This window comes from Strongylocentrotus purpuratus, unplaced genomic scaffold, assembly GCF_000002235.5.
Source record: "Strongylocentrotus purpuratus isolate Spur 01 unplaced genomic scaffold, Spur_5.0 spur5_scaffold_20, whole genome shotgun sequence".
Classification (NCBI taxonomy): domain Eukaryota; kingdom Metazoa; phylum Echinodermata; class Echinoidea; order Camarodonta; family Strongylocentrotidae; genus Strongylocentrotus; species Strongylocentrotus purpuratus.
The window spans coordinates 43,502,293-43,749,792 of record NW_022145606.1 but is presented as its reverse complement, the minus strand read 5'-3'; the positions used below and the strand labels follow the sequence as shown (position 1 = coordinate 43,749,792).

The following is a 247,500-nucleotide window of genomic DNA, read 5'->3' as shown; positions in this document are numbered from 1 at the left end:
TATTTGGCGGTTGTTAATGAGGTTGATTCCGTGTGGGAGAGTTGAGTGTATGGGTTTGCGTGTGTGTGTGTGTGTGTTTTGTGTGTGGGTTTAAATACCAAGTATATGAGATGTAAATTCAGTTAAAATTCAGGAAGAGGGGAGGGGGGGGGGGGGGGCGGCGGCAAAGAGTGGCTTTGGTATAATCAATAAATTGAAACTACCATTTAATTACATGTACATTTAACGATTTATTTACTAAAACCACTGCAGCTGATAGTACTACTATAGTACTACTTCTACTACTACTAGTACTACTATTACTACTACTACTACTATTACTACTAGTAGTAGTCCTACTTCTACTAGTACTATTACTACTTCTACTACTACTACTACTACTACTATTACTACTACTACTGCTACTAATATAACTACTACTACTACTACTACTACAACACCACTACTTCTACTACATCTACTTCTACCATATCATGTACTACAATTCCACTTCATATTTTCTCCCTCTACTATTACTACTAGCCTACTACCAGTGCTAATACCACTTCCACTACTACTACTACTACTACTTCTTCTACTACTACTACTACTACTACTACTACTACTACTATTGCTACTACTACTACTTCTACTACTACTACTACTACTCCTACTGCTACTACTAATACTACTACTACTCCTACTTCTTCAACTGGTACTACTACTACTACCACCACCACTACTACTACTACTACTATTACTACTACTACTATTTCTATTACTACTATTATTCCTTCTATTTCGACAAATACTACTATTTCTACAACTATTACTACTACTACTATTACTACTACTACTATTACTACTACTTCTACTACTACTACTACTACTACTCCTACTGCTACTACTAATACTACTACTACTCCTACTTCTTCAACTGGTACTACTACTACTACCACGTACCACCACTACTACTACTACTACTACTACTACTACTATTTCTATTACTACTATTATTCCTTCTATTTCGACAAATACTACTATTTCTACAACTATTACTACTACTACTATTACTACTACTACTATTACTACTACTACTAATAGTACTACTACTACTAGTAGTAGTACTACTACTTCGACTACTACTATTACTACTACTATTAATACTACTACTACTACTACTTCTACAACATCATGTACTACAATCAACTTCTTTTTCCTCCCTCTACTTTAATACTACTAGTAGTACTACTTAAATACTTATATTACAAGTACTACTACTTCTACTACTACTACTACTACTACTACTACTATTTCAGCTCCTAATACTATAACATGTACAGGTTCTTCTAATATTACTACTCCTACTTCTGTTATTACTACTACTACTACTACTACTGCTGCTGCTGCTGCTGCTACTACTACTACTACTACTACTTCAACTGCTGGTACTACTACTACTACTACTACTTATATTACTACTGTTATTTCTTATATTTCGACAAATACTACTATTTCTACTACTACTATTACTACTACTATTACAATATATAATACTACTTTTACTACTACCACTTTGCTAGTACTACTTTACTACTGGTATTACTATTCCTACTACTACATGTACTACTACTACCTGTACTACTAATACTACTACTTCTACTAGTAAATGTACTACTTTATTATTTATATTACTACTACTACTATTATTACTACTTCTGTAGCACTACTACTACTACTACTACACCTCATTCTACTACTACAATTGTTACTACTACTATTCCTACTACTACTAGTACAACTAATACTATACTACTACTACTCATTCTCTCAACCCTCCTCTTACTACTACTTCTATTACATGTACTACATATCCGCTTCTGTTTCCTCCTTCCTCTATTATAATTCTTTTACTACTGTTGTTACTGTTACTACTACTACTACTACTACTACTACAACAACTACAACTACCTACTACTACTTCTACTACTACTATCCTAAACTGTATGTACTATTCTTCTACTACTACGACTATATTGCTGCTGCTACTGCTGCTCCTGCATCAACTAACTCCCTTTCTTGTACTACTTGTATAACTATTTACAGTACTTAATTACATGTAGTAATAATACCACTTCTACTTCCAATATTAATACAGAACAACTCCTGTACTCCTGCTGCATCTGCTATTAATGTTAGTACAACTAGTACTAATACTACTACTACTACTATACTACTTCTTCTACTACTACTACTACCACTGTCCATTACTAATATACTGCTATTACTACAAATACTTCTACTATACTACTTCTACTATACCCAGTACTATTTTTACTCTATTACTACTACTTTTTCTGAAGTTGTACTTCAACTTCTGCTGCTGCTGCTGCTGCTTTTATCACCATTGCTGCTCAGTGTGACACATCACCTGTTATTTCTACGCCCTTTTCAATATAACATTGCATGTTCTTGAAAACAAGTACAGCCCACATTACCAGCTCTCTTTCTCTTCTATCTAACCATATTTCTCAGTGACTGAGCAAGCGTTATTCACCTCCATTCAATGTCTGTCATCCATGACGGCAAACATGGACAGAGTACAATTGACTCAAGGATTAGCATTTCAAAGCACAGATTCACATTAAGATAAACTTGAGTTCTAGTAAAAAAAAAAAAAAAAAAGGAAAATTAATTCTCACAGAATCAAACGAAACTTACACTGAATGTTCAAGATTACAAATAAATGTCATTTGCCAAACGATTTTTGTAGAAAATGTATACTGGCTGAGTAATGAGCATAGAAAGATAAGGAAATCAAGGTTAGTAGCCCCTACACCATTTGTGTAGTCCCATATACATTTTTCTGTGTACATGCAGTGCTTGTTACTTTAACATGACTTGGCCAAATTTATTATGATTTTGATGACTTCAGAACCTAGCAGTACACACCAATACTTACACGCTACATGATCTCATAAATTGCCATGCTTTCATAAATTGCCATTTTTTTTGGTTATCACTTTCTTGTTTTTTTATTATTCCATTCTGTATCTGTACGTTTTAACTGTTTTCATGAAGAGTGTTGAATAAACTTTGAATGGATCAACTTTTTCTGGTCTATTCCACACATTTTCTTTCACAATGCAATCGCATGACCATAACTTAACTTTATCTTTAATATGAAGTTAGCAAAGTCAAACATGACAGTGGGCTTATTCATATGGGGACACGGTAATGAACTGTGGAATGTCATGATTATGTAGTAACAAACACCATGTCGTTTATCTAAAAATCTCATTCAATTCATTTTCTTTTCCAAACAAAAGATAATACACTATAACATGTTGACATGTGCACGGCATGGTTGATAATCAGAAGCAAATAACCAATAACAATAAATCTTACAATACATAAAAGTGCAACACGACCAGAGAAAATCAACTGGAAAGCGTTTAAGGGTCTCAAACTTTTGATATACATACGAATCGTGAGAAAAAGAAACCACCCCTCCCCAAATCTAGGAAAAAGGGTGATATGTTACTGCGCTTTAATACTCTCGCACCTCCACAATTTAAAAACTGTTTTGCCTCCTCCGGATCGATCCTGCCCCCTCCCTGCATTTTCTGGCAATTCTGTGTTTACCTTTGTATTGAGACAGTAGCCCGGTTTCCATCGCCTCTGTAAGTTAGACTTGGCTTAAAGGGAAATCTTACTTTGATAGGAAACTAGACTAAAGGAAAGCAACACAATCAGAGATCTAGATTTGTTAGTGTTTGAATGAAAGCAGACCCCCTCCCCCCCCCCCAAAAGAGAGAAAGTAATGAATTTTTTGAAAGTTGTGATCACCACAGGTATAGGTTCTTCCAAATGGCTGAATCAGTGAAGTCGCTGTGATGTAGTGGTGGGCAATTTGTCCGTTTGTTCCAACCCACAAAATGACTTAAATTTAAATTTCGATCCATGATATATTTTGAGAAAAACAGAAATTAGAGATATTTTTGTAAACGACAAACAGGAGAGTTATAATTGATATTTTTGTGATGTATGGCTGATAAGCGTTCTGTTTATATTATTCAGACATGTAATTTTTCACTTCAAACAGGGTCTGTAAGTAAATACAAAGATTACGTTTTTCTTTGATTTAACATTTGATCCTTTGTTCAAAAGAGATAAAGGCTGTTGCCCATTAATTTGGAATAATTTTCTTATCACATGTTTTTATGAAATGACTGTGACAATAATTATGGTTTATTCTTGAGAGATATATTTTTTTATTTAAGTTTTCATGAAGTTCTGAGAAGAATTGAACTTAATGCTTCAAGAATAGATTATATGTTGACAATCATTTCGTGAAAAGAGGTGAACATCCCCCTATAAGTGTATGGGCAACAATACGTTGTGTGTGGGGATACGCCATGCAGATACTACAAGGGCGTTGACTCAAGACAAGAGAGTAATGCCTCAGTCACACTGAGAAATAAATTCTCGATATCATGACATGATTTTCTGTTGTAAAGGAATGGTAATTCTTGATATCAAGAAATAGGAATAAATGTCAAATTCGCTAAGGTGTGACTGAGGCATAACAGAGGGAGGCAATATGGGTGACCATTATAGACAAGTGGCCACTAAGACGGGTGTGACTGCGACATAAGTTACGCCCTTCCGGTTGTCAGAAGACAAACTGTGATTTTTGATTTTCTATTTTTTTCTAGGAAGAAATTACACGCCTCACAGAGACACAGTACTTAAAGGTCAGATGTCAGCATGGGTCAAGGTCATTCAAAGCGAAACAAATCAAAACGGTACCAGTTCGATGAAGGACCGACACAAGTTGCAGCAACAGGGAAACAACGTCGGTTTACCGGAAAACCGCGAAATGTCTCGCAGTACCTCACCCAACACAGCGACCAAATCGCCCAAAATACTCAATATACCGCCCAACAGAGTCAGCAGATTCAGTACAAGCGAAGATCGAGTCAAGATTACTTACACGCACAGATGAGAGATGAAGCGGTTGAAAGTAGGCCCCAGTCTTGGCATGAGTCGCGGTTCCGTCCGCTAGCTTCAGCCGTCTCTGATGTGAGGTCACGAATCACCGGTAACTACAGACCGAATGAAGCCCGTTCAACTCGCAGAGAGACATCATACTTCGCTACGCATGAAGACGATAATATAACATCTATGGGCTACTATTCAATGGATCGACATGAGTCTTATTCAGGTAAGTTTTTACACTTTTTTTTCAAAATTTTTAAGAACAGTTTCTTGACACTCTCTTGAATTATCAAATTAGCCATCAAAGTTATTGTGTTATTTGATACTGTAGCTTAATCTATCGAATATTACCTGAAAAAGTTGCGGAGCGAGAATCTGCAAGGGGTACGTCTGCACGGAAAAATGGGGGCACGGGGTTCCGGTCTTATTCTGAAAATGAAATGCACATTTACTTGGCCATGGGTGTTGACATCTTCTTTTCTCGTATAATAACCCCCATTCTCTCTTTCTTTTTCTCTCTTTTCTTCTTGCTCTTTCTTTTTATATTTTTCACCGTCGATTGAGGTGGGGGGGGGGGGGGGGGGTTAGCACGCGGTACGTGCCCCTTGCCTTTGTAGCTACGCCAATGTATCGTTATATTAAACCTAACCAATGACATCTCTCTTAATTCTTACTCCTTGTTGCAGTGAGAGATTCCTCGTTTGTCCCAGTTTCAACTCGTCCCGAGAGATCAGAGGTCACCGAGCTTGAAATCAAGGAGCTTGTGGAGGAGCTGCGAGAAACCGATTGGATGCGGCTCGGCAGCCATCTTGGAATCTCGACCAGTAGACTTGCCGCCTTCAGGGAGCGTTATCATGGCAACGTACCGCTATGTTCGATGGAGGTTCTGTTGCTATGGAAACACAACTGTTCAGAGGTCATCAACCCAAGATCTCATCTGGCCCTGGCACTGTCAACAATTGGACGCGAAGACCTTTACGGCAAAATCAAACGTAATTAAAGTTCACTCGTACACTAATGGGTATGAGCGTTATTGGATGACAACCAATGTCCTCCAATATAAGTATATTCTGATAATTCCCGTATTAGTGGTTCTTTGAAGCCTTTTGGTGAGCAGCCTTTTTCGATGTTCAAGCGTGCTCACTGACTCGATACTTGTCTCTCCATGGAGGGAAATGCATTGTCCTTTTTAAAAATCCAGTTGTTTTGGTTAGGAAGGAGATATTTTCTTTCACCTCCTTTATCGCCATAGCCAATGGTTAACATAAGAAATCCAAACCAGATTACTAAAATCCACTTGGCTGGGCCACTCGCTCTGGCATTCACTCGGGTTTTCGCGATTTAGTCTCTTTTTAGTCGCTCGGCGTCTATCAGACATGAGGCCTTGTCTAAAGGCTATGGTCGCCTGAGCCAGTTTTTAGGCGAAGTGGACGTGCCGCTAGATCCCCAGACTTCGCTTTTATATACGTATACCAGCTTATATAGGCCAATATTTCTTTATGTTTCATGAATTCTAAATTAATGTGATTGTTTTCTTCTCCCCCTTACAGGAAGAACATATATTAATGAAGCGGAATCGAAGACATCTCAGAACGGTAACCGGGGAAACTACCCTAGACGCAGAACGGTCGTCATATCATTGGATGACGACGATGACAAAGAAACGACATTGAACACGGAGCGAAGTTTGGCTGGGGCCGAATCAGGAGTGGAAACAGTTGAGTCGTTGAGTGATAGGTACGTTGAAGATCATATCAGGGGGGTGTTTCACAAAGATCCTAAGTTGAACTTATCTCTAATTATACGATCATTTCGTGGAATGCCAAATTCCTGTAAGAATTCTTGATGTTCTTGATCACAAATACTCTTTTTGTCTTCAAAATTTGTATTTTTTTTCATGCAGTCTTGAAGGAGAATCAGACAGTGACGATGAAACTGGATGGGAAGGACACCGTGTTCTTCATGTGCCCATCGTAATCTCGAAAGACTACGAAACACGCCCAGCCCGGTCAACCAAACCCAAGTCCATCACGGTTCCTATATTTATGACAAGCCCACCTTCATCTCCACCTTCATCATCTATACCTTCGGGGCCGCGGATATCGTCCATTGAAGATGCATTAGATCCAGATCCGGGAACAGTTGCGACCCGGTTAGAACCAGTAGAACCGGGTGAAACTGTAGCAGTTGCGATCCTGAAGTCAATGGATGGAACAATCGCAATACCGAACAAACCCATAGCCATAACAAGAGAGCTTCCCCTTGATACTATCACCAATAGCCCGGAGAGGACTGAAGATACACTTGAACCTGACCCTGATGAGCATAAAGACAGCTCTGCTTTGGTTGTTGCGAAAGAAGCAGATCATCCAAAGCCGTTGAGGAACCTGACACCGAAGTCTGGCGTCACCAAGACCAATGCAGAGTTATCTGAGGACGAGCTACGTGTACTGTCTACAGAGATCAGATCTGCCTCGGAATGGCGCAAATTAGGTAAGTAGTGGCAACTGTAGTTAGCAAACATATTGAAGGTATTAGTCTGAAATAGGCAAGCTGTCCTTTTGCAATACCTTAAACAATCGCCTACTGGAACCAGGTGCATCCTTCATTAAACCTATGGGGCAGATTAACATTCCGTAGTCATCGGGATAAGAAATCGTACCCCTTAATAAGATATTATACAAGCTAAGCACCCTTTTGTTGACGATTAACTCTTCACATACCGAAAACCCTTAATGGTCTGTCTCCATCATTTGAATTGATTTTATTTATATTGTTCTCCAGTGTTTAAGCACGACAGATGCATAAGTAAATGGATAATCTTTTACCTACAATCCACGGATAATCGTTGACAGTTAGCTCATCGTATGTTTCCGAATCTTTGGATTAATATGCCTCTTCGAAATGAACTTTCATGACAACAAATTTCTATTTTTCATTAGGTAAGCAACTCGGCCTCAACCAGACTGATATAAAGAATTTGTCTAAGGCGAACGGAGAGGGCGTGACGCAGTGTGCCTTCGGGGTTTTGAAGCTGTGGAAGAAGCGCTTTGGCAACTCGGCGAAGGAGAGACGCATCCTTGCTGCTGTCATTTCTGATCTAGGTCGAGACGACCTGTATTCAGCCATTATCAAAAGTAAGTTCAATGTATGCTGTATCCTACAAGGCGTTGTATGCAGTATCATAACGGGGCGTTGTGGCGTGCGTCTGTAATCCAGCATAGGGTCTTTAAATATGATCTGCTCAAAAAACTAACCAATACAAAGCATCACTTGCCTATTAAAGCACAGCAAAAACAGAAGAACAACCGTGAATGAAGAAAAGAGTTTCAATAAGTGGATATTAAAAAGAATTAAAATATAATGAAAATGATAATTAACTTACCACGCAAATTCTAAAATATGTGTAGGCAGCTGTTTATTCGCAATAACTTTCTTGTTAGTACCATAATTGAATCCATGATTTTTTTTAAAATATTAGCCTGTCGACGTTTTTAATGGGTGTAGAACGTGGAAAAATGCAACGACGATACGACAAATCCTAAAGTTCTGTATAGTGTCTCTATCTATTTACCTTTTTGTTTGTCATGATTTACAGATAAACTGACGGGCAGGATACAGTCATTGGAAGATAGCGTAAAAAGATGGTCAGACGTTTTGAAGGTGAGATATGGCGGAGCTGATTTCGATACAGTGGAGAGTCAGCACTACATGGATATCCCAGTAGTGTATCAAGACGAGGATGGAAATAAGACAACCCTCCTGAGTAGACACGACGTCCTCAATGGTCAGAAGGGCAAAAAACAATTGCCACTGATTCTTCTACACGGAGATGCAGGATGTGGTAAAACGACCTTTCTCAAGCGGCTGGCGCGGGACTGGGCAGAAGGCAACGATCTATCACATCTTTCCAAGGTTCCTCTGGTCCTTTTCCTCACTCTTGAAGAGTTGCGACGATGCCGTAGCATCGGAGAAGCAGTGGTCAGGTCTCTCTTGTTCAAGGAATCCTCAGCAACGGCTGGGATGGTCGATGAATACCTGAGGATGTACCCGGAGAACTCTGTATTGCTGGTAGACGGATTCGATGTATCTCGCTCACAAGGAGATCTTCAGGCCACGCAGACGCTCCGTGACCAGGTGAAATGCCAGATGATTGTTACAAGTAGAGCATGTCTTCCAGAAAGTGAAGATTCCATCCGTAAGTTGATTTCTGTGGAGATGCAAGGCATTGGTTTCGACCAACGAAGCAAGTTTATCGGTTCGTTTTTCGGGCCTGATGTAGTACAAGGTGAGGAGCTTCTTCAGTCCATAGCAGGGGATGATGTCTTATTATCATTCTGCTCTCGTCCAATGTTTCTAGCAATCATTTGCCAGCTATGGAAGAACCATGCACAGCTTCAGGATATAAATACATCCTCTGATATCATTACTTCTTCACTTGTCCTTCGTTTCATTGGTCATGAAGATGTAAAGGATGTCGTAGAGGGCGTTTCAAATGTGATGTCGACGCTTAGTCGAGTAGCACTGGAGAGCATCATGACGCCGGGAGTTCACCTATCGTTCAAGACAATGGACCTGAAAGACGATGATGAGCGCGAGTGTGCAGAGCTAGCTGAGAGAGTTGGTTTGATCAGATGCTCCCCTTCCACCGCCAATGACTCAACTACACACAAAGAAGACAGAGAATGGTCTTTCATCCACCCTCTGGTACATGAGAAATGCGCTGCCATCGGACTAGCATCGCTCCATCGGTCTGACCCGAAAGGATTTGAAGATATCATATCTGCCATTGGGTCCATTGCAGAGTGTGAGTCTATGAGATACATCTTAACCTTTGCTTCCGGTGAAAGTGTTGAGGTCGCAAAGAGAATCCTACGACTTCTAGGTGATCTAGCTTGGAAGGATCCTGGTTCAACTTTGACTGCCCAAGAGCTTGTATTGAAATGTAACTTTGAATGCCATCGAAACGACGCATTGAATCGGGAACTTCAGTTCAGCATACGGTCCCTCCAAATTGCAGCCTTCATCAACAGCTTCATGGTGGATGTCTCTTTCAGGTATTTCATCTTGAACTCCGTCAGGGAAGCCGAGAACCCTGTTCAAATACAGAAGGTTAAGTTCATAATATCATCTCGAATCGACATGGACTACGCCACGGCTTGTTTGCAGAATGGCTACTTCACATCTGTGCCAGAGTTTATCTTTGACATGCCAAAGACTTTCAGTCCTTCAAGAGAAGCTTCCAGAAGACTTTCCGATGACGTAATTACCCCATCCCTTCGATGCCTCATGGTCTCGTCCATTTTCTCCACCCGAGACTTCATATCCAATCTCCACTCCTCCGAAAGCCTAGAAGAACTCAGAGGGTCCGATATTGACCCGAAGTACATCGACCTACCTGCATGGTGCCGAAACTACCCAAACCTGAAGACACTTAGTCTATCATGTATCATGTACCAAGACCCACGGAATATGGACGACCATAGGAACAGCCTTAAATGTCTGGAATCTGTCTTGTGCACCCTCACAAGCTTGGAGTATCTTCAGCTCAGCAACTTCTTCTGCTCGGAAACGATGATCCAGATCCTGATCAAGGTTCTTCAGACACTGCCCAAGCTATCCCACATCCAAGCAGGACCATCTGGTGACCAACTGCATCATTATTCTGAAGAAGTCGAGGAGACTTGTGGTGACGTCTCAGAGGCAACAATCCAAAGCTTCACCAAGGCTACGAACAAGAAGTCTTCGTCCCTGAAGATCCTTCAACTCTCATGCTTCGGGAACTTTGAAAAACTCTACCAGGTGCTGCGGTCGGAAACAGGTTCGAGGGGGCGGAGAGGAAGTGAGCTGTAAGTATAGTGATTTATTCGTTGAAGGCAGTTGTACACATTTTTTAATGCAACACTAGGGCAATCAAAATTTCCCATGAAAGAATACCCGATTTTGATTCAGGCTTTACAAATATTAGAGTATGGATACAAAGAAACAATAATAGCTGTCAGAGGCAACAAACATGAATTATTTAAAAAAATTGTATTTAACTTGGAAATTCCATTCACCTATTTCATGTAAATGATCAAGGTGCTATTATTTGTTTTATTATTACCAAACGGGGCCTCGTGGAAGACCACCAAATTGGTGATATGTGCCTCCCTGTATAAATATCAGAAATAAATAAATAAATAAATAAATTCTTGCTTAAAAAAAAAACGGACCAAAAAGATTCACGGCAAGCAATAATCACTCACTATAAAAGTATTTCTGGACAGCAGTGTTTATCCAGGTAGAGAACTGTATTGAAATGAATTTCATTCTAAGAGGCTGTTCACATCGCAATGAGATAGCGCGGTCTAACTTAGCACCCCCTTTTTTCTAGCGTGCGCTAGACCGCGCTCTCTCTCTCGTGGACCACCCCCAAGAGGTGCTCCAGTGGCACGCCGTTTTTGCTCGCCGTAGCTCGCTGTTGGGCGGACCGAAACGACGTTGTACCTTCCAAACCGCAGAGATAGCGCGGTCTAGCGCGCGCTTTCTCTGCCGGTGTGAACAGCCTCTATGATCTTGTGTTTACATTGATTATTATTTTTTTGTTTGTTTCGTACCTTGTATTCACAGGCACTATACTTCACCAAGCGATGAGAACGGATATTGGGTATTCAAACGGTAGTGGAAACGTAACAGGAGTCACATGGCCTTGTCTTCTCTCTCATGATGCAGGAAAACACTCACGTGATTCCCCCTGGTTGTTGCAGGCACATGTTCCTTTAGGGCTTACTTCGAATCTCGGCTCATCGCGTCGGGTCGGGAGATCGCGTTACCCGACCTACTGTGAAATCATATATGCCCCTTTGTTGACGAAATATCGGGGTAGTGTTTATGAAATATTTCTTCCTCAACTACAAATGGTCAGGTCCAATTTAACCAACACTTTGTGAAAAACCCTTCGACAAATCTACAAAAGGTCGCGTCCATAACATGCATCTTCACATGATCTACCGTTTTCGTTCCACGAAAGGTCGAGTAACGCGACGACCCGACCGGACGCGAAGACCCGTTTATTCGAAGTAAGCCCGTGTTTGGTGATTGTTGACGACTTCTGATCACCATCCGTAAATGATCCAAACTGTAATGCAGTTATTATGACTTTATATTTTTCAAATACACTGTATTTCTTTAAAATCAAACTCCTTTATAACTAGCCACTCTCATTTAGCTAAGTACATGTAGTTGCAGATTTTGTTTGAATTATATTAGGTTGTACAGCGCCATCTTCAGGTTCATGTTTTGTTATTGTTAGGTTGTATACATGTATTCCCCATTTCCCCTTTTGTGAAAAAATATACAAATACATAATGCGACATCACTTTTTTCTTTTTCTTTCTCTTCTGAAGGTTAATATACATGCAATCCAATGATATTTATTCATGTAAAGTCGCATGGATTGAAAAAGGAGACTTTCGGGTTATAGCAATTTTATAGCTAATATATTTTTTTTCTCTTCCCGGCATCCATGTGACTTACTTCAAATCATACTGTTGTTTTGTATACACTGCTTCTAGATTTTGTCTTTGCCCAATAAATAATACAAATAATAATTATGATAATCATAGGGATGATAATATTTATGATGATAATGATAACAATAGCAAAAGCAACATCAACAGTTATAATAACAATATTAATAATAATAATTATAACAAGTTTAGATAGAAGTTTAGATGAGCATAGGCTGGCTTAAAACAAACATTGCATACCTGTTTAAGTTCAAGTTAAGGTTTATTTCCACTTAATACAAGACAACAACAATAAAACCATATATAAATAGAAGTTGTAAACAATACAGATTTAGTATACATTGTACATAAAGTGGGAAAAGGGGATCATTTATGAAATGTAGAGGCCCAAAACCTATTGAAGTAATACAGCGACTCGAGATGCCTGAACAAAGCACCCCAACAGAATGATGATAATAATAAAAGATTTATAAAAAAAAATGCATATTTGATCACTTAACAGTAGCAACAGGAATTGAACAGGCCGAACATAGCTGAACAAAACACCGACATTGCAGAATGTACCATGTTATCGATAAAATATATATATTACACAACCTAATATTTCCATTTTCGGTTAAACTCAATAAAATTGGAGTGGACTTTGAAAGATTATTATATTATATTATATTGTACGTAAATTAGGCAGGCTAAACCTAGCTGTCCAAAAAAGAAGAAAAAAAAAAGGGGAGAAATTTAGCTATGCATGCTTCCTTTGATATATAAGTAAAATTATATAATATATATGTATATATGGAAGCAACAATAATCTGTACAGATAACTCGTTAAACTACGTTAACACGTTAAGTCAAAATATTATTTAATGTAGGCCTATGTAAATAGAAAGTTTATACAGTGAAACCTGTATATAAAAACCGCTCAAGGATCCTTTAGCAAGATTTTAAATAATGAAAAAAAAGTGGTTTAATATTTAAACGTCTGCTAAATGAACCTTTACATAAAGACCACCTGCCTGTGTTGAGCACTTTTTATGTCTCTCTTTTAGCGGTCTTTATATACAAGTTTCACTGATTTTCGAGATAAAGGCCTTTGAATTATCTGTTCCCTGTAAGCGACCTATATTGCTCGGTATTCACTACAACGGGTTGATACTGAGTATCTCCATGTATTTAGTATATGTAAGGTTTATATCGATCTCTATTGTACTACATTGTATTGTATATTTGTAATAAAAACACATATTTCTTACATTTTGGTTCCAGGATTATTTCTGTCTTGTTTTCAATTACAAGATTGAGCACACGATCTGTATCTATGGGTGCAAGCCCAAAATTGTTTTCTTTACAACAACATATTTCTTACGTTAGGAACAAATAGGAAGTCCAGGGGGTGTTTCACAAAGATTCTAAGTTGAACTTAACTCTTAGTTGGACTTAAAATTATGGAGAGCCACTTGTAGCATTAAAATAAAATATATTCAAAAGCGAAAATTCAAGTATTTTAGACTTTTTTTTTTTTTATAAATTTCACATCAAGAACATGAAATCTCCTTGACAATAGAAAATATGAATGAATTGAATCAACATGTTATGCCTTTTAAAATAACTTTTACAAAATATTTTCAGAGATGGTAACGGCTTTCCATAATTGTTAAGTTCAACTTATAGATAAGTCCAACTTAGGATCTTTGTGAAACACCCCCCAGGTACTTTCAGTTTGTAAAATGCAAATCAAGGATAAAACTGCGTATAACTAAAAAGTAGAGAGAATTAGGAGAAAAAATATAAAAGAAAAGCACTCTCTTGAAAGGTACAGTCTAAAGTGAAAAAGGGGAATTTTGCTCCGCTATTGTGGAGTCCGAGTGGGAAATATCCAGTATTATTCAGGAAATAACGGTTAATTACTATCAAACATAGCTCCTTTGGGGGATTTCCATATATGAATCTTGAGAATGCCGATGTAAAGGGTCTAGAATATATCGTTATCCTTTTAAGGAATACAGCAGGTTCATATATCTTTATCATAATCTGAAGGATGTCGATGTATCGTCACGGAAATAATCCATGGTATATATTCAATATTCTTCTGGTAACGCCGGTAGATTGTTATCCTTCTACAGGACATTCATCCTACTAATAATATCATCTACCAAAAATTATTACGAGAAATACTTCGGAATGATTTTGCTATGTTCATGATGCTTGACTATGATTGAGTGATATTACGTTTGTATGCCATGTATATTTGTTCATACAATGTATTTGTTTCTGTATGTGTTTGCACTTCAGAACCTGAAGAAGGCCTCACAAGCCGAAAGCTCGCAATAAAATTGTAAAGTACAGCTACGTCTCACGTTCCTAGAACATTTTCTTTACGCCTATATATATATATACATACTTTCCTTCCTATTTTTTGTTCTATGTTTCTTGTGTACTGTTTGTAATGTGTAAGCCAATGATTTTCGTTTCGTTTTGTACTTTTTTGTATTTTTTATTTGCTGTTTTTATTACTAGGAGTGAAGGGGAATCGCTCCGTTTTATTGCAAGCCACCGGCTTTTTAAGGCGATTTTCAGGGCACAATTTTTAATTACATTATATCTTTGTATTTCGTGAAAGTAATACATTGAAATTATTTAATCAGTGTTTTTTTTAACCAAACTTGGTCATATTCTCAACTTTTCGACGAAATTATTACCCATGTGTATTTTCAGAGCAATTGCATTTTATTAGAAGAATGTAGCATTAAAAGGAAAGGAAATATTACTGTTGCCAATAAAAATTAAAAAAATGTGCTCAATTCAGCCATTTCCCTGCCCTGAAAAGAATAACTATTCAATTTACATTCAATTTTGTACGGAACAGTATATCGAGTTATTGCAGTAACAATACATTCTTTATGTGGCGTTGAGGGGGTAGGGGGGGGGGGGGGGTGGGGGAATGTTAGCCTTCTCCCTTTGTTATATAGATAATTTGAAAAAGGTAATTCTCGGACATTCGTCATTTGTTAAGGCCTGCAGAAGGATTTATTGTGACGTATATACTAATTACTAAATGACATTTGAAAATAAGTAAATTCATGGACGATCTTTCCTTTTCTTATTCTCTCTCTCTCCCTCTCTCTCTCTCTCTCTCTCTCTCACCCTGTATGTGTCTCTTTCTCTGTCTGCCCCTATGTGTGTCTGTCTCTTTCTTTCTGTCCGTCTCTTTCTCTCTATCTCTATATATTTCTTTATATGTGTGTCTCTGTCTCTGTCTGTCTATCTCTCTTTCACACAAACACATACACACTAGTTTGCTTTATTTCATTTTCTATGTTATTCTTGAGGTTACCATAGAGGGTTAAGACTACGAAAAACATCAAATCATGTTAATGCATAATAAGTTCCCATTTTACCATATGCTTTTAATGAAAACAAATATTATGCTGCATTCTGAACGAATTAGGCATTACCATTTACACCAACAAAAAAATCTGAAGTTAGACAAGCAACTGAAATTTCATATTCATATGTGCAAAGTTGTATAGAAAACGAAAAAATATGTTCAGAAAAGTAATAAAACAATTATCATTTGAAGTTACTATAAGAAGCATTAAATATAAATCGAAAGGGAATAGAAATTATATATGTAGATTCATCTTCCCTGCTCCTTCTAAACGAAAACAAAATTTTCCTATAAATTGCTAATAAAGTTACTGAAACACATGAAATACGGGCGTTGCTATATGTCAAAATCTGTTGACATGAAAAATAAGATTCGCCTAGTTTTAACCAACAACAACAATAACATATTTTTTAATGTTTCTGCGTTACCACCAATATATATTGTTTTAAATAAATGCCTACGTTAAAAGAAAAGGAACAACAGTTTGTTTGTCTGCACGGTAAATCTATATTCTTTGTTACCCAGACGTTTAGGGCTAAATATACCAACACCTCGTTGTTTAAAAAAAGTAAACAAATCTTTGAGTGACCTGTTTTACCATACTCGTTTTCCCCAATAGACTGTAGTGTTATAAAAACCATTTGCCAAACGGTTTTCAAAATTTGTAATTCCAAACATAAATATCTTGATAATCAGACAGGCGATCGGCTTGTAAAAGTCATGGGGTTCCTGACTGACCTAAAGGGTTATAATTATCATTGCAGCATGAGCTAAATCCATGATTTTGTTTTAGAATCTGAGACAAAGTTACCGGATCCCTTTAAAGTACCCAAACGAATCAAACAACGTACTACACGGCACGCACCAATTTACCATATGCATTTATTGAAAACCAATATACTGATTTTTAAACGAATTAACAATAACAATTCACAAACATTATTTGAAGTTAGACAAGCAACTAGAATTTCTAATTCATATGTGCAAGGTTGTTTGAAAAACTTGAGAATACGTTTAGAAAAGTAATAGAACAATTTTCAAATATAATAGGTATAACAATGAACTGATACAAATTGAAGAAAATTTCAAATTAGATTTTTTAATCCAAGTTTGTAAACTTGTAATTATTCTAGAAGAAATAAAAAAAAAGTATTGGACGACTAAATTAATACCAATTAAGTGCTTTTCATGACCCCGCCATTATTATTCATATGTATGAATGATTGATTTGTAAATGTTTTTTAAAGTGGAAATAAATTGAATTTGAATTTGAATTTGAATTTGAAAAATAGCGAACTATCAAACTATCTATTTTATGTATGAACAAGATGGAGTTTGAAATCAATGAATACGAAACCAATTCCATCTGTGTAGAACTCATTATCCCTAATAATCAGGAATATATCTTTCCTCGATAGTTATAAGAAAGCCATTCAGATTTATCTCTTATTGCAATAGTGTCATAATTATGATTCTGTATTGAGTTTAAGTATTGAATTTAAGTTTTTAATTCAATGTATTTAGATAATTACAGATAATTGTCATTACTATTTACTGCACGAATCTATTATTAGTATAATAATCAGCCACCGGGGTTGTCGGTTATGCGGGTTGTCGGTTTTGATGATTTCCGGTGTTATAGTTTGTCGATCGACCACGATAAATCACTCAATAGCATGATTAGCATCTGTAGGAGGAAAGCAAGAGTATGTATGTTATTTACAATATTGTTCCATATGCAGCCATCAACTAAAATGACTAAATTGATAGATAGATTCATCCTCGTAAACTTTGAATTACCACTCCACAATTGCAAATTAGTTATTCTTTGTTTCAGTTTGTGCTTTAAAACAGTTATTGTATGTATTTATTACATAAATCGAGGATTATCATTATCTAAGGGATTCACATTTTACGAGCCCTGATTCTCGGTGGATCCCTCCGTTTCCCTAATTTCCCATTGAAGGTACTATGTCCCTTTTGCAGCCAACCTCAAATTCTGTAGAACTTTGCAGGAATTATGAATATGTTATGTATGTCCTATCTGTGAAATTTAAACGTTAGCAGTGTCCTCATATTCAAATTATGCAAGGAAACCCGTTTACTTACTAGACTTCACTGTCAGACACTATTGAGTGACTGACTGGCCTTTTTCTTCTTTGGTAATAACATACATGAAAAGAGTTGTAAAGGGTACATGAGCATTTGTCTACATCAATAACCCACTTCTTGTGATGGCCAAGATTAAACTAATTGAATCTTTGCGCAGCATAAAACGTATGACCATTCGGTACAATTGTCTGCAAATCAAGACTATTACTTTTGGGCTCTATAGCCCTAAAGTCGATTTGACAACTGATAGTCATTATTTTCCCACTTGAAGACATTTTCAAGCCATACCTTTTTTAGGGAAGTTCTAACTTGGAATAACCTTTAAATGCAGTTGGAATTTAACTTTTTCATTTTTTGGCCTGCAAATGGGACATAGTACCTTTAAAAGAAGCATACCTCATTTACATAAAATGTAAACATTTTATTTTGTTATTCAATGAATGAATTGTAATGCATCAAATCAAAGCACATGGATTTATGTTGTGTGAGAAATGAAAATAAAAACCGAAACCGAATCTGAAGCTAAGACCTTGTATTAAGCCAATTGTATGACATCATCAAGAAATAAGATAGACCTTTGACATGTTTAGTTCCCTCTAAAGCTATTGTCACAATTAACTCAGAGCGGCGACCGACCGATGTGTAGCCTGCTAAGTCGCCACTGAAAATTAGGCATCGCCGAACGATTTTTGGAGAAGTCGAGCAGGCTGTAGACCCCCAGCGACGCCTGGGTGGTACCCTGTCGATTTCCCGTCGATCGCCGGTCGATTTTAGGTCAAAATTGAGCGAAATCGGTTGAGCTTCTCCGGGCGGCGTCCAGGCAGTGACCGACTGGTGACCCACCGATTCATGAGCCATTGCGCATTGAAGGTCAGGTCCTGGTCAGGTCATATCAAACAAAGCATGCGCTCCATCCAGTTTTAACACGTATAACCGTGTCATTTGCGTAGAAGTGGACTTGTAGACCATGTTGACGGGCTACACGAGCATATGTCTACATCAATGACCCACTTCCTGTTATGGCCAAAATTAAACTGATTGTATCTTTACGCAGCACAAAACGAACGACCATTCGGTACAAGGTCTGAAAATCAGACTATTTTTAAAATAATTGCTAGCACGAAAGTCGATTTGACAGCTATTGCTCGTTATTTTTCCAACTAAAAGGTGCGTGCGTGGACCATTCGTCCAGCGCGCTAGCAACACGCTGTGCATTCGTGGAAGTTGTTATCATGTGCGCTCTGTGTACGGTCTGTATGCGTACTGTATGCGCCCTGTATGTGCTCAGCGCGCTAGCAACACGCTATGCATTTGGTGTCAGCTCGCTGTAGCTACGACAAAAGTTGGGCGCACGACAACGCACTGGCCAAAATTGCAAATTTCCAATGCGCTGGCCGTGCGTTCCCCATGCGTCCCCTCTGTGTGACCGGGCCTTAAATGCAGGGTGCATCTGAAGGAAGTGATCCCGCAGATTTCCACGGTACGTCTCTTTATTAATAAAGGCATATCAATAAAGACAGACCACGTATTTGTCTCTAGTGACGAATTAGATTCTAGTTTATAATGGTATCGTCTGGCCGGGTGTGTAGCTCGGCAGGCCGCGGTCTCGTTTAGGGCGGCCACGGCCGGACGACCTAGTTGTGACAAAACTCGGCTTTCATTCGATCTGCAGCCGGCTGAGCTAATGCTTTTTCTAGCTTTTGCTGAGGCTCGGCTTCCATTCGGGAGGCCGCGGTCGGCGCATACTTTCGACATGCCGCTGAGCTAATAAAAACAGATGCAGACGGACGCATAAGTGCAGCTGGCTGCAGCGAGCTTTGTATATACACTTTGGATATTACGCCTTACGTCATTATAAAAGAGACCCTAAAACGCAGCGGTTTTGCAGCGTAATATCTGAACTACACGTACCTTATGTACTACGACTGAAAAATGGTTTGTGCCTGCACACTACTTACTGACAGTCTCCTCCACGTTCAGCACATCTGACGCAGGCTCCCGCTCCTGGATGTTGGTTTCGCGGACAACCGCAGATTCGCCTTCAGTTCGGTAAAAATGTCCACAAGCACTGGCTGTGACTACAGCAGCGAGTAGGAGAAACATACTGATAACAGTCCTTGACGCCATTACTGCACGGGCTCGAAGACTGTGGAAGACAGATACATTAAAGGAAATGGGTCGTCAGTTTTCGTGTGCAGAAGGCCATAATTCAATAATTTGTGTCCAGTCGGCACACAGCAAATCAGTAGGCTTTTTAAGAAATGCCCACTCGTTTCTCAGTGAATCTTCGGGCGAGGGCAAACGTAAGATAATGACCTTGTCATAAGGACGGGCAGGGGGAGGATGGGGGGGGGGGGGGGGGGGATGCAAATCATTACATAAAGCGTCTTGGCCATTAGGCTATTTAACTCATGGTGATTGATACACCTGTTAGTCGGATAAACTCCCGAACGGTGTCGATATCCCGTGCGAGCCCACTCCTACGCGTCTTTGAGACCTGCTTCGGTGACAACCTCTAAAGAAAGACCACTTGTCTTTAGCGATCACAGTATGTTTCATATGCGGTAGTATTTCTTATTTAATTGTGTTCCTTAATAAGGACGTTCTGCATTAACATAATAATAATAATAATAATAATAATAATAATAATACATATGATTTATAAGGCGCCAAATCCACTTGACAGTCAAATGCTCAAGGCGCAGCTTGTGCAAAAGATGAAATACATACATGATACATTTATACAAAGTGTGATAGGAAAGGTACAGACATGAAAGGTAATGGTCATCAATTATAAGCTAAATTAAACAGATATTTCGTGTGCTCCTTTTTTGCCCAGGGCTCTTGGTTCCTGGATTTTTGCATAGTTAAAGTGTTTGGAGCCCCAAATTTGCCAACATTTTAATGGCAAAATTTCAATTAAATTGTAACATAATGTGAAAGAGGATGTCATTAAAGACACACATAAATAATCACTTCATAAAGACGTAATGTACGTCGAAAACTCCTGACCTGATACAAAATGTTGGATTTATATTCTCTCGCTTTATACAAATATTTCACATTTGAAATCATTGTATGCCATTAGCATATATTATTTATTAATGCATATAGCTCATCCCATACCAAAGTTGTCTCCTAACGATCATGATCTATGTGAAAAGGAGTTATCTCTTAAAGGTAAAGACCAGTTATGGTCATGCGATTGCATTGTGAAAGAAACGTTGTGGAATCGATCAAAAAAGGTTGATCATCTAGCATCTAGCATCTGCAAGGTTCTGGAATCATCAAAATGATAAGAAATTTGGCCCATTCTTAGTAAAGTTACAAGCACTATACACAGAAAGATGTATATGGGACTACCCTATATCTCTCACAGACCATGAGAGAAACAAATTTACCAAATATATGAATTAGTAGGCGGTTTCCCGGCAAATTTTTTATCATCATGTATTAGTCAAAACATATTCTTTCACATGATTGGTAATGAGAGCTTCCATTTCATTTTTTGAAATTGGGGCGTTTCCAATACTGGTCTTTACCTTTAAAGAATGTAAAGTTTCCTCATTCGCTATGGCGAAAAATAAATCAAGCGACAACGACGGAATTACTCTCAAGTGTTACTCTAAATTTTTGAATAAACTTGGACCCTTCCTTGTATAAACACTAAATTTCAGTTTGAGGAAAGGAAAACCTTTCCACCACAGAGACAAGGCGTGATCACTTCAAAGCAGAAACGAGCGAGATCTATCGACCATAACTATTTTAAACGTTGATGTCAAGATACGTTCTAAAAGCCCTGGAACACAGACTAAAATTGTTCTACCATCAATAATATATCCGGATCAAGTTGCCTTTCGTAAAGATGGATACATCGGTGAAGCTATCAGAACAGTAAAAGAGACCCTCTTTTTTACTCTAGAAATAAACGATTTTCCGAAATTGCATTAAGTCTTGACTTTAGAAAAGATTTGCTTCGGCAAATCATCAATTTTTGAAGAAAAAAAAACGTTGAAGAACTTTAATTTTGGTAATAATTTTTGCAACAATGTAAGTGTTTTTTCTTTGGACATAGAAAGTTGCGTAATGAATAGTAATATTTAAACTTTTTTTTTACCAGTAGGAAAAGGTGTCAGACAGGGGGACCCTCTATCTCCCTACTGCTTAATTTGAGCTGTTGAATTCCGAGTCATATCTTCATTCAAGAGCTTTGCTTGTTGAAATTAAGATTTTTTAAAAACTTTTTTTTGAATTCAAACAAGGCAAGACCAATCTAATTGAATCCACCATGTATAATAAAAATCGAATTCGTGAATGTTTTGACAACTTTCTCAAATACCAGGATCTTGGAAGCATTTCTTTCGGAAGCAAAAATCAATATTCTGTTTTACAGATCGAAACGAATTTAAAATATGACAACAAAAGCTATTTCACCATATTTAGTAAAGCTTAAATAACCCAGAAATTTACTCGTCTTAAAGACCCACTGTCCTACTTGTAGCTACTTGCTCCCTCTATATAAACAAAATTCCCCAATCGGTGCCTGTTGGTCCCCCATGATCCTCTATTTCTTATGTTAGTTGAGAGCTGAGTTGATGTCAATGACCTGGCTGGGTGGTCTAATCCCTTCTGGCCCAGTAGTATTGACGGTCTTTAACCAACAGTTCAATATGCTAAAGCAACTAATCTTTGATTCTTTCACTTTCCCAGCAAAAGTAACTGTTGACTCCAGACTTGACATTGCGCACTAGACAATTTTGAACAATTTGGTACCAAATAATGAATAGCTAACACGTATAGGGAAGAAAATAATCCACTCTGATCGTTCTGCAATTCATCACCGAGATAATTAATCATTTATTCTTCACATGTAAACAAAATAAAAAAATTAAGAAAAACACTACGTTTAAGGATGACTATCTTCGATCCTGATTGTTTTCTTTCATGCGATTTTTTTTAGTTGGAATTACTGAACATAGAAGTCAAGCCTCTTCCTCATTAAATGTTCATACATTACTTGGCAAACATTTTATTTTGCGATGTAAATATCAAGATGTCAATCCTAGAATGAAATATTGTAAACTTTATATTTCGCCACACAGGTCTACTTAGGAATTTTGAGGTAGTATAGTGAGTTTGAGAAGAATCGTTGCGTCAATGACGCAGTTTGTAATTTATTAATATGAGAAGTCCAATATAGGTTTTCATCTAAAAGTATACCAAGGTTATTATACAAATATACACTGTCTTGAGAGGTTTTGGTTAAAACTATGCGCAAGAGGACTCCAATAGTACTATTTGCTACTTCTGGAGTCACCGAGGCCCATAGTTTTAACCAGTATTTCGAATAGAAGGCATGGTATATTTGTTTAATATCCTGCATCAAAACATTATTTTATTTAAAAAAAAAAAAAAAAAAAAAAAAAAAGTCATATAACACACCCTACCAAACAATATCTGTATAATATATAGAGGGCCTATAGAAACAGAAAGTACAAGATATCGCTTACAATGAAACTAAAATACACAGACATATGTATATACAACACATGACTCTGTACAGAATTGAATAACTTTTCTCTGTACCATTAGGAAATATTCATTAGTCAACACTACATGATCTACATTACACTAAGCATTTTATAGATTATGTTTTTTGCTTACCATAAACTTTTGAGAAATCTTGGTAACTGATTCTTTCTTCTAAGGCACGGCAGGAAAAACGTCTCTGTCTTCACGCATCAAACAACGTTGCAGCTATAGTTAGGAGAGATACCGCCCAGAAATGATTCTACATCTCACTGATTTATCTGTTGTTATAGAGATGGTTGGACTGCCTGGTTCAAGATTAAAATATTAATTAGGAAAAATCAAATCGGGCCATATGGTTTTGGATTGTTGTTGTTATTCGGTACATGCATTTCGTCCTCTAAAATGATTAATTTGAATTAGTTTTAATTTGATACATTTAGATTTAATTAATTCTGTTAACATTTTAAAAGACCAGCTGGCCGACTAAGGACATTTATAGCACACTGAACTCTTTTCCCGAGTACCGACTGTAAAATTGAATAATAATTCATAATCAATCTGGTACATATAATTATTCAAAATTTAAGTATGAACATTTTTGCTCCAATTACTTTTTAAATGATCAAATTGTTTATATTATTTTTCGAGTTATATTAAAAGTGTCTACGGAAACTTATTCTCTTATGTGGAGTGGATTTTCATAAGATGCGTCTATTTTGACGGATAACATTTTCAAAGCCAGATAAATCTTCACTTGACAAAACTGTAAGGACCAGACATTGCATTTTGAAAAATTATTATACAGAGGATCATTATTCATTGTGTTTAAGGGTATGTACTCGTACTCTGAGGCAAAACTCAATAATTTCTTTCTATTTTGAAATGAAATTAAAGAGGAGGCACATCGAAAGTGTTCTTGGTTTCAGAGTGGTCTCTCAACAAGTTAAAATCCCCCAAAAGTCATATCGAAAATACAGCTCCTTCGCGAGCTGCTATATAGTGACGTCTAAATTAACCTCTTCTGTGTCTTTTACAGGGTCCAAACCTTCCAGAGGCCCCGATGTCATACATGTTAGGGTATTTCTTGTGTCAGTATGATTTAGGGACGCAATTCTTTTTAATCACTTGAATCACAACACGCCTGAAACCACAATACGAATGACATCTAAATAAGCGCTCATACACCTAGTCTAACGGATGATTTTTTTTTGTAATCAGATGCGGCGATCGAGGGAGAAAAGAGAGGAACGCCTTATCCCCTTATCTCGGTTGCCTCAAACCTCAGTTGATGAACGTTTCTTTCAACTCTTTTTCGCGATTGTTTAATAATTCTTTGGTCCTTTTCTTACTTTCAATTCTCATTTTCTCTCTTTCTCTCTTTCTCTTTTTCTCTTTGTTTCTCAGTTTTTTTCCTTCTCTCTCTCTCTCTCTCTCTTTCTCGGTTGTTTCATTATTTCTTCCTCACTTGTCTGTTTGTTCGTCAACTGCTCCGCAGGACTATTTTTAATATTTCATTCAAATAAATATAAATGTTTATAAATAATCGTTGTTAATCGTTGGTATCACTTGGTTTACCGATAAGAAACGCTAATACATGAACTAATATACTTTACATTTGTTCATAGGCCTACGTGTATATCCTAATTATGACTAATATGTCGCTCAATTTTCTTTGTACACCCCACGACGAAAGCTTGGATAAATTTAACAACCTGTGATATAAGCTAAACCTCCCCTTACATTTTTTGTTATGGGTATGTTTTTTGGAAACCCCCCCTTAGATTTTTTTTCTAAATTGACCCCCCACCCCGCTTATTCAGCGGCTGGCTGAGTCGTTGCGAAATTTTTGGCCCGATTTCAAAATGTTAACCCCCCCCCCCCCTTGAAAAAGGTCCTGTGTACGCCACTGTACGGTAGTGCATATGAATTGAAGATGTCAAACAAGAACCCGTGATCTTACATTTAATGAGATTAGATGAGAGTATATACCAACAAGGATTCTCATTGGAAAATCATTGGAAAAGGGTCTTTCAGGGGCGTAACCTAAACACAAATTAACAAAGAAACATTTTGCGACTCCATGATTGATGATTCTGAATTGTATATAGATGATTATATTATATTACGTAGAGACCGTACGAGACATGGTGGTGGTGTGGCTGTATATGTATCCAAGAGGTTCAATTATAAAAGAAGGGATGATTTGATTTCATCTACTTTAGAATGCCTTTGGTTTGAATTGCATTATCCAAATAAGTCTCCCATCCTGGTTGGAGAGTTTTACAGACCTCCAAATTCTCACGCTGATTTCTTTGAAGAATTAGACGAAAATTTGGACTCTGCTCTCTCGGAAGATATGAGCTGTATTATTTTAGGTGATTTCAATTGTGATTGTATGCCACACCAACTTGATCTGAATGCTGAAAAGTTAATGTTTTATACAAATATGTACGGGCTAAGTCAGCTAATTGATACTGCCACAAGAGTTACAAATACCTCTTCTACTTTAATTGATTTGATATTTGTATCAGACAAGGAACTTTACAATGAATGGGGAATATTTGAAACTAGCATAAGTGATCATTATTTGGTGTATACGGTTCGCGATTTCAGTGCAAAGATCCATAACAAATCTGAATACGCAGAATTTCGCTCGTTTAAAAATCTTGACGAGGAGAAATTTTACAATGAATTGAGAAGTACTCCTTGGCAGGTCATAAAAGATGTAGATAATGTTGATGTTGCGTGGGATATGTGGTTGACTCTATTCAATAATATAATCAACAAGCACATACCAGTATGTAAAAAGCGGATAAGAAAAAAGGCATGTCCATGGATATCTGACGAGATTGTTAAGCTTATGACGGAACGTGATAAAGTTCTCAAAGCTGCTAAAGCTAACAAAAGTGATGATCTTTGGGACACCTACAAATATCTAAAGAATACAGTTATTCATCTCATGAGGAAAAGAAAAAGAGAATATAATGCAGACCAGATCTCGCAAAATCATAACAATAGTAAGCAAATGTGGAGATGTTTGAGAAACCTGGTGCCTAAGTCATTACCTATATCTCCCAATAGCATAAATGTTGATGGTGCTAATGTGTCAGACAATGCAAATATTGCTGAAGCTTTTAATGACTTTTTCATTTCGAATGCTACTAAGATTACAAAGGACCGCGAAGGAATAAGTCTCAACTGAGAGTAGACGAGGACAATAATATTGGTCCAACTCATTCGCAATTTAATTTAAATTTGATTACTGAGGATTTTGTATTGAAACAGATTGATAATCTGAGTATAGATAAAGCAACTGGTGAAGATCACATCAGCTGTAAACTTTTAAAGATGACGAAGAATGTTATCGCAGAGTCTCTTTGTGATATCATTAACAAATCCCTGTCTACAGGAGTTGTTCCACGTGAATGGAAAAAGGCTCGGGTAGTACCAATATTCAAATCTGGAGATATTTCTTCGTTGAATAATTACCGCCCCATTTCAATATTACCTATCGTGAGTAAAATTATAGAAAGGGCCGTCCACCAACAACTCAGTGAATTCTTGGACGTGAATCAATTATTACACCCTAATCAGTCTGGATTTAGACCTAAACATTCAACAGCTACTGCCCTTGCAAAACTTGTAAATCAATGGTCGTTGAATATTGATAACAAAGAAATTTCTGGAGTTGCCTTCATAGATCTTCGTAAGGCTTTTGATACTGTTGACCATGAGCTACTTCTACATAAACTAGCTTGTATAGGTTGTAGTAATAGGACTATTTATTGGTTCAAATCATATTAAGGGGATCGACAACAAGTGACCCAATTCAAAGGAGCCAAGTCGCATCCATCAACCATCAAATTAGGTGTGCCACAAGGTTCAATTCTTGGTCCCCTTTTATTTTCAATATATGTTAATAGTCTACCTGAATGTACTCCTGAAGGTATCATAGATATGTATGCTGACGATACGACACTTACCGTCAGTGCAAATGATGCAACTGTTGTGGAAGAAAAATTAACTGTTGCGTTAAACAGAGTCATGGCATGGATTAAGGAAAATCGTCTTGTTCTTAACACTGAAAAAACTTGTGTCATGTTAATAGGCTCTCCTGCTCATCTCAAGAAAATTGAATCTTTTACCATTTCATTAAACGGCAATTTGATCAAAAGAGTTCAATTCACCAAATGCTTAGGACTTTTGATAGATGAAGAATTGAAATGGTCTAAACAAATCGAAAACGTAAGTAAACTTACCCAGAAAAACATTAGCATGATAAAGAGAGCAAAAAGTTTTTTGCCTCAAAAATCCTTAAAGTTACTTTATAACAGTCTAGTGTTGCCACGATTAGATTACTGCTCTGTTGTATGGTCGAACCGATTTCATTCTCATACAACTAAGCTGCAAAAAATTCAAAAGAGGGCCGCAAGAATAATATTGAACAAGACATATGACACACCGTCGGCTGATTTGTTCACAAGTCTTAAATGGATGACACTAGACAAGCGGTTTGAGTTAAGTCGCGTTATGATGATATATAAATGCGTTCATAACTTAGCACCTTCTTACCTTCAGGTAGGCTTAATCAATCCTAATGATGTACATGAGCATCATACAAGGCAAATAGACAGTGGATGTTTACGTGTGCCTAGATTTCACACTGATTGTTATAAGTGTAGCCCAATTGTTTCTTCCATTTCTGAATGGAATAAGCTAGATAATTCATTGAGAACGGCTTCCTCCGTCAATTCATTTAAGAGATTGTTTAAACAAGGTTGTAATTTGTGAATGGCTCAGCCGTACATACACTACGTGCATGTTCTGTAATATTTACATGACTTATTCACATAATTGCGACTTAATTAATATTTTCCTATTGACATTACTGTTTACTAGGTTAATGATTATATTTATTTTGCAAACGAGTATTATTTTTGTAACTGTTCTGTATAAATGTTATAAACGATGTAAATATGTTCATTCAGGGCCCATGGAAGACCACTACTTGTTGGTGAATGGGCTACCCTGTCGAAATATTAGAAATAAATAAATAAATAAGTAACATAGTTTTCAGAATACTAACCCTGACGTGAAATGTGCTAATAAGAATTCTCGCAGTCGATATCGCGTGACTAGAATATGTAAGCACAGGTTCACGACCACATTAATAAATCGTAAACATCAAACCGTACCATATGGTTCTTGTTTTTGTGTTCTTGGGTAAATGTATTTCCTCCATATGTCATGAGATATAGCCCGTAATGGCGCAAAAATATACTCATAAAAAAAAAGGAATGCCATAGCTTTACATGCTACATTTTTTCTTAAATATTCAGCCTACGGTAGCAGGCGCGTACACAGTGGGGGGGGGGGGGGGGGGGGTTAAACCTCCCCCTTCATTTTTTGTAATAGGTATGTTTTTTGGAAACCCCCCCCCTTTGATTTCTTTTTTCTAAATTGACGCCCCCCACCCCGCTTATTTAACGGCTGGCTGAGTCGTTGCGAAATTTTTGGCCCGATTTCAAAATGTTAACCCCCCCCTTGACAAAAATCCTGCGTACGCCACTGTACGGTAGTGCATATGAATTGAAGATGTCAAACAAGTACCGGTGATCTTACATTTAATGAGATTAGATGAGCGTATATACCAACAAGGATTCTCATCGGAGAATCATTGGAAAAGGGCCTTTCAGGGGCGTAACCTAAACACAAATTAACAAAGAAGTTAACATAGTTTGCAGAATACTACCCCTGACGTGAAATGTGCTAATAAGAATTCTCGCAGTCGATATCGCGTGACTAGAATATGTAAGCACAGGTTCACGAACACCCTATTAAATCGTAAACATCAAACCGTACCATATGGTTCTTGTTTTTGTGTTCTTGGGTAAAAGTATTTCTTTTATATGTCATTTTTTTAAATTTGATGAATTTAGAATAAATACTTTTTTGGTTAATTTGCGGGTTTGATCAATTACTAATTTTTTTTAATTATACACATATTATATGCACTATATTTATTCCAAATCGATCTGTTGCACAGCTAACGATGAGTTGAGCAATTGAAAAAAAAATGCATATAACACAACATTATAATACTAGACCTATTTATTGAAGGGGGAAAATGAAAGGCAATTTTGCATGGTAGATGTGGGGAATATATTACATTTTGTCTTTCTATCTATTTTGGTATCTTTTCAGCCCCAATCAAAAAGACCATTGATAGGAACAACAGTCTAAAGACTGATAAACCCTGGATCAAGTGAGTTACAAGTGAGTTACAAGTGAGTTTGGAGGTTGATTACAACCTTGTTCGACACATTTTTGTCGTCTGCTATCCTGGCAAATTCTTGCAAGGTCATTCCACTCCGGGATTTTATGTTCTCTTCCCAGTTGGTTCTCAATTTCTTTTTCGTGAACCACCTCAAGACTATTTATTTATTTATTTATTGAATTATATATATATATTTATGTATATATATATACATATATATGTGTGTGTGTGTGTGTGCGTATGTGTGCGCGCGTGTATGTGCGTGAGTTGTTGCGTGTGTGTGCGCGTGGCAGAGATAGAGAGAGAGAGAGAAGAGGGCGGGTACGAGAGAGAGTGAGTGATAGGGAGTGAGAGGAAAGTGGAAAGACAGACAGGGGGTAGAGAGAGAGAGAGAGAAAGAGAGAGAAAGGGGAAGGGATAAAGAGAGAGAGAGAGAGGGAGAGAGAGAGAGAGAACTAGACCTTTAAATCCGTTATCGCAGAGCATTTTAAGAACCTACCAACCATCTTGTTTCAGTCTTTCAGTCTTGCATTTCTGTCTTCCTTCTATTTGTACTGTCATGAATCATCCACTTATTTTATATAATCATTGTCATACCCATTTTCTCCCTTTCTTTATTTGCCTCCACCACATATGCACCCTGGCTCCCCTTTTCCCATCCCTCTCCCTCTTCTCTCTCCCTTTCAATGTACCCCAGCTATATCTCATACTCTTTTTTTTTTTTATTTGTGCCTTACAACATGAAACCTCAAGCACGCCAGCTATTCTCCACTCCTGACGACGGACAGTCAACCTGTTCGAAACGTCGAGCCACTCCCGCTACTCATCCTCTCCAAGCGCTATAGTTCTCCTTAGAACTATAAGCTAAGAAATATACCAAACAGTCCATTTCAGGACTACAAACCCACAAGAAAGATTACCGACAGTCCTTTTCAGGACCCCTCAATCCTCCCTCTCTCTCACATGGTGCACCCGCAAGCCTTATGTATAATAATTTTGCCTCCCTCATATTTGTATAGATCTCAGGGGCATTATGGGAAAATGTCGACACAAATATCAGCTGTGGTATAACCCCTTTGATTTAATCAGAATTTTTGGTGGGAAATATTTGAACAGATTATCCGGGGTAAGATTATTGGCCCTTCTCATGGTGGCATGATCAGATCATTTGGACCACTTGTCAATTTTTCCAATCGCTATTAATATTATCAAAGGAGATTTGATCGTCATATTCTATGTAAAATGTTCTGATGTTAGAAAAGTGTTCAAATTGACCCTCATCAACAACAATTTGGTTATTTGGGTCACTTTTTGGCCCAAAATGAGAATTTCTATTGATTTTGGTCCAAAATCAGGCTACATTTTCAGTCAGAGTCAATTGATGGGTGGGTTTTGACATCCAAAGTCCGTATCAAAATGTGCGCTGATATCCGAACAATAAATCCTATTGAAATTATCCTACAGTTCCGATCAGTTTAGTCATTTCGATAAGTCGCTAGCGTTTTGCTGTGCTGCACTTTTGAAAGATTCAAATGATTTTATTTCTCATGCAAAACATATTGCAATAAAATTGGACTAATTATTTGCAATTTAATATATGTACTTTACAACAAATATACAATGAAACAAACAAAAATGATAGTAATGGCACAGGAAGAGGGAAACTAAATAGAAGCAGAGCTTGTTGAAATATTAGTTCATCAGATGATGTTTTACAATACGTCTTGAAAATAAAGTACATGGTTACATAGACAATCAATAAATTAACAAATATGTAACAATAAGGGAGTGATTTTGGGAAGGAGATTTCTTTTTATTAAAGAAGAAACATTAGAGAAGGTTAAAAAAAAGTAAGATAGATAAAAAACAAAAAAAAAGGAAAATGAAAGATTGCAAAAGCTCTAGAAAAATGAGGTTAGATCAGCAAAAATGGAGTAGGGGATTGAGCCGAGAGTCGAACAAACCGAGATTCATGCATACCAACGTGTCATCCCGCAAGCTGAAAAAAATGGCCCGTTGCGGCCTGCCGGTGAGGGCGCTGTAAATTGTGAGTCCAGCCAATCGCAAAATGAGGTAGATCTACATAAGGGTTTTGACATTTATAATTTGAGGTTTTGAATGATCAAAATGAACAGAATTTTTTTTCAGTCCTGCTGAAAATGCACAGTACACAGATATGGGTAAAAAGGACTACAGGAACTACATACCCATGGGGTATACAAGTTTGGTCTAAACATATGACCTACTTTTGTAAAATCATATTCATATTTTGAATATGAGGACATTTGAGCAATCCTTTTCAGGAAATATTTCTCCTATGACATTCTCAAAAACTGGCCTAAACTACTGTTTCATATTGAATCTGACAGAGAAGTAAATTTAGTCTCTTTCAATCAACCAATTACCATCTTTTCTCTGAAGCATAGGATGTAAATACAAGGAGATAAAATGAACATTTCTGAGAAAAAAACACATGAACTACAGAGTATCTAAATCATTCTAATAAGCTGCAGACAAATCAACTCGATCATTACAAATATTCCACCGATATAGGACAAACATTTCAATGTACTTTACGGTGCATTTGATTGGTTGCTATTGACTACAGGGAGATGGAAACCACCAGAGGTCCGTTTCACAAATATCAAATGACAAAAATCAGTGACAAATCTGCTGATAACCAATCAGAAGCAAGGATTTCAGTAGCTTATAACAAAAACCGTCATTTGTCACTGATGACAAGTTTTGTGAAACACCCCCAAGGATAGTATAAGAGATTGCTGAAAGAGTAAAGATAAAACTAATTTGGATTTTTATACCTTGTAACTGATCTAGTATCAATTATAGCTCAAGAGCTCGAGATCAAAGGGGAGTTAGGAGACCACCATTTAATTGTTTTGGGTTCCATGGCATTCTACCATAATTATTAATGTTTTAAATCTCAAAACGTGCGTTCTGTAAAGAGATCTTGCAAGTTGGAATGCACCCTTACTAAGTAGAATCTTGTAGACAAATGACGAATGTTAAAGTGCATACAAGGGCACAGGAGCTCAATACAAGTTAACTTCTATGTGGTTTCTTCAAATTAAATTATTTTTAAAAGTCATTAGATATATTCCCTAATTCTCACGATTCAATTGTCTCTATATGTTGAGTTTTTGTTCTTTGGGGAGGGTTGTTATAATGTTTTGTAATGATAAACAAGCGACTGGTCCTTTATTATGTTGTTAAAAAAATGATTATTTTTAGAATACCACTCCAGAAATAATAGAATAATTTGTAAAGGGATGATGTTGTCTCTCTCTCTCTCTACGTGCCATACCCTGAGACGTTGGCGACCATGGAGGGCCACAACTCTTCAGGAACCAAACTTCACAACTTTCCAGTCGCTTTCTTAGGTCTGATGTCAGGGTCCAAGCTTCAAATCCATACATCAGAACTGTTATAACTCATCTAATTACCAGCAAACTGAACATAGGCAGTGTGAGAAAGAGTAGAGTTATCAGACCGGCAAGTGAACCGCCCAGAATGTGACGTACGTGGTGGGCTTAGACGTATGACCATTGTTGATGGGCCATATTTAGCCAAATATACAGCATCCTGCAGAAAGAAAAAAAGCAACATAAAATGAAGTTGATTTTATACCGTCTGTTTGGAACCAGAAGGACATTGTTAAATTCATAGGGTGGTATTCTCATAAGTTAAGCCGGGACTAGGTCCAGACTAAACAAGAATTTTAGTTCACACTTCTATGGAATGCTAGGTTTCATCTTCCTCCTTCAATATTCATGACAAAGATAATCTACCAAAGACTTTGTTGAAATTCAGTTCATACTCATATTATCTTTTTCTTCCCATTTTATTTAAAAATTAATTTTTTGGACACTTTTCATTGAAGGATTAAAATAATCTGTACTTGGTGAATGAGTTGGCAACAGGCATTCCATAAAAGTGTAGACTAACTTAGTACGCGCTAACTTAGTACGCGCTACCGGAATACCTCCCATATACTTTTACACAGAGTCAACGCTCTTCTGGCTCTTAACAGATGACATATCCATACCTTATATTGTCATTTCTAATGAACCAGTGTATTATCGCATCTGGTATAATCCCCAATAGGGCTGTGTATATACATATACATCGTACAGCCTCATCAGACGGACATATGTAGTGAAAAAATGAGTCATTTAGTAGACATGGTCATTAGCAGGAAATTCTCATGTCCTGTTGTTAACGATTGAACGATATAATCACTGCCCTCTACGTACGTTTGCAGGCAGAGAAAACCTATAGGCCTCCCAAGAAACAATAGGATTTTCATCATGATGATCATCATTCTTTATTATTCTTGTTTGTACACAATATTGTTCTGAATACCTAACCCACTGCAAAGACCCAACTCTCCTATGAATTTTTCTACCGATAATAACAGCAACAATTGACGTAACACATCCAACAAGTTGAAAGGAATTTTCATCAGTCCGTCTGCTTTTTTGTTTAGGGTTTGATGATACCAATCACTATGAACACGACGGACAAAGAAAGAGGACAAAGTATACAGTTCCTCAGGTAGACAAAGGAACATCCCTTCACTACTATTATGTACAAATGTGTAGAACAGGTGTCACATGCATATTCACCTGTTTTGCTAATTTTTTACATAATAGCAGTGAGGGGATGTTCCTTTGTCTACCTGAGGAACTGTATATTTTGTCCTCTTTCTTTGTCCGTCATGTTCATAGTGACTACAGCCAATATATGCTCACCAGGCCATTCTGTGATTCAAATCTTGCTACCTTATTGGAAGGCACGTGACAATAAATGATGAGCTGACTGCGAGGCTGGATGATGATTGTTCCATTACTCCTGAATTCAAGGGGCCTGTAGTCTTTGAAGACGATTCTGGTGTCTGCAGGAACTGGAAAAGAATAATAATGGGAAAAAAATGTTAACTCTTATCATGCCACAGGGTTAATCCTCATTGTGCCAAGCCCCAAATCCCCCCGTTCCAGGTTGTTTTGGAGATAATCTGATTAACGCGATGGTTCTATGAATAGCGAGTGCAAAACACACAGCACAGTCCGATGAGCATGAACAATAACTGCTATTACAAATGCTGTATTGCACGCACATGGCACCCAAGCGATAGCTCTCTCGCATGGACAAAGCAGTATAACGATAGCGTGCATGCAGCCTTATGGCAGGCTAAAGAATGACAGTCCACAGGCAAAAGTCTACTGCTTACACCAATAGTGCGTACTAACACTGAGCAATACACCCATTCCACATTAAAAAAAAATCCATGCATTATGGCTCAAGGCATGAACACACAGCAGATTTGTTTCTGTTGGGGACCGGGGGGGGGGGGATTCAATGAATTATTCATAATTTATTGCATTTCTTTGATTTTTTTTATTTGTGGGAACTGCCCCCTACCCTAGCCCCCGTTGCGTACAGTCATGGTTCAGTAGCAAAGCAATGGCCTCATAACTGTGAGGCACCAGGATCGAAACCTTGTCGATTTGCTATATAAGTGCCCTTCTGTGGGGCATTAATCCTCATTACTGCCATTTATGACTTCAGAGCGTAGGTCCCCTAGTTGAAAAGCATAGTAGCATTTACATGCTTTAGAAGTCACGCATAACAAACACTGGCAAATTATTATTCAATACAATCTGAGAATGTATACTATTATCTAGATCTATTAGGAATAAATCATTGTCAAAATAATTCCATAAATTGGTGTAATAAAAAATCTAACTCATGAACAACATCCAGTTAATTCTAGAATAATGTCTGTGCATGCCTTCTTGTAAAGTAAACTTCCCCCTAATATTCTTTGCATCATGGTGACCATACAGTAGGAATACTCCCCAGGGAGTGGAGATGGTGCACATTGTTCGTGAACGAATTCGACGACCGGGGCAATAATATCTGTAAATCGTTTAGATTCTATATTTTTCATATTGAATGCTCTAAAAATCCAGATTAATATATAATCGTTTACACCACATCAGTTCTAAATGTTTCATTTTTGGGAGAGAGACGTCTTATAAGGACTAGCAAATAAATATTTTGATGAGTAGCCTTGCCCAGCTTGAAAACATATTGGGCCTACATGATCCCCATAGGGCCTTTAAAAAAGATGTTGTATTGTCCTTTAGGTCCATTAACATGGGTCGGTCGGTCGGAAATCTTTTCTTTTTTAAACTAATTTTTTTTTCTTTGGGCTGATGTTTCTCAGTTTTTAATTCCTTAATATTTTGTTTTCTCTAAAAAATCAGTTATTTTTTAAATTTTAGTCGGTCGCAAAGAGCAATACAACATTAAAAAAAAAAAATCCACACTGTCCTACTTGTTGCTACTTGCTCCCTCTATATAGAAAACAATGCCTAATCGATGACCATTGGTCCCCAATGTTCCTCCTTTCCTTATGTTAATTGAGAGCTGAGTTGATGAGATAACCACCTTGCAGGGTAGTCTAGTCCCTCCTATAAACTAGGACAGATAAGCTTTAAAGAACTTCACACTACTGGGCCAGAAGGGATTAGACCACACAGCGAGGTCATTGACAGGTGGCTATCTTATTAACTCAGCTCTCAACGAACATGAAAAAAAGAGGATCACGGGGGACCAACAGGCACCGATTGTGGAAGTTTTTTTATATAGAGGGAGCAAGTAGCTACAAATAGGCGGTGGGGCTTTAATGTCAAATTTGGGTATGTTGTCTTACCACAGCTCGGTTGCTCCCCTGCCCAGCTACCATCAGAACAAGTTCTATTTGAACTACCACGCAACACATACTCTCCGGGAAAGGTGCAACGAGACACTAGAAACGTCCCTTCAGGAAGCTCATCATAATAAGTAGCAAGTTTGTTCGTCTCAAGTCCGTTCACATACTGAACAACTTCAGGAATGTATCCAGGCCAGGTACACGTCCTGACTGTAGAAGTCAGAATAATAATAATAATAATAATAATGATAATAGGCATTTCTACAGTGTGAGTCAAAAAAAAGTTTACACCTAGAAAATTGCTAATTATTTTTAAGAATCATCTATGTTCAGTAAATTATTATACATCTTATGAAAGAGTGTTTTATCCCAAATCATTTGGTATCATTTTTGTGTGGTATGTGTTCACGCTTGGATGAACAGGAGGCATTTTTTGCGAGAGTGCAAAATTCGACTTGCGCCAATGTTGTTTATGTGATGGTTAAATAAAACAGTTGGGATTTGGGTATTAAATCGGTTTTTGTAGATCCAAATAACATCCCTAACAAAATTAATCATGCCACACATATCAAATATCGAATATCAAATATCAATGAACATTTGTGCGCGCGTGTGTGTGCGTGTGTGACTTTGCAAAAAGCATATGCAATGCAATTCATTTGATACATTCTCTCACTTCGCTAATTCGAACAACACGCTGTAAGCATCACTTTGGCGCAAGTCGATTTTTGACTCACACTGTATGGCGCCGTCTGTCGAGAAATTCTACTCCGAGGCGCATTTGTTGTTACCCCGGCTTTAGACTAGCTGCCATTACAGCGCTCCAGCATTTCAAGGAATTCATTCCTGCCAGGTACCCATTTACATCACCTGGTTTGAGTGTGGCAAATGTAGATCAATGTCTTGCCAAAGGACATTAGTGCTGCGGCGGGACTCGAACCGCGGACCTTGTGATCGACAGTCCGGCGACGTATCCACTCGACCACGACACCTCTACAAAACAATACGCAGGTAAATTGGCAACACTTAAGTTGGGGGTCACCTTTTTAAGGGTCACCTTTTTTAGGTCAGCCATTGGCATATTTTTTTTTTTTTTTAATATTTTATTAAAAAAACAAAAAAAACAAAAAACAAACTCAAAGGGGGGGGGGGGGGGGAGGGGTTTCCCCCAAAACGTATACACAACATACATAAACAAAAAACTCAAGGGGGAGGGGTTAACCCCCCCCCCCCCCCATGCGTACGCGCCTGGTTGAGAAGCCCTTTCACTTTACTGAATAACTTCTTCTGATCACCATGACTTTCATCAATGTTTGTTGAACAATGTACACAACTCTTCACATTAGCAAATTGCCTACAGTTGAATTTACGTTAATTGCTCTGTAAAAAGCTTCAGAGCCACAGACAAATGCTGTTCCCGTGTAGTTACGTAGTTATGATCTAATTTGTATTTCTCTTCCTTTCTATTTGTACACTCATATTTTCTACGTGGGTGGTAGCATACATCGCTTGAATGTGGAGGGGGAATCTCGTTCATATGATAACGTCATTCCATTGTGTGCCTATAGACTTAAGCGGAACAATGGCAGATTCTGGTCTGAATATATCACCGGATTGAGTAGATATATATATATGGCGGAACATGAACTACCTGATATTTCACAATACGCACTGCACCTCTCTTGTCAGTTGCATACAATCAAAGGGTACACTATACTACATCGTTACTTATTCAGTAGAAAAAAGGTCCTCGCAACGGCAAAATTCACAGAAATTACTCGTAAGTACGTTTTATTTTAGGTGAAAATTGATAATTTTAATTATTATAACATAAAATCAGCAACTTCGATCAGAAATTGGCTGTCTTCTCGATTGGGCTTTAATTCAGAAACACGCTGTACAGTTTGACTGCAATGATCAGCGTGTATTATTCATCTCTTTAACCTTTACTTTAAGTCGTATCGAACTGACGCGTAATCAGAATAAAAGAAGAAATAATAATGGGAATGCCTGATATCATAATATGTTCTTCGGCTTCTCACTTTTATTTAACGTCCAATCATTCATGTCTTTGTCTGATTTTCTTGCCTGATCCGCTTTTCTATCATGTTTTCTCCGAAAGTCATTATTACCTATCTCTAGTTCAATTTGTATCATTGTTCACGATGCAGGTTATTTGCTTGCATTTGCTTCTCATCATGGCGCCCAATTTCCCAGGAAAGAAAGACGAAAAGGTCAAGCTACGCACTAGAAAAGGTCATGACATGACATGGTCATGTGATAAACACAGGGAGCCAATCAAATTTTACTGCAAAGAACACAGAATCCCCGTTTGTCATCCATGCGCTTCCAAAGATCACGGCAAGAAACCATGTGAGCTAGACGACATCGAGGATGTCATCTTGGAGAGAAGGAGAAAACTGGATGAAAAGCAGCAATAGATAGAGGAAATGAAGAAACAAGTGAAAGCGCTTGACTCTAAACTAGAGTCCACTGCAATCTCTGCAAGTAACCATTTTCAATCAGTCAACAATGTACTTAAAGTGGCATTCGAAGACAAATTAAATATTGTGAAAGACAATAAGAAACGAACGATTCGTTCGATCGACGAGGAGGTGGAAAAAGAAATACAAATAATTAACGAAAAGAGGGAAAGACGGATTAAAAAATGTCATGAACAAGCAGAACAACAACAACTAACCATCAGAGATAGCCAAGCAAAAGTCGAATCAGAGACAAAGGCAATCAGCGAGGTGGTTGCTAAAAAGATAAACGATCTCACAAGTAAGAATCAGCATGCAATCAGCAATATGGATAATGTTGAGGCCAAGATCAAACGAATCAAACAAGATGACAAAACATTGGTGAATGAAGTTCCTCAAGTACTTGCATCCCTAGATGACATTTTAAATTTGAATGTTCATCAAGATGTTAGCGACTGTCTTGACAGAATACAGCTTGAAGTTCAGAGAGTGCAGTTTGTCGAGGGTGAAGTAGGTGGGGGATGCTACGGGAGAATTGATGTCTATATGGGTAAATGGGAGCTTGTCAAGTCAATCTACATTCCACCGATTGTTAATACACCGACGGTGTGTGGTTTGCTCAGTAATGATGAGATATGTGTGCGGGACGTAAAAAGCAATGCCACGTATGTTACAAATATCAGCACTAAGCACACACAGAAAGTCTTTGAAGGAGATGATAACGTGGGTATTACCTCATGCGCCCCCATATACAGCAACTTAATAGTATGTGGTAAGGAGATGGAAGGTTACACGGGTGACAGATTGGATGGATGCATCACTCTCTATGACAGACAATGGAAGGTGATTAGAGACATCACCATACGGAGGAATAACCGCTCTACTGTAGAAGTGAACGTTGATGTTGACAGGGATGGGATGATCCTCGCTGCTCAGTACAATCAGTCTAATATCTACCTCATCAACCCTGATGATGGTAAGATAGTAGACACTATTGCGATGCATGGCAAGAAGGTGCTTGGTAAGATACAAGCCTTGTCATTTTTTTGTTGATTTGATTCGGTTTATTGAAATAAAAGAACATGCAGCTGGGAAGCTGAAATAATTCAATTTACAAAGTCAATATACACAATAAACGAACAAAATATGAATGACTAAAACGTACGACTATAAATTATGCAAAATGAGAATAAAATATTACATCAAAATCTAAATATATTACAAACATTAAATCAAAATCTAAATATATTACGAATATTACATCAAACTCGAGATATATTACAAATATTACGTTAAAATTCAAATATATTACAAATATTATAAACATTAAAAACCTTAAAAACCATCTGTGTCATCAAAAAAAAAGGGAGAGAGAGAGAGAGAGAAAAAGAGAAAGAGAAAGACGGAACTAGAAATGTATTGTGTGAAGAAAGAAGAAAGAGGGAAAAGGTGATAATAGCTGAGGAAAGGGGTAAGAAAAGAGAAAGAAAAAAGAAAAAGATGAGGACCTAAGAGAAGAGGAAGGAGAAGGGGTTTCACACAAAGCATGAGTAACATGATAAAGCACGTAATGTAACAACCTAAAAGTACAAGGATAATATTATCAAAAAGATATTGCACGAGGTAAAGTAATATGGGTATATTACATCGAAGAACAATAAAATCAAAGTTATTAGAGGAAAGGTGCAATATGTCAACAACGTGTTAAAGAGAATAATTATACAAGTAAAGAATTGAGAATACACAATAAGGCAATACACTTGCATGTAAACGGATAGTGATACACAGTAAAACTATTTGCTTATAAGGGGGAAGAAAGAAGAAAGAAAGAAAGACAAAAAAAGGAAAAAAGAAAATTGTGATGACCCCTACTGACATTTCAAGGAATAGAGAAATCATGCATCTTATAAACGATAGAGAGGAAACAGATACGAATAGAAGAAGAGAGGGGAAGAGGGAAGACAAGAAAAAAGGGAGTATAGAAAAGTGAAAAATAAGATCAAAGAACAGGGAATATCCATGATAAATAAATTTGCAAATTAAAGTGAACTGCATTATAGATAATCATTGAAGATCATTGCATTTTTACGTGTAATCTCAACAAAGTACCACAGCTATAAACAGTGAGAGAGATAAATAGATAAATAAATAGTTGATATAACTGCATTACAATGATCGGACCCAATTTGGTCCCTTGGGGGACGCCGCAAGTGAGGTTCAACGATGTTGAGGTTTTACTCTGGTACCTCACTGTTTGAGAGCGATCGCTGAGAAAGCTGCACACAGTTGGTAGGATAGAGGCGTCTACACCTATTCCAATGAGCTTTTCAATTGCAATTCTGTGATTAACTAGATCAAAAGCCTTCATGACGTCTACTGTGCAAAGGTTTACAGGACATCCCTGTTTGTCAAGATTACTTTGGATGACGTCTAACATACTTATCAAATAATGATTAACAGAGCTACCTTTAATATTTCCGAATTGAGAAGGATCTATGTGGGATTTCAAATCTGACATTATCCAGTCCGCCAAAAAACTCTCAAAGACTCTAGCAAAAACAGAAGTGATGGATATCGGACGGAGTTGAGAAAATTCAGACGCTCGAGGAACCTTCGGGATTGCACACACTGAGGCATTCTTCCATTTTTGGGGAAAGCATCCGGAGCGTAGACAATGGTTGAAGATCTTGGTAAGGGGCGCGGAAAGTTCTAAGGCAAACTCTTTAACTAAACGGACGGGAATATCATGCGGATGAACGGCCTTCGAAGCATTGAGACGCTTGAGACGAGCATACACTTCATTATCCCGGATCACAGGGGGTGATGATGGCGCCGGAAGGTACGCAGGTAAAGTTGACAAATTCAAAGGAGGTAACTGCGTACACATACCAGTGAAATATGAATTCAAATCATCAGCTACTTGTTGAGGAGATTTTTCACTTGAAAATTTCAAAGGCTATTTGGTGAAACCAACGAGAGAACGTATCTGGCGATGCCACTTTCCAGGTTCGGAGTGTTTCAGACATTCAATCTTATTTTTGTAGTAACTCGACTTCGCATATTTGATGTTTCGTTGAACCTTATTTCGAAGTTTTCGATAGGTATCCATGCTTCCTTGTTTGTAAGCAGCATCTCGTTTTATGATGGATTGTCTAATTATATTATTGAGCCAGGGTTTGTCCCTACTCTTACGCTTAACAGTAATTTCTGGGAAGCATTGTCTGTACTTACTCATAAGGGTGTCGAGTAAAACGTTGACTTCATAATCTGGATCGTCCAAATTACACAATTCTTCCCACTGGTGGACGGTAATCCATTGACCAAAAGAGCGCACCGATGAATCGCGAAAAGGTCTAAACTTGACATCTGGTGACCTATCGGACTGAATCAATTCATGTGGATGAACAGGTGATATCATCAGGTGATATCATTGTGGAGACAGGTGAAAATGAATTCACTTTCATCCAACGATCAGGAGAAGAGAAGAATGTCGTACACTCTAATGAGTGGTTCTGGCCAGCATGGTGTTGCGTTGACAAACTGACAGACACACTCTTCATCGCACACTGGGATGACGAGCGTACTATCTACGCAGTTGATCAGGTGTCACTTGATGGTTTGATCATGGAATTCGAGCTATCATTCCGATGTTCTGTCCCTAGCCCATGCCTCGTAACTCCTTCTGGGAATCTTGTAGCTTGTGCCGGAGACAAGCTTTTTGTGTACAAGAAGAGCTTTATTGTATAAGTCATCAGAAGTAATAGATGAAATATCTCATAATGGAGACCTAATTAGCATTAGCGGAATTTGGCTTTTCCGATTGTTCATATAACCCAGTTGAAGTTATAGCAAATACATTTTTCACGTAAAATATGGTTATTACTTCAAAAGTTATATGTATTTGTAGCAGTTGTTTAATACTACCATACCCGGAATAAAATAAACAATTTCACCTTTCAACCATTACGTGATATTTAATTTCTTAATGTAATAATGGAAATTAGAATCACAGTAATTACAAATTCATGTTTAATTGAACAACGCGGTTTGGAGAGTATTTCTGTCACATAATTTCTGAAATAAACCGAATGAACCTGAATAATCTTTATGTACGAATAATTAGGATTTTGTATAAAGCTTTCATATGGACTATTGTTCAAATAAATAGGAATATAATTAAGTCTTGATTGGGAAATAACAACTCATTCCTTTCAGAGCTACACTATATTTTTAGATCGATTCGAAATCATAATTATGTTTAATACAGTGATTATATTCCAGTAGTAAAGAGTAAAAACAACCGTAGAAGAACTCCACGTTTGCCGTGGGTCACCAATGCTATGCTGAAATCAATAAATAAGAAAAATGAGCTGTTTTATAAGTATAAGAAAGCGGGGACAGAAGCTCTAAAAAGGAAATATTCCGTTTACAGAAATACTCTGACTTCTGTTCTGCGTGCAGCCAAAAAACAATACTATTTAGCACAGTTTCAAGCAACTTACAATAATATCAAGGGCACGTGGAAGGTGATAAGAAATGTATTTCAAAAAGCATCTAAAGTAACAAGTATAATACAAATGAATATAGATGACCAAGTGGTTGAAGATAAAAAAATATTATAGTGGAAAAGTTTAATGAATATTTTTGTAATATTGGTCCGAATCTGAAAAAAAAATATTCCGAACAGTCAAACTGATTTTCATGATTACTTAGGAGAACCTAACATGCACAGTTAATTTTTGGTGCCCCGAAGAATTGCTTGGTATTGTTAGAGCCCTCAAGAACAAGAAAAGTCCTGGGTATGATCATATTGGGAACGAACTTATTAAGCAAGTTATTGTCGGTATCCTTCAACCACTAGTTTATATTTTTAATTTGTCTATGTCAAGCGGAGTTGTACCGATAAACATGAAGATCGCAAAAGTTGTACCAATTTTTAAAAAAGGTAACTCTCAATTTATACTGAAAAATGATCGTCCGATTTTTTTGTTAACCTGTTTTTCAAAAATTCTGGAAAAAAATATGTATGTAACGACTATAACATTTTTAAACAAAACATGTATCTTCAGTAATTATCAGTTTGGTTTTCGGGAGAAGCATACAACAACACATGCAATTTTACACCTTATAGATAAACTTGCTTCTGCCTTAGATAGTCGCTTACACACCATCGGTACATTTTTAGACTTTTCCAAGGCCTTTGATACCGTAGACCATGACATTGTCTTAAGTAAATTATGTCATTATGGTGTCAGGGGAGTCGCCTTGGATTGGTTTAGAAGTTATCTTACTGATATAAAGCAATATGTGTCCTTAAAAGGAATTAACTCTAGTCCCCAAAAAGTAACATGTGGTGTTCTCCGGGGATCCATTTTGGGACCACTTTTATTCATCTTGTATATTAATGATTTTCAACGCTCATCAAGTGTATTATCATTCATATTTTTTGCTGATTACTCAAGTGTATTTTGTTCTGATAAATGTCCACAAACATTGTTGAAAACTGTTAATGAAGAGTTTCGAAAAGTAATGAAGTGGATTAATAAGTTGTCCTTGAATCTTCAGAAAACTAATCATATACTGTTCAGTAATTCAGTTAATATTTTGCCAGGCGAAGTGATATTTAATTATAACCCAATTGAGAGAGTAACTTCAACAAAATTTCTTGGAATATACATAGACGAGAAACTGAATTAGAAAACTCATGTGGACAAATTAAGTAAAGTGGTGTCAAAAAATACTGGTGTTATTTATAAGTTGAGATCATGTTTACCTCAAGAGGTATTGTTCATTTTGTACTCTACTCTTATTTTGTCATATATTAATTATGGTATGTTGGCATGGGGCAAATCATCGAAAACTCAAATCCACAGGCTTTTCGTTGTGCAGAAGCGGGTTATTAGAATAATTTGTAAAGCGAATTATCGTGCACATACAAATCTACTTTATTATGAAAACAGTATTCTAAAACTAGAAGATCTCTATTCAATGCAACTTGGAATACTCATTTTTAGCATTCACTCTGGAGACCTCACTCCTGCCCTTGCTCAAATCTTTAGAAGAAATAACCAAATTCACACCTATAATACTAGACAGACTTCTGCTCTCCATTTACCATATGCAAGGACAACCTTCACTTTGAATACACTAATGTCCACGGGCCCCAGGTTCTAGAACCCACTTGATACTATACTATAACAAATGCTTCAAGTATCTCAGCTTTTAAACGTAGACTTAAGTCATATTTTCTTCACAAGTATGTCGATGACACATGAATGTGTTATCAAGCTTTATTGTTTGTGTACTGAAGCATATTTAACTCTACTCTTGATCTCGTTAATTCTTGACTTTGACATAACCCCCTTTATCCCTTTTCTTTTTTTCTTCTTCTTTCCCATCTGTTCATATACCATATATTCCTACTTGACCTCTGCACTCAAAGAGCAATAACTCATTGATGTCTCGACTTGGTGTCAGCTTGGGTTTGTCCATATTAGATCGCCCTCTAATGGGTGGGTTGGTTTTTTGCACATTATGTTACATATTTTCACACACACGGCGAGCTTGTTAGCTCACCCGGTGTGATGGGGATGTGCGCATCTTCGGGTATACTTGTTGTAGTCATCTATGCTGTGGTCGATGCATCGTTGGGTAGTTGTTCTCTGAGAGTATTTTGTAAATAGTTTTATATATTCCATATTTGTTGTTGTATTCATGAGTAAGTTATCTTTGTCACATCATATGAGGGGGCCTTAACTTAACAAGCTGTGCTTCAATCAAGGTCTCCTTGTCTTCCTTTATTCTACATTGTACTGTTATTTTTTATACTCTATTATATTTTGTCACATGTGTTTTCTGGAAGACAAATAAACTTGATACTTGATACTAGATACTTATACACATTTTTGCTCTAAATGTTAGAATGAGGCAAGCGGATCGAACCTCCAAAACTTCTTAGGGTCGAGACAGGCTCGTTGAATATCGCGTGATGTGTGAAGCTAGTTGTGACATTGTATGCTATGACTCAGTTAATAAGAAGGGAAAACAAGGAAATTTTAACTCTGGGAATGTTTATAAGTTTGGAGGATGGTCTACTGAAATCAGAGAGTAGATTCGTTTTACTCATTTATATTTGCTCACATATGAAATAGAGAGGGAGAAAGAAAGAGAGAGAGAGAAAGAAAGAAAGACATAGAGATGAAAGAGATGAAAGAGAGAGGAAAACTAGACACAGAGAGAGAAAGAAAAGGCGGAGATAGAATGAGAGAGAGAGAGAGAGAGAGAGGGAGAGAGAGAGAGAGGTTATGTAAATGAAGTTTTCTTACGAGTCGTTGTGGGAGGATGTGATGAGGTGGTGGGTTCCGTGGTAGATATCTTTGTGGTGTCTTGCGTAGTACTAGTTGCTACTGAAAAAGAAATATGATACATACACCTGATGATACAACTTGGGGCAAAATAAAAGTTAAATTCCATGTACCCAAATTTAATTGTCACGTGATATCTAATTCCAACTTTTGACGCCTGAGCAGATGACAAAGTACAAGAAGTTGCTTTACGTTTTATCGTAAAAGGAACTTTTAGATTTGCACGTCGACATGGTGGACTGCTACGTGTGACGTCCTTTTAGGAAAGAGAGATAGGGACAGAGAGAGAAAATAGACACTCGAAGAGAAATAAAGAAAAACAGGGAAAGACAGCGGGAGAGAGAGAGAAGGAAAAAAGAGATAAGAGAGAGAGAGAAAGAAAGAAAAAACAGGTATAGAAAGAGAGAGAAAGAAAAGAGAGAAAGAGATAGAGAGGAAGAGATAGAGAGATAGAGAGAAAGAGAAAGAGAGAGAGAGAGAGAGAGAGAGAGGGAGGGATAGTAAAATAGACACATAAAGATGGAGAAAGAAAGAGAGAAAGAAAGAGAGAGAGAAGAGATGAAAGAGAGAAAGAGAGTGAGAGAAAAAAGGAGAAAGAGGGAGAGGTGGTGTAAATGAAGTTTTCTTACGAGTCGTTGTGGTAGGGTGTGAGGTGGTGGGTTCTGTAGTTGACATCGTTGTGGTGTCTTGCGTAGTAGTTGATTCTGAAGAAGAAATATGATATATATATAAACCTGAGGATTCGACTTGGGGAAAAATAAAAGTTAAATTCATATTTACCCAAATTTAACAAATCTTACTAGACAAATCACCAAATGATATCTAAATCCTAGCTTTTGACGCCTGAGCGGATGGCCGAGAACAAGATGTTGCTTTACGTTGTAACATATTCTATAAACATAAAAGTAAACGTGAAATAGAGAGAGAGAGAGAGAGAGAGGGGGGAGAGGGAAGAAAATAGACACATAGAGAGAAAGAAAGAAACAGAGAAAGAGAGGGAGAGAGAGAGAGAGAGAGGTGAAAGAGAGAAAGAGAGAGAGGGTTGAGGTGGGGTAAATGAAGTTTTCTCAAATAACTATGAACAAAACAAACAATTAATTCTGATATATATATAATCATGTGTACGTCTTTTTACACTGTTTGTTATTTCATGTATTTGTAATCATTTCTTGTGTACAGGGCCTCTCAGAAAAACTATTTATACTGAGAGAGTTACCCTGTTTAAATAAAACGAATAAATAAATAAAAAAATACGCATTCCATTTGCAGAATCATAGAACCGATGGATCCACAGTGCATTCGTCAATATCAAGGAAAAGCTAACATTAGTTCACCCATAGCAGTCAAGAAATGTCTTGAAGTCTAGATGCATCAGCTTTCCTCTTAGATCTTGTTACAGTGAGCAAAAGGCCGGGCCCTGTAAACGCGCAAAAGGCCAAATGCGAGGCCAAACTGGCCGCGCATTTGGCCCTGGTCTGGAGGTAGTCTCGGCCGGGGCCAGGCCGTTGCCTGGCCAGGCTTTTTCTCACTGTAAACGCACCAAATGTGCGGCCAATTGCCTGGCCTAGCACTGTAAACGCACAAAATTGCGGGGTAACAGTTGGCCCCGCAATTGGCCGCGTATTTGGTGCGTTTACAGTGAGAAAAGGCCGGGCCAGGCCAAGGTCTGGCCGCGGCCGAGACTACCTCCAGAGCAGGGCCAAATGCGGGGCCAGTTTGGCCTCGCATTTGGCCTTTTGCGCGTTTACAGTGCTAGGCCAGGCCGCGGCCTGGCCCGGCCTTTTGCTAACTGTAACAGGGGTCTTAGATTGGCAACAATTATTCGTATGTCGACTCTTTCACGGAGTATTAAAGTAAAAATGGATGTTAAATCCAAGAGTGTGAATGAAAACTACAACAAATCAAGGAGAAATTGCAAATTTGTAAACGAAAATAGTGATTACAAATTTCACTCTCCATTGCAAATTTAGAAAGTAGAATGCCTATATGAGATGAAATCGGTTTTATTAATGGCGTAGTGTAGTATTCCAGAAGTGGCTTTAAATTTTCTAGTGTCTTTTGGACTTTATGATCATGTACAACTTGTAATTTAGAGCATTATGAATCTAAAGATTGGTAAAGATGTCACCAAAAGGTGACACTAATTTGACATTACAACCTTACCATTGCAAGTAATGCCATCATCGCTTAATTCATATCCAGAGTTAAGTAAACAGATGTACGAGCCGACCGAGTTCATACATATTCCATTTACAGAATCACAGGACAATGGATTCACAGTGCATTTGTCAATATCTAAGAAAAGTTGTTAAAAAATGTTCACCTTTAGCAGTCAAGAGTTTTCTAAAAGTCTACATAAATCAGCTTTGCAACAATTATTTGTTTCTCGACTCTTCTGGGTGAAAAAGAATTTAGAAAAAAGCCCACCAAAGCCCCCCCCCCCGAAAAAGTCTGTGATATACATTTTGTATAAATAGCTTCTTAAATTATCAGTATACTCAAATAGCACGATATCTGTGAATAAATATACATTGGGCCAGCTATATTTAGCATGTCGGCCATCTTGGAAGAATATAGCTGCAACAAATTGAAAAATAGTATTGAGTGGTGAAGTGTGACGTCATCAAAAATCTATTTTCAGAATTTCTCAAATTTGTTTTTACTAACCATTAGGAGCCTGAGCATATAACACTGAGTTCCTATAGGAAATCTTTTCATTCAAATGGTCATATCTCAGCCAATACTTAAAGGTAATACAAAGTTTTGGGACATTTTGAAATTGGGTGGATAGTGATTCTTTACAATTTTGATATATTTGGATGCCCCTGTGGATGTGTTACAAGCGCTAGAAAATTTAGCCCCTAAAACAATTCTGCTTTCAAGAAAAATTGAATATAACAATATACCGGTGCTCCTGGTAAATTTTGATAAATTTTTAAATAGCGCCTACGGCCGTATAATGGTAGCTTCAAACATGAAAATCTCAGACTATGTAGTTGTGATATAAAAGTTCTAAACGGGAATAGCTAATCGGTCGATTTTAGTCAAGAAACATTGTTTTATAGCGTAATTGATATCTTGACCTTGAGAGGGAGCTATACAACATAAAGAGTTAATTATCTAGAATTCCATAATTTTAGACTCGATTTCGACCGCGAAAAACGATCACTAAATATTGCAGGATCGCTTATGCTTCCAACTTGTTCATTTGAACCAAATTCATAACCCCATACCAAAACTTTGTATTACCTTTAACATATTCAATTGGTTTTCGACATTTGGACATTATTTTTGATGCTCTTTCGGAAAATGAAGGCAAAATTGAGAAATTAGATTTTCATGACGTCACAGCTTCGGTACTCTGCCTCTTCCTTTTGAAATAAAATAAATCTCAGAATACCTCCCAAGGGCCTGTGTTTAATACTTGAAGTAACTCAACACTTCAAGAGCATTTCAGCTCAGCTGGGTCAAATGTTTTATTCCCATCACATACTATACGCTTTCAGTGGGGATTGTTTTAAACGTCATGTACTCAATACAGAGAAAACTAATCAACCAGGGGGTGTTTCACAAAGATCCCAAGTCAAACTTAACTCTAAGTTGGACTTAAATATTATGGAGAGCCATGTGTAGCCTTATAATAACATATATTCAAAAGCGAAAATTCAAGTATTTTAGACTTTTTACAAATTCCACATGAAGAACATGAAATCTCCTTGATATTAGTAAATATGAATGATTTGAATCAACATTTTATCCCTTTTAAAATAACTTTAACAAAATATGTTAGTTGATGCTAACGGCTTTCCATAATTTGTAAGTCCAACTTAGAGATAAGTTTGTGACCCCCCCCCCCCCCCCCCCCCTATATACTGACCACCACATACGGGCACAGGGTGAGCCCACTCTCCAGACTCAGTGCAAAAGTTGGATATACTTCCATTCATTGTGTACCCGTCGTTGCAGTGAAAGTAGACCGTGTCATTCAGATGGTATACAAGCTTCGCGTTTGTCTTGTAGCCATTCACTGGGACTCCTGGGTCTTCACAGATGATTTCTATGGGAGGAACAGTCAAATTGAAATCCTTTAAAGCTACACTGTCCTACTTGTAGCTACTTGCTCCCTCTGTATAGAAAAACTTCCCCAATCGGTGCCTGTTGGTCCCCCGTGATCCTCTCTTTTTTATGTTAGTTGAGAGCTGAGTTGATGAAATAGCCACCTGTCAGTGACCTGGCTGGTTGGTCTAATCCCTTCTAGCTCAGTAGTATTGACGGTCTTTAAAAGATTAACTCTGGATCAGACACTTCCTTACCTGTGAGTCATTACCAGAAAAATGAAACTATATTCATATTAACGTTTTAAAGACTGCATTCTTAAGTCTTTACTACGGCATATTGCCTCCTTCTCTAACTGCCCTTTTAAAGAAAAAACGAAGACGTACATTCTTATCCAACAGTCAAATAAATTTCACCTATCCAATCCCAAAGCCGCTAGGGGCACATATATCATTTATTATACATAGTGGCCCATAATATTACCAAAGTTTTAGAACGCACATGAAAGACATACCGTAAGAAACTGCTGGTTATGGAACCTTGAAAGACGGAGTTTGCCAATTGATGGAGTGAGCTTTTAACATAAAGATCATCAATACATATACATATCTTTCTTAGTCAGAATTTCATCGAAATTGTGGTAATCTGTCTCTCTCATTTTTTAGATTCCAACTAGATATACAGTGCGTCCCAGAAAAAACGAAACCGAGAATTATCGATGTTTTATCAGAGTTGAAAAAAGAGTTATCTCCGTTTCGTTGAAGATCAGCCATGCATCAGGTCTTTTGTCTTCTTTGTGCATGGCTGATCGTCAACGAAACGGAGTTAGAACTTTGGTAACTATGTTCGTTTCTACGGCAGGCAGCCAGTGAAAACGAACCCGTTTGGTCAAATTATGGAAATGCAAGCCTTACTTTAAACAAACAGAACTTTGTTATTCCTGGCTCATTTTTCCTGATTGAGGTGTCATTAGAAAGGGCAGAAATTGACATTTCTAGAAATGTGATTTTCCTTTTAAAATTCAAATAACGCCCGCCAAATGACTTCGCGGTTTCCTCTCTTCAAATTGGTTTGAATCACTCATGCGTGACATATTCATCATCCGAGTAGCATCAACTGAAAGAGGAGACTCTACGCTTTCCAAATATGTATCATTCATTAATTATGGATGTGATTAAGTTATGAAAAAACATCGATACTTCTCGGTTTCGTTTTTTCTGGGACGCACTGTATAGCGGTCGAGTTTCCCTTAAACTAGAGGAATTGTACCAAAGTTTTGATGAAACATATTATAGACATACCTTTAAAAAATGATGGGTTTAGAACTCTAAATACGGGTGGAGGATGACTGCAATTACAAATCCCGTATGAAAGACAGACATCGACAGCGCCTTCCATCCCGTGGATGATCACCATCAAGGAGGCTATAAGTATTTCTCGGATCATCTGTAAATAAGACAATGAATAACATTTCAAAATGAAAACAAGAGGATAATTTTGGAAGTTATTTACAGTGTGATTTCTTTTATATTACACATGGAACGGTGAAATTTAGAGAGGCGAAATTTGCATCATCATATTTGTAATAAATGGTGGCAGAAATAATTCATGATGTTAAGCTTCATGCCCTACATCAATTAACTTCTGCCACTACCAATACTGCTATTACTATCCTCCTCCTGCTGCTACTGCTGCTGATGATGAGGAGGATGATGATGATGATGATGATAGTGATGATGATGATGATGATGGTGATGATGATGATGATGAGGATGATGATGAGGATGATGATGTTGATGATGATACAGTGATGATGATGATGATTATGATGATGATGGTGATGGTGATGATGATGGTGATGCTGATGATGATAATGGTGATGTTGATGCTACTGATGATGATGATGAGGAGGATGATGATGATGATGATGATGACGATGATGAGGATGAGGATGATGATGATGATGATGATGTTGATGCTACTGATGATGATGATGATGATGGTGATGATGATGATGGGGATGAATTGATGATGATGATGATGATGATGGTGATGATGATGATGGGGATGAATTGATGATGATGATGATGATGATGATAGTGATGATGATTATGGTGATGAAGATGAGGATGAGGATGATGATGATGATGATGTTGATGTTGATGCTACTGATGATGATGATGATGATGATAGTGATGATGATTATGGTGATGATGATGAGGATGATGATGAGGATGATGATGATGGTGATGATGATGATAGTGATGATGATTATGGTGATAATTATGAGGATGATGATGATGTTGATGTTTATGCTACTGATGATGATGGTGTTGATGATGATGATGATGGTGATGATGATGATGATGATGATAATGAGGATAATGATGATGATGATGATGGTGATGATGATGATGATTATGAGGATAATGATGATGATGACGATGATGAGGATAATGATGATGATGATGATGAAAATGATGATGATGAGGTTGATGATGATACTGAGGATGATGCTGATGTTGATGATGTGGATGTCGATGCTACTGATAATGATGATGATGATAGTAACAATGTTTTTTCTTATTATTATTCTTATCATCATCGTTATCTTTACTATTAACAAAATCACGTGAAAATCACATCAATATCAAGGTATCGACTTGAGCAGATTTACGTTCTTCAAACACCTGAAATTTACATAAATGTGTTAATACGTTTATTGCACTAGGTCACTTAAAACACACGTACACTATATCACGCAGTTGTCACAGCAATATCACCATTATAATAACGTGAATATCCCTACCTTGGAGACCATGGTTTGTAAACCTAACGCTTCTGTTTTTGTTTGGTTATGAAATTACATCTTCATAAACGAAATTATCACATTCTTTAGAAGTTTTAGAATCGAGTCACAGAAACACGTGAAGCGTTAGTGATAGTTTTAGTCAAAATATATGCGTGAACCAGTTAATGTAAACTGGTAACCCTGGAAATTGAAATGGCTAAATGATCCAGTTGGACGTCACACGTATCACTCTACGCAAATCTAAAAGTCCCTATTATTACCAACGCTTCTTCTCTCCCCTTTTCTTTTCTTTTCTGCAAGTCACTCTTTTTTTCTTTCTTTTTTAATTGTTGTATCTAGGTTGAGGGCTGCGGGCACGTCAAGCTACTTTGCTTATTTCTGTAACCCTCCTGCATCTAATGTAGGTTAATTATGCATTTGATATATCTGTCAAATTTCGTTTATTATCTGTATAAAATTATATACACTTAAAATATTGTATAAAACCATATTATGTCCATGAAAATGTATGATGGAAAAAAAATGCAATAAATAAGAAGTTAAATTTTCTAGAAGATTAGTTTTCAAGGGGGCTTGTACGTGTATAATGTTGAATTGTGCTATTTTTGCTTCAAGAAAGTTAAATTGACTCAAGAACATAACGTGTTTAATGACCTTGACTCTTTATACGGTTAGTCAAAGAAATTTCTTTAGCTTGGTTGAAATATGTCAGCTGTGTTCAATGTTTAATTTAGGAATCTTATTCAGTGAAGACTAGTTCTCAGAAATTATTGTTTTGGATATATGTAATAAATGTATGCATATTTGCAATAAACGATTGTAAGGCTCAATCAGGAGAAAATACATGTATTTGATATTTAACACCTGGGTGATGTATTTAAAAAAGAATATGATTTATTGGAAAATATGTCATTTCGCATGATGTGATATACACTGGAATGATCTTATTTATCATTTGAATTTTTCTCTGTGATTGCAAGGTTTTTTGTATGCATTCAAACTTCAATAAAGACTTGAAGCGAAGATCTGGTATCCTAAGCGGGAAACAAACCATCATATTTTTTTGTTTTAAATGATATTTTATTTCCTTCCTCATAATTTCACATAACAAGAAATTCACATAACAAATAATTATCAAATTAAGCAATATAAAACAAGATCTTTGATACAAGACATTTCATGAGTTACATCAATCAATGAACATAGAAAAAAAAAGGGATCATATAGCTCCGTTTAGTCTCATTTGAGAACGCCCCCTATCGGCAGAGTCCAGCAGCCTAACATGTACGTTTAGCCTATGGACTTTTACCCCCAAAACAATTCATTTTTTGTTTAAACGAAAAGCACATCCACCCGACGTACGTTATCACTAGCTCTTTCATTGGAACCCTCATGTCCCATTGACTTTTGAAAGTTCATCCACCGTAATTTGATCAAAATAGGTCGCAAGCTCGTCATTGCCTATATAACACATGTACAACAAGTCGAACTTTGGACTCAACTTACCATGCGATTGTAAGGTTATAAGTCAAGCGCACGAACGATAAGAAGCATGAATTATCAAAGTTCTGATTTGTTCATTATGTCCATTTCATCCAACCCACCACCGTAATTTTTCCATTTAGTATTATAGGCAAGCATTTTGCCGAGGTAAGCAAAAACATGAATATTCATGAACACCATGGACTATTCGATTATTAACAGAGGGGTGCAATTGTGCACCACATCAAACTCCCCTACTTCAGTCAAGTATTTCATTGTATTATGTAGTTTGGTAGGTTTATTTTACTAACTATTTAATTACCAGATATCAATGATAGTTTAAAGATATGGAAAAGATTCTTGTATTTTATATTTAGAAAAGCAATCTCACATACAAAATCCCTATCAAGTGTCGTCTGATCCGCCGATTGCCGTCTGCTATATATGCGAACTAGCTACGTTTGTGCTGGCGAAAATGAGACAACCGGAGCAATATGAATTTCAGTGGGACGTATCGTAGTCGAGAAAGAGTAAGGGAATATAATTGGCGTAGCCACAGGGGGAAGAGGGTCGCTTTATAAAGGCTCTGTATTAAATAAAGAGAAAAACAAACTTCAATTTCAGTCGGACGTATCATAGCCGAGAAAGGTTAAGGAACTCTCTCTCAACTACGATACGTCCGATTTTTTGTAAATAAATACCCCCCCCCCCACCAACACAATAATAACATAATAGTAACGAATAAGACCAGTCTGTAATTAAGACCATTCTATTTAATTTCATGCATTTTCGATATACTCAAATTGGCAACTATTATCTTCTGTCTGGCAGATCATCATTAAAGGTAATACAACGTTTTGGTATGGGGTCATGAATTTGGTTCAAATGAACATATTGGATGCATAATGAGGTCCTACAATATTCAATGATCGTTGTCGTGATTGAAATCGAGTCTAAAGTTATGCAATTGTAAATAATAAGCTCTTTATGTTGTATAGCTCCCTCTCAAGGTCAAGATATTAATCAAGCTATAAACAATATTTCTTGACTAAAATCTACCGATTAGTTGTTCCCGTTCGGAAATTATATATATCAACTAAACAACTGTACGGCCGTAGGCGCTATTTGAAATTTATCAAAATTTACCGGGAGCACCGGTAAATTTTTATATTCAATTTTTCTCGAAAGCAGAAGTAGTTTAGGGGCTAAGTTTTCTAGTGCTTTTAATACATCCACAGGGGCATCCAAATATATCAAAATTGTAAAGAATCACTATCCACCCAATTTTCACAATTTCCCAAAACTTTGTATTACCTTTAAGGTCGATAAATACACGCAGACATGAGCATCCGCCCGCAACCCATCGTCGGTATACACTTGTATTGTGCAGCGGTTTGCAGTGAAACCTGTGAGAAAGTACATATCATAATGTCTTCGTTTTAAATGAAAAATACTCCAAAAAGACAAAAAATTGACACGAAACAGCTAAGAAAGGTAACGACTTTTAAATCATGTTCACTTTTTGAACAATTGTTGAAGATTTGTTGACTTTTGGTATGTTATAGTAGGTTATCTCCAAGGCGGAGTCACGGGTCAAAGTTTGGATACACTTTTGAACAAGCGCCGGTTTCTGTGGGTTATGTTGTCGGTCTGTTTCCATATAATATTAAAGGCTATGTAAGTCATATAGATTTCTATTGGTCCAACAAGATTCTGATCGTTGAATATGGTCTCTATGGGTTTTACTTCTATTGGTCTCTATTGGACTAGATCTAGACCGAATTTTCTGTCGTCTTCTGGTCACTGCTCTCGCATTTTAAAATGGCCGCGCAAACGGTGAACATGGTGTGTGTGTGTGTGTGGGCGGGGGGGGGGGGGGTAATTGTCCTCGGGGAGGGGCGTGATTGTCCTCGGGGGTGCTTGTCCTTGGGAGTGGTAATTTTCAGGGATTGTCCTTTGGGGGGTATTTGTCCCGTTGGTAAATGGCCTTGGGAGGGGCGGGGTGATTGTCCAGGGGGTAACTTTCATCCCTCTCTTTTAATCTCGTTTTGTTTCATTTTATGTTACGCTGTAAAGCTTTTTCTTTCTTTACCTCATCATTTTCTCCTTTGTTTCCCCTTCTTTATTTTTTCTCCCAAATTAAAAGTGTTGCGTTAATTGATGGGAGATTTTATAAATTTTAAGATTATATCAGGTTGCATTCTTTCATTGAATATTTATGTAAAAAGTACTTTGTGTACAAAGGCTACACCCACTTGAACTGGGACAGAAGGCTTTTTGACGCAGTTATTTAGTTAACCCTTTCTGTCCTTGGCGTTCCAGTTGCTGTACTTTTTTTTTTTTAAACTTATACTTGCATAATATTATTGTCTGTTAACCGATTTCCTATGTTATTCCCTCATTGCTACATAAATAATAATGTTTCCCCCAAATAACACCTTTAGTAGACCGGTATACAGTGATAAACGTATTCAAATGTCGTAGCTAATGACGTTAGTTCTGTTCCCGGGATTTGAACGATTTAGGATATTAGACTTCCCTTTTAACGGAGTGAGATGTATTTTGTTACCATGCCAATAAAACATCACATGTTGTTGGAGCAGGAAATACCATGATAGGTATTCTAGGCCTACTTTCCACACCAACAAAATTTATCACTTAATATGTCCCATTTGCAGGCCAAACAAATGAAAAGGTTAAATTCCAAACGGAATTTGAAAGATAATAATAATTTAGATACATGAAATGTTAATAATTCCTGCAAAGTTCTACATAATTTGATGTTGGCTGCAAAAGGGACATAGTTCCTTTAAATGAAGTTATAACAGCTTTCGTAAACAAATGTGTTGTGCGTAGTTAAAATAGCAACAGTAGAATATTCAGACATCCATTCATATTTCTGATTGTCTACGTTTGAAAATGAAGGAAAGTTAAATAATTTTCACTGAGCAGTAAATATATACATATATAATTAAAACGCCATTTTTTATTTATAAAGTGTATTATTTTAAAAAAGCCTTTTCTCGCTATTTTCTGTTGTGATACAGCGTGTTTGGCCAAAAAAACAAACAAACATGTTTAGCGTCCTGTTTTTTCGAAAAATAGGAAGGAGTAGGTTCTTTTGTTTTTTTCTTTTTCTTTCAAAATGGCCGCTCAAAATGGCCGCTCGGTAAATTTTCCCTTACAGTAGGGTTATTTTTCAAGATGGCCGCCGACATTTTTTTTTTTTTTTTTTTTTTTTAAATCAGAAAAAGATCCATTTTAGCAGTGTTTTTCTTTTCTTTTTTTCTTAAAAAAAAAAAAATAGGAGGCGGCCCCCAAAATGAAAGCGCACGGGGACGCTAAACATGTATATATTTGTTTAATGGCCTTTCCTTCACCGGCTGAGTAAACAGTCTCTTTCCGAGGAAAAGCAAAGGAAGGAAGCGGGTATTAAAGGTCAACTCATATATCATTTGGAAAATAATGACCTCGGACGGAAATAACGAAAGTTGAACATGTTAAAAACCGGTCACATAAATGGCATTGTATTAATTCATAAGTACAAGATAAAGATTATTGATACCATAGGATATTCATATTTGTATGACATCGATCACCTTACATATATGTCTTATTATCTATGTTAATATAACTACGTTTAGTTATCCCTTGTTTGGTATGTTAAAGATACATTGATTTAGTGTTTAAAAAAAACAGAAATATGTTCATACTATGTAAAGAGTTCATGCATTTTGTGTTGTCTTACTTCTAAAACACCATGAACGAGGAAATAAGTTCTTACACCTTGTGGTACGAATTGTAATGCCTCAGTAATGTCAAACTGATCAAACTTTTACCTGATTTTTGTTTCCTTTTTTTGTTTGTTTTTTGTTTCCCCCCGCCCTTGAAAAAAATCCTGCGTACGCGCCTGGCCTACGTTATCCCCCATCACCAACATCACAAAGTGCATATTGCTTCACGTTTTACCAGCAAAACTACACCATATTTATGATAACAGAAATACACATACTAACCCTTCTCACGTGGTAAACACCCTAGGACCAACACTACATTCCCCTCGTTTCGCGTGAAGCAATTTGAAACAAAAGTACATACAAGAAAACAAAACGTGCAACTCTACAAAAATGTAGGTGGAACACGACACCAAATCTTGAAAATTCCTTTGTAGATTCATGTGCAAACATACACATAAAATGCATGAAGGTCAGAAGAAATACTAGAAGGCAATTGGTGATCCCGTTGGTAATATAATGCATATGTAGTGTGTCCTAAATACCTATACAATCACAACCGTTCTTGGATATAAGACGCGATCAATTATTGGAGACCTAGGTTGTACGTACCTTGCAACGCATCTATGTAGGGCGCGTATTAGCGAGTTTTCCACTAGTGGTATATGCAGTATGAACAGGCCGCCTGTCTGTCTGTATTGCCAACGTCGAGTGTAGCATGCAAGCTTTATGCAATGATCAAGTTCAACGTCATTGTACAGCTAGAATTCAGCGAGGCGGAATGACCGCGCGTACATTCAGAACACGCGCGAACATTTATGTCAGAGCAATATTGTGTTACAGTATAACCATGAACTATAATAGGGACCTTTAGATTTGCACGACGAAAACGTGGACTGCTATATATGTGTGACATCCTTTTAAGGCATTGCCGGGCACTGCCAGTGCCTTATAAAAAGGACGTCACATTGCCGTAACAGGATGTCACATGTGGCAGTCCACGTTCTCGTCGTGCAAATCTAAAAGTCCCTACTGATAGGCTATCTAGAACACTTGAAAGACACACAATAATACCTGCCGGTTATAAGGGATCTCTTACAAGGGAAATTCATGAGTTTCAAATGAAAAGAATCAAAGATTTTTTAGGTCTTTACAAAGCTTTATGAAGTAACAATAAGACGGTATATCCACCCAAAATTACAATACATGGTTGATAACTTTCAATGGCTATCAATGTGCCGCTTAAAGGTGGGGTGACATCCAAATATAAGTCGATTCCTGTTGATATGTAGGGCTGCATACAACCATGGGCGTCAATCCTTACGTAATACCTATTGTTCAGGGGGGATGAATAAATAGATCATCCCCCCTGAACAATAGGTATCAATTACAGATCTACGCCCATGCATACATCTCATATGTAGGTCGATACGTGCGCTATATAAGAATCCAATATTATTATTATTATTATTATTATTATTATATTTTGTTATTGAAACATCTAAATATATTTCATAGATTTTTAAATATTGTTGAAAATATCTTTCTTAAACCTGCTAAACTCAATCTTAAGTAAATGCTCCAGATCTCATACATCACCAGGGAGCCGCCCTGCACAATTTCTAGGCGGACTACCTTGAAAACAAATGGCGGCCATTTTTTAAAATGGCCGCCATGTATGAATAATGATGTACAATTCTAGAAATCACTCTCTAAAAGAACCTCATTTTACCGTGATGCCATGATATATATCACATTCAATTTATAATTGTTTTTGGATAAGTTTTATTTGCAATTCACATTGTCGAAAAGATAATCTCAAAATAAATACATATTTTTTTCTTCAATGATACAGAGACATGATTGAGTGAAATGGAGCATCTCATAACATAACATTCCGTAAGATTTCAATTATACTATTCCATTTTCCTTATGGAATTCAAAACGGTGGAGTTTAAAGGATAGTATGTGTTCTGTCTTTTGTTCTAATTGTATTGCAGAAAATAGGAAGGATTTAATTAAAGGAACGATGTCTTGACATTTGCATGAAAAGATAAAATATTTGCCATACAATATCATAGTGTTTACCATATAAAAGTGTTCTCTTACTAATGTTCCAAAGCAAATTTCTATACGGTTGATAATCTAATGAGTCTGATCTTTTTAGAAATCAGCCAACTGTACAGATCATTCAAGAATCTTGAGACAAAAAGGCATTCAACAGATAAATGAAATATTGTTTGTTCATTTTGATTACAAAATTTACATATATTTTGATCAAAAATTCCGATTTTATACAAGAAGTAATTCGTAGCAATTTCCCAATGAATAAAGTTTAATTGAAAATTTCTCAATTTGTTATCTTATTGATGATCTATATATCAAATTAAAACGAGACCTTCATATTTCATCATCCGATAATTGTAGTGACAGATGATTTTCCCATTTGAGTTGTTGATCTGTTTCTGACAAAGCAATAGTATAACTACGTATAAAAGTAGAAAACATAGTTTAGAAACTTTTTTGTGTTTAAGGAAATTGTGCAATCGGTCATCATGTGGTTCACTTTTTTCTATAGATTGGCTCCCTATTTCCCTTTTCCATTCATTTGGGACAGCAGATATAAGCGAATTATATACCATAATAGGTACATAACCATATTTCTGAACAATAACTTCAAAAGTTTTAAAATGTCCGTCACGTGTAAAAATATCAGAAATGTTACTTAAAGACGAATCAAACCATTTGTTGACATATATTGGTTTTACATCAGCTGAAATGTGAGAATTGAACCACAGAGGTTGGGATAGTATTTACTTAAACTTAACAAGGTTGTAGTATCTGTAATATGACCATGAAATTAAAACACAATTCCAAAAAGACTCAATATTTGTATTATTTTGATTCTGGCACAAGTTCCATAAAGTAAAGTTTTCTTCGCCAATGTAACGAAGGGACTGTTTAAAAAAACACTTCCATTTCCCGCTATTTTCTTCATCTAAGAATCGTTTGATCCATGTAATTTTCAATGCTCGATTAAAACATAACACATGTGGCATTTTTAGACCACCGTCCTTTGAGTCATTGTATAACAAAGAACGTTTAATTTTATCAACTTTTGTTTACTCCATACAACTTTAAACAACAACTGTTGAATTTCGTTAAAAAATGTAATTGGTGGGTTTGAGAAAGTACATAACAGAAAGTTCAGTTTAGGAATTATCAATGTTTTGAGTACTACAATCTTCCCATATAGTGTAAGGGATCTGCCATTCCAAATATTCAAAAGAGACTTTATTTCATCCAGTTTTGGGACAAAATTTAGATTGTAGAGATTATAATTATTATTCAATGGAATATTTATGCCTAAGTATAAACAGTAATCTGTGGGCCATTTAAAAGGAATGTTTTGGTACATAGGCATTGTACAATTCCAAGTCTTATAACATTACACTTTTCGACATTAACTTTTAAACCAGACATTTGTTTAATAGTTTTGGGGATGATATGTATACCAATTGTGAATCAAAAAAAATAATTTTTACCATTAAAAAAACAAAAGGATATACGTTGCGCCAAAATACCTATTTTTTTTTCCATATCTAAAAGCTTATCAGGACATCTGACCCAGGAATTTCAGGAAATCTATCCAGAAAGATGATAAATATTATATCGATATTCGAAGTTCATTGCTTTTCTTAGTCAACACGTTAAAGAGCTCGAAAGTTAACACTTTGTTATGAGCTAACATGGCAATTTTGGTTGCTAAGGGCTGTCTTCCCCAAGCAACGGTAACACAGAGAGGGAAAAGAAAAAAAAAATCGTGATTAGATGATTTCATCCAGAACATGACTACTGGAAGTGTGAGATGATGCAGTTTTGTTATATTTTGATAATACATAATACACCAGTTTACGGTTAGGGGCGCCATATTAATTTACGAGTAAACAACGCCAATGACCTAGAGGTCATGTATTTATGCGTAAATTAAGATTGCGCTCATGCAAATTATGATGACATCACTGCCTGCGCGCTGCGTTGTGCGCGCACATCATCATTGTTTCAAAGCCAATTACATGTCTGCGCATGCGCACTGATGTAACCGTAAACTGGTGTATTGTCTCTTTTTTCCCGTTGCTATGGTAATAATATGCCCAGCCCAAAAAATATATGTTGTGTTCTCAGAAATCAAATTAGGATATAGGTCTAATAGGTCTAATAATAAATAAATGAGAGATGTATACAGCATGATCAGGACCTATATATCTGTTTTGTGGACTACGAAAAGGCATTTGACCGTGTCAATTGGACTAGGCTGTTGGAAGTGCTGTCAGCCATTGGTGTTGATTGGAAAGACCGCAGATTGCTTGCATCCCTGTACATGTCTCAGACTGCTAGCGTCCGCGTTGGAGATGGGGTCTCTGAACCAGCCGTCATTGGACGTGGAACACGTCAGGGATGCCTTATGTCTCCTCTTCTCTTCAATATCTATGCAGAGGCAATGGTAAGAGAAGCTCTGGCAATGTTAGAAGAAGGAGTGATCGTTGGAGGAGTGTTGATTAGGTCTGTACGATATGCTGATGATCAGGCCACACTCGCTGTCACTGCCGATGGTCTTCAAAGACAGATGGTACAGATGGATCAAGTGGTCAGGAGATATGGCATGAGAATCAACGAGAAGAAAACGAAGGTAATGATGATAAGTAAAGGCAAGACAAAAGAAATAACCATCATGATAAATGGCAACAGACTAGTGCAAGTTAACCACTTCAAGTATCTAGGCAGTGTGCTGACCGAGGATGGCAAGTCTGCCAAAGAGGTCAACTTGCGCTCAGCTCTGGCAAGAGCTGCCTTCTTTCAAAGACAAGATATCTTGATGAGCCACAACATTGACCTTAGTTTGAGAAAGCGGCTTGTGAAGTCTCTAGTATGGAGTGTACTGCTGTATGGGGCTGAGACGTGGACACTCACTAAAAAGGACATGCAGCGATTGGAGGCGGTCGAAATGTGGTGCTGGCGCAAATTACTAGGTGTGTCTTGGAGGGACAGAGTTTCAAATGAAGAGGTGTTGCATCGAGCTCAAGAAAGGCGGGTGCTGATTCAAACGATTAGAGAGAGACAGAAGAAATGGCTTGGACACATAATGCGGCATGATGAGGGCTTGATGCTCAGAGTCATAGAAGGTCGTATTCATGGAAAGAGGAAGAGGGGAAGACCTCGTAAAGGCTTTCTAGACGATTTAATCACACAATGTGGAGCGACGGGGTATGAGACGATGAAACGGTTGGCTCAAGACCGAGCAACCTGCATGAGAGGGGCTTGGAGAGACACTTGATATGAAATTTTTAATGGGTCACTGAACCTGTCATGAACTGACAGATCACTATTGATGATGAATAAATAAAATAAGACTTGTTCCAGGTGACAGAAATGATTTGCAGTCAGAAATACGTAGGCCTACATATTGCACGATGGGGTTCAAATGTTTCAACCTACCTATTCCCTCATTTTAAATGCCCCCCCCCCCATTAAAGGGATAGTTGAGTTCTGTTGCAGAGGGCGCTACACAAAATAATTTTTTTGTGAGATAATGAAAAACTGAGTGTCAAATTTGAAAGAACATAATATTTAAATGACAAAATCACCTTTGTTTGATCAAAATCGGTTCAGAGACGGCTGAAATATAACGATTTGTAATACTTGTGTTTGAAAATTACCTTCATAGCAATTTTAGGTTCTAAAAGGGCACTATAAATGTCATAGATAAGAATAAGAGCAATAACCATGCACTTTGAAGGCATTTGTGGTCTGAATATAGAACTTAACTATCCCTTTAAAATCAAGATAAATTTTGCGATGGGGGCATTATGTTGTGTAGGGCATGGAGTGTCTTCAGAAATGATGCATGCTATCAGCCGAGTGATAATTAAACTAAGATCTGGGGGGCGTTTCACAAAGCCTTTTTTGAATGACAAATAACCAAAACCAGTGACAAAGCTGCTGATAACCAATCAGAAGCAAGGATTTCAGTAGCTTATAACACAAATTGTCATTTGTCACTTATGACAAGTTTTGTGAAACGCCCCCCTGGATCCAGTCGATAGTCATGATTTCAAGTCCGACTCATTATGGACGATGGAGTTCAGAATTTGCATCATATTCCTCGCACCCCCACCCCCTTGCGAATTTCCCCTCCTCCTTAAAAACTAGAGTACTTTTTGCAAAGCAGTATTCATAAAGTAAATTGCAAACATAAAAGAGATCGAATAATTTTCACATGGCATCTAAACTATCTTTGAAGTTTATAGTAAATATGTCTGTCATTATAGTTTACCTCTTGCCACTACCCCTCCATACTTTTCATCTAATAAAGCTTTACCTATTCCATTAGCTACAAAGCTTTACAAAATAAAAATAATAATGAAAAAATGGCGATACTTGACGGTTTGTTTCAAAACCTGTACGCCTCCTAGATTTGTTTTGGTTATATTGAAAGGCATTGATGAAAGTAATGAGAAGCTGCAATCCGAACGCTACTAACGTTTCTGTGACATGGCAACCCCCCCCCCCCCCTCTCTACGCCCTCCAACACGCACGCACACTGAAACTGGTTCAAAGCATCATTAATTTGAAATATAGATCACAAAGAATTCACATAACATTTAAAATCAAATGATACAAAGAAAAGTGTTAAATAACCTGTCTCCCTCTCTAAAACTCTAAATAAATCAGGTAAATAAATCATGAATCAATTAACATGCACCCTCCCCCCTCACGGTCATACAAAATTATTCAGGTAATGCTGGTAGACCTTTTACTTTTAAGGAATCCATCTGTAAACCGTTATAAATCAAATCTGGAGAATTTAGATGTCTCGTGAAAATCATCGTGGAAAGGGTGCGGTACATATCCAATATTCCTCTTGTAATGCTGGTAGACCGTTATCCTTTTAAGTATTCCATCGGGTATACCATTATAAATATGGAGAATGTCGATGTATCGTAAACATCATCATATAAAAAATTAGGGCTGTCTGTATATCCAAAATTCTTCAGGTAATGCTGGTAGACCTTTATCCTTTTAAGAATTTTTCATCGGGTTAATAACCGTTATAAATCAAATTTGGAGAATGTAGATGTCTCGTGAAAATCATCGTGGAAAGGGTGCGGTACAATTTCAATATTCCTCTTGTAATGCTGGTAGACCATTATCCATTTCAGGAATCCATTGGGTATACCGTTATAAATCTGGAGAATGTAGATGTATCGTAAACATCATCATATAAAAATTAGGGCTGTCTGTATATCCAAAATTCTTCAGGTAATGCTGGTAGACCTTTATCCTTTTAAGAATTCCACCGGGTTAATAACCGTTATAAATCAAATTTGGAGAATGTAGATTTCTCGTGAAAATCATCGTGGAAAGGGTCCGGGATATATCCAATATTCTTCTGGTAATGCCGGTAGATTGTTATCCTTCAACAGGACATCCATCCTACTAATAATATCATCTATCAATGAACGCTGCTCCATGGAGAAAGGATCAAACGTCATGCTTGAGTTGGGGGACCTGTGATTAGAGCCCTCAGCGTTGGACAGTGTACAGGTCAAACGTTTCTCGTTGATATTGACCTTTAGGAATTGAAGCATTTTTCGGAGTTCCCACTCCACGCCTTTCTTGAGATTTTCATAAAATACAATGTGAATAGGCTTGTTTTGATGGATGTACAATTCAAGTAGACTCACAAATCTTTTTGACATTCCATTCACAAAATGGCGCCACCCTGTACCTATTGAAAGAGAGAGAGAGAAAGAGAGAGAGGGGGGGGGGGGGTTAGTTTAATAGCTTTGGTCGACGCATGCATCGTGTATTGCTACGTCAGCAAATTGTAATGATACTGATCATGTGCAACATATACGTATTGTACTTTAAAAACAATACTATTCATCAAGTTTTCAGTTGCGTTTCACATTTTTTAAAATTGTATTATGTAGCTTAATACAGGGCTTTCTTGCAAAGCCGTTTTTTATGTACTGAAGAGACAACCCTGTATAAAGAACACAGAATAAATAACTAACTAAATAGACGAGAATAACTCACCTGAGTTATTGAAAAGATGTATCGGGGCATGACCGGCATGAGTACCAGATTTCTTTCGGTTAAACTCAGCAATGAGGGCGCTGTATGGATTCCGTAGAATGATTATAGCACCATCTATCGGTTCTTTTATGTCAGCATGATTCTTGACCACCAAAGCCTGTCCGTTGCAAGGTAGACACTTTTTTAATCGAAAATCTAAATGGAAAATAATGGCGTTAAAAAAGAGTATTTATAATTATTTTGGGATATCGGCATGTATTTAGTGCTCCTCTTATTTTGACACATACCCCTTTTCCTTTAACAAGTTCCCATGTCCTTTGCAATTAGTGTTCATGTTCCATTCTCATAAGCGCCTTTTCAATCTCTAGTATTAAAGTTCCCCTTTTCAGGTGGGAGAAGCGCCCCTTTTCACTTTTGATGAATGCCCCCTTCACCTCTGATAATTGCCCTATTCAAATCTGAGAGATTCCCCTTTTGCTTTGACAAGTTCCCCTTTTCTTCTGTAAAAAGTAACCCTTCCTCCTTTAATAAATAAATAAATAAATAAATAAATAAATAACTACCCCTTTTTAAGTCGGATAAGCGAAACCTTATATTTTCACATGTGCCCCCTTTCCTTTTTAATAAGTGCCCCCTCTCCTTATGATAAGCGCCCCCATTTAAAAAAGAGCCACTTTCACTTATCATAAATGCCCCTTTTCATCTATGAAAACAGTTCCTTTTACTTTTACAAGTGCCCCTTCCCCTCCTGATACGTGCTCTTTTTATCTCTTACCAATGCCCATTTTGTTTTGACACGTCCCCCTTCCTAATAAATTTCCACCTTCCTATTTATAAGTGCCCCTTGCCCCTTTTCATCTTTGATATAAAGTGCCCCTTTTATTCTAACATGTGCCTCTTGTTCTTTTTAATAAAAGCCACTTTCCCCTACTCATGAAAGCCCCCTTTCACCTCTAATAAATTCCCCTATTTTCCATCGACAAATGCCCATTTCCCATTCTTATGAAATCCCCTTTCATCAGTGGTGCGTGCCTCTTTTTTTTTAGGTGTAAGAAGTGCCCCATTTTCACCTCTGATAGTTAGCCTTTGTACTTTGACACGTGCTTCTTTTCTTTTCGAATAAGTGTCTTAACCATTTCGATAAGTTTTCCGTTTTCCTCTCATCCTTAAACGTGCCCCTAATTTCAAGCGACTAAGAGCAATTTCCCCCAAAGTTCGCTCGCTACGCTCAATCGTAGTTATAGATGTTATAATTATGTAACTTATTAAAGATCTTTATGAGAATGTGCTTATAACCCCATCAGGATTGGGATTTTCCTCTTTATAAGATGTAATTTTACGCACTGCAACCTCACAAATCTTAAAAAATTCAGACCATCACACCCAACTGCAAAGTATTATGCTTAAGCAATTATGATGTATACAGAGAAACAAATATCATCTCTGATAATGCAATCACAATATAGGGGTATATACCAATGTCTAAAAAATTGTATTTTGTCGCTTTGACATTTCCCTTTGAGGGTGTCCTTTTTTTCTCCAGAAAGTGCCTTTTTTGTTGGTGCCCCCCCCCACTTTGGAAGTCACTCCATCGCCTCTGCCACTACTGCTACTACTACTACTACTACTACTACTACTATTATTACTACTACTACTAGTACTACTTCTACTACTACTACTACTAATAATAATAACATTAATAATAATAATATAATGATGTATTACGGCTACTATAATTATACATGTACGTACTATCACATGGCTCTCGGCCAATCAGATGCCCTGATTTAAATGGCTTATAACAGTAGCTTGAAGATTCATGGAGTTTGAGTCATCGTACATTTGATCGTTATTATTGCATGAGTTAAAACTAGAATTAAATTCTTTACTGTATAATACTTATATAATAATAGTAGCTTGTAACTTGTAATTGATACGAACAGGGCCCTGGAGTATCCAGCATTGTTGGTCGGTGGTGGGGATGGGGGGGGGGGGGTGGGTAGACGGACAAGGTTCATTCACAACATCACGAATTTACTGTACATTTAAACACACACAAGCACACACCTAGTGGCGGATCCAGGGGGCCCGGGTCCCCCCCCCCCCCCCCCTGGTAACAAAAAGGAAGAACAAAAAGGGGGGAAGGAAGGGGGGAAAAAAGGGGGACAAAAAAGAAGGAAAAAAAAGGAAATAAAAGGGAAAAGATATCAAAGGTATCAAAGTATGCTCATCTGACCGTAATTAAATGCCTAAAACCCCTTGACTTCCGGTGTCTCTGCCCCCTGGACCCCACCTAGGGCCAGGCGGACGGCTGGATGCTAATCTGACGGGAATTAAATGTTTAAAACCCCTGAGCTTCTGGGGTCTCGGCCCCCTGGACCTCACGCCAAATAAGGTATCAAAATATGTTCATCTGACCGTAATTAAATGCCTAAAACCCCTAAGTTTCTGGGGCTCCACCAAATATGCTCATCTGACCGTAATCTATTGCCTAACACCCCTGAGCCTCCGGGGGCTCCGCCTCCTGGACCCCACGCCAATTCGTGACCTGCCAGTGTCACAAATAAGGTATCAAAATATACTCATCTGACGTTAATTTAATGTATAAAGTCCCTGAGTTTCTGGGGGCTCCGCCCCTACACCCAACACAAAATTGTATCCTGCCAGTGTCACAAATAAGGTATAAAAATATGCTCATCGGACCGTTATTTATTGCCAAAAACCCCTTAGCTTCTGAAGCCTCCGCCCTGGGAAAAAAAACGTATAAAAACACGTTAATTTTCCTTTTTTGGGGGGGAGAGGCCCCTGGCGCTAAAGGGGGGGGGATGGGGGATGCGACTTTTCAAATTTTCGAGGGCCAAAAAAAATAAATATGCTCATCTGACCGTTATTTATTGCCCAAAACCCCTTAGCTTCTGAAGCCTCCGCCCTGGGAAAAAAACGTATAAAAACACGTTAATTTTCCTTTTTTGGGGGGAGAGGCCCCTGGCGCTAAAGGGGGGGGGGGGGGGGATGGGGGATGCGACTTTTCAAATTTTCGAGGGCCAAAAAAAATAAATGAGTGCTCACGAATTTTTGCCGCTGCATCAAAACCCCTGAACCTTTGGCGCTGAAATTTCAAGAGTCGTTTTCCTCATGTCTCCCGCACATTTTGATACCAAATTTGTTATGGGCAAACCTATGGTTCGGGTGTTAGGTGACAAAATATCATTACATGTTTATTAAAATATGTAATTCTCACAACTTTGCGTGTGTAAGTATATTTCCCCCCCCCCAAAAAAAAAAAAAAAAAATAATAATAATAATAATAATAATAATAATAATATAATAATAATAATAATAATAATAATAATAATAATAAAAATAAATAAATAAAAAATATTAAAAAAATAAAAAATAAAAAATGCATATTGTCATAACAATATTAATACTAAATGAATAAACATAAAAGAAAATAAAGATTACTGTCTCATTCAATAGACTTCAATTTATCACCATGCTAATTTTTCACATTAATTGGACCTTCCTAGGCCCTTTTTACGATTAAATACGTATATACAACTGGTTAAGAAAACCTGTCGCTAGGTCAACAAATTTGGAATACATTTTAAAAATAGTTTTTCGAAAGGGGGCGGGGCGAGCAATTTACCGTTGGTCACGTGCCCCATTTTACGTCTGTGTTCTTCGGTTTCCCTTATCAAAGATACGTTATCCGGTGACGTCATAATAGTACTCCAAAACCATACGACAAGGAGAAAAATTGTTACTATCACCACGGCATCGCGCGTGAGTGCTGTGTATCCCATCCTTCTTGATTCACTGTAGTGTAGAGGTTCGAAAGGCAATGCAAAGATGAAAAGCTGTATTGATAACAATGATGATGAGAAGATAATTAAAGTAAGAACAATAACACTAACAAATAATAATAATAACAATGGTTTATATAGCGCAGATACTATAATATATATACAATAAAATGATGCTCGATCCGTACTTTTGATTTATATTCATTTTTTGGGCGTAATTCCGAACTCCCAGCACAACTCAGCACTTTCATATGTACACTGTCGCTCATAAAGTTGGAATATTTTTGTTTGACCCCCAATTCATGGAATTATTTTAAAAATAATTTAAAGATAATAGATCTAGATAATAGTATACATTCTCAGATTTTATTGAATAATAATTGGACAATGTGTGTTTTGCGTGGCTGCTAAAGCAACTAGGGAACCAACGCTGTTAAGTCATAAATGACAGTAATGAGGATTAATGCCCCACAAAAGGGCACTGATATAGCACATCAACACGGTTTTGATCCTGGGGCCTCACAGTTACGAGGCCATTGCTTTGTCACTAAACCATGACTGTTCGCAGCGGGGGCTAGGTTAGGGGGCAGTTTCCATAAATAAAATTTTAAAAAAGAAAATGCAATAAATTTTCAATAATTACCCCGGTTCCCAACATAACAAAATCCTCTGTGTGCCCATGCCTTGAGCCATAATGCATGGCCACCCAGAGGATTTGTAACTGTGAGGCCCCAGGATCAAAACCGTGTCGATATGCTATATTAGTGCCCTTTTGTGGGGGCATTAATCCTCATTACTGTCATTTATGACTTAAGGGCGTAGGTCCCCTAGTTGATAAGCATAGTAGCATACACATGCTTTAGAAGTCATGGAAAACACACATTGTCAAATTATTATTCAATAAAAACTGAGAATGTATACTATTATCTAGATGTATTATTTTTAAATTATTTTTAAAATAATTCCATAAATTGGGGTGAAACAAAAATATTCCAACTTTATGAGCGACAGTGTACTGCATGTTTATATGTATATTTAACTAAAGGCGTCATTAGAGGGACATTTGGAGTGAAAAATGATTCATTAAGTAGACATTGTCATTAGGAGGACAATTTGGTGTCCTCTTAACGTTTTTTACGTTTTATTTCTCATAGCAGGCCCACTTTTGTTATATATCTCTCTCTATATATATGTAATTTTACTAAAGGCGTCATTGGAGGGACATTTGGAGTAACAAAATTGAGTAATTAAGGAGACATTAGGGTTAGGGTTAGGGTTAGGTTTAGGGTTAGGATTAGGATTAGAGTTAGGATTTTTATGATGTCCACTTAATGTACCATGTAGGGTATTATATATTTATATATATATATATATATATATATATATATATATATACAAACACACATGTATATAATTAATTTTATGTTAACACTGATTATGATATTACTACAGCTCATAAAAAGAGGAAATGCATGAAATAATATTTCCTTTATCCACATGGGACATTTAAGTGCTTTTGGAACAAGAAAAGCTTAAGAAACAGGCCAAAATGCATCTACTTAATGTATTGGAAATCTTGAAGAGTATGCTGAATGGTCAAGCGCTAGCTCACACATCACGAAAAAAATTGTTATAACAACAGTGAGTATTATTATGTGTGATGTCAATAAACCAGAACTAAGGTACTTACCGCAGAAACTCGGTATACGTCGTATATTGCCGTTATAGTCCTTCTATATAAAAACGAAACAGTTAAACAGACTTCAAAACAGTTTAAGAGTCGTCGTGTGTACCAAAATACAACAAGATACAATTAGCTATCCAAATAAAAGGCGTAGAACGTAATGTAGCGAGATAGAGATAGACTTGGGGAGAAATTGGTTTTATTGATCGCTATAGTTTTTTCGCTATAGACTCTGCTCATCTTGAATGAGCACTGGCTGGACTGCCCTCATCGATCAATGAGACAATAGGGAAGTTTGGGGGTCATCATGTGTCTGCAGGAACAAATGTGCGACTGTTAAGATGCTTGTGGTTGGAAAATTTCAAAGGGACTTTGACAATAGGCATGAATTATTTAAGGATTGAACATTCAATTGTACTACAAATCGATGTAGACTGAGTAGAAGACAGGCAGAATAATCTTGCATATAAACATGCATTTGAATTTTGAAGTAGAAGTAGTGGAAGCAGTAGTAGCAGTAGTAGCAGCAGCAGTAGTAGTAGTAGTACTATTAGTAGTAGAAGTAGAAGTAGTAGAAGTAGTAGAAGTAGAATAGCAGGAGTAGAAGTAGTAGCAGTAGTATTAGTATTAGTAATAGTAGTAGAAGTAGTAGAAGATGACGGTGAACATGTCATTCATCATTCAGGTTTAAGGAGGTAGAATTCTACTTAAGCCATTTGCGAAATCCAACCAAATGTATGCATATATTTATAAAGAGAAGGTTCATTGAATTCTGGGGAGAAGTAAAAAGGGAAATTGTGAACGTTTTTATTGTTATTATGTGGAAGTGTGGAAGAACATCAGAGATAAAATGTTCCCTGAAAAGCATGGCTTTTCAAATACCTTCTTATTCTATTAAAATATGACATGTGACTCTTAAAAATGAGGACCACATTTTTATGCCACATGTTTGTGTAGTCCAATATACATCTTTCTGTGAACAGTGCTTGTTACTTTGACCAAGACTGGGCCAAATTACTTATCATTTAGATGATTCCAGACCGTAATTCTCTCCTTTTTCACCTCTAGCTCGCTCTCTCTTCCAACTACTTCTTCTATGGGGGCTGGTGTTTCACAAAACCTGTCATCAGAGACAAATGACAGTTGTTGTTATAAGCTACTGAAATCCTTGCTTCTGATTGGTTATCAACAGATTTGTCACTGATATTTGTCATTTGTCATTGAAAAAAGGTTTTGTGAAACGGGTCCCTGTTCTTTCACCTTCCTTCTTCCTTTTTTCTCATCTATTCTATTCGGTTCACTTTCCCTCTCTGCCCTGTACTAAACTCGTTTTCCCCCTTTTTTCCCGGCATTCTTGAATACAAATTTGACGTTTTCCTTAAAGGGGACTAATAGCTTTACAAGCTTTGCTTCATTCATAGGCTCCTCACCTTTTCTCAAATCATTATGCAATTAAGAATGATTATTTTGTACATTTTTTTTGTAATGATGCAATGTATATTATGTTCACTAAAGAAGTATGTACATCATTTAAGAATTGCAACATTATTTTTGTACCGATTTTGGCAATGCACTGTTTTGTTTTGTTTATCTGATATGAGAAAGTGCAGACAAAATGTGATCCTTGACCCCCGATCAATTATCGAGGGTTCAGTGACACAAAGACGTACTCCATATATTGCAAAAATGAGTATTTGATATCAAAATGTTCAGAAAAATGTGGGCTTTCCAAGAAACACAAATACTTAATACCACCCAACACCTCGTTAAAGTCAATGACTAGTGAAACACTGATAGACTTAACTCGATCCTTAAAGGGATCCGGTAACTTTGTCTTAAATCCTTAAAAAAATCCTTGATTTAGCTCATATGCTGCAATGAAAATTATAAACGTTTAGGTCAGTCAGGAACAAACGGTTTTCATAACATTATACAGTCTATTGGGGAAAACGAGTAGGGTAAAACTGGTCACTAAGGCTTTTACTTTTTTGAGGCACTTCTTGATCATTTTGAAGCACGATTTTTTTAGGGCTTCAATAAAACACCATATCACAGACACTGATAATACGTAGGGCCGTGCATCTCATATTTAACATTGTTAAACGATCCCTTTAAAGCCCAAGTGTTCAGTGACACATCAACCACTTTTTCTCAAAATGGCTAAAATGGAGTTACGTCTTTGTATCACTGACGTCCTCTCCTGGGGGTGTTTCACCAGTGACAAATGACAGTTGTTGTTACAAGCTACTGAAATCCTTGCTTCTGATTGGTTATCAGCAGATTTGTCACTGATATTTGTCATTTGTCATTGAAAAAAGGCTTTGTGAAACGGGTCCCTGCTCAAAGAGGAGATTCTTTGGGGAAGAGTGGTTGAAATAGCTTTAGGGATTGGGTAACTTTGTCTCAGATTCTGAAACAAAATCCTGGATTTGATTAACTCATGCTGCAATGATAATTATAAACCTTTAGGTCAGTCAGGAACCCCATGACTTTTACAAGCCGATTGCCCGTCTGATTATCAATATATTTATGATCGGAAATCGAAATTTCATTTTGCGTTTTCCTAATGGTTTTTATAACACGACTGTCCATGAGGGGAAATGAGTATGGCAAAACCGGTCACTCAAAGATTTTTACTTTTTTGAGGGACTTTGTGATCAGTTTGAAGCGCAATTTTTTGAGGGCTTCAATATTACACCATATCACAGACACTGGTAACACGTAGGGCCTTATGCATCTCAGGTTTAACATATATTGTTAAACGATGCCTTTAAAAGTTTGTACAAGTACCCGGTATTGAATTCTGTCCGCAACTGGTAACCAGTGTAGTTTATTTCACAATGGGCTAGCATAGGAGCATTTCATGTTTTTTGAAAAATTAGTTAAGCACACTTATTCTGGAGACACTGGAGTCTGCCCAAGACAGGTAAATAGAACATAAAATGCAACAAATTTCATGAAATTTCTCTTAATTGACTTGTATTTATTCATTACACTTCACTTAATGAATCAAATTGTCAAAATAAAATAAACTCTCACGCATGTAATTAATTTGACATAAAATGCAACAATAGTTCAAGAAATCTCATAATTTGCTTTTAATTATTGAATATACTGTACTTCATTTCTTGAATCAGATTGTTGAAATGAAACAAACTCACATTAAGAAATACAGAGGGCAACAAACTTGAAATTTATTTAATTGCATGATTATTTTCTCTCGTTTTCATGGCATTCACAAATGCATTGTGAAAATGCGGTCACCATGTTTTTTTGAAAGTAAAGCTGAACTGGTATGATCGTATTGGCTAAATTTCACACATTTTGGGGTCTAAAATTACCTTCATAGCAATTTTAGGTTCTAAAAGGGCACTATAAATGTCATAGATAAGAATAAGAGCAATAACCATGCACTTTGAAGGTATTTCCGGTCTGAAAACAGAACTCAACTATCCCTTTAAACTTATTTGCATAATTATTTTCTCTCGTTTCCATAGCATTCACAAATGCATTGTGAAAATGCGGTTGAATCCATCGGCACTGTCATCAAAGCCCCTTCCTAAACTTTAGTTCACATGTAAATAGGTAGAGATACTCAACTAATTTATGGAGCAGCAGGGCCCTGTGTCACAAACCTTGTTATCAATAACAAGTAATAATAACTGTTATAAGCTACTGAAATCGTGGCATTTGATTGGCCGAGAGCCAATTTGTAATATAAATTTAGCATTACTTTTTGATGACATGTTTGATGAAACCAGGCCCAAGTGTAAAGCTCACTGTCACCTAGAAATAAGTCTTCAATAAAGGTAGATGGGTTAAGGTACTCCACTGATTTATGGAGCACCTGGGCCCTGTGTCACAAACCTCTTTATCAATAATAAGTAACTATAACTGTTATACTGAAATCGTGGCATTTGATTGGCCAAGAGCAAATTTGTCATAAACATTTAGCACGTCTTCCTGATGACATGTTTGATGAAACCAGGCCCAGATGTAAAGCTCATTATTACCTAGAAATACCACAAGTCTTCAATAAAGGTAAATATGTAGAGATACTCCACTGATTTATGGAGCACCTGGGCCCTGTGTCACAAACCTTGTTATCAATAACAAGTAATAATAACTGTTATAAGCTACTGAAATTGTGGCATTTGATTGGCTGAGAGCCAATTTGTCATATAAATTTAGCATTACTTTTTGATGACATGTTTGATGAAACCAGGCCCAGGTGTAAAGCTCATTATTACCTAGAAATACCATAAGTCTTCAATAAAGGTAAATGGGTTGAGGTACTCCTGGCCCTGTGTCACAAAATTTGTTATCAATAGCAAATGCTCAATTACTATGAAAAATTTGCTCTCAGCCAATCAAATGCCACTATTTCAGTAGTTTATAACATTTATTCGAAAAGGTTATTGATAACAGGTTTTATAAAAAAAGACCCTCGTATCAAGCCCATAATCCCCTAAGATACCATATTTCTGTAATGAATATGAGATAAACAAAAACTCATGTCTCCATGATATCCATTTGTCATTTCTATTTTCAACACGATCGCAATAGCGTGTGTCCCCGTTTAAAGGGATGGGTATCTTTGCCTGAAACAAAATCCTGGATCTAGCTCATGCTGCAATCATAATTAGAAACCTTTAGGTTAGTCAGGAATCCCCTGACTTTTAGAAGCCGATCACCTGTCTGATTACAAATATATTTATGATTGGAAATCGAAATTGAAAAAAAAAAAAAAAAAAAAACTTTTTTATTACATTACAGTCTATTAGGGAAAATGAGTATGGTGAAACCAGTCACTCAGAGGTTTGTACTCTTTTGAGGCACTTTATGATAATTTTTAGTGCAATTTTTTAAGGCTACAATATTACACCATATCACAGACACTGATAACATAGTCGTAGGGCCATGCATCTCAGATTTAACATTGTTAAACAATGACTTTAGGCAGAACTGTGCAATGAGCTTGCGTCCTTCGGCTAGGGGCACCATGAAATGTCGAAGAGACTCAGAATGGCAAAAATTAGGGCATCTGAGGAACATAGAGGTGTCAGATGGATCAGGGGGGCATTTCACAAAACCTTTTTTCAATGACAAATAACAGAAATCAGTGACAAATCTGCTGATAACCAATCAGAAGCAAGGATTTTAGTAGCTTATAACAAACACTGTCATTGGTCACTGATGACAAGTTTTGTGAAACGCCCTCCAGGTCAGTGAAGAAAAGCTGTTATTCAATTATTTGCCTGGTTCAACCTCTGCGATGAAAGCTCGTACGCATCGATCGCATTGCTCGTACATCGTGTCGAAAGCTGCCATATCATGCTGTAAATAGGAAAGGAATAAGAAAAAAAAGAAACATAAAATAAGAAACCAAATTCAATACTGGGGATTGTTTCACAAAGACTAACATTGACTTATTAGTTGGACTTGAGCTATATCGTAGTAGTAGTAGTAGTAGTAGAAGTAATAGTAGTAGTAGTAGTAGTAGTAAAAGAAGTAATAGTAGAATTAGTAGTAGTAGTAGTAGTAGTAGTAGTAGTAGTAGTAGAAGTAATAGTAGAATTAGTAGAGGTAGTAGTAGTAGAAGTAGTAGAGGTAGTAGTAGTAGTAGAAGTAATAGTAGTAGTAGTAGTAGTAGTAAAAGAAGTAATAGTAGAATTAGTAGTAGTAGTAGTAGTAGTAGTAGTAGTAGTAGTAGAAGTAATAGTAGAATTAGTAGAGGTAGTAGTAGTAGAAGTAGTAGAGGTAGTAGAAGTAGTAGTAGAAGTAGTAGAGGTAGTAGAAGTAGTGGTAGTAGTAGTAGTGGTAGTAGTAGTAGTAGAAGTAGTAGTAGTAGTAGTAGTAGTAGTAGAAGTAATTAGTAGAAGTAATAGTAGTAGAAGTAGTGGTAGTAGTAGTAGTAGTAGTAGTGGTAGTAGTAGTAGTAGAAGTAGTAGTAGTAGTAGTAGTAGTAGTAGTACAAGTAATTAGTAGAAGTAGTAGTAGTAGTAGAAGTAGTAGAGGTAGTAGTAGTAGTAGTATTAGTAGTAGTAGTAGAAGTAGTAGTAGTAGGGTTAGTAGAAGTAATTAAAAGAAGTAATAGTAGTAGAAGTAGAAGGAATTAGTAGAAGTAATAGTCGTAGTAGTGCAGCGGCTTAGCAAGAAAATTGTGCACTTTTTGAGAAAAGCATGAAACTTCCAGCATAGTTTGCTTTCACCATAAGATTTATTTTCAGATGTGGAGGGAAGTCAGATTTGACCTCTGATGACCCTGAGAGGTCAAATCCAAAATGGCCGCTAGTCTGCATGGTCTAATGTACAAACACGCTTAACTTTTGAACCAAATACACCAGAAAAACGTTTAAGGTGTCATTTCCAACTAACTTAGGGATGCCAATTCATTTGGTAATACTTTTGAGATCACCTGAACTCAGGGTTTTGCATTTAGGTCAAGGTCAAGGTCAAGGTCAAAATTGACTAAAAATAGCAAGTTTTGAGTAGTTACAAAAGGTTAAATCGCATTTATTTGTCATTTGTTCTCAAATTTATTTAGGAATGGTTCACCTGCATAGTCCGCCACCTTAATCTTTTTCAGGTAGTTTATTTCACAGTTTGATTTGACCTCTGATGACCCTGAGAGGTCAAATCCAAAATGGCCGCCAGTCCGCATGGGCTAATTATGTACAAACGTGGTAACTTTTGAACCAAATAGTCCAGAAAAACGTTTAAGGTGTCATTTCCAACTAAATTGGGGATGCCAATTCATGTGGTAATACTTTCACGATCGCCATAACTCAGGGTGTTGCATTAAGGTCAAGGTCAAGGTCAAAATTGACTAAAAATAGCAAGTTTTGAATGGTTACAAAAGGTTAAATCCCCATTATATGTCATTTGTTCTCCCCTATATTCTTAAATTTATTAAGGAATGGTTCCCCTGCCGAGTCCTCCACCTTAATCCTTTTCAGTTAGTTTATTTCACAGTTTGATGTGACCTCTGATGACCCTGAGAGGTCATATCTAAAATGGCAGCCAGTCCGCATGGTCTAATGTACAAACGTGAACTTGAACCAAATAGTCTAGAAAAACGTTTAAGGTGTTATTTCAAACTAACTTGGGGATGCCAATTCATTACGTAATACTAAGAGATCGCCAGAACTCAGGGATTTGCAATAAGGTCAAGTTCAAGGTCATATTAGGTCAAAAAAGTGATATATATTTTTTTTTTAAATAAACTTTGCCTCTATTTTGACACTTAAGGGATCATTATTTTTAAATTAATAAAAAGACCCGTGTACAACCACTTTACTATCCAGGGCAAAATTGTATATAGCTGCTTATCGGCTGGTTCTGTGCTTATGTATGAGTTTCTACTTCATAGCACTGCTAACCGTAAGCACACGAAAGTGGATTAACCTTACGCTGCTTACTGGACGAAAATGAATTTTGTAACAATGCACATTCATTGTGAACGCACAAGGTGGACGCCTTGTTTTCTTGCTAACCAAATTTGTCTGCTACAGTTATAGCACGAAAATTTGCAAAAAAGCTATTCCAAATACGACCTAAAACCTGTTCATTACCACAGCTATAGATATCCACATGGGCTCAAATTAATTGTTTGTCCACGGGGCTCTTCCCCCCCCCCCCCAAAAAAAAGAGCCCCCGTGAGCCTTCTCACGGGGGCTCTTTTTATACAAATATCCATTGAATTGGTACCTATGATACTCCTCAATTATTTGCTATTTTTTCATTATCATTTCAATCAGCATTTTCCCTCTTACAAATTTACAAGCTACATAGCTGTTACTGGCCTGTGTATATAATATATACGCATACAACACTGATCTTTATGATGTCTTTAACGTGACATATCTTCTTCTCCCCTTGCAAACGAAAAAGAAAACAAGGTCATTAAGCGACAAATAATGATTGTGATTCATGACCATGTTTCTGCCCTTGCGCGATCGCCTCCAGCTCCAGCAGACATGGCGCGGCAGCGTGCACACGCACCACTACTAACGGCGCAGTAGGCCTATAACCACTGCTGACGGCGGCACTGCACTGCGAGCTGAATCGGTAATAATAGGCCTACTCATAAAACGAGAAATCTTGCATGCTAATCTTAGTTCCATTTCATTGGTTTAAGGTTTGAAAATTGAAACTCAATATTGTGTTAAAGTTATAACAGAAAAGATAATCTGTATTTTATAATTCCACGGGGGCGACTTTTAATTTTGCAATTGCCCCCATGAGCAACCTGACGGGGGCGATTATGTAGCTCACAGGGGCGAAACGCCCACCGCCCCCGTGTATTTTGAGCGCTGATGACCACTATGGACAAGTGGCCTTGGTAGAGAGATAGCCACTAAAGACAGGATTGACTGTAGTTTACATAGAAATACTTACATAGTAAGGGTCTTCAACGATTTCATCCCCGTTCTTTCCATATTTTCCCATTAAGAGAACTTGTGACTTGCTGTCTTTTGGTTTCACTCTGTTAATATTGCTGAAAAGCGAGGTACAAAACAAAAAACTGATAATAATAATATCTTATATATGATAATATAATTTCATGGTGCGTTACCACTAAATGACCAAAAAGACTTCATTATCATCATCAATCCAGCCACTGGATTCAATTACTTTTCTGCACATTATAGTAGACATTCTCCACTCTCTGGTGAGCATTCCAGCTAATCGCTTTTTAAGAGGCACGTACTGTTGATTGTCTATAAAGCGCCAATCGGTAAAGCCCCAAGTTATGTTGTGGGTCTGTTAAAATCAATTCTCAACAAACATACCCACAACCTGCGAAGCACCCAAGATACTCTATTATTGCAATCCTATCACATTAAACAAAAAAGACATCGGGAGATCGAGCACTAGCATGCGCAGGCCCAAAAATGTGCAATAATTTACCGTTAGAAATTAGGAAATAATAATAATCTGGATTTATATAGCGCTTAATAAGAAATACTATCTCTTAGAGCTTTCAGGATACTAATACCCCAGTCATTGGATTCATATTCATTCATGCACAATGTGCACCATCTCCACTCCCAGAGGAGCATTCTTGCTATATGGTCACTGTGAGGGCATATGGCAATGACTAACACAAAGGCTTTTGTCATCCTACCAGGTCTTCATTTCTCTCCTGGGTATGGAGTAGCAAATGTAGATTAATGCCTTGCCAGGCCTTACATTTCAATATTTTTAGGGCAAGGCCACTTTTCTGTAGGGTACATTCCTATATTACAGCACAAATAGGGAGAATTGGAAAGGGCACAAAAAATCTCCAAGGCCAATGAGAGGGGCATTGAGGCCAAACAAAAGGGCATCCACGTCCATGGCCTTGGTGGCCTTGGATTAATTTGAGCCCTGCCTTGCCAAAAGACATATAAAAGTATATTATTATCATAACTAAAATGGTTAAACATACCTTATGTTGCTTTGATCGAACCCAAATATGTACTGAAAATCTTTGAAATCTTGCTTGGTGATCTGTATTAAAGAAAATACCGGTAAGAGAAAAGTTAAACATGTTGTCTCCTGAGAAGTACACACTATGAACATGACGGACAAAGAAAGAGGACAAAATATACAGTTCCTCATTCTACCCTAAAAAAATGTTGTGTTAGACAAAGGAACATCCCCTCACTGCTATTATGTAAAAATGCGTAGAACAGGTGTCACATGCATATTCACCTGTTCTACTTATTTTACATAATAGCAGTGAAGGAATGTTCCTTTGTCTACCAACAGCAATTGTTGAGGGTAGAATGAGGAACTGTATATTTTGTCCTGTTTCTTTGAGTGCGTTTAAGCTCAATTTTGAAGGCAGAATGAGCTATTTGAAATGCACATCCTAAACGCTCATCGTAATCGCAGTTCCACGGTGTACTGTTTATGCTGACTTCTCTGGCCTCTCCAGGCAATTCTCGCTGGGTGGCCATAATTGGACTTGCAGCTGGATTCGCAAACCTGCACTGTGCATGCTACGTAGACCCCCTAAAGGTCAGTGCGTTGACCCCACTGATTTAAACGTGTTTACAAATTGTAAACGCACCTTTTTGTGAGTTTACGATCGGCGATCATGATCGCGATTTTTCGGTGATTCTACAAAAGTGAGAAAGGACGCAACCGTGTTATGAACTAAACAGATGTGTAACAGATGCCTGATTCTGGCCAGAAAAAGTTGAGCATAAACATACCCTTTGTCCGTCATGTTCACAGTGAAAAGTCTACATTACAACCTTATTTTTAAACCTTTACAGGACAGTGATTCTTCTAATTCAATTCAATTCAATTCATTTTATTTTCACATTTGATTTGAATGAATAGACCATATAATAATAATAAAAATGGTGCTTATAAAGCACTTTAAAGCACTTTTCATCAAAGTCCCTAAGCTATATAACAAACGTAATACAATGATAAACAATTACATATCAAACAAAACAATAATTGACAAATAAACCTACAAGTTACAATACATATGAAATATACATCAATGTGAACAGAGTAAGTTAATCATCAAAAGCAATTTTGAATTGGTTGACAGTCTGACAGTTTTTGCAGGTAAAAGGTAGTTTGTTCCAAAGTTCAGCAGAAGCTTTGCAAAAAGAGCAATAAAAGAGAAAAGAACAAGTATAAAACACACACAAAATTCAAATACAGTGGGATTTGTAAATGGCCTATTAATGACAACCCCCATTACAAAAAAAATCAATGTGTATGTGTATATGAAACAAACAAAGACAAAACAAAAGCAAAACCACAAAAATGGCATTAAAAACATTATTTAAAAGGCACAGGAACTAGTTATCAAATGGGATAAAATAAAAACATTGAAGGGCTAAGTTCATCACATTTTGTTCTTTTAATTCTCGCTACCCCAAATAGCGATTCTGCCGAGATCCGGGGAAAATCCTGAAAACGCGCATTGCATTATGGGATAGCTTTTCGACATTACAGCTTCCTGTGCAGGCGCGCGATAGCGCAAACGTAAAACGCCGTCGCCACACAACGTGTATGCACCGAATATGTCGTCTGCTCGGTCTTGTTTTTTTTTCGCAAATATTTCAACGTTTATTTGAACATTTCATTCGTTGTTTTTTGCGTCTTTTGACATCAATGACGATGGTTTTCTTTTGTGAGGCTGCACAGTGCTGGGCTCATGATTCCAAGCGTAAGAACCCTGAAAAATGGGGGTGGATGAAGGCCGTGACTTGGGATGGGACTCTATACCGGAAGTTGTAGTGACGACCCGAGAGAGTGAAAATTACCTCGTCTCGCGAATTTTGAGATTTTCGTACCTATTTAGGGTAGCGAGAATTGGCAACAAGGCATCTTTCTTGTAATGCTACACTGCTCTAATAAAGTGTAACTTCTATGAAAACCATATGCATGCCATGGGTAAATACTGATGAAAAATTGAAAAAGTGGCCAAGTTGATTTAAAAAAAAAAAAAATTATAACAATAATTTTGAACCTCTCAATGTGTTGCCAATTTAAGGATTTTAAAACTTATAATATCATTTTATATATTATTATTTTATTTTTTTAGGAGGGAGGGGGGGGGGGGGAGGGGGGGGGAGGGGGGAGGGGGGTTAGGAACATCTTATTTTTTTTCTCAGGAAACTAATACCTGTCTAGCAATATGTTTGCTTCGTTTGCGTCCCATTTTCTCCAAAGTCTGGTTTGTCCTTGAGTCTGGTTCATCTCCGATCTGGTACGTCGAGGTCGCTGCACTGTCGATCTTCCAGTCCGAGGCGAAACCCTTCTCTTCCGCCAGCTGCCTGAAGAGGGCCTCGCTTGTCACAGATCGGCAGATGTTACCTGGGGGGGGGGGGTGTTTCACAAAGATCCTAAGTCAAACTTATCTCTAAGTTGGACTAAATAATTATGGAAAGCTGTTAGCATCTTTAAAAATATTTTGTTAAAGTTATTTTAAAAGGCATAACATTTGATTCAAATCATTCATATTTTCTGTTATCATATGGGAGATGTCATGTTCTTGATGTGGAATTTATGAAAAGTCCTAAGTAAGTAGGCCTACTTAAATTTTTGCTTTTGAATATATTTCATTTAACTCTTAAGCTGCCACCCATACAATGCACCCAGTGCCAAAGTGCTAATCCCTATTGTGCCAGCCACAAATCTCCTGTGTGCCAAGTTAATTTTAAGGTTGGTTCAAGCGCGTGTTATTTAAATCTTCTCAAAAAACAAATCACTAAATTACTCGAGAAAATCCAATCTGACTGTTGAATACAAAGACGCGTAATCCAAAGCCGATAATCTGATGCACGCAATGGTACTTTCAATAGCGCTGCAAAAGCACTCAGCACGGTGCAATGGCCATGAACAATGACTGTTATTACATATGCGCCCTTGCGTGCACAAAGCAGAGTAGCGGTGGCTCGCTAACATGAACATGGCATTCAATAGATAGCGCGCTCGCGTGCACAGAGCACTATAACAATAGCGCGCTCGCGTGCACAGAGCACTATAACAATAGCGCGCTAGCAGTCTCATGGCAGGATACGAGTTAAAGGCTACAAATGGCTCTCCATAATATTTAAGTCCAACTTAGAGATAGGTTCGACTTTGAATCACCCCCCTGGTGAAAATAAGAAAAATAAACAATTTAATGAATCAATGCTGCATGATTACAAATAAGTAACGAATGGAACTTACAAGTTTCGTTGGCGAAAATTTACTTTGTTTTGCAGATATTTGAGCCTACTTTTACTGATTGGGTCAACCGTATTCAGCCATGTCCAGCCATTTTCTAATTTTATGACTTTTTTCAAAATGAAGGGAGACCCCAACGCCCGATTAGCCTACATCGCATTTATTAAATCTTTGCGATCGGTTGTTAATACAGGTCAGCGGCAGGAGACAAGAATTAACGACGACAGGCTATCTGCACATGCGAGATAGACAGCCACCTGCCGGATAATGCGCAACTGCCTTTAATGACATCACTGGTAGAGTATCCACGACGCACGCATTTTGGTTTTTGCCAATATCAGGAGAAGGGAGCTATATAAAAAAGAGGAGGGGGGGGGGGAACAGCTTTAAAAGTAGGGAGGCCAATGCCCAAATCCAACTTTTTAATTACTAATTTGTTTATAATAAAACAAAGATTAAAAGAAAGCATTTTATTTCACTAAGACAACTCAACCATCTGCCGACTCCATAAGTTCCATAAAATAGGAGATATCCAGCTCTTTTGAAGGCATTTCCTTCTACGCCTATCCGTACATAAGAGCCTTGAAACAATTATATTTCATGTCGCAAAATTACGTTCATAATTAGACAGGCCCGAGGGAATGGGCGTGTCATTGTCCGGACAAAGTTCATGATGAAGTTTAAAACTTCGCGCGAAAGTACAATCACTCAACAGCGGCTAGCCTTGAATCGGTCGCACACGTACACACCGACACAGGCAAGCCTTGATGCAGGCTGAAATCCATGTGCGAACGATTACATCTTCTACTACTACGAGCCGAAGGCGATGGTTCAAAAATGAAGAAGAGATATCAAAATTGGCAGGAAAGAAATAGATATAATTCATTGATATTTACCTTAGTTGTGTATTCCAATAACTTGATTTCCTCATGAGTATTCCTTATGATTTCAGTCGGAGATCTACTGTACAACCAACAAGAACGACCTCGAAAATCAGCACAATGCACAACACATTATTTAATCCCCGGAATAATATGCATTATTACCCGTATCAGACATCTGAGCTGGTCATTTACAAAACCGTATTGCCCTAGTTTTCACTAGCAGTGGGAACGGAGGGGTATATTCTTTGTATTTTCCTTGGTCTCCCTGCGCGTATTGACTTTGCGTGTAGAGACGAGTGAAAATATACCTTGGTATTTTCCACGGTCTCGCATTTTCATTGCGCATCTATTAATATTATGCGTACGAGAACCTGCGCACTTTGCGCGCACTCTATTGTGACGTAATAATCACACCAAATACACACTGTTTGCAGTGTATCGAAAATTTTGTCAAGCACTGGATGCACAGTGTTGGTTTGACAAAGTTTGTTCAGTTCTTGAGATTGTCATGGTGGATGTCTGTATTTGCTCTAGATGTCTGATTTGGATAACAATAAAAATATTGACTGGCTTTACTTTCGGGGGATATCAGAAATATTGACCGCGCTAAGACCATATTGCCCTCGTCTTTCGACTCGGGGCAATATGATCTGAGCTTGGTCAATATTTCTGATATACCCCTCAAGGCCAGTCAATATTATATAATTATACCTCGCATACGTACCCTACCCTAGCTACCTGGATATCTCTCTCTCTCTCTCTCTCTCTCCTTCTTCGACCGGCTATACTTGACAACACATCATCCAATCATGTCTTTTCAACCGAACTTCTCAATTGGGAGTATAGACTGCTCACGTAGACATTTTTTACTGAAATATCTTTTTTTTAAACATTTCTCATGCATGATTTACTGCACGAGCTCGACACTCGAGTCTATAGTGCTGTGAGATTAAGGTACTGTGTGTGAGACTACGAGAGATTTGTCTGGCGCGCGATATGACCGGAGCTCATACATATTCATATTATGATGTCGCAAGACCTCCGTATTTGGCTAGAACAATGAGATCACTGTTCACTGTTTTTCTTCTCATTTTGAGATGGCTGTAGCTATGGGGCTCAAACCAACGCAAGATTGACATAAACATCATACTCTATCTACCTTCACAACACAACACAAGACAACACAACACAAGAGGCCACAGTCTAAAGATCGTAAAACAAAGATGCTCAACGAAGATTAGACAGGATGCATTCAGCCAACGTGTCATCAATGACTGGAACACACTTCCTGAAGAGGTAGTCACTGCTACCACGGTGAATGCCTTTAAAGCCAGACTGGATCGAGTATGGAAGGACAAGCGTTTCTGCTCCCCATATGAGTAGAATACCCCACGCAGAACTGAGCCAGACACTTACCAAGAAGACACCCAACTACGAGAAGGAAGAAAATGAAATTGAACTGGAAGCCCGACTGCTGAGAACACAGCATTCTTCCAGAATCTCGGGTAAAGGTAAAGGTAAATGTTCAGTTTGTAACAATCTGTATTTAAAAAAATATAATCTTTTTTCTTTATATTTTCTAGTGGTTAGAAGTGACAATTGTGAACATCTGAAATGTTGATCTCTATCAAAAGTTCTTTACTCAAAACGGATCCCATATTTTTAGGGTCTACCTTCTGCCAATGAGAAGGTTTTTAGTGAGCAAACCTGTACGCCCTCAAGGATTTTCTTAGTCGGTGGTGCGCGCTCGCCATGTTCTTCTGCTACGAAAATCATTGGATACAAATACGTCAAAATCTGCAAGATCGTCAACAAATGGTGAAAGACAGTTACAGATCCGTGATTATAGGTAGATCTATGTTGTGAAATGTATCATTGTAGGTCTATTTTCTTTTCTTATTTTCATCAATTTTTATTTTTACATCATTTTTTTCTCTCTGCTAATTTTTTTAAGTGGACGGCGAGCGCACAAATCGTAGGTGTAGAATCCTTATGCCCGGACATTGGCCTCCCTATTAAAAGTAGGCTAGATCTAAGTTTACAAAATTTCTATCCATTTTACTTTTAAAATCATAGATTTCTAGGTCTATTACCAAAATGGTAGGCCTATGAATGATTTAACCCACTCCAGCAAAGCATAGAGACAATGCTAATGCGTATTGACCTCTACTCTAGCGCTGTATACGTGCTGAGAGGCAGCAATTGCACACGATACACACATTGCGTACAATTGCACACTATTAAATGCACACAATGAATACGAAGTTCAGGACTTACAAAAGATTAGGTTAGTGGGGCTAAGGTAAGAGAATAGTGGCAAACGTTACTGCACCTGTAAAATGTGGTCGAAATTGACCTATTAATAACTAGCGAGACTATTTTTCAGGGAAACGAATATATACTCACCGAGACAAACAAATAAAACGGATTTATTTGCAGCAACAGCCATAGCGGAGATCAAGAATCTGTCTTTCCTTTCAAGTTTCACAAAAATTGTCAGACGGCTTTAGTTAAGGTGTCGTCAAATAAATAAATTGAAAATATAAATCTGAAAAATGCACACATTATTCTTGGGCAGCGGTCGCAGGGTGGGAGAATGCAGTGGCAGATCCAGCCCCCCCCCCCCCCTGGGGAAAAATGTGTATTTTTACATTTTTTAACGTTAATTTTACCTTTTTGGGGAGATGCCCCCCCCCCCTGGCGCTCAAGGAGGGGGGGGGGGTGCAATTTTTTTTAATTTTCTAGGGCAAAAAAAAAATGCTGTTTAAAAAGGACTGGAATCGGAAGTTCGTTAGAAAACATAAAATGCATAAACAAACGTCGAAGTAACAATAAGGAAAAAAAAAGCTTTGGAAAACAATTTATTAAAAAGAGGGTACAACACTTTTCAGTGACTCCTATAAGCAGGCACGTAGCCAGAGTTTGATGTTGGGGGGGGGGGGGGGGGGACGTACATGTAATCATCCATACATGTGAATTTTAGTTGATTGCAATCAAGAAAATGGTGATACCCGTATGTTGCTGATAAACTGTACTTTAGTCTTGCTTTATGCCTTTCTCATCCACTGTGGTGGGAAATCTTGTAGATTAATGAGCTAGAATGCAATAAATCTCTCAAAACAAATAAAGTTATTCCCGTGGGGTTAGATTTACATTTGCAGGCCAAACAAATGAAAAAGGTTAAATTCAAACGGCATTTGAAAGATAATACCAATTTAGAACTTCCCTAAAAAAGGGAGCTTGAAATTGTCTTTAAGTGGAAAAACAACACTATTAGTTGTTCAATTAAATTCAATTCAAATGGTTTATTTCAAATAAAATTTTCATCGCGGCATTTAGCCGAATTACAAAAGTTTACAAACAAACTTAATAACACATAATGTAGTATATAGACAACACGATATAGATAATTTTGAACAATAAATCAGTATAAATACGAGAAATATAGCTCATTGCAACGTATGAAAACACAAATTAGAAAGAAATCGAAAATTAATTAGCATAAAGTAACATAGTTCTACTGAAATCATGTGAAAGAAGAAGGACTGAAGTAAGCAATAAACGGTAAACGGAGCAGTGTATGTGGTGGGAAATATCGAGAGTACGAGAGTAAAACTGAAAGTTGAAGAGTTTGCAAATACAATGTAAATTATTGAAATTAAGAGTGGGAGAGATTTAAAGAGGAAGAGTAAAGGCTGAGAGGGGGAAAGGTATAGACAAAAGTAGTAGAAAGCGACAATGGAAAATTCATATAGAAGGATACGAAGAAGAAGACAATGAAGCAGAATAAGAAATGGAAGGAGAAAAAAAAGAGGAAAAAGAAGAAGAAGAAAGAGATGATAAAGATAAAAGAGTTAAAATAATAAAAGAGCAAAACAAAGTGGAAATATATAACCATGCCTAAAGTGTACAAGAGATGGGGTGAAGAGGGTGGTAAACTTTGTCATGATAGATTCAGTTAAATTCCAAAAAAGTTAAATTCCATATGGTAAAACTATGGAAAATTGAGTTTTAAAATACATAAAATGTCATTAAACAAAAACAATACAAACATGGTAGGAGTGTGAACACAGACAAAGGCAAGGCAATAAAATCAAAGAATGAAGAAGGGAAAGTAGAAGGGAAAGAAGAACAAACGAAAAAATAAGGAGAGGAAGAAATAAGCCTAGAAATAAAGAAAAAGAAATACAAGGGAAAAAAGGAAAGGAAAAGAAGAACAAAAGAAGTAGAAGAAGGAGGGGAAGAAGAAGAAGAAAAAGAGGGGTGTCAAAGAACAACAAAGCAAATCAAAACAAAAAGATGATGAAATTGGCAAGCCTGAAGGGTACAAGAAAAGGAGGATCATTCCTCGTTTTCTTTGGTTAAGTGCACGGATGAGGTAAGGAATTGCACTATTTTGTGTTTGTTTAGTTTTACATCTCAGTTCAGGGATTTGAGGTTTACGTCTTAATGTTCTTGAATTATTTTCCGGAGGGAAATACTGTTTAAATTGATCAGTGTAGAGTAAGGTCTTTTGGAAGAACGACAAGCAATCAGAGAGAGATTCAAGGTTCAAATCATCTAGTACATAATATTTGAGGGACGCGATCTGACATTGACATTTCTCTATCCAAGAGAACACCTAGATTCTTAACAGTGATTGAAGGGTTTAAGAATATATCACCAACTTTTAGCTTAAGATCTGGTAGATTGCGTAAACTGTGAGGTGAGGCTACTACAAAGAATTCTGTCTTTGAGTCATTCAACTTCAATTTATTAACTAACATCCAATTTCCAATATCTGAAATGCAATTTTGAAGTCTAAACAAAGCAACAACTAAGTCTCCTGGGATTTTGGGATTGAAGGAAGTATACAATTGGGTGTCATCTGCATAAAGATGGTAATTGATACTGGTATCTAATAATATTACCAACTGCATGGGAGAGATAAAACGGCTTGCCATAAGCTCGCGCCAGCTCGCCACAACTCGAGGCTCCAACTCGGCTAAGTGGGAGCCCTGCATTACATTCAACAACTGACAGGTGATCCACATATCTGAAGGTAGTTGAGTTCTGGAAAGATGGATTAACGTCATTAACAATCGCTAGAAATTATGTTTGGACCTAATTTTTCGAAGCGACTTAAGTGATACCAATACAGTAAATAATAGTCTCATTTTTAGACCATTGTACCAAATGTACGTTTTATGCTGTGCAAATATTCAATCAGTTTAGTTTTGGCCAATACAAGAAGTGAGTTATTGATGTATAGACAAATGCTCATGTACCATTTACAGCTAATTTTATGTATGTTATTACCAAAGCAGGAAAACAAGCCAGTCAGTCACTCAATAGTGTCTGACAGTGAAGTCTAGCAAGTAAACGGGGTTTCCTTGGATAATTTGAATATTAGGACACTGCTAACGTTTATATTTCACAGATAGATCAAACATTATATATTCATAATTCTTGCAAATTTCTACAGAATTTGATGTTGGCTGCAAAAGGGACATAGTATCTTCAAGGCAATTCCAAAAGAACTTGTGCGTCACTTATTGAAATGTGCGAATATGAAAAAGGCGCATTACGTACTAATGATAAAATAATAATAATAACACTAATAACAATGATAATTAATCAGAGTAATAATAACAATAGTAATAATAACAACAATTACCATAATAGCAATAATGATAATATTCACACAGCGCTTGATATTGTAGGCGCCGTAATAGTTATATACTAGCCGAGCGGTTCCGATAAGGTGCTTCATCCTACCGGGTAACCATTTACCGTACACCTGGGTGGAGAGTGGCAAATATCTTGCCAAAGGACTTTAGCGCCGCGGCAGGACTTCTCCTGGAAGGTTTGAACATTAAACAAATGGAGTCGATCCTTTGGAAATTCTGAAATACTTACCTAGCTTGGCCATATGTTACCTGATGTTTAAACTTCAAACTTTGAACTATTTTGTTGTATTCATTTATAATAATTTATTTTTCAAAACTCCAATTCCTTTTTGTACATAAGATAGAAGCAAAGTATTTCCATAGTCCTAGTTTATATAAACTGAAACATAATTACAACAAAGCGTTTTTTATCGTTTGATAAAACGAACATAAATACAACATAATTCATGGTTTATAATTTCACAATGTATAGGATTAAAATATATCCCAATTACATAATAAAAAAAACTATTACCGTACTACACATTTATTTCTTCCAAAAAACTAGAAGAAGCATTCCTTTTTCAGAATAATACTGAATACCTACAAAGAAAATAGAGTTTCATTTTTCTGAGCATAATTATTATTATACAGAATCGAAATTATGTGTTATTTCCTTTTATTAAAACAATCTACCCCCAAATTTTGCCCTAGCTTCTCAATCGAGATGAAAGGCAATTTCCTTTTTAAACAATTGGACAAGGTTTATTAAACATTCGACTATTCATGTAAAAACGGTAATAATGGTGATGATGGAGACGATGACGATGACGCTAATATAATACAAATAGAAATTATAATAATGATAATAGCAATGATAATGGTAATAGAAGCGATAATAATGATAGAAATTATAATAATGATAATAGAAATTATGATAATAACAATAACAATTATGATAATATACACATTATCTTGAATTTGATACCATCATAATTGATCAGATTAACATTTTATTTCAGGAGGCAATGATTAGTTTAGTTTGTCTCTATAATGCAAGTGCATAACATTCACGACAGCATTTAGACTGCAATATCTGTTTTCATGGTTACATCAATATCCATAATGCGTGTTTTCTGCGTATCTTCCCTACACATCCCGTACCACCAATCATAGAACACAGGATGGCGAGCCTGCCACTGGTACATCTCTGGAAACAATGATTTTATGAGCAAAGTCCTGATAATAAAGCACAAGATCTTTCCGTTATCCGCAGTGTGATTGGTCAACATGGTTGACCCCTTCATCACGTGACCTAACCTTCTCCACGAGAAGTACTCCAGATACTTTTGCTGGTCGCGATCCAGGAGATGGATGTAGTCGATGAACTCTTGAACGGTCTTGAAGTCATCGAGGTGTATGAACGAGTGAGGCGGAGTCAGTCGCTCGTAATCGGCTTTCGGCGCTCCGAACACAATCGGAACGGTGCCGACGGCGAGAGAGTTAAACCAGAGCTTTTCAGTGATGTACTCTGGACATTGGCTGTTTTCTAGAGCTAAGTGGAATTTGTATTGTCCCCGCATTTCCCAGCATTCTTTCTCCGAGCGGGGGCAGTCCAGATGCCCGCATAGACCATAGGTGTCGATCGGCAAGTACGTCTGGAGTTCTTGCACAAAATCTCTCCTGGCCCAGCTAGTGTCGTTGCAATTGCTCGCAACCCATAACATCAACTTCTCCTTTCGAAGAACCTTCGGGTCTTTGTCCTTCTGCTCTGTGTCCAGGTAGTAGTATCCAGGAGCGATGTCCGACTCGCTCATATAAGAGATCGAGATATTGAACGGATTACCGAACTCTCTTGGAGGGCTCGCCTGTGGTCCATGGATAGGAGCTTCCTTCGAATGGAACACCCAGAGCTGCCCAGGCAACCGGGTTTTGACTAGCGATGCCCAGGTTCGATTATAGGCGATGTGGAAGATCACAACGTCACTCTGTTGAAAGTCCGCCAGGTCGTTCCCAACCTTCATCTCAATCCGACAGTTGGAGAACTTACATTTTGATCTCGTCCAGAAGTGTTTGGAAGTACGCTGCAGGCACGACTCCCTACACATCTGCAATATCTTGATGACGCAATCAGTGCTGGAGTTACGAAGAGCCGAATCCTGGAGCTTGTACAACAACCTATTGGCCTCGAACATAGTTCTAGCTCTCTTATTACTCAACATCTTCCTAATCCATGATGTATCTGCGTCACTATCAGATTTGATATCCCAATTAACTGCTGCTGTCTTCAGAACATCCGGGCTTAGTTTAAGATCTTCTAATTCTGGTATATATTCGTAGTAATCATCAATCGATTGGGGTCGGACTGTTTCATTTCGGTATGGAACTCTGCCCACGGCTGCGACATATTTGTTTTCAGAATAGGTGAGAGAGATCAGATAAAGCCTCAGCTCAACATAAGCTTTGAAGAGGACTATCATTAACAGGGCGCCACCTACGATGGTCATACGAGTCCACAGAGTCTTAACGTTCATGGTGGTATTCATGTACATAGTGCCTAGAGGAAACCAAGCAGAATTTGGAGGTCATTGTTAGATTAAAGTTCATTAAAGAAATGATTCAAACTTGTATAGGCATATCAAGGATTGTAAGAAGAAGGAAGATTATTTATAAATGACAGACGAATTAAAAACAAATGAGTTCCGTGATTATTTCACGTGTTGTTTCACATTTCACAAAAAAGAATTCACAAAATTGACAAAATTAGAACATAATATGAAATATACTAAAAGTGTCACATTATATAATAATTAATTATTTGAAAAGACGTCGAAATTAATTGTATTTAGTAGAAGGTTATACAGGGTGAATTGTGAGGAACCTGTTAAAAAGCTCAGCTTGTAATTTTTAGGTTCCCATGAATAAAACTAACATTTGATTGAAGTGGTTGCAATGGTGGATGACGTAACAATAATAATTGTTTGTCTTTATCTTTCTTACAACTCTTGACAAGGAAAATCTTCAGCAATTATAGCGGATTCGCAATGGTTCAGAGGTAGCGCATTGATATGGTAACCGGGAGGTCCCAGGTTCGAAACCAAGTAGGTATGCCCTAATTCCCCTTGCAAAAGCATCACATGTAGTAGTAGTAGTAGTATTTTATTTTCAGTATAAAAAAATGAAACATAAAAAACAAAATGTATCATCCATCTGCAGTGGCGGATCCAGGGGGGGCCGAAACGGCCGCGGCCCCCCTATTGGCGGCGCAAAAAAAAAAAGAGAAAAAAAAAGAAAGGAGAAGAGAAGAAAAAAGGAGAAGAGAAAAGAAAAGAGAAGAGAAAAGAAAGAAGAGAGAGAGAGAGAGAGAGAGAGAGAGAAAAAAAAGAGGATCCCCCCCCCCCCCCACCTCACTCCCACTCCGGGGTCGGAGGGACCGATTTTGTGTTCCCAAAATTTCCGATAAAGGGTTACTTTTCACGCAACAAAGTCCGGCCCGTAATACACACAAATCCGGCCCGCACTGACTCTACACACCGAAGATAAAGGGGTGCTTTCAAACTCAGAGAGGGAACATACATGCGCATACCCTAGATAACACTGAATGGGTGGGGGGGGGTGGGGTGGGGGTGGGAAGGGGAAGAGAAAAGTCGGGTGAAAAGGGGGGAAAGACAAGGAAATGGCGCTAAGTGACAGTAATCGGGAGATTTGGGGTCATTCCAGAAGGCTTGGGAAACGTTATTGATAGAGGGGGCCGGGCCGGCCGCATAAAATTTCGAGCCACGGTTTCAAAGTTAAACGTTACAAACAGCCCCTGCTTTTTGAAAAAAATTGAAAAGGGCACAATGTTTTGGATGTCTTTCAAATAGAAGCTATATACTAAACAGTCAAATTTTAAATTAACGGTAGGGCCGCTTCACAACTCTTATTTTGCCCTTCATTTGGATTCAGCTCATACCAACTCGCTTGTGCTTATATTTGAACTCATGTGGGTAGTGATAATGGACAGCGGCGGCGATCCTGGGCCGATAGAGAGACACGTCCCCCCGGAAATTTAGATATATAGCTAGAAAGAAATATACATGTAGCGGAAAGAACGTACATATTGGACAATGCATAATTTTAGCATTCTACATTGCAAAATCTCGCTTGGTCGCTCCGCTCCGGCCCTCGCCCGATAACACAAAACTAAGATATGACGCTCCCGGTCGCGATTATTTCATGGTTGGTGTATACATAGATCTTTTTTCCCCTTTCATTTCTACTGACCTAATTATTGTATGCTATCACAATCATGATTGTTTCATTTTCCTTTAAAGCATGCGTAGCTAGGGGCGGTAGGGGCAGTAAGAGGACATAGGACGAAAAAAGGAGCAGACAAAGAAACATTTTTGACAAGTCTAAAACGGGACGACAAATCATCTTCTTTCTTTAATAATTTAATGAAACGTTAAGCTTCTGCGCTTTGCGCTGGAGGGGAAAACTGAATTCAGAGAAGGATTAAGAGTCGGGAATGGAACAACGAATTATCTTCTTTCTCTAATAATTTCATTAAACTTTGAAAGGTCAGAGCTTCCGCGCCTCGCGCGGAAGGTGGAAAATGAATTCAAACAAGGATTAAGAATCGAGAATGAGACAACGAATCATCTTTTTTCTCTCATAATTTATTTAATGAAGCGAAAGAAGCTTACGCGCTACGCGCGGGAGGAGGAAAACTGAATTCAGACAATGATTAAGAACCGAGAACGGAACAACGAATCGTCTTCTTTCTCTAATAATTTAATGAAACGTCAAAGCTTCTGCGCTTCGCGCGAGAGAGAGGGGGGAACTCAATTCAGACAAGGATTAAGAGTCGAGAACGGTACTCTTTCTCTAATGATTTAATGAAACGTCAAAGCTTCCGCGCTTCGCGCGGGAGGGGGTATGGAAACTGAATTCAGACAATGATTAAGAATCGAGAACGGTAGAACGAATCGTCTTCTTTCTCCAATAATTTAATGAAACGTTAAACTTTTGCGCTTCACGCGGGAGAGGGGGGGAACTCAATTCAGACAAGGATTAAGAGTCAAGAACGGTACTCTTCTTTAATGATTTAATGAAACGTCAAAGCTTCCGTGCTTCGCGCGGGAGGGGGTATAGAAACTGAATTCAGACAATGATTAAGAATCGAGAACGGTACAACGAATCGTCTTCTTTCTCTAATAATTTAATGAAACGTCAAAGCTTCCGCGCTTCGCGCGGGAGAGGTAAGGGGGGGGGGGGACTCAATTCAGACAAGGATTAAGAGTCGAGAACGGTACTCTTTCTCTAATGATTTAATGAAACGTCAAAGCTTCCGCGCTTTGCGCGGGAGGGGGTATGGAAACTGAATTCAGACAATGATTAACAACGAGAACGGTACAACGAATCCTCTTCTTTCTCTAATAATTTCATGAACATTAAAGCTTCTGCGCTTCGCGCGTAATGGGGGGGGGGGGGGAGGGGACAGCGAGCTGCCCGAATATGAATTTGTTATATCTTTTATCGTATATTTTGGTGATAAATAACACTTTCACAAAATACATCATTATCCTCAAATTTTTGCTCGCTCGCTCACTAGCGGAATTGTGAAACTAGAAAATTACTTTTTCGGGCAAGAGGCTTCAGCCCCCCCCCCCCCCCGATTAAAATGTTAAAAAAATATATGACCTTGTCAGTATTGGTATGTTGAGTTGAAAAACTGTCTGCGCAATTTTCAAATTTCCGGCCCCCCCTATTGGAAAATCCTGGATAGGCGCCTGCATCTGTATTTAGCATTATTATACGTAGACCTACATGTATAATAAACACGGATGGACAGCCCTGTCTAGCAATAACTACATGATAATATCGCTGGTTTTAGGGGTCAAAGCTACGCAAAGTACAAAACATACAAACAGTAACAAATTTAGACGATATTAAAGCGTATCTGCCATAGTTTACAGGAGGGATTAGACTGCCCTGCAAGGTCACTGGACAGGTGGTTATCTCATCAACTCAGCTCTCAGTTAACATAGAAAAAGAGGATCATGGGGGACCAATGGTCACCGATTAGGCATGGCTTGTTATATAGAGGGCGCGAGTAGCTACAAGTATAGTGCAGTGGGCCTTTAAAGAGAAATAAAAAGGAGACAAGCAATACAGGTAACTCGGAGGGGTGGGGGTGTTGTAAGGTTCATTACCAAGTCCATCGGAGAGGACTTTAAGCCGTCGAAGCCTATAGTTGCTGATTATCAAGAATAATACACATGCTTTCCTAGCAGTGTGGTAAAACCCAAAGCATCGTCAATTCATTATGAGAATCTGCGAAATGCCTATAGCAGGCTATACTGTATTACCAATGGCTTTATTAACCAAATACAATGCTTCGTCCACCTTTATAAGTAAGAAGGTTCATAACAAATTTCGAGTTTCTAGACAAAATGATATTGGTCATAATATTCCATTCTTGTAATAGCACATATGACATTATATGATGTAACATCCCAATGCTCTTCCGATTAAAGACCTTATTATTTATTTTATTCATGATATAATACAAAATATGATTAGAGATTTGCAGCCCTAACAAAAGTTATCTAAAAATGTATCTGCATAAATACCTGGTCAGGCCCCGTTGCACAAAACTTACCATTGATGGTAACTTTGCCATCAATGGTTACTACCATGGAAACCCTTGATTTTGATTGGCTGTTGAGCCCTGTTACCATGGTAGTTGCCATTGCATGATGGCAAAGTTACTATCAATGGTAAGTTTTATGCAACGGGGCCCTAGTCTAGTAAGTGCAGAGTGCAGACACAATACGCACATCGACTGCCAAGGGATTGTACCTTCCAAATATATACAATAGACCATGTGGTTGAGCCGCATTTACATTTATCGATTATTGCAAACTAAGATGTATCGTTGCATTGAAGTTAGGATCTTCTTCTTGTTCATTCAACCAAGGTTATTTGGAGAAAATCGATTGTACCCCCTGTTTTGGCCGCTCCATAGCAAAGGGTGTACCTTATAAGTATAGACATATTTATAATTACTATAGTCTATGAATATATACATTTTACAAAGGCGTCATTAGGCGTCTGTAAAAACATATCGTCAGTTTGAGGAAGAAAGGACAAGGTATTAATGTATGCTGACGATACGTGTTTATATTTCAGTAGTAACAATGTTCAAGAGTTGACAACGACTTTAAACAAAGACCTAGAATCCGTATGTGAATATCTTAACTGAAATTAAATGTTAAGAAATGTGAGTTTCTTGTCGTAGGAACCAGGAGTAAGTTAAACAGACTTGATCCTAATATACATTTACTAGTAGAGAGTATACCCATTCTGAGAGTTTCATCGTGTAAGTATCTTGGCGTAATTCTAGACGAGAATCTAAGTTGGAACCTACATATCAACGAAATAAGAAGAAAAGTTTTGTTTAAATTGTATATGTTAAGGAGAATTCGTCCGATTATTACACAACGCCAAGCGGAATTGTTTTATAAATCCATGATACAATGTCATTTTGATTACTGTGATAAAGTCTTTGCAAATACAGGGGTTACAAACTTAAGAAAACTTCAAACTTTACAAAATAAAGCGCTCAAAACTGTTTAAGGAAAGACCCAAGATTCCCAACAGATCAGTTGTTCATACTTTTGAAGTTAGATAACATTTTAGAAAGATTAAAAAAAGGACATTAATAATTATGCACCAAATATTTTATAATAATGCACCAAAACCTATTTTACATTTCTTTGAAAAGCGCAACCCTGTGTATAATACCCGACACTCTTTTCATAACTTTGCATTCCCTCAAGGCCAAACGAATTATAAAATAAGGAGTTCAAGTTATAAAGGAGCGAAATGCTGGAACACAATTTTACAGGAACTGAAATCCATAGAGAATAAAAATGTTTTTAGAAAACAGATCATGTCACCACCTAGGTAGCGGGGGAGGGGGGGGGGTGGGGGCTGACCCTTGGGAGGAGAGTCAATCAGACTCTCGGTTTACAATACACTTCTCTGTTAATTATTTACTTTTTATTCATTATTGTTAATTTTTATTTTGTACATTATAATAATTCATGTTTTCTTTGTTACTGGAATTTGTTTTGTGATATAATTTGTATATTTTTATTCAGTCACGGACTTTCTGAAAATCAACCGATAGGCTGAGAGAGTGACCGTGCTTAAATAAATAAATGAAATAAAAATGAAAAAAAAAAAATCATGCATGGCAAGATGTGGTCGGAATGCCACCATGCTTCGTCAATAACTAATGTTTATCGGTTGTAATTTATATAGTTCCCAATTATTATAGGCTTTTTAGAGTCAAACATAATGATTGCAAAGCAAATTGTGATATCAATATTCTGCAATTTTCATGAGAGATAATAGCTAGCACTGATATTTTCTCATAGATTTTAATACATATGGAGACGGTACAGATAAATGCTACAATTTACCATGTTGGTTTAACTGAGACAATGGTTTGGTTGATTTGGTTTGGTCTTATTTACGATCATATTATATGAAATACAAACATCATAATACATGAAAAAACAATATTTTACAAGGACTGTCCTAGAAAATAAAATGAAGATCGATGGATGAGCCGCTTCAGACCAACCGACAAAGTTCATGTGATCTGATCTTAATCGGGGTCCCAAAACAATTACAGTCAAAAGAAAAAAGAAAACAGTTGATTCTTATACTTCTTGCTTACAGAATAAAGTTAACATATAATATTGCAACAGAATGTCTGAGAATTACTCACCCTCTAAAATGACAGAATGAAACATGAATCCAGGTCCGATCGAAAGAACGTTGACAGGAACTGTCTGTGCAATCAGATAACTCCCCTGTCTTTGCATGCATGTGCGTGCGCTTAAGCCATTGATTATATTACGAGTGGCCGCGTCTTGTGTATATACACTTAGGACAATACTACATAATTATGCGTAAGTCGAATTTTCTCCGACTTACGCACAAGTCTATTATTCCGTAAGTCGACGCATTTCAGTCAGTCCCGAGAAAATCGTCATACGCGAGGTTATCCGTATATCTTCAGATCAATGGAACAATTATAAATAAAATAATATAAGGTACTTTCACAACTGTTGAGTTTCCCATAGGTGCCGGAAGTGGGGGAGGGGGAGCAGGGCACTTGCCCCCAAAACAAAAAAGTGGGGGTGGGGGGCAAAACGCAATTCCCAAATTTACAGTCGGGCGAAAAATATGCTTATTTTATAAAAGCCTTCATGTCAGGGCCTGCAGAACGGCTGGGCTCGGGGGCTCGAGCCCCCCTTACTTTTTGAAAAAGTATGTTACAGGGAAAAAGTATGCTCATCTGACCGTAATTAAATGTCTAAAACCCCAGAGCTTACGGGAGCTCCGCCCCCGGACCCCACCAAGAGCCTTAGGGCGGTTCCATGGGTGCTCATCTGACCGTAATTAAATACCTAAAACCCCCACGCCAATTTACGCTCTACCTGAGCGTTCTACTCCACTTTGAAAAACGTTCCGCCGGGCGAATGAAACACTCAGAGAACTGAGGAGTGGTTCTGGAAAAATAATTTCTCTTTTTTTTTTTGGGGGGGGGGGGGGGGGAGAGAGAGAGGGGGGTGGGTAGAACCGCTACTGCCTCAAAGGAATTTAACTAAACGCTTTAACCATTTGGGAAAGTTTACAGGGTGGCGCGCGGAACGTCCCCCGGATAGGGGGGGGGGGGGTGGCACCAACAAAAACAGGTATTCTGAAAAAGGGGCACCTACAAATTAGGGAAACCTGAAAAGCGAAAATATGTAATTTTAGACATTGGTGATTATATTATCGTGATTACCCCTACATCGTGATTACATTATCAGGCGATGATTTCAATGAATATTGATTTGCGTGCGAGCGAAGCAAGCGAGCAAACATTTCAAGATTTGTGAGGTCGCAATGCAGTGCGAAAAACTACATCTTAGGAGAGTATGGCCAACCTGGCTCAAGTTGGACACAAGATGGACCGAGTGAAACCATGCAAGTAGCAGAGCCACCAATATACACCAATTTAACCTTTTCATTTTTTCGGCCTGCAATTGGGACATATGCTCATCACAACTTTTTCTTTTATCCTCTTTACCGAAGTATCCTTCATCCACTTTTTCTCTCATGTCAACCCCCCCCCCCCCCCTCAATTCTCTCGCTCGATTATTTTTTTTATCTATGTACTCACTGTCTTTTGCTCTCTCTCTCTCTCTCTCTCTCTCCCTAATCTCTATCTCTCTAACTCAATCTTCCCTTCTTGCCTTCAACCCCCCCCCCCCCTGCAACATATCTACACTTTGCAGACAAATAATTTTGACTGAATGACAAAAAGTATCCACACAAGGACAAAAGCATCATCATATTAAAATTGTATAATATTGATAACATTACTGGACATTATCATAACCTGTACATGTGACACATAAGAAATGCATGTAGTTATTATTTTACGTTTTCAGCTTTTCCTCTTTAACAGCATTTTATGAGATAAACTATGTCATTAACATTTCCCTTCTTATTCTGAGTTGCACATACTTCGAATTGAATTGAATTGAAATTTATTTCCATCATCATGACAATATATACAAAGATGAAATATGGAATTTCATAACACGTAACAATATCAAAATTACATATAAATTGATATAAGTACAGCATTCAAAATATAAAGAAAATATGAAGGTTTAAACCATAATACAAATGGAAAATGGTGCATCCGTAAACGCAAGTAAGGCTTGACAATTGAATGCACCAGGCGCAGAAGTAATAATAACATATACTTGGAAGAAGAGAAGAAAAAAAATAAAAAGGAAAATAAAAAGGGGGAGTATTAATAATATAGATCTAGGTGTGGTCTTAAAATAAATTATGCGTTATACAGAGAGAGAAGATGTTTCTTGTAAAGCCTTTTGAAAGAATTATTAAATCCGACAGCTTGTAAAAATGGAGGTAGGGAATTCCACATTTTTGGACCAATATAACGGAGAGAATCGGTTAGTATATTGGACGAAGCATTCCCATGATGGAATTTATCAGCATTTCTTGTGTAGTGGGTATGGACCACATTGTTGAGACTAAATAGGTGCATAAGGTTTGGAGGTAGTGAGTTTGGGAAAAATTGTTGCATCAATGACGCAATTTGCAATTTATTAATATCATAAATATGTAAAGTATTGAATTTTCTAAATAAAGGTTGTGAGGGAGCTAAGAAAGGGGAATTAAAGCTGAGTCGTAATGCCCTTTTTTAAGTCTATGTAATTTGAGTAACTTAGAGGGATGTTTCGTCGCCCAAACAGAATTGCAATACATAATATATGGCAAAATAAATGCATTATATAACATATGAATAAGATACAGAGTGGAATAACAAATCTTAAGTAATTAATAACACCGACGCTCTGAGAAACCTTTTTTGTAATATAATTAATATGAGAAGTCCAAGATAGGTTTTCATCGAAAAGTACTCCAAGGTAATTATAAACTCTACACTGTTCAATTAATCTATTGTTGATAGAAATAGATACATTGTCATATACATGATTTAGGTTCCTAGCATTTTTGAAAATAACAAATTTAGTCTTAGAAACATTCAAAGACAGCTTATTGCAAACTAGCCATTCGTATACTCCAAATTAATATTCAGTTTATGGGTTAATAGATCTTTTTTTTTTTCTGAGGCAAGAATAGTCGTATCGTCTGCAAAAAGTGTGAATTTACAGAAAGTGGAACATTTTACAATATCATTGATGTTAATCAAAAATAAAAAAGGCCCCAAAATAGAGCCCCGAGGGACGCCATATGATATTAGATTGAAAAAAGAACAATGAGAATTTACAGATGTAAATTGCTTCCTTTCGGCAAGATAACTTTGAAACCATTTGTTAGGTAAAGCTCTTATTACGCCGTAAAAATGTAATTTAACTAATAATATATCATGGGGTATATACATGGAGTATGCAGTGTAACGATAAATCTATGCGTGCACATATTAATCAAGTGTACCAATGTCAATGTAACTATCAAAATAGATATAAACAAAACAAAGCAATACATGTACTTACAAAATCTTCAGCATTATTTTGTATGGACACAGACAAATTCCAATGTAAATCCATATGAAACTGTGACATCATCGTAACAATATTGAGACAAAGTAGTATTTCTTGCAACACAAAATATCTCAGTAGAAAATTTCTTTCTCTCACGTTTTAATATCAGGCTACTTGTAAATATAGTCAACTTATAGGAAGAATTGTGCAAGAACTTATATAGAAGTGCGATTAAAGTATCGGTAATGCATACCGTAATTAACGTTGTATAAACCGCCCTCGTGTATTAACCGCACCCCTCTTTTCGCCCTTTTTTGCCGACTTAAAAAACCGTAGAGGACCTAGGATAGAACCTTGTGGTACGCCGTGTAAAATTGGAGGAATTATTATCAACTACATATTGAAATCTATCAGAAAGATTACTTTCAAACCAAGACGACAGACAAACTTGAGTGTTATTCTAGTTTCTGAGTGGTGAGTCAACACACCAATTACTGAGCTGGGAGACATTGCCAGGCATAGCGCCAGGTGGAGGGGCATAAATCGAAACTTTAAAAAAAAAAAATATATATATATATATATATACACCGTTAATTACGGTATTCACATGATATATCAACCATGATGAATATGCTCAAATAAAAATAGAATATCACCTCTTTATTGATTTATACACTTATACTTACGGAATTGAAGTTCATATGGAAACTAGACTTAGGCCTACACTGCATGCACAAACACGGCTGAGGTTTGAGGACAACTTACCAACAGTGCTAAACAAGCACTGTAAAAAATGTACCAATTCTCTACAACTCACAAGGAAATTAAAGATAAACTTGAGTTCTGGTAAAAAAAGAAAATGAATTCTCACAGTATCTAACGAAACTTACACTGAATGTTCAAGATTACAAATAAATGTCATGTGCCAAACAATTTTGGAAGAAAATGTATACTGGCTGAGTAATGAGCATAGAAAGATAAGGAAATCGGGGTAGTACTAGCCCCGACACCATGTGGGTTGTCCCATATACATCTTTCTGTGTGATCGTTACTTTACCAAAACTCTGCCAAATTTATGATGATTTTGATGACTCCAGAACCTTGCATTACACACCATTACTTACATGCTATATGATCAACTTTTCTGATCCATTCCACACCTTTTCTTTCACAATGCAATCGCATTACCAGAACTCAAGTTTATCTTTAACAAACTATTGTGGCGGACACGATTCGCCACCTTGGCTTGACATGGAGTATTTGTCAGGATGCCTGTGTCTGGCCTGGCGCTCCCCGTTGTTCGTTTGGACAAAATATATGCCCGTAGCTTGATGGCTGGAGTTCTTTTACTGCTCACGTCACAGGGCGTATTAACAATCATGCATCCTTCGACTGCAATCGGTCACCCCAATCGTTGTGCACAGCAACAGTCAATTGAACATCCTTCGAGCAATCAATCAATCAATCACCGATCAGTCACCATGCTTTGTCAACTCCTGTCACTGATTCTCGATCTCATTGTCTAACTACGGTTGCACTCTTCTAAGAAATCAGACCAATCATGAGTTGCATGTCGAATTCCTTTAATGCGAACCAACCAATATTCAGGGTAAACTCGATCAACACAAGTAAGTGTAGACTAGATGTAAGACTCAACTAAAGACTAAGGCCAACGCCAAATAATAAGGCCAGCCTCGGTGAGGCTGGCCTGCATCGGATACAGTGCAGTGGAAAGTCCTAATTACACAATCTTAGCCGTACTAACTATACATAAAAATATAAAAGGGCAATTATGTCCTCGTTAGTAAAACAACACTTCAACACAACATTTCTGCTAATCCCATAAAATCTTCACATATAATCTTCAGTATAACCCCTTATTCCTGATTAGATAACTACTATACAAATAATATCCCCAAAAGAAACATGATAATTGCACCAACATGATTGTTATATGTAATTTATGCTCATTTTCCTTCAGTTTGGTAATTGCTAAATCAACGATGCGCCATATTGCTATAGCGCATGCGCGTACAACAGAAAATGCTTAACCTTCGTCCAATACTAAAACCCTGATTTGTTACACTATTCTTGCAGTACATCGCACATGATTGTGATACATGAATATAAAACATGTGAAATACATCTATAAGAATTTACCACTTCTACAAGTCATTGAGAAATGACAAACTATTCTTGTTGCCTACATCCCAATCCTCCTAATACTTCATCACAAAATATTGGTCTCTGACATGAATGAAATATGTAGAAATAGACTAGCTTAAAGTTATGAGGAATGCTAAAAGAATCATCTTTAAAAATACTTAAAACCAATTACGTATGCAGTGTATGTGACAAAATGGTTATGTTAAAGGCCCACTGCACTACTTGCAGCTACTTGCAGCTACTTGCTCCCTCTATATAGAAAACAATGCCTAATTGGTGACCATGGTCCCCCATGATCCTCTTTTTCTTATGTTATTTGAGAGCTGAGTTGATGAGATAACCACATGTCCAGTGACCTTGCAGGGCGCTCTAATCCCTCCTGTAAGCTAGTACTGATAAGCTTTAAAGGTGAAAAAAGAGTGAGCTTTTCTGTATTTTTTCTCAATAAAAAATTATTACAGTAGTAATGTCACATTAAATTTATTGCTCTTAATATGTACTTTTATTCATCATGACTAGTACAATAGTTTCAATTCTAGTTCCAAATTTGGTGCCATAAGAGTGTATAATCCCAATAGCTGTGTTCCTAATTAGTTTGTACTGTAGCCTGTAGGCCTCATTTTTCAGCAAGACTGCACTCAACCTGTAATCATTTTGATAAATCCAAAATCTAACATATTATCTAATAGATCGATCTTTCGCAGTTCTCTGATTACCCAACCCTATCTGTCTTTAAATAGTATTGAGTTTTAGGCTTTTTGAGAGCTTGTTCAGCCCTATCTTTTCCAGTACTGCTGATAGGCCTTGTATGTCATTTTCCTCATGCTTTGAATGCCATACATGCAGCATTTCCAAAGTTCCATTGCTACAGGATCCATTATTATTGTGTACAATGTAACGCCCAATTTGTGGGTAATTCACTTTCAATGCTGCACCCAGTTTGTAAAGCAGATTGTTCGGCACCAAATCTGCAACGTGCACTAGTAGTTCATCCATGCTGGTTTCAAGAAAAAATGAATTGCATAATAATTAGATTTGATGTGCAGAGCAGGATAATTTAGGTAATAAGTGACAATCGCAAAGTTGATATGAATAAAATCAGGACTGTTATCTTTTCAGTTATTTTAGTAGATACAAATAAATCAAAAGTGTTTAACTCTTTGTGCGTTTGCCCATTAACCCCTTTGCCTTGCAGTTATTTGCAGCGTGCACTGTGTCTGTAGTGTGATTGGGGCACAGATGCGTTTTGAAATGCAGGGCCGAGGGTGCACTGGTGCAAAAAGAACGCTTAACCCTATTTAGCCCGGGTTATCTTGAAACCGCATAGCCCAGGGGGGGGGGGGGGGGGGGGGGGGCTTCTAAGGCCCCCCCCCCCCATGATCTCGGCCGTGAAACGCCGATCGCCGCAAAAATTTACATACATGTCAAGTGAAGTGTATAGAATACTATGGTAATTTCAATTTTTGAAAAATTCACTCATTTGCATATTTATGGTAATTTATGCAAATAAGGTCATACAATTCACATTTTTGCCCATAAATCAGACATTATTCATATTTAAGCATTCTTTCTCACTACATACATTTGTTAGACCATTTGGAATAATAATACAACGCAACAAATTGAAAAACCAGGGTTATTCCTTATGTTATCTATTGTTTTGATAATTTCTTATGTATTTCTTTGTTTTTTTAACTTATGTATTTTATTGTTTATGTTGTTTTATTTCATTTCCAACTATAATTCAACTTGACCCCAAAATAAACACCTCAACTATAAACAAGACCAAATAACCAATGCTTTATCTCTTTATTTGAAAAATGAGATTTCCATATATGTTTTGTACACAAATCACAAAAATGAGCGATTTTCGGGCTGACATGCAAAGACAAAAGGACACGTGACTTCGTAATGGTAGGTCCGATTTTCAAAAAATTCTTTTAAAAGATGCGAAAGACTCGAAAGAAAAAAGTCCCCAAATTTCAGTGCAAGATTTTCTTGCGCTAAAAAATAATCGCAAAAAATGTCGAGGGGGGGGGGGGGCTTCTAAAGCCCCCCCCCCCCTCGACATTTTTTGCGATTATTTTTTAGCGCAAGAAAATCTTGCACTGAAATTTGGGGACTTTTTCTTTCGAGTCTTTCGCATCTTTTAAAAGAAATTTTTTGAAAATCGGACCTACCATTACGAAGTCACGTGTCCTTTTGTCTTTGCATGTCAGCCCGAAAATCGCTCATTTTTGTGATTTGTGTACAAAACATATATGGAAATCTCATTTTTCAAATAAAGAGATAAAGCATTGGTTATTTGGTCTTGTTTATAGTTGAGGTGTTTATTTTGGGGTCAAGTTGAATTATAGTTGGAAATGAAATAAAACAACATAAACAATAAAATACATAAGTTAAAAAAACAAAGAAATACATAAGAAATTATCAAAACAATAGATAACATAAGGAATAACCCTGGTTTTTCAATTTGTTGCGTTGTATTATTATTCCAAATGGTCTAACAAATGTATGTAGTGAGAAAGAATGCTTAAATATGAATAATGTCTGATTTATGGGCAAAAATGTGAATTGTATGACCTTATTTGCATAAATTACCATAAATATGCAAATGAGTGAATTTTTCAAAAAATTGAAATTACCATAGTATTCTATACACTTCACTTGACATGTATGTAAATTTTTGCGGCGATCGGCGTTTCACGGCCGAGATCATGGGGGGGGGGCCTTAGAAGCCCCCCCCCCCCCCCCCCCCCCCCCCCCCCCCTGGGCTATGCGGTTTCAAGATAACCCGGGCTAAATAGGGTTAAGCGTTCTTTTTGCACCAGTGCACCCTCGGCCCTGCATTTCAAAACGCATCTGTGCCCCAATCACACTACAGACACAGTGCACGCTGCAAATAACTGCAAGGCAAAGGGGGTTAATGGGCAAACGCACAAAGAGTTAAACACTTTTGATTTATTTGTATCTACTAAAATAACTGAAAAGATAACAGTCCTGATTTTATTCATATCAACTTTGCGATTGTCACTTATTACCTAAATTATCCTGCTCTGCACATCAAATCTAATTATTATGCAATTCATTTTTTGAAGGAATATCTAAAGTAAAAGAATGTATCAGACTTCCGAAGCCCATCTCTGATAAAAACAGAACAAGACAAGTATATTCAAACAGTATCTCTACTGTGAATCTTTGTAACATAGTTACCTTCATCTTTTCCTAAATTCGGTTTTGAAGAAAGAAGAGTCTTTCTTGATCTGTCTTTAACCGTGGTGTTGCTATCAAGTTTGGAACCTCCTTTTACTCTCCTTGGAGACCTGTACAAATTGGAGAGGAAAAAAATGGTACAGTAAATTTTTGCTAGAATTCCAAATTTGGGCAATTCCAAACGTTATTGACAGAAGAAAACATTTTTGATTCAAAGGTACATATCTACAGATATATGGTACAATAAATATAATAATATTAGGTACTTTCACAACTGTTGAGTTTCCTGTCAACTATTCATCGAATTTATGAAATATCTAAACATTTCTTAAAGCTTTGTCACTGTTTGTGAGGAGATAAAACAAAAGTCACATAAAAACTGCTCTGCAACATGTTAAAAAGTCTGTATGAAAACATTTCTTTTTATAAATTTGCCCAATCAATATTTGGTAAACCTGGTAGATTGTGATAATGCCTAAGCTCACCTCCTGACATATATTGCTTTTGAAGTGCTCGCATCTGATTGGGGGAAAAAATAAATATGAATGCATACAATATAAATTACTGCCAATAAAGCTGGAATAATATTTCTTACCATTCAAAACAAATTCTTTTCATGAAATCAAAGTGACAATAAATTAATTGATTATTTATTTTTCAAGTTTATATCTTCTCAGAACTTTATTGATCAATATCTGTGACAATTTAGATTGATAAATCACATTCTCACAATCTTAAAGGCATCGTTTAGCAATGTTAAATCTGAGATGCATGGCCCTACGCGCTATCAGTGTCTGTGATATGGTAAGAAGTGCCTCAAAAAAAGTAAAAATCTTTGTGTGACCGATTTAACCATAATCGTTTTCCCCAATAGACTGCAGTTTTAGGAAAACTGTTAGGAAAATGCAAAATTTGGTTTCGATTTCCAATCATAAATATCTTGATAATCAGACAGGCGATCTGCTTGTAAAAGTCATGGGGTTCCTGACTGACCTAAAGGTTTATAATTATTATTGCAGCATGAGCTATTCCAGGATTTTGTTTCAGAATCTGAGACAAAATACCATTTGCCCCTGATAACTATCACAACCTATTTGCCGCTTATTCTTTGCTCCTTTTCTCTCCCAACATTAAAAAGCTCGAGAAAACACTTTTAGATCAAGTTAAATTTGTTATAATAATAATAATAATAATAATAATAATAATCTTTTAGTCCACTCCAAATTTTATTAAACTGAAAATGGAAATTCTTTTTGCCCAATTGATCGTGAGCCCGGCGGCCACTGAGCAGCGCCAGATCGACATTGCTCTATCCCCTTATTGTTGAACGCCAAACAAGGTAGCAGCAACTCCTGTCTTTTAACGTCTTTGGGTATGACGCGGCCGGGGTTCGAACCCACGACCTCCCGGTTGTGAGGCGGACGCTCTACTAACTGAGCCAACACACCGGTATATTGTCATTGTTATGAAAATGCTGATATTTGTTTAGTCTGGTTTAGTACTTACTGTTCTCATTCTCTTCAGAAACGGCAGACAATGTGCTGACCGCTGGCCTTAGACCTAAATTGGCTTCCTTCATGACCTCTGTCTGAGCAATGTCAACTGGAGTAAGCCCTGCCTTGTTCCTAACACCAGCCAGTAGAATCCTCCCTAATGAATAACACCATACCAGAAGGAAATGAATAGAAAATGGTGACATGAGTCAGTTAAAGATATAGACCATTAGTGGTAAAATTGAGATTCAAGGATTTTGGGTGCAAAATATCCATTTAATATTGTTTACATATTGCCTTCAGAGGTTAAGATGTCAATACTTTTACTTAAATTCGCAAAAAGGCAAAATTATATGCCCAAATGTTCAATGTTGAAGTGCATTTGCGATATCTATCCAGGCCGGATCGATATGATAATTTACCAAAATATATCAATTAGTAGGCGGTTTCCCGGCAAAATTTGTATCATCACATATTAGCAGAGCTGCCAACCTGTCACTTTCAAAAACCATATTATTCAGCTTGAAAAAGCACCTTTAACCCTCTGTAGCCTGGGCTATTTCCCCCCCCCCCCCCCCCATGATTTTGGCCGATTGCCAAGTGAAGTGTATAGAATACTATGGTAATTTCATTTTTTCGAAAAATTCACTGATTTGCATATTTACTGTAATTCATGCAAATAAGGTAATAAAATTTACATTTTTACCCATAAATCATATATTCTTCATATTTAAACATTGTTTTCAACATTAGTTTTCACTACATATATTCTTTAGACCATTTGAGATAATAATACATGAACACAAATTTGGAAGAGCTATGTTATCTACTGTTTTTACAATTTCTTATGTATTTTTTTCTTTTTTTAAACTTATGTATTGTTTTTGTTATTTCATTTCTAACTATAATTCAATTATTTTGACCCAAAAATAAACACCAAAACTTTAAACAAAACCAAATAAGCAATGTTTTATCCCTTTCTTGAAAAAATTAGATCTCCTTCTGTTTTGTACACAAATCACGAAAATGAGCGATTAATTCCGGGCTGACGTGCAAAGACAAAATGTCACATGACTTTGTAACGGTACATGTATGTCCGATTTTCGAAAAATTTGTTTCAATAAATGTGAAAGATTCGAAAGAAAAAAAGTCATATAATTTCAGCACAAGATTTTGTTTGCAGTACAGAATTATCACGAAAAATGAAGAGGGGGGGGGGGCTTCTACCCCCCCCCCCTTAGGCTAGATAGGGTTAAGGCTCGTTCAGATACGTTGCTGTAAACCGCCCCAAATAGCAGCCATATCTTTTCAAGGTGTAAATGAAAGGCAATTAGTATGCACTGCAAAAAGATCCTACACATATTCACTAAGCTCTGTGTTAGTAGATATGGAATTCCTTGAGCGCATGACACTATATGTCACCTTGAAAATAGAAATAAAACAAACAAGACCTTATGGTATTCAGGCTGTTGCTAGAGGCTATATTTTGTAAAATACAGCTAAGGTTATTTTTTTATTTCACATGGAGATAGGGGTTAGTGTTAATAAGTGTGTCGGTTCCAGGGTTGGCTCCAACTTGGTTATAGGACACCTATCCTGGACATCCACCCCAGGATAACCACCCCCAGTCAACTACCCCCTAGGACAACTACCCCCTAGGGCAACCACCCTCTAGGACAACTACCCCCTAGGAAAACTACCCCGGACAACTACCCCTCAGACAACTACCCCCTAGGATAGTTGTCCGAGGGGTAGCCGTCCTAGAGGATGGTTGTCATAGGGGGTAGTTGTCCGGGGGTAGGGCAACCCCCTTTGAGCAAATAACAATTTTCACTAGCCCAACTAAGTGACCAAATAAGCTCCAACATTGATGTCACATGGTAGTTCAGTCTTAATAACAATAGTTTTTTGAAAGCCCACACTCTGATACCTTCATTTATTACAGATGGTTATTATGTGAAATTAATTTATTTGTTGGTCATGTGTAGGTTATGCACTTAAATGAACATGAAGAAGTGGCAAATAATTCCTGACATCAAATTCATTTGCCGACGATACCTATCAAAAACATTTTAACTATATCTCTTTTGAGAAACCACAGCCTTTCAGGCTTCAACGCTTACAGATGAGGATTAGTTCTAAAATATTATGATCATAACCCTACATTCCACACTTATTCTTTGCTCTTTTTCTTTCCAAACATTTACAAGCTTCGAAAAAGCACTTTTTAATCAAGTTTATTCCGCTGATGTGGTTGTTTTTATTGTTGTTTTAAAAATGCTGAATATTTGTTTAGTCTAGTTTGGTACTTACTGTTCTTATTTTCTTCATCAATGGCAGGCAATCTGATTACCCCCGACCTTTGACTTGGAATGGGTGCCTTCATGATCTCTGTCTGAGTCATGTCAACTGGAGTAGACCCTGTATTTTTCTTAAAAGTCAGTGGAATCCTCCCTAATAAATAAAGAGCATAACAGAAGAAAATGGATTGAAAATGATGACATGAGGCACTTAAAGTTGTTCAGATACATTGCTATAACCGAAGCAAAAAGGCCCCCACATCTTTCAAAGTTGTAAATGAATGGCTAAAGTGCACTGCACAATTTTCTGCATGTATTTACTGAGCTTTGTGTTGGTAGATACAAAATAAAACAAGTTCATTTTACTTTATGTCACCCAAAAATAGAAATAAGTAGATGGATGTTCGACTGCACGAAGTCGGAAATGCCTCCACCATAGAGCAATTTTACAAACCAAAACAGAAGCAATTTTAAAAATTCAAGTTAGACTGCAATCCAGTAACAGGTTCTCAGAATCATGATTACACACTATTTGTTATATACTGTACATATATGACCCTTTGAACTTTGACCTTATGACCCTAAAATCTAATTAGTTCATATATTGGCCATGCAAGATAAATACATGTCCTGAGTTTGATAGTAATCCATCTGTCAGTATTGACAATGCGTTCACAAACTATTTTTGCAAACATAGTGAGCCCTATGACCTTTGACCTCATGACCCCAAAATCTTATCAGTCTATTAGCTCTCTAAGATATACATGACCCAAGTTTGGCGGTAATCCATCAATCGGTTCTTGAGATAACGCGATCACAAGCTATTTTTGCATACATAATGAGCCCTGTGACCTTTGACCTCGCGATCCCAAAATGTAATCAGTTCATTGGCTCTGCAAGATATATGCATGACCCAAGTTTGGCGGTAATCCATCAATCTTTTCTTGAGATAATGCGATCACAAGCTATTTTTGCACACATAATGAGCCCTGTGACCTTTGCTCTTTGACCTCATGACCCCAAAATCTAATCAGTTCATTACCTTTGCAAGATACATACATGACCTAAGTTTAGCAGTAATCCATCAATTGGTTCTTGAGATAACGCAATCACGAGAATGGGACGTACAGACAACCAGAAAACATAATGCTGCCGACTACTTTGTAGCAGAGGCATTAAAATGCAGCGGTTGTGCCAGGCCACATCTGAATGAGGCCTATGTTATTCAGACTGTTTCTCCAGACTTTATTCTGTAAAATGGGGCTTAGGTTATGATCTGGTTTCACACCGAGATAGGGGTTAGTGTTAAGAAGTGTGTCAGTTCCAGGGTTGGCTCCAACTTGTATAAACAATCACTGTGGAGCACTGCGGCTAAAGCAAGTGTATGGCAATCATGAACTATGACCTATCAACCTTCAACGCTTTATACAGATGATAATCAATTCTACGATATTAAGATTATAACGCTATAATCCCACTTATTCTTTACTCTTTTGCTCTCACAATATTGACAAGCTTTAAGAAAGCACATTTAGATAAAGTTAATTTTGTTGTTGTTGTAAAATTGCTGAATATTTGTTAAGACTGGTTTGGTACTTACCGTTCTCATTCTTTTCGTCAACGGCAGACAATCTGCTGACCTCTGACCTTTGACCTAGAATAGCTTCCTTCATGACCTCTGTCTGAGCCATGTCAACTGGAGTAAAACCTTTTTTGTTCCTAACAGTCAGAAGATTACTCCCTAATGAATAACAGCAATACAGAAGAAAATGGAACAAAAGTTGTGACATGAGGCATTTAAAGAGAAGGTTGAGTTCTGGGAGAGGTGAAAAATAATTTGTGAGTGTTTTCATTGTTATTATGCAAGTGTGGAAGAACATTATAGAAAAAAAATGTTCCCTGAAAGGCATGGCTCTTCAAATGCCTTCATATTCTAAATATGACATGTAGCAGCTTAACAATGACTACCACATTTGTTACTCCGAGACAAGCATGATCTTAGTAATTGACAACAGACAAGGTGTAATTATGGTCATGCTTGACTTGAAGTCTGCCTTCGATACCATTGATCATTCAGTGGTGTTGAATCGTTTGCACTCAGATTTCATTTTGTCTGGTACAGTACTTCACTGATTTCAATCATTCTTAGAGGGTTGATCATTTGCAGAATTCATTTGTAATCAATTGTTTCCTAAATTTAGTTTGAAATATGGTGTTCCTCCAGGTTCCGTATTGGGGCCTCTGTTATTTACTTTGTACTTGAGACCACTTGGTGACATCTTAAGGAATAATGGTGTTGAATTTCATTGATATGCTGATGATGTTCGGTTGTATTATTCATTTAACCCCAAATCTTCAAGTAGTTTTCTGAATGCAATATTATTGATAGAGAAATGTGTTAGTGATGTTAATGAATGGATAATAAGAAACAAGTTACTCTTGAATAAACAAAAAAAACAGAGTCTCTTTTGATATTTTCTCCTAGACTTAGACATTATTTACCGGATCATGTTCATTTGTTACTTGGTGACGCTTTGGTTGAGCCCTCTGAATCAGTCAGAACTCTAGGTGTTGTACTCTTCTTTGACCATGTCTCAACAGGTTACATCACTTTGTAAGTTATTCAATTTTCATTTGTATAACATATCTAGGGTCAGAAGGATGTTAACTGATGAGGCATAAGCCATCATGCTATTCGCTCTCTTGTTTTAAGCCGTCTTGATAATGCTAATTCTCTCTTGATAAATATTGATGTTTCGGATATTGATAGACTTCAACAAATCCAGAATTGTGCACCCCGTATTGTATCAAATGCAAGAAGATATGATCATGTGTCAACAACAACACTGGTTACCTGTTCCCGAGAGAATGATGTATTAAGTAGCACTATTTGTTTATAAATCCATGTATAACCTTATCCCATCCTATATTTTCTAGTCTGTTTTGTCCCATCAAGCAATCAAGTTATTCATTACGTTCAAGGTCAAATCCTCTTCTTAAGCAAATCCCCGCATCAATGTTTGTGTAGTCCCATATACATCTTTCTGTGTACAGTGCTGTTACTTTTATCATGACTGGGCAGAATTTCTTATCATTTTGATGATTCCAGAACCTTGCAGTACACACAAATTGCTTATATGCTACATGATCAACTTTTCTGATTCATTCAACACCTTTTCTTTCACAATGCAATCGCATGACCAAAACTCAACTTTATCTTTAAGGCTCGTTCAGATACGATGCTGTAAACTGCCACAGAAAAGTAGCCACATTTTAAGAAGCGTTATACAACGCCTACTTAGATTCTTGCAACCTCATTTGTAAATTCTTAATCACATGACATGGGCTTAAAATAATGTTAAACGGCATCATTCTCCAGGCGTGCAATTCCTTTCTATCAATTTGCACCATTGCAGGCTGACGTCACCAACGATGTACAAAGTATATTGTGAGGTAAGTGACTTCACCGTGCAATGGTACAAATGGATCAAAAGAAATCACACTCTGACGTCACAATATAAACATGTGCGGTGCATGGTACGCGCAAGGTTTGCTGCATGCCTGCCAATAATGTCATCGATAAAATACCCCAAAAATCACTGAGATTTGGACTAGGCCTAGGAAAACTGTTCTTTAAAAAAAAAGTTTTAATTTGTTAACGTCCGAGGTATTGTATAAGACAAATAGTGAATGGTCTTTATTCGAGCAATAAAATAAGATTTTGCATTCAGTGAAAGATGAGACACTCTATTCAATTCAGCTACGTCTCGTTGGATAGAGCGTTTCTTATCTTTCACCTCGTGCATGGAGATCAACTCACCTCCAGCCTCTACCAGAAGCTTGACCACTTCTATCCGATTATTATAGACGGCATCATGGAGGGGTGTGGTCCCACATTTGGATGGAGCTGCTAGCAAGTCCAGGGTTTGCATGCTTCTACCCTCTGTACCTGAATCAACAATCAGTGTGAAGTATCAATAACATTTAAAAATGAAATATCAATTGAATTGGAATTCTGATAATTTGTAATTATGCAATTACAGAAGTTCTAGAACAAATCGAAATGTGGAGATATCACCAAAATGAAAAATTTGAATAAATTATTCATAATTCAAGCTGCTGTCTGACATTTAAAATGGCACATTGCAAAAGCATTCAAAGTTGTTTCAGGTACCACAACTACTGCTATATCAAACATATATTTCTTTACTTGATTTACTGAATTTACTGACTGAGCCAACTTGCCTCATTTTGCTTGAAATACACTACTTTCATTTCTTCCTGCTATATCCTATAGAAATGTCTTTTTCTTTTACATATCAACCACATCAGAAAACTTTCAAACTTCACATTTTCTATGACCCACGTTCACACATACTTGTAACCATTCTCTTTCCAGGAGCGAACTTCAGAAGCTCTTTGACACAGACCGTGTGTCCATGGTTACAGGCTTCGTGTAGAGGTGTCCATCCTGCACCGTCCTGGGCGTTGACATCGATGTCAGGTTCATTCAGCAGCTCCCTTACTTTCGTGATGTTGTTCTTGATGCATGCTTCATGGAGCAGTGTTTCCCCTGGAATTCAAATGGATGTAAAAAACAGGTTGTATTGGTTGATGAATCGAGAAGTATCAGGTAATTGGAATTTCAAATGGAATGGTAAAAGAATCCATCTGGATAAGAAAAAGGATTAATCGTTCACTAAGCTGCGGCTATCCATTGTCACCTACTTGTGCTCCAGCAGTGATCTTGGGGCAGCAGACAGGAAATTCTGGTAAATATTCTTACCATTATTTAGACCCTAAATCAGGAGAATAGTGGTTGTTGAGATTTCCATATCTGATATAACTGCCCATTCTATGAAAACTGGATTGCAGTAGAATCCTGTAGGGTCCACCGGGCTTGCGTTGAATTTATTGCAAAAGCACAAAATAGTTCAACTTAGGAACTATAAATAACACATGTGATGCATACGTAACAGGTAAAAATTGTACTGTTTTGTGATGAAAAGACCAATTCAATATATCCACATGAAGTGAACAGGAGGAAGCAAAGAAGTTTATATGTTTACAAACTGTGTACTTCAAAAAATATGATTCACACATATTCTGAGTAAAAGCTTGGACTCCCTTGTCATTTATTCAAAACATGACATACCGGTCACTTGGTCAAAGGTCAGCAATTCCCAATAGAGAGTGTAACACTAACAGTTATAAAACGGGGCAGCAGTATTGACCAGACTCCCTCCTGCACTGCACCTCGATCCATTTATGGGACAGACGGGGAGGTCGTCTTTTCAAGCTTTTGGGGTTACATTAGGTAAGAAGAATATCCTTTTATTGAGTTTCATAATTATTGAGATAATTAGTGTTTTCGTAGATGTATTCTGACATTAGTTTATAACCTTGGTATTGTTCTGAATAAGTTGTTTTGAATTAATATGCATTCTGTAAGGTGTGGCATATTATCTGTTTAATCGTCAGTAGGTTGATTTCTTTACACATTTGATATTGATTTGTTAAATTTGAGATGACTTGGATGTTACTATGTTATCTGTTATATTACTTGTAATCTTTAGGAGGTTTAGTGTTATAATGTGTTGTTGAGGTTAACTCTGGATAATCATGTCTTGTGAACAGTGTTAAAGTAATATTTTGAGAGTTTAATAGTTTGCGGTTATATAGTCATTGAACGGTCTTTAGGTTTGTGTTTTAGACTAAAATTCACAATGATTTGTATTAATTATTATTCCTTTAGGTGTTGACAAATAACGTGTAAGAAGGGTACCAGATTTAGCTAGGTGAGTGGTTATCAATGTAGTTTTTAATGGAAAATTAAGTTTGATAAAGTACACTTGATGCTTGTATTCATTTATTTGGGACAGTTATTCATAATGATGGAAGAAAATTATTTGTGTTTAGATATTTGTTATATTCATGCAATGTTGATTAAGTTTTAATGAATGGAATATAAACAACCTGTTAATCATTTTTTATCATGAATCTGCTTGACGTTATATTGTTGGAATACGTATCTTGGAGTCATAAATGAATAATATGTTTATTGCCATTACCGGGTATATGTGTTTTTCAAACATGTCCTCATATCTATTTAATTGTTTAATTTTGTTATTGATTCAGGTTGATTTTGCCTTGTAACTTGTAACTTGAAATCAAACGAACCACAATACAAGGACTGGTATGGCGTGTCATCTGTACTAGTTTCCAGGTGTTACACATAGCTTGGTTCAAAAACTTGATTAGACCTAGGGAAAATTAAAGTTATGCAGAGCTTGTGTACCTAAAGATAAATTGTTAATTAAAGTTATCATCAACTTTGAAATGTAACACCTAATCCTGTGATATGAAACACAGATTTGTCATTATTGCATCTGTTAACAGATCTGATACAGACAAAGAAATAAAATATCAGAAAATTATCCCTAAATATGTATGAATCAACAAAATACATGAAAACCATTTGCTACCTACCTTTGCGGTTCTCATTGGTCTTCCTGGGCGAGGTTTTTAGTGAATGATCAGCGATGATACCGCCAGAAACTGAAGTTGAAAAGATTAAAAGTTGTGATTTTAATCATTTAATAGCATGACATTTCTGTCAATCCAACGAGAGCCTGTTCAAAAAGTTTACACTGTACATGAAAAGGCCAGATTTTCTTGTGAAAAAGCGCCATACACGAAAAGGCCGGATTTTGTTTTGAAAGAGCGCCATCTACTGTTCAAGACCTGTATAACATCATTGCAGTGCTACCCATAGGAAAGAAATGAGCCTGCCGCATACTCCTGCAGCAAACTTGCCGCAGACAGTCTTTTTTTTCACATGCAAATTAGTTTTGCCGCAGACTTGCCGCAGACTTGCCGCAGACTTGCCGCATACTCTTTCAGTATGATGAAGAGTCTGCGGCAGGTCTGCCGCAGACTTGCTGCAGACTTGCCACATACTCTTTCAATACGATGAAGAGTCTGCGGCAGGTCTGTCGCAGACTTGCCGCATACTCTTTCAGTATGATGAAGAGTCTGCGACAGGTCTGCCGCAGACTCCTATATTATGAATATTCATAGAAAAGGCTATTACAAAGAGTCTGCTGCAGACCTGCCGCAGACTCTTCATCATGAATATTCATATCTCATATAGACCTGCTGCAGATCTGCCGCATACTCTTTCATATCCAGTACTTGGCAATTAAGTATGCAGTCTTGCAGGAAGGCTATGCTGGAGAGCATGCATTGCATCATTACATTACCGCAAACTGTTCCTGTGGCATACAAGTATGCGGCAAGTCTGGAGCAAAGTTCCATCCTGCTGCAGATCTGCCGCAGACTGTTCCTGTGGCATACTAGTATGCGGCAAGTCTGGAGCAAAGTTTCACCCTGCCGCAGATGTGCCGCAGACTGTTCCTGTGGCATACTGGTATGCGGCAAGTCTGCAGCAGGATGAAACTTCTGCCGCATACTTTGGCATACTCTTTGCCGCAGACTATGATCTTGAAAGTGCAATGCCCTAACCACGTACCATGTACATGGTGTGCGCACATGGCATGCAAGACCTAGACCACGTACAATGTACATGTACGTGGCCCGCAGTCAAGTGGTTAAGATCATAACAATACATTCCCCGCATATTCTTTGCTCGTTTTCTCTCCCAACATTAACAAGCTTCGAGAAAGCACTTTTAGATCAAGTTAATTTTGTTGTTGTTATTGTAAAAATGCTGAATATTTGTTAGTCTGCTTTGGTACTAATACTGTTCTCATTCTCTTCGTCAACGGCAGGCAATCTGCAGACCTTTGACCTAGAATGGCTTCCTTCGTGACCTCTGTCAGAGCCATGCCAACTACTGGAGTAAACTCTGCCTTGTTTAGGTCAAGTCGGTAATGCTCGATTATCTTGCATGCATTTCAGGTAATCTCTGTACTCTCATATTTAAATTATGTGGGGGCGGGGGGAGACATCCCATCACCTCCTCATTTTACCCTTTTCAAAGATTTTTGAAAGCATACTTGACACGGCTTGACACCATGAATGAATATATCAAGTAAAAGAATATATCCAGGGATGCCAGTGGCAAATGGCTCCAGGGCCTGAAACTTTTTGGAGGGTTAAAATTATTTGCACGAAGTCCACTTCGGCCGGGGTCCAGGGCCCGCCTGATGCAATCTGAGCCTATTCTAGGGATTATTTCCCCTCAAATTCAATCCAATTTTATGGGTAATTTTAATGTCAGAATGTCAGGAAGCCTCTATCTAGACATATTTCAGAGAATGAATGCAACGGCATGCACTAGCTATACGCATCAACACAGACGGCGGCCGCGCCAGTCCCAGCGATCGTCAAGTCGCGATCCGCACATGGCCACACTCATATCCACAACATGCAAGATCATACATGTACATGGTGGACGCTAGACTAACGTTACAGTTGTTTTACCAAAATTAACAATTATGCACGATGGCCGTACCATGCAAAGTGTGAAAGTGATCTCCTAACGGCTCAGTCAATTCTAATTCTTTCGTACAAGATTTCTCATGTCACACACACATCTGGTGGTTTTTCAATTAAGTTGGAAAGAAATATACGAGGCCGGAACGTTGACACCCAAAATATCAAAAAGGCTGGAATTCCGGCAATTGGCGTAAAATTGGCATCCCTTTTAATATATCAGACGTCCGTAAGCAAATCTCTGATAAAAATTGAACAGGGCAAGTACATTCATACGGTATCTCTAATTCTCTACCCTACTTTAAATCTTTGTAACATGCATATAGTTACCTTCATCTTTTCTGGTGTTGCTTTGTAGTCTTTCAGACCTGTACACAAAGGAGAGGAAGAATGGTAAAATACATTTTTTGCTAGAATCTAAAATTTGGGCAGTTCCAAATGTTACGTATTGACAGGAACAAATTTTCAATTTACAGATATCGTGAACGTCGCAATGTACATGTACATCTACAGATCAATGTTACAATTATAAATAAAATAATATAAGGTACTTTAACAACTATTGAGTTTACTGTCAACTATTCATCGAATTATGAAATATCTAACAAAATCTAAAAGCATTGCATCAATATTTGGTAGGTGATAACACAAAAGTCACATAAAAACTGCTCTGCAACATGTTAAAAAGTTTGGATGACAACATTTCTTATTATATATTTGCCCAATCAATATTCGGTAAACCTGGTAGATTTTGATAATGAATTACTATCTCACCTCCTGACATTTTCTGCTTTTGAAGTGCTTGCATCTGGTTTGGGGAAAAATAAATATATGCATACAATATACACTGTTGCCAATAAAGCTGGAATAATATTTATCACCTCTTTTCATGAAATCAAAGTGACAATACCTGAATTCAATTATTTATAAAGCTTATTTCTTCTCAGAACTTTATTGATCAATATCTGAGCAACTTTAGATTGATAAATATATTCCTGATATCTGATATGAAATTCATCTTTCAAGAATAAATTACATGATTCTCACTATCTCTTCATGAAAAGAGGTAAAAGAAATTAAGTCAAACTTTATGGGCAACAGATATACATCTATGTAATATTGTTCATCATTGAAGGCCCACACTCTGATATCTTGAGATATGAAATACAGATTTGTTATTTCGCATCAGTTTAACAGATCTGATTCAGACAAAGAAAGAAAATATATCAGAAAAGTGTCCCCAAATATGTAGCAATTATACCGCAAGTATCTGAAGTTGAAAAAATTCAAAGTTTTGATTCAATCATTTAATAGCATAACATTTCTGTGGCTCTCAACCATGGCCACTCGAATTCTAAAAAAAGTTTCTTTCACAGAAGAGTTTATGATTTGTACACCAGTGTTCAAGAGCAGAGCTACCAAGTGTCACGCATTAGGCATGACGTCACGCATTTCGAGGGTCTGAAAATGCTCTCACGCTTGACGCGCGCGCTAGATTTCAATAAAACGCTATACCTTATACGTGTGTTATACCTTCTTCCGAATCATGAAAATGTCACGCATTGCTAATTTTGAACTTGGCATCTCTAGAAGAGTAACATTTTTTTTTACAGGGGTGTCTGGTAAAGTGTATGCTTACACAAAATTTGTTATACTCAAAACCTTTTAGAAAGACTCATACTTTATGAAAGACTCAAACCTGATAATGATATATGGAAGAAGTGACTATACCGTTTGCCGCTGATAACTATCACAAAACATTTCAACTCTCTCTTTCGAAAACCACAGCCTTCAGCGCTTACAGATATTAAGATCACATACGCTACATTCCCTGCTTATTAACAAGCTTCGAGAAAGCACTTTTAGATCAAATGAATTTTGTTGTTTTTATTGTTGTTGTAAAAATGCTGAATATTTAATTCTTATCCTGTGATATGAAATCCAGGTTTTTCATTACTGCATGAGCCCTGTGACCTTTGACCTTGGATCTCGTGACCCCAAAATCTCATCAGTTCATTGGCTCTGTGAGATACATACATGACCCAAGTTTGACGGGAATCAATCAATCGGTTCTTGAGATAACGCGATCTCGAGAACGGGACGTACGTACGTACAGACGTACGAACGGACGAACGGACAACCCACAAACATAATGCCTCGATCCAGCTACTTTGTAGCGGAGGCATAAAAATAGACCATTAATTATGGTCTGGGAACCACAGATATTATTTTGACGGGAATCAATCAATTGGTTCTTGAGATAACGCGATCACGAGAACGAACGTACGGTACAGACGTACAGACGGACGGACAACCCAAAAACATAATGCTCCGGCTACTTTTTAGCGGAGGCATAAAAATAGACCTTTTAATTATGGTCTGGGAACCACAGATCTTATTTTGCAGCTTTAAATATGTGTACAGATTTTCTCCCTGCTGCACTTTGAAAGCAAAGGGATGTTCTATTGACATTAGTGGTGCAAGGCAAATGCTGAATGTGGATACCATGGTTTCTGTTATTCATAGAAAAATATTCCTAGTAAATCAACTGACAAACAAAAATTCCATTAATAATAATAATCTGGATTTATATGGTGCTTAATATGGAAAACTGTCTCTAAGCACTTTACAGATATTATTACCCTGATCATTGGATAAAATCTTGTGAACAAAAATTATAACAAATGCTAATTAAACAACAAGTCAAGGCGAAGCGTAGCATCCCCTTGCAGGGTACAAATGGCCTATATACATCAGAACATTGGACTATACTATTATATTACTAGGCAAGGAAGTTAACCACATTTTCACATATATAATTAGGTGTTTTTGCATATTTAATGAGCTATGAACTTTCACCTTTGACCTACATACTCAGAAATCGAACTTAGGCTGCATGTACATGTATTTTGATACCATGTACCTTCATATCAAATTTCATTAAAATTTGACAAACATTACTCAAGTTATCGAATGAAAACCAGATTTGCATATTTAATGAGCTATGACCTTTGACCTAAATACTCTGAAATCGGACTTAGGCTGTGTTTTTATACCATGAACCTTCATATTAAATTTCATTAAAATCCGTCAAACAATACTAAAGTTATGGAATGAAAACCAGATTCGCATATTTAATGAGCTATGACCTTTGACCTAGATTCTCAGAAATCGAACTTAGGCTGTACATGTATTTCGATAACATGTATCTTCATATCAAATTTCATTAAAATTTGACAAACATTACTCAAGTTATCAAATGGAAACCAGATTCGCATATTTAATGAGCTATGACCTTCGACCTACATACTCCGAAATCGAACTTAGGCTGTGTTTTGTTACCATGAACCTTCATATCAAATTTCATCAAAATCCGTCAAACATTACTAAAGGGGGGGCTTCTAAAGTCATGTGACTTTGTAACGGTAGGTCCGATTTTCGAGAATTTTTCTTTTCAAAAGATGCGCAAGACCCGAAAAAATAAAGTCATAAAATTATCAAGAAAAATGTAGAGGGGGGGGGGGGGGGGTTCTAAAGCCCCCCCCCCCCCCTCTACATTTTTCGTGATAATTTTTGTAACACAGAAAAATCTTGTGCCAAAATGTTATGACTTTTGTCTTCTTCGTGCATGGCTGATCGTCAACGAAACGGAGTGAAGTCTTTTGTCAACTCTGTTCGTTGCAACGAACGGCAGTCAGTAAAAACGAACCCGTTTGATCAAATTATGGAAATGCAGGCATTATTACTTTAAACAAACAGAACTTTGTTATTCCTGGCTCATTTTTCCTGATTGAGGTGTCATATGAAAGGGGAGAAATTTAATTTCTTGAAATGTGATTTTTCTCTTTAAAATCCAGATACCGCCAGCCAAATGCCTTTTTGGTTTCCTCTCTACAAATTGCTGTTAATCACTCATGCGTGACATATGTATTATATGAGGTGCATCAAATGAAAGAGGAGGATCTAAGCTTTCCAAATATGTGTCGTTTATCCACAGTTCTTGGTTTCGTTTTTTCTGGGACGCACTGTATATTTCATTAGTTTTGTCAAACAAATGTGGTACAAATTAAGTTGTTTGGTAATTCTGACCTCTGACTAGATCAACTCACCTCCGGCCTCTACCAGAGGCTTGACCACTTCTATAGATTATTAGTGGCCGCATCATGAAGGGGTGTGTTCCCACATTCAGGTGGTCCTGCTAGCAAGTCCAGGGTTTTCATGCCTCTACTCTCAGTACCTCAATCTCAATTAACAGCAGCAATTTAAAATGAAATATCAACTGCATTTGAATTTTGAAAATAGGTAAAGGGTCAGGCCCACTATTTAGGCGCATTTCATCAAATATTGTGTCCTTCCTGTTTTTACATTCTTTTAGGACTGCCTAAATTGTTTAGTTGAATTTATTTTGTGAATTTAAATTTATGATGATAGAAATCCTATAGACAAGATATATTGCTGAATGAATAAGACGGATGAGTAGACAAAAACCTGTCGCCAAGATATATTTCACACTTTAACTTGATATTGTGTCCATGGGCGTAAATCCCGGGGGGATGGGGAATTCAGATAAATTCAGATAAATAGGGCTTATTGAGAGTCGAAAACGGTGCAACGAATCGTCTTCTTTCTATAATAATTAAATCAAACGTCTAAGCTTTTCGCGCTTCGCGCGGGAAGGGGAAACTGAATTCAGATGAGAATTAAGGGTCGAGAACAGTACACCCAATAGTCTGCTTTCTCTAATAATTTAAGGAAACGTCAAGGCTTCCGCGCTTCGCGCGAGAGGGGGAAACTGAATTCAGATAAATAGGGCTTATTAAGAGTCGAAAACGGTGCAACGAATCGTCTTCTTTCTATAATAATTAAATCAAACGTCTAAGCTTTTCGCGCTTCGCGCGGGAAGGGGAAACTGAATTCAGACAAGAATTAAGAGTCGAGAACAGTACACCCAATCGTCTGCTTTCTCTAATAATTTAAGGAAACGTCAAGGCTTCCGCGCTTCGAGCTAGAGGGGGAAACTGAATTCAGATAAATAGGGCTTATTAAGAGTCGAAAACGGTACAATGAATTACTGCTTTCTCTAATAATTTAATGAAATGTCAAAACTTCTGCGCTTTGCGCGGGAGGGGTAAACCGAATTCAGACAAAGATTAAGAGTCGAGCACGGTTTAACAAATCGTCTACCTTCTCTAATAATTTAATGAAACGCCAAAACTTCCGCGCGGGAGGGGGGGAACTGAATTCAGACAAGGATTTACAGTCGAGAACGGTACAGCAAATCAGTGGCGGATCCAGGGGGGGGCCGAAACGGCCGCGGCCCCCCTATTGGCGGTGCACAAAAAAGGGAAAAAAGAGGAAGAAAAGAAGAGGAAAAAAAAGAAAGGAGAAGAGAAGGAAAAAAGGAGAAGAGAAAGGAAAAGAGAAGAGAAAAGAAAGAAGAGAAAAGAAACAGGGAGAAAGAGAAAAAAAAGGAGAGAAGAAAGAGAGAAAAAAAGCCCCCCTCCCCCTCCCTCCCACTCGGGGGTCGGAGGGACCGAAATTGTGTTCTTGAAATCTCTGACAAAGGGTTACTTTTCACGCAACAAAGTCCGGCCCGTAATACACAAAAATCTGGCCCGTACTGACTTTACACACCGGAGATAGAGGGGTGCTTTCAAAGAGAGGGAACATACATGCACGTACCCTAGATAACACTGAGTGGGTGGGGGGGAGAAAAGTCGGATGAGAAAGGGGGAAAGACACGGAAATGGCTGTTTTCTGGAGATTTGGGGTCATTCCAGAAGGCTTGGCAAACGTTATTGAATAGAGGGGGCCGGGCCGGCAGCATAAAATTTCAAGCCGCGGATTCAAAGTTGAACGTTACAAACAGCCCCTGCGCTACAAAGGTCATCACTCTTTAGTGAGGAATTTGAAAAGGGCACAATATTTTGGATGTCTTTTAAATAGAAGCTATAAACTCAACAGTCAAATTTTAAATTAACGGTAGGGCCGCTTCACAACTCTAATTTTGCCCTTCATTTGGATTCAGCTCATACCAACTCGCTTGTGCTTGTATTTGAGCTCGTGTTGGTACTAATCATGGACAGGGGCGGCAATCCTGGGCCCGATAGGGAGACACGTCTCCCAGGAAATTTAGAAATATAGCTAGAAAAAATATAGCGGAAAGAACGTACATATTGGGCTTAGGGATTTTCAAGAATGCATAATTTCAGCTTTCAACATTGCAATATCTCGCTTGGTCGCTACGCCCCGGCCCTCGCCCGATAACACAAAACTTCGTTCATTTCTACATAATTGTGTGCTATCACAATCATGATTGTTTCATTTTCCCTTTAAAGCAGGCGCGTAGCCAGGGGCGGTAGGACGAAAAAAGGAGCAGACAAAGAAACATAGGACGAACAAAGGAGCAGACAAAGAAACATTTTTGAAAATTATGACAAGTCGAGAAGGGCACAACGAATCATCTTCTTTCTCTAATAATTTCATTGAACTATGAAAGTTCAAAGCTTCCGCGCTTTGCGCGGGAGAGAGAAAACTGAATTCAGACTAGGAATACGAGTCGAGAATGTTTCAACAAATTGTCTTCTTTCTCTAATGATTAATGAAAGGTCAAAGCTTCCGCGCTTTGCGCGAGAGGAGGAAGGAATTGAATTCAGACATGGATTAAAAGTCGAGAATGTTACGAATATTCCTCTTCTTTCTTTCATAATTTAATGAAACATCAAAGCTTCCACGCTTCGCGCGGGAGGGGGAGGGGGAGAATTGAATTCAGACAAGGATTAAGAGTCGAGAACACCGGCGAGAACGGTACAACGAATAGTCTTCTTTCTCTAATAATTAATAAAAGGTCAAAGCTTCCGCGCTTTGCGCGGGAGGGGGGAGGAGTTGAATTCAGACAAGGATTAAGAGTCGGGAATGGTACAACGATTCCTCTTCTTTCTCTAATAATTTAATGAAACATCACAGCTTCCACGCTTCGCGCGGGAGGGGGAAAACTGCATTTAAACCAGGATTAAGAGTCGAGAATGGTACAACGAATCGTCTTCTTTCTCTAATAATTTAATGAAACATTAAGCTTCTGCCCTTTGCGCGGGAGGGGGAGGAGTTAAATTCAGACAAGGATTAAGAGTCGAGAATGGTACAACGATTACAATGATTAAAACGTCAAAGCTTCCGCGCTTCGCGCGGGAGGAATTGAATTCAGACAAGGATTAAGAGTCAAGAACGGAACAACGAATAGTCTTCTTTCTCTAATACTTTAATGAAACATTAAGCTTCTGCGCTTTGCGCGGGAGGGGGAGGAGTTAAATTCAGACAAGGATTAAGAGTCGAGAATGGTACAATGATTCCTCTTCTTTCTCTAATAATTTAATGAAACATCAAAGCTTCCACGCTTCGTGCGGGAGGGGGAAAACTGCATTTAAACCAGGATTAAGAGTCGAGAATGGTACAACGAATCGTCTTCTTTCTCTAATAATTGAATGAAACGTCAAAGCTTCCGCGCTTCGGGCGGGAGGGGGGGGGAATTCATTCAGACAAGGGTTAACGGTAGAGAACGGTAAAATAAATCGTCTTCTTTTACTAATAATTTAAGGAAACGTCTTCGCGCTGTAGGCCTATCACCCACACACCCCTAATGAGCGAGCGTGCGTAGGAAAACGCCAGCAACCGCGGACCACTCCATAGAAAACTACCTCAAACCGCGGACGTACCTGCAATGGGGGACCGTCCACGGTTGCGATACCAGTTCCGCCGTATCAAATTTATGACGTAGGGGGCGTTTGAATTTTAGATGTCACAGCGTGTAGGCAACATCGACTGGATCAGTCCTATGTGTATCGCGAAATGTCACAGCGCCCCCTTTTGACTGCGCGGGAGAGGCGCTCGCTACCTGGATCATCCCATAGGAGGTACGTCCGCGGTTTGATGTAGTTTTCTATGGAGTGGTTCGCGGTTGCTGGTGATTACCTACGCACACAAACACAAGTACTAAACTTGGTCCACGGTTGACAGCATTTCCCTGTTGTGGTGTGTGTGTGTGTGTGTGTTTGTGCGTGCGCGATCGCGCACGCTTGCGTAAATTAGTGTGGGCGTGTGCTCGTGCTAGTATGTGAAGGCTATCGCCAATCATCCCCCCAACTCCTCGGTACGGATTTACGCCCCTGATTGTGTCACAACAAAAAGATACAATTATCTCTTAAGCATAGTCTTATAAAGGGAATGAAGCATCCAACAATACATGAGCACTTTTGTTAGGCCTTATATCTTCCAGATTCACAGAGTCACTGCCGTTAGAAATGTGTCTCCAAAGTTATGTAAGAAATGTTACAATTTGTTTAATTGTGCTTACCGGTACTACATTTGGAGCTCATGACTATCACAAAACATTTTAACTCTCTCTTTTGAGAAACCACAGCCTTCCAGCCTTCAGTGCTTACAGATGATCAGTTCTAAGATCAAATGCTACATTTCTCGCTTATTTTTTGCTCTTTCTTTCTCTTTGAGAAAACACTTTTAGATCAAATTAATTTTGTTGTTGTTATTGTCGTTGTTGAAAATGCTGAATATTTGTTTAGTCTGGTTTAGTACTTACTGTTCTCATTCTCTTCGTCAACGGCAGGCAATCTGCTGACCTCTGACCTTTGACCTAACATGGCTTCCTTCATGACCTCTGTCAGAGCCATGCCAAATGGAGTAAACCCTGCCTTGTTCTTAGCAGTCAGTAGAATACTCCCTAATGAATAACACCATAACAGAAGAAAATGGATCAAAACTAGTGACATGAGGCATTTAAAGAGCTCTGGGGTAAGGTGAAAAATAATTTGTGAGTATTTTCATTGTTATTATGCAAGTGTGGAAGAACTTCAGAGAAATATATGTTCCCTGAAAACCATGGCTCTTCAAATGTCTTTAGATTCTAAATATGGCACGTAACAGCTTAAAAATGAGGACTTGTCAAGCATGGTCTTCTGTTGGCAATTGAAAACAGACAAGGTGTAATTATGATCATGCTTGACTTGAAATTTGCACGTTTGTAGATATTTACGTAAGGAACAAGATGGTATATATACTGTTTTCCTAATATGCAAATTGTTGTCGTTATAGCCTAATTAATTATGCAAAATGCTAATTTTATGCATTTTACAGAAAACCATCTACATATTTGTCTGTAGACTTGTGAAGAATCTTGAAAATGTATTGAATAAATGTTTCCTTCATCTCAAATTCATGAGGTTACATTATTTTTATGATATTTGAAAATGCATAGGTTAATTTGCAAAAATTATGAATACGCATTCATGAATATCAAATCTGGAAATATACAGGGAACTAGAATCATTACAACAATTGTCAGACTCCACTTTTTGAATGTTAATTGAAACTCATTATTCATATAAAACTTCTTTTTTAACACAAAATAGTTATTTTTATGTAATTAATACTGATAATTTAAGCAAATTTGATGCGATTTTCAAATATTTATTTTCTTATGTATTTTAATGTTTTTTAAATCTTATTATATCTATTGTTTTATTTCTAATGTATTATTTTGTTCTGGAATACATCAAGTTACTTTGAGAAACATATAAAAGCAATTTGATATCAATTTATATCTCCCACTTAGGAAGAAATACATCTAAACCTGTATTCACATTTCTGCTTGTACATGAATATATGCAATTATAGCACATACTAATTGTTATGTAACACCTTACAGGTATATCTGATTTCGACGAATTAAGTTGTTTGGTAATTTCTGCCCTCTGACTAGGAGATCAACTCACCTCCGGCCTCTACCAGAAGCTTGACCACTTCTATATGATTATTAAAGACCGCATCATGGAGGGGTGTGTTCCCACATTCAGATGGTGCTGCTAGAAAGTCCAGGGTTTGCATGCCTCTACTCTCTGTACCTGAATCAACATTCAGTGTACAGTATCAACAACATTTTAAAATGAAATATCAATTGAATTGGAATTCTGATAATTTGTAATTATGCACTTACAAAAGTTCTAAAACAAATCAAAATGTAGAGATATCACAAAAATTAAAATTTTGAATAGATTATTCATATTTCAAGCTGCTGTCTGACATTTAAAATGGCACCACCACTACTGCTATATCAAACAAATATTTCTTTACTTGATTTACCAAATTTACTGACTTAGCCATCTCGCCTTATTTTGCTTGAAATAGGCTACTTTCATTTCTTCCTGTTATCCTATAGAAATGTCTTTTTCTTTTACATATCAACCACATCAGAAACTTTCAAACTTCACATTTTCTATGGCCCACGTTCACACATACTTGTAACCATTCTCTTTCCAGAAGCGAACTTCAGAAGCTCTTTGACAGAGGCAGTGTGTCCACGGATACAGGCTTCGTGTAGAGGTGTCCATCCTGCATTGTCCCGGGCATTGACATCTATGTCAGGTTTATTCAGCAGCTCCCTTACTTTAGTAATGTCGTTCTTGAAGCATGCTAATTGGAGCGGTGTTTCCCCTGGAATTCAAATTGATTTAAAAAAACAGGTTGTATTGGTTGATGAATCAAGAAGTATCAGGTAATCGAGTTTTAAATGGAATGGTAAAATAATCCATCTGGATAAAAAAAAAGGATTAATCCTTCACTAAGCTGTGGCTACCCATTGTCACCTACTTTTGCTCCAGTGATCTTGGGGCAGCAGACAGGAAATTCTGGTAAATATTTTTATCATTATTTAGAACCTAAATCAGGAGGATGATGGTTGTTAAGATATCCATATCTGATATAACCTCCCATTCTATAAAAAGTGGATCGCAGTAGAATCCTGTAGGTTCTACCGGGCTTGCGTTGAATTTATTGGTAATAGTAATTCAAGATGACTTGGATGATTTGACTTATGCCGTCCACGCAGGCCAGGGGCCTCGTGATGGCTTCTGTATGGTGATGGTACGCCAAGTATTTCTGTCTGCAGCCAGTCTTGATGCATCTTTCATCCTTGGTATGGATCTTGCTTTGCAGTCCTCTGAGATGCAGTCGAGCCATCTTTTGGGTGGACAACCTCTGGGTCGATTTCCTGTAACATTTCCTTCAACTGCAATTTTGGGGTGTTTCACTTTCATCCTTAGGACCTGGCCAAAATATTTGAGTCTTTTAGTGGAGACTTTGTCCATAACATCTTGATCGAGGTTGAGGGATTCTTTGATGTGTGCTTTATTATGTTATCTCTTATATTACTTGTAATCTCTAGGAGATTTAGTTTTATAATGTGTTGTTGAGGTTAACTCTGGATAATCATATTTTGTGAAACAGTTTTAAATATTTTAAGAGCTAATAGTTTGTGGTTATAGTCATTGAATCGTCTGTTTTTTGTTTTAGATCAAAATTCACAATGATTTGTATTCATTATTATTCCTGTAAGTGTTGACAAACATGTAAGGAGGGTACCATCAGAGGACACGGTCCTCTAGGCCATATTGCCAGGGTGAGTGGTTATCATATAAACCACTATTTCAATGTAGTTTTTAATTGGGATTTGTGATTGTTTGATAAAGTTCACTTGATAGTTGTATTCATTTATTTGGGACAGTTATTCATGATGATGGAAGAAAATCATTTGTGATTAGAAACTTGCTATATCCATGCAATGTTGATGAAGTTTTAATGAATGGAATATAAACAACCTGCTTATCATTTTTTATCATGAGTCTGCTTGACGTCATATTGTCAGAATTTGTATCTTGGAGTCATAAATAAATAATTTGTTTATTGCTATTATGTGTTTTTCAAACATGTCCTCATTTCTATTTAATTGGTGTTACACATAGCTTGGTTCGAAAACTTGATTACACCTAGGGAAAAATCAAGGTATGCAGAGCTCGTGTACTTCAAGATAAATTGTTAATTAAAGTTATCGTCAACTTTTAAATGTAACATCTAATCCTGTGATATGAAACACAGATTTTTCATTATTGCATCTGTTAACAGATCTGATACAGACAAAGAAATAAAATATCAGAAAATTATCCCTAAATATGTATGAATCAACAAAATACATTAAAACCATTTGCTACCTACCTTTACCATTCTTGCGGTTCACATTAAACTTCCTGGGCAAGGATTTTGGTGAATGATCAGCGATGATACCGCCAGATACTGGAGTTGAAAAGATTCAAAGTTATGATTCAATCAAACCCCCCCCCCCAAAAAAAAAAGGAAAAATGTGAAGAAGAATTAATGATTTTACACCAGTGATCAAGAGTACGATGTTTCATTTAATGTTGTCTGGTTAATTGTATGCTTTTAAGTTATCTACCGAAAAGTCTGAGGTCCTTATTACGGTAGATAACGCCCGCTATCCACCATCGGTATGCACTTGTATTGTGCAGCGGTTTGCCGTGAAACCTGTGAAAAAGTGTATACTAATATCAACGTTTTTCCAAAAAATAACAAGAAAATTGACACAAAACAGGTAATAAATATAACGACTTTTAACCCATGATCTTCATTTGGACATTAGATGAATATTTACTTCATTTTGGGTATGTTTTAGTAGGGTATCTCCACGCCGGAGTTACAGGTCAAATTTTGGATAGGCTTCTGAACTAGCGCCCAAAATAGGAAAGAGTTAACACATTTTTTTAAGTCAAGCTATTTTCTAACAGTTGTTAAATCAATCTAAATGACCGTTATTTTGGATTGGGTATTATTATCAACTACATATCTGCATATGCAGGGGCAAATCTGGTGCTTTTTCAAGTTGGAGAGAAGGCCGGAAAGAAATATACGAGGCCGGAACGTTGACACCCAAAATATCAAAAAGGCAGGAATTCTGGCAATTGGCAGAAAATATCAGACGTCCGAAAGCAAATCTCTGATAAAAATTGAACAGGGCAAGTACATTCATACGGTATCTCTAATTCTCTACCCTACTGTAAATCTTTGTAACATGCATATAGTTACCTTCATCTTTTTTGGTGTTGCTTTGTTGTCTTTCAGACCTGTACACAAAGGAGAGGAAAAATGGTACAATCAATTTTTTGCTAGAATTCAAAATTTGGGCATTGACAGGAACAAAGCATTTTCAGTTTACATATATCGTGAACGTCGCAATGTACATGTATATCTACAGATCAACGGTACAATAAATAAAATACTATAAGGTACTTTAACAACTGTTGAGTTTCCTGTCAACTATTCATCGAATTATGAAATATCTAACAAATTCTAAAAGCATTGTCACTGTTTGGTAGGTGATAACACAAAAGTCACATAAAAACTGCTACGCAACATGTTAAGAAGTCTGTATGAAAACATTTCTTTTTATAAATTTGCCCAATCAATATTTGGTAAACCTGGTAGATTTTGATAATGCATTATCTCACCTCCTGACATATACTGCTTTTGAAGTGCTCGCATCTGATTGGGGGAAAAAATAAATATGAATGCATACAATATACACTGTTGCCAATAAAGCTGGAATAATATTTATCACCTCTTTTCATGAAATCAAAGTGACAATACCTGAATTCAATTATTTATAAAGCTTATTTCTTCTCAGAACTTTATTGATCAATATCTGAGCAACTTTAGATTGATAAATATATTCCTGATATCTGATATGAAATTTATCTTTCAAGAATAAATTACATGATTCTCACTATCTCTTCATGAACAGAGGTAAAAGAAATTGAGTCAAACTTTATGGGCAACAGATATACATCTATGTAATATTGTTCATCATAGAAAGCCCACAATCTTGAGATATGAAATACAGATTTGTTATTTCGCATCTGTTTAACAGATCTGATTCAGACAAAGAAAGAAAATATATCAGAAAAGTGTCCCCAAATATGTAGCAATTATACAGCAAGTATCTGAAGTTAAAAAAATTCAAAGTTTTTATTCAATCATTTAAAAGCATAACATTTCTGTGGATCTCAACCATGGCCACTCAAATTCTAAAAAAAGTTTCTTTCACAGAAGAGTTTATGACTGTACACCAGTGTTCAAGAGCAGAGCTACCAAGTGTCATGCATTCGTACAGACGTACGGACAACCCGAAGACATAATGCCTCCGGCTACTTTGTAGCGGAGGCATAAAGATAGACCTTTTAATTATGGTCTGGGAACCACAGATCTTATTTTGCAGCTTTAAATATGTGTACAGATTTTCTCCCTGCTGCACTTTGAAAGCAAAGGGATGTTCTATTGACATTAGTGGTGCAAGGCAAATGCTGAATGTGGATACCATGGTTTCTGTTATTCACAGAAAAATATTCCTAGTACATCAACTGACAAACAAAAATTCCAATAATAATAATAATCTGGATTTATATGGTGCTTAATATGGAAAACTGTCTCTAAGCGCTTTACAGATATTATTACCCTGATCATTGGATAAAATCTTGTGAACAAAAATTATAACAAATGCTTAAACAACAAGTCAACGCGAAGCGTAGCATCCCCTTGCAGGGTACAAATGGCCTATATACATCAGAACATTGGACTATACTATTATATTACTAGGCAAGGAAGTTAACCACATTTTCACATATATAATTAGGTGTTTTTGCATATTTAATGAGCTATGAACTTTCACCTTTGACCTACATACTCAGAAATCGAACTTAGGCTGTACATGTATTTTGATACCATGTACCTTCATATCAAATTTCATTAAAATTTGACAAACATTTCTCAAGTTATCGAATGGAAACCAGATTCGCATATTTAATGAGCTACGACCTTTGACCTAAATACTCAGAAATTGAACTTAGGCTGTGTTTTGATACCATGTACCTTCATATCAAATTTCATTAAAATTTGTCAAACTTTACTCAAGTTATCAAATGAAAACCAGATTCGCATATTAAATGAGCTATGACCTTTGACCTAAATACTCCGAAATCGAATTTAGGTTGTGTTTTGATACCATCAAATTTCATTAAAATCTGTCAAACATTACTGACGTTATCGATCGGAAATCAGATGTATTTTTTTGCATATTTAATGAGCTATGACCTTTGACCTACGTACTCCAAAATCAAACTTAGCCTGTATTTTGATATCGTGTACCTTCATATCAAATTTCATTAAAATCTGTCAAACATTACTGACGTTATCGATCAGAAATCAGATGTGTATTTTTTCGCATATTTAATGAGCTATGACCTTTGACCTACGTACTCCAAAATCAAACTTACCCTGTATTTTGATATCATGTACCTTCATATCAAATTTCATTAAAATCCATCAAACATTACTGAAGTTATCGATCGGAAACCAAATTTGTTACGGACGCGCGGAAGGAAGGACTATGGACGGCGGTGTTACTGCATGTATCCCCTCCGACTTCATCGGCGAGGGGATAATTAATAAGGATGAAACATCTAAAACGTACTGCGATACATTATTTAGAATTATTCTATTCCTCCACTCCAAAGTATTGTAAATGTGGTGTTAACCCTATTTAGCCCGGGCTATTTTGAAACTGCATAGCCCGGGGGGGGCTTCTCAGGCCCCCCCCCCCCCCCCCCCTATGATCTCGGCCGTGAAACGACCGATCGCCGCGAAAATTTGCATACATGTCAAGTGAAGTGTATAGATTACTATGGTAATTTCAATTTTTTGAAAAATTCACTCATTTGCATATTTATGGTAATTTATGCAAATAAGGTCATCAAATTCACATTTTTGCCCATAAATCAGACATTATTCATATTTAAGCATTCTTTCTCACTACATATATTTGTTAGACCATTTGGAATAATAATACAACACAAAAACTTGAAAAACCAGGGTTATTCTTTATGTTATCTATTGTTTTGATAATTTCTTATGTATTTCTTTGTTTTTTTAACTCATGTATTTTTATTGTTTTTGTTGTTTTATTTAATTTCCAACTATAATTCAACTATTTTGACCCCAAAATAAACACCTTAACTATAAACAAGACCAAATAACCAATGTTTTATCTCTTTATTTGAAAAAATGAGATTTCCATATGTTTTGTACACAAATCACAAAAATGAGCGATTTTCGGGCTGACATGCAAAGACAAAAGGTCATGTGACTTTGTAATGGTAGGTCCGATTTTCGAAAAATTTCTTTCAAAAGATGCGCAAGACTCGAAAGAAAAAAGTCACAAAATTTCAGTGCAAGATTTTCTTGCGTTAAAAAATTATCGCGAAAAATGTCGAGGGGGGGGGGCTTCTCAAGCCCCCCCCCCCCCCCCCCCCCGGGCTAAATAGGGTTAAGTGTTACATGGAGTCAAATTACTTTGTAAAAAGGTGGGGGAGATCATTGTATCCTCACTCCACCCACACGTAAGTGATTCCAATATCACACTTCTTTGCAACAATACAAATTATAACATATTTCCTTACTGCAATTCAAGTACATGGCATGTATCTGGTTTCCTTACCTTTTCCTCCCTTCTTTTCTTTCACTTCCTCCTCCTTCTCCTCTTCCTGGACTTTGACATTTACTTCCAAGCTCTCCCTCTTAGCCTCGTTGTCATCGCCGCCGCCGCCGTCCTCCTCCTCCTCTACCTCTGCTTCCTTGGCCTCATCCGCGGGTTTGAAGTCCAGGACAGACGTGGACAACGGCTTCTTCTTCTTGGGGTTGCTGGCAGCAAACTCTTTCCACAGAGCCGCCAAGAGGTTGACCCGCTTCCGTGAATGAAGTTTCGGGGCGTATTCCAAAAGCAGGGGACGCATGTTATCCGTGTAGAGTTTGTAGTTGATGAGCTCATCATAGTCCGATTCTGTGTACTCCATTTCAAACTCCTCGATACCGTACTTCCGCATTAAGTCCATGGAGGTCTCAGTCTGCGGCTTTGGAGGAGGGATGAGGTTTAATTCCATGGGCTGAAGAGGAAAAGGGAAGTACAATGTAATGTCAAGCGTGATACAAAGTAATGTCAAGCGTGATACAATGCATAAACAATAATTGAAACTTATAAGCTGGAAAAATTGACCATTACTCTAGCATTACATAACTTTGTCTTATTTCACTTATTGACGAAACAAATGTTGTGCTAAATTTTACATGCATTGTCTGGATCCTGAAGGCATGTATATTGCATTGCTCTTAACACTGTAAGGGAAATATATTTCAGGGAATTAAAACCTAACTCCAAAAAAACAAGATGGAACTTCGACTGCGCACAGTCGAAAATGATTCCTCCGTCATGGAGCAATTTTACAAACCAAAACAGAAGAAATTTTTAAAATTCAAGTTCAATTGTAATCCATTAACAGGTTCTTAGAATATCATGATTACAAGCAATTTCTCAAATACATATATGACCCTTTGATCTTTAACCTCATGACCCTAAAATCTACTCAGTTCATTGGCTCTGCAAGATGTCCTGAGTTAAATAGTAATCCATCAGTCAGTTGTAATGAGAATGCGTTCACAAGCTATTTTTGCATACATAATGAGCCCATGACCTTTGACCTCATGACCCAAGAATCTACTCAGTTCATTGGCTTTGCAAGTAACATACATGACCTAAGTTTGGCAGGAATCCATCAATCGGTTCTTCAGATAACGCGATCACGAGCTGTTTTTGCATACATAATGAGCCCTGTGACCTTTGACCTTTGACCTCGTGACCCCCGAATCTAATCGGTTCATCGGCTCTCCAAGATACATACATGACCAAAGTTTGGCAGGAATCCATCAATCGGTTCTTCAGATAACACGATCACGAGAACGGGACGTACGAACGGACGGACGGACGGACAACCCGAAAACATAATGCCTCCGGATACTTCGTAACGGAGGCATAAAAATCGAAGATAGTACACAGAAAAGATATTTACTGCTAGCTCAGCCAAAAGAACACACACATTTCATAATATAAATAAATTACTGTTCATAGATGATTTTTAAAAATAATTAGCTATTTTCTAGGTGTAAACTTATTTTTGACTATCACACTGTATATTCACTAAGCCTTTGGAAATTCCTCCATTTGAAGAGAAAGAGAGAGAGAAAAAAAATCTACTGCATAATAAAGGTTAAAAAAAAGTAACCAATGGTAGATTTACAACTTGAAGGCCAATCTTGAGAGACTGTGAAATCATTTTTTTTTCTTATCAAATTTGTACAAATACCTTTCTCTTTTTCGGTATCTGCAGTTGCTCAGGCTCCTTCGGTGATTCTAGTTCCAGCTTTCTCTTCACGCTGCTCCCTGGATCGCTGGAGGTACCTTCCTCGGCGAGGCTCACCATTAATACAGGAGTATCGCTTTCTCTTCCTGAAGGGTTGGTCTGTTTTCTGTTTAGGAATGTGTCTATTTTATTAAGATAAATAAAAAGGTGTAAATTTCAGGTATATATTAGGCTTTAGATTTATTAAGACCAACTGTTGTAACTAAAAATAATTAAAATGGACTTTATCTGTTGCAGAGGTTATTTGTTTTCTTATAACATGGATTTCTAGTTTGTATTAGCTTGAATCATTTCATGCTTTAAAAAAAAGAAAAAAAGAATCACACTGATTTCCTTCTTCACAATTTTGTCGTGAAAGTAGGAATAGAGTTTATTTAATTATAATAAAACAATGCCATCATCATCAATATACGGGAATGGGGTAGTCCTGTAGATCTCCCGGTCTTTCCAAGATATAAGTTAAATTGTCAGTTTGCGATTTTATAACGTAGTGCAGAATGCGTGGATGTCTAGGTTACATAAAACTGAGCTAGCCAGTGTTTATCTAGACCAGTCTTAAAAATACCTATGTTACGTGCAGTGACTAGAGATTCTGGCAGTTTATTCCATATAGCTTGATAACAGGTTTACTGAAGAAACAGCCTCTGACATTAAGCTTGCGATGAGTATCAAACAGTTTAAACGGATGTCATGCACGAGTGAATTGGTACTCAGGGCAGCGTTTCATGAAACCGTCATAAGTACAAGTTCACCGACATCCCATTGAAACTTGTGTTAAACTTAATACACGCATTTCAATTAGATGTCGGTGAACTTGTACTTATGACGGTTTCGTGAGACGCTGTCCTGGTCTCTTGAAAAAAATGTTCTGGACTCATTACTCATTACTGTTACTCATTAAAATGTGTACATGATCAGACCATCTCCCTTCAAAGGACTCTTTTCTTGTATCCCAGAATGGCCTTTACACACAGGTTTCACAACCTTACTACCTCTATTGCAATGCAAATGGCTACAAAGTTTATACAAACCATGGTCTTTCTTTGCTTTGACTGTAGGTATGTTCCTCTGTCTTATGGTTTCTGGTGGAGTCATCAACGCACTGGATACACGGTACTTGGTCATATTTGGATTCTCCTGCAATGACCACATAAATCAATGAATAAAACAGAGGGGAACTTCAGAGCATTCGCAGAGCATTCGCAGTAAGGTAATGAACTTTAAAGCCCCCCTTAACCCTATCTAGCCCATCATACATTTTTCACGATAATTTTTAGGGGCAAAAAAAAATCTTGCGCTTAAATTATTACTTTTTCCTTTCAGGTCTTTTGAAACAAATTTTTCAAAAATCGGACCTACCGTTTCAAAGTCACATGACTTTTTGTCTTTGCATGTCAGCCCAAAAATCGCTCATTGTCGTTAGTTGTGTACAAAACATAAGGAAATCTCATTTTTCCAAAAAAGAGATAAACTTTGGTTATAAATCTTGTCTTGTTTATAGTTTAGGTGTTCATTTTGGGGGTTAAAATAGTTGCCCCCCCCCCCCCCAGGCTATGCAGTTTCAAAATAGCCCAGGCTAGATAGGGTTAAGTGTGAGCCCCAAATTCCCCATAAATTTGATGGCAAAATTTCAATTAACTTGTATCCAGCGCTCAAAATACACGGGGGCGATGGGCGATTCGCCCCTGTGAGCTCCATAATCGCCCCCATCAGGTTGCTCACGGGGGCGATTGCAAAATTAAAAATCGCCCCTGTGGAATTATAAAATAAAGATTATCTTTTCTGATATAACTTTAACACAATATTGAGTATCAATTTTCGAACCTTAAACCAATTAAATGGAACTTAGATGGCGCTTTCTCTCCTATCTCTATGAGAATTACCAATACAAACAACAGAAGCTCGCAGTGCAGCTAGTGCGGCCGTCATCAGTGGCTATACTGCGCCGGTAGTACCCGTGTGCACGCTGACGCCCAATATCTGCTGGAGCTGGAGACGATCGCACAAGAAATGAAACATGGAGAAGATTTTTGTTGTGAAAAGTGTGAATCCTCTGAAATCTGGTGATTCTGTAGGACCAGCAAATAATGTAACTCGACCATTGAGAAGAAGACGAAGACCAAAGATGTTGCAGGGGAGGATCTAGTCGGTTAAGGGGGTTTACCCCCCCCCCCCCTTCCCCTCCCCCTTGGGCTGCCAAGTGAAAATGTGATGTGCATAGAAAAATGCTATCATGTGTCTAGACCTACACAGTATTAGTAGATACCAAGAAAACATCACTAACGGGGGTTCAAAAAATCGCTTCGCGGCTCGTGGACGATGCTCCGCAGGTTAGTAGATGCCAGGAAAACATCACTTACGGGGGTTCAAAATAGCAACACCAAAAAATCGCCTCGCCGCTATGCGGCTCGTGGACGATGCTCCACATCGTATTTGGGTTACCCCCCCCCCCCCCCCCCATCCTTAGCTAAAAGCTAGATCCGGCCCTGTGTTTTGAAAGGATATGGTAAAGACTAAAAGTAAAAGGAAAATTATGTGCAGAACGGGAAGCAATGGAGAGAATGTCATCACAGGGATAAAAGTCAATAACAGCAATGTAACAAGTAAATTTCTAAGAGGGAAAATGCCGCCTTAAGTAAATGATAATGATAAAATACCAACGAGTTTCATGGGTACCAACTCAATGGAAATTTGTTTTAAAATAAGAGCCCCCGTGGACAAAAAATTAATTTGAGCCCTGCTTGTATGTTAAAGAGGATGTTATTTACACACTTCTGCTGAGATTTCCACAAAAAAAAAAATGTGTTTGAAGACAAATATTGATAAAAGATTACATACCGTAAATCTCTGTGTATAAGACGACCTTTTTTCCGCCAAAAAAAAAATTGAAAGTCGGGGGTGCGTCTGATACACAGGTACAATTTTTTTTTTAGATATATTTTTCTTAAAGTTTTGATTTATGCACTGTGCCTGGCAATGTCTCCCAGCTCAGTCATACACGGTGTGTTGACTCACCATTCGGAAACTAGAACACTACCTGTATGGCGGGATTTCTGTTTGGACTTAAAGGAAAATTTGTCTGTCACCTTTAGTTTTAAAAACGACATTGTTACCGGGTACTATTATTTGTGACAAGTTCACAAGCCCAAATTGGCGCCTTCAACTGCGCCTCGCAATAAAATAAAGGTCCTTCCTGTGTAGATTTTTTAACATGGACCTGGGGAGGATTTCACTAAGGCGCGCAATGCATCGCTAACCCTGCGCAGGGGCTTGAACCCATCGCAACCTCACCGAACCCATCGCACATGGACGATGAGTTGCTTATGGATTTCACTAAGCGCCTGCGACGGGTTAACCCGTCGCTAACTCATCGCAGCTTAGCGGATGCTCAAAGGGTGCTCGCAGAGCTGCGATGAGTTCAAAAACGTAACTTCCTGTCTCAAGGTCAAATACTGGCGCGAAAACTTTTATAAGTTTTTGTACACCGGTACGGTGTATGGAGGATTTCGGTTGTTTTGCAAGGTATTTTAATCATGGCTCGCCTTCTTTACATAAATAACGCGAGAGCACTTAATAGAGAGCGTGTTTTTAGGGATAGGACTAATCCATTGGATACATTAAACGATAAAAAGATGCACAAATATTATAGGTTTACGCGACAGGGTGTGATGAGAGTTATTGACTTGTTGGAGGACAGAATTGCGCCGTTGACTCAGAGGAGTCATTCTATTGATGCGAGGTTGCAGATTTTCGTTGCTTTAAACTTTTACGCAACCTCAGATTTTTATTCCAGTGTACTGAAAGATCATGGTGTTTCAATTTCAACTGTTTGTAGAATAATCAATCGTGTGACAAAGGTGCTTGCTAGTTTGAAAGAACAGGTAGTAACATGGAGGCCGGCGGGTGAGAAGCAAATGGAATTTTTGGAGTTGAGTGGCTTCCCGATGGTCGTCGGAGCCATCGACTGTACTCATGTATGGCTTGACGGCAGTCCACTAAAGACAACCGAATATGCGTACGTCAATAGGAAGGGGTGGCATAGCATCAATGTGCAATTTGTCACCGATGCAAATTACAACATAATCAATGTCTGTGCACGCTGGCCAGGGTCTGTCCATGACTGCAGAGTATTGGAGAATTCCTATGTTGGGCAGGATTTCCAGCGTGGAGAATTGGAGGGAGTTCTCCTCGGTGACTCGGGCTACCCCCAACGATCATGGCTCATGACCCCTTTCCGCAACCCCCAAACACATGCTGAACGTACCTACAATAGGTAAATCTATTTTACTAAATTGAATTAGGTCTACATCATAATACTTTAACCGTTGGAATTTAAAAAAAATACATATATATACCGTAGACCCTATTACCCTCTGGACAATCCCCAGGACCCCCCCCCCCCCCCCCGTCAAGCTACTTAGCTTATTTCTGTAGCCCTCTTGCATCTAATTTACTTAATAATGCATTCAATATATTTTTTTAATTTCGTTTATTATCTGTATATCAAACCATATTATGTTCATGAAAATGTATGATGAAAAAAAGAAAAAAAGATGCAGAAACCAAATCAAATCAAATCAAGGAAACCACACCCCCCCCCCTGGAAAATCAACACAAAGTCAAATTCCCCTCGCTGAAAAATTACCCATCCCCTCCCAAAATCTATTCCCCCCCCCCCCCTTGTTCATGAAAGGGGAAGCCTACCCTGATAATCCCTTCAAAAAAAGTACCATGGTAACCACGTTTTTTTTTTACCAAATTACCATCCACCATGTATTTTATTGTTTTTGTACCATGATAACCATTAAAAAAAAATCATGGTTACCATGGTACTTTTTTTAAGGGATTATTTCGTTTTGATAAAAGCAAACTTTTTGTGGGGTAATTGTCCTCTTTTTTCATTTCATAGAGGGTAATTTTCCTCTGGGGGGAGGGTAATTGTCCTTGGGAAGTGGTTTTCCTGGGTAGGTTTTTTTTTCTTCATTTCATAGGGGGTAATTTTCCTCTGGGGGGGGGGGGGGGTATTGTCCTTGGGAAGTGATTTTCCTGGGTAGGGGGATTTTTTTCATTTTATAGGGGGCAATTGTCCTTGGGAAGTGGCGTTACTGGTGGGAGGGGGGTTTAATTTTATAGGGGGTAATTGTCACGCTGGCAATTGGCGGGGGGGGGGGGGAGTTGTCAGGGGTCGCTTGTCCTACAGCCATATGTTATACATGTTTGTAGGTCTATGTTCATGTATAAGATTATTTTTGATTTATACAATGTGATTCATATTACATGTATATGACCCTTGACCTGCTTAATTATTACCACTGCTATACTGCAGTGTTATGCAGTACATCTTCTTCATTAAAAAAAAATAGATTAATGTAATTGCATTGCCGTCCTCCATCAACGACTTGTTTTGATTGATGTAATATGTTACAATGTAGAGTTTTCTGAAAAATTATGGCATATTAAATTCAAATGGAAGAGATCCTGCAGTGCTGCCACATAAATATCAACAATCTATTAAAAAAATATTATGTCAATTATGGGAAATTATTTTATAGTGTAGACTATCTGATATACAAATATAATTATTGGTTATTTTTTCAATTTTTGCAATACAGGGCTCACATGAGAGGACGAGTAGTTGTTGAACAGACTAATGGACAGATCAAGAAGAAATTCCCTTGTCTGAGAAGAGGCCTAAGAGTAAAACCAAAGAAGGCATGCCAGATCATCATTGCGTGCACCGTGTTGTACCGGTTATCAAAGGACTGGAAAGAACCCTATCTTGGACGAGACCATGAGCTTCCTGATGTTGGTGTTGATGACTTTGATGGCCCTGTCAACAATGAGGGATATGCAGCACGAGCCCAACTGGTTGCCAGATGCTTTACTTGAAATCTGCTATATCCAGAGACATTGCAAAAAAAAAAATGATAGATTCCCTAGACTAAGTAAAGTTAGATCTAGACCTAATTAAACTGTTAGTGTTACTGTTAGACCTTAACTTAATTGTCTTGGGCTGGCGTGAACCACTTTTTTTTGTCTATTCTGACAAAAATGCTATGAATATTGTTAAGTTTTTGAGGGGCTGTATCTTTTGATAGAAACATCGGTGAGTCTTGAACTTTGAAAAGTATTATTCTGATTACATTTTTTACTCAAATATCCAACAAAAATAGTGACCGGGTTTTGAAACAGTGTGTGCCATCTTAACATCTAATGTAGATAGCAATGTATTCGCCGCGCACGTTCATAGACTATGCACAGGCGCAGCAAACCCACCACGAAAACTTGGCGATGAGCCATAACAAAAACAAAATCGTAAACTCCTGTGTTGATGAATAGTTTTGAAAAACCACAATCTAATAGCAACGAAACTTGTAATTCTAAATTAACTTACGTCACTGGCATCATGCATGTTGCTTGAATCCATTTTCAACTTTTGTTGGTGAAGTATCAAGTTGTTGCAGTTAAAACTGGCGGGCAAAAGGACGCTAGTATAGCGATGCGATTGACCTCATCCTCGTTCACGAAGACTTTACTCATTAAAAATGCATCGCTGCTGCGACGGGTTTAGTGAAATCCTCTGACTCTACTCAACGCAGCAGCGATGAGTAGAGTTCGAACGATGGGTTGGGCGATTAATCGCTCGGCAATGTTAGTGAAATCCTCCCCTGGCTTGTTGCCTACGGAGTCGGCAAAAAAAATAAAGAATAATAATAAGTCCGGCCCCCAAATTAGGGGTGCGTCTTATACACAGAGATTAATGGTAATTTGGGTTTGGGGTTTTCTGTTGTACGCAGAAAACCTAAATGTTGTATTCTTTCATCAATATTCAACCTCAAACACATTTGTTTTTAAAATCCTTGCAGAAATGTGTCTTAAATGACATCCTCTTTAACATTATGATACAATTTAAGTGAAGTTTTCCTCCCAACAGTTTAGAGGGGCTTTAAGAGGAAAGGGATACCAGGGCTGCCAACTCTCACGCAATTCACCCAATTCTCAAACTCTCACGCTGATCATAGGAATTCTCACGCTGAACCCCAAAAATAGAAACTAAAAAAAAAAAATGTCTATTATATCGGATATTCAGTATCCCTGCCGAAAGTTTCAACATTTTTTTAACCACACATGCGCAAAGCTAAACCATTGTAGCGACAAATGTTACAGTGCATTCATTTATAATTCACTGGTATACATATTGTGTTTTTAATCCAAAATGGCCGCTTTAGAAGTCATTGAGAGTTCGAGGATTTGGTATTACGCCATGTCCTCAGAACTGGTTTTAACTCGATTTATTATATAACGATGTTTATTCATTAGTATTTTCATCACATGACCAATTAACATAGATGTACGCGTATTTATTCATAAGTATTTAGATCACGTGCTTAATTAACATACATGTGCGCGTGTTTTGAACCAATCGCGCTGTAGTTGATTGGCGCTCTTCTGATTTTCCTGTGCGGGAATCAGTGAGCTGTTTTAATATTGGTATACACACATGCTGTTATTGTGTTGATTTTTGTACCTAGAAAATTGTATCCAACGAGGATTGAACTGCTACGTCCCCGGACCATTCCCGGTGGACGTGCTCACCTATTTACATCTTGTACGTTTTGCAAGATATATTTTGACTCTCTCGATGTTCAACATTGACGACACTTTAATTCACCAGCAGTGAGAATAGAACATTTAATATGATCTAACGTTTTTCTCACCTGCATTATTGTTTGACAACCTTTTATCATCGACTTCATATATATTGTCTCGACATTTGATTCTTCGACCTGCATCGCAAGTCACTGAAGTTGATCTATTGACATTGACTGCATCATCATTGTATTCATCTGTTAACTGATTCATCATCGTTGTCTTCATCACCGTTGTCTTCATCATCGCTGTCTTCACCAGCGTCGTCTTCATCGTCGACTTCATCATCGCTGTCTTCACCAGCGTCGTCTTCATCATTGTTGTCATCATCGTTGTCTTCAACACCGTCTTCATCATCGTGGTATTCACCTAGCGTCGATCATCGTCTGCATATCCTACGCGATCGACAACCAGCTCGTCGACCACTGTTTTCGACTAGCTAGTTTCTACATCTACCTAGAACTTGAAGAAGATCTACTTTGAATTCAACTCCAATGACTCACGTAACGTTAATTATTAGGTGGTCTGTTATCAACAGACCACCTATTGTTTTCGTCAGAATTTTCTTTCTTTATTATTATTTTTATTTATCAGGTGGGCTGTATCTAATACAGACCACCTTATATTTTTGTTAAAATCGCCTTTCTTTATTATTTATTTTTCTTAATTCTACCCACTTTTTTGTTAACAAGATTACTTAAAAATGACTCAATCAAATGCCTTGAGATTTGACACACATATGTATAGGCATATGGACAAGACACGGTAAGGTTTTCAACCTTGACCTTGACTGATGACGTCATCTAGGCGCCATTTTGTGAAATTTTCTGAAAATAAACTCATGTTCATATCTTCATAACCAAGAGGTATTTCTCATTCATATTTATTATGATCAAGGTCAATATCAGTCCAGTCAATTTCAGGTCAAAAAACGCGCACATGCGCGTACGTCCGCGCGTCAGTGCGCGCGCAAAATTTTTAAATGCTCAAAACCTTTCTAAATTTATTTTGCATACGTTTCGGGTCATTTTAAGCATTTTATAAAAAATCGCGCGTACGAGCATGAGCGCGCGTTTTCGCGCGTAACACCATTAAAAAACACAGAATCGCCATTTTTTTTTCTTTCATGATATTTCTCATATTTTTTCAAGGAATTTGATACCATGTTTATCTCTTTATGACCATTATTAACAAGATGAGCGTAAATTCAAGATAAATGTCAGTGCGCGCGAGCTCTTTTCATACATAGCATATATGGGCAAAAACATGCCTATACAAAATCCGTTATAGCTCTTTGGAATGCACCGGGATCCTCAATTTTTTTTCATATTTAGATAGAGTATGAGTCGGAAATATGATTCCATGTCTCATTCGGCCATTAAGTGTATCGTGACATCATCACAATGCCCTGTGAACTCAAAATACGAATTTGCATATTATGACGTCAGCATATTTATGTAAAATTGATTGTATCTCTGTAAATATTGATCAATTTTCTTCAAAATTTCGATATGTTGTAGCTAAGACAATTCTCTACAAGCGCAGTGATAACTATTTTTCATTTTGATGACGTCATCATAGTGAAAATTGTGATTAAAGGCCTCATGTCAAAAACTTCATAATTTGCGTGTTATGCCTATAGAAGGTGAATTTAGTTCACGTTATGAATCTACATGATATTGTTTGTTAAGAATTTGTAAGCAGTATGTCGCTTATTTTTGCTCTATTTTGTCTCAAATTTTAGTTGACCAGCCCACCTATACTTGTTCCAAACAAGTATTATATGTCTAGTTATTATTTATTATTCTTTATTTTTATTTATTGTTCCCACTTTTTTGTGAACAGGATAACTCAAGATAGGTTTAATCAATTTCGTTCAATTTTGGCACAGTCATAGGTCATTGTCATGAGACGTTAGTGTAACATTTTCAAGGTCATCAAGTCTTCATGACGTCATCCAGGCGCCATTTTGTGTTTTTTTTGGTACTTTTTACTCATGATCATATCTTCATAACGAAAAGGCATTTCTCATTCATATTTATCATGATTAAGGCCAATATCCGTCCGGTCAATTTCAAGTCAGAAAACGCACGCGCATGCGTACGTCCGCGCGTCAGCGCGCGCGCAAAAAATAAAAATGCTCAAAATCGTCCTAAATTCATTTTGCATACGTTTCAGGCCATTCTAAGCATTTTGCAAAAAAACGCGCGCACGCACATGCGCGCGCGTTTTCGCGCGTACTGGTATTTTTCAACGTAGAATCGCCAAATTTTCTCTGTCATCGTATTTGGCACATTTTCCCAAGCATTTTGATACCTTTTTCACCTTTTTCTGCCCATTAATAACGGAATGAGCGTCCGTTTAAGATAATTTCCGTGCGTGCGAGCTCTTGTAATACATAGCATACATGGGCAAAAACATGCCTATACAAAATCCATTGTAGCGCTTAAGGATGCAAGGTGATCCCAATTTTGTTTTCATATTTTGATAGAGTATGAATTGGAGATATGATTTCATGTCTCATTTGACCCTCAATTAACTCATGACGTCATCGTAATGGCCTCCGAACTCAAAATTTCAATTTACATATTATGACGTCAGCATATTTTTGGAAAATCGATTATATCTCTGTAAATATTGATCGATTTTTTTCCAAATTTTGATATGTTTTAGCTGTGATAATTCTCTACAAATGTAGTAGCCACGATATTTCATTTTGACAAAGGAATCATGGCGTATTTTTGCGATTAAAGGAGGCATGTAAATTTTTTACATTTTGCGTGTATTCTCTATGGGACATGACTTTTTCTCAAAACTGGATTCAACATTCCTGTCTTTTGCGAGCAATATATCGACATTATTTCTGCTTGGATTATGTTGATTTTCGAGTATGTTGTAGCTGAGACTATATGTTATCTAAATCACCCCTCATTCTTCCAATACTTCCAAGATCACGCTCATGATCATCATCATTGTCATTATGATGATAATCATTCCATCAACATCATCATGATCATCATGATCATCATGATCATCATGATCACCATAATCATCATCATCGTCATCTTCATTACCATTATCATCATCATCATCATCATCATGACCATGATCATCATCATGATTATCATTATCGTCATCATGACAATCATGATCACGATCAAGTAGTTCATTTACCGGAGTGTTGGCTCAGTCAGTAGAGCGTCCGCCTCACAACCGGGAGGTCGTGGGTTCGAACCCCGGCCGCGTCATACCAAAAGACGTTAAAAGATGGGAGTTGTTGCTACCTTGTTTGGCGTTCAACAATAAGGGATAGAGCAACGTCGATCTGGCGCTGCTCAGTGGCTGCCGGGCTCACGATCAATTGGGCAAAAAGAATTTCCGTTTCGGTTTAATAAAATTTGGAGTGGACTATTAGGCTATTATTATATTATTATTATTATTATTATTATATTATTATTATTATTATCAATACTTTGTGTCATATTCATTAGAACTACTTATTTTGATATTTGTTTGCATTAAATTTGATCATGATTCATCATGTAGATAATTTCTCAATATTTCGTTCATCAGTTTAGTTCAGTTTATCAGTTCATCCTTTTAGCTCATCGATTCAGTTCATTTCACATCAGTTCAATCTATCAGTTCATCAGTACTTCATCCATCAATTCAAGACAGACCACCTAATTCGTCCCCATGACGAATTAAATTTCTAGTATTGTGATTTATGCTTTGCATTGTTTATCATTGTGAGGCCTTATTTTGACTGTTGTTGAGTGCGTACGCTTACTAACACATATTTTACATGTTTATAATTGCACTAGTTCTAGGCCTAGATCTATGCCTGGTCTACTGATCTAGATCTGCTATAGTCTAGATCCACCGATATATTGTTGTATTCTCGTGTTGTGCATTCCGTACACATACACAAGTAGAGATTTGTTTAGCGGTTTCTTGAACCACAATATTTCGTGCCTATGTAAGTAAATCTAAACGCTGTCTAGCTTAGATTTGAGTAGTATTTTCTTGACTGTTATTATTCATGCAGTGGGAATGATATTTAACTGACTTGTTTTAGTACTGTTTTAAGTTGTACTGAACAGCTAGACTCCTGATATTTCGAGACTTGTATTCAGCGGTAATCATTAATACCATAGTGACTAAGTTGAGTCTCCTTTACATTAATGTGCTGTTGGAAGTTATCTATGTTTGATTATTAATAGTAACTACCAAGGGCCTAGTGATACTTGTCTGTCACTGTTGAGATAGACAGAAGAGGTTTCTGATAATTCTGTAATCATTGTATCTTATGTGAAATTATAGAATATAGAACCAGTTTTTAACCATAATCAATTTGTCTGGATGTGATCATTTATTAAGTGTTTTCTTGTCTGGAGGGATACTGCTTTTTAGTAGTTTAATTAAAAAAGGGAATTATGTGGGATTACTAGTTAACACGCAACATAGTCCATACCCCATGTAGTTTTCCAAATTGGTGACCCCGACGTGATCCCCCTGAGATAAGAAACATTTAGTTAGATTACCTTTGCTTATTAATATTTTTTTTTTTTACCATTAGATAATCACATTTCTTACTGATACATTGAATTTAGTTGTGTGAACAGTGGGCGTGGCGCGGCGTCATGACTGAACCCAATACTCTTCAGCACCAAGTTGCTGCGCTCACGAAATTGGTCAAGGAATTGACCGCCACTATCGGTTGCATGCGGAGCCGAAGCAGCAGCATGAGAAGCATGAGCAGCAACAGGAAGCGCGACTCATCCCGCTATAAATCAGCGAGCACTTCTGAAGTTTGCTGGTATCATGAGAAGTGGGGTGACAAGGCTCACCAGTGCCGCCCGCCATGCACATATAGCAAGCCGGCGGAAAACATCTAGGCCAGGAGGTGGGCGCGACACCCCTCACTGGCCCTCTTCGTGACGGTCGCTTGTTCTATGTCACAGATAGAGATTCTGGGACACGATTTTTGGTCGATACGGGTGCCGCGGTAAGCGTAATTCCTGCCAACACCGCTGATAAGAGGCACCTTATGCCACTCGTTTTGCAGGCTGCAAACAAGACGCGCATATGCACATATGGGCAGCGTGAGCTCACAGTGTGTATTGGGCTGCGGCGTTCGTTTAAGTGGTCATTCATATTGGCCGATGTTTCGCAGCCTATCCTCGGCGCAGATTTTTTGAGGCATTACGGCTTACTAGTGGATTTGCGCACCAACCGACTTTGGGATGCCACCACTAGTCTGTCCGTACATGGCATCGCCTCCGACTTACCGTCGCTGAATCTCACAATAGTGCAAGTAGACTCCGATTCTGTCTACAAACGCTTACTTGCCGAGTTCACGGAAGTAACTCGGCCCATGTTTAAGAACTGTCCGTTGAAACATGACGTCACACATAGAATACTCACAACCGGCCCACCAGTTTCGGCACGACCTCGACGCTTAGCGCCGGACAAACACAAGATCGCTAAAGACGAGTTTGGCCGGTTACTCGATTTGGGCATTGTCGAGCCCTCAGACAGTTCATGGGCGTCGCCGCTCCACATGGTGCCAAAGAAGTCAGGCGGTTGGCGACCATGTGGCGATTACCGCGCTCTTAATCGCGTGACCGTCCCGGATCGCTATCCCATTCCGCACCTTCACGACTTTGCCGCACAGTTGCGAGACAAGTGCGTATTTTCCAAAGTTGACTTAGTGCGCGCATATCATCAGATCCCCGTACACCCTGATGATGTGAAGAAGACCGCGCTGACAACCCCTTTTGGGTTATTCCATTTCCGACGCATGCCATTCGGACTACGCAACGCGGCGCAAACCTTTCAAAGGTTTATTGATAGGGTCGTCCGTGACCTGCCATTTGTATTCGTGTATCTTGATGATATTCTTGTTGCCAGCGAGAATCCCGAACAGCACGAGACTCATTTGCGCCAGCTGTTCACAAGCCTCCGTGATTATGGAGTAGTAGTGCATCCTGACAAATGCCAGTTTGGAGTCGAAGCACTAGACTTTCTAGGGCACCATGTGACTGCCCAGGGCGTCTCCCCGATGGATGACAAGGTCGCGGTAATTCGCAAATTTCCGCGCCCTACCTCGCTACGCCAGCTGCGCCGGTTCTTAGGCATGGTTAATTTTTACCGCCGATTTATGCCTAAGTGCGCATCCTCGCTGGCCGCCTTGACTGATTTGCTGCGCAAGCAACCTAAGCGCTCTCGAAAGGCGTTAGATTGGTCCCCTGTGTGCGACTCTGCTTTCGCGGCTGTCAAAGAGGACCTCGCGAACGTCACGATGCTTACATACCCGTCTGTTGAGCTACCTACAAGCCTCGCGGTAGACGCTTCCGATCTCGCCGTAGGTGGTGTGTTACAGCAACTCCATGAAGGGGAGTGGCGACCGCTTGCGTTCTTTTCTCGCCGCCTCAAGCCTCCCGAGACTAGGTATAGTACCTTTGGTCGAGAGCTGCTAGCCATTTACCTCGGAATACGCCATTTCCGATACTTCTTAGAGGGGCGTGATTTTTTTGTTTTTACAGACCACAAGCCTCTTACCTTCGCACTCAAGACATCGCCCGATCGACATTCCCCTAGGGAAGCGCGGCAACTCGATTACGTGTCACAGTTTACCTCCGACATACGCCATATTCGAGGCGTTGATAATCAGGTAGCTGATGCACTTTCTCGCACCGAGATTGACTCAGTGCAATTACCGAACTCGATTAACCTGCGTGTAGTCGCGACCGACCAAGTCGATGACGTTGAGCTCGCTGCTCTGCGCTCAGACACGTCAACCTCGCTCAAATTTGAGAAGGTCCTCCTTCCGGAAGGGGACGCGCACATTTGGTGCGACATGTCCACAGGGCATCCGCGGCCGTATGTATCGGTAGCGCACCGTCGATCGTTGTTTGACAATCTGCACAATCTCGCGCATCCGGGCATTAAAGCTTCGCAAAAGCTTATAGCGGCCCGTTTTGTGTGGCGGGGTATGAACAAGGACATTTGTACATGGGCGCGTACTTGCATCCCATGTCAGCGCGCAAAGATCCAACGTCATACGCACTCACCGCTTGGCACTTTTGCCAACCCCGATGCCCGTTTTGCACACGTTCATATTGATCTTGTTGGGCCACTACCGCCCTCGAAAGGGCACATTTATCTGCTGACTTGTATCGACAGGTTCACCCGTTGGCCCGAAGCGATCCCGATAGCGGATGCCACTGCCGAGACAATAGCCATAGCTCTAGTGGAGAACTGGGTAGCTCGCTTTGGAGCTCCAGCCACGATTACGCATGATCGAGGTCGTCAGTTTCAATCTGCGCTTTTCACTGCATTAGCTAATTTGCTAGGTTGTCGGACCATAGCCACCACGGCCTACCACCCGCAGGCCAACGGTATGGTGGAACGGTTCCATCGGCAACTTAAAGCCTCTCTCAAATCTCAACCCGAGCCGAACCGTTGGCAAGAATACCTTCCTTTGGTCATGTTGGGTATCCGCGCAGCTATTAAGGAAGACATCGGAGCTTCCGCTGCCGAACTAGTCTACGGGACGGCGTTGCGTCTTCCAGGCCAGCTGATAGTGCCTACGCGACACGATACTGTTGACCCCGCGGACTACGTCCAACGCTTGAAGGACCATATGTCTGTTTTAGCGCCTACAGCGACACGTAGGTCACCACAGACCAGTTTTGTACATAGGTCTCTCGATACTTGTACGCATATTTTCTTGCGTATCGATGCTGTCCGTAAGCCATTACAGCCTCCGTATTTGGGTCCGTTCAAGGTTCTCAAACGAAACCCGAAGTTTTTCGTTATTGAGCAAAAGGGCAAGCATGTTTCTGTAAGCATTGATCGACTGAAACCCGCATTTTTGGAAAGCGTTTCGGCTAGGACTACTGCGGCTGACGTGCCTCTAGAGGGAGCGCCTACCGTCTCCTCTCCTCTGCGCACAGCACTTCGCGCAACCTCTGCGCCTGCTCCTGCGCCTGCTCCTGCACCTGCTCCTACGCCTGCTTCTGCTCTGGTGAAATCGCGACCTACTGCGCGTGTCACACGTTCAGGCCGCCACGTCCACTGGCCGCAGAGGTACGTTCAGGTTCACTACATTGAACGTGTCGCATAAATAGTGGTTATTTTCATGTATATTAATGTATTTTGTACATATGTTTCCTTTATATTTTTAAGTGTGTATTTTCGCCCCTCGGAGCTTACGCAAGCTCGGGTCTAGTAGGGGGGTTAATGTAGCGACAAATGTTACAGTGCATTCATTTATAATTCACTGGTATACATATTGTGTTTTTAATCCAAAATGGCCGCTTTAGAAGTCATTGAGAGTTCGAGGATTTGGTATTACGCCATGTCCTCAGAACTGGTTTTAACTCGATTTATTATATAACGATGTTTATTCATTAGTATTTTCATCACATGACCAATTAACATAGATGTACGCGTATTTATTCATAAGTATTTAGATCACGTGCTTAATTAACATACATGTGCGCGTGTTTTGAACCAATCGCGCTGTAGTTGATTGGCGCTCTTCTGATTTTCCTGTGCGGGAATCAGTAAGCTGTTTTAATATTGGTATACACACATGCTGTTATTGTGTTGATTTTTGTACCTAGAAAATTGTATCCAACGAGGATTGAACTGCTACGTCCCCGGACCATTCCCGGTGGACGTGCTCACCTATTTACATCTTGTACGTTTTGCAAGATATATTTTGACTCTCTCGATGTTCAACATTGACGACACTTTAATTCACCAGCAGTGAGAATAGAACATTTAATATGATCTAACGTTTTTCTCACCTGCATTATTGTTTGACAACCTTTTATCATCGACTTCATATATATTGTCTCGACATTTGATTCTTCGACCTGCATCGCAAGTCACTGAAGTTGATCTATTGACATTGACTGCATCATCATTGTATTCATCTGTTAACTGATTCATCATCGTTGTCTTCATCACCGTTGTCTTCATCATCGCTGTCTTCACCAGCGTCGTCTTCATCGTCGACTTCATCATCGCTGTCTTCACCAGCGTCGTCTTCATCATTGTTGTCATCATCGTTGTCTTCAACACCGTCTTCATCATCGTGGTATTCACCTAGCGTCGATCATCGTCTGCATATCCTACGCGATCGACAACCAGCTCGTCGACCACTGTTTTCGACTAGCTAGTTTCTACATCTACCTAGAACTTGAAGAAGATCTACTTTGAATTCAACTCCAATGACTCACGTAACGTTAATTATATTGTGATTTATGCTTTGCATTGTTTATCATTGTGAGGCCTTATTTTGACTGACTGAGTGCCTGTTGTTGAGTGCGTACGCTTACTAACACATATTTTACATGTTTATAATTGCACTAGTTCTAGGCCTAGATCTATGCCTGGTCTACTGATCTAGATCTGCTATAGTCTAGATCCACCGATATATTGTTGTATTCTCGTGTTGTGCATTCCGTACACATACACAAGTAGAGATTTGTTTAGCGGTTTCTTGAACCACAATATTTCGTGCCTATGTAAGTAAATCTAAACGCTGTCTAGCTTAGATTTGAGTAGTATTTTCTTGACTGTTATTATTCATGCAGTGGGAATGATATTTAACTGACTTGTTTTAGTACTGTTTTAAGTTGTACTGAACAGCTAGACTCCTGATATTTCGAGACTTGTATTCAGCGGTAATCATTAATACCATAGTGACTAAGTTGAGTCTCCTTTACATTAATGTGCTGTTGGAAGTTATCTATGTTTGATTATTAATAGTAACTACCAAGGGCCTAGTGATACTTGTCTGTCACTGTTGAGATAGACAGAAGAGGTTTCTGATAATTCTGTAATCATTGTATCTTATGTGAAATTATAGAATATAGAACCAGTTTTTAACCATAATCAATTTGTCTGGATGTGATCATTTATTAAGTGTTTTCTTGTCTGGAGGGATACTGCTTTTTAGTAGTTTAATTAAAAAAGGGAATTATGTGGGATTACTAGTTAACACGCAACATAGTCCATACCCCATGTAGTTTTCTAAACCATCAATGCAAATTGGTTTCGGTTTGCCGCGCAAAGACCAGATAGTGAATTGCGATTGGCTTATCCTGCATGTGCGAGTGACGTCGTCACTTTACTATGAAGCGGGGTTTTTGTGCGAGACACGACAAGCGAGTGTCGATGCCATGGCCTGTCATCGCTGTACATCGCGCCTGGCCCCCAGCCCGGCCCGGGTGGCTCAGTGTTTGCGATCGGATAATGGGCCTGGGCCGTCCTATATATACTTATTTTGAAGAATGAAAATTGTGCAGTATTGATTTATTTTTTTTTAGTATTTTTTTATATATTCATTATATATCTATTTATTAATTTTTATATTAATTGTTTTTATATATTATATATCTATTTATAATTTTTAGTATGCATGTTCCTGTTGAGTGAGGATTTGTCCATTTTGTTACAGATAATCATAAGTTGAGGTTCAACTGCTAAGCTTATAAAGACAGTTGATTTGGAATAATGCACTTACAAATGTGGAAGTTTGTATTTTTCAAGGTCAGTGTACTTCATGAAATCAATTAACCTATTTGAATCCTGCCTTATGTATTTGTGGAATCAGGGTTGAAGTATGCACCAGATTGCACCATTTCAATTGCAAAATTGTAAAAGCTCCCTACCGTGGTAGGGGGACAATTACCCCTTTCCACACCTTCCACACCACCCCCCCCCCCCCCCCCCCCTCGGGGGTTTCGTGCCCTCGGGCTTGGTCGCTTCGCTCCCTCGCAATATCTCACTCCAAACTCTTTCCAAAGGTTGGCAGCCCTGCGATACTACATTATGTGTCTAGATGCTGCATTTATGTTGGAGAAACAACACTTACCGGTACAAGGAATACTAAGAAAGGTCGGGCCAAAAATACAAACCACTCACCTAGAACATAATTGAGAGAAGAATAAGCGATAATTTTCATGGTAAGATACTGAATTGTAGAGACAGTTTTCAGGGTTACACCATGTAAATTCTTACACAGGAAAAAGTCCTGAGAAGGGCTGGTGAGCTCTGCTACGAAGCACTTGATTCTTGACGTTTCAATCAGTGTGTTTTACCTGGCCCAAATATAGCCCCTCTTTCACCACCCTTGTATTCTTTCTTCATATCTACCTGAAAGAGATACTCTGAATTGAATTCTGAAAGGAGACAAGAGTTGCCTCTTGCTTCTAGACACTGAACGTCCTTCTCAATGGCAATTGTAGATGATGACAAGGGTGCCAGTCTAGCTTACTTAATCAAATAGGGCCCCCTTCCTCTTTCTTCACACACCTTCGGTATTCTTACTGGATACTTACCTGAAAGAGATGCTCCTTAATGCATTCTGGAGGTAGACATTGGATGCCTCTTTCTTTTAAACACTGGACGTCCTTCTCGTGGCACTTGTCCACGATGACATGAGTGACCAAAGAAACAAGTGCTGCGGGTTCCTTGATGGGGAAAGTCACTGGGACACACTGCCCTCCACCCGCCTCAAGAACTCTGGAAGTACAGAGAGTTAAAGAGGGAGGAAGGGAGAGGTAGAGAAAGTGAGGGAGTGAGAGAGTGAGAGAGAGAGAGGGAGAGATGGAGAGAGGGAGAGAGAGGGAGAGAGAGAGACAAAGAGAGAAAGAGAGGGAGAGAGAAAGAGAGAGAGAGTGAGGGAGAAAAGAGGGGGAGAGAGAGAGAGAGGGAGAAGAGGATGTGGAAATTACAGTCAAGAACCTGTCCAATTTGGATTGATTTTGTCTATATAATATATAGTGCGTCCTAGAAAAAACGAAACAGAGAAATATTAATGTTTTATCATTTATCACAATTATAATAAATAAATGACACATATTTGTAAAGCTTAGACCCTCCTCTTTCATTTGATGCAACTCATATGATGCATATTTCATGCATGAGTGATTAAAAAAAATTTGAAGAAAGGATACCAAAAAGTTATTTGGCGAGCCGTATCTGAAATTCAAAGAGAAAACCACATTTCTAGAAAGTTCATTTTCTGTCCTTTCATATGACACCTCAATCAACAATAATGAGCCAGGAATAACAAAGTTCTGTTTGTTTTTGCTTGCATTTTCATAATTGTATTAAACAAATTGGTTTTTATTGGCTGGAGAAGACAAAAGACTTCATGCATGGCTGATCGTCAACAAAACAAAGTTTGTTGTTTGTTGCTACGGTAGGCATCCAGTGAAAACAAATTTGTTTAATAAAATTATGAATTTCCATAATTGTATCAAACAAATTCATTTTCACTGGCTGCTTGCCATAGCAACAAGCAGAATTGACAAAAGATTTAACTCCGTTTCGTTGACAATCAGCCATGCATCAGGTCTTTTGTCTCGGGCTGATTGTCAACGAAACGGAGTCAAGTCTTTTGTTAATTGCGTTTGATGCTACGGCAAGCAGCCAGTGAAAAGGAATTCGTTTGATACAATTATGGAAATTCATAATTTTATTAAACAAATTTGTTTTCACCGTAGCAACAAACAACAAACTTCGTTTCGTTGACAATCAGCCATGCATGAAGTCTTTCGTCTCACAATATTTCCAGGATATTTTGTATTTTTGTATTTTGTCTGATCTATCGTCTAAGCTAAGACAAAGTGCTTTACCATGTCTTAGAAGTTTATTGAATACATTTTTTCAGTTGAAATATTATAAATATAGCATCTTGGGTCAACAAGATATAATCCTACGTTAATATAGAGCGGCGTATGGCAGCCGTGCTCAAGCCAGGGTAATAATTGTTTTTTTATTTATTTTTTTATAATTTTTTCAAAGACTTTATTTTCTGCAATCAAACAAAATCAGTTATACGACAAATATGGATAATTATATAAAACATAAGGTATGCAAACAATATACAAAATATAGAAACAAATGTATAATACATGAGTAAGAGTAATTTTATACGTTGGGCCATTGCGTGTATAAAGAAAGAAAGCAGAAGGTCGCCGTTATAAGCAAAAGCTTGAGCAGACGGTCAACCGAGCTAAGATAAAAATGAGTTGTGAAATATTGGCAAAGTAACAAGAAGAGGGGCCATGACACTCAAATGATATATATATATTACAATAATACAATTAAATGTGAATATAAGCAGTTTGATTCAATATAAATAATTATAGAATTAGCATATGAATCTCGTCTTTATAAGGCTACTAATTATACGTTAATGACAGAGATAAGAGAGAAACTAAACAAAAACAATGGTGCGGGTGGTGCGTGTTTGTGCAAGTGCAAGTGTCCTCATGCGCCAAAATGTTGAATCATCAGTATTACTATGTAATGTCAGACCAAAATTTAATGTAGTTTCTAAAGTTTTATAAAAAACGCTTTTATTTTATTTTTTATCTTTATACATTATATTGTGAAATAATGTGTTTTTTTAGTGTAGCTTTAAATGAATAGAGAGATGTACACTGTTTAATATGTCTAGGGAGTGCATTCCAAATTGGGAGCGCCAGGAGGGTCAAATCTGACTGACATGAGCGCTATACAAGAACCCACTATTATTATTATTATTATTAATATACTTTCTCTGTGATAAAAAAAGATGCCCATTATTCATCAGTCAATCGTGAATGGCCAAACGCGGCCGTACCGCTAAATCCTACTTGCTTAAACCTAACAAATGCAGTCGTCGGCAGATCACCACGATTTTTCACATATTAATGGGATTTTAATTAGTTTTGGAGTAATCTGAGGCAGATATATTTCACACATAGTTAAATTCCCTCAAAACTGAGAACCATGCAGCTGGCAGGGTAATTAGCATAACTAAAACATGAAAAACTTAGTAACTTGAGTAAGTTCTGGCTGGACGGTAGGCGCATTCAGACTATACGGTACACCTTGAATCTTCGTGCTCAGAATTTTTTGGGGGAGGGAATTCAAGGTATTTTTAATGAAAAATACGAAGCAAAAAGATTTATGATATGAAGGACATGTTCTTTCCTTACATAAAAGTTCTTTCAAGAATCAAGATATCTATGCTCACTTTTAAACAAATGTAATCAACTAAATCACTGGCACAATAGTCCAATCAGCCACAGACAAATAACACCCTTTTTTGTTGACAACTCTCAAGTCGTACATGATGTGATGTCACAAATATTGAACTCCTGTGCTGAACTTAGCTTCTTCTGGTTTTAGCAGCTTCAAAAGGGGAATTTTCTTTTGTCTTATACTTCTTAACGTGACGTGTCAAAGATTTAAAATTATCATTATTATAATCTGTGGACTTCTGATTGGTACGTAATTTGTCTATTTTTTTTTTTAAGCCTTTGGTGTTCACCTTTAAATATAGATTTCTCTGATGATAAACACAGGAAGAGGGTGGGGGAGGGGCGCACCTCTGTTTTAAACACATACCTTCTCCGAACCGCATCGTTAGTGACATGGAGCAATACTTTCCAATCGTGGAAGGCTCCATGTCCGCTGGCAGCAATCTTCTCCCTCCATCGCCTTGGAGCCGTCAGGAGACCCGGTAGGACGTTCTCTGACGCATCGGCCTCGCTCCACTCATACGTAGACTCCGCCTGCCATTTGTCCTTGTCGAAACTGTCTGTGATAAATTCCGGCTTTAGGATCCACTTTCCTGTCATAAGAAGACGATTTGATAAACAGAACATTCCAATTTTTTGGCAAAAGTAACCCTATCAAAGTTCTCTTTACAAAATTAATATTTTTGAGAAATAATAATTATCATGCAAAATGCATACATTAATTTAATGTAATGCTTCATTTATTAATAATCTGTCTCGAAGTCTAGTCTGAATTGTATAATTTTTTTACAATTAAAAAGCAAAATGCATGTAGATCTATAACATAACAATGAACAGCACTAAATTTTTATAAGGAATAAAAGAATGCTACACGATTTGGCGTGGGAACAATGAAACAAATTAAATTGCAGTTTGGTGTTCACACTTTACCTGATGCAACTCCGCAGATAAACTTCTCACTGCTGATTGGTTTGTAGCTGATGACATGGGTGCACTTACTAACATCATAGGTCTGCAGAACATGAAATAATTACAATGATTGTCCAACGTCACAGACATAGCTTTGGGTTGTTTACATGATTTAAGAAAATAATATGAAAAAATAAAATAACACATGGTTATAGGTACTATGTCCCATTTGCAGGCCAAAAAAATGAAAAATTTAAATTCCAACTGCATTTGAAAGATAATACTAATTTAGAACTTCCCTAAAAAAGGTGGGGCTTGAAAATGTCTTCAAGTGGGAAAATAATGACTATTAGTTGTCAAATCGACTTTAGGGCTATAGAGCCCAAAAGTAATAGTCTTGATTTTCAGACAGACATTTGTACCGAATGGTCATACGTTTTATGCTGCGCAAAGATTCAATCAGTTTAATCTTGGCCAAGAAGTGGGTTATTGATGTAGACAAATGCTCATGTACCCTTTACAACTCTTTTCATGTATGTTACCAAACCAAAGAAGAAAAAAAGCCAGTCAGTCACTCAATAGTGTCTGACAGTGAAGTCTAGCAAGTAAACGGGTTTCCTTGCATAATTTGAATACGAGGACACTGCTAACGTTTAAATTTCACAGATAGGACATACATGACATATTCATAATTCCTGCAAAGTTCTACAGCATTTGAGGTTGGCTGCAAAAGGGACATAGTACCTTTAATAGTGTAAAGTCCCACCCAAAACAAAAGTGGTCTCACATGGTTGAGGACTTGAGCTGCACTATAGATTTTTATTCCAACCACAAAATGGCTGCCAAGATGGCTGACATGCAGTCCATCAAACAATAATAACCAATCACAAGATTGGACAATAAGTAGGTAACCAATAGAAAAGCTTGTAAAAGATAGAGTGCCATGTGCCATGTGTGCTGGGTTGAATAGCTAAGAGATAAGGAAGAGTGTGTGTGTGTGTGGTGCTATAGCAGGTAATGTGCATGAGGATGAATGAATAGGGACAGAACAATAGAAGCCAAGAGCTAGCAGACAGGAGAGAATGAATGTAGGTCAGGAGTGCGCTAAAGCATATCGGAGTGGAAAACTAAATGTACAGTGTAAAATACACAAGTAACCACTTGGATCAGTGAAATTAAAACCTTACATAATATACCATCTTCACAGAAAAATGTCCTCATTTTAAAAGATACATCGTATTAACATGCATTTGTTTCCGAAGAAAATGCGTCACATAAAATTTGCTTGAAATACCTGAACGCATCAAATCATGAAGTATTCCTTCTGTACAATTCTCTCTTTTTTTCCCTTTTTTTTTTTTAAGGAACAGCATCTATTCATATTAGGGAAAATTAAACTGTTTAACTTGAAAGGTCACACATATAGCGAATACAAAAAAATGGTATGCTTTCATCAATGAACATCTTTCAAGCAACGTCCTAACTTCAATGGGTTCTATCTTTTTTCACCCTGAAAATTCCAGTCGGATGATTTGTAGACATAAACATTAAATAATTTCCTTTTTTTCCTGTTTCTGTCACAAATGACAAAATATCAAATACTTCATACCCAATTTGGCAATTTTTAACAAAACTATAAACAAAATACATGGCAATGTCTTCACCTAAAGAAAAATATATCACTGTTTCATGAATCACTTAATTTTTTCTTTTTTTAATTTTTTTTTTTTAGAATAAGTTAGCCAATTGAATAATGGAATACAATGTACACAGAGAATATGCATGCATTCTGACATAACTCTTTCAAAACTGTCTCAGATTTAAGGAGACATTATACAAATACCGTGTCTATGGTCGATATAATCTCGACTACACATGATTTATGTAATGAGAAAAAACACATCTTATGAATTCATGTATCAAGAATCTGTTTTAAATCCAAATATCTAAAAACATCACTATAAGTCAAATGACTAAAAATAATGTTCAGAAAACAATGTAAACATGTACACACGTTGACTAATTACATCAATTCCTTTGACACATTTATATAGTCATCGTTGTAAAATAATTCAGGTCAACCCTGTGACCAATACAGTCTGAATCTCACATTCTTTTTTTTCTTTTGGTATCTTAAAATTCAGCACAATTGCAAAATTGCAACAAAAATTGACATTTAAGTCTTTTTTTTTTCTGTAAAAATAAAAAATAGGAGCAAAAATGAGTTCACCCAATTGACGTGTAACTAACAAATTTGATGGAAAAACACATGACAAAATGTTTGAAAGTTTGTCTTCTTCTTTTTCCCGTCTAAACATTAAAAACTGACAATGTAATTCTATCTTTACTGACAAGTCCTACGAAAATATCATAAATCTTCCAAAACGTTCAAAAACCAAGAATTCTATCAATTACATATTATCACAAATAATGGGGCCATGGCGAATGCAAGGTATGACAGCGAAAAGTGAAAATCAGCAAGTCTTTCAATCATCTATCACTATTGCAAACATTAGTTCTCGAAAGTCTTTACAGTTTGTAATCTTGAAACTTGGCGGGTACTTTAACCTGTCGACCAGATCTCGAACGTGCGGATGAGGACGGCTGAGGTTGGGGTTGGTCAGCGGATGAGGACGGCTGATGTTGGGGTTGGTCAGCGGATGAAGTCGGCTGATGTTGGGGTTGGTCAGCTGATGAGGATGGCTGAGGTTGAGGTTGGTCAGCGGATGAGGTCGGCTTAGGTTGCTCAGCTGATGAGGATGGCCAAAGTTGGGATTGGTGAGTCGTCGACCTCAGTTGATATTGGGGTCTGAGTTGAAGTTGGCCAACCGGCGAGGACAGCTGATGTTGGGTTTGGGTAGTCGGCAGGGATGGCCTAGGTTGTTGCTGAAGTGGGGCTGAGTCAATTAGCCTGGATTGGTGGCTAGAATTGGTTGGCTGGTTTGATGCTTGTTGCCGAACAGACAAACTTGACCGTGATGGTTGGTCATGATCTGACTGTCGGTGATGGAGGATGCGTTCTGTTGAACTGGTTGGCTGGTTTGAGGCTTGTTGCCGAACAGACAAACTTGACCGTGATGGTCGGTCATGGTTCGACTGCTCGTGATGGAGGATGCGATCTGGTGGTCGAGATGACCACGTGATGTAGGCTGGTCCATGGCTAGTAGGTTGATTTGACTGCACCTTTCTCCTAGTCTCGTCTTCTGCTGGGGGACCTGGTGGGTACTGTGTCGTTGTCCTCTCAGTCCCATGTATTGACGTAGGCTGTGGGGTTGATGGGGATGGTGGAGTTGACATCACTTGTGGGGCTCTGGCTCGATGCGGTTTTAAACGATTATGATGGACCCGTCGCTTGAACTTTTCATCATGGACATGAACTATGTCATAATTTAGTCCATCATCTGATGAGGAAGATACTCTGAAAGGACCTTTCCAGTTTGGTTCAAGTTTGTTCCTGATGTTGGTTGGGTCATGTAACCAAACAAAGTCACCTGTGTCATACTTTGAAATGCGTTTCTTCACATCATACTGTCGTTTCTGTTGTTGCTGTTGCTGTCGTGTATTTTGTATGGTGTACTCCCATGCTTTTCTCAATCGCTCAGACAGGTTGGTTGTGTATTCGAGGAGTGTCTTGCCAGATGACGATGGAGGGGGGGTTGAACAGGTGATGTTCGCAGGTGTACGGGCTTCCCTGCCATGCATGATGTAGTATGGCGTCAAACCTGTTGAGGCATGAGTACTTGTGTTGTACGCTAACTGGACTTGATTGATGTGAGTGTCCCATTCTCCTCCTTGATGAGAAATGTACTTCGCAAGTTGATCTTTGATGGTGCGATTACAACGTTCGACTATGCCAGCTCCTTGGGGATGATAGGGTGTCGATCTAGACTTTTTGATGCCCAATTTGCTGCATAGTTCTTGCACTAATCTCGACTCGAACTGTCGACCTTGGTCGGTGTGCAAAGTCTCTGGAATACCATGTTCTTTCACATATTCTTCAAACAGATGTTTGGCGATGGTTGGAGCAGTCTGATCTTTCATTGGGAAGATATTGACATATTTGCTGAAATGATCAGTCACAACGAGTATATAGCGAAATCCTCGTCTTGAACTTGGAAGCTCAGCAATGTCGGCAAAAACCATCTCCAAAGGGCGAGTAGTGGTAATGGGACGTAAGGGTGCTTGATGCTTAGGGGTTGGTAACCGGAAAGACTCACAAGCTGTGCATGTGTTGCAGAAATCAGTGATTTCCTTGTTCATGAAGGGCCAATAGCACATTGACTCTGCTCTCTGTATTGTGCGATGAGCGCCGAAATGTCCGGATGATGGGTCACCGTGTAACTCTTGGAGTACCCTTGGAATGAGGGAGTTTGGTACGACAAGTTGGAATGAGAGATTACCAAGCTTGTCTTTCTTCTTCCTGTAGAGTATACCATCTTGGAGGATGAATTTGGGATACTGCCATAAGAGACGTCTAACCCGGGGGTTGTGTCTACGGATCTGTCGAATGGTTGGCCGCTCACCATTGTTGACGCATTCGATGACTGTACTGATGTCTTGATCTAGTTGCTGTTCATGTTGAACATCTACATCACTGTCAAGGATTACACCACGGTAAGGATGAAGGACGTTTGGTGCAGACTGCCTCGTTGAATCATTGGGAGTAGATGCGTCTGTTGATAGTCGTGATCTTGATGAACGAGTCTCGACTGCATTACACAGTGGATTGGTCACCATGTGCTTGAGTAGCTGATCCGTCAATCTTGGAATGACTTGGCTCTCTTGACTCGGGCGTCTAGATAATGCATCTGCATTTCTGTGTGATTGTCCTTTCTTGTGAATAAGGCTGAACGTGTAGGAATTGAGTTCCAATATCCATCGTGTTCTCTTCCCAGTTGCATCGTCTTGAATTGGGAACTTCCTGAGAGCCAAAAGAGGTTTGTGGTCTGTCAGGATAGTGAAGTGTTGGTGTCTCAGATAATGACGAAAATGGCGAACAGCTGTAACAATTGCCCAGAGCTCTCGATCATAGGTAGACCATTTCTTCTGCGTAGCACTGAGAGTTTGGCTGAAGTAGGAGATTACACGTTCTTTACCATCTTGAGTCTGTGAGAGGACAGCACCAACTGCATGAAGGGATGCATCCGAAGATAGGATGAACTCCTTTTCAAAGTCTGGATAGGCGAGGAGAGGTGGATTGGTTAGAGCTTCTTTCAGATGTTGAAAAGCCTTTTCACACTCTGCTGTCCATACAAACTGTTGACCTTTTTGTGTAAGGGTCGACAAGGGAGTTGCAATCTTAGAGAAACTGGGCACAAAACGTCGGTAGAAAGATGCCAGGCCAAGGAAGGATCGGACATCAGTCGGTGTCCTTGGCTGAGGCCAGGACTTGACTTTCTCAACGTTGTTTGGGTCAGGTTTCACTCCTTCGGTGTTGATTATGTGGCCAAGATACGTAACTTCTTTCTTGAAAAAGCCACACTTTGAGGGTTTGAGTTTGAGTCCAGCGTCTCTCAATCGTTGCAATACTTCTTGGAGGTTCTTGCAATGATCATCGAAGTCTTTGCCCATGACTATGCAGTCATCAAGGTATACAAGGCATGTAGACCAGTGGAGGCCATGTAGAACGGCTTCCATGAGACGCTGAAATGTCATGGGAGCGTTGACCAGTCCGAATGGCATGACAGTGAACTGGTAAAGCCCTGTGCCTGTGGTAAAAGCAGTCTTCTCTGTATCTTGGGGATCGAGCTTGACCTGCCAATATCCACTTGATAAGTCCATGACGCTGAAATATGCTGATGAAGAAAGGGAGTCAATTGAATCATCTTGGCGTGGAATAGGGTGAGAATCTCGAACAGTTACTGCATTGAGTTTTCTGTAATCCACGCAAAATCTGTATGTGTTGTCCTTCTTCTTCACCATGACGATTGGGCTCGCCCATGGGCTGAAGCTCTCTTCAATGATGCCTCTTTGCAGAAGTTTGTCCACTTGCTCCTGAATTTCCACTCTCATTGCTGGTGAAGTTCGATACGCCCTCTGTCGTATTGGAGTAGCTGTGGTGGTGTCAATGTGGTGATGAATAATGTCGGTCTGACCAATATCCTGAGACGTCGTGCTGAAAATATCACTGTAGGTCTGAAGAAGATGTTCAGCTTTCTCGTACTCTGTCCTCGTGAGTTCTGAAGAAGGGAGAACACCAGCAACTGGTGACTTGTCTGTCACTTGTGGATCAGCGTCAGTAGTTACGCTCATGATCTTGTATTCCTCTTCGGTATCCCCAGTAATGGAGAAGAATTGACCAAGGCAGGTGTCTGCAGGTAAATCAACTGCTTCGTCAGAGGGATTAATGAGGCGTACTAGAATAAGACCATCTTGAGGCTTGAACAGAGATCTGGCACCGATAACAGGAATGTGATCTTGCAATGTTGGTTCAAAGTAGCCATCATAGTCTCTTGGTATGATGTCGAACTGTGGTGACGACAATCTTCCCTGGACATGAGTTTCGCAGCTTGGGGGAATCCGAGCTTGTCCAACAAGAGAGACTTTACATTTCAGCGGGGCTTGGTATTGCTGACGATCGATGAAGGGAATAACATTTCCAGGCATGTTGAACGATGTTGGCGATATGCAGGCATTCTGGCTGTCAATAAAGTCCCACCCAAGGACAACTGAATGAGTGATGTTGCGTGCAACAACGAACTTGTGTTGTGTAGCCTTGTTCCCTAAGTGCAGAGATGGTACGATTGTTCCAATGTTGTCTACCAGCCCACCTGTGATAGTAGATGCCATGGATGTCAACTTTTCCAACGGGCTCCTTTGCGATGCTGGAATGGATGACAAAAATTTGGCACTCAACAGAGAGATGAATGATCCACTATCTACAAGTGCCAATACATAGACATTGTCGATAACGATCGGGATGTAGGGCGATTTCTTTGGCGAAATAGGTGCTATTCGTATTGGGACCTTGGTGTGTGTAGTTGATGAATGGCCCTCTTCCTCAACTACCAGAAGTTTCCCTGCTGCTGGTCTTCAAAACGAACTTGACGATAGGGAGCCTGTCTATGGGAGTCAACTTGATAACCTGCAGTGGAAGGATGCTGCTGATTTCGGCTGCTAGACGATTCATAGGGCCGTCTAGAGGGTGAAGTCCTAGATTGATATGCATAGCTCCGATTAGGGCTTGGAGATATGCGTCTTGCATATTCAGGAGATCTGCGTCCTGCATATTCTGGAGATATCCGTCTTGCATATTCCGGAGATCTGTGTCTTGAATATTCTGGAGATCGGTGTCTTGCATATTCAGGAGATCTCTGTCTTGCATATTCTGGCGACCTGTGTCTTCGGTAGTCACGGCTTGGTGACGGAGACCCACGACGTTCCATGTGTCTTCCCTCATGGGAGCGTCCTGATGGGCTGCCACCGCGTTGCTGAGATCTGCTAGGCCTTTCAACTGTCTCTAACTTTAAAGACATCCTATCCAGCTTCTTTTCTAACTCGTTGAGTCTTGGCAGTAGTAGTCGTAAGACTGATGATTCTGCAGGCGTCTTGTCCTGGACCCGATCATCTACAGCTGCTACTATACCAAAATCGTGTGCTTGGTGTGCTCTTTCTACACGAAGTGCGATCTTCAAGGCCTCGTCAAAATCAAAGCCTCCGAGCTCGTGAATCTTAACTTGAAGCGGTTTGTCTACTCCGGCAACAAATCGTCGAAATCTCTCACCACCTTTTGCATCGTCATCATAAGACGGGAAAGCCTCTTCTACTAAGGAAGCAATGGCTGATTTCGGCTGCTAGACGATTCAAGTGAATCTTAACTTGAAGCGGTTTGTCTACTCCGGCAACAAATCGTCGAAATCTCTCACCACCTTTTGCATCGTCATCATAAGACGGGAAAGCCTCTTCTACTAAGGAAGCAATGGCTGATGCAAACACCTCTAAAGGCTCACCTGGTTGGCGAGTTCGGGCAGTAATACAAGACTTGAATGTGTCAATAAACTGTGTCCGGCCGAAAACCTGAGAGAGTTTCTCTTTCATCTTCTTGAAATCCTTCTTGTCCGAAGCAGACAAGCTCTCCCACACGATGAAGGCTGATCCTGCTAGTCTTGCAGGAAGGAGGGTGGTTAAGTTGATAGAAGTGTCCGAAAACGCCCGTGCAGCAACTTCAAATCGACGTATCCATTGACGGAAGTCTTTGCCGTTCTCTCCCGTAAACACTTCTGGCAATTCCATGCGATAAGATGCCATACTGTAGGAGTTATAAGTAATCTACTCAACAGATATGATCATCAACAAGATATCAACCCAGTAAAACTTACTGAATGAGTCAATGTGAAGGAGGGGGGGGGGGGGATGGGGGGGTCACTCTGAGTGCAGATGAAGAAAATGCAAACTCAACAGTTGAAATATCTGTGGCGAGCGGCTATGATGGAAGGAGGGTGTATTCTGCAACTGGTTACGTTGCTATGCCAACACGATGTAGAATATGCAGGTTGATATGGCAGAATGCTGTAATGTACGGCAGCCAAAGGCAGACTACGGCATACATGCAGACTGAACGTGATAAGTTGCTAGAAAAATACAGAACTGTATGAAGGGTGAAGAAAAAAAAACCTCAGTCACCGATGAAGGGTGAATGCAGGAATATTCACCAAAATACAGCTCCAGTACGAAGAAGGGTAAAGGAAATCTCACTTACTGATGAAGGATGAATGAAGGAATTCACAAAACTACTGATGTAGGAAGAAATCAAGGCTCAAAAAGTCAAGATGAAACTCCAGTAATCAATGAAGGAGGTTGAATACACACAAACACTAACTGCCTCAGCTTAAAATGAAGGGAGGTCAATCAGTGCAGAAGAAGGGTGATATCATGCTCTCAAACATTCACATTCATATACAGATGGAGGGAGAATTTCACTTTGCAACTCACCACTAAAAACACTGCAGGAATTTCTACATATGAAGGAAGGCTGCAATTACAGTGTAGTGCAGAAAAACCACTGCTGGCACCAGTTGTAAAGTCCCACCCAAAACAAAAGTGGTCTCACATGGTTGAGGACTTGAGCTGCACTATAGATTTTTATTCCAACCACAAAATGGCTGCCAAGATGGCTGACATGCAGTCCATCAAACAATAATAACCAATCACAAGATTGGACAATAAGTAGGTAACCAATAGAAAAGCTTGTAAAAGATAGAGTGCCATGTGCCATGTGTGCTGGGTTGAATAGCTAAGAGATAAGGAAGAGTGTGTGTGTGTGTGGTGCTATAGCAGGTAATGTGCATGAGGATGAATGAATAGGGACAGAACAATAGAAGCCAAGAGCTAGCAGACAGGAGAGAATGAATGTAGGTCAGGAGTGCGCTAAAGCATATCGGAGTGGAAAACTAAATGTACAGTGTAAAATACACAAGTAACCACTTGGATCAGTGAAATTAAAACCTTACATAATATACCATCTTCACAGAAAAATGTCCTCATTTTAAAAGATACATCGTATTAACATGCATTTGTTTCCGAAGAAAATGCGTCACATAAAATTTGCTTGAAATACCTGAACGCATCAAATCATGAAGTATTCCTTCTGTACAATTCTCTCTTTTTTTCCCTTTTTTTTTTTTTTTAATAAAAGATGGGCGCATTGAGGAGTTCACCCAATTGGGTGGGACTTTACAACTGGTGGCAGCGGTGGGATTCGAACCCACGCCATCGAAATGACTGGTTTGAGGCACCAGTCATTTCGATGGCGTGGGTTCGAATCCCACCGCTGCCACCAGTTGTAAAGTCCCACCCAAAACAAAAGTGGTCTCACATGGTTGAGGACTTGAGCTGCACTATAGATTTTTATTCCAACCACAAAATGGCTGCCAAGATGGCTGACATGCAGTCCATCAAACAATAATAACCAATCACAAGATTGGACAATAAGTAGGTAACCAATAGAAAAGCTTGTAAAAGATAGAGTGCCATGTGCCATGTGTGCTGGGTTGAATAGCTAAGAGATAAGGAAGAGTGTGTGTGTGTGTGGTGCTATAGCAGGTAATGTGCATGAGGATGAATGAATAGGGACAGAACAATAGAAGCCAAGAGCTAGCAGACAGGAGAGAATGAATGTAGGTCAGGAGTGCGCTAAAGCATATCGGAGTGGAAAACTAAATGTACAGTGTAAAATACACAAGTAACCACTTGGATCAGTGAAATTAAAACCTTACAATAGCTATAGTCAAAGAATTCTCAAATGATGCACTATAGTCTCAGTCTCAGATCCTCATGATCATTACGGTATATGGTAGATAACTTAATTCACACAGGCTTGCTCGCCCGCCTGAACCCGTATGCAATTGTAGCGGTTTAATGTAACCTGTGATAAAGTGTATACTAGTTTATCACAGGTTTCATATCAACGTTTTTCTGAAAAATACTCCTAAAATAACGAGAAAATTGACATGAAACAGGTAATAAACATAACAAATTTTAACTCCTGATCTTTATTTAAACATTTGGGTATGTGGGGTATCCATGCCGGCGCGGAGTTAGGTCAAATTTTGAATAGGCTTCTGAAATATAGCGCCACATATTCTTATAAAACAAATAATACACATAATTTTGTTCGGCTATCGCCTCGGGCGTGGTATAGACCGGACTGTTCCAAAGTCAAAGGTACCTTGATTTTTTGAGTGGGTAATTCTTACAATGCCCTCACTACTGCATCATCATCAATAATGATCTGTCAGTTTATGACAGGTTCAGTGACCCATTCAAAATTCTATATCAAGTGTCTCTCCATATGCATATGCTGTGTATTATTTGTATACTACCTTTTGCATTATCATTATGTTATGGCTATGCATTATTAGTATATTACAACATACCGGTGCATTGTTTGCTGTCCCTCCCAATGCTCGGATCTTCGTCATAATATTCCTCTTGCTCCTCGGCTCCGTGAACCCCGATAAAAGAAATTCAAATGGGGCTGCTACTCCGGCAGCCATCTCGCCCATGCCCCTTGTTTTAGGTTATATATCTAGGCCTAATTATTGGGTTGCAGTTCTAATTCTTGAAACCATCAATTTGAATAATCCGATCCGATTGCTGACACTCTGACGGGCTCGAGGCGAGGTCTACGTCGTCGCGTGGAGTCGAGTCGGCTAGCTGGTGCGGTGGTACGTGCACGGTATAGCTGTTATACATGTCAATTACGGCAAACGCGCAGCGGCGATGCGAAGTGCAAATGCGTACAGAGAGCTGTTGGGGGAATCCCCCGCAGAATGCAGGTTTTTCATTGGTTATCGGGGGGGGGGGGGCTATGGTGTGACGTCATCAAAAATCTAATTTTAGAATTTCTCAATTTTTTGTCTTCATTTACCAAAAGAGCATCAAAAACAGGCGCGTAGCCAGGGGGGACGGTGGGGGCGGTCGCTCCCCCAAACGCCCCCCCCCCCCCCCAAAAAAAAAAGAGAAAGAAAGAGAGAAAAAAAAGTAAGAGGACGTAGGAAAAAAAAGGGAAAAGAAGTCGAGAACGAATCGTCTTCTTTTAATGAAACGTCAAAGCTTGCGGGAGGGGCGGACTGAATTCAGACAAGGATTATGAGTCGAGAAAGGTACAACGAATCGTCTTTTTTCAAAGCTTTCACGCTTCGCAAACGGGAGGGGGGAAACTCCCCCTTCCCTGCACCCAATCCCGTATACCAGCGTGCCCATTGAGTGGCGTTGTGTGTGGCTGCTGGCAAGCCAGTACCACTATGGAGGAAGAAGTCTTCTACGATTCAACCTGTATAATAATCTCGAAAATGATCAGCCAGTTGCACCGGAAGAGTCCTCAATATCATTAAGTAGGGGTGTAGGAGCAGGCGCGGATCCAGGATTTCTTAGGGGGGGGGGGCCCAAATTTGGAATTTTGCGAGCCAAATATTGGTACGTAATGGTGACCAACAGTAACGTAATGCGGGGGGGGGGGGGGGTCAGTGCAGGGAGGGGCGAGTTTCCCCCTCCCTCCTCCGCGAAACGCGGAAGCTTTGACGTTTCATTAAATTATTAGAGAAAGAAGACAATTCGTTGTACCGTTCTCGAAAAAAATTCTCGTCTGAATTAAGTTTTTCACCTCACGCGCGAAGCGCGAAAAATTTTACGATTTATTTAACTATTAGAGAAAGAAGACGGTTCGTTGTAGAGTTTTCGACTCTTAATCCTCGTCTGAATTCAGGTTCCCCCCCCCCCTCCGCGCGAAGCGCGGAAGCTTTTAAGTTTCTTTCAATCATTAGAGAAAGAAGACGATTCGTTGTACCGTTATCGAAAATAATCCTTGTCTGAATTTAGATTTTTCCCCTCCCGCGCGAAGCGCGGAAGCTTTTACGTTTCATTAAATCATTCGAGAAACAAGACGATTCGTTGTACAGTTCTCGACTCTTAATCCTCGTCTGAATTCAGGTTTCCCCCCCCCCCCCCTCCGCGCGAAGCGCGGAAGCTTTTAAGTTTCTTTCAATCATTAGAGAAAGAAGACGATTCGTTGTACCGTTATCGAAAATAATCCTTGTCTGAATTTAGATTTTTCCCCTCCCGCGCGAAGCGCGGAAGCTTTTACGTTTCATTAAATCATTCGAGAAACAAGACGATTCGTTGTACAGTTCTCGACTCTTAATCCTCGTCTGAATTCAGGTTTCCCCCCCCCCTCCGCGCGAAGCGCGGAAGCTTTTAAGTTTCTTTCAATCATTAGAGAAAGAAGACGATTCGTTGTACCGTTATCGAAAATAATCCTTGTCTGAATTTAGATTTTTCCCCTCCCGCGCGAAGCGCGGAAGCTTTTACTTTTCATTAAATCATTCGAGAAACAAGACGATTCGTTGTACAGTTCTCGACTCTTAATCCTCGTCTGAATTCAGGTTTCCCCCCCCCCCTTTTCTGCGCGAAGCGCGGAAGCTTTGACGTTTCATCAAAATATTGAAGAAAGAAGACGATTCGTTGTACTGTTCTCGACTCTTATTCCTTGTCTAAATTCAGGTCCCCCCTCCCGCGGAAGCTTTCAATTTTCATTAAATCATTAGAGAAAGAAGACGATTCGTTGTACCGTTCTCGAAAATAATCCACGTCGGAATTTAGTTCCCCCTCTATCCCGCGCGAAGCGCGGAAGCTTTTGTTTCATTAAATCATTAAAGATTCGTATTATAGTTCTCGCCTCTGAATCCTCATTTGAATTCAGGTTCCCCCCCCCCCCCCCCCAAGCTTTGACGTTTCATAAGATTAAGAGAGAAAGAAGACGATTTGCTGTACCGTTCTTGATTCTGAATTTCAAAGATATCCTTTGTCTGCTCCTTTTTCTTCCTACGCCCCCCCCCCCCCCCCCTGGCTACGTGCCTGCGGTCCGATAAACACATTTTGATACCTTGTCCGACCCTGCAAGCTCAGGTGTTTAAGGCAATAACTTACGGTCAGATAAGCATTCAGGGGCCCGCCTTAGGGCCCCTGGTGGGGTCGAGACGGCGGAGCCGGCCCCGGAAGCTCAGGGGTTTTAGGCGTTTAACTAAGGTCCGATGAGCATTTTTTTTGTATACCTTATTATTTTGTGACACTGGCAGGACACTATTGGCGTGGGGTACAGGGGGCAGAGCCCCCCGAAATCAGGGGTTTTAGGCATTAAATTACCGTCAGATAAGCATCTATGGGCCCCCGTAGGGCCCTATAGGTGGAGTCCATGGGGGCAGAGCCCCCGGAAGATTAGGGGTTTTAGGCATTTAATCCAGTTCAGATGAGCATATTTTGATGCCTCATTATTTTTTAACACGGGCAGTTAACTATTCTCTCTTTCTTGCTCTCATTCTATTTTATTTCTCTTTAATATACTTTTTCAAAAAAAGTGTAGGGGGGGGGGAGGGAGCTCGAGGCTCCCGATCCCTGCCGTACCTCGGGCCCTGACATGTAGGAATATCAAGAATCATATTTCTTGCCTGGCTGTAAATTTAGGAATTTGTCATTTTCCAACAAACACATACAAACGTATAATTTACTAAAAAGTGAGGAAAAATCTCGGAAATTAAGTAATTTCAGCATTATTTGTAATCCACCGTTGTGGAATTAGAAAGAAACCACGTTTGAATTTGATTTCCCCCAAGCCCCCCCCCCCTATCCGTACGCCAGTATCTCCTCTTTTCCTTTTTTCTTTCCCTTTCCTTCTTTCTCTCTTATTTTTTTGATTAGGGGGGGGGGGGGGTCAACAGCCTGGGAGGCAAGGCTCTTTCGGCCCCCCCCCCTCCGATCTCCTTCTTTCCCCTTTTCTTTTTTCTTCCTCTTTTTTCTTTTCCTTTCTCTCCTCTTTCCCTTTCCCTTCTTTTCCTTTCTTCTCTCTCTCTTTTTTTTTTTTTTTTTTTTTAGCGGGGGGGGGGGGGGCCAAGGCCCGCTCGGCCCCCCCCCCTGGATCCGCGCCTGTGTAGGAGCGACTCAGAACAGCCCATTGCAGCTGCATGAAATCTTCACTGGCATGCTCGGAATTATGCCGCTTTATAGGTCTAATTATATAAGGGCGATGTCCACTGCCAAAATCTAATGAATGAGACATCAGAAGAGAGTGACAGTGACATTAGCAGTTGTGAATACTAGTAAGATTTGCAGGGGCAGCGATCCCCACGGAAAATTTGAAGAAATGCCAAAACAACAATGTATTGCAAATACTGACTAAAGACTGCAACACACTTTTAGGCTCTGATTGAAGGGCCCAAGAGTGCAGCATTTAGACAAATAAAATGCAAAATCTTCTCGCTCGGGAGCTATGCTCCCTCTCAGTCTCATAATATCCTTAAAAATGTACAAGTAAATATTGTAGAAAAGTGGAATGTGAAAAAATTATATCACTTTTTTTTGTATCTATAGTTTTGCTAAGGAATGTAATTTTTTAATACAACAAAACTTCAGAAACATGTCGGATCAGCACCCTCGAATTGACAAGAAACAATAACAAAAAACAAAAAAAGTATATAAAAAAAAAGGTTCCTTGCTCTCTAGCCTGGACTATATCAAATAGTTGACAGGAAACTCCACTGAGGCGCGCCGGAAGCAGTTCGGGGTAGGGAGGGGGGGGGCAAACGTTGCAGGGGGCTCACCTTCCAGGGGGAAGTGGCGTAATGAGCAAAAACAGTTAGGAAGGATGGGAGGCATGAAAAATCTGCATCACCACCACTCTTACACGTTACATGCATGTGTTGGCGTGATCGAAAAACTAGAGAGTCGAGCAAATCTATGAGTCTCTCAATGCCAAACTTACAACATCATTACTGTGGTAAATATGTTATGATGATGTCTCCTGTTTCACATGAAAACTAAATATTAGTAAAATTTAGTTAAAGAATAAAACCCAAATTAAGCAAAATTGCCCGAAATCGTCTATTCGGGTGTGTCTTCTATTGCTCAAGACGGCTATCTTAAAGGTTCGAAATTGCTAAAACTCGAGAGCGTCCGGGAGCTAATTATAATTTGCGCCCCCGTCCCCCCCCCCCTCCCTTTAAGAAAAGATCAGCTAGCTCGCGCCCGCGCTCGTCATTCATTTTGCAAATGAGGTGTTTCATTAAATGGACGCCGTCTAGCTGCATCGAATCGTGCAGACGTGCACAAATATTAAAACGAGCTAATAATGAAATTCATTTGTGTATTTAATTTGCATATTTCACACGCTCTCCCTTTTTTGAGAAATTAGGGAAACATTTTAGTTTGATTGCATATGGCGCACGGAATTTAGGGAGTAAATGCGGTACGTATACCTCATTTATTTATGGCATATAATTTTCACTAGGCCTACTAAAAAGGATGTTACAAATTAATTTGTTCCCCGCGAAATTGAGGAGCGAGTGCACTTAACTGAAAAAACACAGAAACTTAAAAGTTGGTATTCGGGCAAAAGGGTTTGGCGTTTATGCATGCACACCCAACCTGGCAAAACTGTGCCCTTTTTATGACTACCCATGTAGGATTCGTCGTGGTGGGAACAAATACTTGCCTGTTCACGTGCTCATAATGCTATACTTGTCTGCCTATAGTTAAGCCAGTGATATGTTCCTGGATCGTGACTCGATCATAAAGGCTTTGCTTTGGAAAGATATTCAAAAAAATATTATTATATCCAGGCTGGATATAATAATATTTTGTTGAAGCATAAACTATATAGCTTTCCAAAGCAATTAAGCCTTTACGAGTCAGGGAGTACTTTGCATACATGACACATGAGATAAACAAAGAGGTTTTTCTTTCATATTCACTAATAGGTGATTACAAGTAACTTCTATTATTACCGGAATATTCTAATTAATGATTTTTAATTTTAAAAAACGCTATTATACATTTACTACAGCAGGACATGCATATTTATATATAAATTATATACCATCTGTTTACTATAATTCATCGTCTCCATTATTAGTTTCATTGCAATGATGTTATGTACAATTCATAGTTCATTTTATTTCTTCTTTCACAAATAGAATTTCAAATAAAGTAACTGGAACAGCAGATTATCAATATAATAAACATAATTTGAAGTACAATAGTAATGTTCAACATACAACTCTTAATGTTAACTATAGAAATTCTATAGAAAAGTTACTTATGTAAGATCATGTTCTGTAGGCCTACATGAAAGAAATAGGAGACCTCTAGAAGCATGGGCTTGTTAGAGCAAGCTAGGTCCCCAAACAGCTACCTGAATGCTTTAATTTCTTTGAAGAAAAAAATACTCAACAACTAAACTATACCTTAACAGACCAGAAGTAATTACACATGGGAAATATCTACAAAAGAGATAGATTGATGTATTATGAAAAGGAGAAAATGGGGAGATAAGGATCATGGAGAGCGAAAGCGCAAAACAGAACAAAACAACAACAGAGAAAAATTGAGAAGGAAGACAAATATATGTAGGAGAAATGGTGAATGGTTCATGTACAATTGTACATGAACTAAGAATTAAATGATTGTGTCAATTATTTTGAATATTAAAACCTGTGATCACAGGTTGTGATCACAGGTTGTATTCAAAATCTGCAGTGTATTCCATTTCCTTGTTCTTCCAGCATATGCACACTGAGCCACAGGGATTGCGAATAGAAAGATGGAGAGGGCGAGAATACCATTTCAATTCTGATTTGCCTAATAAGAGATACTGTACAATTGGGTGTATCCATCGAAATCCAAGTAAGTAGAAGGATTTTCCGAGACCGCTGAATTGCACCGCCGTGCGCCATCTTGGATAGAACGAGCGTTGTGAAAGCGAACTGCGACTACGTGCTATGTGTATGCTCAACTTTCGTCTGCAAAATGCCATATTGTGCAGCTTTCAACTGCACCAGTCGCCTTAAAAGAGGCTCTGGAATAACCTTTCATAGTTAAGTGATCACTTCATTAAAAACATGGCAAAAATAAAAAGTTTTGCATGATAATCCGAACGCAGAAAGCCACAGACTAAAGCGTGTATTTGTACATAGGTCCCATCTATTCATTTCCATGTTTGTGAACTGTTTTCGCTCGAGTTCAATGACATCGGCTATGAACTATCAAAAATATTGAATTCCACAGAGCTGCAAAGTATTATAAACCGATAATATCGAATACATGATATCCAGAGAATACTGTACTGTTTTGTGTGTTTTTTTTTTTGGGGGGGGGGAATCATTGGGGCATAAGCAGGTCACTTTCTTTCTTTGACTTGGTGAAACTTGGTTCAAGTTAATTTGAAGATTAACTTGAACTTATGAACATGTTGCATCGCGGCGCTGGTATTAATAGTGACACAATTTCCCCTGAATCGTCAGACTTTCAAGCATTATTGTAAGAAATTTACTGGAATTTACTCAAAATTTACACCTTAATTTTGGACATTTAAATTGTTGTAAAACACAAGAAATTTTACTCATCAAAGTTGGTCATTGTGAAAGTTACGACCTGTCAGTCATGGCAGTTAAAGAAGCTATCTGCATGAACCTTCCTACGTCCTCTAAAACTTACTCCTCAGATGAATATGTGTAGATTATGTAGTGATTTCATATGGCCTAGTCATAGTAAAGCACAGCACTTGAAATACAAATCAAGACAAAAAAACACCAGGCAATATTTTGCGAAGCTCCCATTATTCTGGTACATGTATATCTTTAAAGACATAAATATACATTTTGAAATATTTGGGGATTTCTGCTGTAAAAGGGTAAAAAATTGGTCAATCTTATTTATGTGTATTTTTTTACATAATATTTCACCATTGATGAAATAAATATACTAATTCAAACAGACTATTTCATCTTCTCCTTCCCACTGAAATGACAGAATGTGCACTACAGGGATAATATTTATTACGATGTTTGCCCTATTGGTCTATTTTGTGTTTTATCACATCTAGGCTTACCCAGAGAGAAAGGAATTGTGTGATTCTATTATTGACACTAGCCTGTCTTCTGTCTGACAGGTTTAGGTATAGTTTGAATCTGATTGCATAAATTAGATTTGAGATTAGAATTTGCGAAAGAGGCATCAAAGAAATAAAAAAAACAACTGGATTATTGTCAACGTGTTTCAGGGAAAGGGATTTTCTTTAAATTTTGTATTTTTAACTTGACTCTGATCAATATGGTTCCCAAAGCTATTTACAAATTATTGTGCGTATGTTTCTTGATAATGGATAATGTATTCGGTGATGGCATAGTGCCACATACATGTGTGTACAAACAAATTGTTTCGTCAAATTAGATAAGGAAGTCACTCATTATGTTGTATGAAAATCTGTATACAGAGGTTTACGGTGTATGCAAACGATCCCTGTTTTGTTATAAAATATTGTCCAATGATTTTATTGTTCAATGTGCAGTGTCATCTATTCTACACTATTGAATTCAAACTGTAGTTGCAATGGTTGTATCCATGTTTACCAACTGAAAGAGCTTGAGCTAAATGAAAGTTGCAACTTTCATCTAGAGTAAAAATCTGTTTTAAAAGTTTTCACTGAAATAAGATGAATCCATACATTGCTTCATGAACAAACCAAAGAGAGGGAAATACTGATTCATATGTATTATATCTTGTTGATGTCTAGTTTTTTAATATGTTCAAGTTTTGAGTGCTAAAAGGGAGAAAATCTTGCCTTTTGTACATTGTAGTCAGTCAAATGCAAATGTACATGTGATTATTTCTCTGTGTGTTAAAATGAATAAGAAATCTGCCGGTATAAACATAATGTGCCATGATTGCTTGCTTGAGGAACGTTTTTTCCACACCATTGAGGATTTTTTTCTTCATATCCACCATTGCAATAGTTCATGGATGTTTTGATATGTACTGTATACATTCATGTAATACATAGCGCAATGCCAAGGTTAAAAAAAAAAACTTAATAAAGATGAAAGTATTCACAATTATGTGGAAAGACATGTGAATAGTTGCCACAATGTGTCATTACTTAACACTTCTTAGACAAATCTTTAATATGCCTATATGGAATGAAAATAATATCTGGCAGCTATTAATGTTAGCCTCCCAAGGGAAAGAAAAGATATTAATATTCAGTGGGCCTACTTCTGCAGTGCCAAGAATCAAAGGGATAGAGAAAGAGAGAGGGGAGAGAGACAAAAAGAGAGAGGGGGAGAGTGAAAGAAAAAGGGGGAGAGAAAAAGAGAAGGGGATAGAGAGAAAGAGAGAAAGAAAGGGAGAGTGAAAGAAAAAGAGAGGGAGAGAGAGAAGGGGATAGAGAGAAAGAGAGAGGGAGTAGAGAAAGGGGTAGAGAGAAAGAAGGGGAGAGGGGGAGTGTGAAAGAAAAAGAGAGGGAGGGAGAGAAGGGGATAGAGAGAGGGGGAGTGGGAAGAGAAACACAAAGACTGAGAATTTACGAGTGTGTGTAAAGAGAAAGTGGGAGTGATTTATATAGATAGAGCCTAAATAATTTGATATATTCTTTCTATCACAGAAAGAGACAAAACTAGCCTAATACCACAAATGAAATTTAACAAATAGTCTGGCTCTTTTAGTCTTTATGCAAAAAAAACCCTAAAATTTCAACTCCCCTACTGTCCAAGCTGCCGCTCTTATTCCAATATTCAAGTCATCAAACATCTGTATGGGACTTGGAAAAGGGCATAAACAATATATGTAAAGATATTTTTCACCAAAACTAACAATAAAACCCTGGTTTCTGGACGTCCCTTCCTCCAATTGCAACAGGAGCTTGTACACAATACGTATGCGCAGGCGATTTCTTGTACTACGCAAAATGGCGGCGGGCGCACTCGAGCGGTGCCATTGCGCTGCGTGAAACGTGAACGGACACAATCCTTCTACTTGGTTTGAGTTCGTTGGGTGTATCGCCTCCGATACACCCAATTGTACAGTATCTCTTATTAGGCAAATCAGGGCGAGAATACCATTTCAATTCTGATTTGCCTAATAAGAGATACTGTACAATTGGGGGTTCCATGTCAGGTCACCCAATGTCAGCCCGCCCCCTTACAAAGTCGCCCTCAATTGGTCATGTCGCCTCCCGATTTTTTGTGCCGAATTTGGGATTCTTGGTCAGCTCGCCCCCACTTTTTTGGTCATCTCGCCCCCTAATTTGTTGTTTTAATTTGATGTATTTTACAAGTTCAAAGTCAAGCCATTTTTAGTTCCTTGCATCTCAGTACTATGTTATTACTTTGTTATCACTAAATATTGAAAATTTTCCTCGTAACTGCATATTTTCGAGGATATTTGCATCTAAGTTTCCACCGGCTTACGTAGTACTAGTACTACCTCATCGCTCGTTCTGACTCGACTGGCTTAGTTCTAGTGACGGAGCTTACGGATGAATGCTTGAATTCAGGTAAAATAAACTTGAATACAACCATATTTTCTGTATTTGTAATGAAAGAAAGTGTTCTCACAGTGAAAAGTTGGTAAAAGTTAAATTTTCAAACTGCTACATTTCAACTCTAGACTATTGAATTATTCATTCGGAAGTTAGCGCTGCTGCGGCCTGCGCCTGCATGTACTGGCCGTACAACCGCGCACTCGCACCGGCGTTATTTTTGTAAACAACACACCCCAAATCCAACACAGACAGACTAGACACACAAAAAACAACATGAGCGAAGCTACTTAGACTAGTCTATTTGCATCTGGCCCATTCTGGGATTAATGTAGGTCTATAAATTTGTTTTTATGTATGTGTTTTGACAGTATTTGATAGGTAATGTACCGGTATGGCAATAAAATTCATTGAAATGTAAGAAATTCTTTTATGGTAAGATTGGGTTATCAACTTATCATAGATTTTTTGTAATTAACAACAAACGCTAACACCACAACGCTGTTAACAGTAACACAGACAAACAACAACATGAGCGAAGGTTTTTTGCAATACAGCTTCTTATATGCATCTGGGATTAATACATTTAATTTATGCATACATTTGTGTGTTTATGTATGTGTTTTGACAGTATTTGATAGCAGGGGCGGCGCGCCACGCCACGCAGGGGGTGTCTGAGGGCATAAATGGCTCGCTTTGCCTTTGGTGCATACTTTTTGCAAAATTAAAAAGAATACAGTCTTAAGTTCAGCTAACAGGACAAGAACGCAGGGGTGTCTGAGGGGGGATGTGCCCCACTCAGTTTATAGATTTTTTTTAAAAATTGATGCATAAATTGCTTGATTTGGTGCATAATTTTTGCAAAATCAAAAAGAAAACAGTCTTAAGTTCAACTAACAGGAACAAAAACGCAGGGGGTGTCTGTCAAGCAAAGAAGGACATGAATGAACATTTAATTAAAAATTGAAAATTAGATACAGTCCTGCCCTGAAAATGAATAAATGGCACCATCCGAAAAAGGAATACTTTTGGTTTGAGACTGAAGTAATCATGAGTAGCTAGTCTACCTTTTGGGGAACAATTAATGTCCACATATTTAGCTTAGTTTCTCTCATTATCTGTACTCTGTGTCTGTAATATCCAAAGGCAGCACTTTAGGACCCTTGGTCCCTCACCCTATACAAAAATTCTTGTAAACAATTGTTCTTGATACCAGCAAATGTTGCCCAACTCCACTTCATATTTTAAAGAATTTTCCAAGCAAGCACCATACTAGATGATGTACATGTCTCACTACCTACACTTCAGTGGTAATGAAATTATGATGATGTTTTTGCTTTCACTTAGTTGCAGATGCAGTAGATACAATTTGCACTTATATGAAGGAAGCACTGGGAAAGTAATCTACTTTTCAAGAATGCCACAGGCCAGAAACAAATCCAGGTGAGATTAGTTTCATGATCTGTTCAGGAAAATCACACTTCAGCAGCAAAGTACTAAGCACACTCACTGCGTATGTGCATTGGGGTGGTTGTTGTCTGGTAGGGGCAATTGGAAAATTCTATTTTGGGGTAATAGGGGCAATTGAAAACTTCTGTTTGGGGTCAGTTATGCCTAGTAATTAATTTGAGGTACAAAAAATAATATTGGATTCATTTCCTTACCTCTGCTTGCAAAAAAATGAAAGAAAATAACGTGTAATTATTTCTTTCATTCTACAAAATTAGATTGGATACAGGGACCGACATGCTGGGAAGATGGGTCCTTGATAATTCACTGAACACAGAGCTGCAGATGTGACTTGGCATAGTGACCTAAGAGTGGGAGCGGTATGGAACCGTTGAAGCAATTCACCGAACACTGTTGAAGCAATTCACTGAACACAGTCAGAGCTGCATGTGTGACTTGGCATGGTGACCCTTAAAGTCTCCTGACGGCTCCGATTGCGATTCTGATGATGAACCATTGTCTATGCTTCTGAGCGAGTCAAAAGGTATCTTCTTTCCTTCTTGATTGTCTCCCAATAGTTAAAATTTAAGATATTCTTAATTGTTTTTTAATGCTTAGGTCCCTTAGTTAAGGGAATGAGTGGCCCTATCGAGGTCAGCATCTAAGTTGTTTTTTTAAATCCTTAAAGGTAAAGACCAGTATTGGAAACGCCCCAATTTCAAAAAATGAAATGGAAGCTCTCATTACCAATCATGTCAAAGAATATGTTTTGACTAATACATGATGATAAAAAATTTGCCGGGAAACCGCCTACTAATTCATATATTTGGTAAATTTGTTTCTCTCATGGTCTGGTGAGAGATATATCGTAGTCCCATATACATCTTTCTGTGTATAGTGCTTGTAACTTTACAAAGAATGGGCCAAATTTCTTATCATTTTGATGATTCCAGAACCTTGCAGATGCTAGATGCTAGATGATCAACCTTTTCTGATCGATTCCACAACGTTTCTTTCACAATGCAATCGCATGACCATTACTGGTCTTTACCTTTAACAACAAATGCCAATACTAAGGTGATACCACATTAAGTATTTAATTTATGAAGAGACTCTCCAAAAGTGGGTACCAAAACTACACACAATAATTTCGCCCGATCATAATGCACTGTAAAGTTTCCCTTTCATAATTGAAATTCTGATAATGGTTTTCTATTGATTTTGACTTGGACTTTTTAAATTATGATATTTCTTTCTCTTATTTCCTTTTGCTTTCAAGCAGTCCAGATCAAGAATCTTCGTTGCTTCAACCACTATCGCTTGGATGACATACGTGTGAAGAAACTTGAAAAACTTGTGTTGAAGAGCATGCTTGAGAAACTAGAATCAATTACATTGATCGTTTTGGCAATGCTTCAATGTTTCAATACCTCAATCTCTCTTTTATACTGTTTGATTTTAGACATTTTGAATATCATAAATAAAGCAAGCTCCACTCATAATTGTAATTGTGTGTAGTAATTGCAATTAAATAGATCCATTTAAAATCAATGAATTGCAAACTGGTAACATTTTCCATGATTTCTGAAACAATGAACTGAATGGTCATACAGGTGTTTGGTAAACTTTGTAGCGTTTGAGACTGTGTACTAAATTTTATTGAAATATCCTAGAAAGAGATTGTGTAAACTGACTTGTTTCTGATACTCTACTCACAAGATATTTATGAAAAACAGAGATGAACAAAAAAGTAACGATGATGATTATATTAGTCTTTTTTCCTATTGAAAAACTTCATGATACATGTAGTACATGTATGTCAAGCATTTTGTATGTCACATGTGGCATTTCCTCCCTACGATTGCTGAACAAACATGATAACCAGGACATGTATAACGAATTAGATAAAGACATTTTAGCATATTTACAAGTACTGTATAATGAATGAAATAACCTTCGTATTCCGTGGATGTATACCTGATGAGTCTTTTCGAAAAACCCTAGATGTATTTCAAAATGCAATACAGTATTGATGATAATTGATGATGATATGTTTGGTATGAATTATTTAATATTTTTGAATTTATGCTCTATTTGCCACTTGCTGTTCTGGTTCCAAATGTTTGAATTAAAACTGCTCAGTCGAAATTCATTTTCCGTGTTTATATTGCAGAGTTGAGTAGTTAACTACAGATTATGGTCAATGATCAATACTGAATCTTTTTCCTTCATTCAAAAATATTTCTTAACATATTTGCTTTATTTCCTATGTGAAAAAATATATTTAGCTAGGCCCCTCTCTAAAAAATTTAAAATTCCTCATAGGAATAGAGTAGCAAAAGCCCTAATATCACCCGCATGAATTTCAACAAGAAATGGCAGAATTTGTGTGATATTAAGGGGAGATGCAGGGGGTAAAGAGAGAGAAAGAGAGAGAGAGAGGGGGGGGGGGGGGGGGAGGGGAGACTACTTGAACGTGTTCTTGAGTGGAAAGTATATAGTAACTTTAGTGCAATCGTTAGTCCCTACTACATACAATGTACCTGATAATTACACCTCAAAGAATATTAAATACATAATATCCATTTTTAGCTTAAGATTAAAGAGAATATAGTTTATTAATCATTTTAAAAGCACTTGGTAGAAACAAAGCTGATTGTGCTTTCCAATATGTGCTATTGATAGTTAATTTATTGTGAACCATAGCTTCGTGAACAAAAACTGACATCATACATCTAACATCATAATTATACAAAGAAGAAAAGGTGCTCTTATTTTATCCATACATCTATTAACAAGTAATTTTGCCGTATTTCAGTCTCTATCTCATGAAATTGCTTCACACAATAAAAATCCCATATGTTTTATACGCGCTCGGCTACGAGCCGTCACTAATTCGTGAAAACAAAAAGTCTAAAAATAGAAATAGAAGAGAATGTCTCTACATTGAATTAAAAGTGAGCTATAATTGATATGGCTATCTTATTACGAAGCAAATAAATCGAAATAAAAGCTTTCGGTGGTAGACTCAAATGAACGAAACGTTATCTAATTTTACTCCAATTCATTCTATAAGTGCGTGATTTTGTTTAAGGAATAAGGGACGACCATGCGTGACCAATATGAACACCTGCTCATCTTTTCAAGTATTCGAAAGCACTATAATTAGGTTCCATCCTTAACCTGTCTAATAATGTTTGTTTGTTTTTTGTATAAATGTCACTTTTATTTTAATCTGTGCACATAATAGAGCATTTATTCTTTCAAACGCATACCTTATATTGTATGTCGCGGCGCTTTTGTCCTTCATAAAAGCGCGGAGGATAAAAGCGCCGAAACAATAATATCGAAACATTGAGAGGCTTTACCGCTTTCAATGAGATCAACCCTCATTATACGTCAAAAGCGTCACTGCAGGGGCGTTGCTAAAGGGGGGGGGGGGAGGGGGTGCGACACCCCAACCTGTCAGGATATTGCAGGGGCGGATCTAGCTTTTTGCTAAGGGGGGGGTTGACCAAAATAATGACGATGCGGAGCATCGTCCACGAGCCGCGAAGCGGCGAGCCGATTTTTTTTGGGGTGTTTATTTGAACCCCGTAAGTGATGTTTTCCTGGCATCTATTAACACAATGGAGACCATAAAAAGCAGTGCATGATAACGTCTTTTTAAATCAAGTAACAGTTAAATACACAGTTATATCCAGAGTTATCATGTGTTTGGTTAAGTTACCTGATGAGTTGAATATCTTCTCACAATATTTGCACTTGAAAGGGTTTCTCTCCAGCGTGCGTTCTTTTTTCTTTCTTTTTTTCTTTCTTTTTTTCTTTTTTTTCCTTTTTTTTTTTTTTTTTTTTTTTTGGGCCTCCCAAGGGGGGGGGGGTTGCAACCCCCCCAACCCCCCCCTGGATCCGCCACTGTATTGTCGGTAAAATTGCCCTGCTGTCGGGAAAATGAGAAAAGGGGGAGGGGGGAAATGCCCCGGGGGAAAATGAGAGGGAAAGGGAAGGAAAAGAACGAAATAGAGAACGAGCGGCTGATAATGTCGAAATGAGAAGAAAATTACTGTACAATACTTATAAAAAGTAAAACTTTTTAATGTAAATCTCTGTTGCATTAAAATAAAATGAAACGTTTACATTATACTTAAGCACAAAATAGTTATCTAGAAGAAGGTGGACAACATAAGAAGAGAAAGAATGAAACTTTCTCTTTTATTTACAAACATATAAATAGCATAAAGAATATTACTGTAATATTATAAACAGTAAAACTTTTGAATGTAAATCTCTGTTGCATCAAACTGATATCTAAACAAAAAATGTTTATTATGCTATATTGACGGTATACGTCGGACATTATATAAACAAACAAAAAAGAGACAAACTAAAGAAAAAATCTGAGCTGGGGGGGGGGGGGGGGGGATGGGAGTCGGTGAGAAAAATATCATAATAATAATTACAGTACAGACTGCGTCCAATTTTCTATCTCCCCGCCACCCGCCCTTCCCTTCTCTCTCCCTCTCTCTGTCTATGTCCATCTTCATCTTTGTCCATCTTCATCTTTCATAATGTTGTCTATTCCGCCATTTGCTCGTATGCCGGGCATCATCCCTTCCTTGAGATTAATTATTATAACATATCCCTGATGTTATACGTCGGACATTATACTCTAGCGAAAAGATATGATCAAACCAACAGAGACTAACTAAAGAACAAGATCAGAGGTGGGGGTGATCGGAGAGACAAATATAAACATAAATACAGTATACAGGCTACGTCCAACTCTCTATCCCCCCCCCCCTCTCACATAATTATACCTTATATTTAGTTTAGGGAACGAAACAGAGAACAAGCGGCTGATAATGTCGAAATGAGAAGAATATTACTGTATACAATACTAAAAAATAAAACTTTTGAATGTAAATCTCTGTTGCATCAAAATAAAATGAAAGGTTTATTACATTATACTTCAGCACAAAAGAGTTATTTTGAAGAAGGTGGACAACAATATAACAGAAAGAATGAAACTTTCTCTTTTATTTACAAACATATAAATAGCATAAATAACCTGATTCTGACCGCTAGGGGGCGACTGTGTATAGGGGGCGACTGTGTATAGGAGGCGACTGTGTATAGGAGGCGACTCGACCACACAATTTGGGGGCGACTACGTTAGGAGGCGACTGCGTATAGGAGGCGACTGTGTATAGGAGGCGACCGAGTGGGGGGCGACCTAGTACCTGACCAGACACCGTATCGGAGGCTTGTCCATTATTGCAGCATTGATTGGTCAAAATGTTCCGTAAGTAATTTTGTTGTTTTTATCGGTTTCTAATTGATTTTAATGCTAAAAAGTACTATCTATGATTAACTAGTGGAACAGAGAATAGACTTAACGGAATTGGAAGTAATTATATCATCTAATTTAGTTGAGAAGTCACTTTTTTTGTATGGTAGAAGTTTAGACTAGGCCTACTACGTCATATTCTTTGCTACGCATGTCGCATGTTAAATAAAAATCCGGCAGAGTGTCGGTAACTCGATGCGCAGGCGCTGCCGAGAGGGAGCGTAGCCTCGCGCTCGGGCCTAGTGGGAATGGAGCAGAGTTGAGCTGAGAGGCCCTAGTTTTTATTGAGTTTATGTCGGGGGGGGGGGGGGGGCGGGGGATAATACATTAACACAAGGAAGTAGATCTAGTAGGTGTGTATAATTAGTACGCAATAGCAGCACATGCAAGGTCAGTGGGCGCACATACAGCACTCGAGTCGCGAACTCGTAGTCACGAAGAAAATATCCCGTTTATCCATGTACAATGAGTTTACGAGCCCCCATTGGGTGATCAATCTAGCAAAAAAAATCCCAAGTAACGCCCCCGGGCGCTGATCCAATCAGAAAATTGATGCGTAAATCAGGTTGACCTAAGTTTGACTTGGGGCGTCTATTTTGCTCTTCTGTTCGGGCGTCCGAACGATACCTCGGTTTTCCGAACGATTCCTCGGCTAGGTTTTTCCGGTTTCGGATAATACCGACAAGTTTAATGACCGTGGGAAAGCGAGCCAAGTTATGCGCATTGCGGCATGATTTGAGTTCATAGAAAGTTCAAATGCGTGCCTCGCCGGCTCAAGGAATGCAGTCTAGTCATTGGTGTTATAATTAGCATTGGCGAAATGAAAATCATAATCTAATGGAGGAGATTAATTGTCATGATGATTGGCACAGCAGGTTCTTCAATTCATTCCTATTTTGATGTTGCATGTACTTTTATCCTTCCTCTCACTCTCTCATCCCTTTTCTCTATCTGAACTTGCTACTTTTCAAATTTCCTTTTCTTCTTCAGTTCTTGTCTTTCCTCTCTATTACTATTTCACTCCCACCCCCTGTCTCTCTGTCTGTATCTCTCTGTCTGTATCTCTCTCTCTCTCTTTGCTCTCTCTCTCTGCCTCTTCCTCTTCCTCCCTTCGTCTCTCCTTCATCCCCTCTGTTTCTCTCTCACACTTTCTGTCCCTCCCTCCTCCTCTCCACCTCTTTTCTCTTATGATGATGTTTTACAGTACAACATTCTATAATTATATGTTATTTTTACTGTAACCAATAACACCTAAGTAATTCCATTTCTTTTAAATAATGATAAATTGAGGCTTAGGTAATTATTAGTATGTTGTATGTCATGTATTTCAGCAATATAATTATGTGCAATATTAACTGCCATGATGATTGGCATAGCGGGTTCTTCCATTCATTCGTATTTTGATATTGCATGTACTTTTATCTTCCTCTCACTCCCTCATTCCTTTTTTCTATTCGAACTTGCTACTTTTCAAATTTCCTTTTCTCTTCTTCAGTTCTGGTCTTTCCTCTTTATTTTTACTTCACTCCCATTCCCTCTCCCTCAGCTCTATGTCTATCTCTCTCTCTCTCTCTCTCTTTCTCTCTCCTTCTCTCTAGGCTCTCTAATTATTTATCTTAATCTCATACACCCTTTCCATCACATCTCACTCTGATTTAATATGGAATTGGACTGAACAGGAAAAGAATGACCGCATCAAAGATGTATGCACTTACATAAGTTACATTTAAGTTCTTTTGTAACTGATAGAAAAGAAGAAAGATTTTTTTCTTCCAATTTGTGGACCCTCCGACAGGCCATTTTATTGAAAATAAATCTCTGAATAACATATTTGAATACATAGAATAAAATAGAATAGAAATGGTTCTTATTAAAAAGATCATCGCAGCTAATGGCTGAATTGCGATCCATTTCACAAACATACAATACAATTGCAATTTAAATTGAAATAACACAAAATATGACATAAATCAAAATTCAAACATAGACCCCCTATAGACATTTCATAAACATTCGTTGATCAAATTCAAATTTTGTTAAAAAAGACAAAGAAAGGGAGAGGTAAAGGGAGAGTTCAAGTGATGACAAAGAGAGACAAAAAGAGGAAGAGAGAGAGAAGGGGGACGAAAGAGTGAGATGGAAAGAGATATATATATATATATATATATATACATTATGAATATAATAAGCGATGACTGAAAGCATAACAAATTGATAATAATATGATACTACACATACAAAAAAATAAAATATTAAAAAAATTACCAAAAAAAAAAGCCCCCCCCCCCCCCCCCAACTAAAAAAAAAATTACCCCCCACAAAAAAAAACCTCCTCCCCCTCCCCCCCCCCCCAAAAAAAAAAAAAAAAAAATTAAAAAAAAATGCAACATCGTTACTGAAAATAAATTGGGAAACTCGATTAGATTTTTCTAAATAATATCAAACGATCAAAATCCTCTCAAGATTTAACCATTTTTATCAAATTTGTCAGTTTTGTTAGCAAGTATACTAACCTGCCTCTCATTTATGAAACTATTACTGATATGTTATTTTATTGTCATATTACAACTTTCCATTTCGGACTTGTATTTGCATTTAATTATTTGACAGAGTGCTTTAATTATTTGACAGAGTGCTTTAATTATTTGACAGAGTGCTTTAATTATTTGACAAAGTGCTTATTATTTGACAAAGAAATTAATGTAGGAATGGAGACCACCAAATCTCGGTTGAGCACCCTTCGGAGCTTACTTAGTTCCTGGTGTGTTTTTACAAACGCCGAAATCACATTGCCGTTTCCCCCAGGCCAGGCAATTTCCCCCAGGCCAGGCAGTTTCCCCCAGGCCAGGCCGCGCAAACGCGTAACCATGGAAATATTACGAACGCTGACCACAACCAGTTCAAAGTACAGACATAAACACGGCGAACGATCTTTGTCGATGTCATACGACACTTAGCTGTATGGTTCGGAATTATTACCTAACAAAGGAAGCAAACTTCGGCTCTGACGCCCTAGCTGTCAATCATGCAAAAATGGCTCCCCAAAACACTGAAATTTCAGGCTTTAAACAGGTGACGCACTTTACACATAGGTGACGCACACATGGCGTTCCATACACATGCAATAGACACGTGACCGGACATTTCAGGAAAAAAAATCAAGTTTGTACCTAAAATATGACTTTTTTGAGGATTTTTCTTAGTTAAGTAAGACTTATACTTAAGTGAAATACTTAACTGAAATACTTAAGTGAAAAAATCATTAAAAATAGAGGGTTTGACTGAAATATCACAATTTTGGTATCGAAAAAAAACAAAAAAGAGTACGCTATCTCGTCGCACTCATATTTGTAACGTTAAGGAAATGGCGGGCCGTAAACAGCCAATCATAACGAACAAGAACGTTGGATTATGGGCGGGGCGCGGGCGGGTGATTCAAATGAGGCGGAGACCGCTTAAACGTAACTGCGCAAGCGCTAAATGTAAGGAACATTGCTTCGTGGTAGTCATAGTCGCAGTGCTTGAACTTAGCACGTACTATGTAGAACTTTACGCATTGAGCGCTGTACAGTGATTATCTGCATGAGATAGCGCTCTCATCAGCTGATCCGCTCGAGCGACTTCGAACGGTGAGAGTGGGCCTACTTAAGCAGGGAGCGCAATTAAGACAAATGCCAATTACTTGACACGGATCACTTGACACACAGGGAGCTCCGAGCTCTATACATCTAATCCTGAAACACGAATCAAACAGTTTCACATTTAAAAGAAAATGTCGCCAAATCAGCTGTTTAATTTGTGTTACAGGATTAGGTCTGGAGCTCCGACCCCAAGCTTTGGCGTCAGCTTGGAAGCTCCTTGGAGTGATGACATCATGCTTCGAACAGGTGACGCAATTCAAACATAACTGAGACACACTTGGCATAGGTACACACATAAAAAAAAAAAATCAATGAACACTGTTATTTGATTTGATTTGATTTTCTTCTGCATTCATGTAAATACAGTCTTCCGATAACAATGATAATTTAAAGTACAATAAGTATTTTTCTGACAATTCATAAATAAGCAAATATATAAATAGAATTTATATATAAATTGCTATGTTAAAAAACAAAATGATAAACTGTCATAAATACTAAACTTCCCCAACCATTATTAAACATCATAACACTTTAGTACATTTATCATTTTGTATCATTTTGTTTAGGCTATACATAGCCATGGCCAAAGTAAGGCAATGTGTTTGTGTACTCTAATGATTTGTTGTATAATTTATAATTTATGAATAAAAACGGGTACTGGCTGTTAAAAAAAAAGAAGAGATTCCAAATTTCATTTCGTACAATTGTATTTTTTTTGTTGACACCCTGTAGCTCAACGTATAGGAAGATGGATGCTTGCCAGGGCGCTCTGCCAGAAGACTGGTATCCGTTCTCAGAGCACAGCTCCTGCCGCGGTACTGGACAATACCATGCAAGAAGTGATGGATTCCATTCACGAGGCAGGGACATTTAAACCAGAGAGAGTGATCACCACCAGGCAAGCTGCTGACATCAAAGTTGCTGGAATGTCAAAGAATATTCTCAACTTTTGTGCAAACAACTATCTAGGGCTCTCTGTAAGTAGGCATGAAGAAATGATAACAGTCTATCAAAGTTGCTGGAATGTCAAAGAATATTCTCAACTTTTGTGCAAACAACTATCTAGGGCTCTCTGTAAGTAGGCATAGAGAAATGATAACAGTCTATCAAAGTTGCTGGAATGTCAAAGAATATTCTCAACTTTTGTGCAAACAACTAGCTATGGCTCTCTGTAAGTAGGCATGGAGAAATGATAACATTCTCAGCATTGTAGCTATGGATGAGCATGACAAGTAAGAAAATAAAATCAGAAATCTTGTAACTGGTGAAAGAGGCGTAGTTGTTACTTTTACATGCAAAAGATTAGAAATTTTTTATTATCATATCGAGATATATCATTTGTAAGGTTGTACCAAGATTAGTTTCATTTTACGCAAGACACCCAGTAAGAAATGACCTAGTTTTTTATTTGGGCCTGGGCCCTCTTTCATAAAACTTCTTATCAATAACAAATGCTTAATTTCTGTAACAAATTTGCCCTCAGCCAATCAAATGCCGCCATGTCAGTAGCTTATAACAGTTATCAAAACTTGTTGTTGATTACAAGTTTTATGAAACAGGGCCCTAGCTTGCATGATTATAAGCCACTATTTTGTTTTATTTTTTATTTTCTCTTTAGAGCCACCCTGAGGTAATTGATGCTGCTAAACAAGCCTTAGATGAGTACGGTGCTGGACTTAGCTCAGCCAGGTTTATATGTGGAACACAGGTAATTATGCTGCTGAAGTTAGACAGTGAAAAAAATTCCATTTTCAACAACTATTTTTGAATACTGTAGATGACTGGACATATATGTATGTACTATGACGGATATGCTGTTATAAAACTTTAGAAAAAGGGGACCATGGGGGACCAACGGTCACCGCTTAGGCATTGTTTGCTATGTAGAAGGTTCAAGTAGCTATAAGTAGTACAGTGGGGCTTTAAAGGTAATACAAAGTTTTGGTATGGGGTCATGGATATGGTTCAAATGAACATATTGGAAGCATATGTGATTTTACAATATTCATTGATCATTGTCGCGGTTGAAATCGAGTCTATAGTGATGAAATTGTAAATAATAAACTCTTTATGTTGTATAGCGCGCTCTCAAGACTGGTATTACTTTAACTTTAAAACAATCTTTCTTCATTACAATTGACCAATTTGCTATTCCCGTTTGGAAATTATATATCAGAACTGCATATTCTGATATTTTCATGGTCGCAGCTTCCATGGAATGACTTTAGGCGCTATTTGAAATATTTGAAATTTACCGGGAGCACCAGTAAATTTTGATTATTCAATTTGCTCTAAAGCAGAAGTGTTTTAGGTACTACATTTTCTAGTGCTTATTATACATCCACAGGGACATCCAAATATATCAAAATTTTAAAGAATTACAATTCATCTGATTTTCAAAATATCCCAAATCTTTGAATTACCTTTAAAGTGATTTGTTTCATTTTTAATTTGTCTTCTCTATAGGACATACATAAAGATTTGGAAGAGAAGATTGCTCTCTTTCACGGCCGTGAGGACTCCATCTTGTATGCCAGCTGCTTCGACGCTAACGCTGGTTTATTTGAGGCCATGCTGACACCAGAGGACGCTGTTCTCTCCGACGAACTCAACCATGCGTCGATCATTGATGGTATCAGGCTGTGTAAGGCAAAAAGGCAACGCTACAAACATATGAATATGGAAGGTAAGAAATTCATCTTTGGTTGATTTGACATGTGCTCATATAAAATTTCTTTTCATTGACGGTATCAGGTTGTGTAAGGCGAGAAGGCAATGCTACAAACATATGAATATGGAAGGTAAGAAATTCATCTCGGGCTTATTTGACATGTGCTCATGCAAAATGTCCTTTCATTGATGGTACTACATGTAGGCTGTGTAAAGCGAATACAAAGGGAAGGAGCAAACAAAATTTTATGGGAATGTGGGGTTAACAAAAAGGGCAATTAGCCTTATGAACCCCTTAAAAAAGTATACACTGTATTGTTGAGGAAAGAAAAGCAGAGAAAACCTGAATACCAATACAAAAGAAGAAAAAAAATGGAGGGGAATGGAAATGCTTTACAAAGTCAATCATTTATTTTGAGATTGAATACCGGTACAATGAAATAGAATAAAATGATGAAATGAAAATGAAAGACTTTAATACATGCACCAACAATTCAGTCGGTGGTATTACTATCTTTATCCAAAATCAAATCATGAAGAATCTATCTGTTTGAATTTCCATATCTCTTGTACTTACGATTTCTTTGAAAATGACATCACAGTCAGGGGGTGTTTCACTTAACTATGGCAGGCCACTAGTTCCTCTAACCGTTCCTGGCATTGGTTTCTCAAGGGATGGTCACAAATCTACAGAATTTACATTTGTTGACAGTTCTTATTAAAGGAAATTTTTTTCTGAAGATCAGAATTGAGAGACCAATGGCATGAATGGCCTGCCATAGTTAAATCCAACTTAAAGTCTATTTTAGTCTTCGCTCTCGCTAAGACAATATTAGACTCATCTTCAACTCCTCCAATATTGTCATAGCTCGAGCAATATATCCTTGTATCACACTCAAGGCCATCTAATATTTTATAAGTAATGATTAAAGGGGAAGTCCACCCTGAAATTAAGTTAGTTTTAATAGTAGAAAAATGAGAGAAACAAGTCAGTGAAAGTTTGAGCAAATTCCGATTAAAAATAAGGAAGTTAGGATTTTTGAAGTTGTGATCAATCAAACACAAATCGTATAATAAGTCATAGAGTTGCCAATTTGTATTTGATTGATCACAAATTCAATAATTCATAACTTTCTTATTTTCATTCAGAATTTGCTCAATTTTTCACTCACCTGATTTTCTTATTATTCTGCCTCTATCGAAACAAACTTATTTTGGGGGTGGGCTTTCCCTTTAATTGAAAGAATATAAGCAAGTGGAATAGATACATGTATGCATTCACTGAACAGACTTCATTTTCTTCCCTTAGATCTGGAAGTCCAGCTGAGTGAGTCCATGGACTGCCGAATGAGACTCGTTGTCACCGATGGTGTGTTCAGTATGGACGGTGACATATCACCACTCAGGTAAGTGTGAGGGACTGAGGGTGCGTTCAAGCGACACTTATTCACCCTAGAAACAAGGTTTTCAAAGACGTTTAGTTGAAAAGACGGTTGCGTTTAAGCGATTTTTTGTCGGTCGTAAAACGCTGAAAAAGATGCGTTTGGTCGCTAAAAATTGCTTGAACAAACAGAGATCTTAATCATGATTCTATAACGTCATTATCGTGGCCTGCTTCCGGTTTGACCGACAGTCGACCGCAAACAAATTCAGAAAGCACGCCGCGAAGTTGACCTACACTTCCTTGGCCAAAAAAACTGCGCAGTGTGATGAGCAGTGGCTGGGCTTGAAATGAGCGAGAATCAGCGTTGATGAAAAATCGGTTGAACGCTCTAATTTTCATATTATTTGCCATGTACTGCATGAAGAATATAAACAGAATGTATGTGCATATATATATTTTATTCTCTCTCTCTCTTTACTATTTTCAGGGAGATAGTAGCTTTATCCAGGAAGTACGAAGCTCTAAATTTCATATTATTTGCCATGTAGTACATGAATATAAAAACATAAACAGAATGTATGTGCATATATATATATTTTTATTCTCTCTCTCTCATTTACTATTTTCAGGGAGATAGTAGCTTTGTCCAAGAAGTACGATGCACTAGTCTTCATCGATGAGTGCCATGCTACAGGATTTCTGGGTGCGACAGGGCGGGGCACAGAAGAACACCTGGGTATCGACGGCTCCAGTGATATCATTAACTCCACCCTAGGAAAGGCACTCGGAGGGGCAGCTGGTTAGGTTTTTTTTCATCATTTTAAACTTTAGGCTAGTTTGGGACTAATTCTCTCTCTCTCTCTCTCATTCTCGTTATCTTCCCCCCCTCTCTCTCTCTCTCCTTCTCACTCTCTTTTTCTTCCCCCCCCCCCCTTTCTCTTCCTCTCTCTTTCTCACTCACTCTCTTTATCTTCCCCTCTATCTCTTTCTCTCTCTTTCATTCTCTTTATCTTCCCCCTCTCCCTCCCTTTTCTCACGCTCTTTTTCTCCCCTCTCTCCCTCTTCTCTCTCTCTCTCTCTCTCTTTCTCACTCACTCTGTTTATCTTCCCCTCTCTCTTTCTCTCTCTCTCTTTCTCTATCTCTTTCTCACTCACTCTGTTTATCTTCCCCTCTCTCTCACTCTCTCCTTGTTATTTTCCCACAAAAAGACATTTTCAAGCCCTTTTGCTTTGACAGATGTTCTAAATTAGTATTGTCTTTCAAATGCTGTCAGAATTTAACCTTTTCATTATTTTAGCCTGCAAATGGGACATAGTACCTTTATTGTCTTAGGATGATGATTAAGATAAGAGTCAAGGAAGTTTATTGGCTCAGTGGCAGAGCAGTGGTCTTGTAACCGGGAAGTCCTGTGTTCAAAACCAAGTCAATGCCCTTGTGCCCTTTGGTAAGGCATTTTCCTCATTACCAAGTCCTTCAGAGAGGACTTAAAGCTGTCGGTTCCCTGGTTGTTTATTTACAAGCATACACATGATTTCTTAGCAGTCATGTTAAACAATCATCGTCTATTTCTGTATTTTCTTGTAGGCGGCTACACCTGCAGTCAAGCCACCCCTCCTCTCTCTCTCACTCTGTCTCTCTGTCTCTCTCTCTCTCTCTCTCTCTCTGTCTGTCTCTCTGTCTGTCTCTCTCTCTCTGTCTGTCTCTCTCTCTCTGTCTCTCTCTCTCTGTTCCCCTGTGTCTCTTTCCTCTACGGTGTCTATGGCATCAACCACTTAAAGTCTTAGGATAACAATTATTATAGATTATAAAACATTTCTGTATTTTCTTGTAGGGGGCTACACCTGTGGTCCAAAGTCATTGATTGATATGCTGAGACAGAAATCAAGGCCGTACCTCTTCTCAAACTCACTCCCTCCTCCCGTCGTAGCCTGTGCTTCCAAGGTATGTCACCGCACAGGTCATCTTACTAGTAATGATAATTAGATCTTGCATGTACTTACCCAGGTGAGTTGTCATTTGGTCGACTACCAGGGGAGCGTTTTCACAAAACTTGTCATCAGTGACAAATGACAGGTTTTGTTGTAAGCTACTGAAATCCTTGCTTCCGATTGGTTATCAGCAGATTTGTCACTGGTTTTTGTCATTTGTCATTGAAAAAAGGCTTTGTGAAACGCCCAGTTCGTTTAATACCCAATTTGTCTTTTCCCATATCTACAATGGATATATTTATAATTGAAAACTTGAAAGTATGGAGCTAAATCGATGAATCAAGATAAATGCAGAAGCCAACTATCATAAGCATGAAAGCTTGAGTCCATAGCTTGACTCTGATATTATATTTTTATATTCTGTTTTTGTTTTGTTATTTGAATTGTGTATGTGGGGGTGTCATGGTCGAGTGGTTTAAGGCGCTTGACTGGAGATGCGAAGGTCGAGGGTTCAAATCCCGACACGGCACTAATATCCTTTGGCAAGATATTAACCTACACTTGCTACTCTCCACCCAGGTGTAAAATGGGTACCCGGTAGGATGCGACCGTCATTGTTAGTCAAACAGTTTTGAGCGTCAAGTAACGCCTGGCTGGAATGTTCCCCAGGGAATGGAGATTGTGCACACAGTGTGTGCGGGCAAGCACTGAATCCAATGACCGGGGTAATAGTATATCTGTAAAGCGCTTAGAGACATCCGAGATGTCTTAAAGGGATCCGGTAGCTTTGTCTTAGATTCTGAAACAAAATTCTGGATTTAGCTCATGCTGCAATGATAATTATAAAGCTTTAGGTCAGTAAGGAAGCCGAACGCCTGTCTGATTATCAAGATATTTATGATTGAAATTACAAATTTTGAAAAACATTTGCCAAAATTGTTTTCATAACACTACAGTATATTGGGAAAAAGAGTATGGTAAAACCGATCACCAAAGATTTTTACTTTTTTGAGGCACTTCTTGATCATGTTGAAGCGCAACTTTTGTAGGGCTTCAATATTACACCATATGACAGACACTGATAACACGTAGGGCCGTGTATCTCAGATTTAACATTGTTAAACGATCCCTTTAAGCGGTATATAAAAGCTGAATATTATTATTATATTATTTCTGTTTCTATTGCAGGTGTTTGATATGATTATGAGAGACAATTCACTTGTGTCCAAGGTGGACAGCAACACGCAGAGATTCAGGAAACATATGAAGGACGCAGGATTTAAAGTTTGGGTAATTATGAAATCATTTGTTGAGGGCTTTGTCTCAGATTCTTAACAGAATCCTGGATTTAGATCATGCTGCAATCATAATTATAAAACTTTAGGTCAATCAAGCATCCCATGACTTTTACAAGCCAATTAAGCCTGTCTGATTATAAAGATATTCATGATTGGAATTCGAAAATTCAAAAACCGTTTTCCAAACGCTTTTTATAACACTGCAGTCTATTGGGGAAAATCAGTATGGTAAAACCAGTCACTCAAAGATTTTACTTTCTTGAATCACTTCATGATTATTTTGTAGCGCAATTTTTTTAGGGCTCCACTATTATACCATATCACAGACACTGATAATGCGTAGGGCCATGCATCTCAGATTTGTACAACTGGAAACATTTTTTTTTTTTGGGGGGGTGCAAATTTTCAAAGGGCGAAAATAAAAATTAGTGCTCACTATGGTCCATATGGTCACCAACGTCTCAGGACATGGCACGTAAAAAAGAAGAAAAAATTTAATAACATACTGACCGTGGGGTGTGTTTCACAAAAGATCCTATACTAAGTTGGACTTAACATTTATGGAAAGCCAAAATAGCATCATTGAAAATATTTTGTAAAAGTTATTTTAAAAGGCAACAAATGTTGATTCAAATCATTCATATTGTCTATTATCAAGGAGATTTCATGTTCTTGATGTTGAATTTATGAAAAGTCTAAAATACTTGAATTTTTGCTTTTGAATATATTTCATTTTAAGGCTGCAAATGGCTCTCCATAATATTTAAGTCCAACTTAGAGTTAAAGGTACTATGTCCTATTTGCAGGCCAAAAAAATCAAAGGTTAAATTCTAAAGGCAGTTGAAAGATGATAATAATTTAGAACTTCCCTAAAAAAGGTGGGGCTTGAAAATGTCTTCAAGTGGGAAAATAATGACTATTAGTTGTCAAATCGACTTAGGAGCTATAGAGCCAATAAGTAATAGTCTTGACTTTCAGACCATTGTACTGAATGGTCATATGTTTTATGCTGCGCAAAGATTCAATCAGTTTAATTTTGGCCATCACAAGAAGTGGGTTATATTGATGTAGACAAATGCTCATGCACCCTTTACAGCTCATTTTATGTATATTATTATCAATGAAGAAAAAAAAACAGTCAGTCACTCAAAAGTGTCTGACAGTGAAGTCTAGCAAGTAACAAGTTTCCTTGCATAATTTGAATATTAGGACACTGCTAACGTTTAAATTTCACAGATAGGACATACATGACATATTCATAATTCCTGCAAATTTCTACAGAATTTGAGGTTGACTGCAAAAGGGACATAGTACCTTTAAGTTCAACTTAGGATCTTTGTGAAACATCCCCCTGGTTTATACATTATTTTGTTTTCTTTAAAAGGGGTCGACGCATCCCATCTGCCCCATAATGCTTGGTGATGCAAGTCTAGCTGGAAGATTCGCAGAGGAGATGCTGCAGAGAGGTATCTACGTCATCGGCTTTAGCTTTCCTGTAGTCCCTAAAGGTAAGATTCATGTTGTGTTCTAAGGGATATGACTTCCGTTCTGTGGAGAGAGACGCTGGTTGAGTTTCCTTTCCGTTGCGAGTGTAGGATCTTTCTTTAGTTGTTTGTAAGTCGGAGTCTCGAGGAGCGCACCGATCTTATTGTTGTAGTCCCCTTTGTTCAGAACTACTGTAGCTATGCCCTTGTCTGCCTGTAGAATGTGTATTGACGGGTCGAAACTCCCCCAAGTCCGCAACCCGGAGACTCCAGCCCAGATGGACAAGCAGACCACCCATGTCCACTCCCGGATTGCTCAAGCCCACACGGTCATGTATATTTCGCTCACGTCCGCACCCCGGTGACTTAAACTCACGCACGCCAGCTATTCTCCACTCCTGACGATGGATAGTCAACCTGTTTGAAACGTCGAGCCACTCCAGCCACCCATCCTCTCCAAGCGCTATAGTTCTCCTTAGAACTATAAGCTAAGAAAGATAACCAACAGTCTTTTTCAAGACTACACCAACAGTCCTTTTCAGGACTACACACCCTCAAGAAAGATTACCGAGAGTCCTTTTCAGGACTCCTCAATCCTCCCTCTCTGTCACATGGTGCACCCACCAGCCTACTCTATAAGATTCTTTTTTGTCTCTCTTTCTGTCTCTTTGTCTCGGGGGGGGGGGGTATCTTAGTCGGTGAGTAAAGAAACCCACTGGTCATACTGGTTAAGGAGTGGGAGGGACCTGGGGACCGTATTATCACACCCCTTTCTCTCGCTCGCACCCCTTCTCTATTTCACTCTATACCCATTTTCTTTTCTCTCTCTCTCTCCCTCTCTCTCTCTTTCTCTGTCTCCCCTTCTATATCTCTCTCTCTCTGTTCAAATTACTTCCCCCCCCCACCCTTTGCCCTTACTCCATATAACTCTGTCTGTCTGTGTGTGTATGTCTCTCTCTCTCTCTGTCTCTCTCTCATTCTCTCTCTCTCTCTCTCGCTCTCTCGCTCTCACCACTCACTAATGTCTTTTCCTCTCTCTCTCTCTCTCTCTCTCTCTCTAGGTCTAGCCCGTATCCGTGTTCAAATCTCCGCAGCTCACACTGAGGCAGAGATCGATCAGTGCGCCCAGACATTCTACGACGTCGGCAAGAAGCTTGGGGTCATCTAACTCAAGCTCGGGGTCATCTAATTCAGCAAGGGCAAGGGAAATAGTGCAGAGACAATGTGAATTATATTTTAATACTGTCTGACATGTGGTCAGGCATATGCTCCCGTGATAATTGCTCTGAGGTTTATATTTTCATTATAGATGCAAGGTAAGGGCAATACAGGTGCAAGTTGGTTCTAGTGTAATTAGGGTTATGGTTAGGTATAGTTTTGTTACCTGTGTATGCATGTTTGTAATTTGCCTTTTTACAGACTTGTATCGATCGGATATGATTATTTACATCTGGGGACCGACCTTTACCCTCCCTGTCTTGAAGACATGACCCAGTGTCGAACCATAGCAAAATAACACTTAGTTCCTATAGGAAATCTATTTATTCAGATGGTCATATCTCAGCCAATGCTTAACATATTCAATTGGTTTTCGACATTTGGACATTATTTTTAATGCTCTTTCCGAAAATGAAGTTCAAATTGAGATAGTCCAAATATAGATTTTTATGATGTCACAGCTTCGGTACTCTATTAGCAGTAGGGTGCTGTCTCAATTTTTAGAAAGTGTAATTTACAAAAAGCAAAGAATAATTAAGTGAATGAAACTTGCATGTGTATTTGTGGTTTGAACATGTATATATGACAGGTACCATTCACATATCTTTGAAGAATGTTTATTCTGCTAGTTACGGTATAATTTGGTTCCATTTTTGCTTTGTTTTTATTAGGTTGCGGGTGTTTTTTGGCAATGTGCTATGCTATTAGTTTGTGCTTGTTCAAACTTAAGTCTTTCTTTCACCTTGTCATGGGTATATACCGTGCATTCGTCTATTTATTTTCATTATACAGGGTGTCCCGTTATGCAGCTATATACTCTCAACTTTTTGAATATTTGTGCAAATCCTTTTATTTATCATGTTAAACTTATTTCACCGCTGATACAATAGTTATATAGTTATTCAGCTATATACTCTCAACTTTCTGACTATTTGTGCTTATCCTTTTATTTATCATCTTAAACTTATTTAACTGTTGATACAATACCAGGGTAGCTAAAGCGAAATGCAGTGGCATAAAAAAGAGGCGTTAGGAAACACAAAAAAGAGGCGTTCGGAACAAGACGCGTTCAGAACACAAGAAGATGCGTTCAGAACACCAAAAGACACATTCGGAACACAAAAAATTGCATTTGGAAAACAAAAAAGACGCGTTTGTAACACAAAACGACAGGTATGGAACACACAAAAAGACGCGTTCGGAACACAAAAAGGCACGATGCTGAATGAAAAGTTGGAATTTGTCGCATCTAAAAATGACATTTTGGGGTGATATTGAGTCTGATCGAAGTAATAGAGATATTACCTAGTCCCGCGTCATGAAACTATGGTTCACTCACGATCCCATAACATCATTATTTTTCAAAATTTGCGTTCCAGACGCACCTTTTCGTGCCTCTAATTTTGTGAAGCTACCTGAGAAAAGAGGCTTTACTACAGCATTCATGACGAAAACAGTCCATTTAAACTTCACCCCACTTTGGACCCGAAAGTGGGGTGCAGTTTGGGAAGAAGCTCACCACAGAGCTAGAGAGAGAAAAGTCCCTAATCTGCAGTGTAAACAAACTTTGCCAGGACATCGCCAGCCCAACCTTGATAAGTACTGCTTGGAACTCTCTCTATGAAACTCTAGTCTTATTCACAGTCTGATATAGGTTCGGATTATGTCCATTCTTATACCTGGGAGTTGTCAGTTTCATCTCCCTTGCTTTTCCTTTATGTTCCTTTCATCATAATTGTCTAGTTTGGAATGCATGGACATAAGTAAATGTGATATAAATAATAATGCATTATACAAATAGTATAGGATATAATATACGCTAGACTGCTCTGGGTTGCCTGTTCATGATTTATAGCGCATAAATATTAGGCTTGATATATATCTGAACCTCGAAATAATATCAGTTCCAGTGTTCAACTATTTTGAATCTAATATTTGTTTGATAAATATTCCGCAGTAAATTTGACAATTATCAACATCTATACTATAGACATATTTTTTTACAAATAATAACTCATGACCCTCACACTACAAGGATAGCATTCATCCAGATTCTCCAGCTTGCTAATTCGGATTCTCCAAGACCACCCCAATTAAAGCTTGGTTTATATACACAAAGATATCTGGGAAAAAAGTGGTCTGTAATACCAGACAAGCAAGTGGGGTATTTGGGCTCTGTGCTCACCGAAATTGAAATTCTCCATTTGAAACTCTGGTAATGTCAACAAATACAGCCTTTGTTAAAGGCGTTATTCCACCTCCAAATTCTTTTATCTGCCGTTTCCATCTTTCCCTACATTATTCTTTAGTGGCTCCTTCTTGTATCTTCTTAATTGTTTTCTACTTCATTCATCTTCCGTTTTTTTTTCATTTAGCTTTACTATGTTCTGTATTTTCTTCTTTTCTTTTCTTCCATTTCTGTATTTCCTTATGCTGTTTTTTATTTTCTCTGTCTTTCCTTATGTTTTTAGCTATTATCAACTTTGTTCTATCTTCCGGCTAATGTTATTCCTTATTTTTCTCCTCCTTTCAACACATATTTTTGACTTTCCTAATATATATTTTGTTCAAACCTTCTTTTATCTTCCTTTTCCATCTTTCCTTTTGTTATTTTTTTTTTTACATACCTTCTATCTTCCATTTCCATTTTTCTTTAAAAATAATTACTTATTATCACCCATCTTTCCGTATGTTATCCTTTATTTCTTCCTTCCTTTATATTATTTTTCCGCATTATCATTTTTTTTGTTTTTCTATCATTTCTATCTTTCCATAAGTAATTCTTTGTTTTAAACCTTCTATTTTCTTCCGTTTCCATCTTTCCTTATTTTATTTTATGTTTTAAACCTCCTTTCATCATTTTGTAATAACTTTGTTTATGTTATTCTTTATTTTTTGTATCTATCTTTCTCCCATTTTCACAATTAATAACTCATGAACATCACACTAGTACAAGGATAACATTCATCCAGATTCTCCAGCTTGCTAATTCGGATTCTCCAAGACCACCCCAATTAAAGCTTGGTTTATATACACAAAGATATCTGGGAAAAAAGTGGTCTGTAATACCAGACAAGCAAGTGGGGTATTTGGGCTCTGTGCTCACCGAAATTGAAATTCTCCATTTGAAACTCTGGTAATGTCAACAAATACAGCCTTTGTTAAAGGCGTTATTCCACCTCCAAATTCTTTTATCTGCCGTTTCCATCTTTCCCTACATTATTCTTTAGTGGCTCCTTCTTGTATCTTCTTAATTGTTTTCTACTTCATTCATCTTCCGTTTTTTTTCATTTAGCTTTACTATGTTCTGTATTTTCTTCTTTTCTTTTCTTCCATTTCTGTATTTCCTTATGCTGTTCTTTATTTTCTCTGTCTTTCCTTATGTTTTTAGTTATTATCAACTTTGTTCTATCTTCCGGCTAATGTTATTCCTTATTTTTCTCCTCCTTTCAACACATATTTTTTGACTTTCCTAATATATATTTTGTTTAAACCTTCTTTTATCTTCCTTTTCCATCTTTCCTTTTGTTATTTTTTTTTTTACATACCTTCTATCTTCCATTTCCATTTTTCTTTAAAAATAATTACTTATTATCATCCATCTTTCCGTATGTTATCCTTTATTTATTTCTTCCTTTATATTATTTTTCCGCATTATCATTTTTTTTGTTTTTCTATCATTTCTATCTTTCCATAAGTTATACTTTGTTTTAAACCTTCTATTTTCTTCCGTTTCCATCTTTCCTTATTTTATCTTTTGTTTTAAACCTCCTTTCATCATTTTGTTATAACTTTGTTTAAGTTATTCTTTATTTTTTGTATCTATCTTTCTCCCATTTTCACAATTAATAACTCATGAACATCACACTAGTACAAGGATAACATTCATCCGGATTCTGAGATTGCTCATTCTCACGAAGCTTGGTGTACGCGAAGATATCGGGAAAGAAAGCGGTCTGTAATACCAGACACGCAAGTGGGGTATTTCGCTCCCCGTTCACCGAAAAGTGAGATTCTCCATTTGAAAGTCGGGTAAGGTCGACAAATTTAGCCTCTGTTAAAGGCGTTACTCCGCCACCAAATTTATTCGCATAGACGAAATAAACTCGAACGCGTTTAGAAAAATGGAGTAGGCCTAGGCCTATAAGGAAAGGCCGGGAAAACATAAATTTTGTTGGTTTGACCGTTAAATATTTTTGAGGTATTAAAGCAAGAATAGAATGTTGTAAATATTGTTTACGTTACATTTATTCCGTGCGTAATCTGAAGGTCTACTCAACTTTCTTATTGCCTATTTCTTGCCCCCCCCCCCAAACGGCAGATCAAGGATTTGAAAATAGGGAGTGGCCGGGGCTCAGACGTCAAATTTGAAATAGGGGGGGGGGGTGGTTGTTTAGGCAGACGGCACATTTCTTGGAATTCGTTATAAAGACGGTATTTAAAAAAATGATGATTCTGGCAAGATAAGAATTGAATTTCATCAAACTTTTATTCGATTTAATATGATCTGTATACGTATAGGATACAATATTTATTTCCCCACAACACATCAAGCCGTGATGATTGAATGTCCATTGCATGTAACACGAAAGAAACAGAAACTCTCAAATCTACAATCCTTTAGAAAGATAATAATTAGTTGAGTGATTAGGGCATTACAAGACATCGAGTGACTTAATCTATTTTACAATAGTTGATGCAACCATAATGGAACATTATGCTTCTCGATACTGAGGATATGAAATTTCAGCACAAGAGTATTTGGTTTCAAAATTTTATAGCAGTTCGTTAAAGAAACATTTCGATGCTCACTTGCATAATAAATCTCTATGACAAGCTCATTTTTATCACGACAGTTAAACCTTTTAACTTTTTTATACTAAAGATTGTTGAAGAATTGCCTAATAACTGCTCGGATGATTTTTTACCTTTCTCCGAAACCTCTTGGTTTTTTGCTCATGATTATAGCGCATTATTCTTTTTGTTACTGTATGTACATATCTGCACAACGAACGTCTTTATGATTATGATGTCCTTGTTTCGTTGTATGTTATAAATTCAATATCATGACGAGAAGTGCGTCAAAAATATCTTAACATCGAAATGATTTCTGTTCATGTTTAACTATTTTAATTGAAGCCTTTTTACTTGATCTAATACTTTTATGATGATGACATAGTCCGCAATAAACTTGACAAACATTATCATCCATACTATATGTCGTAGTTTATAACAATAATTACTCATGAACCTCACACTACAAGGACAACATTCATCCAGATTCTGAGATTGCTCATTCTCACGAAGCTTGGTGTACGCGAAGATATCGGGAAAGAAAGCGGTCTGTAATACCAGACACGCAAGTGGGGTATTTCGCTCCCCGTTCACCGAAAAGTGAGATTCTCCATTTGAAAGTCGGGTAAGGTCGACAAATATAGCCTCTGTTAAAGGCGTATACTCCACCACCCAATTTGGAACAGCTTGTCACATGCAGTATCGTGAATGCGCCCGGCACTCTGAGCGGCCGTTTTTCAGTGTATTTACTTTTAGTGTTCTTAAAAATTTGCCGTGTCGTTTGATCCTAATTTTATCTTTTTCATCTTTCTAATTTTCATCTTTCCTTATATGTATTCCTCTATTTTCCTCTCGTTTTATTCTCTCTATCTTTTCTCATGTATTTCTCTTTTTCTAACCTTCTTTATCTTCTGTTTCCATCTTTCCTTATGTATTTTTTAAAAAACTTTTTATCTTCCTTTTCTATCTTTCCTTATGCTATTCTTTATTTTCTCTTCCTTCTTTCCCTCCATTTCCATCTTTCCTTATTATCACCCGTCTTTTCCTATTTTATCCTCCATTTATATTTTCCTTCTGCATTTTTCCATTGCAAAGCACATCAATGTCCTCTTCTATACGTAAAAGAAACTTAAATAGCTAGTACTTGCTAAAAAAACAATAACAAGTGAGACTTTAGACACACTGAATCCAGGCCTATTATCAATATAGGTGTAGGGTCTGCGATGAGAAGACTATGAATCTGGATTGGATATCAGATACCAGCTGGTAATCCCTTTATCAGTAACTAGGCTATGATTGACCGCTGTCTCTCTCCCCATGGACCCTACTGGTAATCCCTTTATCAGTGATCAGTGCTCCTATCAGATTATGGTAGCACCAGGAAAAGTGGTGAACTGGTGAGCAGAGCTCAAATGAGATGTTTTCCTAATGACTACCTTTTTCTATTTATTACATGTACCATCCACTTATATGTATGTATGCACTTTTGTATTTTGTACAAAGTTCTAAATGTTTAAAAGTCAGATTAGGAAAATCTGCTACATATAGATGTGAACCACATATTGCACATTTCTCAGAAAATATGTGAAGCATTTGTCCTGTTTCAGTTATAAAATCCCTGGCCTGCATGAGATATGTTGTGTGGATTTTGCAGCTTGGTCCCATTTATTGACCTTCATGTGGAGGATGAATTGAATTAGAATCAACAAAACACTGCATTCTTGCCATGCACAGTTTCACGTTGCAAAAGTTTGTGGTTTTACATTAGATATGACACATAGTGCAAGAAATGAGACATGGTATTTATAAAGTTCTGCTTTTAACCAACGTTTTAAAACACTATACAATACATACTAGTAGAAACCATAATGGCAAAGTATATATGGCATCTGCAATAATCTTCAGAGTTGAAGGAGGCAGATTATCTTGAAGAAGATACAATAACAGGATAAAGCATTGATAGGAGATAGATGGCCCTACAGGTGTTGGTGGACTCTTTATAACTTACCAAAGACACTTTAATATTCAGATATCCAAAGGCTTTGATCCCGAGTATTCAGTTTTCGATAGAATTAAGTCTGTATTCATAGTTTTTTTTTAATGCAGATATAGAACGAAGAGGCTCAATTTTGTACGTAATCGCCCTTGAATTATTTGTATGTATGTGCCTTGAATATTTACAGTATACTATACTGGCCCAGGTTTTTTGAAAGACTTATTAGCTGAATCATAGTTTGAAAAGAGGCTTATTCTTTAATGTAGCAATTTTTTTCCCCAGGGTTGACGGCTTGTGCATATGGCCAGCTGATCATGTATTTTCTTTGTACAAAACCAGGGGGAGTTTCACAAAGACTAAGATCGACTTTAAGTTGGACTTAACTATGGCAGGCCGTTCATGCCACTCAGATCTCTCACCATTTACTGGCATTGGTATCACAAGGGAGGTACAAATCATGGTCACAAATCTACAGAATTTATATTTTTTGATGATGCATTATTGAAGAAAAAAATATTATCTAAAGATCATAATTGAGAGACCAATGGTGAGAGCAAACATTGGCATGAATGGCCTGCCATATTTAAGTCCAACTTAAAGTCGATCTTAGTCTTTGTGAAACACCTCCAGGTTATTTTAAAGACGTATTAGCTGAACATAGTTGAAAAGAGGCTTATTCTTTAATGTAGCAATTTTGTTCTCAGGGTTTACGGCCGCTTATGCATATTTGAGGTTGGTGTTTGCAATTGCTCCATAGATTATGTATCGATTGTGGATTATTTTTCTACCTTAGTTGTATTTTCATGTATTTCATTTGGTTGTATTTATTCCTAAGATATTGCAACATAATCAGTGATGAAAACTTGCTGTGGTTGGGTAGATTAATTAAATGCTGTATTTCTCTCTTCTATGCTTTTCTTATAAAACTGTGCATAATATAATATAATACTAATTCAGTACACTCACTAAGGCCCGAATTCACAAAGGAGGTTTAAATCTTCATTTACATAACCCGTGGTCTAAAATTAGCGCAAAATAAGTGCAAAATAAGCGTGACAGTCAGATGTCCAATATTAGACGCACACAAGGCAAGGTACGCTCATTTGCGCTAATTTTTAAACCGTGGGTGAAGTTAAATCTCCTCTGAGTTCGGGCCCAAGTGTTCAACTTTTATAATATTAAGCCACGTGTTACATGGGCTGGGATCTGTTGAAAATGTGTATTCATATTACAGGTTAGGTGCAGAATGTAGTACATGAATGATCGGTAGAGGGCTACATGTCTTGTAGAAGCATAGAGAATTTTCCACTATAATATTTGTGCGCACCCTAGCTGCATAGGGCCAGCTGATCATGTATTCACTCTGCACAAAACCAAGGGGGTGTTTCACAAAGACTGAGATCGACTTTAAGTTGGACTTAACTATGGCAGGCCGTTCATGCTACTGTTAATATCTCTCACCATTTTCTGGCAAATCATGGTCCCACATCTACAGAATTTACATTTGTTGATAATTCTATCTAAATATCATAATGGTGAGAGCAAACGGTGCCATAGTTAAGTCCCACTTAAAGTCGATCTTAGTCTTTGTGAAACATCCACCGGGAACTCCCATCATTGTGCATAGTGAAAACATACATGTAACCAGCTTGCCCTGCGCGGCTAAGGTGCACACAAACATTACTACGGACTGTCTTTTAACAAGCTGTCCTACCATTTCTTATTCTGTAGGGCAAGGTCTCAAGGTAGTGTCCAAACATTGGAAGTTGTTATTATTGTAATATTTTAACATTATACAATTCAATGAAGACATTAAAGAGACTATCGATATGGTTCAATAAAGCAAATAAATGTTGTTGGAAGGCAGAGGGGCCTCTTTACAAGATATGTATTGAGGTCTACTGTATAAGACTTAATTATGTGTCACAATGTGTGAATATCACATTCTCATCCAATTGAATAACCTAAACATGTCCAGTTATCATCATCGTCATCATTTAAGTGGGCATTTTCCCTCTTACGAGGGGTTACTGACTTTCACACTATGTATGTTGACATAACACTGGATTGTTTATACCGAGAGCGTTGATTCTATTCAATTAAAACATTGCAATATGTTCTAGTCTTTATTTGTGTCAATAAATACAAACCATATGGATTGGTTAAATATAAACAATCAGCAATATGTAGTTTTTTTGTATGTTCGTAGTTATATCTTCAGTGTACTAAAGTAAAAACCTGTATATAAAGACCACTCAAGGGAGACAAGAAAAACAGCATTTACAGGCAGGTGGTCTTTATATACAGGTTCCTTGAGTGCATGTTTCAAGGAAAACAACAAAAAAGTGGTCATTATGGAAAGTCGATTTCTAAAGCAGGTTTGACCGTACAATCTTGTCTTGGTGTGTGTGTGTCATTGGTTTTTTACAGAGTGTATTTTTGACAATGAGATATGATTTGTGCCTGGGGACCGACCTTTAACGTCACCATCCGAAAGACGCAACTCAGTTTCGAACCGGGGTCGTCTGAGCCAGTTTGTAGTCAAAGGCATACAGCAGACCAACTCCCATCTTCCTTATCTCTTTCCTCCTGACACATCAAATACTTCTATTCAACCCATTCAAATAACCACTTGAATACGAAAAAAATCACACTGCCAATAAGTTGTGTTCTAATTTATAAAATTCTCTTTTTTAATTCTTGCTTAGAATGTTCATCTTTCAATAAATCATCATTACATCATTTTCACAAAAATAATGAATGGAAAAAGAAATCATGTTATGAAACAGAAAATGTTTGAATTCATTCATCAATAAATGCATTATTCTTTGCTAAATCTTACATAAGATTGAAATATGTGAAACTCAAATAGTTCAAATTCATAAATACTATATCGATGCCTGTAGAGTACCGAAGCTGTGACATCATAAAAATCTATTTTTGGAATTTCTCAATTTGTTTTCCATTTTCCGAAAGAGCATAAAAAAATAATGTCCAAATGTCAAAAGCCAATTGAATATATTGTGTATTGGCTGAGATATGACCATCTGAATACAAAGATTTTCATAGGAGCTCAGTGTTATTTTGCTCTGGTTCGTAATGTTATGAACCAGAGCAAAATAATGATAATGATATTCAATTGGCTTTCGACATTTGGACATTATTTTTGATGTTCTTTCGGAAAATGAAGAAAAAAAAAAAAGAGAAATTCTAAAAATAGAATTTTAATGACGTCACACTTCACCATTCTATTTCTCTGCATCAAAACAAGAGGCACTACAACGGTTCAAATGAAGAAGAAAATAATAAAATTCAAATAGATTGCAGCAAACAAAACAGACAAACCAAATGGTTCAACTTGGATATCTCTATCATGATGGTCCCAATGTGTTTGGACCGATGACCCTGTCAACATTCCTTGTCAGAATTTTTACCCCATGTAAGTGTAAATTCAATGCCTTCCAGGCGGTTTCAAATTTTGCGGTTTGGCTCCATAACTTGATTTAGAGTGCTATAAAATATACAAGATGCATTATTATTGTTTCAGAATGTGTTTCAAGTGTTTGGGCAAGAAAATAAAAAATACATTTTGTTGGTAAATGAAAATTAAATTCAAGTCCAACTATCTGAATGTTGCTGCGATATCCTTTTCTGAACAAGCATTCCACATTATGTGGTTTGGCTCAGTAAGTTGTAATTTAGAGCGCTTACAAAAATATACCAATTGCATGAAAAGAAAGGGCATCAAATTATGCACTTATTTTTGTCAATTATTGTTGCATAAATAACCACAATGCGTTCAAGGCCAGGAATTTCAGAAAGGAAAAAACAAAGGTTTTGAATTCATTAAATTGGCAACACACTAGGAGGTACAAACTTATTGATTTTTGATGGAAATTTGCTAATTTTGTCAACTTCTCTGCAAAATCTATACCCATATTTTATTCAGAGACATTGTATTTTATTTTAAAAATGTAGCATTGCAAGAAAAAATGTTACTGCTGCAATTTGAAGAATCATATCTCATCAATTTAGCCCTGAAAAAAATTCCTGTCCTGTTAGGGTCAACTTAAAACAGTGTTTAAATAGAACCCCACCTCCCTTTTTAAAGAACACTGTTTTGATGAAGAAGTAAACCTGTAGGCATAGCAACTCAAAAAGTATTTTCAGACCTTAAAGGAAATTTGCTGTAGCATGAAATGGTCATGAAGTACCGGTACCTACTTGCACCCTCTACATGTATATAGCAAACAATGCCTAAGCGGTACCTGTTAGTCCCCCAGAATCCCCTTTTTCTTATGTTAATTGAGAGCTGATTTGATGAAATAACCACCTGTCAGTGACCATACAGGGAGGTCTAATTCCTTCTGGCCAAACTAGTGCAGACATGCTTAAGATTTACAATAATGGGAAACTCTTGTTTAACCCTGAGACGATAGAACCATTTACTTTCATCATTCATTTGGTAATGGGAAAAAAAACACCAAGGATCATGTAAGAGTGAAGTTTCTAAAAATAAAATATTCAATAATATTACAATGTTGCCTCGGTCTACAAATAAAATGTGACACAAAGACGTAACTCCATTTTGGACATTTTGAGAAAAAGTGGTTTATGTGTCCCTGAGCACTTGGGCCTTAAGGAGTTAAGTCTATGTTTCACTAGCCATTGACTTCAATGGGGTGTTGGGTGGAGTTAAGTCTTTAAGTTTCCTGGAAAGCCCACATTTTTCTGAACATTTTGATATCAAATACTCATTTTGGCAAAATATGGAGTTACGTCTTTGTGTCACTGAACCCTTGAAATAATCTTACACAATGGAAACACATTTCCATTTGTCGCCTGAATGCACAAAGGCAGTTAAATTTGTAAGTGCATACTGCACTGGGAACTCCAACCTTGGATAAAGATAAACCTACTCTGTGGATTTGGGCCAAAGTATTAGTACCATGTTACTGAGGTAACTGAAAGAAAACCAATTGCTATAACAAGTCTATCTCGCCACAGGTTGTTAGAGTCTGCAAAGCACAGAAGACGAATGTTCTCCCGCACAACTTCAATTTGATACAACAATGAACATACTTTTCACTAACATAAAAGATCAGCATAGTTTTCAGAATGTGTCTCAAAGTGTCGGGGGAATAAAGTAAAGATATTTGTTTCCAAACACAAAATTATGTCAAGCTATATCCCTTTCAGGGCAAGCATTCCACATTTTGCAGTTTCGCTCAGTAACTTCAAAATTCAGAGCCCTAAAATATAATTCCAAATGCATTAAAAGAAAGAGCAAAAATTTGTGTACGTATTGTGTCAGTATTTGTTCCATGACCTTATTTTGTTTGAGGAAAAAAGCTTTAAAATCCTTTAATTGGCAACATGCTGGAAGGTTCAAACTCTTGTATTTTTTCAACTTTTCAGTGAAATTAAATCCATTTATATTGTTTTTAGACAAATTGCATTTTAGATGCTGCTCACAAGTATCGGCTTGCATGGTGATGTACCCTCCTTCTCTCTCATGGTGCAACCGCAAGCCTACTGTATAAATTGCATTTTATTCGAAGAATGTTGCATTAATATAAAATATTATTGTTGCCAATTTGAAGAATAACATGTGATAAATTGAGTCCTAAAACACCCCCTTCCTGAAAGGGATGTATATAGAAATTATTTAAAAAAAGAAGACAGACAAACGGCTTGTTGAATCATATTTAGTCAACTGTTATCAGTTTAAGAGGTTTCCTTTATCCAAGGTATTAGGATCTATCATCCACACACTTATGCAAATACAGTCAAACCTGCTTTAGTGACCACCTGTCTACAAAGACCACATTTTTTATTTCCCTCGAAAATGGTTTCTCATTGAAACATGCACTGTAGGAACCTGTCTACAAAGACTACTTTTTGTATTTCCCTTGGGCAGTCACTATAGACAGGTTTGACTGTATATGGCTGTATAATCTAGAAGTTATATCTAAGTTGCTAGGCTAATATATCAATTTCTTCTCCTGTATCTTCTTCCTCCTCTCCTATACTCTGTGATAATGAGATGACCTGAATGAGGAAGAGAAATAAGGAGAAGGAGAAGAAGAATGAGGAGGAGGAGGAGAAGAGGAAAGGAGAGAAAGAGAAGAAGAAGAAGAATGAGAAAAGTAATGAGAAGAAGAAAAAGGAGGAGAAGAAGAAAGAGGAAAAAGAAGATGAAGGAGAAGAATAAGATGAAGGAGAGAAAGAGAAGAAGAACGAGAAGAATGAGAAAAATAAAAAGAAGAAGAGGAAGAAAAAGGAGGAGGAAGAATGAGAAAAGGAATGAGAAGACAAAAAGAAGAAGAGGAAGAAGGAGAAGAAAGAGAAGAAGAAAATGAAAAAGAATGAGAAAGGGAACGAGGAGAAGAAGAAAAAAAAGAAGAAGAAGAGGCAGAAGGAGAAGAAAGAAAAGAAGAAAATGAAAAAGAATGAGAAAAGGAATGAGGAGAAGAAGAAAAAGGAGAAGCAGAAGTAGAAGAAGGAGAAAAAGAAGAAGAAGGGAAAAGAGGTGAGGAAGAGCCAAAGAAGAGAAGGAAAAGAACAAAAAAATACAGGTTATACACATAACTCTTCTTTAAATATTAATGACATTGCTTGGGGTTTTTCTTTCATTATAGATATATAGCATCACACAGGGTTGCACACTTAAAGAAAAACAGGGAATCTGTGCTCAAACAATAATTTGAGGTCCCAAAAGAAAATATTGGTGTCAAGTTAACCTCAAGCTTTGGGTAAGGGTAAGCTGAATGAAAGCTAATTTTGTGTATTCTTTATTTCTTTCTGTTTAAACAACATTTTTCTTTATTTATGTATTATTTATTTATTCATTTAGTTTGAATTTATTCATTTATATATAAATAGATATATATTTAATTTTATTTATTTATTTTTTAATTTCATTATTATTACTATTTTTTTTAATTATTATTATTATTATTATTTTATTTATTTTTTTATTTATTTATTTATTTATTTTTTTTTTTGGGGGGGGGGGGGGGGGGGGGGACAGTCCCTACATCTACATAAATGAATTTTTCAGAGGTCTAAGAGCAAATGCTGAATTTTCCACAATGTAAACAATTCATCAAATGATATAGCAGGATCAAATCGTTTTGGGGGAAACATTTCAAAGAATGTTCGTTTAAATTTTTTTTTAACCCTTACTGTACTGGGGGGGGGCCTGGGAGGCCCCCCCCTCGACATTTTCGGAGATCGCGCCGCAACCGCTTGGAATTTTGAATTGTCGTTTCATGACTTTTTTCCCTCAAGTCTTACGCACATTTTGATACCATTTTCGTCGAAATCGGATATACCTGTAAGGCGTTACATAACAATTAGTATGCGCATGTCATCAAAGAAACAAAAAAAAAAATGAAAATCGCATCAAAATTTGCATAAATTATCATTATTAATTACATTAAAATAACTTTTTTGTGTTAGAAAAGAAGTTTCATATGAATAATTAGTTTCAACATTCAAAAAGTGGAGTTTGACACGTTTTCGGTAAAATGCATAAAATTAGTGCATTTTGCATAATTAATTAGGCTAACGACAAAAATTTGCATATTCGGAAAAAACTAATTATACCATCTTGTTCCTTACGTAATTATCTACAAACATGCAAATTTTCGTGTTCATCGGACAATCGACGGCCGAGATCATAGGGGGGGGCCTCCCAGGCCCCCCCCCAGTCAGTGGGTGCTCAAAATAGCCCAGTACAGTAAGGGTTAAAGGAATTAAAGATAAACTTGGTTTCTGGTAAAAAAAAAAAAGAAAATGAATTCTCACAGAATCAAACGAAACTTACACTGAATGTTCAAGATTACAAATAAATGTCAATTGCCAAACAATTTTGGTAGAAAACGTATACAGGCTGAGTAATTAGCATGGAAAGATAAGGAAATCAAGGTAGGTAACCCCAACACAATTTGTGCAGTCCCATAAATATCTTTCTGTGTACAGTGCTTGTTACTTTACCAAGACTGGGCCAAATTTATTATGATTTTGATGACTCCAGAACCTTGCAGTACGAAGACTACAAACCAATACTTACATGCTACATGATCACCTTTTTCTGATCCATTCCACACCTTTTCTTTCAAAATGCAATCACATGACCAGAACTCAACCTTCCCTTTAAGAGTGGTGTCCTGCTTTAAATATCATACCACAAAACACTGTTCAATACCACCTTGGATTGTCCCTCACAAAACAAGATGTTTAATATCTCACCTCTTCCTTCTTGAACAGTCCACTTCTCCTCTCCTTAGAGGCTTGTCGGTAATCTTTACGAGTTCTTCGTTTCCAGCCGCGTAGAGACTTCCGTGGACCAGATCGCTGATTGAATTGAATTGAATTGAAATGTTATTGTCCCTTTCAAGAAATTCATTTTTCATTGGTTTTATAGTCATTGTCATGTATGTTACATAATACAAGAAGAAATACATAATACAATAATAGTAAATGTACATCGTCACATAACATTGGAAACAGAACAACATAATGCATTGATTGCCGTCTAAACATAAACATAGACTGCATCTACATGTATGTTACCATTTCAAGTGAAAATTCGAGCATCAACTTTGTGGTTCAGTTTCCAAATTGAAAGTGGTCAGAAACACAGTTCCAAGAACCAGAATTTTCAGAAAACTAGCCATAACTGTTCGTGAGGATGAGTAAAGCATGTTGACAGTCAAAATGACAAAAATGAAGACACAGAAACAAAATTTCACTAACAAAATGTACAGACAGAAAAACCAGTTATGGTCGCCACAGTGTGCCCTGGTACTCATGGGATGTCCAAGAAGTTGGTAGATAAAAATGAAAACATAATAGTTAAAGGTTGGTTGGCATGTTTCTTTGACCCAACTGCTATTAAGGTTGCTCAAGTGTGGGTATGTAGAGGGCTGCACAGGAGCGTAATACCTATGGGCTCAGTGTTATGTAGTGATCGGGAGTGATCGCCAAGTTCCCTACTTCAAGAACGACTATGTACCCATGCATGATAATCTTTATAAAGAGAGCATGTGTATGCTTGTAAGTAAGCAATCAGGGGATCGATGGCTTTAAGTCCTCTACAAGGAACTAGGTAATGAAAATTAATGCCATGCCAAAGGGCACTAGCGCTTCTATATTACACCATATCACAGACACTGATAACACGTAGGGTCATGCATCTCAGATTTGTAAAACTGGAAACATTGTTAAACAATATGCCTTTAAAGGCCTTCTGTACTAGTTCGGCCAGAAGGGATTAGACAACCCAGCAAGCTCACTGACAGGTGGTCGTCTCATCAAGTCGGCTCTCAATTAACATAAGAAAAAGGGGATCATGAAGACCAACAGGCCCCAATTAGGTATTGTTTGCTATATAGAGGGAGCAAGTACCTATAAGTACTGCAGTGGGCCTTTAAACTCACCTTCTTGACATCTAAAGAGGGCGTCTTTTCAGAAAAGCTCCCTCTATGCTGCGGTGATGCAGGCAGACTGGAGCACTTTCTCTTGGTTGTGTTGCCATAGCTTCGCATCCTCTCTGGTTCTGAGATGAGTTCGGAGTCGCTGGCCTCTCCGGTTACCTCCTGTTGCTCGAGGTAGGTCTCAAGCTTTGCTAGCGTTGACTCATTCAACATATGAGATTCTAGCAAATAAGGTTTAAACAATAAAAAAAGGTTGAGTTTCTAATAAAGATGGGGAAAATTGAAGATAAAGTTGAGTTCTGGTCATGCAATTGCATTGTGAAAGAAACGGTGTGGAATCCTTCAGAAAAAGTTTATCATGTGGCATATAAGTATACTCCTTTCTTACTCGCATTTCTCACATTTATGAAATCATAGAATGTTATACTCTCTCATGCTATGAAATCAGAGAATGTTATCATTTATCATTATCTATAACTATACCAGTAGTCCTTTCGTTGTGCATGTCTTGTGAGAACATAGAATGTTATCACTTTCTCGATGTAGGTTTCAAGCTTTGCTAGGGTCGTTTCATTCAACATATGAGATTCTAGCAAATAAGGTTTAAACAGTGTAAAAGAAGGTCGAGTTTCTGATAAAAACGGGGAAAATGGATCAGAAAAAAGTTGATCATGTAGCATATAAGTAAACTATTAGTTTGTACTGCAAGGCTCTGGAATCATTGAATTGATCATTTCTCATACCCATACATTGACAATGTCTTGTGAGACCTCAGAATGTTCTCATTTCTCATACCTATGAAATCATAAAATGTTATCATTTCTCATACCTATACAGCGCTCAAAATACACGGGGGCGGTGGGCGATTCGCCCCCGTGAGCTCCGTAATCGCCCCCGTGAGCAACCTGACGATTGCAAAATTAAAAATCGCCCCCGTGGAATTATAGAATATAGATTATGTTTTATGATATAACTTTAACAGGAAATTGAGTATCAATTTTCAAACCTTAAACCAATGAAATGAAACTTAGATGGCGCTCTCTCTCCCATCCATATGAGTATTACCGATACAAACAACGGAAGCTCGCATTGCAGCAAGTGCGGCCGTCAGCAGTGGCTATACTGCGCCGGTATTACCGGTGTGCACGCTGACTCCCAATATCTGCTGGAGCTGGAGACGATCGCGCAAGGACTGAAACGGAAAAAGTTGTTCGTTGTGAAAAGTGTGAATCCTCTGAAATCTGGTGGTTCTAAAAGACCAGCAAATAATGTAACTCGACCGGTAAAGCAATATTGAGAAGAAAATGAAGACCAAAGATGTTGCAGGGGCGGATCTATGCGGTTTAGGGGGTTTAACCCCCCCCCCGCCCCCTCCCACCTTGGGCTGCCAAGAGAAAATGTGATGTGGATAGAAAAATGCCATCATGTGTCCAGACCTACACAGTATTCGTAGATGTCATTGGATGCCAGGAAAACATCACTAACGGGGGTTCAAAATAGCACAAAAAAATCGCCTCGCCGCTCATGGACGATGCTCCGCATGTTAGTAGATGCCAGGAAAACATCACTTACGGGGGTTCAAAATAGCAAGAACAAAAATCGCCTCGCCGCTACGTGGCTCGTGGACGATGCTCCACATCGTATTTGGGTTACCCCCCCCCCCCCACCCTTAGCGAAAAGCTAGATCCGCCCCTGTGTTTTGGAAGGATATGGTAAAGACTAAAAGTAAAAAAGAATGTAAATAAGGTTGCTCCGAATAATGAGGATGAATTATAATGAGCAGAAAGGGGCGACATGGAAAGAATGTCATCACGGGGATAAAAGTCAATAACAGCTATGTAACAAGTAAATTTCTAAGAGGTAAAATGCCGACTTAAATAAATGATAATGATAAAATACCAAGAAACTTAGGAGTTTCATGGGTACCAATTCAATGGAAATTTGCATTAAAATAAAGGCCCCTGTCAGCACTAAAAGAGCCCCCGTGAGAAGGCTCACGGGGGCTTTTTTTTTTCTTTGGAAGAGCCCCCGTGGACAAAAAAATAATTTGAGCCCTGTACCTATAACTACACTCCTTTCACTGTGCATGTCTTGTGAGATTATAGAATGTTATCATTTCTCATACCTATTACTAAATTCCTTTCATTGAGCATGTCTTGTGAGAACATAGCCATGACCTCTAACCGTTCTCGTGGACCAAGGAGGGATTGTAGCACTGAAGACAGGTGCTCAGCAACTTCTTCCTTCTCTTCTGCATCCATCTCACTCCTGGTTTAGAGGGAAGAAAGGATAACAATCTCTCAAAATAAAGATCTAAGAGTTACCTAAAGGTTTTTTTTTTCAAGGAAGAAGTCTGGGATTTAGTTGGTATTAGAAATTGACTGCAGAACAATCATCAGAGCTTATATAATACAACCTTTGTCGCCCCATATCTTTTCCGGGCCATGGAAACCAGTGACTGATTTTCTTTAGCAGTGCTTTTAGCCGAACATTGATCTACATTTGCCTCTGTGGGTACCTGGTAGGAAACAATTTCTTAAATGAACAATCAAAAGTGATCTTTTTATGAAATTATCTTCAGTTTAATTTCGGCCATTACAAGAATTGGGTTATTGATGTAGACAAATGCTCATGTACCCTTTACAGCTCATTTTATGTATGTTATTACCAAACAAAAAAAAGGAAGTCAGTCAGTCACTCAAGAGTGTCTGACAGTGAAGTTGAGAAAGTAAACAGGTTTCCTTGCATAATTTGAATACTAGGACACTACTAAAGTTTAAAATTCACAGATAGGACACACGTGACATGTTCATAATTCCTTCAAAGTTCTACAGAATTTGATGTTGGCTACAAATGGGACATACATGTGTAGTACCTATAACCCATGTTAAACTTAGTGCACTTATATGAATAGGAGCCATAACCACTTATGATACCTACCAGCCCTTATCTTCCTTTTTCTTCTTTTTCCTCTTCCGCGGTGTCGACGATGCTGACGGTATACACTGATCTGTGACCTTTGACCTGGAGTCTTCGACCTCCTCTGTGCCTCCGAGATCGAAATCTTCTTCTACTGCGGGGAGAACATCATGAACATCCAGCGCTACAGGCTCTGAAATACATCAAGAGAGACTAAATGATCAAATTTCGTTTTATTTCAATTTATTAGAAGACTTCGGACTAAGTATGCCAGAACTGGACATAATCTTCACAAGCGGAAATACAAGATTTCCAGGTGGCTCTCCAACCTGATTTGACACTCTATTTTTTATTAAATGACATGAAACATGGTTTTAATTGTTTTCAACCTCTGTTAACAGCACTGAGCTACTTTTTAATACCTAGATTTCCAATCAATGACATGAAACAAGGTTTAAATTTTTGTAACAGCTGTTTACAGTACTTGGCTACATTTAAAAAACCTAGATTTACCATGAGTGACACAAAACATGGTTTCATTTTGCATCAGCAGGGGGATGCTTCACGAAACTTGTCAACAGTGACAAATGACAGTTTTTGTTACAAGCTAGTGAAATCCTTGCTTGTGATTGGTTATCAACAGATTTGTCACTGATCTTTGTTATTTGTCACTGAAAAAATGGGCTTTGTGAAACACCCCCAACTATATGAGGCTTTGGACTAGTCAGAGGGTTTAGGAGAGGGGCAGATCATCTTCTTTTCATGTTCCCTTTCTCCACTTTTTCCTTTCTTTTTCTCTCTTTATCACTTTGTTTCTGATTGATGGGGAGGGGGGAGATTTGTCCCCTATGACCCTTTTATCCATAGCTTTGACCCTTTTATCCATAGCTTTGACCCTTTTATCCATAGCTATGACCCTTTTATCCATAGCTTTGACCCTTTTATCCATAGCTATGACCCTTTTATCCATAGCTTTGACCCTTTTATCCATAGCTTTGACCCTTTTATCCATAGCTATGACCCTTTTATCCATAGCTTTGACCCTTTTATCCATAGCTTTGACCCTTTTATCCATAGCTTTGACCCTTTTATCCATAGCTTTGACCCTTTTATTCATAGCTTTGACCCTTTTATCCATAGCTTTGACCCTTTTATCCATAGCTTTGACCCTTTTATTCATAGCTTTGACCCTTTTATCCATTGCTTTGACCCTTTTATCCATAGCTTTGACCCTTTTATCCAAAGCTATGACCCTTTTATCCATTGCTTTGACCCTTTTATCCATAGCTTTGACCCTTTTATCCATAGCTTTGACCCTTTTATCCATAGCTTTGACCCTTTTATTCATAGCTTTGACCCTTTTATCCATAGCTTTGACCCTTTTATCCATAGCTTTGACCCTTTTATCCATAGCTTTGACCCTTTTATTCATAGCTTTGACCCTTTTATCCATTGCTTTGACCCTTTTATCCATAGCTATGACCCTTTTATTCATAGCTTTGACCCTTTTATCCATAGCTTTGACCCTTTTATTCATAGCTTTGACCCTTTTATCCATAGCTTTGACCCTTTTATCCATTGCTTTGACCCTTTTATCCATAGCTTTGACCCTTTTATCCATAGCTTTGACCCTTTTATTCATAGCTTTGACCCTTTTATCCATAGCTTTGACCCTTTTATCCATAGCTTTGACCCTTTTATCCATAGCTTTGACCCTTTTATTCATAGCTTTGACCCTTTTATCCATAGCTTTGACCCTTTTATCCATTGCTTTGACCCTTCTTGAAATGATACCTTGCACTGGATCAAGGTAGCCACTGTTCAGGTAATCAACGCTTCCAAAGAGTCCCTCCAATTCAGCATCATCTTCATCATCCACCCCTTGGTTGTGAATGGGATAGTCCTGGTTGGTTGGTGGACTAATCCCTGCATGGGGATCGGTAGAATCCATTAGTTGGTAGGGTAGGTCATCATGATCTTCGAGGGTCTCTGAGCAGTGAATGCTAGGAGAGATGGAACTCACGTCATCTTCTTCTTCATTCAGTAAGGTAGAGGGATCCAACCTAGCAAATATAAAGGAGTTAAAGGTAATACAAAGTTTTTGGAATTTTGAAAATTGGGTGGATAGTGATTCTTTACAATTTCGGTATAATTGGATGCCCCTGTGGATGTATTATAAGCACTAGAAAATTTAGCCCCTAAAACACTTCTGCTTTTGAGAAAAATTGAATATCAAATTTCAAATAGCGACTACTTAAGGCCATAAAATGGTAGCTGCGACCATGAAAATCTCAGATTATGTTATTGTGATATATAATTTCCAAACGGGACTAGCTAATCGGTTGATTTTAGTAAAAAAAACATTGTTTTTAAGCTTAATTAATATCTTGACCTAGAGAGGGAGCTATACAACATAAAGAGTTTATTATCTAAAATTTCACAACTTTAGACTCGATTTCAACTGCGACAACGATCACTGCATGTTGTAGGATCGCATATGTTTCCAATATGTTCATTTGAACCAAATTCATGACCCCATACCAAAACTTTGTATTACCTTTAAATAAATTTAACCCACCCCAGTTCCAAGTTGCAGCTCAAAATGAATCAGGTTCTCCTCCTCAAATTGGCAACAATTACTTGTATTTTCTACTCTTTCATAGTTTTTTTTCTTGTCATCTTACCAAGGTCTTTTATTTCACATATTTTATATATGAGCTTGAGTTTGAGTTTGAGTTTGAGTTGATTAACAACAAGAATAATAACAAGTAAAACATAATGTATCAAGCATGATTACATAAAATATAACAATATAGTCTAGATCTAACACAAGATCAATAACATTACACATTAATAATATAAATATTGTCTTACAAAGTATGTTGTATACAAATGGAATAAAAGATTATGTGTACACTAGGCTACTCTTTCATCGTTCCAACTTACCCATGGGCAAGGCTGAACGTCACTTCCCTCTCAACATCACCATGGAAACATGAGAGGAAACTATCATCCTCACCAAAGAGGGGGCTGTTTGAATGAAGAAAAACGAATGATTAGTCTAAATTATAATATTATGAGGCACAGTCATTCAGACAATCTCACAAATCACAATACGTTTACAGTAGGGGCGCTCGGCCGAGAATAAGGATCGCTCACATCAATTTCCTCGCCATCCTCGTGTTTGCAATGCAAAAAACAGATTCCGCGATAATTTTCTGGATGCATTTCACATGTAGATCTAGTAGACTAGACCTCTACTATCATATGTACAGAGACTTTCATGTTATGTCGCGATAAATCCTCAGGAAGACGGACAACCAATAAAAGTAGACAGAGGACTAGGGGTATTTTATTACGTGGAATCCATTTTTCGCATTGCCAGCGAGCGGTTCAGGAATCCAAAATCCGTTGAGCGCCTAACTAAAAACAATCAATTTGAATTTGATATTTGTCATTTTGTGGCTAGGATTCGGTATCTAGGATACCTTATCAATTTATTTTTGGAGCATGATTTGCACAAATATCACAACATAGGGCAAATAATTCCACTGTAGGCCTATGCTTAAATAACCTCAATCACCCTTTCCTTTGATCAAAAGAAGAGACTGGAGAGTATCGCCGAGCCTAGCAGGCGGTGGCTGCCGGCCGCGCCAGCTGGGCCGGCGTAAGTAGACTGCGCTCTGCGGCTCGCATATGACAGATTTCCACAGCAAAACTGACAGTCGTCAATATAATAATAACAAAAGGAACCTACCTTGGAATTGGGGAGAAGTCGTAGTCGACAATTGCTGGGTATTCAGCTAACATTTTATTGATAAGAGAGCCTACGTTGGACTATAATTATCAACTTGCAATCTTGTAAAATTTTCTTTCATCGCTATGCCATATTATACACGTCATGTGAATGTAAATGTTATGCGTGGCTCTGCAACCAGCTCTTTTCCTTTGCTATGTAGGATTGGCTTATCTATCGGCCCGCCCACCAGTTTAAGCCAATTACCAACGAGCTAAGTGACAGCTCACCACAGGGCTACACAAATGGACAAAGGGCATTTAAATGAGAAAGGTCTGCGGCGGTAAAATTAAGCTTATATAGACTACCTCTAAATCTCTCTCTTTTTTCATTAGAAACATTAACTTACAATGTGAGCCTTATTGGAATCCTCTAGGATAAAACATTGCATGCCTACAACATGATTACCTCATATATGAAGTCACATTTCAAACGAAGGCTATATTGTTTATCAATAGGCCTATCATCAGATTCAATGTTGTTTTAATTCCCAATTGTCCTGCAATTATTGTAGGCCCATTCCCCTGGGGAAAACAGGTAAAAACACGTTAATGTTACCTATATTCTGAGACGGGCCCCCTCCCCTGGTGCTCAAGGGGGGGGGGGGGCGATTTTTGAATTTTCGAGGGAAAAAAATTAGAGAGTATGCAAGGAGAGGGAGAGACTATAGCATGATAAAAGAAAGAGAAAAAAACCCCAGAGAGAAAGAGAAAGAAGGAAAGTGGGGGCCGGGGGGGGGGGGGGGGGGGGGGGGTAGATAGGGAAGAATTAATTGTTAAAATGGTTGATTACAACGTCATGTCAAGTAAGCTTTACTTCCGCTTTGGCCGATCGTTTTGAACCTCATCCCCCAAAAAAACTTTACTTAATCTGATAGATTTCTTGATTTCTTGATCGATTCCCCACCAAAGTGTAAAGCAAGAATGATCGATTGATTTTTATTCGACAAGCTTCCAACATACAACAATATACAATAATAACAGATCAGCTTGAACAGGATAACCCACGAAAGCTCGAGAGCTTATTTCCAGTGGGGTCCCTTACAGACATGTATAAAATTAATAAGTTAAAATAGTAATATTTACAGACAGATAAGAAAATTAAAAGAACTACTTATTAAAGATAATAATAATAATAACAACATTAAACTGATGATAGAAATGATATTAAGTACAAAAAGAAAAAGAAGAAGGAGAAGAAGAAAAAGAGGAGAAGGAAGAAGAGGAAAATAATGATGAATTTGTAGAATTTCTATAACGTAAATTTCTATAAAGTATATACAACATGAAAAAGTATGAACCGAGAAAAGAATAAAAATTTCAATCATATAACATGTCATTCACTTCTCTTCCTGACTGTCAAGTATTAGGTATTCCTTTAATTTCCTCTTAAAATGATCATAGTTTCCTATTTCTTTTACACCATTGGGAAGGGAATTCCAATGTTTTATGGCATTGTAATAAAACGAATTTCCAATACTACCTACTCTTTCAGGTAAGTTAAAGTTGAATCGTCTATTTTTTGTATTATAATCATGTACGTCAGTAACAAGATCGAAGTTGGATCGAATATAATGATTCGACCTAGTATGATATATTTTATGCACATGATGCAATACGAGTTGTTTTGATCTTTGGTCGACTTCAAGAAAACCAGCTTTAGAAAGTTCGCTGTAGCCAACAGGCTTGGACCAGAACAGTTGATAAATCTCACCATTTTGTTCTGTATAATCTTCAACTTCTTTTGATCTGACTTGTTTATGTTACTATACCATGCAGGGTTAGCATAGTCAAATAAACATTGAATAAGAGCAAAACAGAGTGTACGTCTTGCTTTTAAATCCATACAACTTTGATATCTGTACAAAAATTTCAGACGAGAATTTGCTTAGTTTTTACAACTGATTCTACTAAAGATGAAAATGAAATTGCGCTAGCCAACTCAATGCCTAAATACTTCACAGACTCTTTTCTCTTGATTGCTTGGTTATTGTGTGTCACTTTGAATTCAAATGACTTTTTAGAACTACTTTTAGAACAAAATAAAATGCTTTCTGTTTTTCCCAAGTGTAAAGAAAGCTTATTATCAGTCATCCAATCGACACACGTAGACAGCTGTTCACTGAGCTTTTCCTCAATATATTTAGGATCAGGATTTGAATAGAGTAGTATACGCTGTCATCTGCGTACAAAAATAGTTTGAAGTCTTTTATACAAATACACATATCATTTATATAACTTGAAAATAGAATTGGGCCTAAAATGCTTCCCTGAGGAACACCGTAAGTTATAGGCATTAGTTTGGAACGAATATCATGAATGGCCACTACTTGGTGCCGATTAGATAAGTAGGATCTAAACCAATCTAAACTTGCCTTATCAAAACCCATTAGTTGTAACTTCTTCAATAAGACGCAATGATTAACTGTATCAAAAGCTTTTTGCAGATCAAGGAGCACCATACCATGTACAGTTTCTCAACACGACATGAATGGGCGTCGCCATTTTTTTTATAACGTGACGTACTGTGTAAAAGTTTCCAAGCAAAATAATTTGGTAAAAATGACTACTGTGAGAGACATAGTTGTTTTTATACGCTCAAGGGGGAGTTACATGATCGTGCTATCTTCTGTTATTCCTATATTGGCCCAACTATAAAGGCATTCTTTATCATTATAATTCACAATCAATTTTGCATAGCTCTTTTTCTCTACCCCCCCCCCCCCTTTCTCACTAGGTCTCAATCTCTCTTTTATTCCTTTTGATCTCATTCTCTGTCACATGTCAGGTTAGCTAGTTTGATCTCTTCCCCCAACCTCGATCTCTCTCTCTCTCTCTCTCTCTTTTCTTCTTTCTGTTAGATTTAGGGGTCTCGAGGTCAAAGGTCAAATATCACAGGGCTCATTATGTTTGCATTATCATTAGAACCGATTGACGGATTACTACCAAACTCAAGATATGTATGTATCTTGCTGAGCCAATGAACTGATTAGATTTTGGGGTCATAATTTCAAACGTTAAAAGTCATGGGGCTCATTATGTGTTCAAAAAATAGCTTGTCATCGCATCATCATTAGAACCGATAGATAGATTACCATCAAACTCAAGACATGTATGTATCTCGCATGCAGAGCCAATTAACTGATTCGATTTTAGGGTCATGCGGTCAAAGGTCAAAGAGTCATACATGTATATGTAAAAAATAGCTTGAAATCACGATATTCTGAGAACCTGTTCATGGATCACAATCAAACTTTTAGAATTTTAAAAAATTGCTTCTTTTTTGGTTTGTAAAAGCGCGCTATATGGCGGAGGCATCATTTTTGGATTTGATTTGATTTGATTTGATTTATTATGAATTGTGTTTTGTGTGGTTATGATTATAATGATTTGTGGTAGGGTTAAATGATGATAGTATAAACAACGTATACTAAAATTTGCAAGTTCCATTGAAAATGAGATGCATAAAAACGAAGGAAAAAACTGAGACGGTAACATTACTGCACATTTTGTTTTACAAAATTACAGTCCACGATTGAACAGGAAACCCGAAAGTAAAAAGTATTATCGATGACCTTGCCGGGATAACTCGGATTTTATGCTAAGATGCGGTTTATAAACTGTATGCGACATTCATTCTACATGTTTAAACTTTCCTCTGCAAAAAGGATTTGAATAGTTTGAATATATTTATTAATTTACTATTCTCTGTGCTGACTGGTTTTTCATTTGTTATGTTTGTAATGTATCACAATGCGAATGATATAGATCGAATTATGTTAATAAATAATTTGTATTGTGTATTGAATGTCTGTTGAAATGTCGCTTTTTTCACAGGAATCCATAATGCAGAAAAGGAATGCTATTTAAACATTGTGTAAAAGTAAATCAACAGTGTATAAATTTGCCTCTGAATGTAAAAGAATTCTGAAATATTTTAATAAAATGAGCAATGCAATGGACAAGTTAAAGATACTGAACTACATATTTTATTATCTTGAATTTATTATGATTAATCGTGCAATCTCACTCTTTTATAATGTGACTTAACCTGTTGACTACAGAATTGTTTAATTTCCATATGCTTAATACAGGATCCACCCGGTTCCAAGAGTCAATCGGTTAAAACGTCGGAACCAGGCGTGTACACAGGGGGCTGGGGGTGGGGGTTGACCCCCCCCCCTTTGGTATATTTATGTGTGTAAAACCCCCCCCCCTAAACCCCCCATAACCCCCCCTTGCATTTTTTTGGTCAAATTTTCAAATTTCGAGACCAAAAAAAAAAAAGTGTCCTCTTACCCCCCCCCCTCCCCCCTGCTTATTGCGAAATTTTCGGCCCGATTTATAAATGTTAAATGTTAACCCCCCCCCCCCCCCCCCTTGAAAAAATCCTGCGTACGCGCCTGGTCGGAACTGATGAAAGATCTGGTAAACAACCATGGCAACTGTAACAGTTGACGGAATTTTTCATTTGAAAGGGGGGGGGGGGATTTACAATAAGTTTCACATAGCCCCCACCCCTCCCCCTATTTGTCGATTTGCTTTGTAAACCTCTTACGAAATCTGAAATAAAACATCGAAATTAAACATTACTTAGCCACAATATGAATACAAACAATAACGAATTCAATTGGTGTTGAATTCGACAACGATTTTTTTTTTTAATGAAAATGTTATTTTACATTGCATCTAATCATAAATATTATATTCTCTTTCCGAAAGAATTGTATCGGTACGTGTACGTGTCATATAATTAATTTGTAATAATATCATTTACCACTGTATATACAAGCTACATTGTTTATTGTTAATTTGTGATTACTCGAGAAACTGTACCACTTGTTGAATTTATTATTTATATATTTTTTATATTTATGTATTGTGAAACAAAATGTTCATGTATATGAATGAAGTTTACTAATAAAATTCATCTCAATCTAAATTTGAGGGTAGGCCGACAATTTTCTAAACTTTCTATAAAACTCGGTCAATCGAAACCCACGTTGCTATGCATCTCTGGCATCGCTCTCTACCTTTTCTCTCCTTCAGAATACAATCATGTCAAGATTTTGACCAGGTCTATTGTTTCTCATAATATTTCAATCCCTCGTCTTCAACAAAGTCGTCTCTGCTGACACCAGTGCCGCCTACCACCTGGTTGTTGAGCTCGCACACACCGTTGCCGATGTTAAATGACACGCAGTCATCTAGGTTGTTACACTCAGCTCCGCATCTGACCAATGACAAGCCATGTTTGGTTTTGATCACGTGATTTCGAAGGCGCCGTCCCTGGATCTGTTTGAAGAGAGAACCTTTTTGACGGACTACGTCTGCTTGAAGCGGCACTTGATCTATTATGGAGTGAGGTAAAATATATTTTTAAAGATACGATATTTATTCATTGATTGATTTATTTTGTTTTATCTCCGTAGGGTAGTTCCGTTCAAGGTGACAAAATAACTTTTGATGGCTTGCTTTCCCAAAAAAAATCCTAAAATACATGAAGTAAATTACATAAGAAAAATCAAATTTAGTTCAGAACGATGTTTTATCAAAATTGATGTATTATAAGATAAGGTACACCATTTATTATTAATAAGACATTTTAAAATCTAGGATATAATTAGGAAGTTAGAAACAAATTTAAATCAAACAGCTGACGTTTTCTAAGGTTGCACAATCTACAGGTGTGATGTTACGTTTGATTTCCGTGGTTCGAAGCCGCCAATTTCATTCAGTAGTGACTTTGTTCACAAAGTAATATCGTGAATATTTCACCCTTTATTTGAACTAACAAGAGGAAAATCGCATATATGATATAAAAGCCTAATTGTGTAAAGAAATCTGCTTACATTGTATAAATGCAGTTTTAATTTGTCAAAAATAATACAATTTTACAGTCCTACAACCTTTTCCGATTACTTCCGGCTCACGAAAATACAGTTCTTTATGTTGTTATAAGCCAGATATGCCCAGTCGAGTAATTTTGATTAATATTTCAGGAAATTTTGCTCCATTTCCTTTCGCTTGCCTCCTGTAAGCACTGTGTACGGCTCCTATTATCAGACGAGTGGTAGCGAAAAGCAATTACCATTACAAAAGCATATTTCCCTTTGAAAGTGGCCCGTTAGTTTGCAGTTAGGCAGGAATCTTTTGTCTACGTATCTGCAAGGAAGACCCAGCTAAGCACATGCCTGACATATTTTCTCCTGGCGGCATCGAAGATGGTACAAAGATAATGATCTGGATATTACTCCATCTCTTAAAACTTCTTGGTTGAACGAACAACGAACCAGCAGGAACGCGAGAAAAAAAAATGTTGAAGAATTCGACAAGAGAAGTCACATTCTAATATCAAATGCACTTTGTCATCCTTGACATGACTATAATTATGTTTATGTAGGTTGATGTGTAGGGAGTGTGTGCCTGTGTGAATATCTGTGTTTGTCATCTACAGAAGGACGTAATCATTTACCTGACACTGGAGCTTGACTGGTACATGTAGGTCCCTGAAATTCGAGAGAAACCAATAACAGATGTTTCATTTACTTCATCAAATTTCTGCAGTCTAGCGATAATCATTCACAATAGCATTAATGAATGCCAATTATTATGTAGTTTGATGTCTACTAATTATTGCTCACAATGGAAGAGATGAAATCGCCAATCATTTGTCATTGTTTCATTTTGTTGTTTAATTTGATATTTTTTTTTTAAAAAGACGATTTTGGCATGAATAATCATGTGCATTTTGCAATCCATAATGTCGTCACACTATTCGGATGAGAATGATATATTGAGGATAAGAAGGTTTGAACCATTGATAACTCACGCTTGTTGTTGCCTTAGTTGATCCATCTGAAATACCTGTGAATGCGATGGAATGATAATTAAACAAATTAGATTTAAAAAAACATCCTTTTTCAGTTTCTGTAACATGAATACATCTGTCTCTATTTTTAGGCTATTGACTAGGTCGGGTCTAGGACAATTACCCCCGGGAAATTACCCCGAGGTCAATCACCCCCTCCCCAAAGGATTACCCCCTGGACAATAACCCCACCCCCCCCCCGAAATTACCCCCTATGATAATCACCCCCCCCCCCGAAAAGAAATCTGATTTTATTAAAACCAACTCATTATCAGGCCGGACTTCCCCTTTAACGAACAGGGGAGGGGATTTTCGGAGGGGGGGGGGGGGGTAAATTGTCCTCGGGGATGGTTGCCCTTGGTTATCCCGGGGGAGGGGGTTATTGTCCTAGGGGGTTATTTTCAGGGGTAGGGGTAATTTTCCGGGGGGGGGGGTGATTGTCCTGATACGGACAAGGTCTATTGACTTACTTGTCTGACTTCCCAGATTTGTTCAGAGAGGGTATGGGGGTGAACTATTTTTCATTGGGGAATTTTCTTGGTACGCCTATTTGGCGGACGTGTCCAGGCAAACACATTCCCCTATGCATTGACGCCCACGCTCCCTGATTTCTTCGCTGTACAATCTATTATGTTGTCATTATACATTTTATTCTGCTTTTAATTCCATCTTTCTCTCTTTTCCTCCCCCCCCCCCTCTCTCTCTCTATCTCTCTCCCTCTCTTTCTTTCTCTCCCTCTATTGTCAATATATTATTAATCTCTCCGCGACTTTCACGGCAAATATAAATGGAGCAAGGTCTATGAATATTTAGTCCATTTAGTTCGAATCGACTTTCACAAAAATGAGAATGGGTTATAATTTGGTAATCAGAATGACAGCTTATGGTCACCCTTAAACCCAAATAAATAATTGAAATATATGTTTTAGTGCTAGAATTATTATTATAGCCGTAATTTCAACTTGATAATGGCATAGTTGAAATTGATACTTGTCTACTTCAAGCAAAGCGTGTATCACGTTGTCACAGATATACACTCTTATATAATGGTGGTGGTGGTGGTTATTTTACCTGACTGCTAAGAAAGCATAAATGCTTGTATTAAAGTAAGCAACCAGACGGCCGACGGCTTTAGGTCCTCTCCGATCGAGGTACCTGGTAATGAGGATTAATGACTTACCAAAGGGCACTAGCGCATTGCCTTGGTTTCGAACCCGGGTCACCGGATTACGAGATCACTGCTCTACCGACTAAGCTATCGCGCCTCCTATATATACTTATACAATCTTTTAAAGAATAAATGGGGTGTAGAAATATATTTCCCTATTTTTCTCATGCTATACCATACCCTCTCAAACGGGTATGGGGGGGGGGGGGGTGGGGTGGGTATGTTTTTTGTTTTTTTTTATGCCACATAGCTCTGATTGGTTACCCGTCTTACAAAGAGTTGCGATTGATCCAAATCAATCGCAAGTCCTCCAATCAATCGCAAGTTTGCAGTCTCCATCTCTTATGTAGGCTTACATAGTTGCGATTGATATCAACTGTTTGTATGACAAGGCCCTTGTTTTTTTAGAAATATATCACATACCGTACTGTGCAATTATTTTCCCCAATGGCTTTGAAGATCTTTAATGCCGACTTACAAGTATACTCAGCGTAGATGTAGGTGTATTCCCCTGGGCATGTTGCACCCGCCCTGCATGCGCCAGTGATGGTACATGGATTGCGAGTCTCGCAGTACGGAGCCCACAGTGCTGTCTTGTCACTGTTATCACACTGGCTCTCCAGGGAGGGGTCATAATCATCGCAAGAAGTAGCCCGCACACAAACCCCTTTGGTGATTCTGATCGTTGATCCTGGGTCACACTCCAACGTGATCACATTAGATCCACTTCCTTGACACCCTATAACTGCACACATCAAAACAAAAATGCACATGTACTACAAACTAAAACATAAATAAGCAAACGATATATTTAATAATCATCTGAGGGACGTACAAAATGCATTGATAAACGTTTAAAACTCAGCAATTGCGGCTGATATTTTGACCATAATTCGGGTGAGAGTAGCTGGCCTTCAAGACTTGGTAAACTTAAAGCGGAAAAACTGCACCAGTTGATGTCGTTACGTAGATTTTACCAAGAATATATCCATGAATTTACCATGGCACGCTAATCAAGAAGCAACCATATTGACATAAACACCCCCCCCCCCTCCCCCCTAAAGAAAAAAAAGGATGCCGACATAAAACCGAACATTCAAATTGAAAATATGAAGGTATTTCAAACGAAACAGCCTCTAACGATTATACTTGTCAGCATTTTGTATTATCTTTAGAATGAAAGAATCACAGTGTATCGTGTACAACTTAACCTACTGTGGTAGTTCACATAATTAATTAGTACCTGTATATCTATATAGAACGATCACGAAGACTTTTAAAAAGCAACGTTATGCAATTTCATGAGCCTTGTCGATCACATTTTGATGTGAAATAAACAAAATAAAAATAAATAAAAACAAAATCGCAAATTACAAAAACGTATTACGTAATCGGAACGCAATTCAATTGGGACATGGAATAAGCGATGGAAATCGGTAGGCGGGCTTCTCATAGCAGTCAATATATCTAGATTATATCGTCTCTTTAATATGATGAATAAATCTAGTAATCTGACTAGTCGAAATTGAAGTCGTGATTGTAGCCATGCCCACCTACCGGTCAATAGCCTTTTAAAAGTTGCCCGTTGCCCCAGGCATAAATAAATTTTGCTGAGATACCCGTTGATTTACCCCCACTTCCGGCTCACGAAAATAAGATGTGCATTTGTTCATGAACAGTAATGTTATCAGTCAGATTAGTGCCCACACATGCCCAGTCGAGTAATTTTGATTAATATTTCAGGAAATGTTGCTCTATTTCCTTTCGCTTGCCTCCTGTATGCACTGTGTACGGCTTGTATTATCAGACGTGTGGTTGCAAAAAGCAATTATCATTACAAAAGCATATTTCCCTTTGAAAGTGGCCGTTAGTTTGCAGCTATAGGCAGGAATATTTTGCATACGTATCTGCAAGGACGATCCAGTTAAGCACATGCCTGTCATACTTTCCCTTGGCGGCATCGAAGATGGTACAAAGGGAATGAGCTAGATATACCTCCATCTCTTAAAACTCCTTGGTTCAACGAACAACGAACCAGCACGAGCGCGCTAAAAAAAATGTTGAAGAATTCGACGAGAAGCCACATTCTGATATCAAATGCACTCTGCCATCCTTGACATGACTATAATGCATTATGTAGGTTAATTTGTGGGGAGTGTGTGCGTGTGTGATGTGCATCTGTGCTTGTCTTCTGCAGAATGAAGTAATTATTTACCTGACACTGGAGCTTGACTGGTAGGCCTACATGTAGGTCCCTGAAATCCAAGAGAAAAGGCCAATAACAGATGTTTCATTTACTTCATCAAAATTTCTGCAGTCTAGCTATAATCATTCACGATAGCATTAATGAATGCCAATAAAAGTATGTAGTTTGAAGCTTACTAATTATTCACAATAGAGGAGATGATGTACTGATGAAATCGCCAATCATTTTCATTGTTTCATTGTGTTGTTTGATTTGATATTTCAAAAAAATATAATTTCTCGTGGACGATGTTGGCATGAATAATCATTATGTGAATTTTGCAATCCATAATGTCGTCACACTATTCGGATGAGAATGATACATTAAGGATATTAGAAGGTTTGAACCATTGATAACTCACGCTTGTTGTTGCCTCAGTTGATCCACGTGGCACACCTGTGAATACGATGGTATGAGATTACGTAAGTTAGATAACATTTCAGTTTCTGTAACATGATTACATCTTTTTCTATTTTTAGGCTATTGACTAGGTCGGGTATAGGAAAATTATTATCCCCAGGGAGTTACCCTCGAGGACAACCACCCCACCCCCTAGAGGACAATTACCCATGCACACTGACCATCCGGAAATTACACCCTTTGATAATTACTACCCCACCCCCCCCCCCCCGAGGAAAATCACCCCCCGAAAAGAAATCTGATTTATTTATATATATTATGAACTTATTATCAGGCTGGACTTTCCCTTTAACGAACAGGGGGAAGGGGGTTTTCGGGGGGATACATGTTCTCGGGGATGGCTGACCTTGGTTATCCTGGGGGAGGGGTTTATTGGCCTAGGTGGTTATTTTCAGGGGTGGGGGTAATTTTTCGGAGGTTAATTGTCCTTAGGGGTTGTTTTCCGGGGGGGGGGGGAGTGATTGCCCAGGGGGTAATTGTCCTGATACTGATTTACTTGTCTGACTTCCCAGATTCGTTCAGATAGGGTTGGGGTGAACTATTTTCCTTAGGGGAATTTTCTTGATAGGCCTAAATGGCCGACTTGTCCAGGCAAACACATTCCCCTATGCATTGACGCCCACGCTCCCTGACTTCTTCGCTGTACATAATATCATGTTGTCATTATACATTTTATTCTGCTTTTAATTCCATCTTTCTCTCTCTTCCTCCCTCTCTCTCTCTCTCTCTCTTTCTTTCTCTCCCTCTATTGGCAATATATTATTCATCTCTCCGCGACTTTGACGGCAAATATAAATGGAGCAAGGTCCATGAATATTTAGTCCATTTAGTTCGAATCGACTTTCACAAAAATGAGAATAGGTTATAATTTGGTAATTAGATGACAGCTTATGGTCACCCTTAAACCCAAATAGATAATTGAAATATATGTTGCTAGAAATATTATTATACCCGTAATTTCAACTTGATAATGACATAATTGAAATTGATATTTGTCTACTTCAAGCAATGCGTGTATCACGTTGTCACATATATTAAACAAATATACACTGTCTTGAGAGATTCGGGTTAAAACTATGCGCAAAAGGTGACTCCAATATTACTATTTGGTGAGAGGCGTAGCTCATAGTATTAACCAGTACTTCGAATAAAAGGCATGGTATATTTTGTTTTATATCATGCATCAAAATTTTATTTAGAAAAATAATAATAAAAAAAAGAAATTACCATTTTGGGGACAAAATTTAAATTTAGAATTAAAACAAATGTCAATTTTCATCAAAAAGATTAATAATATTTTGTTTTCATTATATTAAGATTTGAAGAAAAAAATCAATAAAAAAAAAAAATTCACATTAAGTTTTTAAACTCCAAAATAGTACTCCCAATTAGTAGTTTCATATTATATGTAATAGTACTTTTTCAGAGCAACCTTAAAATAGTTGAAATATTTCTGGTCACGTGACCAGCTCTCAACCAATCAAAAACCAACACATTTTTTTATGCATGATATAAACACTGTTATGTATATAATAATACAATCTTTTAAAAATTGAATGGGGTATAGAAATATATCTCCCTATATTTCTCATGCGGACACTTTATAAGATACGCTCCCAAACGAGTTTTGGAGGGTATTTTTTGCCATATAGCTCTGTTTGGTTACTACTGGTTTCTTTAGAAATATATCGCATACACGATGTAATGAATTGTATGTCCCCAATTACCTTGAAAATATTTAAAATGCCTACTTACAAGTATAATCAGCGTAGGTGTAGGTGTAATCCCCTGGGCATGTTGCACCCGCATAGCATGAGCCAGTGATGGTACACGGATTTTGAGTCTCGCAATACGGAGCCCACCATGCCGTCTTGTCACTGTCTTTACACAGGCTCTCCAGAGAGGGGTCATACTCATCACAAGAAGGAACCAGCACACAAACTCCTTTGGTGATTATGATCGTTGAACCTGGGTCACACTCCATCGTGATCGTTGTAGCAGATCCACCTTCTCCACACCCTATAACTGCACACATCAAAACAAAAATGCACAGGTACTACAAACTAAAACGAAAATAAGCAAACAATATATTTAATAATCATCTGAGGGACGTACAAAATACATTGATAAACAGTTTAACGTTTAAAGCTCAACGATTACGGCTGATATTTTGACCATTCTGGTGAGCGTAAAGCTGGCCTTCAAGACTTGGTACACTTAAAGCGAAAAGACTGTACCAGTTGATGTCGTTACGTAGATTTTACCAAGGATATACCCATGAATTTACCATGGCACTAATCAAGAAGCAACCATATTGACATAAACACACCCCTCCCCCTAAATAAAAAAAAAAGATGCAGACATAAAACCGGACATTCATTTAAAAATATGAAGATATTTCAAACGAAAAAGAAACAAAACCTTATGAGTTTTGATTTAGATTTTTTTTTTGTAAAAAAAAAATATTTAAAAAAAAAATCCTAATGGACGACCTTAAAAAGATGATCTTACCTCCCCCCCCCCCCCCCCAACGAAACGGAATGTCGATCGGTCAAATTTTCAAATTTCGGGACGTTGCGAAAAAATTTGGGACTTAAACAAAAAAAAATGTCCTCTTACCTCTTACCGACATTTTCTCCTGCGACAATTAGCCCTACCCGGGCTTAATTTCGTTAAAAAATATAGGCTTCATCTATGCATCTTTGATTTTAGGATAGGTTTATGGTTATAGGGTTGGGATGACGATAAGGCTTAATGATTGGTAAGACATTAAGCTAGTGTAGAATATTCGCCATGAAGCTATAATTTGTCGTCAGATCGGTTACCCACAATCTTGCCCCTGCGACAACTTTCCTGGGCTTTATTCAAAAAGGTATTGGGTTAAACCTCGGTCACAAATGCCATTAAGAAGTGCTACGAACGCCGTACGAAGGATTTTCAGACAATAGAAATTCGGGAAGACAATGGAAAAACAAGGAGATTCGTACGAAATTATATGCTGCGGTCACAAACGTTCGTAACTTCGTACGAACGATAATTTCGTACGAATCTCCCTGTAATTCAATCCATTGTCTTCCCGAATTTCCATTGTCTGAAAATCGTTCGTACGGCGTTCGTAATGGCATTTGTAACCGAGGCTTTCGGTTTATGGTGAGGGCAGGCGCGTACACAGGGGGGGGGGGGGGGGGGGGGGGGGGGGGGGGGGGGGGGGGGGGTTTGGGGGGTTAAACCCCCCCTTTGGTATTTTTGTGTGTGTAAACCCCCCCCTAAATTTCCCTAAACCCCCCCCCCTTTTGGATATATATATATTCCCATGCCTGACCTCAAAAAGATGACCTTACCCCCCCCCCCCAACGGAGCAAAATATCAAATTTTCAAATTTCAATACAAAAAAAAAAAAAAGTGACCTCTTACCCCCCCCCCCCCCCCCCCCCCCCCCTTGAAAAAATCCTGCGTACGCGCCTGGGTGAGGGTGAGGAGTAGGATAATGTCTTACCTCGTGTAGGAGCAGATCCAGCAGTAGGGTCTAATAAGCAGTAAATGATAAAGATGGTCATGACTGTCTTCCACTTGGAATCCATTGTAATGCTTTTTCATGTGAATGGAACAACAGTTTTAAAACCAATCCTGAGATACAGTGGTTTTCTCTACCTATGATCTGAATGCTACTAATTCAGTTTAACCGCAGACCTACTCTGTATCTAAAATCATGTTCAACAAAAAGGAAATTTAATAGAGTTCAGACTAATTTCCTTTGTTAAACCAGATTTTGATGACAAGCGTAACCTAGCGACGGGTTTAAATTTCAGTAGAATGTATAGGCCAATGTCTCCTCAAGACGAAATGAAAGCTACAATATGATAAAACATGCACATTGTAACGGGGTTACATGAAATCTTCAGCCGTTCCTATTGGCCGAACTAAAGTCATTATTTATCATTAGTATTCACAATCGATGTTCCATAGTTGCTTCCCCACCCCACCTCTCTCTCTCTCTCTCTCTCTCTCTCTCTCCTCATTCTTTTTTCTGTAATCTCTTTACCCATTAATTTCAAGGTCTAAACATTTCTCTTCGTTCTTATTTCAAATGCACTTCTCAAAAAAAAAATGAGAACACTGCGGTTCGACTAAATTAAATTCTCCTCAGTTGAGCGGACATAACAATTATGTTGTATTAACTTTCTGATGGGTCAACCTCAAAACCCAAATAAATATTTATGAAATTAAGTTACAGGCGAACCATGTTTATCAGACCATCACTTTTGGCAACAATGTGCTTCTAGGAGCATGTAATTAGGATCGAAATATCGAATAAAAGTGAGGAGTAGTCAGTACATTAGGCGTTAAAAAAGATGTTGTATTGCCCTTTGCGACCGACCCCAAAATCTTGAAATATACAGTCGGCTTTTAACTTTTTTTTGTAAAAGAAAATGTTTAATGAATGAGAAGAAGAAAAAAAATGTATTAAAGCATTCAAAACTGAGAAATATACGGGGGGGGGAATGAGTAATAACAACAAAACAAAATTCCGACCGGCCGGTCCATGTTTTGGCACCTAAAAAGCAAAAAAGAGCATGACTTAACAAATAGTGCGATTTGGATCGCAATGCAAAGTTTGTTTGTTTGTTTGTTTGTTTTTTTTCGGGGGGGGGGGCGACCATTCACACACATGGAGAACTCTTGCTCGACGGCAAGAACGTCCGAATTTGATTTCTTCAAGAATAAATGCATTGGCAACATGAAATATATGATAGAGGTAATAAACATCTTGACAGAATAACGAGTAAAAACTGATGATAAACTTAGTTGCTTTCATCAGTGGAAGATTCAGGGGGAGGGGGGCTGGGGGTCCGGTCCCCCAAACCTAGTTACAACCAAAAAGATTTTTTTTTTATAATGGAAACCACAATTTTACCCTTTTTTTGTCTTGCCCACGGGTGGGGGGGGGGGGGGGGGGGGGGTGTGTTGAGTAAACCAGACCAACACAAAAATAGCGCTCACTACCCCCCCCCCCCCCTCCCACCTCACAAGGAGTAGGATGATGACGTTGCTGAGGATAACTCGGATTTTATGCTAAGATGCAGTTTATAAACTTTTGTTTGCGATATTTGTACATAATTCAAACTCGGTTCTGCATAATGTATTTTAATAGTTTGAATATGTTTACCACCGATGAATCTAATATTTCTTACCACGTGGAAGAGCAGATCAAACAGGGGTTTCTTATATTTGCTTTAATAAAATTCACACACCATAAAAGCAACAAAAAAATGCGTGGTAGGGTGGAGGCGTTTACAATGCCGTGTGTGTGTATTGGATTTTTAAAGACGTGTATGAATCAGATATGATCATTTACGTCTGGGGACCGACCTTTCAACGTCACCATCCGAAAGACGTGACTCAGTTTCGAACCTGCGTCCTCAGCTGAATCAGTTTGTAATTTCCATTGTTAGCTGGATTACAGGTGCACACAAAGCTACTTGTCCTTTACCTGTTTCACGAAGCCCTCTTTGCCAAGATCAACGACAACATCCTGACTATAATATATACGTAGTTATGACGCTTCCGACCACCCGTTCATATCTCTGTCTGTCATGACTTTTTAGTCGATGGGCAGCGCCATCACATGTCAGTTATTGGGAAGACTATGGCTGGTAAAAAGGACAAGAAATCCTCAAGCTATGATCTTTCTAAACAGTCACCTAAACAGGGAGTTATCGTTTTTTATATTTGAAAATTTCATGAAAATATGGGACGTTTATATTTAGGGCTTTTATGATTATACGCGTTTATTTCCACATCATAAAACCTCGAAGAGATGGGTAATCAGCCACGTACGTAAGCAAGCTATAGTCAGAAGTATATTGTCTAATTTTCAGGCCCATATCAATAAGGAGTTTACAGATAGCACATGGTACAAATGACCCCAAATATCCACAGATCTTTTACACATGGAGAAGTTCCACTTTGCGCATCTTAGAATAATAACTGCCAAAGTCCTAGATGTGCTTCACGAATACCTTTTGTTTGCCTCTTGAGAAGAATACTTCCACCTGTGTATCAGATAAATGTACTGTTGGTGCAAAAATGAATACTGATTACATAACTTTCATGAGCACGATCCGAGTATTCGTCTCAATGGTTTTACAATTTGGGTACGAATGACCTTGATCTGCCCATGCGCAAATCCTAATTACGAACTCGCTTATTTTGAGATCATCTGTCTCCAAATGTGTAAACTGAAAAGTTTAAAACGTGTATTTTAACGTTTGAAATGTTGTACTTTTGTTATTATTTTGTTGTAAAACCTAAAATATTGGACAAAACTTTCAGAGCAACGTATTTTTATTTCAGATTAATATTAGGGTGTATTTTTTATAAATTTAACTATTAAACGAAAATGTATGGGGGGGGGGGTACTCATTTTAAAAAACAAAACTGATTCACTGGTCATGAAATGAAATACTCACAATAGTATTTTACAAGTAGGCTAATTCTGTGGTATAATATACACACATTTTGAAGTATTTTGCATCTCTTATTTCCTGGTACTATTTTCGATCTTTTCTTATTCCTTATTCATTAAAAAAATTGCAGTATTTCTAATATTACTTTTTGATTTGATCCGGTTGAATTGCGACTATTATTAAAGGCTGGTGCCTTTTCCTCTTCTCGCCGGTAGTGTCGATTTCCAGGGATCGAGTTCACGAGATGTCTAGCTAGTAAGCTCTTCGTGAAACGGTTTAGGAAAATCAGAGACATCTCCGTAGTCGACCGGGATAAAGTTATGACTGTCTTGTCGATGGTTTCGAGAAATGGGCCCTGCAGGGGACCGACGACTTTAAGTCCTCTCCGAGGGACTTGGTATAATTATTAATAAGGATTAGTACCTTACCTAAGGGCACTAGCGTAATTAATGCATAAATCGGTCCACTCTAATTATGTGAAAATTGCGTGAGCTTTAGTCATGGCAATAGAGATATTGCACCAACTTATTACACTCCAAACCCCTATAATTTTTGATAAACATATTAATGTCGTGTGGTGAAAATGATAAACCGCCTTTACGAAAGCACTCTTGGCTTATCTCAAAGCCGCACACCATTTAAGCCGTCATTACCACTTAGGATCAACTCAGGCACTTAGCAAAATATTGTATTCCCTATAGCCTTAGAAATGTTTTTCCCTCTCAATACAAAGGAATTCGTCTGTAAAACACCAGCAGATCCCGTTTTGCACCTGCAGTGAGAAAAGCATAATATTTGAGATTTGGTCACGAGTCTGGATTTTTGTCTGGATACCATCGGATTGAATATCTTTCGAAGGATTAAAAATACACACACGTCATACATGGAAGCGAGCCCATTATTTGGTTTCAATTTGAGCTTAATAATTTAAGTAATATGCGATAATTAACGGAACCCGCTAAGTGCATGTAGTTTCTCCCTTTCTACTTAATTAGTTTCAGCTCAAGGATACGTTAGTGATATATCCCCCGAACGAGCCTCTTATTTCGCGTCTATCATCTATATTACCAGTGAATCGTGGGTGATAAACCTACATCTAGCTAGGAGGGAGGAGTTGTCGTCATTATTATCTATTTACAGTCAAACCATGGTAGTTTTTAATAGCGATCATCTGTCTTAGAGACTGACATTATTTTCTCAGAACTTAATTATTGATCAATAGAGTTCTGAGAAGATGGTACCTATTCTTCAAGAATAAATTTATTGTCAAAATCATTTCATGAAAAAGAGGCTTATTCATTCCAACCTAACGGGCAACATGCAGTGTATCCATGCCATCGTTTCACGAAACCGTCACAAGTACAATTTCGAAAATATCCCTTTGAAACGTGTACAATTAACATGCGTTTCAATGGGATGTCAGCGAACTTGTACTTACGACAGTTTCGTAAAAGGACCCCTTGTGTCCAGTTATTTTGGAGAACAAAATATGGTTAAGATTCGAAGACAACTAGGAATTCAAATATTTTATTTTCAAGAATATTTTTCTTTCTTTCTTCCGTTCCACCTATCTCTTTTTTGGTAACTGCCATGATTGGGGCAAAGAACAAGACTTAAAGCCCCACTGCACTACTTATAGCTACTTGCGCCCTCTATATATCAAACAATGCCTAATCGGTGACCACCGGTCCCCCATGATCCCCTTTTTCAAATGTAAATTGAGAGCTGATTTGATGAGATAACCACCTGTCAGTGACACCCTGGCCAAACTACTGCAGATGGGCTTTAAATGGCACAGTTTACACCAACGCTCAGGAAACACTTGATTAGTTTCAACTCCCGTGAGCAGACAATCAACCCATTTTCCCCTTCCGTTTGCTCGGTTTCAGAAACTGATTAAAACGAAAAGGGATCGAGACTGCGAACATGCGCTAAACAACACGGATGAGCGGGAAAATATGAGGGTATAATTATTATAACCGCCCGTCTCGAGTTTTGGACCGTACTGCAACGCGATATTAATTGCTGGTGGTGATATAGTACGTATAATTATCGCCTGTGGAATAATACGAATGCATGAATGTATCGCTAATGAGTGCATAGATGGATATAAAATGCCCGTGGGATAATACCTCATTATGCGCAAGTGCATGTATTATACTTGGAAGTGTTTGTTCGTGTGATGTTGTGTATTTCTATGCATCACCTGGAAGAAGAAAGTGAATTCACAAATGTTGCCTCCTATATGCCCTTCGAATTCTCTACGTATACAGAGGAGCGAGAGAGAGCTATAGGACATGGACACAGTTCGCCAAAGGTATTGATAGTCTAACAGAGCGTAATAACAACTGTATGATGTACTTCTACAAAATATTTTGGTATGGAAGCTAACTACGCATGCGCATTATAATAGTCAAGACAATAATATAGCCTAGGCCGTGTTGGCATTGCTTATAATCGAACTACAAACAACAGTAGAAGACAGATGGAAAAGTTGACGGTATTCACTGAGAGATACATAATCTGTAAAAGGGATTAAAATAAAATCTACTTTTGTTTAGACCGATGCAATGGTTTTATCTCTAGCTACTAGGGACTTTTAGATTTGCGTGGACTGATACGTGTGACGTCCATTCAAGGCAGTGCATTAAAAGGACGTCGATCGTAGCAATCCCCATCGTCTTCGTGCGAATCTAAAAGTCCCTAATACCAGGGATGAACGTCTCTACATGGCTTCCTAGTTCCCATTCGATTTCGACCCAGTTGTGTTTTGGAATACCTTTTCGATTGAGCCTTTTCGCGTATTTATGTTGTTATAGCTTCTTTAGCCTGAAGTGTTTGACTCAACCGTCGAAATAACTTGTTGTTAAAGTGCGAAATGTGTGTGAAGCAATTAATGTTCGGTGAATCGTGCGATTCTTTGGAATATTATTATTTGACCAATGTATCAAAAGCTTGCTGTAGAACTATATACGTGTATGGAGCAAAATAATGCTTAGTGAGTCGTGCAATTCTTTGGAATATATTTGTTCAACGTATAAAAAGCTCGTTATACCTTAAACCAGCTGTAGAATTACAATACGATGTGTATGGAGTAAATGCATCTTCAACTGTAAAACATGTTAGTGTGATTCGACCGACACGCGAATCAGCAAACGCGTCCGTTTATTAGGTTTGTGGAGCGAACGAGCTCTTTAATTTCCCCGCACGTAATTCACCCGGTTGTATGGTAAGTCGGTCGAGGCATCCGTGTAGCCTTGTAGCCTGGAGAAACTATCGAAGCTCCGTCGACGCAATTCAATTTGTCGGGATGATTCTAGCCTGCGAAACGTCAAACCGCGCCAATATTTGAGAGGAAAGGCGGTCTCGATGGGAGTGTATACGCGGATGACTAGCTAATACTTGCTCTTTATCTGGATGAGCCACTGTACATTGTACACCACGGATAATACAGCAATTGGATTGGATGCACACTTGAGTTAATCTGTGATCACTGCTTTCCAGCTGCATGAGGGTGGAAGAGATTATCAGCCTGAAACTATGACGAACAGAAAATTGAATACCAGTGTAATGAGCACCATCTCCCTTTCTTCTCGCTTTCATCTCGTCATGAGAGTCATGGCTAAGGTAAGCTATAATTACACTCACCCTTTCTTGATAATTTCATTTCATTTCATTTTATTTACTGATGCATTTTATATATATATATGAATAGTTAACAACATAAGTATTCGTAGCTCTTGTAAACAAAAACATTTAGGGGTGTTTAATATTTATAGCTCAAGAATGAAAAGTGGACTGGTTGATTTAAGACCTTTGTTGAATACTTTTAGATGTAAGCTTTAATATGTCACATTCTCAAGAAACATAAATCGGGACAAATCAACTTTTCACATAGGCCTACTTTAAAAAGTACAATACTGGATAAGGGTATGAATAATTTAGTTAACTGTATATATTACATACACAGACAGCATATTTATCGCTCACGGGTGAATACAATTTCACCCGAACAAGCACTGCACGCCATTAGTTTACTGAATAATTCAAGATGTGCATTCAACCATGAGGTAACCAGCAAAGAATTATTTTGTCTTCATTTTCCCTCCCACGGGTTTTTCTTTATTCACACAAAAATATAAAAAATCAGGCCACCAACAATAGTGCTCGTCGAATTATTTTTACAGACGTGTTTCAATAATAGCTGATTATTTATGTCTGGGTCGACATTTTACATCACTAAACTCAGACGAGGTGACTCACATTCAAACCGAGGTCTTGCCAGACGCGCGAATTAAGACAATGGGGTTGACAACGACGAGACCGAGAGTTGACCACCGGGCTAGACCAAGTCACAATTTGCCCCCCCCCCCAGTCCTTCACTT

The 247,500-nt window shown here is 38.0% G+C and overlaps 10 protein-coding genes and 1 long non-coding RNA gene across 15 annotated transcripts in view; 6 read left to right on the top strand and 5 right to left on the bottom strand.

The window, feature by feature from the left end:
• Window positions 1-5,112: 5,112 nt before the first annotated feature.
• LOC115927463 lies at window positions 5,113-5,982 on the top strand. The gene is made up of 2 exons (XM_030993410.1): window positions 5,113-5,206; window positions 5,667-5,982. The coding sequence occupies exons 1-2, from the start codon at window positions 5,167-5,169 to the stop codon at window positions 5,978-5,980; spliced, it is 354 nt and encodes a 117-aa protein (XP_030849270.1). The 5' UTR covers window positions 5,113-5,166; the 3' UTR covers window positions 5,981-5,982.
• Window positions 5,983-7,034: 1,052 nt separating this feature from the next.
• On the top strand, window positions 7,035-12,264 carry LOC105436677. The gene is made up of 4 exons (XM_011662499.2): window positions 7,035-7,473; window positions 7,923-8,117; window positions 8,579-10,829; window positions 11,593-12,264. Exons 1-4 carry the CDS (start codon window positions 7,185-7,187, stop codon window positions 11,642-11,644), a joined length of 2,787 nt encoding a protein of 928 aa, XP_011660801.1. The 5' UTR covers window positions 7,035-7,184; the 3' UTR covers window positions 11,645-12,264.
• A 19,198-nt stretch (window positions 12,265-31,462) lies between these two features.
• On the bottom strand, window positions 31,463-51,878 carry LOC115927462 (CUB and sushi domain-containing protein 3-like). Its single transcript, XM_030993409.1, has 7 exons — window positions 51,738-51,878; window positions 50,258-50,437; window positions 47,010-47,084; window positions 46,342-46,422; window positions 36,534-36,743; window positions 34,567-34,718; window positions 31,463-33,397 (listed from the first exon to the last, which is right to left on the bottom strand). Exons 1-7 carry the CDS (start codon window positions 51,850-51,852, stop codon window positions 33,251-33,253), a joined length of 960 nt encoding a protein of 319 aa, XP_030849269.1. The 5' UTR covers window positions 51,853-51,878; the 3' UTR covers window positions 31,463-33,250.
• Window positions 51,879-77,198: 25,320 nt separating this feature from the next.
• LOC115918886 (low molecular weight phosphotyrosine protein phosphatase-like) lies at window positions 77,199-88,160 on the bottom strand. Its single transcript, XM_030993407.1, has 5 exons — window positions 88,032-88,160; window positions 83,696-83,886; window positions 81,488-81,549; window positions 80,455-80,554; window positions 77,199-77,391 (listed from the first exon to the last, which is right to left on the bottom strand). The coding sequence occupies exons 1-5, from the start codon at window positions 88,072-88,074 to the stop codon at window positions 77,305-77,307; spliced, it is 483 nt and encodes a 160-aa protein (XP_030849267.1). The 5' UTR covers window positions 88,075-88,160; the 3' UTR covers window positions 77,199-77,304.
• A 4,004-nt stretch (window positions 88,161-92,164) lies between these two features.
• LOC586636 (glycoprotein 3-alpha-L-fucosyltransferase A) lies at window positions 92,165-100,177 on the bottom strand. The gene is made up of 2 exons (XM_003723667.3): window positions 100,059-100,177; window positions 92,165-93,830 (listed from the first exon to the last, which is right to left on the bottom strand). Exons 1-2 carry the CDS (start codon window positions 100,153-100,155, stop codon window positions 92,356-92,358), a joined length of 1,572 nt encoding a protein of 523 aa, XP_003723715.2. The 5' UTR covers window positions 100,156-100,177; the 3' UTR covers window positions 92,165-92,355.
• An 8,467-nt stretch (window positions 100,178-108,644) lies between these two features.
• Window positions 108,645-173,012, bottom strand: LOC100892411. Of its 3 annotated transcripts, XM_030993403.1 has the most exons (23): window positions 172,646-173,012; window positions 161,793-161,874; window positions 161,230-161,455; window positions 158,166-158,349; window positions 140,187-140,292; window positions 139,099-139,277; window positions 137,400-137,844; window positions 134,359-134,392; window positions 133,937-133,974; window positions 133,052-133,129; window positions 131,300-131,494; window positions 130,777-130,905; window positions 129,585-129,725; window positions 121,766-121,799; window positions 121,322-121,359; window positions 119,024-119,092; window positions 116,913-117,107; window positions 116,355-116,483; window positions 114,135-114,275; window positions 112,548-112,688; window positions 110,248-110,391; window positions 109,227-109,260; window positions 108,645-108,851 (listed from the first exon to the last, which is right to left on the bottom strand). In XM_030993403.1, the coding sequence occupies exons 1-23, from the start codon at window positions 172,772-172,774 to the stop codon at window positions 108,701-108,703; spliced, it is 3,042 nt and encodes a 1,013-aa protein (XP_030849263.1). In that variant the 5' UTR covers window positions 172,775-173,012; the 3' UTR covers window positions 108,645-108,700. The 3 variants fall into 3 exon arrangements, with proteins under 3 accessions (XP_030849263.1, XP_030849265.1, XP_030849264.1); XM_030993404.1 differs by lacking the exon at window positions 109,227-109,260 and having other exon boundaries at window positions 108,747-108,851; XM_030993405.1 differs by lacking the exons at window positions 119,024-119,092; window positions 121,322-121,359; window positions 121,766-121,799; ... (1 more) ...; window positions 130,777-130,905; window positions 131,300-131,494 and having other exon boundaries at window positions 108,647-108,851; window positions 172,646-173,011.
• LOC115927461 (putative nuclease HARBI1) lies at window positions 143,004-145,063 on the top strand. Its single transcript, XM_030993406.1, has 2 exons — window positions 143,004-143,428; window positions 144,768-145,063. Exons 1-2 carry the CDS (start codon window positions 143,070-143,072, stop codon window positions 145,042-145,044), a joined length of 636 nt encoding a protein of 211 aa, XP_030849266.1. The 5' UTR covers window positions 143,004-143,069; the 3' UTR covers window positions 145,045-145,063.
• Window positions 173,013-182,305: 9,293 nt separating the features above from the next.
• On the top strand, window positions 182,306-184,701 carry LOC115927460. Of its 2 annotated transcripts, none has more exons than XR_004065658.1 (3): window positions 182,306-182,589; window positions 183,928-184,017; window positions 184,302-184,701. It is a non-coding gene; the product is annotated as an uncharacterized LOC115927460 (long non-coding RNA). The 2 variants fall into 2 exon arrangements; XR_004065657.1 differs by having other exon boundaries at window positions 183,922-184,017.
• A 4,575-nt stretch (window positions 184,702-189,276) lies between these two features.
• Window positions 189,277-204,110, top strand: LOC583773 (2-amino-3-ketobutyrate coenzyme A ligase, mitochondrial). 2 transcript variants are annotated; one of them, XM_030993402.1, is made up of 11 exons: window positions 189,277-189,325; window positions 193,747-193,932; window positions 194,030-194,088; window positions 194,633-194,722; window positions 195,481-195,700; window positions 196,994-197,090; window positions 197,698-197,867; window positions 198,901-199,010; window positions 200,186-200,287; window positions 201,680-201,803; window positions 202,841-204,110. In XM_030993402.1, the coding sequence occupies exons 1-11, from the start codon at window positions 189,319-189,321 to the stop codon at window positions 202,945-202,947; spliced, it is 1,272 nt and encodes a 423-aa protein (XP_030849262.1). In that variant the 5' UTR covers window positions 189,277-189,318; the 3' UTR covers window positions 202,948-204,110. The 2 variants fall into 2 exon arrangements, with proteins under 2 accessions (XP_030849262.1, XP_030849261.1); XM_030993401.1 differs by lacking the exon at window positions 194,030-194,088 and having other exon boundaries at window positions 193,747-193,991.
• An 11,559-nt stretch (window positions 204,111-215,669) lies between these two features.
• Window positions 215,670-226,066, bottom strand: LOC100893786 (protein FAM199X). Its single transcript, XM_030993400.1, has 8 exons — window positions 225,907-226,066; window positions 225,096-225,179; window positions 223,944-224,212; window positions 222,171-222,342; window positions 221,356-221,498; window positions 219,234-219,451; window positions 218,044-218,148; window positions 215,670-215,838 (listed from the first exon to the last, which is right to left on the bottom strand). The coding sequence occupies exons 1-8, from the start codon at window positions 225,957-225,959 to the stop codon at window positions 215,767-215,769; spliced, it is 1,116 nt and encodes a 371-aa protein (XP_030849260.1). The 5' UTR covers window positions 225,960-226,066; the 3' UTR covers window positions 215,670-215,766.
• Window positions 226,067-245,377: 19,311 nt separating this feature from the next.
• Window positions 245,378-247,500, top strand: part of LOC590634 (carbohydrate sulfotransferase 15) — a 34,050-nt gene continuing 31,927 nt past the window's right edge. Inside the window, exon 1 of the mRNA XM_030993399.1 lies at window positions 245,378-246,742. Coding sequence (XP_030849259.1) covers window positions 246,656-246,742 — 87 coding nt within the window. The 5' untranslated portion in view covers window positions 245,378-246,655. The remainder of the gene's footprint in view (window positions 246,743-247,500) is intronic.

Excerpts from the sequence above, each read along its gene's own strand:
- LOC105436677 (XM_011662499.2), top strand. The coding sequence starts at position 7,185 with ATGGATGGAACAATCGCAATACCGAACAAACCCATAGCCATAACAAGA. Across the intron at positions 8,118-8,578 it reads GTATTCAGCCATTATCAAAA|ATAAACTGACGGGCAGGATA; the intron begins GTAAGTTCAATG and ends CATGATTTACAG. Across the intron at positions 10,830-11,592 it reads GGGCGGAGAGGAAGTGAGCT|GCACTATACTTCACCAAGCG; the intron begins GTAAGTATAGTG and ends TTGTATTCACAG.
- LOC583773 (XM_030993402.1), top strand. Across the intron at positions 194,089-194,632 it reads ACAACTATCTAGGGCTCTCT|AGCCACCCTGAGGTAATTGA; the intron begins GTAAGTAGGCAT and ends TTTTCTCTTTAG. Across the intron at positions 197,868-198,900 it reads GGCACTCGGAGGGGCAGCTG|GGGGCTACACCTGTGGTCCA; the intron begins GTTAGGTTTTTT and ends ATTTTCTTGTAG.
- LOC100892411 (XM_030993403.1), bottom strand. The coding sequence starts at position 172,774 with ATGGGCGAGATGGCTGCCGGAGTAGCAGCCCCATTTGAATTTCTTTTA. Across the intron at positions 158,350-161,229 it reads AACGATGCGGTTCGGAGAAG|AGTTCTTGAGGCGGGTGGAG; the intron begins GTATGTGTTTAA and ends CTGTACTTCCAG. Across the intron at positions 119,093-121,321 it reads CAACACCAGAAAAGATGAAG|TTTCTGGCGGTATCATCGCT; the intron begins GTAACTATATGC and ends TTTCAACTTCAG.
- LOC115918886 (XM_030993407.1), bottom strand. The coding sequence starts at position 88,074 with ATGGCTGTTGCTGCAAATAAATCCGTTTTATTTGTTTGTCTCG. Across the intron at positions 83,887-88,031 it reads CGTTTTATTTGTTTGTCTCG|GTAACATCTGCCGATCTGTG; the intron begins GTGAGTATATAT and ends CCCCCCCCCCAG. Across the intron at positions 81,550-83,695 it reads GCAAACATATTGCTAGACAG|ATCACCAAGCAAGATTTCAA; the intron begins GTATTAGTTTCC and ends TCTTTAATACAG.
- LOC586636 (XM_003723667.3), bottom strand. The coding sequence starts at position 100,155 with ATGCAAAGACAGGGGAGTTATCTGATTGCACAGACAGTTCCTGTCAAC. Across the intron at positions 93,831-100,058 it reads TCATTCTGTCATTTTAGAGG|GCACTATGTACATGAATACC; the intron begins GTGAGTAATTCT and ends GGTTTCCTCTAG.
- LOC100893786 (XM_030993400.1), bottom strand. The coding sequence starts at position 225,959 with ATGTTAGCTGAATACCCAGCAATTGTCGACTACGACTTCTCCCCAATT. Across the intron at positions 219,452-221,355 it reads TGAAAGGAATTTAGTAATAG|AATCTCATATGTTGAATGAG; the intron begins GTATGAGAAATG and ends CTTATTTGCTAG. Across the intron at positions 215,839-218,043 it reads GACTGTTCAAGAAGGAAGAG|GTCATCTCATTATCACAGAG; the intron begins GTGAGATATTAA and ends TTCCTCATTCAG.
- LOC115927462 (XM_030993409.1), bottom strand. The coding sequence starts at position 51,852 with ATGGTGATCATCCACGGGATGGAAGGCGCTGTCGATGTCTGTCTTTCA. Across the intron at positions 36,744-46,341 it reads ACATCCTCCCACAACGACTC|TCAGGACGTGTACCTGGCCT; the intron begins GTAAGAAAACTT and ends TGACTTCTACAG. Across the intron at positions 33,398-34,566 it reads TTGAATCACAGAATGGCCTG|GATGCTGTATATTTGGCTAA; the intron begins GTGAGCATATAT and ends TTCTTTCTGCAG.
- LOC115927463 (XM_030993410.1), top strand. The coding sequence starts at position 5,167 with ATGGGCTACTATTCAATGGATCGACATGAGTCTTATTCAG. Across the intron at positions 5,207-5,666 it reads TCGACATGAGTCTTATTCAG|TGAGAGATTCCTCGTTTGTC; the intron begins GTAAGTTTTTAC and ends TCCTTGTTGCAG.
- LOC115927461 (XM_030993406.1), top strand. The coding sequence starts at position 143,070 with ATGGAATTTTTGGAGTTGAGTGGCTTCCCGATGGTCGTCGGAGCCATC. Across the intron at positions 143,429-144,767 it reads GCTGAACGTACCTACAATAG|GGCTCACATGAGAGGACGAG; the intron begins GTAAATCTATTT and ends TTTGCAATACAG.